Source organism: Idiotropiscis lumnitzeri, chromosome 6 (genome assembly GCF_059441095.1).
Source record: "Idiotropiscis lumnitzeri isolate Australia: NSW breed Sydney's pygmy pipehorse chromosome 6, RoL_Ilum_1.0, whole genome shotgun sequence".
Classification (NCBI taxonomy): domain Eukaryota; kingdom Metazoa; phylum Chordata; class Actinopteri; order Syngnathiformes; family Syngnathidae; genus Idiotropiscis; species Idiotropiscis lumnitzeri.
Genome location: NC_142396.1, coordinates 13,504,949 through 13,745,898, shown reverse-complemented (window position 1 = coordinate 13,745,898; position 240,950 = coordinate 13,504,949). Strand labels below are relative to the sequence as shown.

The window sequence follows — 240,950 nt, the reverse complement described above, 5'->3', positions numbered from 1 at the left end:
TCTTGTGTCAGAGGTCCAAAGATGCAAAATAACATTGCAATATTTTTTTACCAGCACCAGGAAAGAAATGCCATGACTTGGCTTCGACTAGGATGACATTTGAACATTGTTCTCCTTGCAAAAATATACAGCAGAACTGTGAGTTGCTTGGGATACGTGTAACATTGCACACACTACGTCTGATGACATTCTTGAATACTAAAATATAAGAAAATGTCAGAACTCTTGACCCAGGTAAAACATCTTCATCAAATATATCGCCAACCTTCCCGGTAGCGTTAAGTGTTACATGGACGGGACATTGTGTAATTCCACCGAGAAATGCAAATGTTGGGAAAGTGAAATACATGTGTGGGGAAAAAAATCTAATACGCTGCGTGAAAACTGCTCTTAATTAAATTTAGTATGGATTATAATTGCTCCAGTTGCACTTGAAATTATGCAACACATATTGAAAATGATATTTATTTGGAAAAATGACAGTGAACTAACTTACAAAACAAACTACACTTTTTAATAGCTTAACACAACTAATATAAAAAGCGGTATATTGCTGTTTTGAAAAGGGGCCGTCTATTGAAAGTGTGTACATGTTTCAAATGAAAATTAATTTGTATAAAACCCTTTCCTAATTAGTTTCAAACGTGCGTTTCCTCTTGAGAAAATGGCCTCTCTATTTGATTAAGGACACGATACAAACGGGAGGTGTGCAAAATCATTGAACATTGCTGAGAGGATTTAAAATGTGTGGGAGGTAATGTTGCGGTGTTTTAATGCAACTTTGTAATTCAACAACGTACAAATGCAAACTACAGTGTGCCATATTGAGCTATTTAGTGTCAGTTGGATTTGTAATTAGCGAAGAAAAACTCAAAAGATGATAAACATTGGTAGCAAAATATTTTGGAAAAGGTGGGTAGGTTTAAGAACATCCGTCATAAGTAAACAAAAACAGCTGTGTTTTATTTTACTTGTCATTAAAACCAAAAAATTCGGAAAAATAAAATCGTATTCTGAATCAGGGAATCTCTAGAAAAACTCCAGATGTTGCTGTAGCTAAACTGTCCTTTTTTTTTTTTTTTAAGAGTACAAATTATGTCATCTCGAGGGAAAAAAGTGTTACAAACACCTTGTCAAGCTGTCTGGCCATGTTTGTACTCACACTGGCCTAATTTAAGTCGCATAATTATAAATGGCAGCCCTTCAAATTAGTGCCGTCGACATTTCCGCAGCAAGTTAGTTCGGTTGACTTCCACTGGCACTGCGATTGAATGGTGCGGAATGTGCTCCGCTACAGATTGCTTCATGTACTTCCCACCTGAGGCCATTTCCCTTGAAGTCACTGCACCAGACATATCGAAACAACCACGCGTATTTTTAGTGTTTAAGGAGGCAGATTGATTCTCAAGCTTCTTGGGAATATGTGATAAAGAGTCCCAAATAGATGTTTCCTTTAGGGCATGTTGCCATAGCTATCCGTCTCAGCTTTGATCGACCTACTCTCCTACCACCCTTTCCTCTGGCTGCCAGGAAGCTCAAGGGACGGGGAATGGGAGAGGTGGAAATAAACAGAGGCCCGCCGTGAGTGTGAACATCAACTGGGATGATATCTGAAAGAAGGGACTCAGCATGTGAAATATGGGAGGATAGTCCCGCTTTTGTTGGGTTTGTTTATTAAAAAACAAAAATGTTTGTGTTACTTGATGAATATATGGCAGTGGCTGCTGGTCTCAGACATTTGTGTTTAGGTTCCGATGGGGATTTTGACATTCAATCACACGGCATTATGATACTATATTCCAGCTTGTTCCTTAATTTTTTTTTTTTTTTTCAAGCAGCAGTCCGACTTTTTTTCCTTGTATATTGACTTTTTTTTTGGGGGGGGGGGGGGGGGGCATAATGCTCCTTTGTGGTGAGAAAATTTAAAGATAAAGTGGAAGAGTGTTTACTCCAAGACTCAGAGACTGATGAGGGGAGGGCAAATGTGTGACAGTGGATTATGAAAGAGAAAACCTTTTGCCGCCTCCACGAACACAATTTATGATATCAGCATGAATACTGTTTTTACCTCGAGTACCCATGATTCTATGTGTTTTTATGCCCTTCTTTTGGTAACCTTTGCAGTGTGGAACAATGTGATAAAGCAAACACATACACCACAATTTAGTTTGTACTCTCAAAGGGGAAATTTCATCGCCCAGGATCTTTTTCTTGACAGTCCTGGTGGAGCTTTAATAAACAACCATTTTACACAATTTATACTGCCTCAGTGGGAATCGTGTTGATGCCTGTGTGTGGCAGCACACGGTGGATGTTTGTTTTCACCCAGGCAGATTTGTACCAGTATCCAAAGAATAAAGCGGAATTTAGTACAAAATGATTCCTCTCCCTTTAATAACTTCCTTCAATCCCACTCACTTTACCCCAAACGCTATTCAAAGGGAAAATATATGACTCATGGATCATAATAAACACCATCCTGACATGTCTATGCTCCTCACGTCAAATGCAACACACACACTATATTGTACTTACATTCCACAGGAGCATCACACACATACAAAACATATTTGGAAAAAAATGGGTGATAAAGGATTCAAAGGTAAGCCGGTGAAGTAGAAAACTAGCATGCCATTTTAGATTTTTTTTTTCCATTTACAAAGAAAAATGGGGGAGATTTTTTTTTTTTCTTATAAGCATAAAGGAAAGACAAATACTCCACAAGAAATAGGTGGCGAGGAGTTTGATGTTCTTTTTCCCAATGTGTGGGGATTGTTAGCAAAGGTCTGAAATGTCTTAGGTCTGTGTGCGGTTCCCTCCAGCAAATTGTTATTCCAAGCAAAGAAAGAAAAATATTAAAAAAAAAAAAAAAGGGAAGGAGTGACAACCAACAAGATTCTCTTCTGTGCCAAATTACTTGTCCCTTCTCCTCTTCCAGTTGTGTTACTCTTTGGCAAAAATGAGTGGCGAAAAGAGAGAAGTACCAGAGTGGCGACACCTGGAATCTGCACACAGAGTACGGGAAGAGAGTCAAAGGATGGTTGTAGTAGTGGCAGCGGTGGTACGGGAGGAGGGGGTACATTTAATCAGAGTTCCATCCCTTCAGGAATTAACGGGCCTCTTCTCCAGAGGCTAGGCATCATATTTCTTCCCTGTTCTGTGGATATGATGGAAGAGCGTCATGGAGAATGCCATGCCCAGAAGCTGTGGAGGAAAAGAGAAGCAGGTATTATGTAAAACATGTTTATGTGTGATATATGTAAGCACATGTGGAGCGTTTCTTTTCACAAGGCCCGCATGCTTTTTGATGTACAATACATCCCGCTGTGAAGCACCAGCACATCTTCATTCACTCGCCTACAAATGGAAGTTGGAGAATCTCGGAGAGGAAATGGTGGGCAAAAGCATTACGTCAAAGAAGTAAATGGAGATGCCCTAGTAGGCAGGGTCCCGTCTCTTTGAAGTTGTCATTTCCCATCCTATTTGTACATCAAACACAGTCGCACGGCTCATTCTAATACCTTTATCTAAAGCAGGGAGCACATCATAGTACACCTCACTGTGAAGAAAAACGGAATAATATTTCAACAGCTAAGGGAAATGACACGCTGTCGATGAATAACCTCAGAACACAGAGCATGCATTTTTTATTGGTCGTCAACCCCCCGGCCCCAAGTAGATTTTGCCCCAGATGTGGATAAAGTACTCATATTTTGTACTTGAATAAAAGTACAGATACCTGTGTAAAAATACTCTAGAGTCGTACAGATTCACCTTCTTTGCTTAAATTAAAATGTACAGATTCTGAAATGCCCTTAAAAAGTACAAAAATATCCTTTTTGATAATGGGCCGGTCAAAATACATTTTTCGTCTTCTATTAACATGTATTAGATGTTGTTTTCAACATGAAAAAAATTCTCTTAAATAGAATTGTGGATGGGGAATAGCTTGCTTTTCCAAATCTGACGTGCCATCGTCATTAATAATGTTCTATATTCTTTATTGTCATTCTTGCGGTTGTCTTTTCCCCCCATTTAATCAGTCAAGATCACAAGGTTAAGCATTATTCATATAGCACATTTGAAAAACAGTAAACACTGCTCAAAGTGCTCTTTCTATTAAAAATAACACTATGAAAAAAAATACAATAGCAAGAGGAAAAAAAACATTTAAAAACAAGAGAAAAATACACATTCATAAGATCCACTGCGATTGGCTAGAAATCAGTCCAGAGTGTACCCCGCCTACTGCTCAAAGACAGCTGAGATAGGCACCCGCACGCCTGCGACCCTCGTGAGGATAAGCAGCTTGGATAACGGATGGACAAAAGATGCAAAACAAAACAATAAGATGCAAAATAAATGTGTTTTTAAAATTGCCTTAAACCATCCAATAGATGAAGCAGAGCGTGTGTTCAGAGGAAGTTCATTCCAAAGTTTAGGTCGACCCGTCCCCGCTGGTTTTCAACAGCTATTGGTCACGACTGCAGGGCTCTTACTGGTGTAGTTAAACCAAGCATTTCCAAAAAGTATATTGGAGCCGGATCATCCAAAGATTTGAACACAAACAATACAATTTTAAATGTATTCCAAAGAGGCACAGGGGGCAAATGAAGTAACTGTCAAAATGTCTTCTCCCTGTCAAGAGACGAGCATTCGCATACTGAACAAATTGTAGGCGACGAATGGATAAAACTTCCAGGCCATAAGACAATGAATTCTAATAACACAGACACGCTGTAATAAATATGTGAATTTGCTTTTCCAGATGGGCAGAAGGAAATTAAGATTTTACTTGAACTATTAGTCAGCCAATGGCACAATTTCTTCAGTTTTAGCCTCATTTAAATCTCTCACTTCTTTCAAACATTTTTGAAAAGACTGGAACGAGCCCCCTTGAGATGTGAGCGGCATATATCTGGATTTAACCGACTGGCTACATATATAAGGAAAACAAAGCCGGGCATAGTATAGAGACTTGGGGCACCCCAGACCTAAGACGTGCTTTGGCTGACAAAAAAAAAAAGAAAAAAAAAAAGCCAACTCTCACCCACCAAAAAAATGTCTGCCAGTAAGATATGACCTGAACCATTCCAGAGCAGTGTCTTCACTTCCAACATATTATTATAACTGATCTGTTAATAAAATCTCATTATCCACTGTCTCGAAAGCTGCAGTGAGGTCTAAAAGCACCAAGACAGCTGTTTGACCAGAATCCATTCTAAAAAAAAAGACCATTAAAAATGTTAATAGTGCTGTTTCTGTACAATGACACAATTTAAAACCAGACTGAAATGTTTCAGCTATTCTGTTTATTACACTGTAGTTGAGAAAGAACAGCCTTTTTTTAAGATCTTTGAAAAAAAATGCAACTTAGATATTGGTCTATAATTAGACAACACTGAAAGATCCAATCCATGCTTCATTAGGAGGCATAGAACAACAGCACACTCCAAAGTGTCATGAAGACAGCTTGAGGTCAGTGAAGTATTTATCAGCTTCCGGATGTAAGGCTCAATTGAGACAAAAGCAGATGTCAAAAGTTTTGAGGGGAGGCTGTCAAGTGGAAAATGAGATGGTCGAAGGCTTTGGACTACCAGAGTGAGTTCTGACAGAAACAGGCTCAAAGTGGCTGAGACCCGTGTGATCTTGGCAACACCCGATAATATCTGTGACAGAACCAGCAACGGCACACTGAGACCTGATATTCAAAATCTTTTAAATAAAAAAAAATAGCAAAAATTTTCACACGGTGACGTGCTTGGAGCATTACCAATTGTCACGATAGGGTGAACTAGCCCATTTAAAATGTTAAATAGTACCTGGGGCCTGTGACTTTTGTTACAAACAAGATAACACATGTATTCCGATTCCGCAGATGGTCCGCAAGGCAGACCCTTAGCATTTCCGAGAAAATTTGAAGCCTGTCTTTTTTCCACTTCCACTCAGGCTGGCGACATTTACGTCGGAGCACATGAGTAGTCTCATTAAGCCATGGTTCCCCAGTTGGCTTTGGCAGTTTCATCCTTTGAGTTATCCATATTCAGCAGTTAAGCATCCCTGGCAGTAGAAAAACAATGAAGTAACTGCAGACAAAACAGGAAAATAGATTGTCACGACTTCCATGGGGCAGATTTTCAAACATTATGACATGCATCGGGCAGGAGACTGTCTGGGTAAGACTAAAACATTCTATAACACTGCTTGACCATTTGTTTAGTGGGACAACCGACATGAATATCAAAATCACCAATAATTAAAAAGTGATCGGAAATATTAGAATCAGTGCGGCCCAAAAATGTCAGAGATGTCACGAATAAAATTCTCATGAACCTACAGAGACGGCACACAAGCGAGCACAGTTCAGCGATACGCAGCTTTAGTTCAAAGTGCTGCAGTTTGTCATATGAAGCTGTTGATTCTTGACAAAGAATTTCTGATTTAAAAACGGTTGCTAAGATCCCAACCGAGTTTGAGATGACCTCTCTTCATTTATATCTTTTTACACTGTGGTTTTAAAAAAATAACTGGCCTACTTTGACAGAGAGTAAAATTACAAGTACAGCTAACCTGCGAAATCTACTTGGAGTACAGTATTGAAGTAGTACTTCGCTACTTCGCACCACTGTTTCGATCTAATGCAATCGCATCGGAGACAGCAATGGAACCTAACCTGTATATTTAAACTATTCAATATTCAAGTATGAATAAACAAAAAAATTTTTCAAATACAACAGATGCATCCTACTTAGCACTGCAAGTGCATACAATTCAGAATTTGACGGACATTTTTGATAAAATACGCCACATAATAGTCATGCAAAATCTGAATCTTGAGCCACCAAGACAGTAAGATATGTTTAACAAAAATAATTATAAAAAAGACCAGTAATACCATTCACTCAAAGTTAAGGTTAGACAGACCTGTCACTTTCTATACAAAGATAAAGTTTTGTCTTCCCCTTCTACATTGACAGTAAGAGTTGTTTAGAAGAAGTACCATACTGCACTTTGAAGAAATTCCCTCTGTAAGTTGTAGTCTGTCAAAAGCTGTTAGTGGTAAACGCCTAGCTAATAAAAAAAAGGCGGCTTCACAGCTGACCGGTGCAGCTCTGATATGAATTAGGTTTTGGCAAATTGGGCATGACAGGTACTTATCTATCAATGAAGAACACAACTGAGTCTTGAAGGGATTACACAACCTCCAAGTCTTATTTTCCTATTAAATGTGTTTCATGAAACATTAGAGACTTGTGATGTTTTTTATGAGACTTGGTGGCAAGGGAACGACCCAGTGTGTCATAGTTTGCAGGCTGCGCTCTGTTCAAATTTATGACTTGAGATCACTAATCAGTCCAAGACCCTCACTCATATGTACTGGGTTACTTTCTGCTCAAAGTTTTGTAATTCACGAAGAGAAGCAAGATGGGATCTACTGTCGTCGTCTTCACGAGTAGGAAAGCTCCACACTAGGAGGCTCCAGCTGAATGTGTGTGCATACAAACGAGAAAACTGATGTCAGACAAGTCAATGTGCCGTTTGAGTCTTTATCACAGACTGCAAAGAGGGCCAATATCTGTCACCTTCCTGCTCGTGCTTGTTTGTGTGTTTCGAGGAGAGTTGCACAGAGAGAGATAGTGTCAAATAAAAGACGGATGTAACAGGAACTGGGGAGCTTTTCACAAATGTGGGGTAAAGCTCACACATAATGCTAAAAAGAACAGCTGGCAACCTCAGGTGCGGCATCCCGGGCTCAAAATAGCAGACTACTCACTTAAAGACAAATATAGTCACTCACCTGCTACAACATCACTGACACTAATCTGGAGAGTGGTGTGTTCAAATGAAAAAATGCTACGTAAATCCACTTGAATATTAAATATTGAAGCTATATCATTAGCTTTTGTGAGTGAACCTAATGAAGTATCGACTAAATAAAACGCGCATTCTCAAAAAACAGGATCCACTGCTAGATCCATGATCATTTGTGTAATGACATCGCTTTGTATGATTTGACGTTTTCAGCATAAAATGACGAGTGGTGAATGGGAATCCTCTGAACACATCGAGGCCTACGCATGAATCACATCTTGATTGCTTTATTACAAATCCATCACTGTCACAGTTCAGTCTTTTGTACTTTAGGAATGAGGGTTGTTTTGACAAGGTTGTTGTCTGTATGAAAACCTTTTCAAAAACTCAAAGGAAAAACGGCATTGTTTGTACTCATTGTAGTTTGGTAATTGTACCCTCAATGTAGCAGTCAAAGATTCAAGGTTGAATAGTTCATTACGACAAAGTATTTGTTCAGGCATCTTTAATGAAAGAGAGTCACAGTCGCATTGATTTTTTTAATGATTATTTTTAGGATATTTATTTGTTAGTATAGCACCTTTAACACATACATCCGAGCTTTTCATTATTTTATTTAATAAACTTTGTTTGCCTTTTAATATACCCCCACTGCCTGATTGGAGCAAAGCCACAGTCCTTTGAGTCTCTCAGACAGAATCAGTGTGGGGGAGAAATAGAGGCATCAGTGTTTTTCAAGGTGTGGGCACCCAGAACGCCCACTGAGTACAAATCTTATAACTTACCCTGCAGTACATGGCGGCGCATTGGAGTGAAGGCCGATTGATGCGGACATGTTACAACGTAGGCATACGGAGACAAATGCAGCACCACAAATGTTAGCACCACAACATCAATAGACCTCCTACCTGCACGACCAAGATGACCATGCCGATGGTTCCCAGCATGTGCTTGTTGTCGTCGAGCCATTCCTCTACTTTCTCAAAGCAGCCCTAAATGGAAGAACATCAAGAAAATCTTAACCAGTCACCTATTTTCTTGAAAGCTGTGTGAATTATACAATGGACGAAAGAGCACTGTCCTAGTATGTGAAGTGTGAATGTTATATCGAGACTTATGGGTCATCTAAACAGACGTGCGTATTAAATTTAGAACATTCCTGAGTTATAAAATGTGAGCCCTGGTTCATTCAGAGGTCATCATTCTAATAATGCGGTGGGGTCATGTCGCGTTCAGCTGCAGTAGGACATCATAGTGCTGTGTGGTCGTTTTCTTGGGGCAATATTTCAAGATTTTAGTGCGGCGCCATCCCAGTGGGCCCCTTCATTGTCTACTCATTCTCAGTTTGGCAATTATGTAATGCCCTTCTTTGAACTGGACTAACCACATACAGTAAGAGAGAAGATTAGGCTTGTAATAGGAGGAAATTGGGAAACTGCGTGTGCACAGCAGTAAACAAAGTAGCTGTTGCCACCTAATGGAAAAATCAGTAAAGCAATAAAAATAACAGTTATTAGCGGTTCTATTTGCTTTGATGAGACACAGAAGGACGTTAAAGCAACTCAGGACCAGATGGAATTCCGATTACGGTTGTATTTGCATCAGTGATAGATTGTGTAAATCAGACATGTCTAGAATCAGACCATAGGGAAGCTCAGCCGTAAATCTGAATATGATTGCAATGAGACCACATTTGCCGAACAACACTTTTTTGTGTGTTTTTGAATTGCAACATTTTTTTTTATTTTTTAGGAAAATGCAGTGAACTATATATAAGGTCAAGTTATATATAATGCTTTCTTCATGGCCATGAGAAAATGAATCAAAAGTAGTAGGAGTTCAAGGACGTGCTAAATCTAATTTAATTTATTTGCGGGTAACAATTAGAGGATGATTATAAAAACATAAAATTTGGGGCATTGGACAGGAGCCCCCAAAATATCCAATATATATATGTATATATATATATTCAAATTATGTTTAAAGTACATATTAGCCAGCGCTTACCCGATTCCAGAACATGTTGGTGGAGTTCCGCCCACAGTTCTGGTAATGCTCCTGGCAGCAGCGGTCAGGAACGACCTTCTCTTTCAGGGCCTCATGCCAGTCGGTGTAAGCTATAACGCCGCAGCATTTCCACTGTGTATCCCACACAAAACATAATGCAGTCAGTGAGCCAGATGGTCCATCAGATTCCTGAAAGTTAACTTTGAAGTGACTTCGTTCGCATTGTGTTAGATCGTAATGGAATGTACTCAGACAGACAGCCGTGAAATTCAATGTTGCATTAAAGCTAAGACAAGAGGCCAGGCAATACATTATCAGAAATGTCTCAGTAGTTGTTCTGCTAATGCATATCGCATTTGATGTAACTGTGAGGGCTGCCTACCTCTGCCTGGATGATGTTCCAGGCATTTCTCAGGCCAATGTTGTTTTCAGAGTTGTACAACGCCAGCCCATCCTTCAGATCTTGTTTCGCATTCTCACTCACCTGCAGATGGAAGAGATATCAGCCATGGTTACAATACCTCAGAATAGAAAACCTTCCCTGCGGAGTGATCACTGAACAGCAGTGAGGAAAAACGGTGAGGAATTGAAATCTGAAGAGAGCTGTCAAAAACCATTATGCGATTTGACCTCCGCTACTTCAAGCATGTTTAATGGGATATCATCCAAAATCAGAACTGTTCTTGCCGTGGAATAGAGCAGAAACTGTTGCTGGTCTTTGTCACAAATGTGACCTATGAATTGCGGTACCTCCGTCTGAATTAGTAATGACTGAAAATATCCTTTTGACAAATAACGTCAATTACATTTGTGGAGATTCGGCCCAGATGTGACAGTACTTCTAACAGCTAAAGAAGTTGATATGAAAAGATTGATTTTGACAACATGTGCGAACATCTGCAAGGGGAATTTTTGCCGGACTAGACATCACATTGATTGATAACAGGATTCATGAGTAATGAGTGGAGAGAAACTTCTTTTCTCAGGTTAGCATGCAATACTTTGTTGAGGTTGAAATAGTCACAACAGAAACAATTAGCCAAGGCACGCTTTTTACGTTGTTGAAATTTGTGCCAGTTTAAAAGAACACAACTGATATATTTGCAGGAAGCCAGGACTGATTATGTAGTCAACAGATGATTACACCGGATCACACAGGCATTGAATTATTCTGCCAGTTGCTATGCCACTGGCATAGTGTACCCTGCCTACTGCCCGAAGACAGCTGGGGTAAGCTCCGGCACGCTCGCGACCCTCGTGAGGATCGGTGGCTCGAATAACGGATGGATGGCTAATTGTACTTTTTGCACAAATTAAGTGAAATTGAATAATTTCCCATGACACTCCTGATGATTTCTCACGACACAATAGTGTGCCACAGTAGGTTAGTAATCACTGCTCCAACATTTCACTCTGTAAAAAATAAATTTGGTGCACAGATAGTGACTTAACATAACAGAACAGAACATGATCTAATCTATCTTGTTATAAAACATCTACAATCATACAGGTTGCGACTACTGGATAAATATATTCATCTTTATAGCTTTGTAATTGTCAAAATTAGGCTCTACTTTGAGCTATGACTTGAGAAGGGGAAGATCTTACGTCGCATCACCCACACGCAGCTTCAACGTACCCTCAAGCAAATGTGTGTTAATCGTTTTCCTCGTGACTGAACTCCAACAATGTGCTCAGAGTTGTGTCATGTCTGTCGCAGATTAATATCTTATTGGATGAGTTAATGAGAAACAAAAGTCAGTTGCTTAGTTCCCCTGCAGTTTGGTTTGCCCATGGGGGATTTCACTAACAGCCGCAACAGATTGAGGGCACTTCAGATATGTGGTAATTATTACAGAGAAAATAGGCACAGAGTCCCCGAACCACACACTCAGCTTCACAAACACTATTAGTCACACCACAACAAAAAGTTATTTCCAAGTTAAGGCGTAATGCCTCAGATCACCACCATCAGACCACTAATAAAGCCGCAGAGTTTTATCTTTGTCAAAACAAACAAACATTCATTCTATTCATGCGACAAATCATTTCCAGGATATAATTTGATCAATTTGTGAGTGATTTGCTCAAATCCAGTGAGGTGAGTGAGATCACAGATATTGTGGCAAGCAGATGTGCCTTATCTTTGCTTGTTTTTGTTTTTCCACATTTGAGAGGCAAGCTTTTTTCCTTATCACCGTCAAGTGCCAAAACCATGAGCAGAGACCGAAGAAGCCAATCCAATAAATAAACTTGTTAATAGCATCTGGATTCAAAATAAGGATTAATCATGTATTACAAAACTGCCCACAATTCAGAACAGTGCTGTTAGCTTTGTGTGCATGTGTTGGTATGATGCAACTACTTTCACAAATATTAGGGATGGAATATTATAAGCCTCTTATATACAGAACCAACTTATAAACTGCTTTGCTTTTGACCCATGCGGAACTCAATTTGATTATTAGATGATGTTCATGCCAGCATCTGGTGCGACATGTAAACAGCAAGATTTCTTTTAACATAACAGGCGGGAGAAAGGACTGCTGCATGTGAAACCTCTGCATTTCTGCATTTCTTTGTACACAGACTCCATCCTGTCTTGTTACAGCTTTTATACCATCTCGCGAGACATCCCATGTCAGTAGCTGCATACAAAGACCTGGAAATGGCTGAAAATATGCAGTATTAAGAGACAATTGGGAAGAAAAGGTCAATTGCAATATAGATCGTTTGCAGTTGCCACGGTAACAAGAAAGATGCCAAAAGCCAAAAGTGATTTGGTCTGAGTCCTTGATTGTTTTCTCCATCAAAATTCTTCAGTCATCATTCAAAGTACAAAATCCATTTCTATGACTTCTAAAATCTTTGGAATAAGATTAGGATCACTTCCAGTCACATTCAAACTTTGCTGACGCAGAGGAGCGTATCTGTGTACACATCCTCGGGCTGCAGGCCCCAACATCCTCTGCATCTGTCCTTGTGTGAGAAAATGAGATGAGGAGCTTTATCATCAATCTCTGCCTCTTACTTTGTTTCTGTCTTCTGCTTTCAATCTCAGCTTTATGCGATACTGCTCACTCATTACTGACTCGTTGCAGTCACTGGAGAGCAACCGCCTTCTCTTCCACACCCCAAACAAACGCACAAACACACACACACGCACACACACAAGACTATGGTAAAATCAGCTTGGTCTCCAATGACTCTTTGCGCGTCTTTCCTTTTAAGTGTGAAAGCCTTTGTTAGCGCTTGACATCAAACCTAACGATCTAGATTTAAGGCTAATGAAAGGCAGGCAAATGACTGCAGCGTGAATATGAATTTGGTCTTGCCATGACCTATTTTTCTCCTTACAACAAAACAATTGTGCTGCATTCACCTTATTTTGATTTTTTTTTCATTAAAAACGAAGCTTTAATTTTTGATGAATCTGTCGCTTGACATGTTTGTCATTGTCACAACCAAATGCCAGTATTTTGTTTTCTCGTAAGCATCTTTTAAACATAAAATGTGCACTTGGACCATAGCAGAAGGTCCTTGAATAAATATCTTCTTTTGACCTATTGAAATGGATTCAGATGCATCACCAACAATATTTGATGTGATGTAAACACATCAAGCAGTGCTATTTTCAGGAGCTGTCAGTGTCAAGTGTAAAACATAATGACTTTGACCAGACATGCTTTTTCTTTCACACTCGGGCATCAATGCAGCTCTGGTTGGTACATCTTCAGACATACTGAAAGCAGTTACTGTGAATTGCCAAATCATAAAGATGCTTGAAGCTAAACCAAGAAACTTCTCAACGTGTCCTTGTTGTGTAAACTATATATATTATACATATTGTAAATAATGGTATAAAAAAGGAAAAAAATATTGTTTGCCAATGACATCTTGCTTGCTTTTGCTCCTATCCCACTGAGGGGCGAAAATTGTACTTTTCTTCTCACAAGGGAATTTTAAACATATTCAAAATTTTGTTGCGGCAAGAAAATTCACTTAAACTGTAGGTGAACGTTTTGTGAACATTTGCGACACTGAACGAACCCTGACAGACTCTGACGTGAGCAACATTCGCTGCATTTGACAACACTCGTAATTGTTGGTCAGTGTAAACCTCCAGCTGACAATGTTTGCTGCATGAACTAAGGGAAGTCGCAGAATGTGGATTTATTTTTAATTCCATTTAGTCATTCATTATTCATAAGAAAAGACTCCCTACTGTCAGTACTCAGTATGATGGCAGGTAAACTGGCACCATCAGTGAGTTGACGCAAATCCTTTAGCATGCCAAGTGGCTAATTCAGACCAATTATAGAATATCTAAAACACAAAAATAATCACACAGTTCACAAAAGAAAGTATAATCATCATAAATTATTTATGTCTAGGCAGGTTTGGGGGTAATATGTGTTTATCTCTCTCTCTCTCTCTCTCTCTCTCTCTCTCTCTCTCTATATATATATATATATATATATATATATAGTGGCATTTAATATTTTCATCTTCCTTAGCATATTTGGGATTGGGGTACCCCAAAAGCAATTAAAAGTGGTTGTAGTGTGCAACAAATAACTAGTGACTGGTATATATTTTCAAATTAACCAGAGGATACACATAATGCCAGATGAGCTTTTGCAGCAGCCTACTCCTACTGGCCAAGCCAAATAATTTTTGGTGACACTTGATTATAAAACTGCTCAATGGCCATGACATTTGTGAAGAGGAAAACATTTTAGCAAGTTTCCCATCATAATATTCATCTGGGCCGATCATGTTGTGATTATCAGCTGACCCGATGTCGGGAAAAAAACGACTATTCTCATTCATTTTCTGAACATTTTATGGAGGCCCTAAGGTAACATGAAATTATTATTTTTTTTAATGAAAAAAGTTTGCGGGATCATATAAAGTTGTTTTTTTTTTTTCTCGCAGGGGAACTTATTCTTTTGTCTTTTTTTAAATGTTGTGCGTTTATTTACTCTTCAGTACGTTGGAGACAGCACAAATCATGGAGGAGGATTTAAAACGCTTCTTGCGGTCAAGATATGACCTCTTTTGTTTCGCACTCGCTTCAGATGTCTCTCGGTTATTTGGAAACCAAGCACAATATCAAATACTAATATGTTGTCTTTTTATTTCAAGCAATTTCAAAGAACTTAATTTCAGCCTGCGCAAGCCTATAAATAACGATGCAAATGTACTGTATTATTGTAGTTAAGCGTGATTCATTTATGTAACACTAGAGGGAGCCTGCGAACCAGTAGTGGAACACATTACACACTTTGGGAATCACTGACAAGTATGGATGTAACAAAAAATATTTGAACCAGAAAATTGCATTTGATTCAAAAGATACAAGTGCATTGAATCACACCGAATGCAATTGTTGCACTTGAAAAATTTTATATGTCTTGTTTTGGAGAGAGATATCTTTGAGGGAGTTCATTCATAATTTTTTTTTTGTAAAATGACAACAAGAAACTCATTGCGTCATACCATCTCAAACTGAGCCGTACCATATCAAATGGAATCGTAATCTCACTGAATCGAATCGTTCTACTGTAAAATCGAACCATCCTTGAATTGTATTGCACCGCATGTAATAAAGCGTCTTTTATTGGAGCGATGCTAACCCCTACTGACAAGGCATATGTTGTTTGAATCGTAAAATAGTAGCTGACTTCTGTTCCCCTGGACAGAGATATGGCAGGAATAAAATGCACTAAGGAAAGTTGGCTGATCAAATGCCATACAGAATCTGTACTATAATTAAGCCAAGTCCTGCACTTAGCAACCAGCTGACTATAGCAGATGGCCGAGCCACAAACCAGATTATTGCCATTCGTCTTTAATGCTGTGACCTCATTGTTTTCTCTGTCAACCCAACATGCCAACCCAAACAAAACGGTAAAGGTTTATTAGCTCACAACGCGGAAGCACAAGCTGGCAAAAAAACAAGGAGAGCAGCAGAGCATGTGCAGCAGGATGTAGGGCGGAAAGAAAAAAAATGAACAACATTGCAGGAGGGGGGGGGGGGGGTAGGAAGAGACAACATTTGGACTCAGGAGAGAGGGAAGTGAGATAATAAAGCCATGAATAAAAATTAGACGGGGGGTGTAAGAGAGGGACAATGTCAATAGTTTTCACAGAAAGCCTGGATGTCACTCAGTACAACGCAGATCTCAGCCGAAGATTTGTTTCACGCAGGATGACAAAACTGTACCACTTGGAAAATTGGGGATGTGCAAATCATGACAAAGGGAAAATTATAGCGTATTCGGAAAAACACATCCGCCCAATATATGAACGAGGACATGAACTTTCATTCATTGAACTCGTTGGGGTACAACACTGGGGTTGTCCCTTAGCATATTATGCCACAATGACGCAAAGTTTCATGCAAATCAGGTGTGTCCTTTTTTTTTTAAATCATCTTGCTAACCAATTAGCCAACCGGACAACAAACAGCATTGGAAATATTTTAAAATTCGATAAGCGCTATAGAGATTATGCTGAGAATATATATTCAACACATAATGCAAAAGCAAAGAATATTTGCCATCTAAAAATTTATTTTCTGCACTTGAGGCATGGCTTTTTTGGTGACTAATTAAGAGGGTGAAAAAAAATCCGGCTAAAACGGCAATTTGATATCGTGCCACTCTTGGTGACTGATTATTGCATCAAACACACTACCAACCAGCAGGCTATCAGCATATGTTCAATTTATGGCCGTGATTTATTATTTCACAGCAAACAGACAGCAGGCAGCGGTGTTTCTCTCGTACTATTGAGCAGTCTAGCCCTGGGCAATTCAGCCAAGGCTTAAAAGACATCCGAGGGAATTCAATATCCTCTTTAATGATGTGTTGTTGTGGACCTTTGGCTCCGATTCTCTTTCTCTCCAGATCATTTATTAGACTTTTGGAACAGTTATCTCAACTCTTCCAGACAGTACACAGTGAGTGGAATGAAGTGAGTGGAACCAATTTCACGTGAAATTAGTACTGTAAGTGCAACTGTGTCAAGTGTGCAGTCCATGATGAAAGACTTTAAGCGCGTGGTTGTGTTGAAATACTTGGCTCTTGTCTCAATGGTCATATGTTTACTAAACCACCCATATAGTGCACATAGAGACTTTAAGCGTGTGCTGGAGAAATTTGAAAATTGAATATTTCAACTGCCCAAAGCAATGGTTTAAAAATAACATTCTCACAAAGCACGAGTGCTCATTACACTCCCTACTGTAAATATGCAATACAGTATTTCTACTTCTTCTTCTACTAGAGCAGCTATGTGAGTCTTCAGTCATTAGCCAGTCCCACTAAGTGCTACAACTAATGAGGGAGAATAAATGCTAAGAAGACTGAGAAAGGCACTCATAGGATTACAGAGCTCCACCTAGGTGCAACTCTCGGGATTTATCCGTCCATCCATCCATTATCTGTACCGCTTCTCCTCACAAGGGTCACGGGGGTGCTGGAGCCTATCCCAGCCATCTTCGGGCAGTAGGCGGGGGACACCCTGAACTGGTTGCCAGCCAATCGCGGGGCACACATAGACGAACAACCACCCGCGCTCACGCTCATACCTAGGGGCAATTTAGAGTGTCCAATTAACCTGCCATGCATTTTTTGGAATGTGGGAGGAAACCGGAGTACCCGGAGGAAACCCATGCAGGCAAGGGGAGAACATGCAAACTCCACACAGGAAGGCCGGAGCCGGGATCGACCCACGACCTCCGTATTTTGAGGACATCGTGATAACCAGTCGACCCTTTCTTATTATTTTTTTTTTTTTAAGCACAAAATTTGATGATACATATATTGAACAACTATGTGTATTGGTCCATCTCAGAACTTGTTTTTTCACGTCACTGTTTTTGTCATGTCATGTCATGTCATTATCCACACCGGTTATCCTGTACAAGGTCGTGGGAGGGTGCTGGAGCCTATCCCAGCTGATTCCTGGCGAAAGGCACACCACACCCTAAACAGGTCGCCAGCCAGTCACAGGAGACCTGCTCGATGATCTGCTGCAGCACACCGACGACAAATTCCTTCAGCTTCAGTGGCTTGCTCCCACCGAGTGGGAACCGATCCCACGCTGCCCACACACAAATCAGGCGGATGTACCACTACACCATCAGTATGTCACTGTTTTTTTTTGTACTGAAACGCTCAGTGAGTTCTTAGCAGAAAATTAGCAAATATGGGAACTGTAACCATTACATTTATGCTAATTGAATGATAATCAAACACAATACATACTGTGCAGGACACTTGATGAAAATGCCTTTTCATGCAATTGCCTCGGGCACCAATTTGATTCAAGGGCCGATAATTTTTTTTTCACACAGAATGAGTTTGAGTTGATTTGTTCAATAGTAAACAGTACAAGAAGTCCTCAATTTACGAACGAGTTCGGTTTCTACACTGGCAATGTAACCAGAATTTTCATGTATATCGTAATTAACCCTTTAATAGTCTCTAAATCTCTAAATAACTATCCAAATTCATTTTATACTTCTTACTAATACAATTAAATGGATCAAAATATGAAAAAATAAGATACTGTACTTAACAACATTGCTGAGACCTTGCATAAGTGTTGACGGAAGTAAATGTGGTCCAGCATGTGGTGTCTGAGCATTACTAAAGAGGAGCAATTCGACAGGCGGTAGAAATACACTATTTGCTGGTAATGATGAGGCAAGGCTTTTTGATCTCATTTGATGGAGACGTCATGTCATTGCCGGGCAGAAAAAATGAGCGGCTGAATTATTACAATCAGAATTACGATCCACTTCATGCTTCATGTTTCAAGTGGGATTAAATTCAAGTAAAATATAAAGGTAATACTGATACTCAAAACAACTTTGCAGATTCCATCTCCTAGCTGCCAGCACTCACCCTCCGTACACGCGGAGCACATTTTCTGGCCTCCGGATGACGTCAATGAGGGATACATGCGATCTGGTTGTTAGGCTGCGGTCACGTTCCAAAAAACTCATATGTATCCATCGTAATTGAGCTGTTCAGACTGTCAATAAAATAAAAAAATAATAAACAAATAAAAACGATACAGGTCACATATGGGCAAAAGATTTGTTCGCATTTTCCTACAGTGTGAACCTAATATATCGGATGAGGCATAGCTGTCGTAAAGGCAAAACGTCGCAGGTCAAGTATGTCGTAACCTGAGGACTTCCTGTGCTAGAATTACATTTAACTTTTTAATTCCAAAACGTTTGGACATTCTTGAAGAATTGTTGTTGTTTTTTTGTTTGTTTTTTTAACATTTCTGTATAACTTTAATGTGCAATATAATTTCATTAAATCATTATTTAATTACTTTTTTTTCATTTGCCTATGTCTAAGAACATAGGTAAATGTAGGTAGATTTTCAAACCATGCATACTTAATAACAAATGTTTCGGAAGAACAGTTTGGCCTACTCAAATACTGTGTTTTAATGCTGGTCACGATGCTGGCCAAGTATCTTTTAAGGCGGTAATAAGTGTAAAAGTATGAGAAACTCTGCACTATGTTTTTGTTTTTTGTTTTCATTCTCTATGAACATCATGCTATCACGAAGCCCTCAAAACAAGTGGTGATGCAAACCTGGGTAATGACTATGAAAAAGAATCCAACCAATTATGATGACCTGTGGTTTTCATGATTGTTAAAATTCTCTCATTGTCGTGAGGTAATCCTTTTTGTAATTTTGTATTGTTTTGTGCAAGGGTCCTCAGCGGATCAGCAAGGTCTGCAGAAGCTAGATAACGATCTTGATCATTTGAATCAGGTGTGCAGCAGCAGGGAGAGATGGAAAACAGGCCGGACACTGGCCCTCGAGGAACAGGGTTGAAGACCTCTTTTTTAGTGCATTGCCATTGTTCGAGACACTTGAATCAGTTGACAGTACAGGCAGTGGTTTTTGCCACTTAGAAGGGTACAAGAATAACTGATTCTTTTTCACTGTACCGATCGTTATCTAGCTTCCGCAGACCTTGCTGATTATCTGATCATTTGAATTAGCTGTGTTGCAGCAGGGAGAGATGAAAAACCTGCAGGACACCGGCCCTCGATGAACAGGATTGAGGACCCCTGCTGTAGTCCATTGATTGGTTAAAAAAGGACAATGTGACTAGAAATGGCAAAATATAACATATAATACATATCTATACTGTAGGGGCGGCACGGTGCATGACTGTTTAGCAAGGTGGCCCCAGTGCAAAGGTCATGGGTTCGAGTCTGGCTCCAGCCTTCTTGTGTGGAGCTTGCATGATCTCCCCGTGCGTGGGTTTCCTCCGGGTACTCTGGTTTCCTCCCATATTCCAAAAACGTGCATGACAGGTTGATTGGACACTCTGAATTGCCCCTAGGTATGAGTGCGAGCACGGATGGTTGTTCGTCTTTGTGTGCCCTGCAATTGGCTGGCAAACAGTTCAGGGTGTACCCCGCCTATTGCCCGAAGATAGTTGGGATAGGTTCCAGCACCCGCCTCGACCCTTGTGAGGAGAAGCGGTCCAGATAATGGATGGATGGATATAATACTGTAGTACTCAGCCTAAAACAAAATACCTGCTGTTCATTCTCTGTTGTTCAACTGGGTTTAATTGTGTTGTTTTTCAACTCAGTTTATTCAGTTATTATGGTTTTATGGTGTTATTTAAAGATGAAACCGCTTCCACTATCTCACTTACACAAACAAGATTTACAGTTTGTGATTGTAAATTCTAGTCCAATGTAACTGTAGCAAAACTGTAATACTTCATTCAGACAAAAAAACTTCAAAGTTTTAATGGGAATCGAATATTTTACATAATTTTAAAGACTAAACAATCCACAATCATCTGTCAATCCAAAATTAAAAGCGACCAGCCGCGGCACATATTCCAGGCTTGTTAATACATGCCTTGTGATTAGAAGATCAAGTAGCAGAAGAAGATTAATGATTCCTCTGATCACTGCCTGAAGCAGAGGATGCCTCATACGGCATACCAGATTCCACTGGAGGGAAGAAGGCCGCTGAATGGTCACTGTCTTTGCATAAGGAGTAGTCTGACTAACGTATCATATCATCAGAGCTGCAGGACGACAGGCTAAAATAACATTTTACTTAAATGTAATGGACTTTCTTCGTTTGATGAGCAAATATATATATATATATATATATATATAATAGTGATCAGTGTTTTAGTGGTTTTAACGTATCGTTTGGTGTAGTATTCGCACCGAGTGATTTTGCCTCACGGGGAAACATAAAACACTGTTAATGTTCGCTGGAATTGATGTGAATGAGACACTTATTCCCGAGTAGAACATGGTGTTCTAATGAATCAGTATTTGAAAAATCCAAGCTCTACTTAAATTCCACTACTCAACATCACATGCAATTGGGAGCAAGGTAGTTGAAAAACTCTTTTTGAGTTCCATTGGTGGGATTAAGGTGTGGATTACGCCCAACCACCTCCCCAAAGTTCAACCAATGATATTAGTGAGATAAGGCAGCAGACATATTTGCTCCTGGTAGGTGTGCTTGGAGCCCTGATCCAAATCTAAAGATGGGGTTGCTACTAAATTAATATCTTTATCTTTTTGGATTTATGTGTGAAAGTGTGAAAAAACATCTCTCGGGAGAGAAGGAGAATTAACTAGGCCTAAATCCTGCAGGGCCAGGGCTAAATAGTCAAACAATATTTACATATGACCCCATTAAAGTCCTCTCCATTAACATATGTACTACACGATATGATAATTTGTCCCCGTTAAGATACACAATGCTTGAAAGGCTCCATTAGAATATTCGTGCAATTTTACCAAGAAAATGTCCTATATTGGTCCCCTCCATTTGACAGGAGACTGTCACTGACTGTGGCTAAAGCTTAACAGCTGCAGTCTACACTTTAAATCATGGTTGTCATGTCATGTTGTCAAGTTACTGACACAAATCATACAAACTAGACAGATGATCTGTACACTGAGAATATGTGATATTGTATTTTATATACATTATCCTTTGCTTATAATACTATCAGACCAGTGAAAAGTAAGTCACTTTCTGGCAGTGTTAAAATCAAGTTCAACACATACTGTGTATTAATAAATAAATAAATAAATAATTAAAAATCCATTCAATTTATAGAGTGCTTTTCAAAAGAACACCAAGAAACATCACAGTTTAGAATAAGGAAACAAATAAAACGTAGAGACAAACATACGTAAATCAAAAAACAAAATAGACTAAGTACAACTGAAAAGCAAAAGTCCACTTTTTGAGTCAAGGGTAATGTGGGTAGTGGAAATTTGAAGTAGTTTAGGTGGCGTTCCCTTTGTTCCCATAGATGCGATTATTGCAAATTAAAGGCACGGCGGAACAGGTGTGACTTTCATTGGGGTTTTTTTTTAAATAGAGGGGTGATGACTTTCGGGAGTAAATTCCGAAGGCTGGTGGCGGCAACAGAGAATGCTCTGTTCCCCCAGGTTCGGTGTCAGGATGTTATTATTAGAGGAACACAGGGTACGGGAATGGGTGCATTTGTGGAACAAGTATTTAGGGTTGGTGGGGGTTTAGTTAGCATGCATACTTGCATGTTTGTTAGCATGCATGTTTGCAAATGTTTTTAAAAAGGCAGCAGGAGCAAAACTGAGTTCCGATGTACTTTGTTGAAGTACGCGGACCCTGAGACTTGATGCCGGCTTTTGTGAAAAAAGCAAGCAGACACATTAACCTCACAATGTCGATGTAGGCAAGTCTCTAGTCACCACACAGAGTATGATCGGTTTTACATAAAAAACAAAACTATCACCCTACAAACAACTAAACAGCATACTATACTAATAAACAATGAAACAACCAAAACAAGGTACAAAGAAATACAATTCACACAAACAAATGTCTCGTGCCATTCATATCCCAAGTGCGGTCCACACATAAGGCAATCTGCATTAAAAGGCACCCCGTCCATTTTGGCAAAAAATTGGGACTTTTATTGTATATATTTATTTATTTATTTATGTTTCAGGTTTGTGCAAATGTAAGACCCCAAGATGAAAATTTGTGGAACAACTTGATGAAGGATGGGCTTCAGATTATACAAGGATATCAGTAATCTTTAAATATTGTCATCTGTTGCCCCCAAAACCTGAACCAAATGTGGGGTCATGAAAAATGTTTACTGAAGCACTTGTAGCAAGCCAACTTTTGGGGATTAGCCCGCATTTTTGGGTCGAACCTTTGACAGGAGACTACCTTTATTTAGAATGGGGATATGTTGAACGTATTATCATCCTTCCTTGCTTTTTCTTTGTTGAATTTAATCTGCATGTGTGTGAGATTTGTAATTTTTTGACTGACGGAACCTAACAAAGGAAAACGAGACAAACTTCATTTTTTTTTTTCAAAAAACAAATTTAACCTACCTTATCTGAGTACACAAAGAACAGGATGAGTAATATCAGCTCTGTCAGGAGAATTATCAGCAGGACAATGAAAAACTGTCAAAAAAAAGGAGAAAAGAAACTTTTTTAGAAGCCAGTAAAAAAAAAAAATGAAACCACTTTAGCTGACGTACAAAAGTCCTGTTCAAAGTATGTGCAATGTGTGGAAAAACATCATTTGAATTTAGTGGTTCAAAATGTCACATGGAGATCTCACTTAGTAATACTGACAATATAGGAAAGCAACACGTATTGTCAATTCATGACATTTCAGCATCCAGGAAACACAGTTGCATACTTTTTAAAAAACCTTTAAGCAGAAAAGACTTAAAATGAGGGATGAAAGAGGAGGTGGGAAGAAAGCGCAAGTGGGGGGAAAAAAAGAAGAATCAAAGTGCCAGGGGGCTCATGAGTGAAGGCAGAATGGTTATAATACATCCCAAGATTAATTTCCAACACAGCCTAGGAGCTCATGTACTCTTCTTTTCTCCTTACTTGGCTTTCCCTGAGCTATATATTTACCAAGCATTTTGTAAGTAAGAGTACATGCAAACCAAAATTTCAGATCAATGCAATACAACAATCTCTTTTGGGGATTATCATTTGTGTTGAGGTTCAAATGGAAAAGGTTATTTGGAGACAATGGAGCAACAGGTGGAGTGGTATAGTAAAGTTCTTGCCTTGGACGGTAAAGATATAGAAGCCTGCTACACTTTGCCTCAAAAAGACAAACGCTTAGAACCAACTGTGATACTGAAATTCATGAAGAGAAAGCAAAAAACTCCACAACTCAAGTCAGTGGGTGCATATAGAGGTTAAAGGGTGGTCTCCCGGCTGGAGCGATTTACTCTAGCGGTGGGTGGGCGTCAAAAAACACTTGATCACATTGACAGACATTCCTTTTGGTGACTTAGGTGACATCTGGCAATGAGGAGGTGAGAGTTATTAAGAATTAAAAATAGTTTCATTTGAGCTTCATAAAACAGGGAATATGTTAAATGATATTGATCCTGATATAGGTTTCAAAAATAATATATTGAATAATTGGAAGGCGGCGCGGTGGCCCGACTGTTAAGCACGATGGCCTCACAGTGAGAGACAGCATCTGTCGTGGGTTCAATCCCGGCTCCGGCCATCCTGTGTGGAGTTTGCATGTTCTCCCCGTGCCTGCGTGGGTTTCCTCCGGGTACTCCGGTTTCCTCCCACATTCCAAAAACATGCATGGCAGGTTAATTGGACACTCTAAATTGCCCCTAGGTATTAGTGTGAGCACGGATGGTTGTTCGTCTCTGTGTGCCCTGCAATTGGCTGGCAACCAGTTCAGGGTGTCCCCCGCCTACTTCCCGAAGATAGCTGGGATAGGCTCTGGCACCCCCCGCGACCCTAGTGAGGAGAAGCGGTATAGATAATGGATGGATGGAATAATTGGAAATACAACCATGCCGAACAAATTGGAACAACAAGCCTGTCCATAATTCACTTAAATTGCTGTAGCTCATGGCAATTTTGAAATTGGGGTGATGGCTTATTGAAGAAAAACTATACATATAAGATAAATATTTTTAACAATTACTATAATGATAAACAATATCAATTATGAATAATAAACAGATAAAGAATATCCTGCAGAAACATACCGTTTCACAGCTGTATTGTTTGGACGGAGCTTATTATTTCTACTGCGTATGATATTTTTGTTTTTCCTGTTAATATGCGGGTCTTTGATTTACTGCATTATGTGTGGTGGGGGAGGCATCGAAAAGCTTCTGCTTTTGGGGTCTTATTACTATACACTGAATATTGTATGCAAACGCTATGTCTGGAATACACTATGTCCAACTAAACTAAAATAAACGAAAATGAAATAAAATAAATATCTATGCGGATTGGACAATACAGAAATAACGGGTTACCAGCTTGAGTGATGCAGATTGCTGCGAGTCTTAAAGTTCATACCAGCAGGACCACAGGCCAGGCAGCGAGGAACGAGTGCAGCCACACTAAGCGAAGCTCCATCTTCATTGCTAAAATGTTATGACTAATAACGCACAGGCAACTGTCACGTAACAAAAACTTTATCCAGGACGCAACATGCACTAATCAAATTGCTTTATGCCACTGTATGGAAACACATTTCGAATATGGCATATAGCAGTACTATGCAACACGTGTATGGAAATATTTGAACAGAAATGAGACCTTAAATATGCAAGCCCATCCTCAGGATGGCCGAGTGGTCTAAGGCGCCGCGTTCAGGACCCAGTCTCCCTAGGAGGCCTGGGTTCGAATCTCGAATTTTTGGCTGCCAGGATGGCCGAGTGGTCTAAGGCGCAGCGTTCAGGACCCAGTCTCCCCAGGAGGCCTGGGTTTGAATCTCGAATTTCCCCATTGTGGGACTAATAAAGGGAATATTAAATACAATAAACGCTCACGTGAAATAGAAATGGTGAAACAGAGAAATGCTTTTTTTGAGCCAGTCTGACATCTCCCATCATGCAACAGGCTAAGCTATCGAAGCGAAGATGTTTAAGTTTGAACACAGAATAATACTTGGATAGATATCAAGAATAGTACATTGCGCAACAAGTTTCCCGGTGTGTTGCATTTACATTAAACCAACCGTCATGGCGACACCAGGAGATGTCTGATTGAGTGGCGACTATGTAGAAATCACACTGACTCAGACACAGTGGCGTGAATTTGAAGAAAGAAGAAAAAGTCCCACTGTTAAGCTTTCTTTGTGAGCCCGTGGAGTGGTCTACAATGGTGACGTGTCTTCTTTGTTGTCTAGCCGCTGCTAAAAGAAATAAAATTAATCATCTGAAGTCTTGTTGCTTTGTCACAAATGTGTCTTTGGAATAAGCTGTGGCATGTGAGGATGTCTTCGGAAGGTATGTTTTTTTTTGTGAATAAACAAAAATGCAACTCTGGGTACATCATGTGCAGTCGTGCGTAAATGGCAAGTGGCTCTTTGAGATGGATTTTAGTATTCTCGCCAGAAACTGTCAAAGAATCTATGGCGCTTTATTTATATTGACTAGCTGCTTTGCAATTTACGGCACCGTTCAATTTTGTTTTCAATGGACATTAAAGAGGCCCAACACCATCAATAATGTGGCTGATTGCCCCTCTGTTTTAATTAACTAAATGCTGGCAACCTTTGGTAATGAATAAAATGTTCCTGATAATGTTTTACGCTGATGATTGGAAATAATGGTCTTATTTTGCTGGAGTGATTCTTACTGCTATGAACGGCTAAATTAATTTTCTATTAAACTGTTTATTATGCCCAACACCGTACAGTATATGTAAATAATGGAGTCCATGATAACATCCAGCACTTAAATGTTGTGTGTTACTTTTAAAGCATGTCTTCTGAACGTGTATGGCAATTATTTATTCGTATACACTCAATGCACAAGAAGACTGTAGTCTCTCTCTCGCTCTCTCTCTCTCATTGTATTTAGTATTTGTGATTGTACTATTGTTCAAAGTTAGCTGTGACAGGCTTCATTGGTGCCTCAAAACATGTGTTCAATATTTACTAAGAGTTGGTGTTTTATGTACTCAAAACGAAGAAAATGTTACTTAACGTATTACATTTCATTTTGTCAAGTGGTAGCACAAGATCATCTGGATCCAGATATATTTTAGGTACACTATGAGTCAACTTAAAAAATTTATTTGGATCCAGATGTTTTAATTTCGTGCAATCACTTGATGAAATAATATATAGTAAATTCAGTACACAGTTTTTTTTCATTGTGGAACATTTTTAAAAGTTTTTAATATGTGACGATACACTGCGGTGTAATTGCACTGGTCCGTGTCAAATGATAATAAGTAAAATGTGCTGTCAAATGTGAGAGGCAAAAAGTCAGCACTGTAGGTACGTTATTAAAACATCATTTCCCTGAAGCCTAGAGTGCTGCAGTGGCTGGTTGGTTATCAGCATGGACTTTTAATTTGGTTTGGTTCTTTTGGTTTTCGTGATGATTTCTGAACATTTTTGCTTCAGTAATTATGTCAACCTTAGGTGTGAATATTTTTATATTTTTAAAAGTTTACACACTCGATTAAGCTAAGGTATAATATCGTTACTTTATTTGATCTGTGTGAATAGGTATGAGTTAGGTAAGAGGTAAAATCATTACAGTGAGGATTTAAGTCATCTTTATTTCCATGCCATTAAGATAAATTATACATTACTTATCTTGGGATGACACTTTAATTTATTTTCAGGTTCTTTATTTTACTTTTACTTTATATTGTATTACAACCCATCCATCTCATGTTTTACGGTTATCTAGGGTCGAGTCCTGAGTGCAACAGCTTTACCAGGCAAGCCCAGACTTCGCTCTCCCCAGGCACTTCATTTGCTCCTCCAGGGGAATCCTATGGCAAACCAAGGCCAGCCAAGAGAAAGTCTCTCCAGTGTGTCCTGCCCATGGGACCTCTTCCTGCCAGTCATGTGTCCGGAACACTTCCACAGAGAGGCAACCAGGAAGAATCCGGACCAGACGCCTGAGCCTCCTCATTTGGCTCCTCTGATGCAGTGACCGCTGATGCATAGCGCAGCCGAGTCCCTAACTGTTTGACTGCCAAGTCGACGTACACGAAGGAGAACAAGAGGAACTCTAACCCCCAACCAACAAAGTACGTGCATGCATGTGTGTGCATGTGGCGTACCCACACCAAATGAATCTGTGGGCTAGCTTTCTTCAAATAAATGATCAGTTGTCTTAGTGCACTTCTTGTTGAAGTCAGGACTCCCCTGATTTTGATACCACCGCCCAGCACACACTGCAGCAAGACCCCTTTGGCCCCTCCCACAGGTGATCCCATGGGAAGTAGGACCCACATTGCCTCTTCGGGCTGAGCCCTGACCACCAGGCGCTCCCCATTTCCAGAGGGTGGCCCAAGCCTGCGTGGGTGAAATCGAGGTCCAATGTTTGCATTCCGAATAAGGGGTCTTTGAGCCGTGTTTTGTCTCCTTCCTCAAGTGAGACCTGATTTCCATTCCATTGGTGAACCTGCTAGGTGCATAAAGCCCTAAACAATTTAGCTCACACAAACGCCCCCAACACAATAATATGACGGGTGAAGGAGGGCTTGTATTATAAAACATAATGGATTTGGTATACAGTAAACTTTCACTATTTGTAATCTTAGTTTGAAAAAAAAGCCAAATAAGAAATTATCAGTATAAGTAGTTCTAAAAGTGTTAAAAGTATAAGTAATTTATCTTATCCAAAAGGTGTGGCATCTCCTTTTCACATATAACAGACTCAGATTTCACTTTGAGTAAATTGGGAATAAATTCAGACAAAATCATCATTATTTCAGTACTTAGCAGTACCTTTTGTGCCATTTTTGTTTGGTGGTGTTCTGTCAAGATTTTTCTAATGTGAAACATGCTCCCTGTCTCAATTAATGTTAGGAAACACTGGTCTCATCCTTAAATGTGTTAACGAAGAACAAAGGTATTGTAAAAGTGCCAATTAAAAAAAACTCACACTCAGAAGCAGGCACTTGTTCTCTTTGATGGCACCCAGGCAACCAAGAAAGCCTGTTACCATGACAATGGCGCCGATGGCGATAACCATGTTGGCAGCTGACAGTGAGGGGAACGAGGGTGAGAAGGTGGCGAAGCTGCCCTGAGACACGGAGAGCCAGATGCCCACGCCGAGCAGCCCACAGCCACACAACTGTAAGACAAAAGTAGACAAGGTGAGCAAACAAACATCATATTAAGGTTCTATTCCAGCCCTTCCATGACTTGTTCTTCTCAAGCAGTGACAGTGCATTTATCTGCGGAGAATGGTCAGCTGTGAAGACAAATCCAAGCGCAAACAACTCAATTTATCTGTCACTTTCAGTCATCCATCATTGAACACTATTTAAAATTCAGAGGAGCTTAGCATAATTACAAGCATGCCAAACCAATAAAAACTGCAAGAGATTAGAGCTAAGCATTGGACGTAAGCTATGCCAATATTACATGTTTGAACTGATCCCATAAAACCAAGAGCAAACAGACACGTAATTACCGTACCAACACCCTGCGTAAACAAGCAGTCTTAAAACATCCCCACATCACATGTAGTTGATGTGAAGTCCACTTAGGGGGAGCCCTTCCCTAATCGCACTGTGTTAATATGCCAGGGCCCGCACTGTTTGTCAAGTCAGCTGTCGAAAAGATTTAAGAGAGTGCTTTTGATTGACGGAGAGGAGCGTCCCGCCCACCACCCACTCATGTAGTGGCCTCATCTATCACAGAAAAGTAGGCACAAACGTACCCACCGCACTGTGAAATATAGTGCGGGAGTAAAGTGGCATATTTCTGTCTGCACCAAATGGAATGAAATACCTAGGGCCATCTCAAAATGAATAAAACAAAAATCTCAAATGAGGTAAAATATGGGAAGGTGCCACGGTAAATCATCACGCCACTACCTTTCCGTGATCTCCTTTCATGCCCCCCATTCCCCGGTCCATTTTCATCTTTGCAACACAGCTCCAGCACACTTTAATGTCTGTCAGCAAAATAAAATGAATGAAACAGTGTGGAGACACTCACAGGACTTTTTTTCAGTACATTTTCTAAATACATACGTTTCAGATCCAACCACAATAGGGCTAAATCTGAGAAAGGGACCATATAAATAATTGTTTGGTTGCTTAACTCCTCCCACGCACACTCAAACACGTGTGTCATCTTCAACACCGCTTATCCAAGTTGGCTTGTGAAATAAAAGTAAAAATACTGCATTTATTGATAAATTCAAAAGTGACCCAACTAAAGTTTTTTTTTCTTTTTCATCAATATATACAAAAATTGAAAGTTAAGTTAGTTGCAATTCTCTTTAGTACGTGGAGAAAGAGGTTCAAGGTGATTTAACAAAAATATGGAAATAATAAACTAGCGCATCAGACTGACATTTGGTGGCGTGTATTGTAGTCTGATTAGAGGTGGTGTAGCGTGACGTCATTGTCCATCGCTTATCTTCGGCTTTAAGGCAGACGATTTGTATTTTGATTGTGAACAGACAATCAGAGTGACCAGTGTTTTAAATTCTGCAATTGATTGTACAAAATTAATTCACATCACATAAAAAAGCATCATGACTCAATATTTCGCTTTTACTTTGGTTTATTCCTGCTTGTATTTTGAGTATAGATTTTGCAATTTATTTTATGAAACGATGACTGTGATTGGTGTTGCAAACAATTACTTTTGAGCCATTAAGTAAGCTGATTATTGTGTAAATAGAAACAACATTTTTCAAAGAGAGTTCAAACGAGCAATCCGCTTATTCTGGATGCTGTAAGTACGCTGGGAGTCAAAGAACGGCGATTGCGAGGGTTGCTTCTTCTCACAGCTGACCCAGTAAGTGTGGAGTGTGTCTTTATACTAATACTGTAATAACAGTCCCCAAAAATTGAGAGTAACTTGTTATATTACCTGGTTACTGCCAACATGTAAATAAAAAAATACTATATATATATATATATATATATATATATATATAATTACTTACTTTTATATATTGAACTTGGCTTGCTCTGACTTTGAGCAAGCCTTGAACTAGTTTGCTGAGTCAGAGAATGCTGACATTTTTGTGTTTGTCTGAAGTGAATTTGAAATTTGATTGGCTAAAAAAACATAGTATTACTGTCACACTAACTTAGTTAAAGTTTCATTTGACAGCGCTACTAATTGTGAAGGCCCTGGGCAGATTAGAATGACTTGGCATATTGAGGCTGATTGGTCAAAAAAACATATTCATAAACACATTGAAAGCAGAGCAGCCAGGATAATACTTTTGGGAATAAATTAATACAATTTCAAGGAAAAAATGTAATTTAGGCTGTGAATGTAGGTCAGTGCTTCTGATAAGGTTTAGGGCAGCAGAGATAGCCTTGCTGGGCCTGATGGCCCATCACTGTTAGATAATGTAGAACCCTTGACTGAGTTGTGTGTCAAGTGCGACGGCGGCTAATTGTTATGCTCTGAGGCAGCAATTTTGCTGAAGGCTAAAGTCAAGTAAAAGCCAAAGGAAACCCTCCCTACTTATGCTTCTAGTTTCAATTAGAAATCTTGCCTAGGCTATAGCCCAGTGCATATGGCGTTTTTTTGTAATTGGAGCTGATGTTCAGACAAAGTGCGCAGCACTACTTTCAAGGATTATGGTAAACCTGTGAATGGACTGCGAGCAGACTCTGCGAGAATGACACTTGGATAAAATGATAATGAATAGCACTGGGTTTCTCACCGTGAATAAAAGCCCACTCGATCGTAATAAAGGAAACCCCTTTTGGCTCATGTGAATACCTCTTTAAAAATGTGTTAAAATTCCAGGGAAATGACAAATCCCAAACTGCACCACTAATAAACCAATTACATCTGAAAGTCCTCAGAAAGCCAGATTATATAGATGATGAGAGTTTGAGGACGCAAGGGATAAATAGTTTGTTAAAGAGGCCAGCGAGATGGAGTGGATTTACGGCCTACCGATGAGAGCACAAGGAGCTTTAAGAGTCCAGGTGGGCAGGGATGTGGTGCCATCACTTAATTGTGTTTAATACCCAGCGAGGGGAGCTTGTCCGTGTGTGTCGCCCTATTAAGTGACTGCAAAACCTGCCTGCCCCCACTCCATCTGTCTAATCTTTGCTCCTTTTACTCCTCCTACTCCAACACCAACTATTACTACTACAACTACTCACCACAGCACAATGTCGACAGACCACTGTGCCATTGCCAAAAGGGATCTTTTCAGCTCTGATCTCGTAGGTTATCTGACCTTGGCGTGTTGGTTGGAGATTCTCCTTGAGCCATTCTACTGAGCTCTTTATCTTCTTTCAGTTGTTCAACACTCTTGTTTTGATATCCAATTTGCAAAGAAGGATTGATGACTCCTCTATATAGTGGATGACTCCTCTATATAGTGTATAGTGCAGTAAACATGAATCCGCTGCGCATTTACTCATCCCGTGGCTGCTTCATCAATCAGATCTTTTGGGTTGTGACTGAAAAGCGGGTTGATAGGGAAAAATTGGCCGGTTAACGTGGTTACGTGGCACCAGACAATGCATGAATGCCGCCCTTTTCAATGTCGAGGTGGTTGTGTGCATGCAGCCATACAAAGTACGGGCACACTACACCAAGTTTGTGCATGGTATTAACTCTTTAAACGTAGCGTGTATTCCTGCTTGACTTTGTTGGAATGCACTTCAAAAATGACTTGTGTTTGATGTGCTGAAGTTCCAGAGAGGCAACGAGTTTTGTTTAACGGTATTTTACGGGCACCACCAACGACCTACCAACCCACTACCACCAACAGGCAATTGGTGAAACAACAGGTGGCCAACATTTGGACTGTAACAGTTTGATCTACGACACAGAGGAGGCAGTGCAGGAGTTTATTTTTAAAGAAGTATATTTGACGTTGAAAAGAATAACCTATCCACGGTGTAGTCTGGCTTTTGCACCCATGATTCTGAACAAGATAGGCCTGTGTATTATTTGATTTTAGTTTTCATGTTCTATATTTATGCATAGCACTTGTTCACAGTTGATTTTTTTTTTAGTTCTCTGGAAATAAAGTTGAGTTTAGCTGAGATTTTATCATCAGACAGTTTTGCAACACTTTCTTTTCTAAAGCTCTGCAATATCTTTGAATGATTTGATATTTTTTCTCATAGAAGAAAACGACTTCAAGTAGAGTGAGTTGTGTGACCTTTCTGCAAGTGTTTGCCAATATTTTGAATGCTTGAATGGAGCCCGATGTCTAAATGCCATTTGCGGTAGAAGGAGCCAGGCAGAGGGTGGATAATATACAGTTAATGGTGGAAACAAGGGGCATGAGCTGTGACTCTTTCCAGTGAGATGAATGGGGTCCTGCTGTTTAGGGTTCTTGTAACAAGCTTGAGGTGACTGCAATAAACTGTGTGTGGCAACTGTGAAGTATATGCCCAATGGAGGGAAGGATGAGGTCAAGAGGGTCAACATTTAGGTGGTCAAAGGAGGATTGGAAAGGATGGGCTGTAAGGACAAGTGAGATGTGCAGAAGTGGAAGACAGATTGGGCTAAGAGGGAAGAGGAAAATTGCGTCTGACTGCGGGAATAATCAGGCCCTGTGGTAAGTGGCTCAGTGTCGCAAGCCCTCCCAACATAAGACCACACTTTTATCTACCCCTTCCGGGGGCGATGTCTTCTGGACATGTGGGTCTATGCGCCACTTGGAGACCGTTGACCTTTTCCCATCCTGAATGGTCACTCAGGGAGTATGAAGTGTCGAAAGGACTGACAGCTTTTGTCAAATTACAGTTGTGGTCTCAGGCTGCTGCCACAAGATGCGAACACTGCTGGGAATGAGTTTTGTAAGTCCTGGGTGAGGGTGACTAAAGTCTCTGGTCTGATATCAATAAACACAGCCGAGCTATCACCAAGGCTGTAAAATGACAATGCCATTTTTCCTTCGAAATAAGAAGCACTTGTATCGGTCATTCGAAAGCGTTTCAACTACATGAACAGTGTAAAAAATTTAAACAGTGGAAAAAGCTGAAGCACTACAGAAGGGAGGTACCACTTTATCACTTGTACTTTTTCTGCAATTACCTTACCATTGCAGATTGTTTTCATGTTTCACAAAAGCTTTAAACTGTCTAGCCAGCATTGATTTTGCACTGAAATGAAGACAGCATATACAGTATTCACCTCTTCTTGCTAGTCATTTGATGCATCGAAAGGGGTGCACTTAAAGATGAAAGGTAAAAGACATTCTGCATGTCTACCCTACTAGAGCAGAATATATTGAGTAATTTTGTGAACGAAAATGGGTCGTTTTGAGAGTACACTCTCGACAGGAGGTACTCAGGTGTGCACATGCTTACAGAGGCTCATGAAAGACGTGTTCTTAATCAACAAGAAGGTTTTTTTTGGTTGAAATTTAATTTGTATCATTGAGGGGCAGCTTCACCATCACAGACAACACATTTCCCTTCATCTACCATCCATCTTCCATACATTTTATTTTGTTCAGGGTCATGGTGACCTGGAGTCTCACTCATCTGACTTATGTCGTAAGGTGGACTTCTTCCTCAACTGGTCACAAGAACACAGGTAGAGACAGACAATTCACACCGTTATGAACCTTTCCGAAGGTTCATTGACAAAGAGCATCCCAGACACACATTCAACCATCTTTTACATGCAGTAGAATATAATTTACTCCCAAACAAGGCACCAAAATATCAGAAATCTAATATTGATTTGCCCCGAGGAGGAAATAAATGCAGTTTTGGATTAAAATAACATTTCTCCACAACAGTCTCCCCTGGCTTCCGAGTAGCATCTTAGTCATTCCACTGTGAATAATGTAAAGCCAATGTAAATTGTATAACAAGTAAATTATTCACAGGGTCTGCACCAGTGGCTTAGGGAAACAGTGCTTTCAGGCTTGGAATAAACACTGCATGAATTCAAAGAGACAGAGGCAGGGTGTAAGATTAAAAAGCTATATCAGTCTGGTTAAAGTTTCATTTACCCACCGGAGTCCTGACAGAGTCACAAAACATCCTGCTTTCTATGAAGATGAAGATGGACAATTAAATGTTTATGGGGTCAAGTGAATCTATCTATCTATACGTCTATACTCATCTTATCACCCATAAACACATTATGACACAGACAAGGATTCTGGACAAGGACTGTGCCGATGGTTTCACAGAAAAAGAGTTACCAGCATCTCACACGTGCTTAACCAAGCCTCCTCAATGATGCCATCCTTCCGGTTATTGTTGATTTCCTTAACTGGGCAGACACTACATGACTCTCTTTAAAGGGTATTTGCTGATGCAGCTACCCATTTTGGAGGGCCTGCCCGCCTGCCTTTGTCCTTCTCTTTGAAAGAGTTGAAGTTAGTGTCCACTTCTGTGTGACCAGAAATCTATCAAAGCAGGATGGATTAAAGACGGCCAAGCCATTCTCTGCCTGTCCTGAGTTATCTCTGATTTCTGGCCTGACACATGCTCACTCTTTAACACTTGAAAGCAGCTTGCAACCTAAGAGACACAAAAAGAAACCATGGCAATGGCAGAATAAGCAATATTTGTGACCAATTCTACTGTTAGATCTTAGCCATCCCAACAAGACTCTTAAATAAGGCTAAGAACCCAGAGGCACTTCAATTATGCATTGGGAACAAGACGGAGAGCACTCGTCACTCTATGATAGGAGCCAGAAAGTGAGGCAGCGGTGCTTTGCCACAGCCAGTCAGTCAGTGAAAGCATGGATGGAAAGTCACAGAGGCACAAGAAAATGGGCTGGTGAGTCTCAACTAAAGCATGGTGCCAGAGACCTGTGTTCCACTTGCAAACACTTCTACGAGAAAGCAACGATTCATGGACAGCAGCTGGCACTCCATTCAGCGAACAAATATTGCTTGGACATAAGCCTGTAGCATGATACAAAATCCAACAGAGGCCAAAACCTGCCTAATTATGGATATGTAGAGAGGTCTTCAAGTCTGCAAAGTTGTTTTCAGTAACACTATTGACTTTATATTTGAATTTACTTCCACTTAAAATATAAAGCATGATGTGGACATGTATGGTGATGGTAATAATTCATCCACGTAGATCGGTATATATATAATTAATTTTTCCAGACTCCAACTATACCAACTTACCAATCAATTAATTGATTATTATTATTTTTAAGCATGTCAATTGGATATGGGAATGTCTCTTACTGTTATGAACTCCTGTTTCAATACTCTTGTCATACTGAGCAGAATGATACTGTTTGGATGAGTTTTGCCACGGCGGATGTCTGAAAAGATGTGCAGTCACTCACAGGGTAAGGTCATGCTGTTGTTCTTTGGACTGCAAACCACCTTTTTCAAGATGCAGTTCACCAAGAATCACTTCTACATGATTGACTGAATTCCAAAACAATTACAATGTCAAGATATAATCAAAACCACTGATATATATATATATGTTGTAGCAAATTTTTAAATTTGGCTCCCTGTGTTTGTGTTATCATTTGTGCTTATGCCTTCCCTTGTGCATGTGCATGAACCCGGATGCGTGGTTACGAATAAATGCTGATTCGTTCAAGACATATCCCTAACACAATGTTAAATGTGAATATTATTGCCACTTGCAATTGGTATTGCAAAATGGCTAATGTTAAGATGGCTCACAAGGCACACACTAAAGTGTCCACGTGTTCCAAAAATAACCAACAATTAATATGTAGGCAGTGCCTTTTTATGACCTTTTTCTCCACATAAACTCCCTCGTCTATGGAGGCATACAGACATTTGGCTGGAATAAATATCTCACCCTGTCTGCTGGTGCAGCCAAGCTGAAAATCCTCAGAGGCGGGCAGACGCTTGGACAGTCTCCCATTGAGGTTGACGAGTCAAAGGCTTTAATGAGCATGCTGGCTCAGCAGAGGTGGAGTGAGGCCAGAAACTCAAGTATTGGACAGGTTAGACACTCAACCTGTTCCCTGCATTGTACTAGGACCTGAGGTGCAAAAGGCTCAGGAAAATGGAAAACCCTGATGGACTTCATGGCAGCTATTGTGAGCTGTGAGTAAAAGAGAACGCTGAAGTCTCAGCACCTTTCTCAGCTTCCTTTTCAGTCCTGTGCATATCAAAATAGATCAGAGATTTAAAATAGTGGAGGGCAGCAGCTAAATGGGCTCGTAATCTTCTCGCACCCCAGTCAGTGTGATTTATATGGCTACATTTCCCAGAAAACCCACCAAGAAGTAAAATGGTAACTTCAACTAGAAACATCTTCAATTCTTTTATAATTTACGATTCCTAACATGCGCGAGGACTTGGTGGAATGAACTGAGGTGACATTGGCTGGCAGTTTGTGAGAAAAGTAAATGACACATTGTTACAAATGTATTTCAAGCGTTCCGAGCGAGAAAGGGACGGAAAGCTGCCTTGGGATCTCCCTCAAGAGGTTAGCAAGGCATTTGAGCAAAAGTAGAGCCGCTATGTTTTTATTCACAGTGACAGCCTTTGTGACCTTGTACAAACAGTCATGCTGGAGTAGTTGGTTTGAGCTATGAGCGAGACAAAGGTAATAAATACACCGTATCTCTGTGCATACACTTGCGTGTGCTATACTTGATTATATCCTCTCACTTGGATAAAGCTGTGTCTGGCCTGGAGCATGGCCTTACTGCAGGGATGCGCAGTGAACTGCACAGCTTGCCAAGACCTAACCCCCACCCACTGCTGAGACATCCATCAGCATGATGAACAGGAATATTCCTATTTGCTATTACATGTACTTGAATATGCCCCAAAATAATATTGCGGGAGGGGTGGCGGAGCAAAGCAGGCCAAGTCTGTTTCATATTTGTACTTTTATATGGTTTGCAAAGAGGTGGAACTAATTTCTACCAAATGCATAACAGAAGAATTGTGAACATCTAAGCATATGTTTATTCCTGGAGCAATGACTGTGTGAATGAAAACAGTGCTGTTATGCAACGTGCTACATTATGCATCCCTGGAAGGACTGAGGGAGAATAAGACGCAAAATATGCACATCCGCTTACGTGAAAACCAGAGCATGAGGCGGATACCTCGCAAAGAGGATATTCAGATTGAAAGATGTATAATCAATAGTCAAACTGCATGGCATGCTAACGGGAGAACGAGTATTTCCCTTCACTTAAAGGCCTTTGAAATACTCATTTCTCTTCATGTGATAAATTATTCACCACACTTTTAAAGACAGCGATCAAAAGAAGATACCATTGAGAGAGGTAGGTTTGCTAATGGTATTGCACATTATTTGGAAGTGCTAAAGGACCTTGATGGTGTACAGATGACTCTTATCATTTTTGGGTCTATTTGCTGGGCATTTCCCACCTTTCCCATCTTTCTTGCCATAGCCATCGTTGACGTTTGCCATTCATCCTGCAATTCATTCCACAATTCATAATGCATCACAACTCCTTGAGACTAATGGGATACTGAAGAAAACAACCTTTAGCCTTTATTCACATTGTTTAATTTCACTGTCACAGATACAGAAAAACTGACCTCATTTGGGACTTTGTGGCACAACTGACTGGAGATAATGAACTTAGAGTGGGTGAGAGCGAGGGGGGAAAATAATACATAATATGAGCCAACAGAGAGAGGTAGAGATATCAGTATTCATGGAGGTGCAGCGCGTCTGTGCCGTGTGAATGTTGATGACACTATGTCTGCGACTACTCCCCATCCAAAGGGGAAGCTGGGGGAAGAGATTCTATTTCACCTTTGTCATGACAGCTTCAGCACTTAAAGCCAAAAAGCCTACTCATCCATCAATATGAAAACCTCCTCATGTATACGAGACTGACAGGTAAAAAAGGGAATTGATGCAATTTAGACTTGACACATCGAGAGAAAAAAAATAACACCGTTATATTTCAGCTTCAATCTTAAAGATTTCTGATTTTTTTTTGGTCAAAAGTGTCATCTCTCATATGCATGATATTTCGGGTGGTTTTCACTACATAGATGATGTTAGACATAACTTGTGAGCCTGCATACTGTACACATAGCAAATTTGGGTCAAATACAATATTCGACAATTCTACAATTCTTTTGTCATAAAAGTATTGAGGAAAAATGGACAGTGACACCGCTGAATCAATTAAAACAAGTTTGACTTCTTAAAAAAACAAAAAAAAAAAAACAGGATAAAGCCAGCTCTGAGAAATTAACCTATATCCACACAGACCTCTCTTATGTCAGCTTCTCCAAGCAGCAATTCTTGTCAATACAACGATAGCATGAAAACAGGAGTTCAAATCATCCGTAGTTCTGAATTTTAGGCGTAAAGTCTTCATTTTTAAGTCTCTGGATGTGTCCCCAGCGGGTGGTCACCTGAGGGTTGTTGTTGCCAGTTGTGGCTGACGAACACTCATTTTGCATACTACAGATGAGGTTGTTCACCTGTCTGGTGGCATAACGACTCGCCGGTGGCTGCCTTTCCCATGAAATGTACACGCTTGGAAGAGATGTCACAACATTGTTGTAAACACACGATAAGTGATGGTGTAAACTTTCTAATCTGGCCTCTCGTGTTTCAGATGGCTTCTTTCACACCTCCTAAATTCGATGTCCAGAATGTGGACATCGTTGGCCCTTAAATGAACAGTTGACTCTAAACGTGAAGAGGATTTCTTCATCTCTTCAATGTATCTCCGATGTCACGGCACTCCTCGTTATAATGTACTACATAAACATCATTGCTGATTTTGCTTCTTGATTTTTGTACTTGGGATGAACCTCCTTTTGTCTGAGAGTGTTGTTCTGAGGATGTTCTGAGTGAGTCATTGGCAGAGATCTTCTTTGCTCTGTCATTTAGTGTTTTGATGTGCTCCACGGATGGGAGAGATGATGGAAGTCAGAAAGCAGGTATGGGTGTGTGTACGTAGGTTTTCGAGAGACATCAATATTGAGGCATTTGTCTTTCCTTGCCCACACTTTGCAGACCACGAAAGGCAATTTATATAACGAGTACTTGTTTATTGAGCAAATGTTCCGATAATTGATCAAGGAAAATTTGTCTTTAATAGGGATGCTTTCCAATTATATTTAAAAAAAAATTGGGAGGGCATTTTGAAATTTTGTATAATAGTACCAAAAAGTGGATTCTTAGAAAAGAATACCTGCCCAACATAAAGACGGTGGTTAGAATATAAAAAGGTTGCATGCAACAATTAATTCTTCCGTCATGAGGTCAAACGTTCACTAGTCGTTACTGACCTTTCTCCTCATAGTCTCATGGAGTTGATTTAAAAAATAAAAAGCTGTCAAGAATAATCACATATATATAGCATTTGATACAATTGTTTGCCCCCAAAAGACAACTGAAAACTCTTTCTCAACCCATGCGTTAAATGCCAACCTAATGTAGGACACCATCAAGCCAAGCACATTAGTTCTAATAGTATATGCGACAATCAGGTTTTAGTGTCATTTTGATAAAAGGCTTCCATGGCCCTTCCCATAAATGGCTCATTGGCTGCGCCTTTACAGTTGACATGCTAATCAGCACAGGAAGAAATGGACTGAATAACTGCTCTCATTTTGGTCAGCCAACCTTTAAGTCCCCTTATCTCCTTATCGTATTGCACTGGACCGCACAGAGAGACAAATCACTAAATAATAGTAGGACATCAATCCCCATATTAATGTTTCAATATAATCCTGCCCATGTTATTCAGAGGGAACACCTCAGGGCATAGGAGATGGGGAGGTAGAGAAAAAGAAAAGGGGCAGTGAACGAGGCTCCATTCAGGCCGAGGTGATGCATTGAGGATGCTTCAATAAAGCATCCGTAAGTGAGCTGTGTTGGACACTCCACTCACATCAATGACACTACAGGCAAAGTGTGCAGTTTACAAAGGAATGACTAAAAAGCTAAAGATGAATAAATGTTCACAGTAAACTATAAAACCTCATAGCATTTATTCAACATGGTATATATTTTGAACATTTAGTGTCATAAACTTAAATTAGCTTAGCTTGTCATATGCTTATGTGGCACAGCACTCTTTGTGCATGACATCGGACGACGTGACGCTTGTTTACATGAAGCATCCCGTAGTTATCATCCAGTGGGAAGTAGCAGGTTTGGCTGGGTCCTCTGACTGCTTGAAGCTCAATAAGTGTCTAACTGCTTTTCACAAAATGCGACCAACTTTATTACTGTGTCGGTACTGCTACGCCTCCGAGCTTTTGAGATTGCACATTGCCTCACATTTGAAGCGACAGATCGAAAAGTAGTTAAACATGTGACTGTATCTTGTTGCTGACCTTTTTTTTTTTTTTTAATGTCATCGACTCCGCGACAGTAGGAGGAAGTGGGATCGATGTTTTCTCTTATAAACTGCAACAACTGGCGTTCCCACATTGTTAAAGTCTGTAACTGTCATGGAAAGTGGACTTGCACAAACAGTTTCCATGTCAACAAAACGTCGGTTTCGCTATACCGGAAGCCGTGCGCCTAAGCCTTATTAGGAGGAGAAAGGTGAATAAATAAAGTTTGATTAAATGATTGAAGTGAGGCTATGCTAAAATCTTGCTCAAAGCTTCAAGACTACGGACTAACTTTTAAGGCACACACGCACACGATAGAACACAATAGTACAGTAAACGAACCAGTTCATTTATTTCCTTTCCCTTTTGTTATTCTATTGTTGAATTATGTTCTTATACAAAACAGTCTTATGCATTGTTTTTTATTCAAAAGGTGCAACAAAAATAAATGGTGGTGTTTTAGGCAGCTAGAATGAAGGAAAGTATTCAGGCAGGGAGGCTGCTTCAATAAAGCTCTATCAGTGAGCTCTGCTTGACACTCCACTCACATAATCTCCACTAGAGGCAAAGAGTGCTTGCTTGGTAATAACATTGGTTTATTTAACGTAAGGCCTCAGAGGCATCTATAGAAAACAACACAGTCTAGCTGTATAGAATAAACCGGCGTCTCCCAACTTTTTATTGAGCGAAGACAACCGTTTTACATAAAAAAAAAAAAAAACCTCATGGGACACCACCGAACAAATAATAGGAATATAGAAAATCCACCTTCATTGTTACGTTCCACAATAACACCGTAATAAGTGAGATCCGCATTATAGAAATAGACCTTAGGCAAATTATTATAACATTGATGATCCTTAAAATGGGAAAGTACTGTATTATGACATCATCGTTGTTAGTCGTCGTGAGTACATGTTGTGCATTGTTTGTACAATAATTTCCTGTTATTCATTGATCTAGCTCTCTCTTATTTCAGTATACACGTTTTACTCTGTTTGTGGCATTTTGAAAATGTGTTTAAATACCTTAAAAAATTAATATTAATACCAAAATAAATCTGTCTTGTTTGGAAAAAAATAAACTTTTCATGTATTGAAATTGCATTAATTTGGTCTGAGCCCTTCTACATCTGTGACTTATTGTTTTTCTTGTTACGAGCATGGTTATGAGCAGTTGCTGGCTGGTTGTCTTTCTTCTTTCGCATACCTGGGTGGCTCCGTCAATGCTGTTTCAGAACTGCAGTGCGGAGCCATGACAGGACGCCACTCCGCTTACATTCCATTCCATACAGAAAAGGAAAATGCGGACGTGAACTGCAAGGCAAGCAGTGCGTTGTGTCTCTACTGAGAGAACACAACCGGCAATCCGACAAAATGATAGTGACACTCTGATTGACAGAATAAGTACATATGGGGATTTTTTTCATGATGCGCGGCATTTAAACTCAGAACAACATTACAAAAAAACGGTGAAAATACAATATTAAGAACACTTAGAAAAGTATGTGCGAAATACCGGAACCAAGAACCTGTAACCTGCGATGGAGGGTACTGAAATGATGACGATATCGTCCCAATTTACTCAAAATATACTTATTATATATATATACTCGCAGGAAGTCATGACTTATTCTGTTGTATGGATGGCAAATGGTAGATAAAAAGATTTATTGTACAGTGGAGCCGGGCATTATCATGATTCGGCACCCGTGGTTTTGCATATTCGCTGATTTATTTATTTTTTTAATTATTTTTCAATATTTTAACATTTATCCACCCCAATCCCCCATTTTCTTACCGACCTTTGTGGAAAATGAATGTAAAGTGTTTATCAGCATTTTTTTTATGGAGTTGTAAAATAACTATTTACATTTTTTTTCAAATGCAATGAGTGTCAATTACTGTACGTGAAGATTTTCACTATTTATGGGCCAGCCAGGTCCAAATTCCCTGACTGTTATTCTGAATATACATCGCTGGAATAGCCCAATGGAAAAACTATAGAATTACTATTAGCAAATAATTTGGGGACAAATTAGGTGAAATAAAATAACTTCCTGCAGCACTCTTCATAATCTCTCACAAGACATTAATGTGCCATGGCATTCTGCTTTGGAATAAACTATAGCATGAACTCAGGAAAAGAATGCAAGCCTAAGTAGAAAGCTCCATGAAAATAAGTCCACCCTCCCAATAGTTCTTGTATTAAAATGTGAAGAATGAATTACAGTACCTTACTCACTCATTTCTTGTCATACTAACCGTGTTCAGCGATGTGATGAGGCTCCAGCTTTATCTTAAAGTAATGTGAGTACACTGGACAACTGGCGCAGGCGAGGGCTTATTTCAGCTGATGCTTTAAATCACACTCCCACTCAGGATGAGGACATGCAGCCATACATTTTCACACTTTACAGCCCGTCAAACATGCTCTGCATGAAAGAATTTACGTATGACAACAGCTAATGAGTTTATTTATCAACAAAATAAAGTATATAATTTCAACAGAGCCTATCACGCTGATATATATTTCTGAAATGGCTGGCAATTTCGATGTCACAACAACCGCAAAAATGTATTAAATTAGATCATGCAATTGCAGCAAGTCACGCAAAAAACATGCACATTCTATGCAGAACATATGCAAAACATTCCATGTACTCTTAAAAGCTCCGTTGCAATGTGCACCAGGATCAAATCGTGTTAGTCAAGGCATTCCAGAAAAGTACATAGTTTAAAACCATGTGTGTGTGCGTGTGTGCGTGTGTGTTGATATCACATGCATACAGTATTAGAACATATTCGACTATTTGAATCTCAAGTTGCTATTCGCGATCTCCAGTTATCATTTGATGAACGTGACACTGCAATGTCGGTTTGTTATCAGATACCCATTCAAAGACAACGGGATTAGATTACCGTTACCATTTGCTGTACTGTAATTTCTGTACACAGTCACACTTGACAGCTAGTTTGGCTGAAAGAACATGGATGAGTCACTCACGCACACACACAAGTGAGTATCACGTGAAGCGCCAAGCGTCCTCAAATAGGAATTATGTTAATCCTGCAAGACTTTCACCTTTCCCTTTTTTCAGAGAGTAGATATGTGTACAAACAGTGTCGCCTTGCTCCAAAATAATTTGCATGATCATTGATTCACTTTAAAGTGCAACTATTTAAAATGGAGCCAGTCGAAGTGCTCTAAACCGAGACCGTTGCAAGTGTAGGGAAGTCGCAACATCAAAGTAGTCAAATGTGTAGCAAACTTCAATAGAATCCAAGACCCGGGATCCGAATTTTGTCAACCAATGGCAGGAGAATTTACTTTCATTTATTAATAAACACCTGCTTAGTCAATCAAGTGACCTTTTCTCCACACATTCCAAGATTTGATAAGGGAAAAAAAAAACGTTTGTTTACTCAGGCCTGAAAAATTGTAACGATCGGCTGGTTATGATGCAGTCGAACACAGCAAGAGCAAAAATCATTACAGATGCTCCCAAGCTCAGCATCTTTATCAAACACATTTACCAATGGTATCCCTATTATCAGTGAGGCTGACGTTATAACAGGATTTTCCACGGGAATATTAATGTTGCCAAAGCTGAATTTTTCTATTCCCCACACAAACATTTGGAGACAAATAACTCAACTTTCTCAACTTCTGACCCTCTCTTTGGTTCGCTTACACAAAATGTAGATTCTGCAAAATATCCACAACTCTAACACAAGTCCAACAACGGCAGTATATTACCACAACGCCAGAGATGGACGACTCAAGTCATATGACTTGAGTCAAGTCAGACTGGAGTTGCTATTTTTAGGACTTGTGACTTGCCGGTCAAAAAACGTGAATTGCTTGACTTGACGTGGGACTTGGTATCTCAGTGACTCAACTTGACATTTACTTGTACGACATGACAAGTCACCTTGTTTATGGTTTTAAATCTGCATTTTAACACTGTTGGCCTTTTTAGGAAAGAAAGAAAGAACGAAAGAAAGAAAGAATGAGAAAGTTAAAAGAAAAATCAAGAAGTAGAGGGGTTTTGTAGATTTACATCAACCTGGCAATCCAGTCAGCGTTGCTTGTTAAGGCCTGAACACACCAATCCGACGTCGGCCGTATAGACTGAGTTGTTGTTGGGGTGTCTGGGGTGGCGTGTTTGCCCGATTCAATGGGCTGTCGGGATAAATGAACACTGTGATTGGCTGTTAGCCGATCTATCTAGGCCGACACGACAATTGGAGACGACGGGCGATGTCGGATTGGTGTGTAGATGCCTTTAGTATGAAGTGGCGACGTAAACACCAACAGCGTCGGAGCAACTCCAAGGATCATTAATTTGAAGTAACGGATTATTTTGTCCATGATGTTGACAAAAATAGCATGGAAAAATGTGTGTTTTGCACCTCACGGAATGAAGGCGACGTCTAACATCATTCGTCATTACAAATCACATTACATGATTTGGGACTTGTATGAGACTTGAAGGTTACGACTCGTGACTTACGCTCACCTCTGCACAACTTCATGCGCTTTTACACACCATCGCACAATCCGACAATTGCATGTGCAACGCTGTCAGCACCACCTACTGGATCGACACAGCATAGCAAAACAGATGGAGTGAGCAAGAAGTGTCAAACTTCACACCACCACCCTGTGTTTTCTGGCATTCTCGTTAACACAGACACCATCCCCACTCCCAACGTGGAATGTATGAGGGACAACTTTATGTCAGTGCTGAAGTGCAACCTGGAAAAAAATATAAATGGAAGGCGTAAAAGGGGCTTAAGTAAGAAGGCCTGGTATGCAACGTGCAAGGTGGAATGTTGGTTAAAGGCAACACTATAGGATATGTCACATTGTAACCTGACCCCATGTATAGTAGCAGTCCAGATCACCATCAGGTTCATTTAGTGTTTATTATTGACCCCTGTATGTGTGCTCTGCATGTAAAACTCTCACTTAGCCCTTCCTGCTTCCTAGAATAGTGCGATATTTTTGGCTATGAGTCATGCCTTTGCGGTTGCTTTTGTCAACAGTGTCCTCGTGGGAATATTCTGGCTTCTGGCTGATACAAGACCCGCTAAGCATGCCTGTGGTCCAGGTCAGAGTCAGGGGGCTAACTAAGGTCAGTTCCCCAGAAGCAGACACACACACACAAAAAAATTACATGAGTAATCCGAAACCTTCCATGTAACTTTCTGTCACAGTGAACTCCTCTTCTCAGGCAGGCATTGGATGAAGCTGCAGGTTGTACATGATAGCTGACGGATGATGACTGCATAATTTCTTTAAAAACCCCTCAGAGAAATCCTTATGACTACTGGGAGTTCTGTTTCTATGCTGGCGACGCAACCCAGATATATGAGTAAGTCTGTGCTGTACTAATTTTCACTAACGTGGTCATAAAGATGACTGATTCCAGACAATATTTGTGTGAAAAATAAGTATAAGGAATAACTTAAAACAGTCAAATGAAAATTTGTAAATTAAGTGGTTCGTAACCTCGAGATCATGTGTGTCGGGCTACATTTTTTACTACAAATTTTAAAAAAAAGTTACAATCCCTACAAATTTTTCATAAAAATCCACTTATATACCGTCAATATATAATTTTCCCCCAAAAAATGTCAAAAATAGGGAATAATAATCGCAAATAGAAAAAAAAATATTAGGGAATAAAATGGAAAAAATGCAAAAAACGTGACTCAACGAGTTGTTGAACTGCAACTATGCAAGGCTTGACTCTAGTTGTAAATTATATTAAGTTTATACAAAGTTGGATAGCAAACATTTTCAATGATAGCCTGTTGTATTGAAATTCAGAAAATAAAAACTACAAAATATAAATAAAAAAAAATGTAGAGGGTAGCGGTCCCTGCAGAATTCCCCAGAATTGAGAATATATTACAACTCTTTTTCTATGATATGAAATATCAATAACATTTGTTGAAAATGTGTTTTTATAAATCGGCCATTTCTATCTTCGTATTGTTGTGAAGAAAGGAAAGAGAGCGAACACAACATTGATTCTCCGGTCTCAGTGCACCAATTGGAATGGTGCACGCATCTGTTGATTGGTCGAATCGGTTCAACTCAAAAACCTTTTATTTATATATATTTTTTTTAATAATGTATCTAAACTATGTCGTACCCCCCAAACGTTTTGTGTCTGATTTTATATTGTGAGGAAACAAATTTTTACTGCCTATAATAATACTATCAATTAAATAATATAATGCAATTAATTATGCACTGACAATTATAACAAAATAAAATATCACATCAGCAGACACTGCACACCTATGTAAATTCTGACCGCAAGTTTCAAGGAAATCACTGGGGATGAAAAGGCAATGGTCACAATTTAATACTGACCGAACGCCACTGCCACTAACACCATTAAAAAAATAAATATGAAGTTTTTTTTCTCCAGCCATGTTCGGATTGGGAATGTGTTAGCAACAAAGACACATCTGTCATTAACAGAAAATAGAAGCATGCAATTTTATACACACAGAACAGACATATTTGTGCAATAATTTAAACAGGCTGTTCATCGACTACTTGCAGTCATAGTCAAGTGGTCAAGGCTGCACGTTTAAGAAATCTATGTGAATACTTCAGCTGTGTGGAGCAGCATCTATGGCAGAAAAAGCCATCAAATCAGTTGCTTTATTTTCACAGTGTACTGCATACTTAAACTGCACTTGAGAATCACTAAACATAATTATGACCATGTAAGCTGACATTCAAAAAAATATATAATAAAAAATAGAATCCTCCTAATTTTCCTGCAATGACGTGTAGATCCTGTGGGTTCACCTACACATGCTGCAATAGAAACACAAGCCAGATGGATTAATTTTTTTTTTTTTTTGCACCGTGGCAAACATTACTGAACAGTACTGCTTGGGGTAAACATTGCTTTGAGTTGTCCTGCTCCTTAAAGGACAAGAAAGAAACAGAACATCGCAGAGTGAATGCAACTGACAAATGGTGTCAGTCAGACCCCGAATCCCTCTCGCTCCAAAAAATGCAGTAAGGTCAGCTGAAGTCCAACCAGCCTGTGTGCTGATAGAGGTAGTTATATATAGAAGGTACTGGCAAGTCAACGAGTCCAGGGGACCCGGTTGGGGCTCAGTCACAAGGGCAGGGTTGATCTCGTGCAAGATCTTTCATCTAAAATCAGCCAGTGGAGGAATGGAACATTTTCCATGACACAAACCATAACAATATTTCCCTTGTGGCTTCTGAAGATGAAGTGAATGAATCCAACATAAATGGAAGATGATGAGACAGTAATTGGACGCGCACTTGGAGTGTTTCAAAAGCAGGGCAGCAAGGGACGTGGTCAAAGGGGTTAAGCCATTTACCTCTTGCGCCGCGCATGCCTGTGGGATTCAGGGGAACATGGCTGGAATACTGCAGTATTTTGGAAGATGTTTATGTTAGTGAGTCTATGCAGTGCATGTGAGCACGGTGTTTTGGGGGCAGAACTGCAGCGCGGCTATCGTTTCAATGTCACAGGCAAATGTGACTCTAAGACAAATTTGATCCACGCACGCACGCACGCAGGCACATGCAAGCACACGCGCATACACACTGCACATGACACGCTCATTTGCCCTTAACGGTGGTTACGTTTCAAATCTACACACAGCTAAATCATCACAATCACAGAAATATCAAAACAAAAAAAATGTAAATGGCTCAAAATAAATAACTGACTTGTTCTACAATAAGGACACATTATTTGCATACATATTAAGTGCATATTAAATTACAATTCAAATATTTGTGTTGTTTTGGATGGATGGAAAAAATCATTTTGTGCAAGAGTGAACAAAAATTTGGATGAACAGTGGCATGCAAGTTTTCAAGAGGGTAATCTCGTAGACATCTTTCTTTAAATTATATTTTAAATCTTTGGCATTCTTATAGCATATTACAAGTGGTTAAAGCCATTTACTCCATATAACATATCACACTTTTCAACAAGGTAACTGAATTATTTCTTAAATCATTATAATAATATTACTTCATATTGTTGTCAGTTTAGCCCGCAAGTAATTTCCCACCATAGTTGCACGTGTAAAATGCAATGAAAATTACTAAATGCTACAATTAAAAAAAAAAACTGCATTCAATGAACTTGATCCGGAGACTTTGGTCACACATTCATCATAAAGATCTCCTGAAGGATGGCATTAAATGAAAATGAAAGCAAAGATGGAAGAATATTAAGACGTACTGTTATTACTATCAAAGTCTGAAGGCCAATGAGCTGATGATGAAAAGTCAATTACACGCCAGATGCCACGTATTACGTGAATTGCGCCCGAGGATGCCCACGTGTACTATCATTTGTAAGTGTCGGAACAAAACAGTATTTAATCAATCAAGTGTGTGTCTTTTTTTTTTTTTTCCTATTGTGGACCTGAAAGCAGCAGAGGAGGTGAAGCGAAAGTGTACTTGTCTACTTGTCAGCCGCAATTCATTAATTTAAAACAAATCTGCCATCCATTCTGTGCATGGTCAACTCTGACTTGTAGTGCTAATCCATGTTAGCTGAGGACAAATAGGAAAACTAAAGAAATAAAGACCTTCTCGGCAACAAGCCATATGATTAAAGCTGACTTGGCTGAAGAGATTGAAAGGCCTTCTTACCCTTTAATGACACTTACTAAGCTTAACAAATTAAGATAATCTTGTTATGGGATCATAGTAAATGTAGCGCAAGTCATTTTGTTGATTTTGACTCTCATCTGGATTTCGTGCCACTGCGCTGTATGTATTCTCATTGAGACACTTGGAAATAAAAAAATAATACTGTATTATTGCTGGCTGAAGACAAATGAGTGTCATATTATCTTTTTTTTAGCAATAAAAAAATGTTTTATAAAATAGTATTTGTCAGAAACATTAACAGTGACAATTATTGGACAGTTATATCACCAGACATGTAAATTTATCATTTTACAGTTCTCACTCAATGTTATACATGTATTTAATCAACGTCCCTGCCCTACAATCCGGCGATATTGATCACCGCTAGACTAGCTTACATCGATTCTAGCCATACAGAACAGACCAAAAAGGTGTTTGTGGCCTTATCACCTGCAAATATGTAGAGCCGCAAATCTGCGGCCACCAAACCAGTTTCGTCCTTGCATGTGAACAACTGAGCCATTTAGCGATGCTCCTTTTACGCGGTTATGACATCCACCTGTTTCCAGTTAAGCTGTTCACCAGTGTTCCAAACATTTTTTTTTAAGCATTCTTCAGCTTGCCTCTTGATGCCCCTGTTTTGAAAGGTGTTGCAGGTATCAAATTCAAAATTTGCCACACTATCAAATCAAAGTAGCACTTCTTCGATTCAATTGTTCGCCATGATGAATGTTGGTACCTGTTAGAAATATTAATGTTTCTATTGATTATTCACACAGTTCTAATGCTATGCTGAAATTGGTCCAATGTAATTATCAGAATAATCATAAAGTGGTTTTACTGCAAGAGTTTGTCATCTGACAATATTACAAGTTCATCTGAATGCAATTTGTTTTACAAAGTTTTCTTTTCTTTTATTTGTTTTCATTGTATTCTTTTAGCATGCAATTATATCACTCCTAACATTTAAACACCCTCAATTTCTAGTAAACAAACTAATTGGCCCAATTCAAAAGAGTTTTTATTTTGACAGTGTCTGTGTTCTTTCTGACCTTTTGCTACAACATCCAAAGTTGTGACTGCAACATCAACATCCGTAGCTTTTCTTTATCATTCTTTTTTTTTTTTTGCTTTTTCCATGAAACTTTTTTTCTCTCAGTCACAGAATTATGAGTCATTGATCACCCACAAGTTATTCTCAGACTATTCAATTATATTCTCGCTGCTTTTGGCTCTAATTTTCTGTTAGACGCACTAAAATTGTACCTTGACAATTACTCCACAAGAGGCAACGGTGGCGTTGACCTTATAATTTAAATAAAGTTCAGTGCTTCCAACTCCCTTTGCCCTGCAGTCTCACCTTACCTTCTCAAACACTCCCACACCACAGAATAACACGATGCAGAGGTAATAACGGCTTCGTTTTATAGTGCTCTTCATTATTATTTCTCCTTGGAAAGTTAAGCAGTGTCCCCTGTCTCACCTCATGAGCTGCTGTTGTCAAGATGAAGCTGGACCCTGAGCCCTAAGTAAGGATTTTACCACTCAACTTCTTCATCTTAAGGTCAAAATCATCCTTAAATGGCCAAGTAAAAATGAAATGATTGTATTACTATAGTAATTGCAATGATTTTTCACTGAGATTTTATTTCAATTTTGTTTATGTTGGCAATATTCTTTCATGCAATTGGCAGGAGAAATTAAAGAAACAAAATTGAGAATAGGGCATGCCAAACTCGCTTGATGAGTAATATTGAATCGTCCAAATGTTACCATTAAATTAAATCAACTAATATGAATGAAAACAGACAGACTATTGATCAAACATTGCCTTGTGAGACGTTTGGCTGTAAGCAAATCCTTCACTGAAAAGTGTGTTTTCTGACCCACAGTATTCCATTATTGGTGAATTAGTTTCCAAACCTATTTATGTAACATGACTTCAATCACAATGAGATGGTTTAATTGATTATGGCATTATAAAATCATAACCTAAGATGTTTCAAACACTTACAAATATGTACTTCATTCACTAAATGTATTTGGTTGTACTAGATGAAAGAATGCTGTGCTGTTTGGGCGAATGTTTTTTTCCACTACCGCAGTGACACAAGTGCTCTTTATTCAATTCCATTAAAATGAAAATTTCCTGGGGCACTCAAAGTCTCTGTTCTGTGTTGGCCGGGCAAAGGTGTGTTAATCTAAAGGCTATCGGGCAAATATAGTGACGTAGAGGAAGAATCTGAAGAGCACTCCGGGGTCGTATGCATCTCTTTTGAATATCAACATTACTCGTGTCCAGATTCCCAAGGATTATCATTTTTTTTTTAGGTGGGAAGAAACAAAAGCATTACCATTACAAAGAAATCCAGGTTTGTTTTATTGCACTGAATATTTGCTTTCCTTCTCATTTTCCATGTGATGTTAATAAATGTGGCATCTTTGGAAAATAAAGAAATCCTTGTGAATGACTGCAGCATGAATACTGCATTTGTACTAAGAAGACTTCTCCACTAGCATACGAGTTAAAATAAGTGGCCTCTAATCCTCACCTCAATGCTATTTTGTAAAAGCGATAAAAGCAACGGTCTTAAACTGATGACGTTGATATTTCCTTATGGCTTGGTTGGTAGGTTGGAGCTAAGTGTTTGGAGTTTAAGCAGGAGGTGTCAGGAAAAATAGCTGCATGGATAAGTGGCTTGTGGCGGCAAAGTGTTAATAGCGACATTGCGTTGTTGCTGATTGCCTATGTCGGCTCTTAATATCAATGGGAAGCAGAACTCATCAAGCATTGGGTTGTTCACCCACTAGGGAAGGTGAGGCCGTTCTACCCTACTGATTATGTGTTGTCACAAAAGTAATTCTGCAAATGACATGACATCAGTTCCTTATCTTATTGGTTACAGAAATTTAAAGGGTAAATAGTGCTAGTAAACACAACATAGAGCAAAATTGTAATCACTGATATGAGAAATTAATATCTGGACCATCTACCAGGCAATCGTGAAAAAAATAAACAACCTGATCAACTTTTGCACAATATATGGTCCACGGATGATAAATTGCACAACATGGTAACTGCTTATATGTTAAACCAAACACACGTTCAATAAAGCAAGAATCATATTTTTGTCACAATGATTTCATTTCGGGTCAAACCTGATTGGCTCATATGCCAGCTGGATTGGACCAATGAAGGAGTTGCGATAACATCACAACTGACCTGCCTCGGTTTGTTCCGATATGACTTAAGTACCATTAAAGTGCACTCAGCAGTTTGTTGACTAGTAGATTCGCCGGATGATTATCACAGTTTCACTGACTACTCCATACAAAAATCATTCTTTCTTTTCATAAGTACTCTTGTTGTTGTGAAGCATTTAGGTTTACTTAGGTTTCTTTTTTTTTTGCTGTGAAAATAAAAATCAGCCGAGAAGCTGACCCACTAACTGATTAACATAAACGGATAAAAGGGTGGGAACGTGAAAGCATCCTAATTATGACAGCAGACTTACAGGTTAATTTTGTGGCCCTTTAACAAAAGTTTGTGACAATTTCTCTTGTGGTTCATAAATATGCACATAATGCCATTAATGAACTCTCCAGTCTTTAAAAGATGATTAGTGTGATAATATATGCACACAACCTTTTTCCTGGTCACACGGATGGAGAGTGGTAGCCATTGGTCCGGCATCGTGGAATATTTCTTTTCTTGCTTTTGCTTTTTCTGCGAACATGCAGTCAAAGGAGAGAAGATTCCACCTGATATGAGGCCAGATCTATAAGCGGAAACGAGAAGCGTCGTGATTGACGACTTGCTTCGACTCATCCATCAGGCCTGGCATACAGTGGGCTGACACCACCATATCCATCCCATGTGGCCAGGAGCACTCCAATCCTTGAGCTATATTTGCTAGCTGACATTAATGCCTTGCTCCTGCTTGACTCTCTAAGCCTCCCCCTCACTCATCTTTCATGACATTGCAAATCTATGGCCACCCTACCCAGTGATACAGCATTTCTGGCCTTTGCATAACAGCATTTGATAACGCACCTTTAAAGAATGCAAGCATATGATGAATACAATGTGGCAACGTTTCTCCTGATACAAAGTAAAAGAAATAACCTGCCACAACACAATACATACATAAATAGATAATATTTTGTGTTATGTAACACAATGGAAGCAGTACCTCTCTGTGATGCCAGGCAGTGTTGCAACCACTTGAAACTTTTTTAAGAAATCCATTATCAATTGAAAGTTTTTCTGACGGTGTCAATCAAATGGGAGCATTCTCAAATAAAGTTCTTATGTTGAATAATATTAAATTGTGCAGAAACATATGACAATATGTAAATGTGCCTAAAACGGACTTAACGTGCATTTATTAACCTAAAATATTGTTTGGTAAATGGACAGGTCAAAGCGTTTTACAAAAAAATAGAATGAAATTCAAAAATCCAAAATATCCTTCCAGAAACAAAATGAGAATAATCAAGATAAAAATGTAAATGTAGTTTTCCTTTAAAGTATGAATGTGGTCGCAGTAGAATGGTTCCTTGTGCTACAACAGTACAACACGCAAGCTTGTTACAAGTGAAAAAAGGTTCGTCAAAGAATTGCGAAAAAATCATTTCAATCAACGTCCTCCTCTCACATCTTCACAAAGCATTATTAATGAAGAACATTTTGTTCTGGATAACTGGGAGTCAATCTAGAAATGGAGAGCTTAAAATATATCCATACACTGCACTCGAAAAGCACCTGCGGTGGTCACAAAGCTCCTTTGGTCTTTCTCTTTGGGTTTTTCCAAATCCAATTTCAGAAGGAATCCTGTGCCGTAAACTGATTGTTTGGGTCAAATCTCACACGATGACTTTTACAAGCAAAATATGAGTAATTATGATTTGTCCAGAGACAGTCAAAGCATATTTTCAGCTGATGACTTCATTTACAGGCACCACATGGGATAAATGAAACCTTGTGATTAAGTCAGTTCATCTGCTTCTTTGATGGGATTCTAAGTATGATGTGTAAGTAGTTTGCACACATCAGGAATGAGTTTAATAGGTGTTAATAATGATTTTATAAACATTCCTAAATTAATTTAATGATGAGATGACAATGAATAAGTGAAGGCAATTTAAATGACACACCCTAATTTATTTTTTTAAACAATTTGCTCATTTATTTGTGGTAGACATTTCAAAGTTTGGTTGCCATAGACGTGAAGCGGCTTGCACGCAATGGCGTCTCACAAGTGGATGAGCAGCGTGAAATGAAAGTTTTTCTTGGTAGCATATTTAGATCCAGTCAAGTGGAGTTTGCATTTGTGGTGGCACACATCCACTTTGTCTGACTGACTTGTTAGCGCTGTGACATTGGGCAAATTACATTCTCAACTTTAATTTAAAATGACTGCTTTCCTTCCCATAACAGTTTCTATTGATTCTGCCAGATTGATTTATTGTTTTGTAAGGCTACATACAAAAACATGAAATATGGCCTTATTTAAAATGAGGGCAAGAGCTACAGTATCGCTGTCGGTGTAAACAATGGTTCTCTAATCAAAAGTTGCATTGCTTTCCTTACATTTGTTCAGCTAAGTATTGGTTTAAATCCGCTCTGACCAAAAAAACGGAAACAGCATAAGGAGATAAACTGCGCAAACTAGCGCCTTGTGTCATGAAATTTAGAAGAAAAAAAAAAGCAATGGAACGTGATCTAACTCTCTGTGACAAGAATATTGAAACAAATTGCCACCATCACACTGCCCATTAGCCTAAATGTTTTTCTTTCAACTCAACTGATAATTATTGTCCTTTTATGTGAATGTGAGTGTAAATGGTCTTTTCTAAGATGTGTCCTGCGATTTTACCACTGCTCTTGCCCAAAGTCACTGCAATTTGGTCCAGCACATCCGCAACCCTAGTGAGGATAAAGAGAAGATGAATGGATGGATGGATAAAACCCTCCATCGGGCATTGTCATGAACTCTTAATTGTCCTGCTGATTGGACGTGCCTATTAGTGCTTTCCAACCTCAGAAAGAGACAGCAGGCACAAGGAATAGCTGAAGAAAACGCACAAACAATAGGGTTGCGTGCTCCAGCCAGCCAAGCCTCAGGGGCTGACTTCAGCTAGCAAGTTAATTAATAGAATGTTGAAAATGGTTGTGACTTGTATATTTGGAATCTCAGCAGAAAAGAAACATTGTGCTTATGAATTAAAGATGCAGTGCAGTGTTCCCCCTCGTGACTGGATGAGGGCTGACAATATGAGAGACACAAGTAAAATTATACTGTACACGGCTACTTTTGTTGCTTTTCTTCTGTAAACGTCGGCCCATTAGGATTTTCCAGGTCCGGATTTAGAAAGTATCTCTGTGCTGCTAAACAGCAAGGAGGCAATGTGGTCTGATGAAGAGTCACCTTCTGTAACCTCCCAGCATTCCCAATCCATGCTCCTCCACGTGAATAATGGAGCACTGGAGGCAAGACTCTCTTCCTGCTATTACTCCTCTTTGTGCTGTTAGACAGGCTGGATGTGGAAGCCAACATAAAATCCCACCCAAAACTACATCTTTGAGTGCTTATTTTCTTCACAGATACAATATTATCTCTTCATTTTGGGATGTCGGATCCAAAAGAGTAATTGTGAGAAAACAGACTGGAGTGGATCTGTAAAACAGATGCAGGCTGCAGTACCGCAGAGACAGATCAGATCTTTCCAGAATAATTATTACAATAGAACCCCCAAGGTTGAACACAATCAATCATGGGATGTTGGTCAATCTTCATTTTTAATTTTTAAACAATTGTTTCTTTTACAAATATAATTAATATCAGGCAGCAAAGTGTATCGTGAGGCGATATGCCCCATAGTTAAACATTTGGCCTTTCTGTGTTATTTGTTTTCCCTCTACATTCCAAAAACATCTATGATATATATTGCAGGTGTGGGCAAACTACAGCCCGGGGGCCACATGTGGCCCGTTAAAACGTTTTAATCGGGCCCGCCGGACTTGAAAAAAATGCAATGAATAAACCTTGTTAATGTTTTATTTCCTAAATACTGTGATTTTTTAAATACATATGAATTGTTGTAATGCTTTTGTTCACTTTCATTTAAAATTAAATTTATTTTTTTATTCTCCGATTAGGTGAGGGTACCAAAACACTCCACCCATCTGTCAAATTTTAACAAACTGTCAAGCATTGTGGCCCGCCAATCAAAAAGTTTGCCCATCCCTGGTTTATTGGAATCAATTTTTCCCATAGGTGGGAATGTTAATTTGAATGGTTGTCTCTTGATATGTGACCTGCGATTGACTGGAAGCCAGTCCAAGGTGTACCCGAGCTCTCAACCAAAGTCAGCTGGGACAGGCACATGTGACCTGTGACCCTAAGCAGGGATGCTCATGGATGCCGAGTCAAGAGCAAACTCACCATCATAATACCTTAAATCACTGCAAGGACAACATTTAAAGTAACATTCATAACAGCCAAACAACTGTAAAAAGAAGTCAATGTTGATGATGAGTATCAAGGCCGAATAGATTTGTAGAGGAAATGCTGTAGGCGCTCACTAAAAAGTGTCATGAAATATGCTGAAATGTTGTGTGATTATACGCAAGCCTCGTGTGGTTCTACTCTTGTATAATGTGCCATTTCAGAAATGTATTTTTCAGCTTGGTATAATAGAGGTTCCAATGACGATTGATACAGATTAGCGGGTTGTTGGTCTAAGCCAAGTGGAAGGCTGCTTTTTATTGAAATGGGATTCTTTGTAATTAGAAGCAAATCAACTCTACTGGGACACAACAATGAGAATTAAATGGTTTAACTAATCACAGTGGGCGAAAATGGAAACAAGAGCGGACAAACCGCAGGTGGCCAGCTTTCAGAAAGCCCGTTTACAATTAAAACACGCACGCATCCTCAGCTCAAGTGATACTAGGGTATAATCAGAAATAGGAATGCTGCTGATCCCTTTTCTCTTGTTGTGAGCAACTACACAAACTCCAGAAAATAGTGAAGTGCACATGAACGAATGTGCCGGCAATGTGTGTTTGCAAGTCAAGTCTGATTTTCCCTTCACAGCAGCACACTATTGTTATTTGGCCTCTAATTAAATGAGAACAATCCATAGGAGGGCATGAATTGCTTGGAGATACTAGAAATGGAGCGAAGGCCTTCCACTGAAACATTTCTGTAAGGCTGCAAAGTCTTTCCAGACACAGCAAAAACATACACAGATGCGCATCTTTCTACACGCAAATAATTTTGTCAGTGGACTGTTTGAAGAGCTCGGTATGACACATGACTGCATTTCGTTTTCAGACGCTGGCCTAAGGGGGTGGTCCTTAGCCGAACGGCTAACTTCAAATGTGAAGGCTAAAAGACATTGCATGTTGCATGTGGACAGAAAAGGGAATTTAAAGGAAGTACATAATTTATGTTTGCTTCTTTTCTATCTTTATGGACAATGACCCTCATATTTACTATATTGAAAAACAATACAAGATATTTTCCCTTCTTGTCCTGCATTGTCCAACGTTTTTTTTCCGTGCAATTACGAGTAATGAGAAAAGAAAGTTACACTGTGAAGCCCTGTGAATAGTTAACCCAAGTCTAAAAAGTAACGCTGTGAGGCTGGATTGGATGAATGACAAAAGGCTCGTGAAAAGGCAATGTCATAAATCGGTAGAGCCAAGCCACACATTTACTTTTCATGCAGATGTGACCCGCACTTACCGTATCCTCATTTGATCGCTATCTTCTTGCACGACTATCAATAAATAATGACTCAGCCTCAGCCCCTGCTTAGTTATATTTCCCTGCTGGATAATGACCCAATATGAACTCCGGCCAAAAAAACTGCTTTGATAAAAAAAACTTTGTTTTTATCTTTCAAGCAATGAAACAACAGTTGGCCTAGTATCTGATCTCCTTATTATTTTTGTTTATCCACCTGAAAATGTTTCCATATCGAGTGCAATCTAGATTCCAGACAAGGATAAGTTATACAACCTGTTTGGAGCTTTTAGAAAAAGCTGACTAGAATCTACGTGTGAGAAGAACATGGGCAAACTGTGTGCACTGGAGATCCCAGACTCCACTATGAGAAGAATGATCACTATCGTCACATCTTTGCTTTTTTTTGTTCCTCTGAAGAGCAAAGATAGAAACCACTACACAGAACAGGAAAAGATAATGTGCCAACAGCAGTGCACAGCGGTGGGTGGTGAAGATGGTCAATGCAATTATTTCTCCGTCGGAGCACATTTTGTATTCCAGACGGACACCTGGCATAGTCCCATTTAAAGAGGGAATGTATTGGATCACTCAAATTTCCACTTTCCCATACTTTTTTTCTATAATGGTTATCCTTTCAAACCTGAAATCCATCTGACATAGAACAGAAAGTTGAATACAGCAGAGACTGATCTTTAGCCACATTTAGAGAGACAACCTTTAAAGCTCACACTGAGGCCAGTGGTCATTATTAACCCAGAAAACCACCAACAATTTAAAAAATTGGTTTGATCTGTTTCACTTTTCCAGCCTGTCTGTCATGGAATGACAATGAGAGCTGTGTGGTGAAATAATGACATGATGATGAAAGAGTGGTGGTAATTTTTTCATAATAAAAAAAAAAACCCAAAAAACTTATGTTTTTACACATACAAGACCAAAGCATGGAAACTCCGGATAGGTTGTTAGAGAAATACCAGTTACTTATTTTCTGTGCACTGCCTGATGAAATTGAGTCAGAAATGCAACCTCCAAACTGCGCCAGGATATATGGCTACACGACTGTCTTCCCTGATGCATGCTGACTGTTTCTGCATAAATGGGTATAATGTCTTTGAAAAAGAACACATGTAAATGAAAAAATAATAATAAAAAACAGTTTTTCAATTTTTTTTTGTCCAACAAATTGGAATTTTAGGACGTTAATTGTCTGGTGCCTTTAAAAAGTGAACACACCCCTTTTAAAATACCATCTGCCTGATGTAAATCATCTAGACCCTGGTTAATTACTGAAAAAGAAAAATCAAAAAGAGAATGCGACATAACCTGTATAATTCAATCGAAGAGGCGGTAAGTTGAAACACTTCTTGGGGTGCAAAATCCAAGGGGCGTAGCTACAAAAAGCAGCTACACTACTTTAAGCCAATTAATTGCACCAATCTGAGAGTGTAAAAACTAAATGTGAAAGGACATCCATAAAGATGATGAACAACTACTGGTGGTCTTACCTACAGAGTTCTTGAAGTCACATATCAAATGGCTTCTGGTACCACATTGAACCAGTGCTACGCACTCTGGGAATTGACGTGTATTTGTTCCCAAAGGCTCCAAATTTCACGTGAACGATGAGGCATTTTGTAATAATGCTTCTCTTGTGGCTAGATTGGCATAGAGATTTCCCATGATACACTGCATGAGGTCCTCCCTTCATCTGTATGATAATATATTCAAAATGCATTCCACCAACTTTCCTCTTCGTACTTTTCTTTTCCGCAAATATTTTTGCCACGGTGTTGCAAAGTTTCAATGTTCGACTGACATATGCCAGCCCAGTAAAGGCAGATGGCCACCCGCCTATAAGCTTGGCTTTGCCTCATTAAATTTGATGAAACGGTACAATCAATCAATGACGGAAACAGTTTGCTGCTGTCTTATGTTATGTTATACATACATTTATCATACTATTCTGGTACCTTAAAATTGTGAATATTGAATCGCAAAAGCTGCGATTTAAATATTCATATGCACAGTGGAGAGGAGCTGTGAGGAAAATGGAGTGAGAGAACGAGACGTCATCGAAGTAACTAAGGCCTGCACTGCAGATGCATGTAATTTTTGGTGAGTTTTCTGTGCCATGAGTCCTTGAGATGAGCATATAACGGATCCGATCTTTTTTCTTTTTGGCCTGGCGAAAAAAAAAAAAAGAAAAAAAATGCAATTTTTCATTTGCCTTTATCTTAATGTCCTGTCATCCATAAAACATCTGATGTCGTTTTCTTGCAGTAAATTAATTGCTTGTTTGTAAAAAAAAAAAAAATAATAATAAATCATTGAAGAGGGCCTTAAAAAAATTGAGGGAAAAAAATGCAATTTGATTTCTTTCCATAATTGTTTATCTAGGGCCACTTTATTATGAAAAAACATATTCATTACGATTATTTCAGAAATAATTGAAATCACAAATCATCATTTGGTACAAAACAAAAAATTATATAAATGGAAACAATATTCAGACTAATCAAATGTATTTTATCTTAAAATAATAATTAAAAAAAGGCATAAATGTATACATTCGAGTATAGTTTCCTTAAAAAAACAAACAAAAAAAAAATATTTTACTTGCTATATGCTTATAAATTGCCATAGATATTTTGCAACATTTAAATAAACAATTTGATTCAAACGCTCAAATTTTGAATTCAATTATAGACACGAGAGATTTAGACATTGTAAAATGTGTGCTATTATAACAATGTTATAATAACATATACTATATATAATACTCTTTTTTTTTTTTTTTACGATTATGCCAAGTTTGCGAACGTTCAGTGTAATAATAGAATTTTGATGAATTGCATAGCCCAGTATTTATTCCTATTTCCATGTGGCCCATACGTGTTTTATGAGTTATCAACCTTTGCTTGATGAAATTTCCAGGCCAAAGTACCCGAAGAAAAACAAAGCAGGCAAGTAGAGAATATGCAAACTCCAAACAGGAATGCTGTAGCTAAGATTTGAAAATCACAACCTCTGAAATGCGAGCTGACGGAATCTCTTCCACTTTACCTTTGCCTCTCTCTTTCCTCTATATACAGGAATATTCGCTCAGACCAAATAGATGTTTTACTCCACTAGCTATCGGTGTGGAAACATTTCCTCTTCCCTTGAGATTAGCCTACAAGCAGAATTCATTTGGACCGGGGGAACCATCTGGCAACATTTCTCATCCCAAAGGATGACAAAGACATTAAGATTAATAATTTGTCAAACAGAGCTTGCTGTATTCAACGAGTCTTGATTAATTGTGCAGCAAGAATGTGGAAATATGAGACTGTAGCTTGTATTGAAGCTAGAACCGCAGTTTTTCCACGCACATACTCATAAAAGACAAATTATAGCCCGAGATGACGATAATTGCGCACAAAGGAAATTCTGGAGAACACCCTGATTAGGATTCATTGTCTGATTTACATGAATATTTATACACAATCAAATAAGCAAGCCATTTTGTGATTAGACTCCCACCCTAATATTAACAATAAAATTTGGAATAAAAACAGGTTGCCTCAGAAGATTTACGGATTATAGCCAATCCTTTGTAACTAATTATATACTATGAAAATCACATCTTATTCAAATCACATGATTTTGAATTTTATTGATTGAATTTGCATCATCTCGCCAACATTAAAAAGTCAAAGAGCCATTTGGGCCATCTCATGTACAGAAAAACAAACAAACAATAACACTGGGCTTCAAAACCCCTTTGACCTTTAAAGAGAGGATAACACGCCATTTTCTCAGAAAAAAAACTACACGTTTACGTTAAAAAAAAAAAAGTCAATGTCTGCATGAGTAGTTTTTGTGAAATTAAAGCTAATTATCCCCGTACAACAAAGCACAAAAGATGACCTCTGTTTCTGTTTCCTCGTCATTTAATCAGTTAGCTGTTTCCTTGACTAAAAAAAAGATTATTACACTAAACAATCTAAAATAAATATTTGCAAAAATAGCAGTCAGTAATTTTTTTATTTTTGCTGCTGAACTGAACATCAGGGCTGTCAATCGTCAACTTCATCTTAATTCGTAATTGTCATATGTGAGACTCAGCTTGTTTTTAATATGTATTTAACATGTAGCCGTTCTGTTCACAAACGCGTGCTTTCTTTGGTTTAGCCATGGTTTTACCTACCTGCGGTCAAATAGCTCATTCAATCTTGAGTACAGGTGGACGCATATTTTGAACGACATAATTAAAAAACAAAATGTCTTTTTAACAAGATCACCATAATCTTCAGAAAAACTAAATTAAATGGAAATGGATGCGGCTCTGGTTGTCGACCACTCACTTATGTATTATTATTTACTTATATATACTTTTGGGATTTTAGTGCACATCAAGCACTGTCAAAAAATGTCGCTTGAAGAACGCAAACAAAATGTTCAGTGAAAGTGCAGTGCGATTTCTTACCCACGTAATAGTTACAATTCCACAGCAAAGAGATTAAACAACGTAGGAGTAAAATATTTAAAAAAACCCAAAGTAATTCAGTTTATGAACAAAAACATAGACTCACAGAAGAAGAATAGTGATACTAAAGCTGTGATTGGGAGACCAGTTAGCCCCAAAATATTGGATTTGGCTAAACGTGTGTATTGAAGCAGCCTTTTGTAATAGAGAAAATACGGTTCACTGCAATAGGCTACTCACCAATATGACCTCATCTTAAACCGCAGGCAGCAGTTAATTGAGAAACAAAACCTGAGGTAAACCAATCTCGCGCCTCTACACATAATGAAATTCTCCATAGAAAATTGTTTATTTACTATCGCCGTCCCGTCCTCGCTCGCTCGCTCTCTCACTCTTCATTTGGAGTGAAATAGGACAAGCTGAGGTGCAATGATTGTGCAGAGATGTGGATAATATCAAAGAATTTAGTATAGCAGCTCTGGCTTCACATTCTGATTGCTCTTGTTGCCATTCAGGCTTAGCCTCGAAGCAGCATTCCAGCAATCATTCAAGTCTGAATGATTAACAAACAGTCAATTTAAAGCCACTGCTGGTGAGAGGCTGTCAGATTCTCACTCTTCACAAACATGGTGGACAAACAGTGCAAAAACGGTCTACTTTGATAAGGAAACGTTTTATTATAGGGGGTTGTGGTCAGGTTATGGTAGGCAGACTAAAATGGGGAATTGAAGGCACGGTAAATTGCCGATAGGTAGAATTGTTCTGTTTTTTTGTCTTATTCCAGGAAGTTGTCAGCATTTTTGTCCTAGATCCGGCTGATAGGCTGACGCTTCTCTGTGACCCTGAACAAGCGGTAGGGAAATGAAGAGAAAGATATAATTTCCACATGGCCAAGTGACCACCAAAGAACTTGCAACTCACTCTTTTGTTGCTCTGTCAACATCAATCCAATGTGAAATTCAAGGTAAAAAAACAATGATAAATCTTTTGAAAGTCAATGACAAGCAAAAGTCTCAGGAGAATGGAGACGCTGAACCCAGATGCTTGCCCTCTTTAATCAAAGAACATCCTTTGTACACCAGACACTCTTTCAACAGGTGGATTGTTTCTTCCTCTTTGCTCCTCCCTCTTTGCTTCAGCATGTAAATTACCCTCCACACTGTCAGCTTGTTAACCACGGAAGGTCTCTAAATTACACACACGTATTTAAACAAGTGCATTTTGGAGACCCTCTTAAGAATGCCGGATCAGATGGAGGGGCTTTTAGAGAGTGTGCATTGCTAAAAAGCAACAGTGATTAAAAAAAATTTTGCTTACACACTATGACTCTGATGGTGATGCGGACACATTCTCGATGAAGGCAATCTTCCAGTCCGATGTGCAACTGATTGATTTGATCCTTGGCTCCCCAACTTCTTGACATGCTTCTGGCACATCCATCTCGTGAATGTGGCGTCCTTGGATCGTCCTCCATTCTTGGAGGTTAGGACGGAATCAGGATGGATAACGGTGGTGTGACAAGTAGAGTGTGTCAGGCAGGTGATGAGTCTAAAGAGTCTATCGTATTGTTAGCATATTGCTGCAGGACACCTGCCAGCAGATAGTGGCCCTATCTCGTTTAGACAGGAACAAATGAGACAGAAGATAGAGCTCATTCACGCCGTCATGACTTATCAACGTGGCCACAGGACATTACCGACTAAGCTTGGAGGTGATAATAGCAACTGCTGTCACTTGATTTTCATCGGATGACCACATTTGAAAATGCCTCCGCTTCCATTTAATATTTTACCTAAACTAGGCAAGAGTCATGAGCAACTAGCAATTCAATTTCAATATAAACTAAATTGTACACCTTCATACACACCCCTCCATATATGGTTGAATGTTGGTTTTACGAGCAGGGCTTTGTTTACCGTAGAATAAAGTTTAAAAAAAAAAAAAAAAAAAAGCAACAGAGTGTAGTACAGAATGTGTGCCTCGATTTATTGAGCTCTACCTTGGCCCGTGACACACTACTGCACAAACATTCCGGTAATTTATTAAAGTCATTCTGGGGGATCATGTCTCCATAACAAATAAACAAACGGCGATAAAACAACATCCCCCATCTCTGCCGAAAGTAATAAGACTTCAACCACAACATGCTCTTCAAATTATTCTTCTTTACATTCGTGAGTTACAACCAGAAAACATGAGGATGAGTAATAATTGGTGCAATATCTTCCACTTGAACTGATTAACATACCGCCTGCTTGCACCGTATGGCCCACGTGTGACGAAGTGTGTCTTCCATAATGAGATCTCGTGTTTACCGTATAAAAGATGCACACTCAGTAGGTATGCAAGTTATAACTGCCGTAACTTAAATCCCGATAGTAGACATTGCTGTGCCGTAAAAAAATGACACAGATACAGATATAAAGAATACCCTTGGATCAATAGGTCACAGAGTTCAATTCTGACCTTCACCGGGAAAATACGATGCTTTGCAGAGGTCGTGCTCACAAGACTTGAATGCCCAAGTTGTCATTGTTTCCCACAATCACGATCCCCCTTTTGTATTTCAATACTCTTTTCCAATGTCTGCTTTCCTTTTCTTTTCTTTGAGTTTTATTTCTCTCTTCTCTGGCATGTTTACCAGCAGAATTCCATACGGAAGTGAAATAAACAAGTAATTCTTCAAGATTTTCTTTAAGCGACAGTGCCTTCAGGACACAACTGTCACAGTATGAAGGCATAGTGTAGTACAAATTGTAAGTACAACGCAACAGTAAATCTGGATTTGTTTATGGGCTAAACAAATCTTCTTTGGCGCCCTGTACTCTTGTTGAACTGAAAGAACATGTATAATACTGTATACGTTATAAATATTACTATTATACACGATACTATACAACTATATACCGTACTATACTATAATAGACTATTCTAATCTACAAGATATCGACTATACTATATACTAGCATTACAAGATATTCATCATATTTTTTGAAACTCTGAAGATAATAAAAAATGGATAGATGAATAGACGGACGGATGGCAAGATGACGCTTAACGTTCATGTTAAAAGGAGGAACATAAAACATATAGACAAGGTAGAGCACATTCCCTTTATTACAAAAAAAATTGTCATTCTGTAATTCATCTAATTTGATGGGGAATTTCTTTTTCGTGCTTAACAAATTGCTGCATATTGTGCCACACTTGCAAAAAAATAAATAAATAAATAACAGCCAGTAAGCTTGCTGCATTAGCAGAATGGTAGTCATCTCACAGTCAGGTGGGTGGGCAGGTGTTTGACAGTGTTTGTGGCCGCAGCCAGCTATAAGCCATTAACAAGGTGCTAATTTTCATGCAGGCAACAACAAACAGCAACTGGAGCCTGAGAATGAATGCCAAAAGATTGGTATGAATATACATATGTTACATTTTTATGACCTTGGCAGATTTCTTGATGTAAATGAACTGGATGCATTAAATGAGACTGCAATTATCGAGGCCCCAGCTGGGTCGGCACTCCAGGCTCGATATGTGCACTATGCTGCGTGCGTTGCAAACCGCTGTAGACATGAAAAAAATGCTTGTAAGTGTGAGTAATACAATGAAGATCCCCGCTGCTGCAGTCCTCATCTATCTTACCAGCATGCAAGCAAAGACGTCTATGAAAGCCTATTGATACATTGTCTTTGTATCACAGCCAGCATGCAGTACATCCTCCACAAAAAAAAAAAAAACTTTGAATGGAACCATTCTTGTCTATAAAACTGACCGCCCACAATAATAAGAATATTATGAAAAACAGACCAATTTTGTAGCCACCACATGTTTCCAGGCGATATTGGATAGCAGCTCATGAAAATTAATAAAGCATTTTGTTGTAAAGCAGTGAGAATGAGAATATGACTCCAACTCTCATCTTTTTTTAACACCGGTATCAAAAAGTCCATGGAACATTGTATTCCGATTAGAATCAATCCAAATGCCCAACACGAATTAAAATGCTCCATGGACACTCAACCGGACTAAACATGGTGAATCTGAATGAAATGGCATTCTGATTCGTAGGCTTTGTAAATTCATTCTCCCAATCCGATCAGATGTCAAAATAGCCAGGCTGCGTTTTGTTCGCACATGCTTTGTCTTGACCTAAATGCGGAGTGATTTTGTTTACGCACGTTAAAATATGTGGGAGATCTTGTTTTTAACTACATGTAACTTGTGTCTATCACCTTGCTGAAATAAAAGTGTGAAAATATCGTTGCACTCTTGAGTACAATGACAATAAAGGGATTTCTAATTCTAATTCTAAATAGACATCTGACCTCCATCTTGACAAATCACATTATGTTTACATAGATCTGAGAGCTTGTTGAACAATAAAATATTGCATTCGGATAATGGATGGGTGGACACAATAGACAAAACAATAGCTCGAGCTGTGCTTGAAAAAAAAATCACATCAGCAAATATTAACACATCTCATGCAACCACACATATGCAGTGGCAGATTAAAATGAGATGTCTTTCATCTGCTTCACAATGTCCTCTTTCGCCTGCTTATACGGGACTGAAAAGGCTTTTTTGGAAAATATACATTTTTTTCAAGGTGATTTGATGGGAAAATTAAAAAAAGGTCAATATTTAAGTATTCATATATATATATATATTTGTGAAATAGTTAACTTGCATCAACAAAGGTTGTTAAGTGTTGTTTTCCAACTGATCTAATCAAAGCTTTCTTAAATATAAGAGCCTTATATGGTGCGTAAACTGTTTGTATGAACGTAGAGTGATTTCAAGGGAGCTATAATCTCTCCATCGCAAGATCACCAGAGATCTTGCATTAAAGGGATACGGTATACTGGACTTGCTGGCACTCGAAACGGGTATTTGATGCCAGTCCAAAGTCTCCTTTTAGTTTCTGGCGGCCCTAGCAAATGTTCGGAGTTGTTGTTTAATTAGAACAAGTGACGAGTTAACAATCCTTAGTTGCTGCAACAATTAACAGATAATGATTTTTAACCCAACTGTATACCTTCTTTTAATTTCCTTTAGTTCAAAACTGAGTAGCAAATATATTTGCTATTACACAGTAATGCCACAGGGAATTCCTGTTATGGTTGCTACTCTACTGTGGAGATGATTTTAAAATGCAACTGCAGAAGGTCTCATAGCATTTTCGGAACTGTGCTTTTCACTGTAATGCGTTGTTACGTCATTAACATGTGGTCTACTTACATATAGCTAAAGAAATGACAACATGAATGAAAACAAGATTGCATTTGAATTCAAACACTAATTTGGTCAAGACAACTTTAGATTACTACCTTTCATAGTACTACTTTCAGAGTGCCCAATTTTGAGCACAACCTAAATGAACAGACCCTGCTTGGATATAGCATGTAGCCTGCGAGCTCAAACGGCCAGTGTGACATTATCCTTTTTCAAAGAAAGATTTATTGCAGCGATACGTTTCAAAAACAGTGAAGGGATTTAACTGATGAAAACACTTAATAATGGAGAGCTGAAAATTGTGGGCGCACATGGAGTCAGCCATCAAAGCTGGACAGCTGCTGTGAATGTTGTTGTCTCCACATATTTTAAATCTTACAAATGCAAAGTAAAATGTAGCCGAGCTTAGCCTTATGCACGGAAAGAAAAAGAGGGACTATGAGTATGAGTCACCTCTTGGGGAGCTGTCACCAAAGATCAGTGTGCTGTTCACCTCTCTTCCTCCTTAGGATATGTCCTTCTTTCCCTCCTTCCTTTCCTCCATCTTTCCTCGCCTCCATGCTGTCATATTTCACTTCTTCCAACCCAAAAAACAGAGAGCGTTTTTGGTCCGCCAGTCTGTCTTCTCTTAAAGTCGAGGGAGAAAAATCAGTCCTTACCCACATGTCCCAATTCCCTTGTGGACTGCACTCGAGCAACACTATGGCACTGCATACATCGTGCTCTTAAAACGTCCACATTAGATGACATGAATGAAATAGATGGGGTGTTAATGGGCTGACCCGCCACATTTTGGCAGGCCTTGCATTTTTTTCCCGTACAAAACATAGTGATTAGGATTAACCTCGGCACAGTCCACTGATGAGTGCATTCACAGGCATAAAGGGCTATATTAATAATTACTGTATTACTCTCACGGGTGAGAGGATTCAACAAGAGTGATGAGCACCTCTCAGAATGACTTTTTTGTCATGCTACTACTTGTCCCAATTCAACCACTATTGAAGCGTGTGTGCCTTAATCAGAGTAATAATTACCAACATGTGACAGCCACTGCCCAAATCATATACAGTCTCTATATGGTAATAGTGGTGTGCAATTGCATCAAAAATATTTAAAGGTATCTCCACATTTTGAGCAAACCCCCCCAAGAAATGTTCAACTAATCGAGTAAATGAAAACTTGGAAATATTGTTCTTGTGGCTTTTGTATGGCAGCATAGAGAACTCAGAAGAATTTGATTGTACAAAGGAACGGAAGTGCAAATATCACTGTGCGTATTTGTAATTTAGCATGTCCCCGTGAAGCCTGATTAGATGACTGAAGGTTACACTGTCGATGAAATCTTACTGAAAGTAGTGCTCGTGAATATGAATTTTCAGATTGCAGTTTTAAGACGGGATACCCAAAACGGAAGCTGATTTAAAAACCCATTAATGTCTAGAGTCAATCAGGTTTGGGAGTGAAGTGTTGTGTTAACAAAGGGAAAGTGCATTCATCATCAATCATTCATGACTACTGGTCAATATCCATCATTACTACAATTTAATAGTGTGGCCTTCACCTTCAGGCATTGGAATGAAACTGTCCTCTTAAACATCAAAAAGTCATACTTTATACGCCTCTTCTCAAACGAACGTGCTTTGCATGCCGCATAAACTATGCAGAACCCATTTTAGAAAACATAGAAGCATCAAGTCTTGAGAAATAAAGCATATACAAGAGGGGAGGTTCCTTCACGTTTGTGAGTACTGATGGTAATTGCAAATTGGCATAAAACAAACAAGAGGAGCAATTTGCTTCAGTGGTGTGATAAGAGGCGGGCAATGTCAAGGGGACAGTTTATGTCTCTAGTGATAAGCCGGAGAATGAATCTGCATGTGGTATGGCTGCCAATAACCTGGGCTTGCTTTACAGCGTGCCAGTGAAAGTCCCTTATCTTGCGGTATAGCCAAGTGCCTTGATTAGTGCTCGCAATTGTGTCTTCAGCAGAAATATCACAGCTTCTTATTTGCATCATCTTGTGTACACCAATAAGACTCAAAGTCAAATTGGATCGGACATAACCAGAGTAATGCAACGACCCGCTATCGTGGAGACCTGGGCTTCCAAATTAGAACACAGTTGAGCTGCAGTAAACAATGTAACATCTCGCAGGACAGGCTGAATTGCACAGCTCACCGCATAATTCACAAAAATGGCCCCATTAAAAAATAACGACAAAAACATGTCTGACATTTGAATACCATCTTGTCTCGCAGTGTACTTATACAATGTAACCTTGCAAGCTACATTATGCTTTATTTTATGGCTGAGTTATAACACAGCACTAATCTGTGGCAGTTTGGATAAATAAATCAATACATGTGCTCTAATGTTTAAGGCATAAATCTGTCTCATTTGTTATGGCTAACATCACGAATGAGTGTGTGTGCCTCATTGCGCGTTGGAGCCTAGTTCGCAATGTGAGCACATTACCATTCAGGCAGTGAGCGCCTGAGTCCCTGACCCAAATTCAAGATGACACATGTAAAATAAACAGATTCAAAGTCAATCTTCAAGTCATATTTTCAACGTATTGCAGCACAGATGTCCAGTGTTTCCTGGATCTCCCCGTATTGTTTGGGAAAGAGGAAGGTGACATGAGGAAACGCCACTCATAGGTGCTGTCGTGGCTCCTTTCAGCTGAGTCTTTGAGTGTGGACTGAGGGTATGCTTACATGACATGTTTGTCTTTAGATTCTAGTTTTAACCGTCGGCGAAATTATTATTTCATTAAAACAACATGCCCTAGAAAAAGCAACAACAATGAAATCACTGCAATATGCATGCCAGGCCTGTTGTTGGCAACACAGAAAAGCTAGGCTACAGGGATGTCCATCAATTTCTCGTCCGCCAAGTCTTCTGAAACTCGGATCGTAAATGTGCATTCTGTGAGAGAAAGCGCACAAATCCAACAGCAGCACTGTGGCCATTGTTGAACGCGTTACACACATGTGATTAATACTAATTGTCAATATTATCTTAAGCCATGTTTGCATTTCACTTTTCGTCCATTTCTGTGTCTATTAGTTATTAAATCTTTTGATTTTACTGTAGTCCCAATTGAGATACATACACCGAAATAGAACTGTAACGCATATTTTCACACTGAAAGCTTCATCTCCTTTTGATTTTTACGTGTATAACACTTAAAAATAGAACAACACTGATATCATTTGGTGATATCATCTGGTGCTAATTCACAGGAAACCTTCAGATATTAAAATGCAGTCTGCGCTCCGCTTAAGAACTTGCAGCACTATACATTACATACACACTTAATTAAACATGAGTCAGGAAGAAACGTATTTGCTCTCACAAGACATGATATGATATTCTCCACCCTCCCAGCCTCTCAGCAGCCGAGGTGCCTGACCGTGAAACATTGATCTCACTGTGATTTGCCTTTGGGTGCCTCAAAAAAATGCTGAGTTGTTCAACTAGCAAGCAGGAACATTCCCATTAATTCACTGCTTAGGTGCAGATTATCATTGATTGGTCTTCCTGAGTTGAAAAGACAAGGTGATGATGTACGACCGCCACTCGTGCACATGGATACACTTGATTTGTTTGGCTGGTGGTAAACATCATGGTTGGCTGCAGTATCAAATGAAATGTTCACATGATAAACTATAACGGAACTGGTAACAGATGTAATCTACTCCACATCACAGACGGAAATCTGTAGCGCTGCGACCATTGCACAGAGTTTGGCAGGACGTTTAAACTGGGTCACTGCTACATCAAGGCCACATGACAATGTTTGAAGAGCTTATATCATTGTTCTAATTGTATTCACAGGCAGATGTCTGCAAATTAAAATCTTTATCAAACAGTGAAATTATTCCCTCGCCTTGTCTTCAGTAAAAAACATTCATGTCAACAGCCTTAGAGGAGAAATCCTTGCTTGGACCATTTTCAAGGAATGTCATAAAAAGCAGGATCAATACTTCTAGTGACGTGTGACCTTTAGGTATATTTATGGATTCTCCATTTGGCAAAATAAAAAGTAATTGTGTGCTCCATGGAGCTACAAGTGCACGGTTTGGCACCTTGTCATGGCAAACGATTAAGTGTACATATGCAGAACAAATGACAGATGCATTTCCTCAGTAGTCACACAGTCCACAGTTGACAGTTGCTTTGATCTCACACTTTCTATAAGACAAATTGGGCTTCTATGTCGCTTGTGCTTGAACAAATAAATTCATGTAGTTGGTAGCCCCCAAATAAATATTTGACTAATATTACATAATACCATACCACATTGAAGTGATAAAGTCAGTTCTGGGACAATGCGGGGGGAGAATTTGAGAAATGAATAATGGAGAGCAGATAGTAGTCCCTATGCATTCTAAATCTCACGGGAGAAGTGCTGGTGTGAGGCGCTTTCACAGAATGCAGAGTAATATCACTTGTTTCTTGTGATCATTTTATTTCTCTCCTTGCAATTTTGGAGTGTTGAACCAAGCGTTTCCTCATTCCTCACCTGTCTAGTCACCGCATTTTTGACACGCATCTGCACAATGTTATCGGGGCAGCAGCATTAAGGTAACAATGTGCTCATTTTATGTTAATGTTGTTGCTAACAGAGTCGTTTGAATGCTAATTGAGGGAACAAAGAGAGCTCTTACGGTCATACATTTGGGGATTCAATATTTTTTTGTGGGAAACAAATCAGCCGAAAACATCAGGCGTTAAGCCTGGCAGGGCATCACTAGAATAATTCTGGCCATATTTCTTTCGTTCGCCTTGTGCAAAACTTGAAAAATGGGAAGGGGTATACACTTGAAGTCGATGAAGGAACCAGGTTCATATTTGAAGCAGAGAAATTCATCCTCGCAATTTGCTATTTCAGTGAATTTAGTGTTTTGTTTTTTTTACAGTTGCAAGTGGTCAACTTCTTTTGACACTTGTTTGAAAAGAATGCTAAAAATATTGTGTGGTGCTTCTGCCGAACCAATCACCTTTACTATTTGCCTTCATTATGCTTCATTAATTTTAAGACTGAGTACTTTATTGTTTTTATGGTCAACAATTTCCGGTGGTAAACCAATTTTAACAGCCTGTTTGACAGCAAGGAAGTAAAATGCTACTACTCAATTGCTTGATTATTGTGAGTATATTACCCTGGAATTGAATATTTCTATATCCATTATTTTGAGCCGAACTGGAAGTCAAACTACCTTCCTGGAACGGACTGTGGTACATCATTCATTGTTTTAGGCAAAGAATCGCTCATTAAATCATTAAATCGCTATACCAGACATTTGCCATTAGGAAGGTTGCTACAGCACAGAAATGTTCTACTTGACCAGGAAGAGTCTGATGATCAGCGTTTGAACTCATTCTTATTATTTTTATAATCACTATCATCCCTAACAGCAATCCCCTGAAACAATTGGACCGGGAGGTATCACACATGGTCGTGGGTACAAGGTAGTCTCCAATTGCCTACATCATCCACAAGGGGAGATCTTGCAATTTACCTGAATAAACACACTTTGTGCGTGCCAATGTCAATGTCATGCACATGCCCCGGCGAGTCTATTTCTACTTTCATAATTGTCAAGCACTGCATGCACTTGCACTGCCTTGACTTTAATGGAGATGAGGGGGAGACGCTTCGAGTCGACTACGTTCCATCGTATAACGGCGCAAACGCCGACTTACGCTCCATTCTACCTGTGCAAAGTAGAGGTGCAAAAGAAAGAAAACTCCACCCATGCGCACAGTTAGGCCGCACCTTGCTCTGGACTTGTACCGGGCACAAAGATAGCGCTGCAGTTTGTCGTATGAGTTTTCAAGCATGTTTTGTGACACCAATCCGAGAACACACCTCTTATTATATTAGAGGTGAATACAATACCTGCATACTTTTCACATGCTATGTAAATGTCGGTGTTGGGACATCCTTCTTTCTCTCCAGTTCCTGCTACCGACTGCGCGTCATTAACATCAAGCAACACGAATCCTCATGTGTTACCTCTCTCCCGAAGTCGTAACACACAACGGATAAGTTAATCTGCAACGTGTGCAAATGGCCTCAGAGGCACTACACAACACATCGTAGACAAGAAATCGAAGGAGCTGTTGAGATGTGTAAATTAGAGTGAACTCCCTTGATGATGCAAAAGGACAAAGCATGCATACTGAGATATTTGGCAAGGAGGTCAGCCAATCTGAACCAAGGTATAACAATCTATAAGTGATGCTAATTAGACCATGGGAAATGCAAGTACATAACATGATGGTGTCTACATAAATGACGACAAGTGAAAACATACCGATGCCCTCAAAGCTTCTTATGTGTCTTAATTGAGAGCGGAATTTTTACAGGAAATAGGGAGAAGCAGGCCTCCTCAGGTTGCATTTGGCTATTTCAAAAATAAATTTCATCCATTTTCCTCTGCTCTAATTTTTGTTTTGACTAGCAGTGACTGATGCAGTTCAGGTGTGCCTTACATGGAAAAAAGCAGGCCTTTAAGGCATGAAAGACAACAGCAAATGTCTGGAACGGCACTACACCGGGGCTAAGGCGGGCTATGGCCTCGATGGAAATCTATATAGCCCCAGTTAAGCCCTTCCAGCATTTGATTGGATATTCCAAAATGTATTGATCCATTTTTTTTTTCTCCGCCCCACTATGTAGCCGTCAAGGCCCATTTAACCCCAGGAGAGAAAAAAAAATCCGTTCCTGGCACACGCTTATACCAAAGTGCTGATATGGAAAATGAAAACCAGACAAATTGCTTTGACACAACACATTGCGATCCCAGTGGGAAAACAACAGCTCGTGTGAAGTCGTTTGTGAAATTCAATCAAACCAGATGTGGAGGAATAATTTTTCATAGAGTAATCTGTCAATGCCTCAACAGGTGAATCCTGAAAATGTTAGAATCAGGGATTGAATCAGTATGTTTGCTGATCTTTAATTGCCTTGGACAAAGTCCTGCAGCACAAAAATCCAGCAGCAGCCTCCAGAGGAAGTAGAGGAATTTAGGAATGTTTGTCACGGTTGCTTTATCTCATCAAAGAAAGGAGCGCTTTGATACCACTACCTCGTTGAACATGTGAGGACAAGACTGCTGAGCAGACAATTTTATTTTACACATGAATATAAGATGAGGCTTTAGATTCTGATAACACACTGTAATGGCCCCACCAGGCAAAGTCTATATCACTACAACCACAATTAAGGAAAATAGTGCTTATGCACTTCAGTATGTGAGATACTAAAGTAGATAAATGGCTCGAACACAGTTAGGAGGCACTAGATACATCCAGACAAGCTAATGATGTTGAACACAGGATCTGTACTGACATTACAAATAATTTATATTTGTGATGCTTCAGAAATATTTGTTATTATAAACGCTGTCAAGAAAGTTACACTTTTATTATGATTCATTCATGCAACACTCGGTTGGATTCTGAGTTATCCCTCCACACTGGTTGATTGCCTGTCAATGTCATTTTATAGAATTGGTCTTTTTTTTTTTTGCCAGACAATCTGCTGTGTACAATAGTGTGGGATAGGCTTCGGTTGTTTCCGTGCATGTATCAATGATAGTTAGGGATATCCCCCTGATCCAAACTTTTAGGAATGGTTTAAGTTAATAAAAATAGGCTTTATCAAAGGTTGAGTTGCTGAGTGGCGCAAAGGGCAGCAGTTAGTTACTTGGTCAAGGACAAGAATGTGGGTGGCTGCTCATTTATTACACATACCCGTTAACAATGCCAGTAGAGGCATTTCAAACCCGGGGACGTTCTATAACATGCAACTTGAGTAACAACTCAGCAGTTAGCTGTTATTCTGCATGCAAATGGCATAAGCAGATAACAGAAGTGAAGTCAGCCCCAAGTGTAAATACTTTTAAATCCAGGTTAAAAACTAGGCTTTACCCGCCCCCTCCATACCTAAGATTAAAGGGATCATCCAGCCAGGATGGTCCACTTTTCACTAATAAGCTCATTTTACGTTTTTTTTTTTTTTTTTTAATGAGGAAAGCTTGCATTTTGATTTTTTTTTCAAATTTGTTTTGGATAAATCAGTTAATAACTAACTGTTAGAAACGGCCATTGGAAATGAGCAATATGACCACGACCCACCTCCCCCTCCCTCCGCTTCTTGGTGGGAGTCTCCGTAGGGACCGAAGACTATTCGTCCATTCAAAACCATTGTAAACACACAAAATAACAGAAATCAATCGCCCGCAAAACATATGTGGAAAGCTCTACTTAGGCACATGTCAACCTCTGAAAACATCGCAAAACGGTTTGCCTTTCCATGTCTGACTTCAGAACAAGAAATGAGCATCTTATGTGTAAGTCCTGTCACATCCATCTTTTTTCTTTGAACGAGATACACAAATACAAGGCGATTCGAGAAGCTTTTTCTCAGATGACTTGTTTATCGGTCATTTTATATTAAATTTAAGTATGTAAGCATTAGCTTGAATTACTTTATTCCCCTCAAGTCTACCTCCTTGGGATACGCCCTCCACCGCCTATCCAAAAATGAGGTGCTCAAAATGGCCACACTCGACTGAAGGGTCGGCCTCAATGCTGGAAGTGCTCTGAATTCTTCATCGTCCATCCATCCTTGCAGCCATCAATCAATCCATTCATTCACTGCACTGCATATCCTCACTAGGGTTGAGCGTGGGTGTCCAACTTTGAAATTTCACCAAGACAACCTCTGGGGATTGATGTGTATCTCGCTATCACACATTGACCTAAGCTGAACCTATGGCTGGACAGAATTAGAGCGTTCCACCCGCTATGACCTGGCCTCCTCATAGCCTGTGACATGGAGGTCTAGGTGCTGTTGTGTGCTCTGAGCTGTCGCAGCACGGAGATACTCAACTGCATAAGCGTTGGCAGGTGGCCGAAAGAGTAGCCCCATGTCTGGATGGTAAAAAGGCAATTTTGTTCCGCAAAGCTTGTCTGTTCCACAAAGACGCAATAAAACATGCAATATGCGATATGAGTGTATGAGAATATTATTGGGATATTTAACATATACCTAAAGAAATTCCATTTTTATTATTTAGTGAAAGAAATACATTTTTCCATGAGGAAAATATGAATATTTTCTTATCTAATTAAGTTTTTTAGTGTTTGTAAAGCCCCTAGATACTGTTTTCCTATTGGATGGCGATGTGTAGTTCAGGTTGCACCTGATTGGGCGAAGTTAGAATAAAGCATACAATTGTATATGAATTCTTTGCACGTTTTGCATTCTGCATTGCATATGCCATTATCACAATAATGAGATTTGTCAAAAAAAAAAAATGATATAACCCTAAATTAAATTTAATGACGATGTTCTGAATAATACCTCTCCTGCAGAAAATCCAGCTTCAACAAAATATTTCTTACTATTGTTCCAGTGTAATAATGAAGATAATAACAAACGTAGTCTCACAGGGATAGTAATTTAACAAAGACACAAAAATGTCACTTGATTCTTTTGTTTTCTTTCTCACAATTGTTTTCGTACCCATTCTGTGTTTCCGGGTCTAACGATGAAGGAACTCAGTCAACGTTGCAGATACACTCATCATACAGTTTTGTTTTTCTGTTAATAAGAGTTTTGAGATCGCCGACCGGCAGCTTCACAAGAAATACATCCGTGCGAGCTTAGCACACAGTTACCTTTTATGTGTGTCCTCACTGGCCTCTGCTCCGAACCACAATTGTTACGCAACTGTCGATCAAGTGACTTCATCCACAGGGGTGAAACATCAACGAATGAAAGGGATGTCATATTGCTTGCTTTTTCAACTGGGGAACAGCAAACACTTTTCTATGGCACTCACACTTGTAGCTGAGTGCACCTGCTCCACACATGACGCTACTCGACTTGAATTTGTTCTGTATGGAATTTCAAGCATTGTTTAGGCATATCCAAGGCAAGGGCAGATGCTCAATTTCACCGCAAATGTCACTTGCAAAAGATAACACATGAAAGTGAACGACAAATGGAGGAGATCATGAAAACAGTCATGGACCATGCTGCAGGTGACAAGGTCAAAAAAATCTCACTCCAGCATGAATGACATCAGTGACATGTTCTTCCTATCCTGCCATTCAAATAGCAATTGATGATCCTCTTTCTCCCACTACATCGCACACTGTCATGGTATGAAGGCAATTTGCTTTGAAGGTTGCTGGCTTCAAGCATGGAGCGCCGCGTAGGAGCCCTGATCTCAGTCCTAACAATAATGCTCTAATCTGCCCGAAACTACCCCTACAGCTCAGACTCTCCTAATCCCTTATAAGAAAGAGGAGCCAGATGGTCATGAACAACTGCTAGGGGGTTCTGAGGATGATCACATGGATGGGGATGCCTGGAGTGCCTGCCGCTGTTTACCTTGTGCTTCAAGTTACCACTGTAAGCCTGCTAAAGTGGACTGCATGCGGATGAGTGTACTTTCCAAGTGAGTTTGCATGTGCGTGGGTGCTGCGCGTCCAACGAGATGCATTATGTTATAGAAAGAAGAAACCTTAATGTATGGTCAGTGATGTGCAATATTCCCTTTTCAGAGCCGAGATGAGAATTCAGATCTGCAGAGGCCAACTTGTTGACCAGCTGCAACGTCCTTATGACTATCAGAGTGTCAAAGGTAAAGCACATTCTCAGGAGTGTCACCATAGCGCTCACCCTCCCTCCTGACATCACTGAATGTTTAAGAATCCCGAATGACCCTTAGGTGGCTGGCAGCAATCCACAGGCTCACTAACCTTCGTCTGAGCACGGTCCTACACCGCAATTCCAAAATAACAGTCTTCTTGTCGCCAACAAAGGAGACTTAACAACCGCAAGCTGCAGTCCGACCCAACATCACCTAATTACTTTTCCCTCAGGACACTGATTAAACTGCTGTTAAAATGGACCCAGAGTGGAACGGACGCATTAATATCAATCCATGAAGAAGTAAGTAAAAACTGTATGAGTAGTGGATGCTCATTAAGTGAAAATTACTGTGGTATAAATTCAGTTATTGCACCACGGGGCTTGTGTGGGGCAGTGGACACTTAATGGTGTGCTGAAGCTAAAACACATGAGAATTGTTGCTTTTAAAGGCATAAAATTAGTTTGACCAAAAAAAAAAGAAGAAGAAAAAACAAAAATTCAAAGATTATTTTCAAACTATTGTGGTAAAAGGAGTGCAGCGGTGCTGAGATATTGCCACAGAGAGGAGGTTAAGCTCAAATTGAGCTTTCAAGAGACGGGGAAGTAAATGCCATCAAGCAAATCCCCTGAGACTGCCCCTGGAGAAAGCTGCTAAAGGTTGACTTATAGTCGTACACCGTGACTGCTTCTGATCTGTTAAATGTGCACAATGGACCAGAACTGACACACACAGGAAACTGAATTGTGTTATTCTAATGCAGAGTCGGACTAAATGTAAGGTCTCCGCTCACAGCTTTGATCGCATGCACTTTTAAATCCGCTGATAGATTCTTCAGCATAATCAATCGAGAATACAGTTTGACATCACAGGAGAAAGTCGGGACGAGTGGACTAATTTCAAGTCGCTTTTAATTGATATCAAGAAGAGACGTAAAGATTCACTCAGCTTGAGTGAGTCAAGCCCCGATTTGATTTTTTTTTTTTTAAATCAGTGGTTAACGTAAAATAGATTTGGTGAAATGCACTTTCACACTCTCTTGCTAATGCTAACACGCAAATCAATTATTTTATTTTTTGCATTGATGCATATTTTGAAGCAATTTAAATTGATATTAAATTGATTTCCAATCAATCCTCACATCCCTAATACCAGGTCCATTTGATGTCATTCTTACCAGCGTCTGTTATGAAGTCAATAGTTTAGTTTGTGGGAGTCTTGAGTTCTGCTTTCCAAGGAACTTGTCCCAGAACAGAAAAGAGACATTGTTTAACTCTGCTCTAAGCTCAGCGGAGACCTAATTGCATATTTGGAGCTGAGAAAATACTACAAGAGGAGGCTTGCTGGCTGCTTATAGCCGTCTTTTTTTTTTTTTTTACTTTTTATCGCTTAATGCAGTTTTACACCAAACTGTCACTCAGGGCAGAATGTAATTTTACAATATTATTTATGCAGAAATGCAATTTACCATCTTGCCATCTCTTTCAAATCATCATTACACACTTCACACATTTCATGACACACATTTCACATTGGTCTGTCAAATGAATTAGCTGCACATGTTAGACATTCACTGCAATCTCTGAGAAAGCAGATGTATGTTTTTATTGTAGTCGACGGACCAGTGAGGTGAATGCTATTGATTACATGAATGATGTGCTGGAGTCCGCCCAAACCCAGAGACTCGGTTGCAATGGATTGTCATCCTCAGTGTGGCTTCTGTGGTCTGCGTTACTGTCAGTCATTATAACTACAATTTAAAAACATGGCTTGGTCCATTTTTTGGATCGTAAGGTTAGTGCTCTTGAACAGAGACAATTCTTAAACTGGTGTTATGTAATGTATATCCAGATGAACAGTCCACATTGAAAAACCAGACAAACTACAGAATGATGTTCCCACTATCAACTAAGGGAGCAAAAAGCACTCAATTTTGTCTCTAAAAATGTTTGATGTTTTGATAAGGAGAATATGTCACTGGTGTTTCATTTTATCTATACATGTATTTTTTTAAAGGTGACGGACGTCATGTGGCTATTCTTCAGATCACAAATTAGTCAAGGCCACCTCTGTTGGTTTTAGGCAAATAATGAAGTAAATTTTGCCGATACACGGTAATGAATTGCACACATTCAGCCAACTTAATTTCAGGCAGTGTATTGATTCTTTTGGCCAACCTTATTTAAATATAATTCCCTTCTGAGTCCGATTCCTCTTACGCTCATTTGATAGTGCACAATGACGATGTTAAATTCCCTCACTGTAACTCTAGACGAGTCAAAGCCTGAGAACTTGTCGTACTTGTAGTACACAAATACAGAGTTCACATGAAATGCTGTATCAAGGTAAATCAATGTCAGATTGAAAGAATCCCCCATCAGCTAAGCCTCTCCGAACCTTCTCATTCTCCGGCACTACCATTTACATCAAGGCTGTGTGCAGTGAGGAGCCCCCCAAGGCATTTTACTCGTCTCTGCCAATTACTCGGTTCTTCTCTCTGTGAAATGAGTAATGATACGAGGATGATATAGATACTGCAACTTGCCCTGAAGCAGCACACACCACTGCTCTTTGCAGCCCCGAGTCTATCAATGTGCAGCTCTGTCCTTTTTGTGTATACGGAGCAGGCAAAGAGATAGTTGTTGGTTTGTGTGATGAATGTCGACGTGTGTGATTTTCCAATGCTGACCTGTTCACAGCTGGGCTCTGGCTAATGATCTTGATAGCCCCCTATGTGTCCCAGTTAGAACCGGCTCATAAGCCAGTGGCATGGTGGGCTGCAGTTGATAGAGATATGGGATGTTTTTATGCTTCAAGCTTGGCTGCATTCACACAAAAGGCTGGCCCAATAACCCAGAAGCCTTATAATCCACTCAGTAAACATTCAAGGGATTCCCACTTTGACAAAAGATGCCCATGCTTGCCCACCCAGTGCAGCCCGCCACACACTTATTTGTTTTTGTTTTTTTGAAGTCAATCACTCAGCACATTTGGCTATGAGCGCGCTATTAGATCATGAATTTTTCTTTAATAGCAAACACATTTAATAATGGAGTAATGACAAGTTGCACAAATCATACAAAATAAAATAATGATTTCAAAGTGTTGGGTTCAACCTCAAAATACAAAAACATCCTGAAAGTGACTCCACTGAACTCTCATACTTGATGGCACCATAATCTACCCCACTCCCTTCCCCTCTCCTCCTCTGGCTACATACAAAAGAAGAGCTGGTGCAATGCCACAGCCTGTGTCATGACATCCAAGAATAGCATCCTGCACTCAAAAGAACAGGCACAGACCCTCTGATGTAATAATTAGAAACGCATGATTTCACTGATGACACTGCCTTGATGCTTTAAGATTTTCACTCTAAAAGCATAACGTATACAAATAACTTTAGAAATAATACAGATTGTGCAATACTCTGTCAACTTTTGATCACATTTTCATCAAATACATTGACTTGACTGAGCGATGAGATGATTTAACCAGGCACTTACCCAGAAGATGAGATTGAAGATGAACATCAAATACTTCAAGCAACAGAGGCAGCCTCTTGCCATGTTAAACTTCTTGAATTCTAAAAGGAACACAAAGGATAGATCCAGGTAAAAGACCACGTATTTGCTCCCTTTGGGTGAGCTGTATTTGTTGTTGCTCTTGTCTCCTGCGCTGGCCTCAGCTGCTGCTGTTGCAGCCTGACCCTGCTGTGTGTTTTTACGTGGCCCCGCGGAGCCGTAGAAAGCACCGGCAGTGAAGCCGCGGCCACCAAATGGGCGGCCAGACGTGGAGGCTTGGGGGAAATCAGAGTCACAGCTTTCTACTGAAGGGCTACGATGAATGGCTGACTCCTCACTGCTGGACTTCTCCATGCTCTAGAGCTTCTGCTGCTGATAATGAAAATCCTCCTGACGCACAGTCTAACATAGTCTCAGAGGTGACAGGACAGAACAACGTGCCCTACGAGTCTCCACTGCTTCCCAACCAGAAAAAAAGAGGAAAAATGCACAGATAAAACTCAAATTACATCCAGCCCAAATCACACAGCTGAGCAGAGTAATTTGAGTGTAAAAGAGTCCAGAAAAGAAGTGAGTGGAGCTGCACTGCTTAGGATTGCTGCTGATGTCTCGCTCTCAGTGTCCTCTAGAAGCTGTAGATGATGCTCCTTTTCATTTCTTGAGACCAAGTAACTTTTCCCTGTATCGTTGCTTGATACGTTCCCAGTTGTAGGACGGAACCCGGCCGATCTCAGCTGCTCCACTTCCACGCTTCCACTCCTACTGACCCGGTAACTTCTCACCCTCACACCCTCTTCAGCTTCTCGTCTGTCAAGTGAGCAGTTTCTTCTCCCACTCGTGCTTTCCTAAGCACGCTTGTCTACTCTAGCGTAGCGTGCTGTGATCAGTAGCTGTGTCCCCCGCACTGCCGGTGCTCGGCTCTCCGGGTAGCTGCAGCCCAACCGATGTGCCGCGCAGTAGAGACGCAACTAACGGGCATTGCCTGCTTCTCAGTAAGAGCGCTGCACTCCCTACCCTTCTGCTACTCTCTCCCTCTCTCTTCCTCTTGCAACCCCTCCCCACTGCTGAGCAGACAACCAATGCAGAGGCTGAAGGAAGATTCAAGCTCCACCTCTCCACTCCCAGTGTCTTTAATAAGCTCATCGCTGTGTTTGCTTTGACTATACATGTTCAGCAATTTATACCGTCAGGGGACATGAGAAGTCAGAGATGAATTCAACAGTGATTAAAAACTAAAAGAGGACATGACGTGCCTCACAGTTATCTGGCTGGTCTCTGGTGCTTTAGCGTTGTGGGCAGAAGAGAGAGTGTGACATTTTGCAAGTGCACACATCCAAGAAGAATTCCTCATGATTTGTATGCAAAGTCTAAATATTTTTCAACTGCTGTTGTTATAAATTTAACACAATTCATTTGGCAGATGGTAATTTATTTGACATTTTGCAAAATAGGGGGAAATTTTAGGCAGCTCTCTGATGTGGGTTGGGATTGAAGAACTGCAGCTGCACTTTGCAGTGGGTCTGTGTTCTTCATTATAGGACTGCCCACTTCCATGTAAGGGGATGCAATTTACTGGCAATGAGCTGGCTTCGGAATTGTCACAAGCGAATCAAAAGGAAGTAGAGACTTTAAGATGCTGAGCACTCTCCAAGGCATAGTCAGGGTCAAAAACTAAATAGTGCCGCAGAGTCACACACTAAACTGACAAGATAATACAGGGTTTAGAATTAAAATCGACCTCACCCTTTAATCTAAGGTGCATCCACAAATCTTTGCAACAAGAAGTGGAGAATAGGAAAACGAAAGCTAAAAGGAGTGGAATGATCAAGGTGATATATATATATATATATATATATATATATATATATATATATATATATATTACCAATGTTTGATTGGCAGGGTGTACCCCCTACTGAAGGAAGCCAGCTGGGATGGGCTCCAGCACCCCCCGCGACCTATGTGAGGAGAAGCGGTACAAGATAATGGATGGATGGATAAAGTTGAGTCTAGTGGGAGATCATACATCATGGCTCTATGGTGAAGATAAATTAGCATTGGCTATCATGGTGCACGTCACAAGAAACAAACCCAAAAGTATTAATTTTAATGACACAAAGTTTAGTCCAAGATGAGGCATGTTGAGAAGAAGTATAAAACATAGAATATGAAAAATGTCAGATGAGGTTAAGAATTGAAAATGCTGTCACATTTCAAAACAATATCAAGGCGCATGGAGGGACACATTTGTTATTTTTCTCCAAGGTTTTCAGCGGCTGGTGAAATACTTGTGTCAGATTGTTTCAATAGCTTTTTATTGAAACATTATGGCTTTAGCCCTTTGACGTAAGTACTTTATTGACAAAAGCTAACCAATCAGGGGTTGGGGAGTGACTTTAATTCTCATGAAATCAGAATGTTTTTCTTCATTTCACCTTGGCATTTTGAGTATATTATTTTTCATTTTTATAACACAACTTCAGTGGCCCCTGCAAAAACTGGGACAACATATGATTAGAGTGAAATATAACCACTTGTGCGTTATATAAAAACATTTCCCTGTTTAGTGTGAATCTACAGGCAGTATTTATTTATTTATTTATTTTTTTTTACTGGAGTGCTTCCAGGGCCATTAAGTATGTAGTGAATGGAGTATCCATGTGTTTTAGTTTCTTGTCTCACTCATCTATCAGAGCTCAGTGGGGCTCTAAGTATGCATGTTGCAAACTCCACAAGCAGCCTGAAGGATACTTCAGGAGTAATTTCCCTCCTGAACCTTGTGCAGAAACACGAACCGACTCCAATCAATAATATGTTCAGGACTGCTGCTTCAGGTACAGCATAGAGAGATGAGAGAACAGCACATTGAGACTCAGGAGTAACAGTTGTCTGCAGGATGACACTGAGCAATTGAGGCCACACGAGGATGGAAAAAATGATCAACAGAGAAGTGAAGAGTGGAGTGGACACAACATCGTATAGCTGGAGTCAAAGACAATAAAAATAAGCTCAATGTCGGGGTGATGAGTTTCTCAAAATATCATACATGGAATTTATGGTTGCACGGTTCAGTTTCAGCTTTTCATTATGGCTAAATATAATTTGACCTTATTAAGGTGGCAAGAGCTGCATTCTAAAATTCATGAGCACTTAATGAAAAATGTAATTTTACACATGACTAACTCGCAGCTTTAATTGTCATGCCTCTACATTTGCGGTTGCATTATCCAGCAGGGAAGGAGTACAAAAAAACTCAACTTGATAAATAAAACCTGCTGGGTCAGTTTGTATTATGAAGAGAAGCACCGCAGTGGAAGAAAACACTTCCAAAATATCCTGCAACATGGGGACTATTTACCGAGTTGACACGAGAGCAGAGAGAAACAATGAGCGCTATCACTGTAGCAGGAACTGAGTAATTTAGTTTTGAACACAAGCCACTGATGGTCTTGTAACACACTTCCCTGATTTCAGTGCAGTTAGCCGGGATTTAGTTCCCACTCAGTGACTGAGTCGATGTGCATGTGAATGGTTGTCTCACTTTCTCTTTGACTTCATTTACATACAATGGTTTAGTTAAGGAAAAAAAAAAAAATTTCAAAATTCCAGCTTCTAAAACACTATGGATAACCCATTTATGTGCGTGAGTTATTGCCATATACATGGTAATTGTGATTAACTGGAAAATCGCAATCTAAACAAAAAACAAAATAGTCTTTTCTGCTTCTGACTTTATACTGTCAATACAAGGCTCGGAGAGCTATTTTGCTCATCAAAGATTTAATTTTGAGGAGCAAATTAGTAATTTTAAAGAGCCTTTTATTGTCCGTTAATCCCAGGGACATGGGGCAAAGTTGTCATGAAACAATAAAAATAAGACAATATAACAAGGTGGTTGAATGTAGGGCCGCAGTTTTTGATCATTAGGATTTCAATATTCAAGTGTCCTACTAAAAATTCTATATCTTGATTGTTTCTGAAGGTAAATTATATTTTGTCTTCACACATCTCACTTCATAATGATGATAAGAAACAGAATAAATATAAGGACAATATTGTGCCAGTGTCGGAGAAGGTACATGTTGCCAGTGTAGCCTCCCAGTTTGTTCAATATGTAGTGCTGTGCTACTTTAGTCATTCTTTTCTCTACAGTGAAGTCTTCCTGAGATTTCTCACGGTCTTTCCTGTTACCCGTGATGAGTCGTGGAAGTCAGCTGTGTACCAGTAGCTCCAAGCGTGCTATGGTCCAACCTGTGGTCTACCCCAAAAATACTCCTTTCCCTCCCGGCCTATCACGTTGTGATCGGGTCCATCATACTTCTCATGCTATGACTAAGGTCTGACATATATTTTTTATTTTCTGTCAATGTGTATGTTCTGTCAATCTATAGAGGACAACCCAAAATTTGAAATGCGTGAAATGCTCAGGAAAATAAATGTTTCTCGTCCCACTACGTATTACTTCCAAATTTGTTACATCCTATTAGAAAAGTCGTGTTTGGTTGCATGCACCCCAATTTACTATGGCCGGTGGTTTCTCATCTGTACTGACTCAAGGCAAATGTTTGACAGTTTAAAAACATGTGCCGGTATCCAACATCCACATTTCCCATCTCATCCTGCATGTGTTGTTTCAGTCGGTCAGTGTTTTGTATTCTGTTTGGTATTCTGATTACTTTTATTGGATTTACACATCCGCTACACAAGGCAATTGCATATATAAAGTGTGCTATATTTTTAAATGGATTTCAATGCCATTTAGAAGTATTAGGAAAACTCCACGTCCCATGATTTACCGCCAGCCTCAGAGTTAGACGAGTCACACCTCTTTGTGGTTCCGCACAAATTCCCAGGTCATGCACGATTGTTTCAAAAGTGTTGACGAGGGAATTTGCATAGATGGAAAGTGCACAAACCAGGCGCATAAGAAATATAGAGCGAGCAAAGAATATTGGCCATAAACAGCAGATATAGTAGATGAGTGAACAGTGGGATCCCATTCCCCATTTTTTCATTTTCACCTCTCGCCTGTTCTTTTGACCATGACATTGCTCAGTGACCTCAGTCTTATCTTAACGCTTGTCTCCTTGCATGTAGCCTAAACTGTTGACGTGTTAGTTAACTCTTTTGAGGCTCCGTGATGTACGAAACACGCATGACAAACTCCTGTCCAACTGATGCAAACCTCAAAGTATATTACCAGAGGGAAAAAAAGCACAATTCAAAAGGACAATTTAACATACTGCCCGCGAGTTTGACCTTCAATGATGCATGTGCAACGTTTCTAATTAAGTTTGTCATTTAATGCTAATCTGGCAACACATGTAACATGTTTTTGTTGTTTATCATCACACATATTTGACTCAGAAAAGCCCATCTCTTATTTTGTGAATTACTGTAATTGCCACATCCTGCTGTAGGAACTGCAGGAAAAATAGAATAGGGGAATTTATAATTGTCAGAATTATATTTAAATAATAATGAAAACAATTTCCATAAATATAATTGGGGGTTGGCGTAAGGGTAAATGTGCATGCTACACTTTGTTGAGCATATTTATGAAATAGTGCAGATGCAATACATTAATTTATTTTCTCTATTCACATTATTTTGGGATCAAAAGAGTTTCTGAGCAGATCGGAGACTTGTTTATCACATCATGTTCTGGGGATTGGCATATGTCAGCCACTTTTCAATGCTGCTCTAATTTAGTGCCACCTACAACAACAGATTAACTATTAAAACCAGAATGGGATGTCATATGCACATAATGCGATGACTTCCCATCAACGACTCAAGGGACTGTTTTGTATAGTGCTAAACAATATGTTACTTGACAAGAGAAGGGAAGCAAGGAACACTTTTGAATACACATACATAAACAAAAGAAGAGAGTGGTGACTCGCTGAGTCAAAAAATATATATATAATTTGACATATTTGTCACTTTTAATATTAAAAGAAGCAAATGGCTGATTAATTATACAGAAAAAAATATTTTGCGCAATCTGTCAGTGCAACTCATGCGGTCTTTGTAATCCTTTGACTCAGCCCGTATTAAAGATTTAATTAACTGTGTGTGTATTTGGACTATTCCTGGGACAACATTAGCAAAACAAGAATAATTTAGCAAGAAAAGAAGAAAAATATTCTCCAGAAATGTCCATTAAGTAACTGGACGCACATGCTAAGAAAAGACTCTGGCAGCGGCCAAGTACTTTTGTCCAGTTGTGTTTCAATGTCATGCAAATTGAAGATTGTTGCCAATAACCACATGGATCTTATTAGTTATATGATGTGATGTTTATCAATATTTCGGGTTTTATTATGCTAGGTTTGTTGACCTGTTGGGCTCCAGTTCCCAGCAACATTTATGAAGAAATGACTATACATTTGAGTCATCTGTTTGTGATGTTTGACAAGAATCCGCGCTGACAATATAGACAGATTTATTAGCTTCTGATGCTAGCTGCCGTGTTTGTTAGCATTGTGTGTTGTTTTAAGTCAGTAGGGATAGGCTCCAGCATGCCCACCACCCTCGTGTGAAAAAAAAAACAGTTCCAATAATGGCTGGATGGATAAATAAATAAAAATACACAAACACTATTACTTTGTGATTGGCTGGTCGAGGTAGCTCTCAAGTCTTTCCACTCACAAGACCCGTGACAAGGCTAAAAATAAATTTGCTTTCAGGCTCACATATAAAAAAAAAAATGGCAGCACAAAAAGATTACTGACTGAACTAGGTTGTGTTAGTTGTAAGGTCTTATTTTGGGGATCCAATCAATAACGTCATTGATAAATCACACCAATTATTATTTCAGTTGATCACCAATTTTGCATAAAATCTCAATTGATTTTAATCAACTCATATTGATGTAAAGTCATATCTCTCACAATCTATAAGTACGATTTATAAGTAAGTACACATTCAATTGGCCATATAAATTAAGAAAAGAAGATTTTCTTTAGTTGAATTAATTACCTGAAATAGGTCTTCCAGTTGAGGCATGTCACTGTACTTTTGATGCCTTTTATAGCCTGACAATAAATGGCTGAGATTTACGGAGGGGAACTGAACAGCGACAATCACTGCCCCAGTGACAAGGTCAGCGACTCAGTCAACAATGTGTAGTTTAATGCGAGAGAATTGAAATCAAGTTCACCTAAGCATCACACGAAGCGCCTCCCAAAAATGAAATGCCATTAATATGTCACAAGATGATACGTCAATAAAAACAAGTGATGTCTTTTTAGTATCAGTATCAGTTTAGGCGTCACAGTGTGAGGGAATGTTACTGATGTCCTCTGCAGTGATAATTAGCAGTTCCTTGTATGGTCATGGCTCAGATTACAAAAGGAATTACTGCTGTATCGCTTTTCAGAGTCATTGTGAAACCAAGTCAGAGTTGCAGACATAAATATGACATTTAACAGCAAGTGATCCTGAGATGGATGTATGATCAAGGCCGATGTAAGGAGGGGATTACAACTACAAAGGGTTTCCACACTCGCAGCATCCTACTGCTAGGGGCCTTTGGATCCTAGACTGTTTGGCAAGTGTGTTGATGTGAGTGGAAATAGACCTGACTGACATTTGTTCAGTATAGAAAGAAATAAGAGTACACAACAAGACTAAAACACACATGACGTTATTCATTCGATCAAATTATTATGCCAGAAAATGATCATACTTTAGTTTTATATTTATGTCTCTATCTTGGCCTTTTAAACTACACAAACAATTACCCAATGAGATGATGTTGATCTGGGATGACAGTCATTTTTCAAATCATTGTGAGGTCATTTATGACAAAAACATCAAGAATATTGGATGGTAAGGGTGCAAATTAAGAATTTATGACTTCACGACTTTCTTAGCCAACCATGAAGGCATAAAAGGGCCCGTCTGTGAATTTGTTCCCTGCAGGAAAGCGAGCGCAAGGGGGTGATGTCACGATGACAGCAGCGTGTGAAGATGTCTGCAGCTCGGAGGATCACAAATGCTCCAAAGATCAGGTGGGATCGTAGGCAAATATTGGGTGTTAAGTCATCTTTAGAGGGAACTAAAACAAAATGGTTAGTGCTTAAGAATGTGATGTTTTACACATGGGGCCCTAACATTCGTAAAACAGTACTCATTCCCATTGTAAAAACTACACGACTGATTGCATGAATGAAATAACACTCCAGACAGAATACATTTTGGGATACTACTATTAATACGTTTATTAATCATTCACGAGACCGCTTATTTTTCCCTTCATGTTAATTCCCCATTTCAGCAATGCCCTGTTGGACAACTGTAAGCTTTAAACTATCAGAACTATCGGGGAAAAGCTCTTCTGTTTGATCATGCTGGTACCCCGATGCACTAAACCAAGACCATACAGGCATGCTTGGAAGCGTTTGATGTGGAAGATATTGAGCTTGAACGTTGGACAGTTCAGGCTAAGAAAAATGAATCCCCTCAGACTAAAATCTTGGAGAAAATCTTCCCAGATGAGTGGAGGCTACTATAGCTACAAAAGGGCGCCCTATTCCACATTTTTCCGATTTGCACAGAAAAATTCTATAACACATATGCTAGGTACTGAAACTGGTACATTCAGTAAAAAATTCAAAAGGACCTTTTCATGAAGCATTTAGGAAATGCTTGTTGATGGGTCACAATGACCCGCTGAACTCACGAGTGGTTCTTCTGGGCCGCTATTAACAGAATTTAAATTAAACATGATAACCTTGCAAGACCACATCCAAACCATTAAGTGTATGCAAGGGTCAGTGGTGGGTCCCAAATTAATTATCATGTAGCATCAATGAAACAATCACTAAAATTCGTATTATTTGCAGACGACATAACGTATTCAGTGAAGGTAAAAACTTACAGCAACAGTTTGACTTCAGAATTTATTATCTGGAACACACTAATCTGCTGCTTTGTAAAGTTTAAAAATTAACAATGAATGGTAGACTTTTAAGCAGCGCGTCAGGAACAACTTGTTACCAAAAAATTTACAGGGAATGTTTCGGGAAAGCAAAGGGTCGTATAAATTATGAGAAATGGCAAATTTTAGAATCTCAAAATGAAGAACCACAAGAACGGAAAATGTGCATAACAAATGATGGTGTGAGAACAGTCTGAATGTGGAGTTCAAACAATATACCGTTTGCATCAGGTTAGCTGGTCCTACGACTTGTACTGTGGAGCGACATATACATGGAAAAAAAAATGTTATTTCACTGACAGTCACGGAAGGGCTCTCTAGACTTATGCACTGATATATCCTACTCCTTCCAAAGACAACTGCGTATGACTGAACACAAATGCCCCTCAAGAGAATCATATTCTGCAGACTACAAAGCGGCAAGTAGTGACATTTGCAGCTGAAAACCGTAATCGAGCACCAAAGAGAAAGTTTGGAGGGAATGAATTATTAGAGACTGGCAAAAAGTGGAGGCAACTTTTACTGCGAAGAACAAAAAAAAAAAAAAAAGCTAGCTAGCCACAGCTCGAAGGAACGAGTTATCCAGTGGCTGCTTGAACAACGTGCTGCGGGGGTCACCAGTGACCTTACGATACGTCTCGACACTCAGCTCGTTGCCAAGGCGATGTATATGAAGGACTTTGCGGGAGGACCTTCTTGGAGCTTCAGCTTCATGCAACATAACCCACCTCTTTATCAGTGCATGGAAAGTGGTGTCCCAAAAACATCAACATTAACACTGGACATCTTTTCTGTTCATTTTTCATATAGCTAAAGAAAACTTCATTGTGTTAGCATATCTTGCATCTATTCAGACCGTTCTTTGTTCTTTTATTAATATTATAACTTGAAATGTGTTTTTTTTTTAACTAGTATTTTCAAAAATAAATTACCTGTAAAAAATGCGACTTATACTCCAGTGCCACTTATACATGTTTTTTTTTACCTGATTATCCATTTTAGGGCTGATTTGACTTATAGTCCGGAGCGACTTGTACTGCAGAAAATATGGTACATACTGTAGAGAATCACGTTTAAAAACAAATGCAAACATGATCTTTTCTAAATATGAAATAAAAGTAATTCCAATATATTATTTTAGGGGACTAAAAAAAATCAAACACATATCAGGGCTGTCAAAATCAAAGCGTTAACTCAGGTGATTAATCCCAAATTTTTTTAACTCAGTTAAATATTATATCCAATTTTGTTAAAAAAAAATTACTTTAATGTTAGTTTAATTTTTTTGTCTGCATAGCTGGGTTTTTTTTTCCCGCGTGCCATTTTCACACATGTTCAAAATAGATGAATAATTAATTCTTTCATTCATTCATGTGAGACAAAGTCGGACACACAAGTGATTGTACAAGCAAAGTATACTTACTTCGACATCATTATACTGCATTAGCATTTGGAGCAGAATAGTCAGTTGCCATCGTAATGCAGCACATTATCAGTAATGTCTGGGTCAAGACAGGCTGTCGCAAAGAGGTCAAATGGCGGTGACGTGTCGAACTGAACCCTTCATGAATTCCAGAATAGGCTCAAGAATAAATCAACAGTGACACAGGACCCCTGATGCTGATCAAAGGAGTAGAGAGTAAAGCTCAGTGCAACAACTATGTAAAAAATGGAGCAGCAGTGATATGAATATCATCCAGTTCATTGGGAAATGCAAGGGTGAGCCTCTGAATTCAAGCTTTGACTATTAATTTTCTGGCCTAGTGCCTATGAAAGCTGACATAAGCGCCCTTGAAAAGTATGCCGACTTCCTCTTTCACTGCCACATTATAGATTCCCTTGATACACCATGTTTTCCATATATTATGATGCGTATGTTGTTCAAAAGATATATGAGCTTCAGAACATTTCTAATGATTGCATGTTGAGTGTAAAGAAAATGTGGCCAATGACTTTTCATTAAAATGATTAAAGGGACGGTCCATTTTTCAAAAACAAGTTCAATTCATGATTTTGTATTTATTTTTTTAATGAGGAAAAATGATATTAGCTTGCATTTTCAATTTTAGCAATTTGTTTTGGAGAAATCAACTGAAACTACCACTTCAACCTCTGAAAACAACCCAAAACGATTAGTTTTTCCATGGAAATGGGCAGCCTATGCGCAGCTTCGGTGCGGTTTCTGTTGCGTCTGATGTTTCTTTCATATGTCAGCAAGATATACTAACACATTGCATTCTGAGAGGTTTTTCATGAGGTGAATTGCTCAAAGGTCGTTATAGATTACATTTAAATCTGTAAGTGTTGTATGGACCAACTTTGTCCACCACTGCCTGCCACTGCCTATCTGAAAATTAGGTGCCATTGAAAGCTAATTCTGCCCCGACAAGCCACAGGATCTAGCGGGAGCTAACTGCCATGGCTGCCTGCCTGTCTGCCGATGAAGATACAGTATAACAAAACTTTAGCATCGTTAAATATCCAAAGACTATGACCAATGGGCACCAGGATTTCTAAGTACTTTCCTACTTGTGTAAACTCTGTGTTAAAAAAAAATAAAAAATAAAAAAAAAACAATCAGCACAATATTTTTGATTTTGTGGTGGTGATAGTGACGATGTCAATAGACTCCCCACTATGACTTAGACAGCTTGAGATGGGGAAAAAAAATCCAAACTACAGCCCCACCCACGTGCAAATCTGTGGCTTTATTCATCACAATAAAATAAATATATTTAAAAAAAAGCCCTTGAATCACGATATATTCTTTTATGGGCATGAGTTTTAGAAGTGACATCATTTTTACACACAGACCTGCCAATGTTTTGCCCAATCAAGAGTCCATTTAAGGCTTCACAAAATATGATACAAAAGAGAAGAGCTTTGGGTTTTTATTGTAGTGCAGTTAAAGTAATCAAAGCATCACATGGGCATCATTCTATTAAATCAATTATTTTTAATTGAAGTATTGCATTCATTGTACAAGTTTACATTTTGATCGTGTAAACTGTGCTTATGATTATCTAAGTCTTCTCTTTTTAAATATTGGACTTCTTACTAAATTAATTTCTGTTATCTGTTCAACAAACAAACAAACAAACCAAAACTTGACAGTTGCTGGCCGCACTATCACATTGTATTTACAAAACCAATCATTGGAATTATTTAATGCAAATGGTTTAATGTTAGACCTTGTCTCATTTAACACTCATTTTACACTGGCAGTCACAATGAACAAAATGAAAAAGAAGCAGAAGTCAACATTATGCTTTAGGCCGACACTCACGCTGACGTCACCCTTTACAAGCCTGCAAAAGCATGGAAGTGTCTGATCTGCAGACATTCTGTGTGGTGTGTAGAAACTAGAAAGCAGGCAGTAAATTCAATTTCCCAATAAGGGATTCTAATCCATGTTGTAAAAAATAATTTGGTTCGAAAAAGGGTCACATGCTGAGATAACATCCAATCACTGTCTCAAACATATGTTTTGGAGTAGTATTTGGTGTGAAAATGTTCTATGTGGATGTGCTACAAGCGGACATGCTATATAATTGATACCTTTGCACACATTCGAACACAGGTGTCAAACTTTTCCTGTATGTTTTCCATCTCTCCCAGCAGCAACACACCTGATTCAAATGAGCAGGATACTCATCGGGCTTGCTAATGAGCTGATCATTTGAATCTGGTGTGTTGCAGCCAGGAGAAATTGAAAGCTTGCAGGAAAGCGGCCTTCCAGGACTGGAGATGGACACTTTTATATTAGACTTTGAAACTGAACAGACCCTTGCATTGGTGTAACCTTTCTAACTTAAATCTTTTTAATTTAAGATAACTTCCTTCCGCTAAAAGATTTCAGTTAGTGACTCAAAGATGGTCAAGGGAAATGAGTCATGACTTTTTATACCCACTAGGAAGTGAAAGATTACTTTAAGCCCATGTCATATGGATAGAATGGCAACCACAACGGAAGCGGTGCCGCTCGGAGCTCAAATTTCCAGAACCTGCCACTGATGCGGGTGTAACATTAAAACTATTTACAGCAGCGGAGGTACGATATTATATACGGTGGGTGGATTTTGATTTGCTCTAGATCCTCACAGCCCAGAGGGTGAGATGCGTCTATGTGGCGCCACATAAGCAATGCGACACATGCTTAAATGTCCTCCTGTGCAGCAGGGAAATGGGTTATAGGGCACACAGGAGCGCTCACGGATACAAATGTCCTCTCAGTACAGCAGCAGTTGGAAAGGATGAGGGAGGACTTAAGGATCATTTGAGGCAACCAGTGAGATGGACCAAAGGGTCAGTCTACAAAGCAAGCAAGGTCAACGTTTCCTTTCAAAGCAAAACCTAAAAACACCCATCAAAGGTCCATATGTTGTTAAGTGAAAGGAAGAGCAGCATTAATGCGGTTGGTGTATATTAAAGCTACATTCACAGCGATAGGAAGCTAGACTGAGTTTATCAGTTTGGCTGCTCCCATAATGTAAAAAAAAAAAAAGTGGACGGTTGCTGTTTGTGATTAAGATATTTTGGCGCTTGAACAAAACACAGTGCAAGACTAAGGAATTATATAGTGGTAAGCATTAGGTGCAGGTACTGCTGAAACAAATGTACTGACAGTACAAAAAAGAACTTTCAAGAAGCTCTGTCACAACCTTATCTCAGAAGAAATACAAATGTACAGCACTAGCTGGGCCTCACATTCCCACAATCTCGTATCCCCTGCACAGCCAGCATTAGGGAGTGCATGTCTGGATGTTAGTACTGGGGCGCAATGGTCTTGACTATTGGCACAGACACTGTCAACATGGTTATGGTAATTCATGAGAAGGCCCTTTGTCACTCCCATCCTGCAAGGGCGACAAATAGAGCAGAGACAAGTCTTGTGAAAAACTGTGGCAAAATGCCGTGAATTGTGTCACCTTCTCAGGAACTGCCCTGCTGTGGATTATTGGCCTCCTCCAATGAGGCAGCTGCCATGCCTTTGTGTTTGGGGGCAAATATCCACAATCCATAACTGCTTATGAACGGATAGAAACAGAATTCTGCCGCCACATGAAACTGCCGTTGTGCAGCATATGAGCCTTTTATTTTTATCAAAGCAAAATTCCGGTTACATTGTAAGAGACTAAGCGGTACTGTAATAGCTCCCTTCACAATACACTGCAAAAGGATACCACAAGAGGTTGAGAACAAGGGATGTTGAATATTTTTGTGAAAACAACAGTTTTAAAAGCAAATATATGCCCACAGGGCTGTGCATTTGCAGTGGAAACAGAGAAGCTTATGGTACTTGGTTCAATTTGATCAAGAGTAATTCACTTTCAGATGCATCAAATTTACCATAACATATTTTCATAGTAGCAAATGATTTTGCGACATTTTGCCAAAGCGAGTCACCAGTATGATTTGTTGAGCAGTTTTTAGGCGGGTAGCCCTTACTGATGCAATCCACCCATATTTTGCTTGGGTCTGGCAGTAGTTGGGTTTTGGGCCAATGACAAGGGCAATCATATGCAATATAGGCAGCAGCATGTACCACAAAAAAAAAAAAAGGTTGAAGTCTCGAGCGGGGGGGCATAAGCACATCAGTGGACGGGGACAGCCCCTGTGGCGACATGTGTGTCATTTATCGAACAAGCACAGTAGCTTAAGTTATGAGGCTGCTATTCCTTGCACACTCCAATAAGAACAATCAATACCAATTTGCTAATTCCCTGCAGTCACTGTTGTGACTATACCACCTTCTATATTTTGAAAGAGCGACTTGTCGATTTTAGATCAAAATCAATTATAACTCTGATTGTTAAATTCAGAGTTTCAAGCAACATCCCATGCGCTGTCGTGACGAGTTCCAGTGCAATATTACAAACAGCCGTTTATCTCCTTTTGCTTTCTTTCGATCTAAATCGATCCCAAATTTGAAAAATTAGCCCAACACGATCCGCCTTGAACCAGAATGGCTCTTTCGAGCAACAACTCATGAGGCTAGTCGCAGGGAGGACAATACAGGTCTGATGAATTGTTAGAACATGAACTTGGAAAGTGTCTGACAAAAAAATAAAATAAAAGAAGAACAAATACCATCAAAATTTTCTTTGGCCCGAATCTCAGATAAAGCTTCGTATCGTCTGGCCGAATGATTTCTTTTTTCAAAAACAGAATCAGTCTTTGTGGCATACTGCAGATTTAATTTTTGATTACCTGTCGTATCAGTGCACTGTCATATATTGATAAATGATGCGGACGTTGATTAGTGGATAGGCTAATTTGATATCAGGTCAGGGCTAAGATGATCACCTACCCAATGTCAAACAAACCTTGATGCCTGGCTCACAAGTCGGCTGAGCTGGCTTTTCACAAGTTAGCTGTGAGACCGTTGACCACCATTGCTTAAACTCATTTAATGAAATTATTTAGCGGCACTCTTCATAAAGACTTGTACCACTCCAAAATAAGTACAACTTTTTGCATTGTATAGAGAGCTTTTCAAACAGCAATAGGTTTGCACCAAGTTACTTTATTAATACAATTCTGTATTATTGATTACCAACCAACCAATCAAAAAGTTTAACCAAATGAAGCTTGGGAAAAGACCAATTTTAGACTACTTAATGTGTTGGTAGACATTCTTTATTCAAATGTGAGACTTGTTTTGTACAATATTAAATTTGCAAAATACTGGTCACACCCACCCACGTATTTTGTGCCACTGGAGTCCAGTTTAATGCAACCCGTTGTTGAATCAATGATAAATTAATTCATGGTCTTTTTTCCGCTTATGTCATGGTTTTGGCAGCACCATCTTGCAGAAGAATTACCTGAGGATGATTTAAGTTCTTGTTTATATTTATTAATGTTAATTGATTTATGTACCACATTTGTTAGTGTTACATTATTGAGGCTGCTTAGCCACAGTTGGAAATGCGCACCATAAATGAACATATTTTCTACGAGGAAATATGCTGGAGTTGATGATGTTGATGAAAACTAACAAGTGTAGCTTGGAGATTCCTCCAAACGTAAGAGGCAAAAGGGCCATCGGGAAAAGAAATTCAGCCTCTACCACTCAGCCATCAATTTTACATCACTCGCAAGTGCACGAGATCTCCTCAAGAATGATTCACAACCAGAAAATAACTTTCCTTTGTCCCTATCACATACATTACAAAATTAAATTCACCAATAATTACTGTCACACATCAAGTAATAATGTTAGTTTGTGTGATTTTGATTTTGGATGGAAAATTGCTCTCTGAGGATGAATTTTGCAGCAATTGTCACATCCTGCATTCAACAAACTGCACTCGTTTTGTTGCTTTAAATACCTTTTTAATATGCATCTAATGGTTTCCTTCAATTTTTTTTCTTACCACAGCATACTGTATTTTTAGGTAATATTTGTAGTGCGAGTGAATGTCATACTTTCTGACTACCAATGTTTTTCAGTTTTTGCATGTGTCCCCATTATATTATTATAAAACTAAATTATACCCATACAATATAAACACATTATAACTTGCTGAAACAAAAGATCTCGCTATTGATGAACTAAGACTAATGGCTCTATTTTCTACTTTCTACTTCTGTGGTCCTATCAGTTGTGTGCTTGGAGCCAAAATTTGTCACAAATCATCGTCAACCTATAAAGGTTTCTCTTAATACATCCCTACTGTATCTGACAGTACTGAAGTATTGTATAAAACATCTCATTATTCATGCGGCTTTGCTAATGATGATTGCATACTGACCATAAGCATATTGTAATATGTCATTTTTACAGCATATACCTGCATAATTTTGTATACGTATATATTAAATATGAGATCCATACATTTACAACATTAATAATGCTCAGTTTTGCATGATCCTGTCAGAGTGTTACTTTACTTAAAACAGTGTATTTAGTAATCTAGGATTAATAGAATGTAAAGGTAAAAGAACAAACATAATAGCGAACAAATGATTTGACAAGGTCATTATATAGTGGGCATTACAATCTTTGCAGAGGCAGGATTTTGAACAGCTCTTGCATTGGCCATTTTTATTTGAAGTTTGTACTGATTGATGAGTGTTCATGACTGTAAACACAGCATTGTACGAAAAGGCATTCATGGGTTTGGGGTGTCATTAAAAAACATCATAAAAGGAAGCGGGTGAGCACACGGAACAAAGGGAATAATATACAGTATTTGCAAAACAAAAAATAGGTTTTGCTGCCTTTTGAACGAAACACACACGCACTTTTGTAACCAAGATTAAAGCCAAACCATCCTGATATAGTCATCTCTGTGAGACACCTTCCATTGTTGCTTCTTAAGGAAAACTTCAAAATGCTCCCATTTGAGACGGCAAGGTAGAAAAACCAATATTCTTTGCTGTGAAAGAAGGATGAGAGCCCACCTTCTGGAAACAACCCATTACAGTACTCCGAAAAGCATATTGTGTTGAAAGAACAGAGATCTGTCATTACTTGTCCCACCATGAAGCCAAACGTGTGGAGAAAGTGGCAGACTACCTGCACATGGCTAGTATAATCCATGAAGGCACTATCGCTTCCCTGATCTCCTCAACTGTATATTTTACTCTACGCACCTACTCTATTGTAACCTTTGGTCACATACACACTCATAATCTCTCCTAAGACATTCCTTTGACACACAATAACCTTCAACTAAGCACAACATTCCCTAAATTTGTTACTCACAAGTAATGTAGATGCTAAATGACCCTTCAGTCATAATTTCAAGTGAATAATGCAGGCACAACAAATGTACCGTGACTCCAATTCTTTATAGCAGTGGTTCCCAACCTGTTTTATCTTTTGTGGATTAAATTATTTTATTATTTAGTGTTTGGTGGAGTAGAAGTAAAGTACTTCCAATATATTGTATATCAAACCACACTTATTTGGATCTTGCTTTGTAAACCGGAGCACAGACAGCAAATAATGTAACGACAACTGTCCCCAAAGATTTGGCAGCCGTATCTTATATTGGTAGTAATTTCTTATGACTGTAGATGTTAATGACTAGAAGAAAAAGTAAAGAGGAAAAACTATAACCCTTCAAGATATACTCCAAACTCAAAAGAGAGAGATTCAGACTTTGCCACTTAACAGAGTGACAGCTGTCAGACAAGTAAGTCAAATGTTGCCTGTCCCTTAAAACAAACACACACTGGCACACGACCAGGCTCAGTTTTGATCGACGGTAGAGTCATCTGTCTAAATGTGCCAATGTGGAATTTGGATGGGTCTGCCACTCGTAATTAAGTGAAACAGGTTCGAATTACAGTGTGCTTTCATAGTGTGCTCGGCTCCAGGTTGTCTCTGTTGTGGTATTCTTGATCACAGGTGGGAAGAAAAGTGGGGGCAAGCATACCCTACTGAGAATGTTAAAGACGAGAAAAGCGTTTGAGGAAGTCCAGTACACTTCTTCACTAGCACCTTTTTAAAAACCAAAGTCTGCATAAACAATATCTTTTTTAATCTAATAAATGAATACAGAAGAGCGTTTTAGAGTTGAATCTTTTATTTTATTGTGCTCATTATCATTCCTCAAGAAGAAATGCATATACTTGTACATTTTGTGTATATTTTTGTTGTGCAATCACAGAAAAGCAGATCATGCACATGCATACCCTAAGATGAGTTTCAAGGCTTGCTCAAAGGTCCCCCAACTGTCATTAAGATGCAGACTAGCATCTCTCCCATGGCCTTACTCGTAACTTTCCACAATTTCTGGTGAACTTTCGCAGATCTGATGGGATTTGACCTTTTACAACATTAACAGTGAATGAAGACTTTCAAACTGGAAATAGGAGCACGTGATGTGGAAAGAAGTTTGCACGTCTCCAACACAACTTTTACTTTGGAAATGCATTTGATTAATCACCTATCAAATCTCTTTATAAAGCTATTGCACTGTTGAGACTTGATGGATGAATGTCACACCACTTCGTGCATGTTTTTATAAAGCTGAGTATCCAGTAGTGCCAGCAACTTTGTTTTCCGAAACAGGGCACCATTTATCCCTCCATATTCAAGTTTTCTCATGGTTTATCACCGTAACCATGTGGGAAAGATGCTGCTGTGTCCCAAAGGCTCAAATTCTCACGCGGTCTACCACAGATGCCTCTACAGTACGTTCTCTCGCAACCCGTCACTTTCTGATGGGTTGCCTCGCATTTGTCATGTTCTGTCAAGGCATTGTACGAACAAAACGTGGACTTCCTGCTGGGCCTGGCTTTACTCCCAATCCCAAACCAGGCACGGCGTCAGAACTTAGTCGAACGCTAAATGCCTACATGCAAAGTGATTGAACAAAACGAAATGGCTGCCATACATCCTAGCTTGCTGTGAGAAAATGGGGACAAAATGGGCTCCAATTGGAGCAGAATGTGACTTGACTTCAAAGGGTCATGAGGCACACGGGAAAAATAGAAATACTTCTCGTCGCACTACAACCACCTCCAAGTTTTGTTATGCCCTCACAAACGTACTTTCAGGTTTTGTTGTGTTTACACAGAGGTGAGGTTTCCCATCCACACGGTGACTGCTGTGGCAAATTTTTGGGCAGATCAGGCCAAGAATCCACAGAAATAACTCACTGTCGTGTTTGCCAACCCTGTTCACATGCATTACGGCTACCTCAATGTGATTGGAGAAGCTGCCAAGAAATTGGTTAAATGTAGCATCAGTCTATAGGAAGTCAAAATGTCTTGCTTCACACAGAGAAGCAAAGCGACTACTCAAATGGTCTATTCTAGCCATCCTTTTTGCTCAAAACATACATTTGGTGTTTAAAATGGATAGATGAGCCAAATCATTTGGAGATGAAGTAAACAAAGAAAAAAAGTTGTGGATGCAAACGTATTTTAGTTCCATCAAAGAATATTTCATTCATTGATTTATTATATTATTTAAACTTCATTTAATAACCTCACCAATTGTTCAATAAAATGGATGTAAAATGGTTAAATGTACACCAGTATTTAAAATTTCTTAATAATAATAATTCATCAGATTTGCAGAATTTTTTGCAACTACATATGTATCCACTGCTGGCCTGGGGCAGGCTGACGGAAGCGTAGTTGACAGTGTGCGCCTCCGGCCCCTCCAGCCACCACCAAACATTCACACCCAGACATACACTAGTGCGAGTGGCACTGAAGGCAAGATAGGTGAAGTGTGTTGCCCAAGGACACAATGACAAGTGACTCAGACAGAGCGGGATTTGAACAGCCGACTGAACGACCCACTCCACCTTCGGAGCCACTTTCCACCCCGAAATATTATTTCATTACGTACGTGATATCAACTAGAAGCTTATTTAATCAATATTACATTAATCAATAATGTAAATTCTTAGAGGGTGAGATTAAAGAACAACATAGAGAGCTGTATGTGTTTGGCCCCCTGATCGAGGATTGTCGACACGCATAAAGTAACATTTCTCACATGAAGACTCATGACACTTTAAAAATAAGCGGATAAGAGCTGCGTTTAAAGGCCTTTATCTTAGAAACATAATTTATTTCATTTATGGTGTTTCCCCATTAATATGCATATCAGCTACAATTTCATATGGCACCGTCGCGATACTACATATTTTGTAAGTCAAGGTGACGGGCAAGGACATATTCAAGCATATATTGTAGTAAAAATGAACATGTTACATTCCATTCTAATAATAGAAGGCTAAGTAAAATGTATGTGCTGTAATGACTCATTCTTGGAAACAAAATGCTTTGGGCCAAATGTTGCAAATCTCTTAGCATGAGAGCTAGCCGACGGAAATGCGTAGAATGGTACCACAAGTGCATTATTCTGACACAGGTCTAGATGTGTTTGCCTCATTAGCGAGTCTATTAATATATGCTATTTTTGCTTTCAGATGTAAAACATTATCAAAATAGTTATTAATTCCAAGAAATCAAAAGTGAACCTTTGGCAGATTTGATCCTGTCTGTTGCTTTGCTGACACATTTCTAAGGGTGTGAGTGATACAGGATAAATTGTATTAAACAAGCCTCGAGGCATATACCGTATGATTATCTGGCAGGCGCAGGAACTGATCTCGGATCACTATTTGGGTCAGATGAACACATTAGGTTAGATGCAAGATCCATAATACGGCAATCAAATGTGAGAAATGTTTCTTTATGTTGGTTGTAAGCTCAAGGCGAGGCAGAGTGACATTGGGGGTTCGAACGTCAGCAATACAGTGACAAGCTGAATCCGCAGGGTGTCAACATCTGTGACAGCCTGGAAATCGGTGTTAGGAGTCTGATCCACAACTGCCTGCAGCTTTACACACTGCCCCTCCCCCCCCCCTTTTTCTACCCCAACACCCCCGACTCTAGAATATCACCACCATATTTCTTGCTTGGTTGTGCAACTTCTTACAAATTACAGTAGTGGCTGCATCAGCGTCTAACTGTTTTGACGGGGAGTCAGTTCGCCGCGCCTTTTATCCATATAAGCCTTGACAAATCGTGCAACATAAATTAAATAACGGTAAAGCAGAAAGAAGAACCACAGAAAACGCAGCCTAATAACTGCTGACAGAAATCTGCAACGGACTGACAAATGTGTCGACAATGATGAAACTGTGCTACGTCATCTCTTTAAATGTTACTACCACAATAAATGCATTACGCAACCTGGTGAATGAGAAAGTATTCTTCGCACATATTGTTTCTTTAGACTCTTCACTTTGCCCCACGAGTTTCATTTTAACTCTGCAACCTGAAGGGCAAACCTATTACCTGGGATTTGTTATTTTGCTGAGTAAAACAAATGTAGATGATAGGGAAGGCGGCATGACTTTGATGCACCTCACACCGTGAAGTGATTACTGCACCCCTGTAAGAAATGAATATTTAATTTGTGATGCACTCAAGGGGAAAAGTATAATTACCTGAGCCAAGAACGTATTTTTCATTCCCTGGGGTTTGTTTGTTGGTCTGTGGACACCGTTTTACATTAACATGATTATTTTTTAACCCTCATATTTTATCTTTGCCCACCCATCAAGTATGAAATTCCACAAGTAAACGCGTCATATTTTAGCTGCCTCTTTCCATGAATGGGCCTGTAAGCAACCGGCTCAGAATTTTGCCAGATTGTGATGTAACAGTGTGGCCAATTTAAATAACACCGCCAGCAATGAGTTTCTCCGCCAAAGACTTGGCAGCTAGGCGAGACAAAGATCGGCCATTTTTGGCCGATGGCTGGAGTCCCAACTCTCCTCGTTTGCTCCGTGTCGTCATGGTAGCTCAAGTCATACTCGCCATTGTACAGTCGGGACGGGGAGCGGTGACTCATTTTCTGTCTGCCTTAAACTCATTTGTTCTACTGGACTGCAAAAGATAAAAATCAAATGGATGCATACAATTAATTTCAGATGCTCAGATGCATGGTTGTATCCGTTATCTGAACCGCTTCTCCTCACGAGAGTTGCTGGAGCCTATTGAAGCTCGGGCAGGGTCCGGGGCACACCCCTGTATTGGCACTCACACTCATACCTGGGGGAAATCTAGAGTGCAATATCAAGCTGCCATGCATGTTTTTTGGAAAGTATGAGGAAACTGGAGTACCCTGAGAAAACCCACATAGGCACGGGGAGAACGTGCAAACTCCACACAGGAAGGCCGGAGCCAGAATTGAACCCACGACCTCAGCACTGTGAGGCCATCGTGCTAATCAGACGACCACCGTGCCGTGACAACCACAATATTTCTTACCATGGATCTAGCACTAGTATATGATGCATACTGTGAAATATTTGGTTTTCACAACAGTTTCCAGTAATAAGATTGGCTAGAAAATAACATGTTCACTTTTTTTAAACAACAACTGACCTCTTAAACATCGAATCTTTTTTCCTTTAACAGACTGATCTCTGTTGCAGGTACTATTTAAAATGCATTCGGATAAAATAAACACAAAACATATTTTGTGGAAAAAAAAATCTCTGAGATGAATGAAGATCAGGTAAGATCAGAACATAACAGCATCCTCCAAGCAAACCAGGAGAAGCTCATCTGACTGGACTCCTTCAAAACAGCTGCAGCTCATTCAGACTGCTGCAGCTTGCATTCTGACCAGACCAACAAGATCAGAACATATGACTCCAGTCCTAAACGATTTACACGGGCTGCCAGTCAGCTATTGAATTGTTTTTAAAATTCTGCTACTAGTCAATAAATCGCTGAATGGTTTAGGTACTGATGACATTAGAGAAATGCTTGAGTAATAAACCCTCCAAGTTACTGAGGTCTTCAGTCACAGGTCAATTAATGGAGCCCAGAGTTTAAATCAAATTTATTGTCGCAGAATTTAGCTGTTATGCTGCTCGCAAATGGAAAGCAGAAGTGAAGTGAGCTCTAAGTGTATATATGCCTTTAAATTGTTAAAAACTACGCTCGCTCCATACCTATGATGAAGGTCTTTTAAAGCATTTTTAAAATTAAGTCTTGTTCTTGCACTGTACATTCTTTTAGTAACAGCCTCGTTTTATTTCCTTACTTAGTTTTCAAATGTCTTTAACACCTTTGTTTGCATGGCTTTTGACCACTGTATGTTTAATTAGGTGAAGCACAATGCACTACAATAATAAGAATTATTATTATTATTATTATGACAGAATAATAAAGTTACAATGGCTTGCTTTGCCTGGATAAAAGATATAGCGACATGACCGCGGCATCACAGCGTGCAGGTTTCTCACTGGAGATTGATCCTTGGTGCACCTGTGAGGATTAATGGATGGGATTGAGCAGCCGAGCCCCTGTACTATATGCCTTGCCTGATAAGAGAAATCCCAGCTCAGCACATTGCACATTCAGAGCCAGGCAGAGCTGTGATTACAGTGTGGATGGAGGCTTTGTGCCAGGACCTCCATTAGCCGGAACTCCCAATCCATGCGTCTACATTTTATGCATCCGTGAGAGCAGTCTCTAGTGCAGACCTCAGGGATACTCATTACAAGGCTGGCCCACAGGTTGCAGGAATTAAGAACTTCAGAGTACAATAATACACCAGCATCCCATCACCAGCCCCTTGTGTGCCATGAAACCAGAGAGCAGTTTTCAATATACTTTCTTGCACTTACCCACAAATATTCCAGAAAATAATAATGAAGGACAGATTCAGATGTGTGAAGACATCAAGTGGTAAAACCAGACAGTATATTATTCCACTGAGTCAAGGGTGTTAACTGCTATATTCTTTTATACAATGGGCCTCTTGGGTTCTGGATTTAGCCGCTTTGAAGTCTATCTCACTGACAAGAGAATTTTATTTTACCATGGGTGAAGACTCCTTGTCAGGTGGTCACAAGGTGGATGATTGTGATAATCCCAAAGGTTTCATTTTCGGCCCAACAATTTTTAGCTTTTTCATACTGACTCTTGGAAGGATCATCAGGAATATGGAGTATGATTTAACAATTATTGTGATTTATGTTTTATGTTGGATCTTATACAGCTGAGTTGAGTTGAGTTGAGTTATCCTGATGATAGATACTCAGTTTTATATTTTCGTTCATCTTCGGGACCTTATTTTAAATGTTTTATTTTTTTTTGTTTTGTTTTATTTATTTATTTTTTTAATAAATTACGCACTGGGTGGCAGAGCATTTCCTCCAGGTACACCAGAACATTTTTTTTTAATGGTCCAGGAATTCAGACTGAGAAATACACATCAAAATTTCCCAAACCTTCTTTTAATCTATCAGGCAACGTTAAAAACTTATCTTTGACACTGTACTTAACTGCATCCAACACATTAACATTGTATACTGTATTTTACCAGCCCAGCAGTGAAGATGTTCACAAGCAGTTTTTCTGGTTGCAAATACATTTTTAACAGAGCCCCTGCCACCACCAAATTGAAGTCTTTGACCATTAATCCTGCGACAGAGGTTTGCCACATTATTAACACATGGCAGACAAACAATAAAAAGACCATCCTGATTATCCGTACAATACAGAACCTTACCCCAACCACAAACTAACATGTCCAGAAAAGATGCTAGGTATCTAGTTCTGACAAAATTGCAAAAGAGCAAACAACATTTTTATTTATAATTATTCTCACTTTGACTGAAAAAAAACCATGATATTTTCAGGTTTCTTGCAGCATTTCAATCTGTTGGCAAATATTTGTCTGAGACACAACACACGTTACGTTAAGTCATTTTAAGTTTAAGTTGAGTTATTTCGGAATAATATTGTATCCTGTCTGTTTCACGTTCATGTTTAAAAACAATTAATTTTAGTCTCTCCAATTTTTTTTTGTGTTCCGTCCACATCCCATCGTGTGCCTTGAGTTTTGACTGCCTGTGTGATTGAGTTTGACACCCCTGCGTTGGGAGACAGTTGGCGAAGGGAGCCGTTATCAGCTCTGGCTGCGGAAGGTGCCGCTGTGGTCTCGAAGTTCCTCGCATCAGTCTTTTTCCTGGTGGTACTGACTCCTCTTTCCACCGAGGGTAGGAAAGTCCCTTTACGGCTGTGCCTTTGCAGTTATGCACTACTCACAGCACCTGGTGCAGACAGGCTATGTGATTCCTTTTTTTTTTTTTACTTCTATGATATTAGGTATCATTCTATCATACAAAAACTGGACAGGGACAGAAGTAAGATTATCTTGCTGTCACAGCCAACAAATCAGTTGGGTTGACAGAATTCCTTGTATTAAAGAACTAAATACCCACTTCCTGTGGATATTAAGGGGCATGCAGCAGCTGTTGGGTCATTCCAAGGAAGATGACTTGCCGACCTTCCATGGAGGGAGTGGGGTGGCTCTGTGTTCATGGATTATTTCATGGCTCAAATCAGCTCTCTCGGATGGCACCCTCTTGCTTGAATCTCATTTTCCCTTGAAAACTTGCATATTGCTTGCAACTCACCACTTGAGCTGTTGCAACTTGTTGCATGTCTACTGGTCGATTTGGGCTACTGTGTGTTAGAGCGTTACAATAGTATTTACTTAGCTTTAGTCAGCATAGATTTAATGGCATTCTAGCTCTGTAACAAACCTGAAATTTGGTTTCAGCAATATACCAGTTTTTTTGTTTTGACTTTTTTGGTGTTGTTTGAATGCAACAACAACAAACGCAAATCCACTGTGTATTTTTATGTAACGTAATATGGTTACTATGGTAACGCAACAGACACCACAGAACAACTATAACCCGCATGGACGAGGAATACAAAAACTGGGGTATTTTGTAGATATTACACGAAATGTGAAGCCACATTTTTCTAGCTTGCATGTTTCATTTGAGCGTAATGCGACCAAGACAATTAGCATCTTGACGTGCGTCAACTTTCAAAGTCATTTTTTTTCAGCCTAGAATAATACATAAAGCGTAAGTAATGCAAGGTTTTGTTTTGAGCTTTTCATTCAACTGTGCAGCCCGGTCCAAAGTGGCCCAGTGGTTGGGGACCACTGTTCTGGTACATTACGTATGCCAACTGCGATTCACTGACAACCTGTCTAAGTTGAACCCCACCACTTGCCTAAAGTCAGCTGGGATTGAACAGGAACATGGATGGATGTGTGGAATACGTAATGATTTTTTTTCCCCAAATGTGGAATTTCTCTATGTATCTAATGGACCTGTGTAATAGTATGTTAAGTGCAGAACCTTCTGTAGCACCCAAGGATGATGACTTCGGTGACAGTGAAGACGACCGGGGTGAAGATGCTTTGCTCTTTTTCAATTTCAGCAGTGAGCTTTTGCGAAAGCTACTCTAATAGCCTCATAAAGTATTCATTGTAATGTAGCAGCTCTCAAGGCTTGCTCCAAGCAAGAAGCTCAGTAGAGAGCCAGGCAGTGTGTAAATGGCTGCGGTGGTGTCCAAAACACCACCATATTTTTGTCAGTCTATCACTAATTAACTGGAGATCTGATTGATCTGAAATGTCGCCGCACATACTGCAAGTTGATGCTGCGGGCTTGACCCGATGTTAATGTAGAGTGAATATTGCTATACAGTGATGTAATTACGGCATGAAGAGATTATTGCAACAACCATGCATTTGGATTGCATGCTCAAGATTGTACCCATTCTTGAAAAGTTGAAGTTAACACATGCCGAGCTGTGCCAGTTTTAGTGGGAGCCTTTTAGCTCTCTTATCCACATCTTGCTCCTTGCCTGTGTCACTTAACAAATCCATCTTTGTCCTCCCCCAAATATGCTCACATGCCCTCCTAGTGAAGTACCACACTGTCAGAGAAACTTGACAACACGACTCCAGTATGAATGTGAGATGGTTGATGAGATAGACTGGTATTTTGATGACTCGTGTTGGCTTTCTCAGTTGCCAAAGTGTTAGTGGCTTTAGCGCCGTGCAGTGCAGCTGGAAGTTCATTTAAGGTACCCTAAGTTATATGAACTTCAAAAATGTCTGATGGCTTGGATGAGATACAGAGGAAGAGGAAATAGAATTTTCAGTGGAACAATTTTCACAGGACTTCTCTGCTGATCGAATCTAAGGCCCAAAAGAAGCTCTGTTGTCAGTCTATTTGTGCAACATAAGTGGTGAAACTACTTTTGTTAGTTCCGTCAAGGACATCTTGCTTTTAATACCATATACGTGTCTGTCTGTTTGTGAATGTGTATGTGTGTAAAGTATGCAAAAAAACTGCTTGATAAAAATCCATGCAACTTTGAAGAGGGTTGAAGTATGGGTCATGGAAGACCTATTAAATGTTGCCACTGATGCACGTATATTTTATTAGTCATTGTTCATGCTATGATTCTGTGTGATAAGCTGGAGTTGTCTTTTTCGCCATCATTTTCACTACCTTTTTTTAATGTGCTTTACTGCCATCTACACAATTTGAAAGTTGTAAGAAAGTAAGTGTTCTCATATAACATTTGTCGACAGCATAAGAAATTTACAATGAAGTCATCTTGCTAATGTACATCCTATTATATAATGTTACATTAAGGGTCTATTTATATTTGCATTGTTTGGTCCACTTTGACCAGACCAGTCTTCGGTTCCCTTGTTGGTCCGGAGCTTTTAGGAAGAAGCTGAGTGTAAACAAATGGACTGAAACCCACAATTTGAGGTGGTGCGTTTCCAAACAGACTTGGTGCGGTTTGCTTCAGGTCTGAATAAAAACCACTGCCGAATCACACCAACAACAGGATACGTGCACCTTTTTGGCCTTAATAAGTCACCACAACCTGGCATCGTAGGAAATATTCGCCCGTAGTGAATGTTGATCAAACATGATTCTTGAGCAGTTGCTAAGCCACGCTGCTGCCAGCATGCTGGGAGTCAGGGCACGGTGAGCACATAGTCTCCTGTGGGTTGCTCAGGACTCTGACCGACTCTGCTCCGAAATGTTTTAAACATAGTGACGCAAACCCGCGTTGAATGAGCTGCTCTCGACACTCTATACTGTAGTTCCAACAACAGAACAAAAAGGCATTGCAGCACGTAGACTAGACTATAAAACACATCTGATTAAAAGCCGCAATAGCTACATTTAGCCATAAAACAGATCTGTACATACACTACTTGCTTTAAATGAATAGCCACAGGCACTTTATTGCTTTCCTTAATACAAAAGCAAGTTACTTATTTTGGCTCTCAATTGCTTCTTCTCACTGCTGCGCATATTTTCATGGTTTAAAAAACTTTTTTTTTCTTTTTCCTCTGATATAGCCTTGGCTGCTCCAAGGCTAAAAGTAAAAAAAAATGTAAATCAAAATGTAAGCGTGCGATATGTTTACTGTATGAAGCGATATGATTCAGGATAGCGATAGGATAAAAACAACTGCAACGTAATCAAAATCCAAGTTAGCAATATGATATTTCAGCCATGCAGAGATGAAATGATTTTCAAAAAATGTTGACTTGATCTCAGTAAATCTGTGACCTGTTTCATTCCTAACCTAACATTTTTTACATTTTAAACGGATGAATACGTTTGGAGAGCAACTAATCAAGGTCAATGATTTCATGGCAAGCTAATGCAGCTGGATTTGAATTGGATAAGACAGGCAACCCGGCTGATGAGTGACTGATTATAAATATTAGAACTATGCGACAATGAGCTTATGCGTTGACACTGGTCAGTGAGTTAAGTGGATGCTTCTCCAACTTGCTCCCGGCCCAGGCATAAGCAGCAGCCTCCATCACTTGCATCAAGTTGGCAGGCTGAACACGTCCTAATTCTCTCAATCTCTTTTAACTTCAGTGTCAAAGCTGGGTCCCAGTCTCCTAATTCCTTTCCCCCAATTTGTCTTCCCTTTAACACAGACAAAGAAAAATATAAAATCCAGCTTGTTTTTCATCTGCTTTGAATGCCTTCACCTGTCCGCTCACGTTGGCGCTAAACGATGCTGTTCCTGCTGCCTCTTGGCTTAAAAGAGACTGCAGAAGTTTAAAAGCACATCCATGAAAAGAACGTGTAATTCAATTTGACAATTACAGACTCAGTCAGCCGTCTTTCAATACCTTTCACTTTAATTGCCCTATTGTGAGTTGCTTGCTAAATAAAAATCCCCCCATTCATATGAGTAAAAGAAGAAAAATTATGTGTCTCCTTATAAATCATTGTGAGCTACACATTGTACGGTTTTATGGGGCTATATGTACATCATTGAGATTTTCCTTTTCCGCATAATGGATGGATGGATGTCTGTGTGCCTGGAGGGTCTCACATTGTCACATTTTGAAGCCTGAGTTGCTGTGTACTGTCCTGTGCCTCCTGCGTACGGTCCAAACACAAACTCTTAACATGAATCATAAAGCAAGTCGCACACACCTTTCAGGCTATCCCCGCAGAAACAGAATAACACTCAAAATAAATTTGCAAGGGCGGAAATGTTTTTGCATCAATTTGTGAAACTTTGTGCAATGCTTTGAGAGCAGCAGATTCCCTGAGAGGTTTGAGAATGACTGCAAGCTCTTTGCCCCCCACAGTGATTGGTAGCTATTAGATTTGAGTGATAATGGCCCCACATGCTCTACTTTAAAGTCAAATGTTAGTTTTGCGTTATGGCAAAATTGACTCACTAGTCACACCTGTATAATTTTATTGGGTGCAAGTCAAGAGCTGTATGAAAAATAGTTTGCTTTCGCTGAGTAGCTATTTTGCAGTTTTGATTGAGACATAATATTGGTTGGAAGCTGCATATAAACATGCCCGCATGTGTATTTCGATTTCAAGTCGTGACCACGCAAAAGCAAAACACCTGACAGCTCCTTTTTATGTTGTCTTTTGTGTGATTGGATGGGAATTTTGGCAGGTCTACTCATACAAGTGCTACTCAAAGCATGTGCTTGTTTTTTTGAGTTGGGGTGCTTATATGCGTTAAGATTGTCTACTCTACGGTGAATTGAAACCCAAATCCTGATTGGCCACATTGAGGTTAAACATGCCCATGTTAACAATGCTGTGTGTGTTTTCGTATGTAATGATAATCAAACTTGTGAAAAACCAATAATACTAGTGGACAGGAAATCCCAAACACATTCTCAAACATTATGTAGACAGCCACAGCCTTCCAGTAGTATTATTGGCTGTCTTGATATGTGCGCCCATATTGTGGATGTTTGATGCAGGATTTGAGAGAATTTGTTTTTCTTTCTGACTACAGTGAGATGGCAGCATGCACACTGAAATTGTCTTCCATGAAAATGTAATTCAGCAGTTTATTGAAGTGAAGAAATTATCAGTCAAGGCAGACTGAAACATTTTTATGCTTCATGTACTTGGCATCATTCGCCCAAAAACATGTTTCTCCCACAACCGGCACCAAACATGCTGGGAGGAAAGTTTTATAGTACGATGGCACACATTAAAAAGTTGCAGAAATTGTATTTGGCAAAGAGAAACACAAGAGATGAATGCAGAGAAAAGATACACAATGAAATGTGCCTGCTGCACGATGATGAAAATTAAACCATGCCTCAATCATCAGTTAATACTTAAAACATCCGTTCCTTGTCTGGGATGTATGCTCATTCGGATGAAAAAGAATGACTATTAATTCTGAAAAGAAGGAGTGCAGAGTTCATTTCAGAAGGGTGTCTGTCACTCAACTTTTATATCCAAATGTTACATTCAGGTAAATGGACTCATAAATTGAAGGGTGTTTAAGATACTGGTGGCTAGATAGGGTCACTACAAAATAGAGTATTTAAAGTCAAATGGAAAGCTAATAAAGGCTTTCTAAGCGAATGAAGAGCGACAGTGGTCTTTAGTGCTGGTGTGACCCTAATGGAGAGTTAGTGACGAGGTGTGTGGCTACGAAGGCTTATCAGCTGGAAAGCTTATCTCCGCCTATATTCACACATACATCTATGCTCCAACACACATTTAAATATGCATGCGGGTGCAGGAACGTCGACAGTTACTGGTGGCAAAGTGGTTTTATGTAACAAAAAGCCTGGGATTTTGAGACATAAGTGGCTGTGTAATTATGACATTTTGTATCTGAAGTGCCATTGTGGTCATCTTAGAGACCACACGCTCACAAAAGCAAAGATACAATGGAGCTTTTAAGAAAAAGCAATGCACTTCTGCCTCGACAAAACCACTGCACCACTTGGCCTCTGCAGTTCTTCATGCTCCAAAGGACATGGATTCACTGCCTTTCTGTCAAACTGCCAAGTCTCATTTACAGGTCCGTTACCCTTAATTATGTGAGCTGCAATGTAAAAGAAGTCCTTTACAAGAATACACCATGTGGATAAAAGGTATTGGGGCACGTGTGGCCTTTACAACAAGGGGGAAAAAAGAAAATATTAAAGGTCTCATGCACACCCCCCCCCTTTTTTTTATTTATTTATTTATTTTTTTTTTTAATATTTGATGTCCAATGATTGTGTTTGACAATTAGGGTTGGAAATGAGCACTGATGAATAATGCCATTTTCAAGCTCTTTTCACTGGTCAGAAATGCCTGTAATTTATGATTGTGATTAATATTGAAATACACTGAATGTAATTTAATGCAAATAAACTTTGCTTTGATATAAAACAGCTTTCCTCTGATTGACCTACTGTATACTTCTCGATCAAAACCCTCAAGGCAAATAAGGCATCTGTGGTACGCTCCTCGGCAGGTTAACAAATACTCACTGCTGTCCTAAGTCTTGCCTCCACTAGTCTTTTCCATATCTTCTGTGTGGCGTATCACATTTATTCCTCAATTGTTTCCATGTCTCTGCACAGTCAACAGATTTTCATTTTTCCTTATACAACCCAAGCTGCTGCACTTTCTTTTTGTCTCCATCTCACTGTGTGACCAAACTCTATAGATCTCTGTCTCCTTCTTTACTATCCAACCTGACATACATCATATGGCTCTTTTTTTGGCCTTTGCCACTCCTACCTGTCCCCTTATGTTGCATCTCTGTGTATTCTTGTCTCCTTTTCCCAGTCTTCTGTGTCCCACTTGTTCTTCGCTAAACTCTTTCTTTGGACCCCTCTCTACACTTTCTGGTTCCTCCACCAAGTTTCCTTTTCCCCTTTCTTGATAGAAGACACTCCTAATACGCCACTCCCTGTCTCTCTGATCACTTTAGCTGTAGATCCTCTTGCCCACAGAGACTCTGTCTCACCTCTTCTTGCAAAGCCACATGACTCACTTCCTCTGTTTCTCTGTTCTACATTTGTTATACAACATTGGAAAATGTATATAAAAAGTGTATATGAGGAATCTTGTGATATGAGGAGGGAGAAACAGACTCCGATATTATAAGTTTGACTATGAGTCGGAGGGTAAGAAACGGTGATTGAAAGGTGACGTTTGGTCTACATTGTGCAGATGTTACAGGCCTGATTGTTTTGTGACTAAAACCATTTTCTTCCATATTCACGTCTTGTGTGGCGCAACGATCACAGATGCAGTTTTCGGAACAGAACCTCTGTTTGAACTTAAAACAATCTAATCAAAAGCAATTATTTGAAGTTCTCAGTCAAAAGTTCAGACTCAGCAAAGCACATAACTAAGAATCAAAGGGAGTCAAGAAATGTCATGATTCTATAGTTTGCTTTGTTTACATGCTCTCAATCTATAATTTCCATCAAGTGAGTCAACCACGTGATAATTCATGCATCACTTCAAGCAAATCATTTCAAATGACACTTGGACAGATATCAAACACTGCACGGTGACTACGAGAAAAAAAAAAAAAAAGAACAGCAATGTTTGAACAAGCACATGAAGTTGTAACCCCAACCTAATACGATAGACATTATGCTGTATTGATCATAAACGTGCTTGTGCAGATTGCAGATATCCACATCAAACACACAATCAACAAGGACATGCTTACAAGACTAATTGTAGGAAGACTGCCAAAGGGGCAATTTGAAAAGCAAACAATCAAACATTCCAAAAATAGGAGTATATTGGCTCGTTTTAAACAAAGCAAAAAATAAAAAACAGGTGACAGGAACTTGATCAATTACTTCACCTTTTCGGCATAATGATGTTCGTTCATGCACTGAAATTGAGACATGGTTAGAATTCATTCATGTGAACCTGTCTGCCTCTGCTTGGAAAAAAAAAACAGCCAAACTATATTCTTGAAATGACAGCAAACTATTCAGAAGATACTAATCTCCCAAGAAGTTGTTTCCTTAATTGGGCTGTTTGTTTGAAAATATTATTGTGTCTATATACTTGTGCAAACAAAACTAAACAAGGTAGTATATAGATTTATAAACAGCGGTTGCCGTTAAGTTTAACTGACTGAAGAACGGCAAATTCAAATACAATCTGACGCAACCTCAGGTAAAAGTGTGGAGTTTTGCTGTCACTGAATGGAGACAACAGCATTGCAAATTACGTTTGCCCTGCTTTTCGGGAAAATAATTAAGTTTTAAAAATTCAAAATACATACTAAACTAAATATCTGAAAGGTGTAAATAGTTGCACATTGAAAAGGTCGAACTCTGGCTGCACCACTGGGTAGCATGTCGGCTCAAGTCAGAGCTTCGACGCTTTTCTCGGCTTAGACCTTTTCATTGTGCACGGCTGAACGTCCCTGCGTGTATTTTTGACAGGTGCTTCCTCTCACATTCCAAAACCGCACATGTTGCCCATTCACGTGCGTGTGACTGGTTGCCTGTTTGTGCCCTGTGATTGACTGGGGATCAGCGCAAGAATGCCTCTCACCCACAATCAGTTGCAATAGGCAGCAGCTCACCAGTGATCATCGACAAGATAAGCGAATGGAAAATGAGGGAACAAATGTCGCCGTTTTCGTCCCTCAAATCCATAAACAACATGCTCATTCTGCTGTTTGACAAATTCTAGCGTTATTTATATTTGTCAAAGTTTTGGCCTCATTGCTGTTTCTCCGAATGGAATGGTTTTACATCAGTGAATGCATTCTGCTTGCTGCCTGTCACCTGACACCCAATGGAGGATAATGTCTCTTGAAGGAACTATTCCATCACAGGAAAGACAAACCTTCCAATATTAGCGTTGCTGTGGATTATTTCTTCTGCCTCAAGAACCTTTATAATATCGTGAACTGTGATTTTTTTTTTCCTGTGGAACATCTGTCAAGCCTGTCAAGAGTGTTGTAAGGTTATGTGAATTTTAAATCTGTGATTTTTGAGTACTCTGCGGTGGGTCCTGTGTACTTAATAGGCACCATATGACCTGGCGCTATTTTTGTGCATATCTTCGGGGTTGTAACAGATAACATCTATTAAATACCATCTGGGTTTGTAACACATAAAGAATATTATGTATAGCATATTGTAATTTACATTGCTATATTTTACAGCATAAGCAGCAATGTGCATACTGATATGGTGCATGTAGGAAGGATATTAAAATGGCATTATAATTCTTCATTGTATTAACTCTGCTTCAGTGCATTTGATTTGTTATGGAGCACTAGCTAGCAATCAGAATATGGAACAATCAGGGTAGAGTGCTGACTCCCAGTTCAAAGATGGATTGTGCTAAAACCCGCATCAACACTAATGCAATTGCAGCCCTTTGGATAATAGGCATTGGGAATATGGTGCACAAATTACGCTGTGTTTTTGAGAGAGCTAATAGGCCTCTTTTGTTTGCCCCCCCCCCCCCCCCCCCCCAAAAAAAAATATAACAGCCAAACTCAGCAGCAGATGTAACGACAAAACAAAAACAACAAAACTGGTAGAACCTGCGTGCCTTTGTTGGCAGTTAAAGGCATTAAGTTTTGTACTTTACTGTAATTCCATAAAATATTAATGAAAGTACAAATCTTTGTGAAACCCAAAAGCAAACATTGAGACCATTAGACTCTGATGGGCAAAACTTGTCTCACATTTGGAGGAGACTGTCTTAAAGATAAGGACCTTAGCAACCTGCAACATCTTGAGGCAAATGCCAGAATTGTTTGATTCCGAAATGTTTGACAAAAAGTCAATCTGGTAGAGCACCTTAATATGTACCATTATCTGCCTGAGTCATTTTCTATCTTTCATCTGTCCATCAATGTATTGAAGGACACACTGAAAGTATATACTGCATATTCTACAGAACTGTTTTTCTACTCTTTGATTCAACACTTTTATTCGTCAATCAACTACATATAAAGATGGGCGTAAAAAGTCAATATACAGGGGAGTCCCAAGAAATGTGACGTAATTTTCAAATTAATTATGTTGAAAACTATTAAGGCCAGTTCAATGAATTTGAACAGTTTAGGTGTTGAACAACAGCATTTTATTGTTGGACATATTTCATAAATGTTCAATATGTGCACTAACTGTGACACATGTCACATGTCAAGTTGGTAGTTAAACTCTTGTAAGCGGTTGTAACATTATACAGTGAGGAAGTAATTATCTGCTTGAGTTCATCAATATGAGCAGGAAGATGGGACATAGGCCAGTTCAAATAAAACATTACAAATAACATCTTGACATGTTTCGAATATATTCCGTAAAGAATGATGTTATTTCAACAAGATTTGCCGAAATTATTGGCCTGCAAAATGTCAAAATTTTGGGGGGCACCCTCCATAAAATATTTTGAAGTTTCAGTGCATGTCAAGGTAACGTCTGCGACTTTCAGACAGATTTGGTGATGAACAACAGGCACCAGTCGTTTGGTTACATTTAATTGAGAAGTTTCTGAGCCTTCTCTCTAGGGTCTAACAACTTTAACACCTGGACCGAGGAAATGTAACTGACTTGGCCAGTCTAGAACAGCTCCCTGTTTGGCCATAAAAGTTCTCCTTAGCCGCGTGACCCACATTGTTGGTATTGTAATAAGGTAGGGGGATTAGGAGTAAAAACATGACAGAAACTTAAACAATGACAAAGCAGCATTTCAATGAAATAGTCATGGTTCGAGGCAATGGAAAGTTCTGAGTGTTATAGAACATGACCATTTCCCCGATGAGTCAAACAAACAATCAGCAGGATTCCTCCTAGCGATGCACATGTACGAGAAGCTACATTCAATCCCAGGACCGCAATTTGGGAAATGCCAATAGCTCCCCAACCAGCAGAGAAAGCCAGCTGAGCATATTACTTATTTATCACGCGCTCCTTTTGCAAATGCAGTCATGTGAGAGCAAGAATTCAATTAATATGCAAATAGAATACAGTGTTTCCTTCCTTTTTTTATGTCGTGGACTTGGTTGTTAATGTTGCTGTACCATAAAAATGCTTAAACACAAAATTACATTCTCTCGTGTGTACTAACTACTTGGGATGATAATCAACAAGGCGATATGTTTGTCATTTGGGACGGCAAAGAGTACAAGAGATAATTAAACGTATTTGTCACAGCAATACTAAACACCTATTATGAATCTCGTGACATAAGAGAAAAGTTATATTGCATTTAAAATACGTACAAACTACATATTCCACCAGTAAAAGATACATTTCCGAAAACTATTGTGGGGGAGAAAAAGCCAGTCTCATTTTGAAAGTATCTATCAGGTCATCTCATCTATTTGACTCAAGCTCATGTCCTGCGAGGATAAGACTGGACGAGACGTGTGCAGATCGAGGGAAGGAAGGTCAGAAGTTAAAGAATACCTGAGGGCTCGATAACAGAAAACTAATGCCCTGACCCAAGTGAGCTTTTGACAATATTGCAGCCTTTTTTGGGGGGATGGGGCCACAATACTCCAGTGAGAGGTGGACAAATGCATTCTATGAATCTGTCTTTTAAATATTAAATTCAAATGCTTTATATAACTGTATACTGTATATATGTGTTAGCCGTGAACTGTTTTTTGTCTCCTGTGAGAAATACTGTGAGTAAACTGTGGATTCATCCCCTGACGTGGCTGCAGCAGTGGGATCAATGAAAAAACTGAGTCCTGGGAAGACGCTTAGACGATGTAGTGTGTGGAATGCAAAGTGACCTAAGATGTGGGCAAATCTATTTTAGGGGAAAAAAAGGAGAAAGGGCATGACTGAAGGAAAAAAACAATGACAATTGAAGCTTGAGAGCGTGAGAGGTTGAAAATTCCCATGGGTTAATAATTTAGGTGAACAGGAGAGCGCCACCGATGAGAACCACTGGTGATGATGGCCACTAAATCTGATTTGGCTGATCAGATTAGAGAAGAAAAGCTATATTTAGTTAAAGCATTAAACTAATGAATCAACCCGTGCTCTGAATACCGGATATCTGCTTCTGAAGCAAAACAATTGCGAACGGGTCAGCCAAAATGGTACTGTGAGCCCGGCTGTCTGCTTCAGACTTAGCCAATGAGGAGAGTGCTCTCTGATGTCAACTACTAAGCAGTGACTGATTGGCTGGCCGCTGACCAGACGGGCAGTGGGCCTGCTGAGAGCACTCAATAGCGCAGATGTGTGCGCCGCATGTAAGAGTAGGTGGTCTGGTTGAAGAAAACGATGTGTCACATCGTGACAGCCACCCACTCAATTCAAAAGTTTTAATTTTGCTGTCATATTCCTACTTTTTTCTACCTCCTTTTGCTCACATCTGCGTCTTAATATGTATACAATATCCATATAAATTAATCATTTCAATAGAAACTGTGTATTATAGACAATTTTTTGAAGAACCAGTAAGGTGATTTTCATAATATGTTTATAAATACATTATAAAGGTTTGAAAATAAGTGCTGCCAATGTTTAAAGACTGAGAACTATTTACTTTTGAATTGTTGAGATATAACAAGCTTTCTCTCCTTCTTCATATTTTTCAGTGTGGCCAAAACAGGGTCATGCTGTTATGATGCATTCGGGCCCCGGGCAAGAGCCAGCCCTGCCCACTATAAAAGTGCCGAGCATCATTTCAGCAGTGGCGTTGCACGGCAATTGCGAGTTTGTTAGTAATAAGAATTTAGCAAATTTGTACCACTACAGCATCCATTTTACCAGAAAGCGATGTTTAAAGGAGAACAAGATCCAAGTTGGCCCATTTTTCACTAACAAGCTCAGTTTATAAATGTTTTTGATAAGGAAACTGAAATTAGTTTTCATCATTTTCTTTCTCATCCATTCATTGCCTCCCCCCCTCCGCTCTCTCCATGTTTTGGCGAGTCATTAAAGGAACATATTTCAAAGTCTCCATTGGAAATCATTGTACTTTCATTGCTTATAACGTCCAAAAACGGTGATCAATTGGCACCAAAATTCATGTGGACATCACTAGCTATCACCACTTCAACATATCAAAAAGATTAACCTCTCCTTGTATGATTTATATGAGAATGAGGAACTGTGGAAGTGAGCAGAGGTACCTAGATTATGCTCTTAGGACGGGCCACACTGCTTCTTTGCTGGTCATGCTGAGGACGCATCAAAGCACCAGTTGCGATATTTACAGAGACTGAAGTGGGAATGAGTAGACATGCACATTTATTTGGATGAGGATTTTTTTCGACTGTAGTCGATGTAACTACATCATGACGTTTTATTCTTTGGAACGCGACAGATCTGGGCTACGCATAGACCACTCAATGGAGAGTTCCAATGAGGCCACACCTGGCTGTTGAGGCGGCCTCCTCACTGGGACTTTTTGTTTGCTGAACATTGACGCTCCCGAAACAGCCCCGCGATGCACACCGTTCACGAAGACCACCTCCAGGGTTCATCGATGAGGAGTTTATCCGAAATCAATGCTGACTTGTGCCGCGACGCTGACAGTTTCATGAATTGGCTGCAAGGGGTGGCGGATGTGAACGTGCATGAGTGGCAACAGCCAGACACCAAGTCACCGGTCAGAAGCGAATTTTGTTGGGTTAATGTACTCTGTTTCGTGATCACATGCTAATTGATGCCCTGAGCAGTGCTGTTAATTATAACACCGTTGTCCAAAATGTAACCAGTCGGGGTTCGTGTGCACATTCTTGCTCTTGTCCACTTCAACCTGTGCAAGTGGAGAATCAATTGGTACGGTATTTTGGATTTTGTGGAGGTGATCACATGAGCTCACGTTTGACGTCAATAAATTCAAACTGTTGTGCAGAAGGCCATTATACCACCACATGTTGAAGTGGACAATAGTAGTAATGTACATTTGCATTTTGATGGCAATCAGTCACCGTTTTAGGCAACAGAACGGACAAAGAAAGCAATATATATATATATATCAGTGCTTGACGCCCTGTTGTGATGGAGACACTGAAACCGCTAAAAATAACAAGCCAATTAATCATATTACCCTACACTGGATTTATTAAGGTGTTTCTTACAAACACAATTTCTCACAAACTTAAAGCTCAGGTGCTTATGCACATTGTCTGAATGCACTTAATTCCAGTAATCGGCAAATACCATATCTTCATCATCACCCGATATTATGGACATTGACTATGGAAGTTAACAACAGAGTAAAGTCTTCCAAACAAGGTTTGTCGAGGTCTTCTATTCTGGTATCATAGACAGAAAAGGCTACATAACTCCGATATTTGTTATCACCCTCAGAGACAGTTGTTTTGAAATTCCTTTTAAAATGCAGAAAACTTATTTTTGAGTGGGACACATCTTAACACATACTATTTGAGGAGACGAGAACAAAGTATAAATAGAGTTGTATTGTATTGTATAAGTGCATATGGCCAAGGTGCTAAGAAAACCGCAGCATGACGCAAGATCTGAACAGCGCCTCTGCTCACGAGCTGCTAAGCCAATATAAGAGTCAAACATGCTAACTGCTTTCTCTTAACTCTCTGAAATGTCCATAAAGTCAAGGACCTCTGCTCAGACTATTCCCCTCAGCTGCTTCCAAAATGCATTTAGCACATGTCTGCCTATTTCCTTGTTTTAAATGCACTACTGCTAAGGAGGCATGACTCTCATCAAGATGTCTGGGTGTAAAATGAGGAGACCACACCAAAACCCAGACTGTTTGTCAGGTCCAGGCTATATATCAATGTTAAGAAGGCCTTAATATACACAGGCCAGAATTCCCTTTACTGCTGGCTAAAGCTTGACATGCATGTGAACACACACGCTGGATGAAGGCAATCAGACTTCTCACAAACGACCTGCATAGGTAGGGAAATGTGATTTGAGATCCTCAACCACGATGTGTTATATACAGATTAATAGTGTAGCGTGCTGGACCTGAATGATGAATTCTGAAGATACAGGTGCTCCACCTCAAGGCAACTGAGAAGTGGCCGAAGAGGAAAATATGACAACCAGAAATAATTTGAAAAAGATGAATGGGTTTTCTTTTGTGTATGGTACATTTCAAACAAATGATAGTAGACCCATCTAAGAAGGTATTTCAAAAGGTTGAAGAACAAGAAAAAAAAACTACATAGCGAGCTGAAGCCCCTGCAGTAAATTATGTAGCGGACCATGGTAATATACAAGTATGAACACCCAAAAATGAAAACGAAAAGTCAGACAAAATTGGCATTTGTGATCCTGCCCACTTCACTTTTTATCCTGCCTTATTGCTTTGATTCCTCTTCTTTCATCTCTGCCCTTGAACTCTGATAGCTATTGTGTGTATTCTTGGAAACGCTGGAAGAATCTGGATGTGTCTTCAAGAAGAAAGTTGGAGAATGCACATCATAAATCTGACTTTAATAACTTAAAAGTCACCGAACAGGATTTCCCCCAGAAAACTAGCAAAGCCCAGTGGTAGATAATCAAAACAGAAATTTCATTTTAGTCAGTGAACTGTTCATTAATCATTAATTATAGGCCTGTCACTATAAAAAAAATAGGACAATATATTTACCCAGAAACTATTACAATAAAAGATATTAGTTCCCCCGAGGCGGGGCTACGACTGTCCTGCCGGGTGATTGCCAGTGAATGGAACCCAATCAGCGGCAGATGCACTGGTAAAATTCTTTACCCGAAGCATTAATATTTATAATAAATATGTTTTTTAGAGTCAAGGAGACTTAGTCAGGTTGTACATATACAACGTATAATGCATTTCACTTGCCGCATGGTGAAATTTGGTCGCCTGCTATGGCGGATCCTATCAGATGATTGACTGCACGTACAGTGCGGTTCAGCTAAATAATATATCAACCATTGCAGGCAATATGTTATTGCAGGGAAGTGTGAACACCGATATCTTGTGATGTATGGTCTCAGCAATGCATCACCACTTGTAGTAGTCCGCTCATGTGGAGGGATTAAATAAGGCTCATCGTCACAAGGAGACGATAACGTTCTTCCAGTGCAATGTCATAACATTAAGTAATCCTCTTAAGGCTGGGATAGTAGATGATCTCCACACAAAGGCGGTCTCACAAGGGGACGGGCAAAGTCCCCCATACCGTATCCTTGTCAGTCATCATCTTGCCTCCTGGATGGAGGGGGAGGGGCAATTCTCCTCCCAATTGAACAACAATAGTCTATGTAAACGGCGCACTTATGGATGAATATGCACAATTAATCCACAGAAAATGAGCTATCAGGCCAAATTTGCTCTAAGCCTGTGCACAATCGACATTTGGTCGATAGATTGTTGAAATCTCTTTTGTAATAGTCTTGGCTATGAGGACTTGACAGACATCGATAGGGCCGGAGCAGTTTGGGAGTATGAATGACATCTGGTGCCTCAGCAAGATGGAACTTCTGGTGTGAGTTTCCATGCAAGCCTCTCAAATCTCAATGATGATGTACAAGTTATGAAATTTTCTAACAGAAGATGGTTAGATCATCCCAAAAATTGCTAGTTTCTTTTTAATATTTTCACAGGATGGTATTCAGGCCGACACTTAAGGAGATACATTTTGGTGATAATTGGTTATGTTTTACGGCCGCAGAGTTTAGTTGTGATAGAAGTCACACTGGAGGCTTGCAGTCTGACTGCATTGTCAGCCATTATGCTGTTTCTGTCTCTTTTTTTTAATTTCTTTTTTTTACACCTTTTCTCAGAGGAAGAACATGAAACCTGTCGGTCGGAGTGGTATCTAAATTATGGGGAGAGTTGACGACCCCATATGTCATTTTCATCGCACAATAGACCGGTAAACAAGTCACATATTAACAGTCTTGTGTACAGCACGTCATTCGTCACAAGGATTATACGAAGCGGTCCAAAATGTCCAGTATGGCTGTGTACCGGGTATGCCATTATTTTGATACAAAGCGTCTTAAACCTTTTTTTTAGGAAATCAAATGTCATTGATGTTTGCACTTTTATTCCTTATACACACTGACTTATTGAATGCTGGACAAATTTGCTTACTTCATTTACTTCATCCGTTATTGATAAAGTCATTTTAAGGTTATTTGATGTTAAAGCCTGTAAAACATTGAATCATTTATTTGATGCTTATTTTCCTCATTGACTGGTTTTAGGTCTGTAAAGTACTTTTTTGCATATCTAATGACAAATTCTATCTTGATCAAATTAGATAAAGGGTTAAGTCGTTTCATGAAGGATGGTTGATTGATTGTTCTGAGCAAAATGGGGATGAAATTTTTCAGCCACGAGGTGGCATTCGAGTTTCATATGGGACGTTTCTGACGCACTTCCAGTAAATTATATTTATTAAATTAAAAGTTGAGAAATAAAACAAATGAAGCAATTTGTGGACTCCCACCCATTTTATTTATTGAAAACTAAATAATAGTTCCCAGCCATCTTAAATGTATATAATATTATAATATTTCTTATTGCAACATTGTGTGGCTGAGTGTAGACGCCTTTTTTTTTTTTTTACGACCAGAAATGATGCTTCAGAGCGCGAAAAATAATATGTTTCATGAGCAATATCCTGGAATTACTGAAAAAAAAAATGAGCATCACAGCCAAAGAAGAAAAAGCATGTTCACCCCAAGACACAAGGTAGACATACCCAACCTGACTCTCTTCGACCCACTAGATCGATACTGACTGCTAACCACCAGTGCAGGATTCTTACCTCACGCGCCTCATCATATCGGAGCAGGAAGAGTTGGCAGCCAGTGCAAGATTTACAGTCCAAATGACTTCTCCAAGCTGCTCACGCCTCTTTAGAGAAGTTGTGCAAATTGGCTGCAGTGCAGTGCAGTTTTCGATGATAAGTCATACGTGGATGTGTTGGCTCACGTTGCTGCATTGTGACCGAAAATAAACCCAAAGAAAGGGCGTGTATTATTCGTTTACATAAATCGTTGCGTTGAAAGGGCATTTAAGTTAACCCGCCCCTGCCTGCAATATGATAAAGATAAAGATTCATGCCCGCCCACTGCCAGCCGGCGTCTGCCTCCTGAGAGTTGACAAGACTTTAGCGTAGCTTAATGTTCGAAATATAACAGTCGGGGTTCGTGTGCGCATTCTTCCTCCTATCCGTTTCAGCTCGTGTTAGTGGAGAATTGATCGACACCGTATTTTTGATTTTGTGGCGGTGATTACATGAGCTCACGCTTGATGTCAACAAATCCAAACTATTGTGCATTTTAGTACTGATGTCATTTTTACGTGCAAACCCATTATATAAGTGTCAATGTTAACATCAATCAAGTGTTCCTTTAAGATGATGGGAGGACCTGAGTAGCCACAAGTTTTTTTCTGACTTACGGTAAGTACACGTTAGAATATGCTCCTTGGTGTTTGTCATCAGCTGTGGTTAACTTACTGTATTTTTAAACAATTAAAAATAATATTAATAAAAAATAGATGCTTGAGGCACATCTGCAACAATACATACAACTTTGCATTGTCATTATTAAAATTACACCGCTAATTGTGTTTTAATTTTTTCTTATTTAAAGCGTTTTCCTCATTCTTAAACCTGTACTGGTGGTGTACTGGTACAGACTGCCTTTCATGCAGCGAGTGCAGATTACAATCTTAGCCAGTGCACTAACACCCCAGGCATTGGAGTTACCCATCAGTGTTGGAGGATTACATGATTACATGAAGGCGGAAAATTACACCTCACACTAAGTGCACAGGTCAAGCAATGATCTGTGCACCATCAGTGTAAAACGCAACCAGGTCATGATACTTTGTCAGACCTCTGAGGCGAAAGGCTGGCACTGATCTCATATGATCCGTCGCATTAACATCCATTTTCAGTACTCCCAACAAAAAACCCATCTGTCTGTCTACATGTGCTGGCCCTGTAAAATAATTTGTAGGACTTGGATCACTTCATCTCCACTAGCCCCCGCTTCTTTTTCCAGAACAAAAACATCTACCCCTGGGAAAGATTAAAGCAGCCCCAGACCTATTTCACCACATAATCCTTTGTTTAGACAAATTTCAGCATCTTAAATTGCAACTCTGTCAACATCCTCTTCACAATGGAGTTTTCATGAAAAGAATCAAAGAGATTATATCGCTTCAACAAAGAATATTACATTTAGATAAGCAATATTGATGCAGAGAAATGTGCGCCAGGAATAACTCAGCAAAACAATGTGGTCTCTTTTAGCATTATAGTATTACGCTGGAGGTGAGGGTTTACAAATAGAGACAAAGGAGAACATGGGGTGAACCATACAGAAATAAACAGAAAATACAAAAAAACGAGCCATAATTTACTGATTCATATCAGATCATATACAACACTAAAATAGGACCCCTTTATTGAGTCACATAGACACAAGACGGGACACAATTTAACTGTCACATTTTTCACTCTAGTAGCAGGGAGGTGCGCACGGGGGCACACATACACAAGTGCTATTAAAAAACACCCAGGATCACTGAGGTTTGAAATCTCCCATTAATCCCGGCTCACAGTTCCAGCACTGTACATTAAACACCACTCTGTTCTAGACACACAGCGACTCCATGGCGACTGCCCTATTACCTCACTGTGGTGGCACACAAATCTGTGTGGACGCCATGCAAAATCCCATACCGCGTTTCCAACACACACGCACGTACACACACACGTACATACACACAATATTTTGAAACACCATTCAATTGTGAATATATATTTACAATACATAATTATATAAATATATATATATATATATATATATATATATATATATATATATATATATATATATATATATATATATATATACACATACATAAATACATATATACATACATATATTTGTTTTGGTTTGATAACTCATGACTCCATTTTGCCATTATTCAAACACTTATTTAATTGTTTTTAATTAATTAATTAAACAGCACGCAGGGATGTGCATATGGTTATACACACAGTGTGATATTGGACATCACACGAGGGAGAGCAATTAATGAGAGAATTGATTGTGTAACTGTACGATCACATCCATCATGGAGAACACACTGGATAAATCACTTAGGTGAAAAATGGAACCTTGTGACTCAGCAATTTTGGCCAACACTGAAGCAAAAATCCTATTTAATATTCCCATAGATTATCATTGTACACCATGGCAGTTTTAGTACCAAGGTAATAAAATAATTAGTAATGAGATGATGAATGAATAAAAAAAAAATCTTAATAACAATGTAGTACTAAATGACTTACACGGGATATATGCTTTGCAAGAAATTAAATAGAATCTGACGTACTGCTGGCAATGTGGACCAAATTCTGACATTGGTTATACAGAGACCGATAGTCAAGGGACTTGATACCATATACACCCAAAGCACCCCAAGCAGAACTCCTGAGGAACACTGTCAAATACTTTCTCCAAGTCCACAAATCACATGTTGAGTGGGTGGGCAAACTCCCATGTACCCTCAAGAAGGTGGGTTCGATCCCGGCTCCGGCCATCCTGTTTGGAGTTTGCATGTTCTCCCCGTGCTTGCGTGGGTTTCCTCCGGGTACTCCGGTTTCCTCCCACATTCCAAAAACATACATGGCAGGCCGATTGAACACTCTAAATTGCCCCGAGGTATGAGTGTGAGTGCGGATGGTTGTTCGTCTCTGTGTGCCCTGCGATTGGCTGGCAACCAATTCAGGGTGTCCCCCGCCTACTGCCCGAAGATAGCTGGGATAGGCTCCAGCACCCCCCGCGACCCTAGTGAGGAGAAGCGGGACAGAAGATGGATGGATGGATGGATGGATAGTACTTAGAACAAGGAGACCCACCTCATGGTCTGCCAATCCAGAGGTACTATCCCCGATGTCCACACAATGTTGTAGAGTCGGGTCTACGAGGACAGCCCCACAACATCCAGAGCCTTTAAGGAACTCTGGGCAAATATAATCCCCTGGGGCCTGCCACAGAGGAGCTTTTCTCAGTGACTCCAACCCCAGAGATGGGAGGGCCCACCTCAGAGTCCCGAGGCTTTGGTGTCTCAAAGTTAGGAGTGTCAGTGGAATTGAAGAGGTCTTCAAAGTATTCTCACAACATCTCGCGTTGAGATAAGCAACGTACCATCTCCACTATACACTGTATTGATTATGAACTTTCCCTCGCCTGTGCCTGCAGATAGTGGACCACAATTTCCTCAAAGAAGTCCAGAAGTCATTTTGAAAGTGCGCAAGAAAGCCGCATAAGGAACTGACTCAAGCACGAACAAACGAATAAGCCCCTAAGTGTACAGTGACAGTAAACGACAACTTCTCACGTACAATAAATTTCTTTGCACTTAATGTATCTGTCCTGGATCATTTTAAAACTCTGCAGACTATGAAAACTATTGCAGGACGTATTTCCATCAACGCGTCACATATGACACATCCTCTTGCACCCGGTAAATGGTTTAACACTCCAAACAATTTAGCATGCCACTCAAAGAATAAAGCTTGGCAAATACAAATAAACAAGATTGTTACTGGAGCTCTACTAAAAGGGCTGCCAATTCACAGGAACACACTGCCGCAACAAGTGCCCTTTCCATGAAAGAAGGTCATGGGTAAAATGCTGTAAATACTTCGAACTGCGTTAGCATGACACAAACTGAACACTAAAATCACAAAAAACGCTCGAAAAGTAAAATCTAAAATAAAAAAATAAAGTTAGCTGAGCTTTTGTAGCACGCCACCAACTCACAGACTCGTTGAAGATGCGGAAAGATTCGCATAAACTCCATTTAAATATAACTTTAAAGGCGTAGGATATTTTTGGGATTTGTCTGTTTTTGAAGAAAAAATCAATCACGGAGTTGTCTGGTTTTGTGATCTAATGACATCTAAGACCTGTTTGAAAGACTTTTCAATATAATGTCCACTTTCCCCTAATTAGCCCTTAATTGATTAATTTCTATTAACTTACAAAAATATCCCAACTCAGTGTTAACATTAACCTGATTAACTGCAATATAAAAACACTGATTTTACTCAAGACACAAAAAGATTGAGATGTCTGCTTTTACTTAGGGTCCAACACATACCAAACGATCATGTGTCAATTAAAGTTGAACTTGTGTTCGTCGGCAAGGGAACAGATTCACCGCCCGCGTTCATTAATGAAGTGCCAGCTGACATAAGTAACAAGATGAATGAAGAGGTGCATAGAACCATACAACCTGCTCACATTTACACCAAAGGACAACGCTTCACAGAACAGGTGGACAATGACCATGAGCATAAACAAGATTTTTTAAAGAAAAAAAAAAAAATACCATTCGGACTCTATTCCTCAGTGGCCAGGGCATTGGCCAACGCAACAGAGTGTGCTTTTCACATATTCAAGACAAATGTGAAGGCAGCAAGACCCACAGGCTGCCTGGTAAAGAATCCTCTAGGCAGAAACTAACATTATTGTGGATGTTGAATAAAAAAAAGTAATGGAAAATGTAGGTGCTCTGCATAAAGTGTCTATGTTTAAATTTTGCAAAACCTCTTCAATCAATGTTGAAAATCACATCTCAATTCTGACTGCAGCATTGAAAAGCCTTCTATTTTGAGACTGAGTTGTCCTGTCATGAACAACCACATACTTGAACTCAAACACATTGGCTCAACATAAGGATTTTTGTAAGGCCATGGTCAGGTCATTTTTAGAATCAGAATGTACTTTATTCTCACTGTATTTATACAATGGAACAAAATCTGAGGTTGCTCCAAAGGTGCCATTTAGATAAAAGTAATTGCTGTCAATGCAATAAAATAAAATTTGAAGAGTAAAAAAAAAAAGAAAGAGATATGAAATATAACAAGATAAAGATGCTATTTTACCTTATCTTCACTCCTAGTTAATATGTCTCAGTTTCTGTCACACTCTTAGGAAGGCATCATGACACATTCAAGCTGAAGTCACACAGTGAGTCATCAGTGTGGAAGCTGTGCCGTGGAACCTAATTTGGAACATTTAGTCTCAGGTCATGAAAGACCAGTTGAGGTGACCATGGGACTCGTCAATAAATCAAATTCATCACAAGCAAACTGCACAAAGCTTGTTGCCATTGAGACACTTGAAAACAATAAGAATTTGGTTGTTTGTTTAAGACCTGAGAGGGGAGAAAATAAAAAAGGAATATAAGTTACTGGAAACTAATTTAAGCCCAATTTTTCCTTTGAGCAGTGGGAAGATATTTTTTCTAGAATGAGCTGCAAACAAAGGTGGTGGTCATCAGAAGTGGGGCAGAGTGCCTGGGTGGTCAGGGGGTGAAAGATCAGTCGTGTTGTCTTCAACCCGAGGAAATAAATGATGTCCCACTTCAAGCAACAAACGTGCACACACAAGCATGCACGCACACAGCCAAAAAGCATACTAGCTACTTCTTGGACTCTTCCTTGCTCACTGAGTAGGATTTGTGATCTGGGATCAGTGTAGCTTGGAAATCCATTCTCTGTACGCTGACAGATAATACAGCCTGCCCTTTGGGCTCTAGTCAGAGCGGCTACGGATCCATACCACAGCCGACAGCTTGCCAGCATTCACACCAATGGCCTCTTGCTCACACTCACACACATATAGATAGAGAGCTATTCACGTGCAAGGCAAGCATCAAAGCCCATCAGAGCTGCTTGGCATTTAGAAGAACAGGACCCGGAACTTTGTAACACAGCAGGAGGGCACATTGCTGATATATTTCCAGTCCCGCAGCAGGCGTGAATGAATGATGATGTATCTGTGCGGATTTCAGCTCGCAGAGTTCAGTGGCTCCGCCGACCGGTTAAATTAAGCAGTTTGGATGGAAGAACTGACAGACAGACTGAAGCAGCAGGTTGAGGAAGCAATTGCAAGCTATCTGCATGGTATGTGTGTGTGGGGGTGTGTGGGGGTGTGTGTGTGTGTGCACAGCAGTGGCCCTTTAACTTCAAAGGTAGCAATAGTGGGTGGTCATTTATGATACCCATACTCTTGAAAATAGAGTGAACCAATTCACGGATGGGGGTAGCGAACGGCTCACAAGTAACGGAAAATCGTTGTACAATTGATGGCCGCTAAAATGCATTGGGAAAAAAAATCTTATTGTTTGAAAAAAAAAAAGATTAACTTCCAAATTGCCTTATGAAAAACAGGGGGGAATGGGGGTAAAACACACATAAAAAAATCTATAAAAACATATTGAAAGACAAAAATCTGCCAACAGGTGGATGCGCAAGTGACCAAGCACAAATGTGGTGTGATTCACTGTCAGTTTTTACTTGGCAGAGGTGAGCCTTCTGTCACTGACAGACCATTGACGAATGACGGGACCTTTAAAAATATTACTAACTGAGCGCTCACGGAGGTAGGTTTTCGTCCGTCAGCTTAATCGTCACTAACCGGGTCAAGTCCAGACGTACCTCCTTGTCCATCACTGATGGACGCCTGTTGCTGACTACTGACAGGAACACACCCCGTCTGTGTCATGTGTTTGTTTGCTGGGCTCCTTCCATTAACTATAAATGGAAATGCTTTGCACTTCCTTTACCGCAGGTGGCTGTACCCACCATGTAGCTGTAACACACCAATGAACCAAGAAGAAAAAGAAGAAAACAATGAGCTTTTACAGACGGAAGTAGGAGTGCAAGCTACTTGGATTGTATTTGACCCTTGGCCACAATGTGGAGCACACTTTTGGTTAAGGTAAACCATTTGAAATAAAAACTTTTGGGTGTTTCAGGAATTAAAACAGCTGCAGGCAGCCCCAAACGTTTACCCACTGTACTTCAATAATGCATCCGTTTTATATAGTCCTTTTCTGGACAACCAGACACTCAAAGTGCTCACAAGGGATACATTATTCATGAACTCACGTTCACACTGTGGTGGTGCTCAACTGTATTGTGTAGCCACAGCTGCCCCGGGCAGACTGACAGGTGTGTCGCTGCCAGTTTGCACCTACGGCCACCACCAAACATTCACACCCAGCATTCCACGGCAAGGCGGGTGATGCGTCTTGACCAAGGACATGACCACAAATGACTAAAACAGATCGTGAATCGAACAGAAGCCTCCGGTTACTAGACAACCCGCTCTTACCTCTGATCCATGACCGACCCTACTTACAGCCCTACTGGAGTTTAATAGTTTGGAAAATAAGTGTATGAGAAATATGTGTGAAGCTCTTTGGGCAGGCACAGTATGAAGCAGAATCACTGATGGATTGGATTTTTCATCTGTTGGATTAAGACATGTTTTTTTGGGGGGGTGAATTGACAATAGACTGAAGGGTGGACTAGTTAAATTGTGACGGAAGCGAGGTGTGTGTATCCTATTCTTACACATGGTTTAGTAGTAATTTGTACAGTTTTACAATAATTACACTTGTATAATTCTGCTTTGTACTTCTTGGTAGAGGTAATTACAGGTGAAATATTAATAAGAAACCTAAATAAATCTAATTTGTGAGTCCGGCAACGTCACATTCATACTGTAAGCAGTGCTCTTACCATCCTGGAAGGAGAACGGAAAGCTCTCTTTGCAGATTTACAGGACACATGCAGTAAATGCAGATATTATTGGAGAAAAGAAAGCTCACAGTGTTTTCCATTTGCATCCACTCAAATGTTATTCTACATTGCATTGTTGTGAGAGACAATTTATATGCAATTTTATCTTGGAAAAAAAAAATCATGTGAGTAAGACACATTCAGTATTGAATTATTTATTTGGACAGGTAAGTCGATTGAGCAGGAACCAATTCAATGACAAATGCATACAATTTCCCAGGATAAATTGAACACATCTTTGCACATTCACAATATTTGTGCAAGTAGAGCCAGTGTGCATTGACCTATTTAGTTAAACATGGCCCATCAGGGTCTGTATATCACCATCATTCCATATTGCATTGCTAACGACTCCTCGTTCAATAGGTTTCCATATATATGTAAGCACATGGTTGACTTAGCCACACACTGGGAGCCCCACACTCATTTTCTCCACCATTTGTCTCCCGCTTGCATCGCAGAGTCAATCAATAGCCAATTAAAGACACATGGTCTCTAGTGGTCAGTGGTGTTTCTCTTTAGCCAGGGAAATAAATATGTAAATAGATCATCATCATGGGATGAACAGCATCAGGTCAGATCAGCCTCCTATAAAAAATGCCCCCACACATACAATTACACAATAGCACTGGATCACAGTCAGTGTGTGCTACAAGATGACAGCGGTCCAGCGAGGCCCCACAGTGCAATTATCACATTAGGACTAAACCTTGATTGGATGTGTCCATGCTTCCGAACAAAACACAGTAATCTGCCAAATAAGACATTCTAAAGACAGACAAAAACACAGCATTTGCTCTCTGCACCACACGGCCATTGTCTTATTGTATCGCTATGTTTTACAAGTGCTAAACAACAAAGGAAGCGAGAAACCACAGCATGACCACAAAAATAATTAACTGGAATAATTCCAAGATCAGGATGAAGTGACACTCCGACATTTCCTTTTAGTAAATGTAGGAGACTAATTTACTCGTAATTAAAATGGCCTTTTGGAGCCACAACAAGAAAGCCTAATTTGTATCTTGGATGGGCTTCACTTAAAGAAAGAAAAAACATAATTAACAGGATGTTGGATTGAAAATGAATATATGTCATAAATAGTATTCATAGAAATGATAATGGAGCAAATTTGTCAATCATGTCAGTACATACAATTTATATCGACTTTCACTTCTATTTTTGCTTTTCAATGAATTGAATTAATGCTGAAGGTCAAGTCTTGTAAGCATGTATATACTGCTGTCTTTCATGCAGACGTGAGAGTTCGATTCTCAATCAATGCCGCAATAGCCAGCCTCTCTCAGTCACAAACCTGGATAGCAAATAAATAAATACATTGAAACAGATGTGTGGTGTCAGGAAGGGCATCTGGCCTAAAAACCGTGCCAAACAAATCATTCAAGTGACTTGCTGTGACGGGACAACTCGAAAGTCACACACACTTTATCGTGTTGATCACATTTTGCGTAAGTAGAAGCCTGGTTATTGGTCAACAGTGCATTGCCATTGAAGGGCTTCAGATGGAGGTGGCCCTCGAGTCTCACAGATATGGCAACAAGAGGTTGCAACAGACAGACCAGAAAATTCACCGAAAGGCACAGACACACACACACACATTAGACTATTGTGAATTTTGGGATTTACCATCTTGTTAGACAAAAGTAAGCTGTGCGAAATGTACTGAAACACTGAACAGTACTATATGTACATTCAAAAGTAGAGAAGCATAAATTCAGTTCACCTGGAAAGTTTAGAATTCATTTTAGGCTGACCCTGAAATTTCACCCAAAAGCCAATTATTTATTTTTGTGAGGAGAGTATATTTAGATAAAAAAATTACACGCCAGGCCTGGGCCATATGGCCTTGAAATAAAACGTCGGACCATTTAAAAAAATAAATAAATAAAAATAAATTTCTTTATTTTAATATAACACCTACCGCACCCTATAAAAATATAAAAAGATAAAGCTAATGGCAATGACAGTCAAAACCCGCGGAACAAAAAAGTGCAACCAAATGGGTAGGAAGATGTACAAAACAAAAGGACTAATCAAAAGCAATGTGCCGAACACAGTAATTTACAAAGTACCAAAAGAATAGAATAATGACAAAAAGAAGTCAGTAACTCCTGGATGGTTGATCCCTTTAAAACACAGTAGTTCATTTCACACCGGTGTGCATGCCGCTGCTACACTCATTCCTGCACCACCAGGAAGGTCAGCGAAGGGAAACAAACAAATAAATAAAAGCACAGCAGGGACTGGACATGACATCTGCTATGTATCCGAGATAGTATGGACGCTCAGTCGACCTATAAGTTATCAAAAGCCAAGTATAGGCTCCACAAAGGTAGGCAAGCATCCTTGGGAAATAACTAATGATCCTCCTTGCATCTACAAAGTTGGCAAGAGTAACATTGTTAATTTTATATTTGACTTCAATCAAATCCCACTTGAAGCGTAAAGTGGACATTTGTGGGGACAGTTCATTTGTGACGCTGTTCATCATCTTTAGTAGACATCACCGCCAAATGAAGATATCGAGCACAGATTGTCTCACTTTCCCAAAACAGAACTCGGAACAAAGGACAGCAGCAGCAACACAAAAAAGCTGCAAGAGAAGAGTATCTGCAAAGAGTTATTTGATTGCTAGACCCGGGAACACAAGATGGAGAAGAAAACAATTATGAGAAAGAAATCTATCGCCTGAAGTGACATTTTTCTTTGTTCAATGAATATCCTTGTGAGACTACTGTTTTATTATTTACATGATTACATTGAAAAGAAAGAAAAGAAATTCTGTATTTTGAGCTGGATTTTTTTTTTATACAAGATGTATTATTTAGAACATTGTCCTATTTAAGTAAGACTTCAAAAGAGAGTTACTATGTCATTTTGTTTATAATTTAAATTAGGGCTGCAAAATATATTGAAAAAATGTCATCATTGCGATAAAGGCACATTCAGTGCAGAAGGTTTTTCCAATATCATGCCGCCTAACATTAAATATATTAGCGTTATCACAGCATTTTTTTAATATTGTTTCAGTAGCTCCGGCCCGCTCAAGTGTTTTCTTTTTTTGGAACTCAACACATTATCACTCTACGTCACGCCCAATTACAGCTCACCTGTTTTGTAAGTTAGCTTGTAATGTTTGCAAGTTGAGCTGCATTTGGTCATTAGCTGAGCCCTGAGCACTCTGATGTCAATGTCAGTGGACAGCAAGTGGCAAAATGGCCGCCCCTAAGATTGATACGAACGGGTTGTTTTCTGGATTAATTCTTCGTCCATGAACGCAATATTATTCCGCATTTGGACTATTGGGGCCAGATAGAACATACAATGATACTGTAAAGGAATATTTTTTACTTGACTTTCTCTTTAATGTTGGCTCAGCTAACATTAATAGTTGGTATTTGGGGAGACTACTTATTTGCAAAAACAGTATAAAAATGTAGTTTTGGGGCATAAAACGAATAAGTGAATAATTTGTGTGTTGATGTGAGATTTCTTCAAATCTCCCAAATGTGCACGGCGAAGTCAAGACAAGTGATCAAAGATCCTATTAAATATAAATTATGCTGTAACGTTATTAAATTTTAGTCCTACGGCAACATTTGACATCAAGGTGTCAGACATCACACTCACATGCACGAGCGGTACTGTGGTGTCACTCACTGTGTTCCTCTCCTGTCCTACATTCCCGCTTCACAAAGCTCTAACAGAGTTCCTGCTACCACAGACGCCATTGCCAGTTCTGGCCAGTTTTAAGCTCACAAGGCACAGGTCATTTGTTGCCACGCTAATTTTACCTGACCCCTTGAGTGCTGGAATGGAGAAGTAGTGGTGTTCATCAGAGAGACCCCCAAAGTGATTCACATATTAAGCCACATTCATAAGGTTTCACTCTGAAGACCTCCCCCTTGTGGGATCAAATTATGACAAGATGTGACAGTGGTGGGCGGTCAAGGCCTTCAAGACCATCTCTGCTGGCCTAACATAATCAAGAAATGATGATCATATTCTTCACATTGATGCCATATTATATCGTAGTGTTGTATTTTTAGGTGAGAATTTTTATCCAATCAGAATTCAGCTATCTTGTGTTGCCAGGCAGATGTCATAATAGCAGTAGAACGCACTCTTCGTTCGAGGCCTTCAGATACAATCTGTTATGTGCGAGTGAGGGGATTTTACGATAGCCAATCAGATCACGGGTTGATGACCGTAAAGCCTTCTCTCTGGCCTTACGTTAAAGGTGATTACTGTGAGGGGGCAGTGCTATGAGGAATCAACACACCAGAAAATCGTAACGGGCGACCATTCGAAAAGCCTGCTTTTTTAAACCACAATGCCCGAATGAGGGAAATGTGTGGATTTAATTGCAGATACACTTCCGAGGCCATTTTCAAGATGGACCTTAGCGAAGCCTTGCGATCCACACAGTTGTAGTCTTAGTTGATCTTAAATATAAATCCAGTCACCTATGCAAGGGTGTCAACCTCATTTTTGTCACTGGCCCAAAAAATTATGTTTTTGCTTAAAGGGCTGTTATGATGTTATTAAAAGTGAAGACAATTTGCAATTTTTAGTTTTTCAGATATAAGCAACAAATATCAAGTAGACGTAAATTAGTTACCATTAGTGGGCCACATAAAATGATGTGGCAAACCAGATCTGGCCCTAGGCCTTGGGTTTGACACCACGGAAATAAGAGTTTTTGCTTTTAAACAAATGTTTTCATGGGCTTTCCTGAGTCTTACCAACAAAAACAGACAGCAATAGAACCTCAGGGACTAAAGCAGCCTGAAACATTGACGAACTCCAGTTATGATACCAACATGATGCAATGTGTCTAGGTCAATGTCAATAGCCCCGCATGCAACTGGTGAGTCTTTGTGTTCAACACACACAAACACCGACATGTAAACAAGAAATACATGTTGTAGAGTCACATTGCACCACTTAGTCATGGTAGAACATATGAAATACCAAAGCCCTCCTCTTCGCTCTAGAGCATGAGTGATGTTTCTCCAGGAACACCTTAAGATGAGGGTAGCAGGAGGTGTCTGCAGGCTGATTTAGCACCTCAATCTCAAACAAGAGGGGTCACTTTTCTTCCCACTGGATGACTTACGAGAGGGCACTCATGGCTTTCATTTCCATTTTATTGTGATGTATGGTGGCTAAAAGTTGCCTCTCTCTGTTGCAGGATCTTGATGAAGGGCAATGATCGTTACACATGGCCTAAAACAGTCTACAACACTTTGGCAATTACATGTGCCCCATGCCTATTGTAGCAATGTCACTCATTTAATGCAAGCTGCTGTGGAGTCTTTGTTTCTTCCATTAGAAAAGACTCGGGCATGACCAATATGGATTTTTTTAAGACCAATGCCGATTTTTGGCAGAAAAAAATACAAATGAATTAAAGTCTAATTAAAAAATACAACAAGCAATTTTCCCCTCAATGCATTTAATTGGTCATCAATTACATACAGATTTTCACTCTTGGCTGGGCGGCCTGGTCCATAGTCCCCTGTGAATATTGGGGGTCAACTGTAAATATCCATCCATTATCCGAACCGCTTATCCACATGAGGGTCTCGGGCATACTGGAGCCTATCCCAGCTATCTTCGGGCAGTAGGCGGGATACACCCCAAACTGATTGCCAGCCAATCGCACGACACATAAAGATATGCAACCATTCACACTCACAACCAAACCTAGGCACAATTTAGAGCTTTCGATTAACCTACCATGCATGTTTTTGGAATACGGGAGGATACCGGACTACCCGGAGAAAACTCACACAGGCACGGGGAGAACATACAAACTTCACACGGGAAGGCAATGAGCCAGAATCGAACCCTGCACCACTGAACTGTGAGGCAGGCGTGCTAAACAGCCCACCGTGCCTCCAACTGTAAATATATTGTTGGAAAAAATAACTTACCTTTTTGTTTCTTAGAATTCATTGTGTGGCATAATGGATTTAATTAATGAAGTAATAAGGACATTAATCTTTGTCACATGTGTGTTTGTGTTAAGAGTAGTTGAATCTGTCATATTTAACACATTTATGTTTGATTTATGTTGCACAATGTTTTTTGCAAAAATATAATTTATTAATTTTGTTAAATAACCTTTGATTTAAGATTGTGTGAAAAATTGTGTAATCCAAGTCAATTCCTTGCGCAACCTGCATTGCTTACCTAAGCAGTCCTTGTAAAATGTTAAGATTTGCTTTATTTTAAATGACCTTTTTGATCCTATGTTGATAATTTCATGTTAAACTGCATATTTAAGAATACAAGGCATTTATGTATAATAAATAATGAGCTCAGTGTTACTTGCGTGTAAATAGTACATTAAGATAAAAATAACAGGCAAACATCGGCCATCGATTTGTTTCAGCCCTACCTTGATCTGGATGTTGCTATGGCTTCCTTCTTCAGCCTCACTCTTTTCCAACAAACGGCAGACAAACTGTGAGCAAAACATTAAGGTTAATGAATTAACCTTTGTGTTTTTTTATTTCTAAAAAGTCCATGGTTATGATCATGAGCAAATGGCTTTCAATTATAAGGCTGCTATACACTGCTATCCCAGCTGCCCTCATTCACCGAATCACGCAGCATCAGGAGCAGCTGGGGGTTCGATACTGTGGTCAAGGACACATCATCATGGTCATAGATACTCGGGATCAAAACCTTTAACCTCCAGGTTGAGGGAAAGTCACTCTACCAGTTGAGCTGTGCCACCCCGTGAGCGAGCGCTTTCATGTGAAGTGGCATGAAGGTGCAAGAAGTGAATAAGTGCTTGGTTTACTTTGGAGGACTGATCATTAGGAGAGAGAAGGAAAACAGTTGTGCAAAAAAAAAAAATAAAGAGACAAATTGCGTAATCAATAGAAAGAATAGCAATCAGTGCACTGAATGAAAGCAGAACAAACAAAAGATTGACACGCTGCGCACACTTTGTTCAATTAGTGTACAATTAATTACGAATCAACACATTGTGCAACAAGACAAATATGATTATGCGACATAATTACTTCTCATCATTATGAGCTGCTCCTCATTCCCTGGAGGCATGCGGCCCTCCAAAATGGACAAATAACGCTATAAACAGTGGCAACGTAACAAAAACATGATGTCTGTCATCATTCCGTTAGCAGAATACTGGAACACCTCAAGTCATGCTCGGCGAATAACTGTTTGGTTTCTGGTCATCAGGCTTTGTTTAGTGCAGTGGGGATTCAGCAGTGTGTAAGTCTATCCAGTAAGCTGTTCCTACAGCTATAAACAGAAATCATTTAACTTGTATGTGATCACTCAGCCCTGTGAACTGTATTTACCATCTGTGGCCCTTTACTCATATAGCGCATGAGTGAATACGAGAATATGCTCCCAGCGCGTGCTTCCAGTACACTACCGCAGCCTCCACGATGATAGCTAATTATCTTTGTGGGACACAGATGACATTCTGTTTTACACTGTGGACATTCGCAACCCACTAATAGCATTCCGGGTGTCCACATAAGAGCATTCAAACACAATTCTATGAAGCGAGATGCTGGGCGGACGTTCAACTTCACATCCCAACATACATTGTTTTGGAGGGCCTGACAATCAACAAGCGAAAGATTTAAAGTCTCTCAGAGTGATGGCTTGCAGTAGTGGCAGAGCAAATGAGGAGTTTGAGGAACTGTGTGGTCCTCAAATGATTGGTTAGCAACTGTCGTCATGAAGTGATGGCATGTGGAAATGCGCATTGGCATGGATAAATGCAGCACAGTGTCAGTGTGAGGCAGGGAAGGGTAGCCATGTGAACGCATGATACAGCCCCATGGGAATTGTAATAAATAAATTCCTGAATGGAAATTTAAGCCTCTATCCCGCTACGCGGCGAACAATTAAGATTTCGAAAGCAGCGAATGTTGCGTTTTCGTTTGGGTTCGTTCAGTGTCACTAATGTTTGCAAAAACGTTTGCCAGATGTTGGGCAACAGTTTTTTTTGTTGTTGTTGAAAGGGAATTTTGAACCAATTCCCATGCGCGAAGAAAAGTAAATGTTTCTCAAACATTTGCCACCTTGAACGAACCCTGATGCGTCCTAACGTGAACGTGCCATTTTCTACCTTCGTAACAGTCGGAAATGTTCACCCCTCAGTGAGATAAGGGCTTTATGGAAGATACTGTATGACTACACTATATATTATAAATGATCTCATTATCTGTACCGCTTCTACTGACTCGGGTTGAGGGAGTGCTGAAGCCTATCCCAGCCATCTTCGGGCAGTAGGCGGGGGACACCCTGAACTGGTTGCCATCCAATCACGGGGCACACATGGGCAAACAACCATCCTCGCTCTCACTCACACCTAGGGACAATTTAGAGTGTCCAATCAACCTGCCATGCATGTTTTTGGAATGTGAGAGGAAACCGGAGTACCCAGAGGAAACCCACGCAGGCACGGGGAGAACATGTAAACTCCACACAGGAAAGCCAGAGCTGGAATTGAACCCGAAATATTATTTTTTTTAGCTGTCAGTAGTGTGACACTGACTTGGTTGAGCCAACATAAATTTCACAAACACAGATTAAAAAAAATGGTATTAGTCTGTAAGAGTGGCTATCGGAGTACTTAAGAAAATACATACTTGAGATAAGTGATAAAAAAATGCATATGGACAAAGGATTTTCATATTGGATCCCTGATGCAGTGCAGAAAATATATGGAAGGACATGTCAGTGTTAACTTGTTGCTCAGGGTAAATAATGACTTGTTATGACAAGAAACCAGGGGATGAGGTCCTTAACAAGCCACGGTTGAGTGTTGGTGGGTTACCATTTGTGTCATGGCGCAGCGGCAGCGCTGTATGCAGAGCTTACACAGCTGACGAGATGCCAGTGTCAGCCAGTGCGGAAACACTTGAACAGGTCAGGGACGTTTGTCTTCACAAGCTCAGTGCTCACAAAATGCAGCGCTGACATTTCTGGAGGTAGAATTTCTCATGCACAATAGCTTTGGAAAATCACATTCAGCTTGGCGAGTTCTTGTAATAACATTGCAAATGAATTTGTGCAGACACAACATGGGACAACAATGGGAAAGTGATAGAAAGGCTGCAGACTCAAATGATTGAATTCATTTCAGTCGTTTTCTGTGGGAGAGGAGATGCCAGTGGCTGTGTTGAGGCAGTCCCTTACGGTGGCCGAGAAAGGTCACAAAAATTGAAAACTCCACAAGATAACATTGAACCTCGGCTCGACTGCAAAAGTCTCAACACAAGATTTGACTACAGCACTATAGCAAAAGCCACAACGGAAGTGACTGAAACTCCAGCGAGACGGGAAAAGAAGCAATGCTGGAATAGCAAGGAAAATAAAGTTGTTGTTTTATTGTTGGAGCCTGTGTCACTGTGGCAATGTCAGAAATTATTTTTGCTGTGTTTTTCAAATTATTTATTTGTGATACATATTTTTAATATTCCGTGGATAATAATACAGTGTAGACGTAAGGTTTAAGCTTTAACATTGCTATACTATTACATTACTATTCTGGTTTTGCGTCTTTCCCCACCATGCAGGAGTTTTGGTCACTTCCATTATGGATTTTGCATTAGCGCTGCCGTTCAAAGTTGTTGTGTTGTGTCGTTTGTAATTGTTGCAACCTTTCTCGGCCACCATAGTCCCAATTTTTTTTTTTCATTTTTGTTGTTGAGCTATGAATAATATCAGGCAAAGCTTTATGATTTGATGGGGATTGTCATTAATATGCAGAGTAGTCCATACCTCCTGCACTGAAGCTGCTTTTGGTGCATAAATGCATACAGTGACACAATTCTAATCTGCGAGCCACACTATACATGCGTTTGAGGTACAGTAAAATCGTTGGAATTGTCGAATGAGAAATGAGAATCTATATGTAAAATATGTGTCCTACTTCGATGTGTTGTAGCAGTAATTGAATGCAATGTGGTGATGACAAATTTTAAGGCTCTCTATGAGCATACAAGACAGGGATCAGCTTTACAGGAAGTGTAGCATGAGACGCAGAGTATTGCTGACACTGCAGTGTGAACACACAAGTAATCAAAAAGACCATTATACAATCAAAATTATGAGGTGCACATCTGCCTCCTTCTTTTTTTGCAACTCTGTAGTAATTTAAGCACAGTGTCGACAAAAATATGGATCAATTAATAAATCTTTAATCATAATTCCTCATTTTACAAAGTCATATCCATAACTTCCAATGTTATGGAAAGAGTTTCGACAAAAAGGCCTTGAAGGTATTCTAGGTTGACTTTGGTCTGGAGAAACCTGAGAGCCCTGACCTCAATCCCATCAAGAAACACTCTTGACGGTGGACACGTTTTTGGGCACGGCAAATGGTCTTCTACCTGAAAAGAGCAAGTCCCTGAAACTCTGAAAGTCTTCCCAGACAAGCAGAAGCTGTTACAGCTTCAAACGGAGGAACCAATCCCGTATTTGATTTCATTTTCAATTCCTCTACGCGTGTGAACTGGTGTCCTAATCATTTTATTCATGAAGTGTGCTTGATTACTATCCTTTCAACACAGGATATGACAGGATTTATTGAGCCAAAAGCCTATCTCAACATGAAGTTAATTAATTAAGTCATTTTGCACTGAAGGAAAGCAAAGTTAACTTTTTGGGAGGTTCTCCAGCTGTAATCACTCTAGATCGTCGTGGTGCTTGGCTCTCCACCAGTATTGCCTCTTTGGGCCATTTCTTACAGCAGAGTGAGAAATGGGGGGCATGATAGAGCGGCCCTGGTATGCCAAAAAGGGGCCAGAAGAGATCCCCTTGCAAAGAGAGTAGAGGTTGATGCCTTAGGAAATACATGCAGCCAACATGAACACACTCACAGTTGAATTGACACTGCAGGGAGGTAGAAATATCAAGATGACACAGGTGCTACTTGTTGATCACGCCTTTCTGTGTTATGTCTTTCCAAACTCTGAATGCCGTTTTTGTCACAAGTTGTTAAGAGTAAAGATTTATTGCAGCAAATTACACTGTAATTCAAGACAGTAGTGCAGTCGTTGGCCAGGATGACTAGCGGTTGATGTCCGGGGGGGGGGGGGGGGGAGATATTGGGTCCGGCTTGGGTCCAAACAGGGTGACATTGCTAAGCTAAGAGATAAACTACAGAGAGTGACTTTGAAAAGTTACAATTCTCTGCCTGTCTTCAACCTGGCAATTACTTGGAAAATCGAGAGTGGGAAAACGGCTGCCAGTGCGGCGATACAGCACAGAGCACATCTTCATTTGGAAACACAGCAGAGAGGAAACTGAGCTTTAGGTTGTCAAGATAAGCACTGTGAACTTGCATCGGCCTAATATCTTCTAAATCCAACCAGACGATACTCATAAACAACATCTTTCTGACAATTCAGAAAGTTCAGCCCTCATGTTTTGTGATGTTGCCAGCAAGAAGCTCACCCACACACACACACACACACAGACTTTGAGCCGCCACAATAAGAAAGGTTTCAGGGGTCGGCCTGAAGTCAAGGTCCATGGTGTTCCAGGGGGCAGATTTATGACACCTCTGCACCATCTCATCAGCTACGCTGTCATGTCACATGCCATCATTAATCTGCGGCACTTCAGAGTCCCACACTCAACATCATGGGTGGGGAGTATGATGTTTTAAACTTATCTCAAGGACATGGCTGCCTTATATAGTATAAGCCGTATACATGTATATATTGTATATTAATAAAATACTGTCATAACAGTAATAAATGACACTTTACACTCAGTGACAAAATTAGTATTTTCTTCAATTTCATGTTCATTTTAATGCCTGATACCACTAAAGGTGTATTGCGTGACTAATAGAAGAGAAGACGTAATGCCTAAAAAGCACTGTTTTTGGCAGTCCAGTGCCATAGTTATGAATATAAGAACAAAAGTGATTTTGGTTATTACAGGTTGACAGAAAATGCAGCAAGGTGACATTGCAACACTTGTAAGCGCCTGATATTACTACAATGTATTTGTTTTTTTTCTTTTTCAAATTAAGCCCATGTTGTTTAGATTTTATCACATTGCCAAAACGTGCACCAAAAGTTCAACTAGCCTCCAGAGACACTCTTGGATGTGACGTGCAAAATTGTCAAATAACAGGGAAAATACAGTTATTTGTGTTCATATGATTTGAGAGAAGAAATCAAGCCTAGTCTGAGAACAGCAAATCATGAAGAAATTCACATAATTTTTTTTGACCAACGAGACATGACAATTCTTTTATCCCTATTCCCCTGGGTCAGCTTGTGCTTAATTTGAATTTTGGAAGGATACAACTTTGGGTTAAGGATCAAAATCTGCCTCAGTGATTCCTGGGTAATATCTCGCTCCTGGGTGCACCTCGGAATCGATTTCTCAAAGTCCCTGACAGCATCAACATTCCCAGCCACGGTAACACTCAAACATTGTCAATTTGAACACTTTCAATTGTAAAGCTATGTTTTTGAACGCTTCCGTTTGTTCTGAATTCACTGTACATGTACAAATCTGAGTTTTTTTTCTGGGTAACAAGATTGAACTATTTTGCCTGCATAGTTTTAAATGACCTGGGTTCAAAATGAGTGTCCACGGCACGCAAAACGTCCTCTGCTCAGTTATCCAATGATGGTCAGAAAAAGCTATGAAAGCTTTATGGAATCTAAATGTGTATATAACGTGTATTCCAACAAACTGTAGCGTAATCACAAGGAGAAAGGAGGAAAAAAAGTAACATTTGGCTTCATGATAGAAGCTCTGAGTAATTTTAAGTGAAGAGCCATTTGGGAGGTGAAAGAGCCAATTCTCTGAGCTCAGCCAAATTATCTGTTTAACTAAAACATGATTGAATGCTCATCTTCAGGAGTGCAATCTATTGTGTTTTGTCCAATAACAGCACTAATTACTAAATTAAATGCAAAAAATTATATATATATTAGAAACATTATTTCAAAGAGTGTTACTGTGTACTTCTACACGACTACAAACTATAACCAAAGTAGTGAACAAATCATTAAACTAACACTGCATCTCTCTTAAGTGAAGCATTATTTTGATCCCAGAGACACAATCAAGACTAACGAATGATTTTGGTGCACATGTTCATAAAGTTAACAGTAAAGTACAGCAATTTGAAAGTGTTCTTGATTTGTCATTTTTTAACATTTTGCTCGGAGTGGTCGGCATGCAGATTTGCAGCAGAATGAGCAACGGGTGCCCATTGAACAGATGGCTATCACGCTGGCAAACTTGCGCCGCACAACAAACAAGACAACTAGGAGATGCTGCACACATGCCCTAAGGCAGGCTTCTTGTGTTATCAATGATTAGAGCATCTCATTGGACAAAGAGGAAAACTAATTGTTTTACATTAAGTGTGGAGTGTGCACCCTGCAGCAATGCTCTGATTTGCAATTAAGAAGGCAAATAGCTGATTAAATGCTTAATGATTTCCATCTACTCTTCTCAAGACTCCTTGAAAAACAAAATATTTTGCAGTCCAGTTGGATTACCCCCTGACTACGGCGGCTTTTGTGGCTTAAAAGCCGAAACATCCTTCTTTGCCACGTAGGTGTGGTGTCACTCTAAAAGGAATTGCTAACATCATGGCTCATAAATGTGATCAGGTACGCGGCCTAATCAAGTTTGGAAGGACTTGATACTGATACACAACATACTCTGAGAGGTGAAAAATTATTATTAAGAATGTTTCAATTTCAGATGGACAACGAGTTTGATTGATTGTCCTCCAAAGTGATTTAAGCTTGAGGGATGCGTCATGTGGAGAGAGCCATCGAATTTGATGGTATGTCTTTGAGCGGAATTATATGTTTGCTTGGCAACGGAGAAAAAAAATGCCATTCTTTCTAAGGCCATGCCCATACACACTAAGGTATTTTTAAATTATATTATTGAATTTTCAAAAGAAACATCGATTCATGACCTGCATGTCAAATGCAAATGCAGATTTTGCTGTTTATTAGCGCTCATGTTTGCAATTTATCGCCTTTACCACTATATTTTGTGACTTTTCCTAACTATTATTATTTTTATTTTCTAATGACAAGCATCAGTTATAGTGATGTTATTCTAGTAAACATTTTCGACGGAATTTCTTCCTGAATATTCTGAAGCCTTTTGTCCATGCCTTCTCCAAATGTTGTTGCGCCGTAGAACGCAAGTTAACAGTTGAAATGGACTCAACAGCACCTCTGCTGGTTGCAGCAAGTAGTGCACTCCGTTTTGCCTTAACTGTTTTGCAACCTGACAACTTAATAATTAATTCCTCATGTTCAACTGAATAAATATTGTAAAATTAAGCAACAAAGTTTTGTAGGTTGCTTTGTTACCCAGACACATATCAGGATCCAGCATCTCTGATGTCGTGCCCAAGCCTGAACAGTGAAATGTTTCTCGAAGATTGTGTCAGGTAGAAAACCAATAGATGAAAATATCTTGGGACTGAAATTATGACTTGCTTTGGTGATCCCGTATGGGAGAAGCCGAAAATAAAAATAAATGTTTTTTGTAAAATTATCACATAACAATAACTCCACCTGTATGATATGAATGGCCTTGGTTACAGATTCCTTTGCAATGCAAAGAGGAGCCTCCGAATGCATTTTTATGTGAACTGAAATAATTATGTTGACCACAGAACGGGTTTAAAAAAATAAGTGTGTGGGCGTATCATCTTAATATTCCTGCACAAACTCAACTATGTAAAATTGCATTGCAGGATGTCACATGTCGCTGGAACTGGGACGGAATCTTTATCTCTCCAAAATCATTACCCCCCCCCAAACGTCACATTTGTTCAATCAATTACTGCATGAGAGAGAACACCAATTTCAACACTTTAAATTGGTCAATAGTTTGTAAAAATAACAGCCACACGTGTGGAATCACCAACAGACAGACATAGACTTGTATTTATTTTAAATATTCAATCAACTGAATTGTGACATCGGAGGTGTCGACCTGACACCGGTGATATGCCAACGATATAATAAATCTGCCTGTTTACAATAAAGCCAATATTATATATAAATAAAATACTTGGTTTTGATGCCGCCGTCGGCTCACTAACTCCCCATGGTCTCAATGCTTTGGATGAGCTTATGTGTGGGAGGAAAATAAACAGATGGACTCAGAAAAGGATGGAAGAAAGCAAACGGAATTGAAAGTAAACTACTGAAAAAAAAAAAAACTTTACAGTGAGTACAAATTAAGGTTCCTGGAAGAATAACATTTAAAACTCATCTCTTTATCTGGAGATATGTAGGAAACCGTATGCAAGATTAATATATCTGCCATATTGTTATTGCGCATGATGCATGACTCATCAATAATGCAGCATTTTGTGCAACCCAATGGTAACGTAAAAAAAAAAAAAGAATCTATACTACAGTTGATACAACTCCAGAAATGATGTATTATAATTACATTCTCCTTCATGGCCGCTGCCAGTTTGCAAACTCCTGTGCTCAAACTGTAACCATTAAACCTTGGTAGCTTGCATTAACATCTGCAGCCTTCTCAAAGCCATGACATTGACCATTTTTTTTCTTTGTGGAAATAGGAGGAGCATTAAACAGATAGGACCAGTGAGTGGATTTGTCACTTCCGAATCCAGAAATAGTGCCAGCTATCGGCTCATGTTCTTCTGTCGGAATGGCATAATCACAAATCCTACACTTGTACCTAAATGACAGCCAGGTCAAACAATACTGCATGTTATAAATGACAAACATAAAAATGAATCATTTTCCATCTGGTGTACATCTTTACCTCCTGCTGTGTACATGTACCGAAGACCGCAGATGTCGTAGTCACGAGAAAAATCTAAATGTACTTAACCTCCCCGCAAAGCCTTGTTTGCTTACTCATCTCTCAGTTTGCTACATAAAAAAAAAAAAAAACTTTACCTCACCTCGATTCACAGTAGGCCTGATTTGCCAAGACTGATACAACGCAGAGGAGAGGCTTCATAATCCCGGAAGAGTCATGAGAGCAGATTATTACCTCGGCCTGAAAATAAACTGCAGGTCATGTATGGGGTGTGTCAACGGGTGTGTGTGTGTGTGCATGCGCGTGTATCCTTTCTTGTTCATAGAGATGTTTTGCCTGTGCTGACTGTTGACACTCCAAGTTGTCATGATGGGCGCTACTAGCTGATGATCTTTTGTCTTCATCTTTGAGGACTTTTCAATCTTGATCCTGCATGTAGTCAGAAGCAGTAGTGGGGGGCCACTTGGGCTGAATTCATTCATCCCCAGTCAGGCCACAAAGCGTGACATCTGTTAATACACACAGGCCAGCAAGAGAGGAGATGTACCCAGAAATGGACACACATGTCTGACATGACAACGCACACAAGGGGTTATAACGGAACGGTCGCAGCAATGCTAGTAGACCAAGCTGTCATCACAGATGACCTCAAATCACCACCACTTGGCAAAGTTCACAGCCTTCTGCTCAACTCTGCACAGCACACAACCTCAAATGTTGACGGCTATTTCAAAAACGTCAGCCTTTTAACTGAGTATTCACCCCTTTATGGAATTCAACAAAAATAGGAAAAATTGTGTCGGAATCCAAATTTAGCTGAAGTGTTTGTATTCAACCTCTTTAACGGTTGCATTTTTGATAGATTAGACAAGTGGAGGCAACGTTGTGGCCATTTTGGTGAAAAATGCAACCAGTGTTTCCTAAAAATGGGTTATTCAATTCCATTCTATTCTATTCTTGTCTTTCATTCTTTTCTAACAGTTCTGATGAAATAAACAAGCAGTAAATTGAAACACATCCGCGTGTGTGTGTGTGTGTCTCTCTCTCGCATACTTCATTCATATTTTCTGTCTGCGTCAAGTGATGCCATATTAGATTTACACATAATAAAAATCCCATTATTTCATTTGTCACCCACAAGTTTCATTTTAAGACTATTGACTTGCTGGGAGTTGAAACAGAAAATTAATGTGTGGTTAAGGGTGTCTGAATGAAGGCAGGGACGAGCAAGTGGTATAAATATAAAACGGGAGCCGTATGGAGCAGATCAAATACAACTGCATGTGATTGGAAAACATCATTAGCAAAAATGGCTGCAATAACCTCATCTGTGCCCAAGACCATTTTCTCATCTTGATGCTTGACAAAACCTTAGAGTGGATGGCGTGCACTACAAGAGACGCGATAAAAAGACTTTGCAAACAATGCTGCAGTGTTGCAGTAGTGTTAGTTTTGGGCAAAGACAACATCCATATCCATCTGTAGTTCACACACACTGCATTATTCCTTGGAGCGCAGTTCTGTCAAAAGATGGATGAAAACCTGATGGTCACAGCGCATTCCAAAGCTTGTACAACTTCCACAACATACCAATTGACAGCAAAGAGTTGGCAGGCTCGGCAAGAAGTCGGTCAAAATCTTCCACCACGTTTGTACGCAGTCATGTGAGCACGTGCAGATGTAGAGCTACAAAGGAATTTCAATGTCTAACCACGTTATGATAGCCCCTAGCCACCCTGTTGGTGAGTGTTTGCAGGCATGTGGCCATCTTGGAAATGTTAGATCTCCACATCTTCGCTCCAGCTGAGGTGCATAAAGGCTCAGCCTCACCTCCCAATTTGCGCTCCTCTCCTCTCCAGCCTATTCAATATTGAAGAGAGAAAGAACTGCCACCTTCATGGTGTCAGGCAGCCTTGCCTACACTGTATTAACATAAGGGTGTGGAGGCAGGGTGGTGGATGTGCAGGTTATGGGGTACGTGCAGGGGTATGCATAATTATTCAACAAAATAAGGGCTAACAAAAAGAAGCTTTCATAGCTTATAACATGTATTAGTTAATTAATTATTAATAATTAATTACAATTAATTAATCCATTAAAATTTGTAAGTAATTGCGACTAATCTTTTTTTTTTACTATTATTTTTCTGTGAAGCTTATAACAGGTATTTATTTACTTGAATGATGATCTTGTAATTAATGTAAAATCACCAAAGATGAAGGGTATTTTAAATCAAAGACTGTTCTAATAGCTTTCTTTGATTCTTGAATACGATCTTAAATCGAGTCATCTTTACAGAAACAATTTTCAAAACCAGTATATTTAGTTATAAGCACCACACTCCAGCAGTGTTGGTTTGCAAGGCCCAGTGGTAATTTAAGCCGGGTGTTTTGTTCTGAGATGATGTGCTAATATGGTAGTGTTTAAATTTGGCTTTGCAAGTTATGCAAATTAATAACTAATAACTGAATCGAAATATTTGATGACATAACTTTTTTTTTTTATTTAATCCGAGTTGACGTTTTAATTTTGACAGCCCTAATGTATGTTAGATTCGAAGTTTATCCCCTAAAAATGCAAATTCAGGGTCATAATTAAAAAAAATCTAAACCTTGTTGGACTGAGACATATCTATTCATTCCTTATTTGTGTAAAGCAGTACAAAAGTCCAATTCTGGTGGATTAATGCTCTGAATAAATTGTTGTTGTGCAAAACCAAATTCAGTTGCCATAACTACTGTTGCTTTTTTTTTCTTCTTTAAAAGAAGACGGGGAAGAAGAAAAAAAGAACGATAGTCCTGGCAACTACCTGACAGTTTGCGCAGCAGCAATTTAAAACGTGCACTAATCCACCAAGATTGCAAGTTAAGGTAAGACATTTTAAGATACAATAAAAAGAAAGACTTTAACGTAGTTATTATCCGACGTTTCATTGTCCTCATCCTTGTGTGCTGTCGGTTTGCAGCGCGCACTCCAGTCACATTAATTTCTGAACGCAGCTGTTTACATTCGGTGAACTGCCTGCAGTGGGCCCTGTTTTTTGGAACACTTTGAATAATTGAACAGCAAATTAAACCAACTTTCGGAGTTTCCAAAAAGTCTGAGAGAAGCAAAGCGCTGTGTACGTAATTCCAAACGCACCTGTGATAAGGTAACGGGAATTTCGGGGGCAACAAACTAAAGCAAAAACCAACCAAAAAAAATAAAAATTAAAATAACATTGGCCACATGTGATTCTGGTTGAGGTAATCCATTTTAAAATAAAAAGAAAAACTTTTCTGTGCATTCGGAAAGCAGAGCGCACTCCCCGCCCATTAATTTCCGAACACAGTTATATAATTAACCAATCAGCAGCATGTGCCAGTACTATATTCAGCCTTACTGCCTGACGCACGGCACTCTTGCACTCCCTTTTTGGGGCATTCTGAATAACTGAACAGCACATTTGAACAACGCTCTGAGTTTCGAAACGGTTGAACTTTAGCAGTACATCCTGGGAGCATATATCCAAACACACCCACTATTAGGGAATGGGGATTTTGGGCGCGCGTCCGGCTTACTTTTATTGGTTGGCTTCTGCAAAATAAATTTCTACTCAAAGTAGAATTTATACTCTGTAGCGATTTATAGACTGACAAAAATGGTAGCCTGACAAAACAAAACAGAGTCTTTTATTCAGAGATTCGGGCGATTGAGAACGCCGCATTCGGATTATGAGTGCTGAACATTCAAGCTGGAGGGTACATTACAGTTCCACCCACTTCAGCGACTTGGGGGAAAAACACCACCTCCTAGAAAATCCCACACATTCGTTCACCACCTGTTCTCCACTCTGCTGTTCATCTTTTGACTGTCCATGAGTAACAAGTAGAAAAACTAGCAAAAAGAAAAGCAAATTCCACAGAGACTGCCTTTTTCAAATCGTCTTTCCTAACGCCCCCATTGCTGCTGCTCCAATTTATCAGTACTTTGGCAGACGTGATAAAAATGAGTTGTCTGGATGAGACTCCTCATACGGCTCAATTGGACAAGACTATCTCCTGCGGTTTTCATCATGCCCCCACGATGATTAGCGAAATATCAGCCTATTTAGGGCAGGACGATAAATCTAAATTGAATAGTCATTTCGATTTTGACTTCTTGCAATATCTACACTGTTCAAATCAAAGAAAAATGATTGATCTGCAGAACAGTGTGTGGCGTTAACAAGTTGCCGATATTGTGAGAGTAACCTGAATGCACCATGTTGCTTATGTAGCATGTGTATAGCGTACATGATTCTGCCATCCGTGAGCGTGCGTTAAGCTGTATAATGACACCCAGTTGACGTTTACTGTAAAACTAATCACGCAACAAAAATAATTACAAGCATTGTAATAAAAACAAAAGATGATGAGTTTTTAAAAGATCGCAAGCGCTTCATGCTAAAGATATAATATCCCATTGACATGACAACAGAAAATTAGCATTGACGTTATTGGGAGGGATATTCCTTCAAATAATGAATATTTACACACAAAGGCTGAGAAAACACAGAGTCCAAGTCGGAGTGTGTCACCATGGTTGATATTGTCTAGTACACCATAGGGTAGAATTTGCCGTTCATTTTCTGGCCAATTCTGGTCACTGTTATTACTTTGCCGAACAAAGCGACAGTGACAACTATTTAGAAGGCCCCTGCTAGAACAAATGGACCAAATGACGAGATGATGCACTTAATTGTATTGTCATATTGATCACGAAGGCGCTGGCGGAATCTGCGTGTGTAGGCTTCTTTACACACACTCACGCTGCCGCCAACATAACTCGCTCTGCAACAGCAATGTGCTGCGTCGTGCATTTTCTCTCCTCTGTGGTGACAAATAAATGACTCCGAAAGAAGCCGTGTGTATTGAGGAACTAACAGTAGTTGAGTTTTAGAAGTAGAAAAAATACAAAGTTTTGAAATCTATTAATAATTGTTTTTTTTTTCATCATCAACCAATCCAACTATTCATTTACAGTCAAGACAAGCATTAGGGCCAAAAAGCAGGTTAATAACTGTGGCGAAAAAAACTTTAGGCTTTTGTTCTTCTGGCAAGGCGGAGGTGGCTTGCAGCAGATGATTTTTAATGACATGCTTCATGGTTATGATTTTAATATGCCCCGCTAATTATAACACTGCTATGTTAGTATTTTCTAAGTTACCCTTTGTAATTACAGAGAATGATTCAAGTAGGCGGCGGCAGTCTTGAGGGACAGACAAGGTAGTGAGACCGCACAGTATGATACGCCGTCGAAGGGTTGTGATCAATGTTGTCTCCCTAGCATCAGGCCAATGTTTACCCACTCTGTATCTTGGTGACCACGCTCAGTGGCTTTTCAGAGATCCAACGCAATGCAATGTAACACCCGCCAAATGTGTACATCTGCATTCATTCTTAGTTGAATGTCATGAATGTAATCATAATCATCATAATGCTGTCATGTATCGTGTAAAGTCCAGCTTTAATATGGAGTCGGTGCCTCTGGAAAATATGACTGAGAAAGAAATGAAATAAATGCATGAATGACTCATGAAGGTTATGACTTGTACTTGGATGTCCTGCGTCTGGTGAGGAGAAATCCATTCGAAACACCCTGGCCGCCAATTCTATACAGAACATAAATCACAACGGAAAAAAATAATCGACAATAGTGACTCCAGATGGCAGGGGATTGTAGTGAAAGGCGTACAAAGACCACCGTGTGTGCACGGTTCAAAATCATTCTCTCAGGAGATACAACTGGTCTGCATTTGCAGCGACAAATCAAGTCCGGCCAAAACACATGTGACACAAATAAAAGGGGAAAGATGACAGAGAGTGCATGCTGAATGAACACTGAGTCATAGTGTCAGGAGCATTCCTGTCCGTTATCACTCACAGGCCTTCACAGCCTCTGCCCTTACACAAAATGCCTGGTCCTCTGCGAATGCGAAACAATGCACAACAATTGAAACTCATTATTATTATTTTTTTTTTTAATCCCGACCAAAGAGTTCCACTTAAGCCCTGTGGATGAGAGATGTCAGCAAAGTTCCGGGCCTGGTGTCACAAAAGATTTATTTGAAACTCAAAACTATGAGTTTTCCCTTCAGTTTGAAGCAGATCATCAACCAGCATGACTACAAAGACATTCTGTGGCCTTTTCTTTGTTCAGTAACAAAGAAGAGGCGAGCGGTGTGGCAGACAACTCGTGGCAGACATGTGTGGTTAGGGTAGGCAAGTGAGGCAGTGCCACCTCCTGCTGTCTCTTCCCTTGCATGTGAAAAGTAAAATAAAAAAAGTTAATGATGACATTAAATCGTACCATTTTTTTTCTCTCTTCCGTGCTTTACATAGATGTTCGTGTCTCCAGTGACCATGCACACTTTAATTACCGACTCAGATATTTTGTTTTTCTTCCAATCACATTGTTGAACAGTAATCAAAAGCTTTGAAAACATATTTTAAAATTCAATGTTGACTATATTTGAAACATGTTTAAATGAAGATCAAAAATGAAAAATTGGCAATTCTTTTGCATCCAGCAACTTTATTCATACGGCGCATTTCTCAATAGCTCTAGAGGAGGAGTCCCTCCCCAGTCATGAACCTCACCACACATCATTGAACATTGTGGTGCCGGTGCAACCTCCCTTCTCAGAAGACCAGGACCCATGTGATTTTTTTCCCCCAACGTTATCAAGATCCAATTGTAAATTATGTGTAGGTTAGCAAAGCACAGTAAATACCTGATATGGGCAGATACAGCTTTTCGACGCAAACTCTTCAAGTCAAGTCAAACAAGTATCCAACTGATCGTTGGTAATTTACGACCACTTGTAGCACTGCAATGGGACCACCCATGAACTGAGCAAGTGGTGTGCAAAAAGTCATAACAACGCAGAGAGTTAAGAGACATCAAAACAAACACACCTGTGGCGCAAGTGGCACAATGGCCCAAATTCACTCAGACAGAGACACTTAGTCTAGACGATAAATTATTCTAGGATTTAGCCACAGTCTGTTGTAGTGGGGTGTAACAGCTGGTAATAGGCGAGAAAATCAAAGCTTTGGGAGAGTGTTGCCTCCAATTAGTGAGCATATTTAAATGGAAGCTGTGTGCTGCATGTCGGACATTAAGCCACTCTTTTAATAATGCAAACAAATTACAATTCCAGTATTTCTCCTTTAGAGAGTTGTGCTACAAATTATGGAAGAATATACGGACCGTTAAGCATTGCATCCTGTCTGAAGTATCTTCCGTAATGATTTTGCCAGTAACTTGTTCATCCATTTTCTTGACCACTTATCTTCATTAGCGCCGCACTCTTGGCAGGTTGCAAGTCAATCACAGGGTACATCTAGACCAGGTGTGGGCAAACTACGGCCCGGGGGCCACATGCGGCCCGTTAAACGTTCTAATCCGGCCCGCCGAACTTGAAAAAAATTTAATGAATGAACCTTGTTAATGTTTTATTTTCTAAATACGGTGATTTTTCAAAGACCTATATTGTTGAAATGCTTTTGTTCATTTTCATTTCAAATTAAATGTATTTTTTTTTCTCCGATGAGGTGAGGTTACCAAGACACTCCATCCATCTACTCCTGGTCCGGCCCCTCTGTCAAATTTTCGAACCCACTGTGGCCCGCCAATCAAAAAGTTTGCCCACCCGCCCATAGACAAAGAATTTAAAGTCTTCAATTCATCTCTAAAGCGTATTTTTGGAATGTTGCTGGATACCGGTGCCCAAAAAGGAGATTCGAAATACACACAATCGGATCTCCGAGGATGTGCGGACCATCTTCCACCATGCTGCACCACTAACCGATGTTTCCAAGTAAAACAACACCTAAAAAAAAACTTTTATAGGATTAGCAGTTATAGAAAGCCACTAAAGGTATTCGACAGTCACCAAATTTTATACAATCGTGTGAAAGAAAGTTCAGCTAAAGTCAAGGTAAAACCAACAAAATAATTCTGCTCACACATAATAAAAATGTACGCCTTTGTCCGATGTAATTTATCTGTCCGTCTCTAACGTCACTGACAACATTTTGTAACCATGCAATGTTTTGTGTGAGACAAAAATACAAGAATAAAAATGAATGTCCTTCAGCCCGCGATGACTGAAGATGGAAAATGTTTTTCGATGCCACATTCACTTAAACACACTTTACACTGACAGGAGTCCACTACAGGGGCTGAACATCTGTAAAGCAACATTTTCAACTGATGCTGCCAAGAAGAAATATAATCCCTGGACATAGTTTGCAGCAATTTGTCATTAGAAATTTAAAATAGAATTAATCATCACATATTTGGTAAATGGAAACCCGGTGATCGAGAGGTTGGCCCTGCCTCACACTACAGAGCTCAGACTTTAAATCTCCGCTCATTCCTTCCTGTGTGGAATACGCATGGTCTTCCAGTGCTTGCGTGGGTTAACACCAAACTCATTTATTGGACATTCCTGAAACTACTGACTTGCCGTCTGGTCCAGGGTGTGGCCCCGCCTCACACCCAAAGTTAGCTGGGATAGGATGCAGCTCACCAGTGATCCAAATGAGATCACGTCCTTAAAAAAAAAAAGATTTACATACTACACGCCATAGAATGTATGTTTAATAGGTGTAAAAATAGAAGGCCAAGTTCAAACTAAATCATTAGGCATTAGAGTTAAGGCAAATCAAGTTTATTTACTCTAGCTCTTAATCACAAAATAGTGATCAAAGGGCTTTACAAGCCCACAGTTGACGATAGAAAATAGAGGCATACAGCATTGCAGTTCATAAACAGAGAATTATTTATTTATTATTATTATTTTTTTTTTTAAATAATAAAGTACTATTTTAGGGCAGAACAGGTGCCCGGTTAGCATTGTTGCAAACATTGTTTTATTGTGTTATGTCTTAAAAGAAAAATATATATTCCCCTAGCTGTCATATAATGACAATGAAAATTGGACTCACTGCCAGACTCTATTGCTTATAGCACTTAGGAAATATGAAATAATAGTTGAGACCGCAGAGATAAATAAAAGCCGTGCCAAAGAAAAATTAGAACCAAAGAGCAAGAAAATGGAGCTAATTGTCAAGTATGCAGTCACTCACGCGACTCGCACACATGTAACGTTTCAAGCACACTCTGCATTTTAGTCTGTTGCTCATTTAACACACAAATAAGTATGAGATGTTGAATTATTTATTTCCCTTTTTTTATGGCCAATGCACAATCCACTTCCAACGGCTGAATACTAAAAACTGCACAGATGGGCAATCTGTATGATGCAGATCACTCGTCCTCATTTGAAAAAAGCGACACACAACCATAAACCTGCAATTATGAACAGGGTGCCAGAGATTTTAGTGAGAAAAAGACACCATGGGGCTGATTATTCACGAGTGAAAACAACAATCTCCACTAGAGAGCTAACGCTAAGCTAATTGGCTCAAATACTTTAATAAAACTTTACCCGAGGATATTTCAGCACATGCAGTTTTGTTAGAAAGTCATTAAAGCTGATTCATCTTAAACTGGCCATATAAATTATCGCAAATAAAACAACATGGACGTATGTTGTTTTCTTTCATTATGGATGATTATCAGTTAGTTCTCTTCAGTCTTGCTTTATCCAATCCAATATCAGTTATGCTTGTTTCTTCTCAGTTCGACCAATCAACATTTGTGGTATACTTTTACAGGATAACGCATATTTTTCATTAACATGGGTTCATCATTTTCACTGACACCAAAACATTTTATGATAATTTTAATGAAGCAGCACAATGAAATAGTGATTACCAGCTCTGCCTCACAGTAGAGAGGTTCTGCATGGGTTCAAATCTCAGCTCATGTCTGCTTGCATGCGTTGTCTTTACTTACTTGGGCTTCCCCCCAAATCCTCAAAGTCTGCTTCTGAGGTAATTGAAAACTAAAAATTGTCCATATGTGTTAATATGTCTGTAAATGTTTTTTTTTTGTCTATATGTGCTCTGCAGCTGACTGGCAATTTGTCCAAAGTCAGCTGGGATTGGCTGATGATTTAAGTTACAGTTTCCATCCACTATCGGTTCCGCTTCTCCTTGTGCTGGAGCCTATTGCAGCTGTCTTCAGGCAGTAGGTGGGGAACATCTTGCACTGGTTGCAAGCCAATTGAATACCAGCCTCCCTCAAAACAAAAAAAAAAACGGGATTGTTTGCTCAGTTGCAAAGTTACACATCTTTATTGTTTATTATATATTTTCTCCTAATTGTAATAGTTATTAGTCAGCCTACAAATCGGTTAACAGAAGTTCTAAATATCTATATCAGTCTGACCTTAGCAATTACAATGAAAGCTGGGCATCACTAATTTCCTAGCAGACACAGAGTCGCTGATTTCAACATCAAACGGCTTTTAACTACTTTGGTGATCACATTTGGTGCTTGTGCTCACAGAATTTTGTCATTTTATTGCAGCTTTGCTCGCTACATTTGAGTGGTGGGTAGCTTCATTCAGTGTATTTAAGCAATATTAAATCTCGAATAGCTTGTGGCTTAGTTTATTCCATTTTCCAAGTAGATTGACCATCAGTCATTACAATAAAGTTGAATGGAATTGTATTTCTTTCACAAATTTCTTACAATTAATGTGGTGTAAGCTAATGCAATAATTTCAAAACATTACATTTCCAACACATACTAAGTTTCTGCAACCTAATTAAAGTTGTTACATTCTTTTGTTTTTTTCTTTTATTTTGAAGCAAAATGGCTAATGTGTCCCAACACTGCACTCGGTGCTTGTCGTGAGGATCAGCCTGCCTGAGGCCATGACTAAATTTATCCCATGCACAAGCATTCACATGCATCATGGTGGGATAATATTACCCTTATGCTACCCTGCGTGCAGATAGTCATGTGAAGTTTGACCACAAAGCATCTGCGGCTGTCACTGCGCTTCCTGCCTAAGCATTCCATATTCCGTCCTCCTAATGCCAAGAGTGTCCACCTACCAAGCCAGACTTGTGCTACATTTACATGCTAATTTTGATTCCAAAGTGCAGGGCTTATTAGCAGATTGGCTGACGACCGAGACTGATCATGGTCATTACAGAGCGGGTGGGTAAAGCAGAACCTTGGCCAAAGGTGGATCAATACACAGGGTTGAAGAATTGCTCCCACTGTGGGAAGAGAGGAGGAGGACAGCGTTGATGAATCGCCGCTGCTGCCACATTAGGTCACATCACATCACATGCCTGGCTGACATCATTTTCTCATTACCATGTATGAGAATTGTCATCATGTCATCACGCCTGAAATAGACTCAGAGTGTGAATGTAGTCATTTACTATTCCTTTTGAAAAGGCAGCTCGATACTGGGGCAAGCACAGATTTGGGAAGTCGGCTTATGCAAATGATAAAACAAGGTTGAAGGCATCCCATACGGAAACTCATGGCAAAGTAAAGAAAGCGACGGAGCAAAAGCACACGGATTCACACTAAGCAGTGTCCCTGCAGGGAAAACCATTCATGAAGGACATGAGGGCTTCCTTTTTGTTGTGTGTTCACGTGACATGGTCACACTGACGCCTAGTGGCAGTTGTGAGATCAAAACTATCGTCAGTCTGCCCTTCAACAAACTTTGGCACAACATTCCAAGTCTTTGGGACTGGCGTGTCACCACCTTTGTGGTGTTGATTGATGGCCGCTCTGACAACTGTTTTCAACACATGCTCACACGCACGCCCACACACAAAATGGCCTCATTCAGAACAGCCTGCTCGCCAAGGGTCTCTCTCCCTCTCAAAATACACGAACACTCCTTTATGTTTTAGTGTCTTTATACATGTTTAATTGATTATTAAATACACCAAGGAAGCCCCAAGGCGAGAAGTTGCTTTAGAGCCATTAAGAAAAAAAAACTGCATGCTATAAGAAAGAGAAAAAGAAAGACAATTTGATCTTACTAATACGTACAGCCGAGCTGAGTATGAGTTATGTCAAACATTCATGCATTCTTGTTTGACATAACTAATATTCATGATATAACCAAACCTAAAGCTATGCATTGAAAGTCTTTTTTGTTGCAATCCAGTGTCTCTCAAGTGTCACTAGGTGGCACACAAGGCAAGGTTAACGCCAGAGCTTTTGCTTCTTGAATCACCGACATTGTACTAAGACCAAACATACATAGCATAGAGCTCTGATGTCACATGATGTCAAAATAAATAATATACAGTAAATACAGTAATATCTAGAGTGATACATATTTTTTTAAACATTATAACAAATGTGAGATGGGTTTAACTCAACAATTTGACTCTTGATTAGAATGTAATATTTTAGCTGGTCTATTAGTTTGAACCCAAGTCTGGGCCCTTATTGTAAGGCCTGTGATTGTATAAATTTTAAATATGTAAGTTCCCAAAAAATTTTTGTCAAAATCAAAAATTGTATTTTTTCAATCTTTTTTTTGTGTTGATACTGTCAATGCAGGCAAAATGCACCAACAATCATAATAGCATTAAGTTAATTAAAAAGTATGCAAATTTCCAGAGGTTAACTGTCAAATAAAATGCAAAGAAAAAACTCAGAGCACATGGATCATATATATATATATATATATATATATATATATATATATATATATATATATATATACATATATATATATATAATTTTATTTTATTTTTATTTTTTTAAATATGCGTGTGTGCGTCTGTGTGTGTGTGTGAGCAAACTATGCAGTATCCTTTGCTTGATTTAAAGCCATGCTCTTCAGTGAACCCATTTGGCCCCACCAAACGAAGGATGTTGTGTTGTGGTGTGCTGACACAGCCATTAAACACTGAAGCAGGGGAGCTTTGTGGTGACGAGGAGCAATGAAGCCAAGCTTTGATGTTTTTTTACACAGAGAGCATAAATTGGGCCTGTGAAATACTGTGACTTTTCCCTCACTCCACGCAGGCCTGCAGCCTCCCGTCCTGTTGCCCTCATCTTCAGTGTACTGAATGGCCACATCTGAAAGGCTTCACACGCCTCAATTTACTCCACTCACTGTGTCATCACCACAAATATTATTTAATGTGTAACTTTGCATTCAAATGATATGACTACTTCCTTTACTGTACTGTAGATATATTTACACAGAATGTTCTCGCTTCAAGAATTTTGACCCAACTCTTAAAAAGGTTAGAAAAGCAAGTTTTCTTTTTTAAATTTTGAGCTTCAAATTCAAAAAAACAATCTTGAGATCCACTCAGAGCGGTATTAATTCAACAATTTGGTTATTATTCTGGTTGCGATACATTCATGTTTGAAAAATTCATTTCCGCGACATAAACTCAAGGAATTATGCATGATGCAGGGAGCAGACTACAACTTATGCCGCTGGACGGAAGTACAAAATGAGTTCTGACTTTAAAAGTTAAAACTTGCATGACCAGAAGCTTCTACTTTGGTTCACATTCGATTTATGGTTGCAACCTTTGCCTGTTACTTGCCTCCGGTATGGGGCCGTCCAGCCAGACCAGACTCTATGAAGGATGTCTTTATTCTTTATCACTAACAGACAATGCAGATGTACCGTCACGAAAGTGAAGCGCAACAATCTACAAGCATAGTTCTTGGATGACTTAACAAGCCTGCTGAGTGGGTGCCCCCCCCCCTCCCCGACACTGTCCAATATCATCTCCGTCTCCTGTTAGATCAAAGCAACGCTACTCACTGCTTTGACACCGAGTCATCTATCGTTAAGTACTGTGTCCAATTCATTCCAAGCAGAAATAACGTTGAAACTTTGGCAGTAATTTTGTCAGAACAACAAAACATTTTACGTCTTTTTATGGAAGGTGAGTAGGACCCCTCATGGTTCAGGATCTGAACAATTCCATGTGGAAATGACAGCATCAAGAAACCCAGAAAGAACATTGCAACGAGCGCAGACTATCACTAAAGGCCAAGGTTTGACTAAAACTAATGTCGTATTTTGGAAGATGAGTTTTGGTTTGCACCCAGAAACCTTCCATAATTTTTCTTCCCCAGGCAACTCAAACTACTAGTTGCAATTCATTATAAAAATGTTTAAAAAAATTTAAAAATATAATATAATCGCCCCATAGTCCCCAAAACGAGATGGTACTTAATCATAATAATATGAAAAACATTAATACGAATAAAATATCTGTTATTGTATTCATGTTGTTGTAATCACAATTATACTTGGCAAATCCACCACTCGACCAAACTCAGCTAGAATAGGCTCCAGCTCACCCGCAACCCAACCGAGGAGCGGCGCAACACAAAAATGGATGGATGGATTTGGATCTGAAATCATTCCATTGTGCGGTGTCCTTAGGTGCCCAAAGAGGCAATTAATTAACTCCATGAATATTTGGTTATAGTTCCACAGCTAAAAAATCACACATCTGTGTATACTGATGTTTACAAGGTTTCATGTAGAGAGGCTGGGCTGCTGTCCGAGATGTATGGTTAGCAGCGCTCTAACACATCTAAGAGGCAAAAGACATTAATCAAAAGCTGCTGAAATACTGTGTGCAACTTTTTGGGGTTTGTTTGTTTTCAGTTTGAAAGAAAAAAAAATACAGATTTATGGGAAGTCATAGGGAAACCATTCCCTCACTTTTCTGGACTCCAACGCTGAATGTTTTCATTTCATTTTTACTTACCCGTGTGTGAAGAATGCGATAGGCTTGTTAATAATGAATTAATTAAGTAATTCATAAAAATAAATACTTAGAATATTAATAATTTTACTTTTTTTACTCTATTATTGAAAAACACCTTTATAACAGTAATTCTGCAGGATTTTTATGCACGTCTGCAAGTTATCGGACAAGGAGACATTTCCAAAAAGTAAACTCTTTAAGTTTCAGGTGTATACTTTGTGGAAGGTCTGTTCAGCATGAAACACTAAAGACTATCTTGGAAATACACACAACTACAACAAAATGACATTACATATGCTTTTTTTTTATATTATATTCTGTTGGTTTCTGGACATTATTTTTTAAAGTCTATTAGACTACCTGTCATATAATAAGTCATCCATCAACATGAAGCATTAGAATATAGCCTATTTCAATTTCATTGAGCTCTCGGTTTTGTAACGTTCTGTCAAGGAATGAGGAATTTCACAAACTTGTGCTGGCGAATTTGAGCTGGCCCACTGGGCTGCTCTCTCAGAAATTAAATGAAGCATAACATTTAACCACATTTGACTTTTTTTCTATTTAGGAATGCAAGTAAATTTACAAAAAAAAAAAATAATTGAACTTTTAATCTAGAAATAATATGCTTAGATTTTTTTTGTGAGTGTGCATAAAATAGTAAATGACAACAGATCTATATCTAAAAGCCAAAATTATATTCTAACAACAATAAAAACATGAGCACTAGCATTCAAATACAGAAACATAAAAAAAAAAAAAGTGTAAATAGTGATGCTGTTATTTTAGGGCTGCTGAACCTTACATTGGGTAGTGGTTAATTAAATATATAAAGCCCTATGAGTTTCACTGTATTCAATTTTAACCTCCAAAAAGTACCTATACATCTCCTTTGAACCGATTATTTTAAACATTTGAAGGATCAAAGAAAGCACAATTAGCCATGAGTGCATCAGTGGACTGGAAAAGTACAGTGGAAGCTGGCATCATTCCTCACCTGCTTAGACGCGGTTGGAAACAAGGGAAATGGTTCCACCGGGCTCGCCTGCGACAGCCTGTCAAAGAGAGGAAGAAAAACAGATGCTAAGACCAGTTCCTCATTTTGACTCTACCGCTAACTCAAAAAAGGTTTACAGAACAATGATGTCATATGCTTTTGAGTGTAGATGGTAAGGAAATCATATGCTGCTCACGCAGGCACAAAAATAGCAAAAGGAAAACAAGTCATGCGCACAGAAATGTGCCACTGGACATACGTATATAGATTCACTTCTACTCAAAATATGTTTGCCTGCTGCCCACGTGTCTTACACTCAACTGTTTTGACCACAACCCAAAAAGACAAACAGTCTGTGACCCAAACTTGGTGATGTTGAGCAAAGCAGAGTACCAACATGAATTGCTTACTACAGCTACTAAAGTATTTGCAGTTACACAACACTGTAAGTACCTGACAAAATGTTCTTACTAGGATGTAAAAATTAATCGCATTTGCCACGGGCCATTAATGGCAACACCCAACAATAAAACATAACACACCGAGGTTGTTAAAATATACAAATTTACAGTGATAAAAAATATTGAGGAAAAAAATGGGTTACGCGTGTTGATTTGGTAACAATTGTGTTTTGCTGCGTAACGTTATTTACGGGTTTTATGATATCCATCACGCTCGAGATTTCTCTCTCGCTCTCATTTTTTAGGCGCATACCGCATTTTGAATGTGCCGATGATATCAAGCATACTAGAGAGGAAAAACAAAACGTTTTGTATTCAGGTTCAATAAAAACAAAATTAAAAATCAATTCAAGTGATGATTTTAGTTTAATTTAGCACAGTTTAATTCCTCAATTTTATTCATATGATTTCAGTCACTTCTACGTTAAACAAATGGATTGGTGCTCAAGAAAAGTGTAAGATGTTTACAAGTATTTCTTTTAGTATTTATAGGTAGTTTCATAATAATAGTGCAACTCATCAAAGCGTATCATTTTTGGTTCCATTCAAAATGCACTAAACATTTACGCGCTTGCACCAAACATCAATACGTATTTCGTTTGCGGATCGCTGCATCATCACACGAGCCCACAGAGACAAGCGTGGCAGCAATTAAAAAAATACTAATAATAAAATATTGAATCAAATCGAAATCGCAAACTGAAAATCGAAAACCACAGAGTGAATCGTTACATCCTTAGTTCCTACCAATAAAGACTCATTAGAGTGTGGTTTTGTTTCCTTCCCATTGCTGCGTTGTGTTTAAAACACGTTAGTGTGTATGGCTCTGTGCAAATATTTGAAAGTAGATTCCAAACGCTGAAGAAAGGACTGCATTTAAATTCATTCAATGCTCTTATTTTTCTAATGAAATATGCAGTATCATAAGAAATATTGTGCCAAAATTACAACTGCAATTAAAAACCGGATTGAGTTCCTGGACCCTTATCTGGGTAAGCACATAGTACAATGAACTTATCATTATCATCACTGCATTTTAAAATAGCATCTACTGTATGCGTAGTACAAGGCTTCTAATTTTAGTATTATTAGAAAAACTGTAAATTTCACCCAAGGAATAAAATACAAGTAAATACATAAAACCAAAAACAACAACAACAACAATAATAATAATAATAATAAAACAATAATAATAATAATAATAGTAATAATAATAATAACTATAATTATAGTTATTATTATTATTATATTACATTTATTATTATCATTAGCATTATTATACATTTATCTTTACTAGTTCAACAAGTACCCACAATAGGGATAAATTGAAGCAAGTTGAGAGTCTTACGGAGAGCAAAACCATGGCCTGTGAGCTCATATTTAACAACACACATATGGGCCACCAGGCAACCTTGCAGTCTGACTTTAGTGCGCATAAAATATATCCAAAACCAGAGACACTGGCCTAACTGTCCAGCTAAAAGAGTTTTCCACTTTGGCTTGAATATGTGGTCAGTGTGACGTGCAACCACAAAGACAAAGCAGGTGCATGATGAAACGTTTTATTCAAGATTTCCAGTTAGAAACAGATGACTGGAAAGAGTTACAAAAGACGAAAAATAAATGAAGACGAATCGAAACATGACAAAAGCAGTTGGAAATGAAGGGAAAAGTGAGCAAATGTCATCTTAAGTTGTGGCATTTATTCATGAATTTCTTACCATTTAATTTAAAATTCAAAACCAGGAAGATATTGCATGCGTTATTCAATTGTGAATAAGTTTTTACCCATTATTTTCACTCATTTATTTAGACAATGTTTTTGGACAACATTTAACAGGCTTTTGTTAAAATGAGATAACTTATTGTAACTTATTTATCATTTAAAAAGAGCCCCAAATAAAAATGGAAAAGATTAAACTTGTAAATGCAAGTTGAAATAGATTATTTAAAAAAGTAATTACTGTTGCTACGTGTTTTACATCAAAATTTACTCCCTGACTGATTTCCAAGTTACGTTTCAGTGGCATGATGTTGATTCATATGCAGAAACTTGATGCACATTCACGCTAAAATGTGTGACTTGTCAAACATGCCCCTGGATAAGCAAACAGTGAGCACAGCTTCACTCTGGGTCAAAAGTCAAAGTTAGTTATACTTAGACCACTGCATATCTTCTTGATGTTGATGCTTAACCTACACAGTTGCTCCTTCGGGGGACATACTGGGCCCCAAATTTAAACCAGGACTTTGAGATGAATATTTTTTCCCCCCTTCCTCTGGGCGGCAAAGCCTTAAGTACTAATCAATGACACAGTGGCAGTGATTTTAAAGCTGATCATTTTTGTGGCATAAACTAAAGAGAGTCGAATGATGTTGTTGACCATCATGTTGACACCTGCCTTGGTAAACTTGTTAAACATCGAAAATCGAAAGAAGACTAGCCTAGCGTAAACACATGCTACAACCTTTGACTCTTGTAGTATAAAATTAATACTATAGAGATGACATTGCATTGGAAATTACATTGCAAGGAACTTCAATTACAAATTGGAGGGGTTATCAGGGAAAAGGTCCAAACCTCAAACTGTTTTGCATTGCATAGCCGACGAATAAAACTAAATAAAACTGTCACATATATTGGTAGTTTTGCAAACACAACGTTTTGTCTTCCATGAAAAAAATATGTCTGTGAAACTCTTTTGATCCTACTAAAGGAGCACATTGGTAAATTTCACTTGAAGAGCACTATTCTACTTTTTAAGGCACTCAAAGGACTTTGCACTGACATCGCATTCGCCTACTGGGACTGGGGAACGAATCCCAAACCACTTGCTTGGCGGACAATCACTCTATCGCTGAGCCATGCCACATCAATGGAAGAACTTAAATAATGAATTCCATAAAACGTAAATATAAAGTGACATTTAAAACCTAAACCCTTCCCTTCACGGTTCACATTTAAATAGAAAGAATACCAATAACTTCAATCTCCACTAAACTGGCAGGCACAAATGTCAGGCCTGCATTTCAGTACAAATTGTCCTGGTTACATTTCAAGTAAAATGTCCAGACAAATTAAGCCTAACTTCCAAGTTTTACTTGAAAGTTAGGCTTCATTAGCTTTGACCAGATAAATGCACATTTCAACGCAAAAGATTTTGTTTACCCTTGAGAAACGTCTCGGCAGAAACATTGACACATTCCTTTAAGATTGCACCAATATCCCAACTAACCGGGAGAGCATTTTTTCTTCCCTCAGTCGTCTAGCTCTTCTGTTCTCGGAGAAGTGGGAGTGAATGAAATAATATAATCACAGTCTGGTTTCTTACGAGACACAACAGTTTTAGGCTGGCTTAGGATGGTGTGCCCGCATAATTTCTAAAATCTCTCTTTTCTGAGTCAATTTAACAAACTTTAGAACAGCTATGTTGTTTTGTGTTTTTAATACCATAAATATTCTACGATAAGCAAACAATGTGAATGTCTCATTATGGGGATGTGATCACAACAAGTATTGCCGTAATACTGAATACACATATTCGGCGACAGCGATGTGTGTAAGAAAATATGACTACCTGCATTTGCATTTGAAGAAAAATAGGACATATTTATTTGTGGGGCGGGGGGGACACTTGACCAGATTGGTCTGAAATTGGCCATTTGGGAGTTGTCCTGAATTCCTCAATTACCACCACTTTGGTGCATTAGCTTTGGATTCTCCAAATCAAAACGCTTCTTTACATAGATGTATACAAACATATCCTAGCTTCTTTTTTCAATGGATTCAAGAATCACGTTGAGAAAGTGCAGGAACAAACTTATGAAGAACATTATTTAGCACAACAATCTTTTTATTTTCCCCCGTCAACCATCTGTGAATGATGACAAAATCACATTGGAATAACTATTCTTATGAGCCAAGATTCCGTTCCCATTTGCTTAAACTTTTAAAAATGTTTGTGATGTGTTCTATATTGCATGACGTTAATTTCTTCCCCTTCATTTCCTATTATAGTTTTCGGCCTTGTATTGTTTTTGGCAATACATAAAATGGAAAGTATTAAATGGAACATTAAATTTGATAGAAGAAGATGGCGGCTTATTGCAAAAAAAGTTGAACAATTGCAAACTATTTTTGCTGATCCTCACCGCACCAACTTTCACATGTGGTGAAAATGTCAAACTGTGTGTGTGCACTGTGTTCACATCCTTCTAACTAGTTCAGTCGGATTTTCCATCCATTTACTAATCATCAGTACCGACCAAAAGGCCCTTTTGGAAAAATTTTCATTTTAAACACACCATAAACAAGGAGATTGTTGTTGGACTTGAACGCAACGTTTCATCTTTCTCTTCAGGCTTGGCGAAGGTAATATATCTTCACCGATGCTCATGACCCACACGAGCCTCAAAGCTGGTCATAGTTGACTTGTTCTCCAATACTGTGTATTAGTCACAATCATCAATCAATGTTTCAGGATAAGATTGAGGATGAAGATGAAGTTGAGGTTTCCTTTAGGAGTGACCAGGTTGGTAAGAATCAGAAAGTAGCTCATCAGAGGTACAGCCAATGTTAGACGTTTTGGAGACAAACTTTGAGGGAGCAGACTTACAAGTAGATGGTTTAGACACATCATGGGGGAGAGACAAGTAAATTGTAATGTTTAGGTCAGGAGGATGGAGCTGCCAGACAAGATGGCTAGACTGGAAGAAAAACCTATGAAAAGATTGTTGAATGGAAGTGACTGTCGTGTCGTGAAATGAGCTCATGGCAATTGGAGTCCAAGAGGAAGATGGCTTGATTGGTACAATAGAATGCATGAGCGGAGTGAGAATAAATAACAGAATAAATTAAAAAAATAAGATAAAATGGATTAAGAGAGACAATTTTTTCGTTTAATTCTCAGACGTATCAATGTAGCGGTTTTCAGATGGTTTGGGCTGTATATAGCCATAGAATTTAGAACCTCCAGGATTTTCTGAAAGCCCTTGGCTGCTTGCTTTGAAATTAACAACGTAATCCCTGACAATAGCGTCGCTGCGGAGTTCACTCGCCAGATTTGTGTGTGGGCGGCGTGGGATTGGTTCCCACTCAGTGACGGCGTCTGTCTGCGCCCTGTGACTGGCTGGTGACCAGTTCAGTGTAGTCCGTTGGGATAGCCTCTAGCACCCTCCCCGGCATGATCCCTGACAATTAGCTGCCTTTCATTTGCAAATGTAGCCATTATCTCTTCTTATTGGATTGAGATTTTGTTGCCTCATTGGAATGCAATCGACATTTATGAATATTTTTGTAGAACATCTAAACCAGCGTGAAGCTTTTTGTCTGACTTAAGATAGACACTATCTTAACTCAAATACAGGGTTAGGATTATTCTAACATGACACACCAGTTATCTTATTTTGATAACCATTTGGATAACTATATTTAGATTTTGGTTGGGAAAAGGTGTTGGAACATATATTCTCTGACAAATCCATTAAAGTCCACTTAAATCAATGAGCAGGCAGGTACTACTGCCAAAAAGCTATCAAACTTGTGAACTCTCCAAACTACTTGAGAGAAACAATAACATTCCAACAAGAAAAGCCTTCAGTTTTGTTCTTATCTCTTACAAAATGTGTTTTTTGTCAGGTAGCATTCAAGTTTCTTTTCTGTGCATGCGAGCATGGTGACCGATTCGCGCCCTCTCTGAGGCTCAAAATAAAACAGAACACTTGATTTTTTTTTTTTCTCCCAAGCTAAAACCTGACTCATACAGAAAGGATATCATACACCATACAGAAGCGGAACCAAGTCAAGACAAAGTCAGGCAGACACATGAAGGCAAAAGTTCAAGTAAGAGTCATCAGATCCATACATAAAACAATTGTGACGGCAAACACTTATCCAGCACAAATTCTTATCCAAAGCAGTAGTGATGATTGTGTTGCAGTGGTTGCAGATGTACCCAACTATGATCATGCATACAACCAGAAATTGGGCATTTTATCCCTGAGTTGGAACGGTCCATCCATCCGGGACCATTTTTGGGGCTGAAGACGGAGAACGAGAATTTTTTTTTAAAAAGGACAGATTAAGCGAGGCCAGAAGTGGGTTTTCATTCGTCCCATTAAGTACACGTGCATAGAATTAAAATATTTGCACTCGGAGCAAAGTGTGTAATGTTTTCTCTCTCTCTCTCGCTCTCTCTCTCTCGCTCTCTCTCTCTCTCTGTCTCTTTCGCCTGTGAGCTAGCGAGCAGATGAGAGGCTATGTAAGAAACAATTGAGAGCTAAAATAAGCATTTTAAGTAACGTTTCATTAACAATGGCATACATTTCATTAAATACAGCCATCTCTAAAGGGCGACCCCAGTCTGAGCTCATCTGTGAATTTGCCTCGTGTAACAGCAAGAGTCTGATGGTTCCTGTACAATGCGCTCCAAGCATGCTTTGTAGCATTATATATATTATATTTTTTAAATCTTTATTTCATTGTTTCATTATTCGTGAGGATGCTATTCAGTTTGCTGTTGTGTATTAATTTTCATTTTAATGTGAAACCGTCATCCACAAAGACGGGTTAAATTTGCTTTAAAAGGACGAAGACGGACGGCAACGGAGAGCGATTATTTTCATGAATAAGGACAAAAGTGTAAGGACGGAAGGGTGCTTAGGTCGCAGAGGGAGGATATGGGACGGACCGGCAAAATAGGGTAAAGTGCCCTTCCACTACCTCGTTGCAGTGCAGCAAAAAGCTGAGACTATCCTTATTCCCACGTGAGCCAAGGGCCCTGGATGCAGAAATGAAAGATTATCGCAACCCAAGCGGCGAAAACCCGCCAAGACACACAAGCGCTGTATGAATAGGCCCCAAGGCATCGACAGAGACAGCCGGCGCGCACCGCACCAGGCACCCATAGCAGCCGACCCAACAGCAAATGCAGTTCTGATAAAAACAGCTACTCAGCCATGACAACAACATAAAACCATTAATTAAACTATTGAATTTTAATTAAAACACTTTCAGTCTCTCTGGAGAACTTAAACAAGGCCATTGGTTTGTTGTTGCAGTATATAACCAAAAATCCATACAGACCCATAAAAAGAGACAATTTGTCTGGCTCTTTCCTGCACCAGGTCAGCATTGACAAAATTTGGACAGACAAGTTCGCAATTAGTAGTGCAGTGACTCACAAAGCTGAACCACAGCACAATACTACAAAGGTTGCTCGACAAGTGTATCTACAGTGTCTCTTCAGTCAGACTTTTCCCGCATCATACTGAAAGTCAACAATTTGTAGTGTTGTGGTGTGGGATCAATTCCCGCAAAGTCCCATTCACAATTGTGCCATGATTGACTGGAGTCCATTCAACAATGGAGTCTGCCTCGCGCCATACATCAGCTGGGAGCGACGCCAGCTTCCCCGCTGTGACCTTAAATGTGATAAGTGGGATAGAAACCAGATGGTTGTGCGGACGACTCAGGTACAGCACAATCACAGGCGGTTTGGGTCTCCCGCTGACAAATCCTGAGTGACATCTCAAAGTAAACTCATTACCACATCCTTTCATCAGAAAGACATGAGTGGAGTTGCAGACTGCAGAAATATTCTACCACACACTAAATCATAAGAGGACTATTGATTGATCACATCATTGTCCTTATTGGGACACCAGCTGGAATTGTTTCAGTTTTTACTGTTGGAACACTAATAATTCACAACCATTGTGAATGCATTTAATGGATTACTTCATGAGAGTGGATGTGGGCTAAATACCATGGAAGCCCTTCACAGCAATATTGGCTATCAAGTGCCTTTGATATACAATTGGACAGGGTTGATGGCTTCAGAGCCAATTTTATGCAAGACGGCAGTCAGTCTTGAGCGTGATTAAAAGCCTGAAGCCGCAGACAGTACGTGCAGCAGCTCGTTTCCGTAATCATGAAAATACAAGAGGAAAACTTCTATTCCACATGCCTTAAACGGAGAAGAGCAAAAGTATAACACAGCGCCGAAAAAGTTGCATGCTCGCCATGTTATCTTCTACCGTAAACAAAAAAATAAGTCTGGACCCTAAAGCACTGAGTCGAGAGAGCACGTACCATTCACTGGTTTCATTTCATTTGCACGCTAAAGAGGATCTCCTAGAGAATGAGAATGCACGAGTCAAACAAAAAGAGGTGTGCAAAGAGTCCACAGTTAACACCACTCGGTGTTGTTTTGTGCCACGGCAAAGAATGCAACAGAGACAAGGGGCATGCATGAATCATTTGAACTAAAGGCAAACAGTGGGCTGGAATTTCCTTCCTTCCTATTTCCTTAAACTTTTCAATGGTATGCATGATAAGGTTTTTGTTTTTTTTTCACAGTTCAGAAACAAAAGCGATACTACATTTTTGCAGGTATAGTTTCCAAAGGAAAATTGTAAATATTAAGGACCAATTTTGCAAACTTGATGGCACAATCAATCTATACACAATCGTGTGATATATATATCGGTACCAATTGTAGGACAATTGTGTCCTATGAAGATATACTGACAATGTCCTCTTTTGACACGGCATTGCCGACAACTTGTGTGCCGTGAAATTTGTTGTTGAAGCCGAGGTGTCCTTGCTTGGCTGAAGAATCTCATTTTGTGACAACAAGGAAAGACGGTGCCTGTTGTCGGTGACAATAATCTGGGTCATTGCCCTCGAATGAAAGAAAGTACCACATTCTACGATAACAATGCATCTTCAGACATAAAATACACATCTCCTTTTACAAGGTGGACCTTTGGAAATAAACAATTCTGTCAAAAAGTACACATAATTCTTGAATAGTTAGGCAGGTACATAAAGGGTTAATGAAATATTTTTTTTCCTTTATATCATTATAATATACAAGAAATTAATTAACAATACGATTGTGTTATGATTTTCAATGATGTCAACATGAAGTGTCAGCTCTCAGTCCATTATAGTGAGAGTTGTTCCAAATATTTTAGTTCTAATTGTTTTTTTAGCCGCTTATTACCTTGCTTGGAGTCTGAGGTGTCAACGGTTTAAATCCTGCTATGGATCAAATATGTTGAAATGAGGACTGGCTGTTCTTGAGCGCTCTTAATGGTCCCCCTGAGTGAAGCACCTGAGACAGCCACGTGACTATTATAAATAAAGAGACGGGACTGATGTCTGGCATTAACAATTCATTCTCTAACGGCACTCAATGCCAAAACATGCTAAATTAATGACAGGCTGAAAACACCACGCCTATCAAACATTCACATAAAATTCAGAGTTTAGACATTAAAAAAGGTTAGATGAATCGTCAGGGGAAATAAACGTCAGCATCCAGAGGCATTCTGGCAACCTTGTGAAGGTAAGTAAACACGTCAGTCATCACACTGTTTCTCAAACTGGTGAAGCCCTGATCTTTTAATCTAAATGAAAAACATATGCATACAAAAAGGGGGGGGGCAGAACGAAAAGCATGTTTTCCATGAGAAGAGGCGCCTCTGTGAAAATAAAGTGTTGTGCAGAACTTTTATATGCAAACACGCACACATGCACGCACACACACGCTTTTACACACGCGCACATTTTGTAATGAAGGGACATTCTATGACATTTTAAAAAGTGCGGTCTACAACCACAAATCGGAACAAAACGGTGCTCATTTGAAATTCCGTACAGCATATATGAACTGAGACATTTTCCGCTGCCTAGCTGATTAGGGCCCATATTTTTACTTTCGATAGCAAATGCCAGATTACCTGCAACATTAAATGCTGTGTGGCTTCAATGTGCCGATTAATAATGACAACCAAAGGAAAGTATACCAGGTTATTAAATGCATTGGCGGGAAAATCTGCAATCAGCACATTGGAAAAATTAATTGTATTCATCCGTTTATTATTTCAAAACATATTCCCACATAATATTACGCTTGATCATTCATACACCCGCGATGTCGCGCTCCTTTAAGGGATCGTTTTAACGTGGTTTTACAATACTTAACATGATCAGGATTTTTGGGTCCGATCACTGGCTGCTGACCAGAAAGTTAAAAAAAAAGAAAAAAGAAAGAAAGAAAAAAGAGGTAACCGATCTGATCACAAGATGGAGCAATCACTTTATATTATTTATTCATCTATTTATTTTAGTTCAAAGGGGCGAGTGTATAGTAAAGACCAATTAAATCTTTCAGCCCTTGGCAGGTCAGAACATTTTCACTACACTTTTGTAATGTTTTCTATGCATCAGTAGTAGAATTCTTAAGCATTTTCGCCGATGTTGAACAATCTTTGTAATCCCCAAAGTGGTCAAAGTAGAGGGAGAAACAAGAAGTGTGATTTGAATATAAAACATGTATTCATAAACATGCAGAACATGATTTTTAGTGAGAGTGAACTGTAGCTGCCTTGAAAACATAAAGTCGACAACAAATACAGAGCTAAAAAGTTTAGTTGGAACCTTTTCAAAAATATTTTACAGAATAACTTCATTTGTGGATTTATGAGCGGTAACTCCTGCATCGCAGGACGAAGTTAAATGGGACAATGAAATTGTACAAGTCTTATTCCGTATTGATGGACATGGGACTTTTTGGCAAAATGTAGACATTTTGAAGTCAGTGAGTGCGTTATGAAGCGAGGTTGATACATTAAGTTTCACAAAGATAATTCAAGCAAGTATATATGCGGACAATAGGGAATGTGTATTGTGTCGTTTTCATTGGCATATGTGACATTGCGGTGGCACCTCAAGTATTTGAGGAGCTTGTTCCTAAATAGCAACCAAATGCTGCTTGCCTTTATTCTGATTTACTTCTAAGCACTTTAGCTATTTTTTTAAATACCGTGAGCGTGCTTACACCCAGACACACCCTTGCAAATTTGACTTCAATCACACACCGCTCGCCATGCCCCGCCTTGTAAAGGCAAATGCATGCACAGAAAGTCAACAATCCGTAATTTTCTAATAATCACCGCGATTAGTTTTTATTTTGTGATTAGAAAGATTTGTTCATAATGAGTTCATAAATTCATTGGGAAGTCTTTTGACATCTTCCCTGACTTAAACAAGCAGTGAAGACAGAATCATCCGTGTTAAAATAACACATGTAAGCAGTTAAGAAAGGTAAAGAGTACTAAAGTAAAGCAGGAAGGATCATGTTCCAAAAGTTCATTTGAGGGCGCAGGCCAAGAAGCACCAGGCTCAACTCACAGAGGTGCTTTTGACGAGCGTGTTGTGCTGGCATGGTGCGAGGAGAGAGCAAGCTGTGCCTGCCCGATGAGGCTGCATTCTGTCCAGTTAGCAGCAAATTTCTGGAGCAATATGTTGTCAAGATGATCTGTAAGAATAAAAAATGTGCCATTTTCTTCTTCCTTTTTTTTTTTTTAAATTAACAGACACGGCCACTTGATGATCTGTAAGAATAAAAAATGTGCCATTTTCTTCTTCCTTTTTTTTTTTTTTTAAATTAACAGACACGGTCACTTACAGTATGTAGGGGAAACTGCAGTAGTCCCTCTTACTGTCTGTTGTTTTTTTTTTGTTTTGTTTTTTTTTAAACTAGAAATTTCCCTTCAATTGACAAGGTTGTAAATTGCACAGACAATCAAACTGATCTATGATTGAGGACAACAACAGCTATTCATACCAGTGAACCACATTTTAGTGATCCAACAGATGAAGAATTGCTTCGCTTTCGCTGTAAGAGTGAACGGGTAACAGTAGGAATGGGATGGCACTACAACGTGGCAAGGGGGTGCTCAATTACCGTCAAAAATCTGTGTAACCACAGATAAGACCCTTGAGCATTTTATTTGATATTCTAAAATATACTGTCATCATGCTTAAAATTATACGAAACCCGCACGCTCTTGTTCACAGTTCAATGACTCATTTTAGCTCTTGGAATTTTTGTGGCTTCTTTACGACATTTTTTTGTTCAAAAGGAGATACCTCAGAAATAAATCTATTGAACAAAACACAGACTGGGGGATATTTCACTCCACTGTGAAATTGGCAGTTTCAGAGGTTTACTAATTATAGAAAAGAAAAAAATAAGTAAAATGGTGATTTTATTATACATAACAATATTAATCCCTCCAATGATGGATTCATGAAATGTATGCACTCTGGGTGCAAACGGTGGACATCAGTGTGCGCATTCTCCCGAAGACATAATTTTTGGCATCAGAACTCCGTAGGCTGTACTAAGGATTAGCAACCCTCAAATTAAAAACAATCGTGACCACTGACAGCGATTTATGACTGCCGTAGTCGTAGTAGTAATAGTAGATGAGCCACGCAAGTCACTGACAATAATTTAATTTCACAAAATGTGACGTTTTCTTTCAACATGGGTCACTATGTCATTGTAACTCCATGATTCGTAAATTATGGCCACCGTCAGTCATTGAATCACGCCACATATCTCCAGGTTACGCTAGACGGGAGTATTACTGCGTCCTGAAAGTGCGCAAGAAACGCGCATACTGAATTGACTGCCTGATTCCAGTCGTGCTGAAGCACCCGCAGAATATCACAGAGAATCCACCACCACAGTAGGTACAAGACACTGCGGCTTGTGGGATGGAATGGAATTTATAAGAGTGGGATGGAATGCCTGATTTGAGGAAAATTTGGAGTGGTCTGTTAATGTTTTCCAGAGCTGTAGGCAAAGGTTTTTGGAATAGTATGGGACATTTTAAGTAAGGCATCAAAAGTATTAATTCTCTTTCGTAAAGCTTGCATCTGTCAAGCGTCCCATAAGCCAAATCTGCGAATATCTTTTTTTGCATCCCCGTAATTAATGGTAATAGACGATGGATTGTGTAAAGCATGACCATTAATGCTCCACTTTTTCCTTTGGGAGGTGTAAACATCTAGTCTCGCTGCCACAGCACACTTAATGAAATATTACAGACGCTAAATGTCCAAAATACAACCAGTCCGGGGTTGTGTGCATATTCTTGCTCTTGTTCGCTTCAGCATGCGTAAGGAGAGAATCGATCGGCACGGTATTTTGGATTTTGTGGAGGTGATCACGAGTTCACGTTTGATGTCGATAAATCCTAAAACTATTTTGCAGAACGCTTTTATACGTTCACAGGGTGAAGTGGACAAGTGTAGAAACATGCATTTGCATTTTGGTGGCGACTGGTCGCCGCTTTAGACAACAGAACTGTTATTTGAGCAATATTCCCTCGCTGGGCTCCCTGCTGTGACAGATGCTGAAAATAAGACGAGCTCCAAAAACACCTTAAATCACTACAGAGTCTTCTAGGGGGGGAACATTTTAGAACTGATGTCATTTTTACATGCAAATCTGTTATATAAGTGCCAATGTTAACGTCATCGAAGTGTCCCTTTAAACTCAATAGTCATCTGCAAGAAACATGTTGAAACACATGAACACAATTTCTTAATATTACTTTTGTCCAAGGGATTATATGGGCAGGAAACTGTCTGAAGTCTTCATTGTATACTAATGAATAATATCTGTATTTTATTTATCTTTTTTACATTGTTTGTAAGTTCCTCATGAAATGTAAACTTTCAAAAGCATTCTAATAGTATGAATGTTTTTTGCAGCATATTACTAATATCACAGCAGGTGGTTTCGAGGGCTATCATTTATTTCGAATGAATACTGACAACTTTGCATGCTTGTGATTCAGAACATGCTTGTTTGTGGTAGTGTAGCAAACTCTTCTGTTCTGTTGGTTATTTGCAGTGCTGAGAATCATTTGTTGACAACTACCTCTAATTCATATTTACGTTTTTAATAAAAAATATTATTTGTATGTAATAAAATCTATAATCCGTGAAAATAATTGATCATTATAAAAAATGTAGAAGTAGTATTGAGGAAAAAGTGTCTCCGATAATGGATGGAAGGATAAAACAGCAGAGTATGCAGAAATCTCAGGAAGATTTGCCGAGTATGTATAGTAGTAGTAGTAAATTGTGCTGGGTTTATAGATGTAAAATTTAACACCTGCCAGAAATGAAATATGACAACTTAAAAAAAACACGGAGACCCACTGCTGCTTCCAAAGGTCCCTAAATTGTCATCTGATTCATGGATTGCCCTCTTTGTAGCCATCTGGTCTGCAGTGATATGCATGAAGGAAATGTTTGAGAGGCAAGAAAGGTCAAGCCACCTCGACAAAGATTTGATGTTGGCCAATAACTGTGTAACAAATGGGTGTCATTTCAGTTCAGTTCGGAACCTAAAATCATATATATATATATATATATATATATATATATATATATATATATATATATATATATATATATATATATGAAAATCGATTCACGCCATATTGGTTGTGATTGTGAGAGTGTTTGTTTGTCTCTGTGTTCCCTGCGATTGGATGGCAACTGCCCTGAGACAGCTGGGATAGGCTCTAGCACCAGACAATAGCTGAACATCATCAAGGGCAGGGGTGTCAAACTCATATTTGTGGACGGGCCACATCGTAGTTGTGGTTTCCCTCAGAGGGCCGGTATGACTGTGAACCCATATAAATTGTAAGTAATTGTTCAACAATCTTTCAATTTATTTTAAAAGGGGAGGATTGGTAACAAATAAATGGCAATATCTCATATCTCAGTGTTGTTAAAAGTGAAGAAAATATGCTAGAAACAGGAAGTTGATGCAGATGATTTGCCCTTTGCGGGCCACATAAAATGAGGTTGCGGGCCAGATCTGGCCCCCGGGCCTTGAGTTTGATACTTGTGATCTAGTGTAATTACAGCGAATTACTTTACTTCTAATACAATTACTGACTTTTTTCTTGTTGTTGTTGTTATTCTCCGAAATAAGGGACAAGCCTAACCTCCTGTGGACAAAAAATGCAGTCAATCAAGGCACTTGCAAATACAGCTCATTTTCTATTCCTAAAAAAGTAAATGTTTTAGTTTCTTTGACACAAGATTCAAAGACAATGAGTCTTGAGCCGTACAGTCTCATAAAGCCTCATAACACCACACATAACACCACAATATACACGGACAGCCTCTTCCTGCTATCGATTGGCCCACAAGTACATGAATAAACCTTCAGGGTGGTGGGGGGGGGTAAATGTTGACCCAGGAGCACAGCTCATCTATTGTGAGGCCCTGCAGAGTGAGCAGTGCGGATGTTGGTGCGCCCCGGTCCGAGAGAATAGGAACTTTCAGGAAGGGCCAGAACACGGAGCCGAACTCTCCAGTGTGTCACAGCGTGTGACAGCAACACACTGCTGCTTTTGTTTACCGCCACGGAGAATCAGCCAGTGCTTCCCACAGGAAAAACACTCCACGAACAAAACGTACAATTGTTATGGAATCATAGTAGTCCAGTACACCAAATTAGTTATGGACGGCCATGTTTGATATCCATGACCCTTTTCCTGCTTTATTTTTAGAAACTGAAGACTGCTCTAAGGAAACCAAAGGCAGGCATCTCAAGGCTTTATTGCTGCAGATCAAGCACAAGGAAAATACATTTTCAAATACAAAGTTAAAAAACGTTGTCTGTCGACAGAGAGCCTTGGTGGGGTTTTACTCTGTGTTGCCGTATTGTTGAAATGCATATTGCTTCATAGTTGCATTTTGTTTATTCTCAGTACTGACAAGGTCAGCATAAAACAAATCCTCCAGTCAAAATGTGGCCATATAGCGTGTCTTTCTCCCTCGCAGATCAACAGCTGCACGCCTAATTTAGCACCAAACTACATGCAGAAGGGAGTCACATACGTGCTAAAATAAATGTTCCGCATTTTGACATTACAACAGAAGAACACATCAGGTATTATTTAAACGTTCTTATTATGTGTAATAATAACACTAACAATAAAACTGTCAACAAAAGCTTAAACAATTGTCACAAGTTAAATTTATAGTACCATTCATAAGGTACTGAAAGTTGGTAATATCTAAAAGGTTTCAGCAAATTCATTGGCGAGATTTCTTGATCAATGATCACAAAAAAAAATGGTTACATTTTCGAAAGAATCTCTAGCCGTCATAAAACTATAATGCAGATCTCACAAAAAATGTAGACGCAAAGTTGAATGCAAGCAAATAATTCCACAAAGTACAACAGATTTTGAGCCAAGTTCTCTTTCAGGTCTAATATCAACCAAGAATGAAAGCTGGGGTGAAATGTGGGGTGAATGAGTGTGAGACCTGGATCCGAGTTGCATGAGCAATGAGCTGCTGTTTAGAAATGTACAAAGATGGAGCATAAACTAAATTGGCTTCAATGTATTGTTGCAATTGCGGTAGTGCATTGTCACTGAAAGAACCCAGAAAATCGGTAATTTATGTAAGTTTTCTGTGCATGAGGAATTGCTTGAACTATAAACACTCAAAATGAACTAATTAAAAATAAAATATTAAAATAAACAAATTGAGAGAGAGAACATACTGTAAACAAATGAAAAAAATTCAAAACTTTGAGTGCAATTCAATTAAAGTACGTTCCCAAAAGGCATGATGATTTAATTGAAAAATTATTTAATTTTATAAACTCTTGCTGCATCAGCATCACTGTTTTGTTTTGTTTTTTTGCATAAAAAAAAAGTGAATTGGACACACACGTTCTCTGGGATAGAGGAAATTAATTTGATGCTATCAACAAGTTCTGTGAATTCAACCACCAGTTCAGAGCTCATTCACATTTTAACTTGATGTCACCATAGAGAGTCAGTCCAATGTGTTCTGGAGTGGTGTAGAAATTCTCTGCATCCTACTTGGACAGCTCTCAGCCGCGGTGCAAAGTGCAATCACAATACTTAGCATGACTATTATGACCCTCTTATGAAAGCTCCGAGGAATGTGATCTTCATCCTGCCCAAATTACATTCAGTGGTACGTAAAGTTTTAGGTGATGCTAAATGTGCATGACGTTCACGTCCGTGTATCGAAATCAGAAACAAAACGCTGACAAAAACAGACAAAAATGTGGGTGACAGTAAACGACTTAGTTTCAAAGCTGTGCGTGAGTCTAAACTGTAGCAGTCGCTTACCTTGCACCAAGTTTGTAGTCACAGCAACCTGTCAGACGACACAACCTCGCAGCTCCAACGCAAACTTTCCAAACGATGCTTTTGTCTCTTAATCCGATTGCTGGCCTCCAGGCGGTTCCCAGTCACAGCCGCTGGGATGACAAACGCTCCTTTTTATGGCTGGTGGTTTGGGGTGTCTTCTTTACTTTCGGGGTGTACTCTGTGCGTCTCTGATGGTGATGATGAAAGTGGCTCGACGTTGAGAGTTTGGACGAGCAGGAAATGAAGTGGGGGAACATTAATCTCTTACTGACTCCTACAGGCGCGGCGCGGCGCTGAGGGGGTTTTTATTGCCGGAGGGGAAAACCGACGGAATTGGAATTGACAGTGAACCATACAACTTTAGGTCAAAACTAAACGAGACTTTCAAAATGTAGGGGGAGGAAATGCACTCTATTATAATACAATACCGTATACTTCCATTTAAATGGGCAAAATTGTGATGACTTTGGCAACAATATAAAAGAATGCTGGAAAACAGTTAGAAAAAAGAAATTATATGTATATACACACACATACACACATATATATATATATATATATATATATATATATATATATATATATATATATATATATATATATATATATATATATATATATATATATATATATAATTTTTTTAACTGTTTTTTTAATGTTAATATGGTTCTTAATATTTGACAAAGTATGTATGATTTAAAAAAAGAAGTGAAAAGTGTATGTGGCCGTGGATACGGTTGGTTTATATAATCACATGCAAATTTTTAAACGTGTTTTGATTTCGGACAGCATGGTTATCACAATGGCCTCACAATACAGAGGTGCAGGTTACAATTCCGGCTCAGGCCTTCCTGTGTTGAGTTTTGCATGTTCTCCCCGTGCCTGCGTGGGTTTTCTCAGAGTAATCCAGTTTCCTCCCACATTCCAAAAACATGCATGGTAGATTGTTTGAACACTGCAAATCGTCCTTATAGGTGTGAGTGTGAGCTCGGATGGTTGTTCGTCGATGTGTGCCCTGCGACTGGCTGGCAATTAGTTCAGGTTGTTCTCTGCCTACTGCCCAAAGAGAGCTGGGATAGGCTCCAGCACACCAACGACCCTCGTGAGGATAAGTGGCTTCGATAATGGATGTTTTAATTTAGTATCACATCAATAAATTATGTTTGGACTGAAGTTGTATTCAACTTTACTCTGAATACAGTATTCAATTTGGTAAATTGAGCAGTGTGATGGACGAGTGTGCTTTATTTGTTGTCCTCCCATATTACAAAAACATCCTCTGCAATTGTATTGTCCATTACTGTGATTGAGTGTGAATGGTTGTCTCATTGATTGGCGAGCAGTTCAGGGTGTGCCCCGCCTCTTGCCCAAAGTCAAGTGGGACAAGCTCCAGCTAATGTGTGACTCTGCAATGAACACGTACTATAAAAAATAGATGGATGACTTCTAACATTTTTTATTTTGGGAAAAAAAAAAAAACACTTAACAGGCAGTATCATTTGTAATGGCCGTCACGTCCAAATTATAGATGCCAATCATTTTGTAAGAATACTAATTTAGAAAATATATTTTTGTTCATCATGCAATGGTTTACTGGGTTAAACATCTAAATGAATAAAATATTGGTTCTGGTAAATTCCAAGTCAAGTCAAGTCAATTTTATTTGTATAGCCCTTAATCACAGACAGTCTCAAAGGGCTTTACATAACCACAATCGACATCCCCGATCTTAACCCCCAGGAGGGCAAGGAAAAACTCAAAAAACCTCATTAGGGGAAAAGTGAGAATCCTTGAGAAGGGACCACAGATGGGGGAATCCCCCTTCCAGGATGACCAGGCTGCAATGGATGCCCACAGCACAGTGGCTTGCACATCTGCTTCACAAGTTTGGAGGTTCACGACTTTGTGTGGGTCCCCGATGTAAAGTTTACATGTTCTCTCTAGGTAGCCCCACATTCCAAAAACATGGATGCTATTGCTATGCTATTGTACTTATGCATCAATGTGAGTATAAATGGTTGTTTGTCAAAATGTGCCCTGCAATTGGCTATTGCGACCCATCCAGGGTTCACCCATCCTCTGGCTCAAAGCCAGTTGTGATACGCTCCAGTTGCACCCGTGACCCGAACGAGAATAAATGCAATAACAAGTGGATGGCTGGATTTGCTCTAAATGTGTCAATATACTTGGTCTTATTTCTCCATTATTATTGTCATTATTCATGACATGCAGTCACATTTATAGGCAGTATTAATGTTAGTGTGTTATTGTTTTGTAATTAACTAAACATGCATGCCGACTGAAACTAAATAATGATGTTGGTGGTAAACTGTATTTAATTCAAAGGATGTGGGAGTTGCTTTATGATTGCTGTAAAAAGTAATTCAGAGTCTATATAGTGCAATTCACATTAATAAAAAACATTGAGTGGCAGTGTCAGCTCGATCATGTAACAGCCATTGTAATAAACTAAATATGTTTTTAGTGAAATCCTCAATGTAGTTAGTTTTATATGCTCTTGCGATTTTGTAAGTATTACTTCCAAAACTTTTCTTTGTAAAACTGTCATCACATGGACCAGAAACAGAGATTAAACAAATGTAACACATTCTAACATTATTGTTCATGTAATATTATATCCATGTAATTTAATTGTGGAAACAACTGAATCTATTGTTTTTACACTCATGCAAATGTAATCAATTTCAGAGCGCTCCCTCTACCATATGATTTTATATTGTGAATTTAGCATCAACCAATAACATTCCCAACCAGTGGTAGGCCCGGCAGCTTTTTGCCTCGGGAGTGACAATTCTCTGAGCTATGCATCATGCACTCTCATAGACTTGAGAATAGTGAAAAGGCATGCATCCAGGTGTCACCTCTAACTTTCTGACAGCAGGGGCTATAATCTGATTGTGATTTGGCCATTACTCTCTGCAGGAGTGTTTCGCACATGATGAGAGAGTCGCCATGGAGGAGCATAAGGGGCTAATGACTTAATAGCTCGTGTGGGATGAACCTGGACGGCTGCCAAATAGACCTGCGCTAATTACAGCGCATGGCTTGAAAAAAATAATAAAATGGCACCATTACTGTCGTCATATGCTCCACTGGTCTAAACCACCTAGCCCAGGCAAAAGTGCAGTCAACTTTCAAGACGACGGCTGCAGGTTCAATTCCGAGCTTTGCATCACTGATCATCCTTAGTTTGCTCAAGGATGGTCATGGGCGTAATAATTGACCTGTCATTGGTTGGTTGGTTGAATTGATGTTTGATTGACTGCATAGGAAAGAGAATAATTGAATAATCATGTGGCCTACTCAAGCCAATGAGAGTTTTCATTGCAGCTCAGCGAGGACAACATGGCAACAACTTCCTCCGGTGAACATTATTCTGCTCAATACAAAACGGGCATTATGATAGGTGTTTAGGTTCCAACCTTATTAAAAGTACGAACTACATCTTGGGTACTGATTCATGCAAAATGCTATCAGTGAATCACTTTAAAGAATAGCACATTTGCTCAAATTACCCTAAATTATATTATTAAGTGACAGATGGTGTAATGGTACATCCGCCTAACTTTGGTGCCGGTAGTGTGGGTTCGTTTCCCACTCAGCGACACTGTGAATGTGAATGATTGTCTATCTCTTCGGTATACTGTATTTGATTTGAGAGTGATTGGTGTTCAGGCTAGGGTGTAGTTTGTGTTTGATCCAAAGACATAGGATAGGTTTGAGAATCCTGTGACCCTGAATTGGATATGTGGGATAGAAACTCGATGGATGTTGAAATTCATCTGAAGACTGATCCTGTTAATGAGTTCTCGTGATGTGTCACTATCCAACATTTATTTATTTATTTTCAATAAATTCATGCAAGTGTTTACATTTTTTAAATGATCACATCTACAACATTCCTAAGAAATCACAATGTCTCACCACTGGTCAACTAGTTTTAGAACATCCCTGGTTTAAAACTGTCCTTGAAATCCACCCATCCAATTATAAATCAAATTCAAAACATAAGAATCAACTTACTTATTGAATGGATATTCCACAGTTGAGCGCATTTTGTCTAATGTTCATTTCTGACTGATAGTGTGCCATGAGTGGATGAATATGCTTTTGTGACGGAGAACTATGGCTTCCGAAATTGGAGGCGGTTCATCTCATCCAAGCATCATCACATCAACCGGCTTTTGCAACACCACATTAACCACAAAGAAGAGAAATGAAATTCTTCTATACCACAAATTTGGACACCAACTATGAATTGACTGCATCTTGAAATTATGTCCATAAGGATAATAAAAATCAAATGTTCTGCCTTGACTAATGTAATAATGCTCAATTGTAGTTCAAGTGGTTGGGTTTATATGCAGACTAATGTATTGGGTATATATTTTTCACTACATAGAATTGGTGCAGTTGTTTTATTGATATGTGACATGCACAGATCCACATAAGCATCACATGATTTATCAAGATTGATATCAGTCGTCTATTCAGCACAGTTGTGAGTGTTTTACTTAAGAAATAGGGTCATAAAAAAACATAAGAAGTGGTTAAAATAAAGCTAGTTGTAAGCCTGCACATATAACACCAAAAAAGAGGTTGGGCTTAATATTTTGCCGAATTGCTTGCGGTGGTCTTGGCATTTGATTATCAGTTTTGCTTTTTGATGTGTTACAATGAGGGGAAAAATGCATATTCTCACACGCATATGTGTATGCGATGCAAAACTCCTAATTTCAAGTTTTAGGTTATGATGCAGAAATATTATTTATTGGATAAGGAGATGTAGTAGATAAGACTGTCTGGAAAGAAAGGCTCCTCTTTGGAGTGAGTCGGAGGAATGCGGGTGCAGGGTCCAGGCAGGCAGGAGTGCAAGGGATAACCTGAAAGCGACATAGGAGGCAGGCTGGCAACAAAATGAAGAGCATCGCAGAGGTAAAAAATGCTTGATGCAATAAACTCAACAAAAAAATGTTTTGAGGATTTTGCAGAATAGTCTAGCCCAAGAGTGTCTTAAAAACAGTCAGCAGCCAATTTGTTGGATAAAATGCAGCTGCTGGCAAGTTCCAACAGGGCGATATCTAAACCTTGCACAGACTCACGCACGCACGCACACACGCGTACGTTCTCAAGCCCGTGCACGCACACTAACACGCACACGCACACGCGTACATTGGGGAGGAGGGCGGAGCTTACACTGCAGCAACAGCATTACCTGACAACACGCAATTTATGCTTTATATGTTGTGCATTACTGTGCATTGTATATTAATTTTATAATCCATTAAATATGTTTTCCAAGTATCTCTTATGTGGTTGAACAACAAACCCAATATAGAGGATTTACATTCTTGAACCAAGATTAGCCCAAGGGTGTCTCGAGTGATGTCTTTCAAATAACACATCGGAGCTGTGAAGCAAGAAAAGAGTCGACATTGGTCACATCAGGGTGGCGTGCAAATGTCTGTCGTCAATCAGCTCTTTCCCCCGCAGTGACCACTGAGAGACTGACACAGGATTGTAGCGGGCCTGAGACACGGGCTTCCAAATTGTATGGAAACAACTATCCTAGCTGGGTTTTTGTTAACTAGCTAACTAAACGGCAATGCAAATTGTCATCATTTATATAATTACTTCCTTTGAGACGTATTTCAAAAATGTTTCCCTGTGTGGAGCTGCAAAGGGCCTGCAGGGCTTTTCCTCATCCATCCAAATGTCACATAGCTGTTGATTAAAGGGTAGAAAAGCTCTTTAGTTTTGGATAATAAAATCTCAAAAGGCACCTCACCAGTGGTCTAATGTTGGTCTTTTGAGGATGACATGAAGAGCAATTATTTGTAAAACAATTGCTTAAAACAGTAGTTCTTAGAGTTTGAGATGGTGCACGCTCCCTATCATGCCATATGACTATGAAAAACATAAAAATATATGCTTATCAATATGCTATATTTTATATTTATGATTAAATATAAATGAACTCATCGCCTTACCATATTACTTCATATTCATATTGACACCATGAGTCCCTAGAAGGCTGGAACATAAGTCCATCCTTCCGCGGATCATCAAGGCTGACCCAGGTCCTCCAGGCTGAACGTACCTGGAATATTTCACTTGAATGTATCTACTGCAGTTGAGTCCTTGTGTATCAACTGTAGCATTTAAGATGGTCTGAGGCTGTCCTTTTCGTCAATAGTGGGTAGGAATGTACATTAGAGGGACCCATTACTCGACCAAAAGGTGAAGGTATCACAATAGAGTAACTTCATTACTGCCGATTCTGCACCTATCCATATGGCATGATCCACCCAGTCACTCGTCCAATTGAGGCAGGCATCTGGAGGGTTCAGTCCACCCTGTCAGACTGAAAACCATGGCCTCCAAAATCCGTCTCGGTGAATCTCATCCCGGCAGCTTAAACGCAACATAAATCACAAATGACAGAGTTGAGCTCCTCGGCCACCTTCTACACCTTGTCTGCATCTCGAAATTCTGTCCATGAATTTCAACTTGTGGCATTGCGAACAATGCTCCACTCCAATTGTGCAGTGGCACAAATATGCCATACACTTTGAACACCCCCTCAATGATCACCAAGGGAGTTGTAGTTAAATACCGTATACCCGTTAACATGTGGAATGGTTAGGCCCATTTACCCTGCAGTGGGAATTAAAACCTTTGAGCAAAAAGGAAAAAAAACAAAACATAAACAATAACAAACTTCAGCGATTTCTTTTTTTTTTTTCTGGAGTGTATTGACCTTTGCAGTAGCAACACAAAAAACCCACAACTGTTTGTTTTCCTGTCATTTGAAGTGATCACACAGCAGTGTCAGTTTCAGGGGTTATTTGTGATGCATTGACAAACAGTAGGGTGAGATAAAACAGCGGGAAGTGCAACATAATTCTACACATCCATTCATCAACAAAAGCCCACTGAGTACAAAATAAGCCTGTGGTGCAGTCAAAGCCATTCTGCTAAAAATTGGACCGCTCTCTGACAAATGGAAAAAAAACTTGGTGAAAGCCTAACAACTTAAACATTGTAGGGCAATTTTAATGGTGGAATAGGCCACAATTTTTAGCAAATGCTACTCGGAGGCCACATAGGACAGCCCACTTACTAACCAGATGTATGACAAAAAAAATGCCATTTTAATAAGTGCAAATAAAATACGTGCAAATGTTTGAATTTTTTACCAATGCAAAAAAGAGCATCCTAATATAGCTGGATTTAATGCACAAGTGTATTTAAAAGATCCACTCCTGAGCAACAAAGGTTTTGAAGCAAACAAACGTTCACTCACATGAACACATTCGGTTAATCCTAAAATTTTGGTGACCACTTTGCTATCATACGCTTTCCTGACTTTGGACTGTCACAGGAAGTATTCAAGACAACTTTTTGGACCCCATACGAATTGAATTCTAGATTGATTTCGGATCATGGACTTAACGCTAACCGCACAATTCGCTAACTTGCTTGCCAGTGGCTAGCAGCTGGCTCGGTAAACAGTTAGCAGACTATCAATGGGGCTCCACTCACCAGCAGTCTAGACCTGTCTTTTGGTAGTCAAGCAAACAAAAGATGGGTGAGGATCGCACTGCAGAGATGGCTGTATTTGAGGCACTTGTTCCCAATGCTCATTGAACTCAATTTTTCCTCTGTATTCGCTCGACTAATATTTAATCTGAAGGCGGACTCGGACAGTTTAATTGGTCCACTACGGCGTGTTCGGTAATTTCATTGGTCAAATGTGATGAGACACTGAGTGAATCCGCTGACAACTTGAAGCTTCATAAATAAACCATGTCACATTAAAAGCCACACAGTTCAATGTGTGGGGAAAAAAGTAGGGACTCCGTAAAACACACAACTAAAACGCATCAGTTTGAACATAAAATGTCTTTTCTTTGTAATACCATTTACATTTTACCATGTTGATTGAAATAATGTTTGTGTTACACTGAAATGTTTGGAATTATAATATATATACTTACTTTAAGTTGCTGCCATAAAAGAAACAAACATTGTTGCCTGAGGGGCACTTTTGGAAAATAAAATGAAAATCTGGTATGTGGGACCTCTTATGGCACAAATTGCAGTTTATGTTTTCAATGGGAAATGGGACACTGGTTATTATGTTAAAAGTTCTTATTTGATGGGAATGAAAATGAGGCCGAGCAGCAGAATAGAGAATAATGTGAACATAAAAGTGATAAAATGCCAAGCAACATGTGCTCTCGTGTCATGTTCCGCAGCTATGTGAGGTCAACTCCTTTCCCATAATGAGGTTAAAGAGGAATCATGACATATTGGTTTATGAGCTGCTGTTCATCGACTGACTTGTGGACTAATGTGTGTGAATTTTAAAAGCAAGTTTGGTGAGTGGTTCTGAGATTATATTCTTCAAAAAACACAGGAGGACTGCATATGATTTTAGGTTATGATGAAGTTAATATATATATATATATATATATATATTTTTTTTTTTATGTGAATGGGTATAATGAGAAAGAGACATCCCATTAATGTGAAAATTAAAAATAAATACAAAATTGTGTGTATTTTACAGAACAGCTGTGGTATTGGATATTAGTATTGAAATAAAGAACAATATAATATCTTGAATAAATACATACATAAATACATAATTAACAATCAGCATCCTTGTTTTTAGATATTGCAGCGAGTTTGATCCATTCAAGCAGTTACTTCCAACGTGAGACGGTAGCGGTATGTGAGGTCAAAGATAATTACACTGTTTGAGTGCTTGTGTTCCGCTAATCAGTGTCCACCTCAAAATCACTTACTGTCCAAAATTACTCTCAGGCTGCACCGCACATTGAGTCATCAAGCGGGTACTATAATGCGTGTCCATACGGGCTCTGATGGCCGTCGTCAAGGCAATTCTGTGTTCTGGCCCCTAAGAAAAGAGCGTTAGTGATGAGGAGCATCTGCAGAGTCAGTCATGTGAAACACACGGTTTGGCAGCTATAGGCTATATACAAATCACCGTCTGTAAACATACAGTAGTGTGTGTACCGTATATGGAACACATTATAAGACTCACTCCAGCCTGAGGATGGCAGTCTACATTATCCCTGTCTGTGATACAGATGGCAAAGCTTGATAATAGCTCTCAGAGGCAGCCTGGGGGGTCTTGGTTGTTTAAATTTAAGGTCTTTCCTAGCCGCACACTTTGAGGGAATGCACTTGAGCCTCATCAGCAAAAACACGAAAAATAAACAAGAAGAAGCAAAGAGGAGTGCTGTCTTTAGCGTTTAAGAGAATTTACCAGTTAGCACATTATACATATGTCAGGATCTTTTTCTTTCTGGTTTGTCTTTCTAATTGTTGCACTTTGTTGTTTCCGAGAATGTGCAGACTACTAATGGAATTCTAATACTAGAGATGCATTATATGGTCTGCTCTCTTACAAAGCATACATATTGATTTGGGACAATGCGTTATTATTGCGGGCTATATAAATGGCAACAAAATTTAATGACGTGAGATGAACCATAGTAGAATAAACTTCAAGCTTTCGAACTCTAGTTTTCACGGGACAGTCCCAACTCCTGAGTCACCGTGGCACTTTGCAATTTTGTCCTTTTTCCTTTGGCAAAAGCCGGTAGCAGCAATACTGTATTTCTAGTATGGGACCATCTTGGATTAAAAGGAAATGAAGAAAAAAAAACCTTCCTTACCTCTGGGCACTGCCATATTGTACTGCACTTTGCTGCATCGATCCACATTGTCAGTGCCTTTGCCATCACCTCTCAAGTATAACTTCCATCTTTTCTGTGGCCTTCTCCATGATATAGTAGTCTGTTTCAACGGTTGCCTTCCTTATTGCTTGGTTTAAGCGGTTTCCTACTATTTGGAAATGGACAAGCGACTGTCCGGGAGCCAGCCCACATTGCGGAAAAGCAACAATATATATTTGCATAACAACATATGTAAATGAATAGCATACACAATGAGAAGATAAAACACAAAGTTCTGTTACGTACCATCATTCAACATTTGTTTTTATTTACCACAATAAATTTAATTCAAAACATATTGGGCTCTTGGCTGGACAAAGACCAAAGTAGTCCAAGTATCTCAGTGGATGTGAGGAAATCCTCATTTAAATTTCATATTGCTTTGACAACCAAATCTACAACAGTACAGGTTTGATGTCACCATTTTTTAATTAAGAGCAGTACAGTCCTGGCAAGAACTCTCCACAGCTTCCATTTTATCACTCTGCCCCTTGTAAAGATTTATCCGCTGAAATGGTTTGTAAACCATGAAACAAATTACTACTGCAGGGTAATTATGTTTACATTGCAGGAAACCATCTAATTACCTCGAGAAAATGGTGTCAGGATTTTTAGCATCTGTCACATCACTCAGTATCAACCAAGAGCAGTTCATTGCAGACAAAGCTAACCCGTTTGAGCCCAAAATAGCTTTGGCTGACAGAAAATGTTTTCAACTGGCAAATCTAAAAAATTTTTATTAGCAATTAATTCATTTATTCTGTAATTCACTCCTGCAGTATTAAACAAAGGTATCATCGTTTATCAAGTGAACGCTTCAGGCAGGATTTGGTTTAGAGTGGAGAAAAACGTGGTATCTGCTTTTCCAAATAATATGTTCTGACTTAGACAGCTCATCTGTCACGGTTTCATCAAATTCTCAACACTGAGTCAATATTTTCATCGATTTGAGAAGTGGCTATGCACTATGACCATATTTCATCTCTCAAAACTTATAACAAGTCACAGACACAAATGAGGATGAATAGTATTCAGTCCAGATAAACACAACAGTGTCCAAGCGTAGAGGAAAAAATGTCGCGTTGCCAGAAAAACTGATTTGCATCTGCTTCTTCCAAATGTTCAAAGCTAAGCGTATTACTCTACCACTTGGTTTTCATCTGTCAAGCATTCATTATGCTCACGTTAGTCTTTCCTCTCTGTTAATTAGTGCAGAAAAGGTTGATAACATATGCAAGATGATGTCATTAATTAACCATTTTCACCTTCAGTCATTGCAGATGTCAGCTGGAGTGAATTCCACACCCTCCCGTGAACAGTCATATTATTCTGAATGGACTCTATGCTGACTGCATTGAACAGATGAAAAACAAATCAAGTCTTTTATTTGATTCTCAGATAATTCATTTGCAAGTGTGTCTTCCAAACAAGTTGTCAACATTAAAAACTAAATGTAAAGAGCAACTTTAGATGTGAACATTCTCAGCGTTCAACAATTATACAGCACACAAAGGTAGTCAAACAGAATTAGATGTCACTGCCCTGTTTTCGTAGACGGGCGCAGCTTCATTTCCTTATCGGGGCAGGTCTAGTCTTCAATTTTTGGGATTGCATTGTGTTTTTAGCTGCGTTTTGGGTCATTATCCTGCTGCAAGATCCATGATCTGTGACCCAGACCGAGCTTTATGACTGCGGGCAGCAGATTTCGCACTAGAATTCTCTCATAATCACGAGATTTCAAAACATATCAGGGCCTTCTCTCTTTCACAGTCGGGACAGTGTTCCTTTCCTTGGTGTGCTCCATTTGTGCATCTGGGAACTTAGAGCGGATGAGAATTGACTAAAATGTTCCTGTGCTGTCTCATCTGTCAATAGTCCATTCTCCCTGAAGCGTTGTGGCTTTTAAACATGCAATTTGGCAATTTAAAAAAAAAAAAGATCTATTTTCAACAATGTCCTTCTTGAGTGTCTCTAAATTACCGCCACTCCTCTACATCAAAGGCGAGTGTGTGGAGAGGGTCCACACATTCAAGTTCCTGGGACTATAGATCTCCGACTACCTCTCCTGGACACACAACACCACGGCAGTAATAAAGAAGGTCCATCAGCGTCTGCACCTCCTGTGGGTCCTCAAGAAATTCAACCTGGACAGCAACCTGCTGCTGGCCTTCCACCACTCATCCATCGAGAGCCTGTTGACTTACTGTGTCTCCACCTGGTACGGCAGCTGCACTGAGGCAGACAGAGTGAGGCTCCAGAGGAGAGTCAGAACAGCGCAGAGGATGTCGGACATCTACGCCACCCGGTGCTTCAGCAGAGCTCACAAGATCATCAAGGACAATACTCAGCCGCGCTCACACCTCTTCGATCTGTTACAGGTGCATCAAGACTGAAGAACAGTCTCTTCCCGAAAGCCATCTCCATACTAAACTCGTACACAACTACCCTTACCTTGAAGAACTGCAACATAATCTGTTTTATTTATTTCATTTGATTTATTGAACTATTTAATCTTCAATAAATTTAATTGAAATATTTAATTAAATTATTTGTTATATTGCACTGCACTCCAATCTTGTTGTACACTTGAGTACAATGACACTTAAGGGCATTCTGATTCTGATTCTAATAAAGTCCCTTTGGATCAAAAAACAATGACTGTGCGATCTGTCACGGATGTACTTTGACCTCGAAGTTCACCGTTAATTTCTTTGAACGTTACACCAAGGAAAAAAAAACTCGACGCGTTCCTAGGTGGTGGGAAGAGGGCAGTATGGAGTATGTATTCTTCAAAAAGAACTTAAGGTAACAAATTTGTTTAATGACACCATGCTTGCTAATCAGCTATTGGCTTTAGAGTTAGCAAACGTTGCATGAGTTGAAATGTATATGTAGATATATAAATGTACATACATACACGTTCAAATATTACCTTTCTACTCTCCATTCGTTTCTTTTTGCGGGGGGGGGCATCTTGATTGTTTGTTTTGTATGCTGATTCTAAAGACATGTGAAACATTTCTATGTCGTCCTTCAATTGGTTCTTTGGCATTGACCAATAGGAAGACAGCGTCCTCCTACCTACGAGAGACTGGATGTTGCACACATATGCAAACAATTTGCGGCTCTACAAACAAAAGTGTGGCACCAACAGTGATTAACAATCTACCTCACACTCGAGACATTCAAGGAATATCGGCTCAGCCCTTCCTCCATGTTTTCTTGCCTCTTTGCTTGCATAGCTTTCCTCCTGGTTCTCCAGCTTCCTTCCACATTACAAAAATTGGAATCTTAGTTGATATAAACTGCTTTTGTCTTTGTTACCTGCTCTGCACCCAAAGTGTTTTTTAAGCGTTGAAATAGACTTCTGCAGCAAGATTCTGTTGAAATCATGCTTGTCCCACAGGTGCCATGAATTTGATAATGTTTTGGTATTTTAAGGTTGTCGACAGTATTTATTTTGTGATTTTCCGGTTTTGGACTTAAGCGTGAAAGCTTACAAAAGAGCTGGAGCCTAGTTTGAATGCCCATTCATGTATTCTTTCATAAGGAGAATACGCTTGTTTTTGTGTTTCCAAGAGCTGATTCCAATTACTTGTAAAGTTCTGACTTTTTAGCAGCTATAAAGTATGACACAGCAACAACAACACTCTCACGCTCCGGTGGTAAATGTGGAAGTGATCAACAAGCTCCATTCCAGCAGGATGAGATTAGTACAAAGCGATGCTTCAGCTCGCCTGCTTCAGCCAACAAAACGTTGTTTATGAAGGTCCTTCATTTCCAATTAAGGTGTGTGATTATCTGCTCCACCCTCGGGAGGATTAATGAAGCTGCTCAACTGCCATCTGCTGGTGACTATAATGCTTTTTTTTTTTGCATGCACTCGCGAAGCTTGTATACTTCCAGTACCCAAAACTAACTAGCCACGACATCGCTTTCGACAACAAACATTTCTTTCACATTGAAGCCGTAAACAAAACCGCACAGACTTCAGTCTCTTAAATCTCTGTCGCATTAATTTAAACACTAAAAAAAGATGAAAAACCCTTAAAACGCAACAATAAATTTCATAGATATGATCTAAATCTTGATGGAAGTTAAATTATATCCACAGACAGGGATGTATTGGGTGGAAACGGAACAAGATCCAACGTAAACATAAACATAATCTAATCTGATGAAAATACAGATGTGTATCACAATATTAAACAAGAAAAGACAAAAACTGGGGTGTTTTCATGTTGTGAATCCTAATATGATTACGTCCCGCAAAAGCATTACAAATTTGGACAAATCTGAGTATCTTGGCCAGTGTTTGAATTTCTGAGTCCTCATACCATATCCAATCCCTAAAAGCAGTATCATACTTTGTACACTATACTGTGTGTACTGTAATCATAATTGTACATTTTACATTGGTTGCTGCTAAATGTACTAATTTGCTTCTTGCTTTGTTCACACCTTAAATTTGGATTTAAGTATTCCTTTTTTCTTTACGCCAAAATTGCCCTAAAAACAAACTAAAAAAGTTATTATAGACTGTTTAGACTGTTGTTTGTTGCATTCCTTTTTACTTTCCTCTCCATTACTTTCTTTCTTTCTATGAAGAGATTTTGAACAGAGAACTGCGACGTTACCTACAAAGTATATTCTTTCAATCATTGGTTCCTTTCAAATGTCCTTTTTTCCCATTAGGTGACACGTTATTGTGCTTTCTTTGCTCCTCATTTCTTTTTTTCTTTTTTTTTTTGTGTCCATGCTCCTTTATCTTTTGGCTTTCATTCAGTGTCCTTCCAAAATACAAAAGTGGTCTATTCTCACAACTATAAAGGACCACCAAAAAACACGTGAACCCTCTTAAAAGAGAGACATTCATCAAATAAGCGTCATTTATTTGAAGTAAAAATATTTGTTAAAGGGAAAAAAAAACACTTTTGATTCAGTTTGAGGGAAGTGGAGTTTGCTTCAGTCAATACTAACAGAATTCACAGTTTTCTATTAAACTAAAATGAGTGACATTGACACATTTTTTTTCTCAGTATCAAACTAATCAACTAAAATGTTTAAATAATAGTGCTAATGACAACCAATTTAAAAGATGACTAAAACAGAAATTATTACATGTCTGATTGAAATAAAAATGATTTGCTGTGTCACTTTGAGCGTTGAAGTTTTAAAGGAAAGAAATGCAGAGAGAACATATTTTACAAACTTGATATGAGAAGTGGACAAAAAAAAACACTTACGTGAATGTGTGTTTTTGCCCAAAAAAAGTTTCATGCCCAAAATATTACTTGAGTTTTTTTTCCCAGATAAAAGATACACAATCACCACCTTTCTTTGTATTTTACCTTCCATGAGCATTTAAGAGAATTACATTATTTCCAATCTTGTTTTCAAGCAGTATTGTCAGTATATGCTCCCATACTTGTGAGTTTTATATGCATGACACATGAAATGATTTAAAGCTGAAATGGAACAGTGGTGACGCATGCCAAGCCAAGCCGTTGTGAGCGTGTTTCTGTTTGCTGCTGAAGGGCAAGCCCTATTTCATTAAGTGACATTTGCTCCACTTCAAATAGCGCATAAAGGCATACGGGGTATCAGAGTAGCATTTAAATGAACCCACATTATCCGAAAAGTTGGCAAATTACAGGCAAGGCAGCAAAATCACATTATCTACATCATCCGACTAATCTGTATGGATCGAGCCGTATGGGAGTGTTTCCCGTCAAGGAAAAGCCCTTCACTCTTTGCACACATTAGCCAAAGGACAATGATGTACTTGATGGCAGGTGGGGGACTCATCCCTGCTGCTGAAAATGTATTTGACCACGTTTCCACTTTTTTTTTTTAAAGCTGTATTCTGTTCTGGGTTGTTCTTTTGGAATACTTTAAATATCATAAACAAAAACAGCCACAAAAAGGGAACAACAAACAAAAGACCAAATTGCGGTTTGCCTAACATGCACCCCATATCGTTTAGATAACAAATATTGTGATATGAAATGTATCTAAATTGGCTCAAAATGTTTTAGTTAGTGATATCCATCTTGTTGTATCCAGGAGATGTCATTTCAGTATAAGAAGGCAGTGCACAGTTTAGAGCCGAAGACCATATGGTTGAAGGTGTTGTGAAGTTTTAATGCTATACGAGCAAAACATGTCAAGGCAAATTTATTATTCTTTCCCAGAAATCATTAGTAAAACAAACGTCAATGCAATAAAATAAATATGACCTAATCATTGGGTTATTTTGTATTTCATCATTACTACGGTCTTGTAAATAAATAATGAGATCTGGACACGTCATAAAACTTGCCAGTGTCCCCCATCTCGCAAGTTAACAAAATAGGAACATCTGTATAGTGTCACTGATGCCGCGTCAGAGCAAGCATCTGATTTGCTTAAAAATGATAAGCAGCTGGCATATAAATATTTTTCAAGAATTCATTGGATAAAGATGATTTAATTTTAATACCCAAATTCCAGCTGAACAAACCATCATGAGATTCAATCGTTCGTCATCACGTTACCAGAACAAAGTAGATTTTGGAAGACTGGAAAAACACAATTTGCATTTTTGGGGGGTTAAAACAAAAAATTATTTGGAACAATGTTAAAGTATAAATAACTGACATTTATGGCAACAATGTTAATGCAAAAAAAGCAAGCAAGGTGTTTGCTTAAAAAAAAAATTGTTGAGTTGTTTTGACTTACAGTATTTATTTAAATTGGGGGACGGGAAAATGCAAGCGACAATTCAGAATTTTTTTCTTCTCAAAGTGTTGGTGCAATAATGATCTTAACATTTTCATCCAATTACTTGCTCTTACATTTAACATAATTTATACTCAATCCAGTCAAACATAAATAAAATTTAGTTTACATTGGTGAAAAATCTTGGTCAAAACAAAATTCATCATTGGTGTAGGAGCTGTTCTCGTCTGTTGTTCTTACGTCGGTCTTGTTGCATTACGTAACTAAAATCAATCCAGTTGTTTTAACTTGTGACGTGTTTGTCGCTGGTCACAGCACGCAATGAGAAAATTAGGAAAACACTAAACATTGATCAGTGTTTATAAGTGCACTTTCATTCAACATTTTACATAAGTGAATTCTAGTAAACATGAATAAAACAAAAGTTCACTCATTTACCACCATCCACCAGTTTTTCAGAATGCTAAAATTCGGAAGTACCGTATTGTCCGGACTAGAAGACACTTCTTTTTTTTCGAAGATTTTGAACCATGCGGCTAATGCAACGGTGCGGCTTTTCTGTGGGTTTTTCATTCACCGGTAGAGGTTCTGTATAGTTTAGAAAATACGCTAAATAAATCTTGATTATTTTTTTTCTCTTGGGTCTGTTCTGTTTTAATGAGCAAAGTTGTTGAAGTGTTAAAAGGCACTGTTTTAAAAATCTGTTTATGTACCTTCATGTGCATTCACTTTAGAAAATCGTCGCATACATGCAGTAAACAAATCTTTTTTTTTTTTTACATAGCCTGGTCTGACTTGTAAATCGTTTTTTTTTTTTTTTCAAAAGATAGTTGCTGCGGCTTATATACATGTGCACCTTCTCGTCCGTAAAATATGGTATAGCAATTTGAAAAGGAAATCATAAAATGTATATATAAAATCCACCACAACATACGTTAACCATTTTAATTCTTTGCACGTAGACTAACCTTGTGCATTACAAAGAAAAAAAATTGATTGTTGCAATGTTTATAAAATGTTCCAAATAAATCACTGACATATAAAAATAAAATAAAATAAAACAAGGCAATGATAGGATGGTGATGCTACAGAAATGTATCTTCCATTGTATGCCCCGTCGACACCCGACTGCAGATGAGACGTTGCAACCCCTGACACAATTCTAATGGCATTCCATTGAATAAACAAATAGTTTATGTGAACATATTTACGACTTCTAATGTTTACATCTTCAAGTAGTCAAAGAAACGAAAAACAAATGCATTAAATACAGATGCTGTTTGGACAAATACCAGACTTCTTAGTCCTTCTCCAAGCCTATTAGGCCCAATCGTTTAATTTGTTTTATCTTTGGAGGTTTTGCGTGTTTATTAACTTTTTTATTACTGTAATGTTTTTCGGACATCTCCCAAGTAATATCTGAGCCCAGTTGCCAAATAACTGAAAAGTTTCACACCTTCACGAAGGAGAAGCAATGTCTTCGGGTCTCCTTTTGTTTGACAAACTCTCACCACAAGTTGGTTCAAGGAACAATTGGCCTCATGGTTTGTGTTCCGTAGGATAAAATTATGACCAATTGAATTTATGGTCTACGCAAAGTGTCGCAAGAAACTGAAAGGAAGACAATGCTAAACATCCACAAACAAACGTGGAAATCATCAACCACATGGACATTTTGCAAATAAACGTATAATTAGATATTTGAATGTTGAAAAACAAAACAGATTTTCCTTCAATTAAAAAAAACATTTTTCACAGACTGAGTTTTTTGGGGGACAGCTTTATTGTAATCTGCATATTATGGAATTCAAAATACGGCATGATTAAACTTTGTGTTTTTTTTTTTTAAAGATTTATTTTCTAATGCGTGATGCGGTTGTTGCACAGAAGGCTCCCGTGCTTGTCGTTTCACTGTGCGTACAGACTCTAAGTGAATTCACTCACGATATCTGTTAATTGATTGTGACTGGTTATTTCCTGGAGCAATTTTAAAAACTGGAATGGAGTGAAATCACTTCCTTTGGCATTCAGATAAAAAAATATTGACTGCGCTCAATTCTAAAATTTAACTTGGAGCATTGTTTTCTTTTATAAATTTGGAATGAGTTCCACAATTTCCAAAGGCTGCAGAAGTAGTGTTGGGCAAATTTTTTACAAATATATATATATATATATATATATATATTAATAGTTACTTTAATTTGAACGTAATATATTTCTTTACAATATTACAATATGCATACAATAATATTAAGTATTATTTTTAAGTTACTTTTTTTAATCAGCGATTAATTGATTTATTAATGTTTTTGAAATTTTAAAAGCAAGTGCGTCATTTGCAACCATAGCTGTTTTAGTAAACTTGTGATGAGGATATTTAATTATATGGGTGTGGTGCATTAGGTTAAATGTTCCGACTCTTTGGTTGGAGATCATTGTATTTAGGTAATATTTTATCAATCATAAGACTTATTTTTGATGACATAAACTGAAATTTGATTCAATAAAACGAGCAGTGCTCACTAAATAAAATGGCATCAACATACTCAAATTAATTTACACTAAGGGGGGGAAATAAGTCAATAAGCCAGTGCTTTCCTATGATCAATAAGATTATTAAGTTTTTTGCTTTGTTTTATATATTTAAGTATAATTGAAAATTTGTGGAAGAAATAATATAAATAATAGTGATAGATCGAAGAAGTGTAATATATTATAGATAGAAAGTAACAAAGTCTGCACGTGGCCATTGGTTCAGTTAACAATCTACTTTGTAAATAGTTTAATGGTCTCCTTTCTCTTCATGTTCGTAATATAAATTTTTTGCATCAATTGTTTTATTGTGTTCCAATATTGTAATAGATTACTGGACTCAGTACAGAACTGTAATAATATTACAAATCTATAATAACTCATTACCACCTAACTGCAATGCATTACTTACAAAACACAGGCCAATTTAGTCAATTCTTCAAAAATATCATTAACATGGACATATTAGCTTTTGAAAAAAATTCAGTTTTCTACCTGGTGCACAAGCTGAACTTAAAAATGGGCTTCCTTTAGTAACTCATCTGGCTGAGTCGTTTCATTTTGGCTTATTTTGAAAAAAAAAAAAAAGTATCGTTCTGTTACCCGTTTGGCCTTTGCCTTTGTTTTATTTTCAGTGCGCTGTGTGGTCAGGTGTGCTGAGCTCCTCACGCAGCTGTCTGCCATTATTCTTCACCCCCTGCATTTATGCGCTGGCCTGATTGAATTTCATTCCAGAACGTCTTGTTACATTCTGGGGGCTGGAATTATTTTCCTCTTCCTTCCCAGTGGTTTCCTCATTGCTCGCTGTGAGTTTTATCATCTCCTTCAGCTACACTTTAATCTTGCTCCTAGTTTGCACTAATCATTTTCTCTTCATTACTTTGCTTTGTTTTGAGAGGTTATTTTTTTGGGCATCTCCCAGCACTTTTTGTTTGGATTGATTTCCTGCTTGCTCTTCTTTTTCACATTCAACATGTTGCTGCGACGTCATCTTTATTCATTACTTTTATGTGTAGCGATGGCTAAATGAGGCCTCGTCTTGCATTGCGGCACGTTGGGCAGACTGTCTAGAGATGCTGAGTTGGCACTCTGCCACTCTGTTGATAAAGGCGGACACCTGCTGCTTACTCATTGCATTGAAGGCAACTTATATAAAATATTATTTAGCTAATTTAAAATATCTTTTAAATGTATACATTTAAATGTGTCTCGCTGTGAAAATAAGAGCAAAAGTACAAATGAATACACTTTTCATCAGCTGATAACTCAATTGTTTGTTTTGTCTCTGCATGTTGGACCCACAGAACAATGGCAGCCAGACTAAACTTTGAAGAAAGGAAATTTATTTAAAAATGTTACTGAAAGTATGAAATCGCTGTTGAAGTGCAAAGATAATTTAGGAGGTTGAAAAATACCAACTCGAGTTACCATATCACTCAAATTACAGATAAGTTTTAAGCTTGCCAGATCTCTTCTTTTCATGAGGATACCTAAAAGAATAATTCTTTGCAATGAGACCTGATCCCTTCGATTCTTTTGGCAACCTGGCGACCTTATAAAGTTTGGCACCTCAGCGACAGCTAGTGATGAGGATAGAGTGACTGAATCTGTCACGTGACTATTTCTTGAAGTGATACATGCACCAACATGAGGCTTCACTCGTAAGCTCAACACCTGCACTGACATGTTGCCAGACCCATCACTAGCCGTCCGCTATTGGACCAAACGCCTTCTCCCATGCTGTAATTGTATCAATATTAATGCTATTTTAAATGTAATATATTTTCAGTATTTTCTGACACTGACTCAATGTCAACGACATCCTGTGCTAGATTTAGCACCACCGCAGTCCCATTATCAGAAAAGCCTTATCTTTAGATTCATGAATGTTATTACACTGGCTTTGAGTTTTTTTTTTTTTTTTATATGGATGAGGTTTTCGATTTTTGTTGCTATAAAATGTGTTGTAAAATGTTCATTCTGAAATGACAGCTATAAACGTCAGTTAATCGTCACTTTCATTTTACCATATCTGCCAACCTGATATGTAGCTATGTTGAGAATGAGTCACATTCAAACTTGTGATGAATATATTCCAAACAGGCAAATAGACTTTCCATTCTACTTGTAGTTTTTTGCCCCAAATTTCTTTTTATGTGATTTTAAGATTAGATACTTTCACTCAGTATAAGGCTTGGCTGTGCAGATGTGTTTAAGTAAACCAAGCAGTGTTGCGAGCTCATGGATTTGATTGACTCTACTAACGGGTCTCAATGGGTGTCTGGGAACAAAGATTTGTGGACACAGAGCTGTTTCTTGTTGATGTAGTTGTTATTATAGCTCTGTGTTATCTTTCCAAAATAATATTTCAGAGCCCTGGTAATCAGATCCTTACTTACCCCAGCGCCTCCCCGCCATCTTTGTGAAACACTAAAAGATAACTAACCGTAAAGTGAAATGTGCTGTCTCTCTGTCATAATGGTGAGTAGTTCTCTCCAGAGTTCCTGACATGAATGCTAATGACTTCAGTGAGAAAGCCCCTCATCAGACAGTGGCAGGAAAACAACCTTGAGACAGGGCATGCAATGTGACATCACAACACCTTTTCTCAAAATTTGACTTGGCCTGTCAAGGGAAAAGATGTGGGAAACATAGAGATAAGGTTAATGTTATGTTTTAACTATATTTCTTTCTATGTTGCATGGGTGTTTTTTTTTTGTATTTGTTTTGATACAGACAAAAGACATTTCTGAAATCTTGTAATTAATCATTCATCTGGTAAGGTTCAATTTTTAGCACCGTGCATTTGATGTATTTCACATATTCAGTAGCGCAAATTCAGATTCAGCCAAAAGAATAATCTCATCTGCATGAAATAATATGTACACATTAATACAAACAGACATACTGTACGGCTATAATGGCTTCCTTTACTGCTAAAGCTAATTCATTCATTCATTCCAAAAAAATAAAAAAAAATAAACAGGTTTGGGAAAGTACATCACCTTGATTAACCCCAAAATCTGAATAAAAAGTATCAGTAAACAAATCATTAATTTCACTGCATACCAATTGATTATTATACAAAGTCTGAATTGCTTCATAAAATTTTCCATCTCGTCACACTTCAGCAAATCTGTTTACCCAATCAAATGCTTTTTGAAAATCAACAAAACATGCAAATGAGGATTTACCTTCAGCTTGCCTAGTTTTTACAATAGAGTGCATATACAATCAAGCTTGGCCCTTTCGGAATCCTCCATACAAGATGGAAAAGAACATCCGGACATATGGGTGACTTAAGGGCCTAAATTGGAACACCTTCAATCCTATATGCTTCCTATATATCCTCTTTTACATCTTCCATAGATTTGTCACAGTTCCAAAAGACATTTGAGTACTGATTAATTCATGTTCATCTCTTGCTTATATTTTATCAGAGAGATGCTATTTATGAATACTTCACCAGAAGAAAGAGGGAAGTGATTATTTGAAAATGAATGTGCAAATAATTACAAATTTCAGCAGTAATAGTGAATAATATGGTAGACTATATCCTTCATCAACAACATCAAAATAGGCAAAATTATTATTAAAAGCTAATCATATAATAAACCACTTTTCCTTTTGATAATATAAATGCGAAGTAATCATTTCCAAGCGTTATTCTGCCATTTGACACGTATATTTGAGAATGATGCTGTAACATAACAAAATGTGGAAAGTGTGAGTGTTGTGAATGCCTTCCAGATGTACTTGATGTGCTGTACTATGGGGTGACGACACAAAACTCCTTGATTTTAATCAGATAAGATGTCATTTATTGTCACATTCTTTCACAGTATGAGCCACAGATGCACAATATCATTTCGTCTCATGTGTTAGAGGAGAACTTTCCAGATACTCAATGCGTACCCTTCTGATTACTCTGCAAACTTTGACGCTTTAGTTGGAAAAAATGTCACAAGCAGTTCGGCCCATTGGGGGGGGGGGCATTACAGGCCACTTGCACAACACCTGATCGTCTTATCCAGTATAGGCCATCAATATGTTTGGCAGGTGCACATTGAAAAATGTGAGAGCAGAAGCAAGTACACCATTCTACAAAAAAAAAAGTATTCACCGCCAGCAACAGCAGCAACCCGTGAAAAACACCAATTGCACCAATTGGAACAGTTTTCCCTCAAAGAAGACAAGGCCAGAAAGTGAAATAAATGGCACGGAGGTCGACTGCTTAGAACGACCGCCTCACCTTGCAAAGGTCGTGGATTTGAATTTATGGAACGCTCTAAAGTTGTCCCATGGTGTGATTGTAAGCGTGAATCGTTGTTTGTTTATGTGTGAACTGCGATTGGCTAGGCAGCCAATTCTGGCTAAACCCCGCCTACTGCCCGAAGGCAGCTGGGATAGGCTCCACCACGCCTGTGACCCTCATGAGGACAGATTGGATAATGGATAAAATATTGTTGGGGATCCTATGAACTCCATCTTTATAAATCCAAGAAGACAGATTTTGAATTGCTTTGGATACGCTCTAGCTTCATGCTTGGCCTTTTTGATTGGCTTTTTTCCCCATATCAAAAAAATCTGTTTTTCCAATATTTCTTCTGATTGAAACTGATCCAATAAATAAATAAATCTGAGATAGCCAAACATCATGAAAGCAGTGAGTGTTTTTGTGGACGCCCTGTATGCATACCAACATAAAAACTTTTTTTTGGACATCTCGCATCACATCTTAAAATTAATGGCATGCTTTTCGAACAACCATGTGTTCTGTCCTTTTAGTGTCACCACCCATTCCCGATTCAGCTGCGACACGTTTTTGGTTGCATTGTGCCTCACTTTGTATTTGTAAACACGCGCATAATATAAACAGCACCCTGAGACGGAAGGTTACGCCACTGGTGCGAGATGAACTACTCCACACCATTCCTGCAGGTGGAGTAAATTCCCAATGCATCTCCAATACAATACAGACAACCAAAACCGATCAAAAGTTGTGTTTGAACAGGGGTGGGCCACAATGGGTTCTAAATTTTGACAGAAGGGCAGGACCAGGAGCAGATGGATGGAGTGTTTTGGTGACCTCACCTCATCGGAGAAAATAAATCCATTTAATTTTAAATGAAAGTGAACAAAAGCATTACAACAATATATTTGTCTTTTGAAAAACCACAATATATAGAATATAAAACTAACATGGTTTATTCATTTAATTTTTTTCAAGTTCGGCGGGCCGGATTAAAACGTTTGACGGGCCGCATGTGACCCCCGGGCCGTAGTTTGCCCACACCTGTGTTAGAAGAATCCCGAAGAAAAAACATTTTTTTTTTTAAATGCATTTTAACTGTATTTTCTAAAGTAGTTGCTTTCCATCAGTATAATGCAAGCGAGCATGTTCCTGTGGGGGGAGGTTTATGAAATAAAGCAAATGCACAATGATTAAAGATCATGTCAGTGACAATAGCCTGATAAAACACTCAGAAGGTCCTTCAATATGGCATTAAATGAAATTCAGTAATGACAGAGCACCACATTAGATTACAAAAATATATCATTACAAATCAACAATAAGAAATAAAGCAAGCGACTGTAATCAAGTATTCGAGGTCATGTTCACCCATATGCACTGCTGCAGTTTTAATGTGTGCGTTATATTTTGTTACAAAATGAAATCTTTTTGCCACACTTGCGACACAAATGGTTGGGAAAATATACTACTAAATGCAGCATTTTTTTAGCAAAAATCCTTGAAATTCTTGGTGGAAAACGAGGGACTGGTGCTTTTGTGTGATTTTTTTTTTTTTTTTTTTGCTGACTGCTGTAGTCGCTTTGAATGCATGCTCACTCTAGTTTATGGTCCATGCGTTTCTGTCGGACCAATGAATAAGTCTAGAGCCGAACTTGGCAACAAAAGATTTCTTAAAACTGTCATAAATATATTTTTAAGATGACAGTCTTGGCTTCCATTGTGGGCCATAAAATCCGGAATACTTTAAATACTTTGTCGAGGATTTATGACTTAACCCGTGGTTTCCAGACGGCCTCAACAAACTGTATACATTTGGCTTTGAGTGACTTCACAGTTCAAACATATGATGCACACATGCTAACGGCATCCACCCGCCTCAACGGTGAATATGCATTCGGAAACATAAAAGTAAAAACATATGTCAATTCGTGAGACCTCTTGACTGAAGAACTCCTAAAAGGTGGATTGTAAATTACAGTGATATTTAATTTAATTCACTCCATTTCGCAGTCGCGGGTAGTGTAGTGGTACACTTGCCTTGTGTGCGGGCAGCGCGGGATCGATTCCTGCAAAATGACTGTGTGTATAATTGTTCGTCTCGGTGTGTGCCCTGTGAATGGCTGGCGACCAGTTCAGGGTGTAGTCCGCCTTGAGTCCAAAGTCAACTGGGGTAGGCTCCGGCATCCCTCCTGGAGAGGATAAGCATAGTCGAAAATGACATGACTGACTCAGTTTCACTCTTGTTTTCAAAAAGCGGTAGGCTGAATTTCAGTAGCAATGTTTTATGGTTATTTGTGTTCAACATTATTAGATTCATATTTGTTCTTTGGCTCCTGTGCAGTGGGATTTCCTATACACATGTTAAATTGTGTGGTGTAATTCCAACAACACTTTCTGTACGTCCATTATTAATATTATTTATTAACACTTTTCAAGCTATGAACAAATTGGAACTGACAGGCTTGAACATAACACGTCACTTTAATGTGCAGTGTGTGTGGTCTTGAAATGTGGAAAAGCATTTCGCTTGAACAAATTATCTTTAAGATGACATTTAAATGCCGCTGAAGTCTACAGTATATTGTCAGCTCTTAAAATTATTTACAACCTCTGCCAAGGAAGTTGTTTTCATCTGTGCGGGTTTGTTCGTGGGTCTGCGTACAACCTCTACAGTTTTATTTCCCAACGATCTTACCATTTACAATGTGTGTGTGTGTGTGTTTTAATGAAGGCAATACACTTTTGAACAGTATCATAAAATCAATATCGTACAACCCCATTCATTTGAGAGATTAACATTTTTAATATCATTATTTTCTTCAATCAATGTAAAAACAATCAAAACGTCATTTGATCCAGGACTAAAATAAACATGATTATGAAAAAGGTCATCTGTTTGTATTTTAGATTTATCATTCAACAATTGGAGATTAGATCGTTTAGCACCTTCGGATCCAACCAATCTTAAATTGTAGCCATTAACGCTAACTTTACTTAACGGGCGCCAAATGTTAAAGCCTATTTGGAGGTCTGCTCTTGTTTCATGACTACAGTGGATAGCTTCGCCTCTGAGATTATTGCTGAAATTGTCTGAAATATTTTTTTGTATCTGTATGAAGAGATGATTTTTGTTGTAATCAGTGTCACTGGAATCCAGCGACACAAAAGCACTAGAAGGCCTAAATGGTATTTTTTTCAATGTGCTGGTTCCATTTTATTTCATTCAAAGTCATCAAAATTTAGACAAGCAGGTCAAAAGCAAGTCAAGCAGCCAAACGCTGTTGAGTGGAAACACCGGTGGGAAATGTCAGTCTGTAAATGTTCTTACAATAAAAGTCATAACGTGCTGACATTTACAATACTTGACTATGCTCGATATTTCCTCTCCCTTTATCGGATATTTAACAACTGCTAATGAGAAGCACGTTCGAAAAATCGGTGCAACTCAGAGATGTGCACACACATTTTTGGGGGCTCATCCCAAACAAGAGCACTCATAAACGTCAAGCATTCATAAAATGAAGGAAAAAAGCATATATAGGATATATTTGAATAATTTAAGATATTTGTAATTGTACGATATGTACTGTAACACTCTACTCATTTCAGTTTCTCATTCACATTGTGACGTTGACCAGTCACTGATACTTCGCACAGTGAGAAATACTTTGACTCCTTCATTGCCTTCAGAAATAAAAAGAAAATCAAAGGATATATTAATGTCATGTTTTCAGCAGACCTTTAATATTGTTTCATGTATATTACAGGTTTGGACCCTTTTTAATAAAAATTTTCCATGATTTTTTTTTTTCCAAAACCATTCATTGATGAAGACCAAAAAATGAACTCATTTCAGTCCACACTTATTGAGACGTAAAAAAATAAATAAATAAAAAGAAAGGTCACCATCTGAAACATTGTAGTCAGCGCCTCTGAATGAAACAACAGACACAATATACAATTTGAGTCGCCACTGTGGAAACAGTGACATCAGTAACATTAACAGATGAACCACCTTTCTCCATCAAAGCAAGCAAGAGAAATGGAGAGCAAAAATGTTGTTCAGCGCTGTGAAACGGTCTTTGGATTTCCGAATTCAAAGTATTCATGTTGTATCAACATAATAATAAATGAAAATATATAATACATTTTTACCCACCACAAGCAAGTCTGCTGGCAATCTGTCTGTCGGCAAACATTATCTGGAAAAGACGAGCTACGTTTTTGGACGACTCATAGCAGGCATGGGTCCCTAAGACTTAGTGCATCAAAAGAGATGTCCACCAAATTCCATGTCAATCAGTGAGGAGTTGATTTTTTTTTTCAATTGTCGCTCATGCAGCTGTAATAAAACCTTTCAGGGGCTCAAGTCCCGGAGAGGCTTACCTATTTCTTTGACTTCTGTTTTTTGAGATTTTGTGTCTTCTCAGTGTTTCGTGTGAATGCAGTTTGAACAGTGTGGGATATGGGTTTTGTTGTACGTGTATGCATAGGAGTTACATTTTATGTGAAATGTGCTATACAAATAAAGTTGTATTGTATCTTATTATGGTGACATCCATCCATCCATCCATTTTCTGGACTGCTTTTCCTCATGGGGGTCAATGTAATCGGGCACTGCTGGCATCCTCTCTGTTTACAGCCAATGTATACGGCACATCGAAAAAAGTTCAAACATGAGCTGTGGGCATTTTGCATTTTCATCTTCGCCTTAACACTAGAACAACCTAAAGACCGTCATTTGACACCCACTGATGTTGATGTTATGACCTTTGACACCACATCCTTTAACTAATATTCTACATCAAGGTCTGAAAATGTGATTTTGTTGCTACTCCCAGTGTTGAGAAATTGAAAAGTGGTGAGAAAAATGTGTCAAAAAAGGACCTTGCTCGAAGACTCACATGGTTAATTCTACCTAGTCTCTTGTCCCAAACGTGGCCTCTTTACAGTGATACCAAACCAATGCTTCATTATTTTTTACGCATAGTCATATGTTTCAGGAATGGCTCCAGATCTGAACAAAGTGCTGATGATTGCCATCTTCTCCCTTGTTGAAAAATGTCAAACCCCACCGACGAACGGGTGAGAAAGTCGTAAATTACGCTTGTTCTCAGATACGTAACCTATTCCACATGGGGACGAGGCATATGATATCGGAGCGGAACATACCACCCACATTCTGCTTGAGTGACAATAGTCACTCAAACACCATCACTCAAGCAGACACCATCAAGAAACAGAAAGTAGCTGAGAGACATAAAGGGCCAGCTGCAGATGTTGTCCATGTACTGATGGTTGCTGCAAGTAATTATCTCAAAGGTCCCATGTCATCAAAATACAGTTGTTCTTTTGTTGCACTGTTTTATGCGTGACATTGGTCAAAATGATTCTGTGACCTTCTTTACGTTAGAGATCTCCAGTGTGTGATTTAAAACGCTGCAAAACGAGCCAAACAGATTTCAACGACTCATTATTCAAGTACCTGCCCTCTTCATTGTTACAGCACACCAACTCAGGAAAATGGTCAAAGTCATGCAGCTGGGTTAGCATACCCAGCTTGGATAATGAATGGATGGATAATAATCTTGGCACACACTACAAAGGATGCAAGAGGCGCTCTGTCATATGACCTCGCTTACCTTTGCATAAGGATTGTAACACTTAGAAACTCAATCCTCCTTCAAGTTTCACTGAGTGCCTTTGTGATCCACGGGGAGAATGTGGGATGAGTCTTGAAAGAGTGCAAGAGTGTTGCTTCTTCAACTACAACAAGACTTGTACAGTGTTCGACAGCCTTTGTCACACTCGCCCAACTCGTGCCTGACATGAAGATAGCAGAAAGGGCTTCGGAAAAAGTGTCTAGGGCTCAGGTATTCTGTTGAACGGTCAAAAATAAATAAATAAATAAAATAATTGCATTGTAGCCTGTGAATCTGAACCAGTCATAAGAAAATGAAAATTCATATGCATATGGAAAGGAGAGGGCTCCTAAAACCCGCCATTGTTTTGATTTCTTCTGCTAAAGGGGTGGGTCAGATAGTCATTTCCAGCAGGAATTAAAAACCCAGAACAATTTTCTTAAAAGTGAATAAGTGCCCCCTGAAAAACCAAACCGCCATCAGGAAACCTCCATGGGGCATTGTAACAGAATCGTCTGATCCTCCAGAAAAAAGTGTGATTCACTGCAATAAGAAGACAACGTGACCAGAGTGTGCTGTTGAAACTCGCTTTTTTTGTCTCTGTACAAATGGATGGTATTCATGTTCAAGCTTTACTCAACAACAAATCCCAAGTTGTATTGCTCCTTTTGTGGGAAGTATTTAAGGCACCTTCTATTTACTCCCATTGTATGCCTGAAAATAAGAAGAAAATAATTGAAGTTGGAGTAGGTGAGACCATTGAAATACTTGTGCGTGTGTGTCCTGATCCAGCTTCGAAGCATAAAGCTTCAATTTTGGTAAAGATAGTAAAGAAATGATTCCATTATGACATAACACACCGCTTCCAAAACACTCTCACAGTGTACACGGCCATAAGAGATTCCCATATAATCTCCGATAACAATGCTGAGACAAAGTGGGGAACAGTCTGGTTTGCATGAAACCAAACTTCAATTTGCACTCATGTCCTCCTTCAATACATTTGCCAACCTCTCTAATGTCATCATCGACATGGCTGTTAAGATTTCTAATCCAATTCAACCTGGTCACTCCGAAAAAGGACCTCAACATCTTCATCTCCACTACGTCCAGCTCTGTCTTGTGTCTCTAATTCGAACATCATGGCTATCTTTTGAACATTTATTTTCTTTCTGTTTAAACGTGACACTAGTAGATGAGTGAAATTATCTCACACGGCTTGTACTGACTGGTTCCCTTGGGCTTCAGTAGCTTTGCTGAACCTGTTGTGCAATATTCACCTACAACTCTAAGAGACAGCTGATAAGTGGTCCACTGACAAAACTGCCACTAGACACGGGAGTCTGAGTGCTCTCCAAATGTGCCCCTTGGAAACACACCAACAATACAACAAGATGAAGCACACTTATAATTCAGAGCGCGCAAAAAGTTAAGTGTGGACAAGTTGACACAAAATAAAACAATATTGTAGAAGAAGTGTTACGTATATGTCATTAACCATGTTGCAAGAAGTTAGTCCCGTGCTGCCAATGATAATTCTGGAATTGACTAAGAAGGGAAATGAGGCTAAAACAGAAGAATGCATTTGCTGGGCGACGCTAAATGTGACGCCCACCTCAGTTCTGCTGTGTGTGCGTGTGTGTGTGTGGTGGCGTGAAGAGCGGTCTGTCTTGCAGATCATCTCGGAATACCACTGCAGTTACTTTTTTTATTTTTCCCAGTTGAGACCTCAGACCTCATATTTCAGCTACTTCCGCAGATGTTCAATGCGATTTAGATCAGAGCTTGTAAAATGCCACTTCAGAATATGTCCTATGCTTTGTTCTCAGTCCTTCTTGGGTATTTGTAACGATGGAAATTGGAACTCGAAGCTTTGACAAGAGGCAGTTTTGAAGTCAAATCAGTTTTAACAACTGTGGCTTTTCTTTCTTTAAACGGCAGGGTGCACAACAATGTTTCTTATGTATGTGTGCTACAAAAACGCTTTATTTATAACAGACTTTTTTATAAACAAAAACAGACATTTGCACCAGCTAATTGCTACGATGATGATTTTGAACCCGGAGAACCCTATGGATTGAGTTGCCAAACCAATTTATATTTTAATTTCATCACCTGTGCCTCCCAGCTGGGAGCATTTCCCAGTATAACCAGCAATACCGATATTATCTCATTATTTGAGGTGTCCATGCCCTGGAAAATGGAAGGGCAGCGAGACCTTTTGTAACAAGAAAAAATTAGATAACTAAAAAAACGTCATACATCGTGTCTTAAAGACGCTACAATACTTTGAAAAGCACGATGTAAATAAATGACAGTTTTACTTCAGCGTGTTTTTCCAACAAAAAACACAATTTAGCACCACCTTGAGTTAATATAAGGCTTAATATTAACTCTACTCTTCACAAGGGTCGGGGGGGGGTTGCTGGAGCCCATCCTTGCTAACTTCGGGCAGTCGGCGGGGTACACCCTGAACTGGTTGCCAGTCATTCACGGCGCACACATAGATGAACAACCACCCGCGCACACTCATACCTAAGGTATGCTCAAAATGGAAAATTACACATATGATGTGTGCAGTATGTTTTTCAAGGCATAAGGTACCTATATACATGAACAAAAACAAATGGGAGCTAAAATTCAAACGGATTAGAGTCATATCCTGTGCGGCAGAAAAATGGGGGGCGCAACGGCAGAAAACTCTTGTAAAGGAGGGATAAGAAGGAAAAGGATCGGAAATTGCAGTGGAAATACAAGGATGAAGGACAAGATTTAATCACGTTTTTCCATTTGGCTCCCAGATGGTGCAAAAGAGAATGGAGACGTGTCGGTGACGGGCCTCAAGGTGATTGGGAGGTACAGAGTTAAGTGTTTCTTGTGTTGCATTGGAGTTTGCCATTGAATGAAATATAATTTTTAAAAGAAAACAATAATTGCGTTTGTCTATGGCATTTTCCGGACCATAGGGCGCACTTTGCCTTGTAAAGCGACACGCCCATTATATGGACTGAGCATCAATCTCAACCCTCAAGCCTCAACTCTTTTACTCATTGGGCTGTTTGGAGTGCGTATTAGCACACCCTACTGGTTAAAGTCTGAATTGACTGTGACTCATACATTATGTGACTATGGTGTTTGGGTGATGGTGTAGGAGAAAGCTGGACAAAAGGGCAGCTGTCCACAATGTTGTAGTCTGTCTTATCATTTATGTTATTGCAAGCAAGAAACGTCCCAGGTTTAGACAACAGACTGCAAAAAAGCCCAAAGCACAACATGCACATCTCTCTAAACAGCCATGCACATCTCTCTAAACAGCCATGTGATTGGCTGAGTCTTGAGTGGCTCCCAAGAAGCCATTGCTGTAATTGGCTAATGCTGAGTGGCTCCCAAGAAGCCATTGCTGTAATTGGCTAAGGCTGAGTGGCTCCCAAGAAGCCATTGCTATTATCTTTTTGTGTTATTTTTATTTCTTTTGGGTATATAGATGGCATGAGAGATACCTGTTTTGTGTTCATCTTATTTCTTTGTTTCATTGTTTGCTTGTATGCTGAGTTATTTTGGTTTTGATTTGAAACTCTAAGGAGTGTGGTGACCAGTGAAGTCCCTCCCCTGACGTTGCCAAGCAGACGTGTTGTCATGGCACCACTTATTGATTAGAGCCTGTGTTATTGGCAGTGATTCCTTATAGTTTCAGGACATCTGTCGTTGACTTGGGGTGATACCTCTGGCAGCAATCCCTTAAGGTATTGAGTACTGGTGAGCTGGCTACAGCTAGCGCGAGCTGAGCTAGCGCGAGAGCTCACGGAGAGCTCACGCCTTTTATTGCGGCGCGCCTTAGTATATGCATTAAATACGGAAATAGCACCCGCAAGCCCTTCGATGCAGCGCAAATACTGTAAGTCAATTAACGAAACAGCAGATGATTTCAAAAAGTTTGGTATATCTTATTTGTTACTTTCCTCTTTTTACTAAGAGTAGATGGAAAAGTTGTTGTTTAAAATATTCAGTCAGTGGCATTAATAGCGATAAACTACATCCTATTATTCTTGGAATGGTTGGCTTACGGCTGAGTGAGGGACCACAAATTAGACAAAAAATATTGGAACAATAACGCAAATTAAAGGTCAGGACAATAAAAAAAAATGTTGAAAGATCATTGAAAGCTTGAGTATAACTACTCAGACGAAAAACGGAAACTGAAAACCATGGGAGTACGTAAACCAAAAACACATTTTAAATACTTATGGAATTGACCAAGAAGGGAAATCATGAATAACGGAGAAAAATTAGGTTCGGTCAATTAGAATAATTGCAACAAGCAAAATTCTAAGCAAAGCAAACTCAGTCATTTTCTTTCCACTGGAGCTAATTCTAAGTTTAGCCTTGTTTTTTTGTCGCAACCTGTCCTGTTGCTTCTCTACTCTGCTTCAGTTTTCAAGTCGTATGATCATTTCAAGGCAAATGAGGAAAGTGCCTTTCCTTTTATTTTCTGGAGGGGAGGTTCATTTTAGGTGAGACTGTGGGGAGTGCCCACATGTGTGTGCACAAGAAATGAATGTCAACTTATCAGACATTCCTGCTGTTTCTGATTGGAATGCTGAGATGATGCTGTGCAGCCTACCAGGAACTCATGAAAGATATTTTTGAGTTTAGACAACAGGTAGATCTCAAATTGACAAGATTTATCTTTCATTTTTGGAAAATAAAGCTGTGCATTTGCTCATTTTAATAACGATGAGAAAATATGAGCGTCCATCGATGGGGAAACTGCGCGCAGGCAATATTATTTAAATTGTGAGTCCGCAAATCGACAGAAATCCGAATGGTATGCTGACAGTCAATCGGGAATAGGCACCTCCCAAATCTTTACTTGGTTGTGCAATTCTACTCGTAATGGTTACTTAATAGAGAAAAATATTTCCATCCAAGCTATTAAAAGAAAGTTTTCCACCTTGAAGTTATCACTGTATAAGCTTGTTGTGCAGGTGCAGGTTTTTGCTGATACAGAATCTTTGCACTACATGCACTCTAAATCAACTTAATGGAGAGAAATGTGAAAAGGCCGGCGAGTGTAAATGGATGTTTTCACTGAGGCATGATGGAGGAGATGATCCTCTCCAAACTCAGTTTTTTTTTACAATTGCTTTGACAAATCAACAAACAGACCACCAGACAAGATTCTTCTCAATAAACAGTTTGCTCTTGTTTTTGTTATTTTGTGGCTTCTTCAAAGTTATACTATTATTTCTTTATCTTGATATTTTATGATATTTTATTACTAAGCACATGCAAGCCACAATGTTTGGACCAAATTGCAAGATGGCTTGTGTCGTAGGAACAAAGTACAGAAGGAAGGCGATAAGAGTGTTTGTCAACAGATCCTCCCACCATTTATTGGAAAGCAGCTTTTGTTTGAGTTGTGTTTAAAAGCCAATCTCTGAAACCAGAATAAATTCCGCTGAAGTAGTGGCCTTTTTATTTGACACCCCAAGAGTTGTTGAATGCTTTCCAAGTTTCGATCAATCACTTATCTTGCTCAGGGTAGCAGCACAGCTAGAACCTTTCCGAGCAGACTAAACACCATCTAAAAATTGATCTACGCTTTGGATGGGTCGCCTGTTAATCACAAACCACACTGCCTGCACAAAATGAAAATTTTTATGAAGAAGGCCAGATGTTTGAGGCCAGAACGGTACAGAGATCGCGGCCAGAGGGCGAGGGACTGACTGGCAAAAAAGGGTCAAGTGCCCTGCTCTGAAATTATCCGTCCAATTCTCTGAACTGCTTATTCTCACTAGGGTGGCGGATTTGCTGGAGCCTAACCCAGCTGCCATGCAAATCTTTTAGAGGGCGCACAATTTTCTTACGACGGAACGCATTTTTTTTTTTTTTTTTTTAACTTCCATGTCACCGTAGGGGCTCCGTATGGGAAAGACATTAAATGACCAGACACATAGAGTTATTAAAACTCCAGGCACTGGAAGCATTTATTCCAAAAGAAGACTTTTTTTCCCTCAACAACGTCCAGTCTACTCTTCGCTGATTGATTTATTTCGTGTCTGTTTGCTCAAGTTTTCCACGCCTCAGAAATGGGTTTGAGGCGACTACCCACCAGACTCAATCGCTGCTACAGTGATGAGTCTTGATTTTCAGGTCCACATATCACACAGAAGAAGCAAATTAATAAGTAAATTGAGACATCATTATTATTTCAAATTCAATTTATATACTTTTGATGACATTTTTGTTTGATGGTGCACCATGACGTTTTTCTTATGTAAAATATGTGTCTTGGCTCAATCAAGGTCAGGCAACACTGCTTTAGCTCTCACTCACTTCACCCTTAACCAACCCCGTAACCCTGCCAAGATAGCAGAGGATATTACAGGCTTACTAAAAATAGCCCTGTCGCATAGTCATTTGCTCATTTTCTTTCTCTCTGTCTCCCTTTCTAATGTGTTCGTTCATTTTTCCCTTTTGCCTCCCTCTGGAGGGAAAGTGTAGTGGAGAGAGAAGGCTTGTCAGCTCATTTATCAGCTGGTAGCCCATGTGCAGCTTTCTATGCAATCAGGGATATGCGGCTGAGGATGTTGAACCTACAATCAGGTCTCAGATCTTCTTTTAAGCCGTTCTTACTCTTTTAGAACGCGGTTCCTTTTAGTAACGGTAATACAACTATAGGAGGACATAACCATCTCAGCGAGCAGGAATCCTTCATGTTAGAAAATTAAATATGCAGGCAGCATTGTGATGTATAAATATTTTAAAGTCCAACTTAATAAAAGTCCTTGATGATGTAAATTGAGTTACCTCTGAAAGATGGTATGGTATAAATAAAATTAATTTGTCCACTCTGGATTTTCTAACCTTGTTAGTGTGAGAGCACAAACAGAGGTCCTACTAAATGTGAGAACTCATTGAGTCATCGAAAGTTCAACTTTTTATGATGAAACTTTTTTATATTCCTCATTCTTCCTGAAAAAGAAGTTTGAGTCTTTGTAAAAGCAGATTAGAGCAACAAAGATATACACTGTTAATACTAATTGTACCTGTGTGTACGGTACACAGATTTTTCAATTGAACTGCGTCTTTTGGCCGTAAAAATATGGTATTCCTTTCAGTTACAGAAAAAAATTGGGATTATTTTGAAGGATTGCATTTTCCACGTGGACAGGTTTACCACATGTTTATTTGAGCCCTCAGCACAACACGTAGATAAACTGCCACAATTGTCGTGTAGCTCAATGGGCCAACATGACTCCAGTCACTGGGCCATCCATGTTTAGTCGGTGAGGCGGGGTGAACTGGCCATGTCGTGTCCACATTCGAAACAAAGGAATAAGTCGTGATCAGTATTCACTATTTGAAACATAGTCACAAAAAAAAAAAGCAATTTTTCTTTAATCAAGACACACATTTTAAGTTTAAAAAATGAAAAAACATGCATTATTTGTTGTAAATATATATATTTTGGGCCAATAAAGAAAAATTTGATGATTTCCCACTTCACTTGTGCCAGTTTTTACACAAAGTGCATGTGCGCTGTCGACAAAAATAGAGCCCAAAGTTAAAATACTGTATGTCTATTTGCATAGATAAGCAATAATTCATTCAGTTCATTCACAAGTAAACATAATGGAACGTCATTCTCAGAGTGAGGAAAAATAAACAGCCAAGACTCTTTCAAATGCAAAAGAACAAACATATGGCTGAAAGAAAGCAGAAGCCTGAAGAGGTTAATGATGTTAATCACCAAGTGATGTCTCACTCATTATAGGTACCATGAGAGAGGCCATCAGAGAGGCTCTAATTATGAACAATAAACAGTGTTAAATTAATCAAAGGACCTGCACACACTCCATCCATCACACAAGAATATCCATGTGTACCACTGTAGACACGCACTAAAGTCACTAATTTGTCTCATACTTTGGAACTCAAGAAAATTTTGTTTTTAGTGGATGACTACTTCTATTGCACTACTGTATACTGCACGTTTTCTCCTAGGCAGCAGGATTCGACAAGGGAAGTAGTGTGATCCTGGAACTAGCGGCATGCAGTGTCTTCGTATCATACTGATACAGAACTATAAAGAACACATCGTAGTGGAAAACCTGAAAATGCAAGCACGGTGGGGGAATTGAGTGGTGAGGAGGGGAGTTGGGGGTGCATTCAAGTCCAGTAAAGCAAAGAGTTACATGCTAGATAATAAAACAAATTGAAGCCTCAAGTCAAGGTACCACTTTACTGTACTTATTGGTTTTATTCATCTTTCATCCGTGAAGGTTTTTGTGTGTGCCTCAATAAATTGGCAATACAATACTGCATTACCTCATCCTGCAATGATTGCATCCATTTCCACTGAATGATGGATGTGCTCAACTCTGTGTATAAAACAGCAGCAATGGACATGATGGGAAGTCTGCGCTTGCATGTGTGTTTATGAAGTAGTCGCCTCCATTAAAGATCGTGAGAACGCATTTGCAGTGCTCCGTTTCTCCCAGCGGGCCGAATCCTATTAAATGGTACATCAACATGGAGATGACACAACAAGCACCGGCGCTTTGAGCCACCTTCCTCCTTCACTTCCTCCCAAGCAGCCGACGGACAGGACATATCAGCGAGAGCACACGTCAAATATTTGTGTGCAAAGGGCTTGCAGCAGCATTTAAAATGGAATAGATAGGTATGCTGTATTATCCTGAGAGGTTTTCACCACTATGGTATCTGTATGTGCCATAAGCATTAGCCTGCAGGCACTTGCCAAAGTCAGTACATATATGCTGTCTTATTTCATATATTTATATACCAGGAGGAAGTCAAAAAGTAAAACATTGCTGGTGTGGTACTCACCTTACAGCTATCCTAGCTTCCACTCTTCTGGGAAGACTTTCTCTGAGGTTTGGAGTGAGTCTGTGGGTATAATTGTTATTTATTTTATCTACATGAACATTTGTGAGGATTGAATTGACAGGAGAAATCAAATTATTCTATGGCAAACTGATCCAACCATACTGCTTTTTCCAGTCGGGGATACTGCAACAGAAAAGATCTTTTTCCCAAATTGTTTCCAAAAAATTGGAAGTAAAAAAATTGCCCAAAATGCAAAAATGTTAGGTAAGTTAGGATCAATTCTGCATTTCTTCTAACCATGAGCTCAAGTCAGAAACAGCTTTGAAGCGTGTTCCTGACCTGTAATCCTATTAGCGGCAAAATACATTATCCTGAGCAGGTAGCATTGAGAGTGGAAGCACTGAGTCTGAGGGAAATCACAAGCTCACTAAATTGATGTTAAACCTGATTAGTAATGATCGCGTCTGATGGGAAAATAGCCCGTATACATTGTGGCTGGGCTCTTGTCAATACTATTTTCTCATTAACTTGTGTGAGTGCGGTAGACACTTCGTGGCTGTTATAAGTGAAATCAGTCAGCCTAGAGTAGAAAGTGGCACGGGAGAGGATTTTGACTTCCGTCCCATCTTTTGTTTTTTTTTTTTATGTTTGTTTCTACCGATACACAGTATATATATATATGTATATACTCAAATCTCCATGTATATACACACACTTACACAAATATATATATCAAAACATTTATAGTTTATCCAAACAATGTAATTGTTTGAGAGGTCCTTTATTCACCTAAATTACAATTGAATGCCAGAGAGAAGTGCTTGACAAAACGCAACTGAATACTGAACCAAAACCAGTAATTAAGGTACGTGTACGCGATGAACACCGGGTCAACAACAGCCAGAGATATGTATAGACTGCAAGCCTACAGCGACGCTAAACGAATGGCCAACAATTCCTAATTTCCATTGACTATGAAGGGAATGCCACCCCTGTGAGAACAGCGGGCCAACCCGGAAATATGTCAGTCTCTTTCTGTTGATTGTGCCACAGTGCCAGCTTACAGCAGCCAAATCGAAAACTAATAGAATTTGACAATGACTGTACGAATCGCGTTGTGAGTGGACTGGATACTACTTTCTCTTAAATCCGAAATGAGTTCATTCCAGGTCTCTGTGAAGTTGAGGTTCCTCTGTAAGTGGATTCTAACCATAAAATAATTCGTCACTGCATCCCCTGTAATAATACATTCAATTTGCAAGCGCCTTTTGTTGGGTCTGCTTTTCCGGCAGGAGTGGACTCTAAAAACGCAGGCTCAGAGAAGAGAGATTCGTGATCAAGGAATTTATTACTCCAGTATCAAAATCTATATACAAAAACAGATCTATACAAACAATCACACGGTACCGAAAGTGTAACATAAATCGCTGGTGGAAAAATCACACCAGGAAAACAACGCGGAAAACAGAAAACGCTTGCAAAAGGCAAGGAACAAAAACCGAACGAAAATCGCTTACCACCAAAGGGTAAGATGAGCCAATTGGCGTGCAAACACGGCCGAGAAGGACAAAGGCTGGGTGCATAGTCAATGGGCGGAAACGAGGTCGAGAAACACGTAAAGCAGTTAACAAGAATGGCGAGAGTAAGCACTTGGAACATGGACATGAGCACAAGGGAATAATCCGACGCTGAGACGTCAGTGCGGCGCGTTTAAATAGCAAGGTAATCATGGTATCAATGGGCCACAGGTGCGTGGCAGGTGGGCGCGTCTCTCCAGCCGTGACGACAAGACAGGAAACAGGTGCTGGAGTGAACGCCCCCACGTCAGCTGAGCAGACAACAACAAAAACATGAGGCATGACGGGAACGGATCATGACACCTTTCAAGACCCTCAAGCACACTGTACATCAATAAAAGCAGTTAAGACCAAACTGCTCAAAGTAAGAAGTTTTAAAAAATAAAATAATAATAAAAGATTAATAAATAAGTAAATAAATAAAATAGAATAGAGAAGAGGAATTAAAATGACGTGGTGCTGTCAGAGAGAGTAGCTGATCTTAAAGAGGTGAGTCTTGAGTTTTGATTTGAAGATGGTGAACGACGGTGTGTTGCGGAGGTCAGGTGGCAGAGAGTTCCAAAGTTGGGGAGCAGAGCGACTGATGGCTCTTCTCCCCATAGTGCTGAGACGGACAGGTGGGAGAGTCAGGTGAATGGAGGAGGATGATCGGTGGGCGCGGACTGGAGTGATGATGTTCAGTAGGTTGGACAGGTAGGGACGGGCAAGGTTATGGATTGCGTTGAAAGTATAAAGGAGCAGTTTATATTGGATCCGGAATCTGACGGGAAGCCAGTGAAGTTGCTGGAGAATGGGGGTGATGTGATGAGACGAGCAGCTGAGTTTTGTACCAGTTGGAGTTTATGGTGGGACTTATGGGGGAGGCCGAAGAGGAGAGTTGCAGTAATCAAGACGGGAGGTGACAAGGCTATGGACCAGGATTGAAGCGGATGAGGGAGAAAGGGAGGGGCGGAGTCATAGGCTGACCGGGTTAAGTTATTGATGTACTTATGGAAAGATAGAGTGCTGTCGAGAATGACACCCAGACTCTTGACCTGAAGGGAGGGGAAAATAATGGAGTGGCCAACGGGAATGGGAAAACTGACAATTTTGGATTGTATTGTTTTTGTACCGAAAAGAAGAACTTCTGTTTTGTCGCTGTTAAGCTTCATGAAATTATTCGTGAACCAGTTATTGATTTCAGATAGACAGGAGGAGACGGCGGAGGGAGGGAGTGATATCCTGTGTTTGCAGGAGAAATAGAGCTGGGTGACATCCGTGAAGCAATGAAAATTGATTTGGTATTTTTGGAAGATGGTGCCAAGGGGAAGGAGGTAGATAATAAATAATAGGGGGCCCAGGACTGAGCCGTGGGACACACCTGAGGTGACTGGGAGGGACTTGGATGAGAAGGATTTTGTACGTTGTGGCAGTGTGGCAAGTTTAAAAAAGGATGTTTGCACTGTTGAAGGCATGAACACAGAAGACGTGATTTGCTCCTTAAGAGAGGCAGCTCCTTCCATTTTGCTCATTTGCTTATATTCTGCAGCAGGTCAAGGCGCACAAAGTATTTTTATATGGAACTGCCAGTAGTTGTTTACAGTCAGATGATTTAAAGTTGGCTATAGAGATCAATAATCTGTGAGATTTAATTTGTTACCATGTGTGGCAACCCCCCATCCCACCATACACTGCCAGTTTCATTTTGAAAATACATGGGCTAATAAAGTGAATCATATTTATGAAGGAAATATGACAATATTCACCAAAAATTGGCCTTGGAGCTTGAATCTTTTTGCCTGCTGTGCCCTGATCAAATTCACCAAAATGGCGTTAAATTATCTGTGCTAAAATGTAGACGTGGTTCCAGCAGGCATGAAGTTTAAACCACGGGTTGGCAACACGCAGCTCTGGAGGCATTTGAGGCTCTTTGATCCTTCTACTGTGGCTCTCTGTGACTTTGGTAAATAAGTAATGAATATTTAATTTGTAGTGATGAGTCAGTGACCCCACGAAACGGCTCTTAGTGTCGGCTCTTTGAAGTGTACGACAAGTTTGCTTCATTAATTTCAAGGAGTCCACTTGTGTCAAACTGCATGGAGGCGAGGGAGCTCTGGTGGAAATTACTGTGGGGGAGTTGGTGGTGCGGGCAAGATGGCAAGCAAACAGAGCAAGGGGCCGTAATAGAAAGAAAACATGAACAAACCAGTGAGGAATAGATAGGAAAATAAAGTCTGGATACATTTAGACTTTATTGAACCAACAAAAGCAGATTGTACAGTAGTCTGCAAAGCGAAACGGTGATACTGAAGATGCTGGTGTCTAAAATGCAACACTCCCTGCTGATGCGAGCAATGTCTCCAAAGCAGGGCAGATCATTTCCTGCAGAAAGATGAAGCACTTGTCCTGACTTTATTGAATCCTCCAGAAAGGTAACTTTTTTATAACCTTTGGCTATTTTGGGACGTGTAAGATGACAATTGCCCTGTGATTGGCTGGCAGACAGTCAAGGGGTTACTCTATGACTCTGAAAGTCTGCTGTGAAAGGCTCCTATTGTCCATGTCCATAATGGATGACAGCTATATTTCTATATATGTATAGAAAATGTATGGATGGATCAGATGATTATTACAGAACCGAGACGGCAATGATCTGCGTCATTTTTTAAAATTACTAGACGCGTTAAAACTGTACATTTTTGTATTCTATTCTGATTGTAATAGGCAGTATGTGAATGTAAATTTCGTAGACTATATAACCTCTTATAATAATACTGGTCTCAAATTTTATGCAAAGACAATATAAAAGGTGTTCGGGTTGCCCTATCAACATTCTAGACTAATAAAAATGAACTGGGGCTGCAACTGTGATGATTTTATCTATTACAAGAGGTAAAAGTTGAACTCGCGTCACAACTAAAATAAATATTTATAGTTAAGCCAACTGCTTTAGATATTCTATTTTATTTGGTTCACGAAAAAAAAAAAATCTTATCAGAGTTGAATAGGATCTATTACCAAATTTTGTCCTTTCAAGGAAACTACTGAATTTATTGCAAATGTAAACGTCAGAAAAGGGACAACTGATTCCTAACATTAACTTGTCTAAAACTGTGAATGACAACAAGCTGTCCTGATCGGATTTACTTTGCAATACTTACAATGTTCTTATCGGCCAATCATATCAGACGAAGAAGCTCTTAAAAATGTCACAAGGGGAGGAAGTATCAACATGTCTAGAGCTGCTTGAGGTCATATGTCCTTGGAGCTCCAGCCATTGATTCACTAGATGTACTCCTCTTTTATGAGCTCTGTTATCTGGGGGCCCTTTTCATTGAGGCTCACAATGCTAAGATCAGATTCAAGAGGCATGGAGTAGAATTTTAATGGGAGTGATCACATTTCCTGGACAACCTTTATTTGTCTGAGAGCCAAGAGATAGCCCTCAAACAAAAACAAAAAAAGGAACAAGCCGTTAAAAAAATCTATGGTCAATGACTAAAATTGAGTCTCCCTTGTATCGCTGATACATAAGGAGAATTGAAAAGCAAAGCCACACTCCAGTCAGTAGTTGGTTTTCATCAGCATCTTGGGAGGCCCCTTTGATCCTTCTTATCTGTCAGATCCATCATGATTTCTATTCTCTATTCATCTTTTACGGTCATCTGGTAGTCATCATGGCTGGGGAAACAGCCGCCAGGTATCTCTCATCTTGCTAATTCTCAGTTAAAACGAGACCGAGGCTAATGAGCGTGTTATCTGCAGCTGTAATGATTTAATATACGACACAAAGCATGAGGTGTTTTATTTTCCGTGAAGGTTTGGGTTGCAAGTTTATGTGTGCCCACCAATTGTCTAGTCTGCTTTTTCACCCAAAGTCGGCTGAAACAGGTTCCAGCCCACTCATGTTTTTGAGTGGTAGAAAATAGACGGATTGATCTATAGATTGATGATGAAAGATATTTTGTAGGACGTACAATAAGAAACAATCCAATGTGATAGATTGTCCGTGTATCTTCTTTCTACACTGATTTATCTGCTAGCCTCGACCATCTGATACTCCGTGGATTGACTTTCCTTGTTTGTATTAAAGTCTATCTTGACAGGTATTTTCCTCCCCTATGTCATAATGCATAAATGCAGTCTGCCAGCAAGTTAACATCGGGTACTAGCGTTTTCAGGCTCACAAGTCAACAGATCAAATGTTTTTATTGTTTTGACTTTCGGCATAGTCCCATTTAGGCAGGGGTAACCACAGCGGGTTAATCACGTGGTATGTATGGCAGAGTTTTTACGCCGGATGCCCTTCCTGATGCAACTCAACCAAGACAAAAGATGAAATAACATTAATAAAGAGCGCAAAGATGATGGGTTTTTAATAAAACTAGTGATGGGTCCAACGACACCGAGGCGTCGATGCGCGCGCCGAGCTTCCAGGGCAAACCCCGTGTCGGTGCGCGTACTGCTTTGAGAAAGTCACGTGACCACTACCAGAATCGTGTCGACACAGCGGTCGCGCGCCAAACTGTGTTCATAAGGAAGCGCATCTGTCAACAGGATGGACGCTCAAAACAAGCATCGAGTTATTGGCGCGTTACTTTGCGTTAAAGATCCGCAAGATGGAAGACGTCACTGTTGATGCGCACTCAGAGGTGCAGCGCTATATGTCAGCAGGACACGTTGCACGTACGGAAGACCCGCTCTTATACTGGAAGTCCATGGAGGCAACGTTCCCTCACCGATTTATATTAGCCACACAGGCGTTGTGCACACCGGCCTCTTCAGTGCCTTGTGAGAGGATCTTCTCAAAGGCGGGGGAAATTGCCTCAAAAAAAGAAATAGACTGAATAACAAAACGCTGGAGAAACTAATTTTTTGGAATAAAAATCTTTAATTACAATGAGTCCATTGTCATTCACAACACTTTTACTTAGGCATTCAGACAGATGTTCTCTTAATTTATCAACTGCGTCTCGAATATCAAAGATTTTTTTTTATGAAATTGCGTGTATGTAAAAATAATGTGAAAGCAAATGCCTAATCAGAATCAGAAATCCCTTTGTCATTGTACTCAAGTGTGCAACGAGATTAGAGAGCTCCCCTCTCCAGTGCAATACAACAATAATTCAGTTAAATATATAAATTAGATAAGAGAATAATTAGTGCGATGGAAAGTAATACAAAATAGGATATATAAAAACACATCACGTCGCTAATCAATGGAATTGAATAAAATTAGTTTGACAGATCAGTGTCAGATGACCCTGTCAAATGTTTCCTGCAAGTCCACCAGGTGTCAGTATTCAGCAACAGTGTCAACACAGTGTCAATACATTGTGTCACTGTGTCAAAACGATACAGGATGCCTCATCTACCCATCACTAAATAAAACGATATGGAACAGCAGTCTGTTAAAAGTGGACAGCACAATGATCAACTGGTTAGCGTGCACTTACATTGCAGAGGTCGTGGGTTCGAGTCCAGCCTGGCGTTCCTTTGTGGACTTTGCATGTTCTCCCGTGCCTGCTTGGATTTTCTCTGGTTACTCCGGTTTCCTCCCACATTCCAAAGACATGTATGGTTGATTGAACGCTAGAAATCACAGGTGTCAAACTCCAGTCCGCGAGGGCCGCTTTCCTGCATGTTTTCCATCTTTCCTGGCTGCAACACACCTGTTTCAAATGAGCAGGATAATGAGGGTTCTTCAGCGCTTGCTGATGAGCTGATCATTTGAATCAGGTGTGTTACAGCCGGGAGAGCTTGAAAGCATGCAGGAAAGCAGCTCTCCAGGACTGGATCTTGACACTCCTGCTCTAAATTGTCTCTTGATGTGATTGTCAGCGCAGATGGTTGTTTGTCTTTGTGTGCCCTGTGATTGGCTTGCAACCAGGTCAGGATGTACCCCACCTCCTGCCAGCAGACAGCTGGGAAAGGCTCCACCATGCCCAGGAAACTCGTGGGGATTGATGGATGAGTTGGAAGTAGTAAGGGTCATAAATTCAAAGCGTAGGCCACCTCCACTTTCCCTTCCCTTATGACGCTTTCATGCCAACACTATAAAGCAGGGGTCTTTAATCCTGTTCCTCAAAGTCTCCTGTCCTGCCTGTTTTCCATCTCTCCCTGCTACAACACACCTGATTCAAATGATCATGATCGTTATCCAGTTCAGTCGACCATGCTGATTATCTGATCATTTGAATCAGATGAGTTGCAGAAGAAAGAGAGAACAGTCAGGACAGCGGACCCTTGCTACACAGTGTGGGGAAAAATAGCTGTGTCTCTCTAACCTAAATAAAACAGATTACAAGATTTAAATTCAAAACATTTGTTTTTATTCAATCATTTCACATAGTTCATACAAAACAGCAGCAGGGTACAATGTATGTTCTTTCATCATTTTCATGTGAAAACGGACCATCATCACCTATAATAAAATCAGGCCAGACTCACCGATAACAGTGAAGAAATCCTCCACAATTCTAAATGCCATTCAGGTAATCATCATCAAAACCCATAGTAATAACCTCTGTGGTCAAAAGAAATGCCTTATCATCATTAAAAATGTTCCTGAAAGTAGGGAATTCATTTTCAGTACCCACACAGGCAAACATTGCATTTATCGTTCCATAGTTTTTCACCCAGTCAGTCATGGCAACACTGAACATAACATTAGACAGGACCCTAACATCTCTCTGTAGGTGAGCGTTTCCTTCTTTTTGACACTCCAAAAGTTTCATCATGGCCATTCAGTGGTCTTGCAAGAGTCTTTGGGCCACGTTAAAAAATCACAAGGCAGCACAATAGACAGAACAATGTCATGTCATGTCATTATCCACACCGCTTATCCTGTACAGCAGGCATCACCAAATGGCGGACCGCGGGATGGTTCGGACCGGACCCATGGCCAATCTATGATGAATTTTTTCTCAGGGCGCATTCGCAAACGTTGGCGCTGCAATTCAAGTAAATACGGAAAAGGCGTCACTGATTTGAGCCAATCAAATCTTTTGTTTACGATCCACTGCCAATTGCGCAGCAGACCGGAAGAGAGTGCTGCTGACAGTATGCCTTGCTAAAAAGTTAGCGAGGTCGATGCGTCTTGTTTTAAATGAATGGACGGAGAAATTTAGTTTTGTTCTGGCTGCAGCCGATTCTAAGCCAGTGTGCATCATATGCTCCGAAACCGTCGCAACATTGCGAAGCGCCACAACGAAACAAAGCACCGCCCTTTTGTGCACAGTTATCCGCTGACGTTTGAGGTGAGCGCAGGCAAAAACATCGAACTTCGAGTGCAGTGCAACAGATTTTTACATTTTCGTTTACATCCCAGCGGCATGCAAACGAATATTCAGTAAAAGTATCATGGATTTTGGGGAAACATAAAAAACGTTCAAGTGATGGGGAAGTTGTGAAGGAGTGCTTAAATGCTGTTGCACAAACATTATTTAAAGGAAAACACAAAGCCCAGCTGTGTGAAATAATCTACCAAATTCCAATGGCCCTGACTTCGTTCCAACCCAGATTTAAGTCACTGGCAGGGCAGTCACAAACTCATTTTTCTCATAAAGAGAAGTTAATAAAATATTCAAAAGAAAAGGTGGTGTCAAAGCTCATTTTGAATTATTTTTTCATGAGGACAGCCATTTTTATTGATTGTGTACTGAACATGTTGGCCTGTTTTACTTGGATAATTAGGCTTTCCGTTTTTTTTAGGCTGATAACTCTTTGATTTAAAAAAAAGGTAAAAGATGTTAACTCAATGCTAAGCACTTGATATAGTTCTGCAGGAGATATTTTACAGTTTTTTCTGGAAGTGCTACCCTTAAATTCCTGGATTTTCTTGAATGTGAAATAAACACCTTTGTTTGAGTGGCAAAGGTGTTTAATGGGAACATTCCTAAATATTTAGTATATAAGTGCGCTCTGTTGAAAATGACTTAAATATTGAAACTATGTAAAAATGTGAACATAGGCTAGACAGTTCGGGAAGTTGGACTTTGGTTCGGACCTTTTAATTGGAAGAAATTTTCGCCGTGGACCTCTGTGAGTTTTAATTGACTACCTCTGCTGTACATGGTCGGGGGAAGGTGCTGGAGCCTATCCCAGCTGATTACGGGCGAAAGGCGCGCTACGGCCTGAACTGGTCGCCAGCCAGTCACAGGGAAGACATAGACACCGTCACTGTGTGGGAACTGAACCCACGCTGCCCGCACACAACTCAGGGGAGTGGACAACTACACCATCAGTGACCCTAGAAAAAACAATATCGACCCAAAATAATAAACATGACATACACAAGTCCATTTCCGACATGGCCAAATAAGGAAAGCCAAGAGGTTTGTGCAACTCAATTCTCACATAATTACTGTCGTTGGTGAGATTGGGGGATAGTGACAATTCCACAGGCATAGATAATGACAACATTACCTGGCGAGATTATTCATTGCATGTCATGCCTTTGGTCAAATTAAATGCAATTTAAGATGCTTATTTTGACTCTCAATTGCTTCCTCACACAGCCGCACCGATAGATTCTGTGTTTTTGCTCTCTTCTCGATTCTTCCTCTGTCTCTCTTAGTCACTCACTTGCTCAGTTGACTCTCAGGTAAAGGGCAAGTACATGCTACAACGTTCATTTCATTCTGCACCGAGTGCAAATATTTTAATTCTTTGCCCATGGTAAAACACAGACAAGACAAGAACCATGACAACAACCAAACTAAGGTAAAATAATTTGTTGACATATAGATTCCTTTGTTCTTGAGTTGTAATTGTATTTCTTTGAATTATGCTCATTTTGTTTGTGGGTGTGTGTGTGTGTGTATATTTATTTATTTATTTATATATATATATATATATATATGTTTTGTATTTGCCCCTGATGCTTTTCATTGGATTATCAATGCTAACATATTTAACCACCCAAACTGCTTTTTCTCAGTTTCCCTCTTCCCCATAGGCATGACTAAACTTTGAAGGACCAGAAAGAGTACACAAAGCTTTCGAGAACCACAGACTAATTATACAACGAGAGACAGCTGGCCAAGACAAGGGTAGGATCTGATTGTCTTACAGAAAGCATATGAGATTAATAAAACATTTATTGCTGGGAGGTTCAATCTATGTGCTTGAACATCGTTGTTACATATAACCATAAACATAATAACAGTAAGGTTGAATCTAATAAAGAAGAATCTCCCTGAGAGCCATAATGCATTCTTTAAGATTTTCTGCGCTTATTATTTTGTTTTGTTAGTTATTTTGCAGTTGATTGTTTTAAAATGGAAAAACATCTCCTGCCTGGATTAGACTACCAGATATTAGCCCTATTATTGGCCTGCATATTTTGTCGGAAATGACAAAACTCCTATTAATGATCTGGTGGCGGACAAACTGCATTTTTTTTTTAGATATCTTCCTTGTCCTGTGACATATCGATGACATTTCTGCGGCATTGGACCTTGACATTGACCAATAGAGTGTCATTTAGCAACAGCCCCATGCCTCCCTCACTCTTCGTTGTTGCTGCTCTCTATATCAATTGTTTTTATCTGTTCTTGTGCAGGTGGACCTGCTCAATAGCATAGTTATCATGTGGATTGAAGAATTGATTAATTGATTTGGGTACCAAATTAAGCTTTTTACTCTATGGAATACGTCAAAGAAACAGACATTTTGGGAAAGAGGCAACAAACTGTAATAGGCATATTTATCACACATGCCAATTTAAAGATCAAATGGAAAAAGCTGATATAATGTGAAAAACAAAGAAGACTTTTCAAAGAGAATTTACAAAGCGGATAATATCTAAGGCCTGCAAACATTAAAATGAATTAAAACGATAATGGAATTTCAATGCCAGAGCATGGTAAAGGAATATCAGTTAAATCCCAGAATAAAGAATTATGAAAACGTGAGAAATAACAGCAAAATGAAATGCCACAGAATAGTAAATGATCCAAAGAGCTCTGGGAAATAAATGATAGTGTTACTGGAATGTGACTTAAATGCAGGCCTTGTTCAAATCAAGCTGAACATTTTTGTGTCAATTATATCAGATTTTTGGAAGTTGTACAAAGAGCTACAAAATTTCACGACTGACAATGATATCCTGGAACATCAAAAGAGCTTGAACCCTTGACAGAGAGGGATAAATAACTTCTACTGGAAATGTAGAAATTGGTCAAACGATATGACACCACAACTTATGAATTCAGGCACATCACCTCATGATGTTATGACAAAAGACAATTTACAGAACAGTCTAGAATCTGAACAAAAGAATTGGATCAGTATACTGGAACGCGACACAATGCTTACAGACTTCAAGGCCTTCAAGCTCTCCACCCACAACAATAGAGTGGAAAGCAGAAATAGAGCAAACATTGTTAAATGCAAAAGCTGCCGTCTTCAGGGAAAAGTTAATAATAGAAAAGGCGAAAGCTGATCTTAAAGCCAGGAAGTACACGCTTGCACATGAGACTGCTAAAATGGAAAATCGTGCAAAGCTGAAGGAGATACATAAATGTATAAAAGGACATACTTAGATGAAGGAGAAGAACTTATTTTTTTTTAAACATGATTACTAGAATTATTCAACGAACCCTGAAGTCAGGGAGCATTCACTTCAACCATAGTCAGAAGAAGCCGTGTAGATGATGGATGAAAAAAAAACCAACATTTTTCACACAAATGAAGTGCCATCCATCCATTATCTGTTCCGTTTCTCCTCACAAGGGTCGCAGGGGGTGCTGGAGCCTATCCCAGCTGTCTTCCGGCTGTAGGCGGGGTACACACTGCCAGCCAATCGCAGGGCACACAAAGACAACGAAACACTCACACCATAGGTAAATTTAGATTAGATTTAGTTCAATCAACCTGTTGTGTTTGTGCCACATGTGCATTGGTAAATCACAATGGCTAATACATCAGTATTTACAAACTACTACTAAAATCGATTTAATATTATTGGTGAATAGGAAAAACATGATTGTTTTTTCCCATGTCTGAAGACCAGTTTGTCGGGGAGAATGCTACAATAATAGAGTAATTTATATTTGAATTGGGGGAAGCAGTGAACATGGACGTGAGACTTCCATGCAAATAACGGCTAAAAGACAAGGCGGTAAAGTGAACCTGGAAGAGCAAGCACTCATGCAGTGTGTACACAGCACTGAAGACCTGCCAGTAGGACCGTCATTTGGGGAGCGATAAGAGGCAAGAAGAGGCCCCTGTAGCGTCAGTGAGGGGGTGAAGAATGTTTCATCCCTCTGTATAGTTAAGTACCGCTCTTGTTTTTCTCATCACCAGTGTATTGTGAACTGTGTAATTCAAATTATTCCAACCATTGTGCCGCAGCGTATTAGTGAGCCGTGAGAGATTAACAGGTCTGTAACCAGAAACTGGTCAGAAGTTAGAGGCACTGCCTCATCCTCACCTGTCACCCGTAAGGACATCGGGTCCCGTTTTTAGCTTCTTTTCATACATTGAAATACAAAGCCAGCGTGATGATTTGACAAAACACTGCCTTGTAGAACAGCTTTTAATTTGCATCTTCGGGTTTAACCCGATCACATAAGATGTAACTGGATAATCGCTACATTTTGCAGCTACAGTGTTCACTCGCTACTTCGTGGTTTGGTTATTGTGGCTTCACTCGATTGCAGGGTTTTCATTTGTGACTTAATCTGTTGCAGCTGTCCCTCACTATTGTGTGGTTTTTCCTGCAATTTGACTTGCTCCTAAAACGCACCAGTCAAAAAAAAAATACTTTTTTTTCTCTCAAAGAAATTTGTATTACAAAAACAGAGTCCATGAATCGTGGGTGTGTTTAGCGACCGGATTAAAACGTTTAACGGGCCGCATGTGGCCCCTGGGCCGTAGTTTGCCCACGCCTGTTGAAACACCTGCTTAATAGCAACTTTAACGTTTTTCCTTTTAGTTTAAAGTGGCTTACTTTAACCAGTAGAATCACATTGCATGGAAAGGTATGTACAATCTTGGTGAGTTAAAGGGTACCTGTGATGGTCAGAAGGAAAAATATACATGGTTTATTAAGTAAAATTGCCTCCAAATGCATTTTGGTAACGCAGGTTGTATTGGACTTGTGGTTGAGTGAATGTTCTCTGTTCACCGGTAACTTACGGTTAAGTGTTTTCATGGCTTTTTAGCCCAAATCACTTTAGACTTAATCATGGCCAAGTGGACTCTGCGACCCATCTCACCCTGCACCACCCAGCGCTAGGCTACTAGTTGGATACTCACACCACTCCACCGATTCACCTGCCAACTACCAAAAGTGAAGTAACAATTCTTTAGAGTGTCACTGAAGGGATTGTGGTACATTTACAGGCAGCTTACGCTCGCGCCCCACTCAGCGACCGTGTGAATGTGAGAGTTGCTCAAAGTTAGCTGGGGTTTCCGCTGCTTTGATCAGGATAAGTGGTATAGAAAAAGGATGGATTCTTAAGAACGTCACATCAGTCAGTTATTGAACCACTAAGCGGCAGGTTCATAGAGTCAAATATCAGTGGTGAAGTCCATTAGGCAGAGACACACACTTCTATTGTTTCTAGCTTGGCATGTTTTATCAACAATGACTCTCTTAAGACCCGCATTCTCATATTAGACCATTGTAAACTCACTTGTCATCCTCTCCACAAGTATTATTTTGTTGCCGTGTCAAAAGGCTGCAATCGGAATGAATTAAGTCACAAAGACATTCAGTTGTTTTTGGCACAAAGTTGGCTCACCAGCTTTGGGTCTTCATTTTCAGTTTACATCAAGCTGTCCTGTTCCAGTGACTTGCCAGGGTAATGAATATGAATTGATGCTCCAGAATGAATAAGCGATCAGCAGCCTTTATGTTGGCTGAGTGCCTCGAGGGGGATGTCACCTGCAGTGAGCCTTTTTATTGCCCTCCTCGCGCCTGCATACCAAACAAGGCCAAATGGCTCTTGGTACCCGAAGGATGTCTATTTACAGGTTGGAGGTTTTACATCATGGCAGCCGGGTGATTATTGTGGTTCAAAAGGGTTCATTTAGCAATTCTACAGTCACTACAGACTGACAGTTTTGAAGTATAGCTAGTGTTTTGTCGTTGGCTTGCGAACAATTCTTTCAAAGGAACAAATTGAATGTGTATTGAACGTGAATGTACGGATCTTCTCCTAATATTTCTTCCTCAGTTCAGTGGAGCTCAGCCGTGAATCCACTGGCCAGGAGTGGAGTTGGCGCATTCTGTCACTTAAGAGCTTTTCTCACCACCGTAGACGCCATCTGAGTCACTGATCAGTTGTGGAGACTCAGGCGACTGAACTATTGCTCGCAGAGACCAATTCGTCCTGAAGTCACCGTGACATAGACGCAATGTCTTCACTATGATTATTATACCAGCCTCCTGCAGGGGGGGGAAACTCCAGTCCTCGAGGGCTGGTATCCTGGATTTTTTCATATGTCTCCCTGCTCCAACACACCTGATTCAAAGGATCAGCTCATCAGCAAGCTTTGCAGAAGCTGGATATAAACATCCAGGAAATCGTCCCTCAAGGAGTTGCCCAACTCTGGCCTGGTGGCCTAGTTGTTCGTGATCTCCAGCAGACCTTGGCGATGTCACAGTGACCTCACAAAGACGACTCCTCAGTCGCGGACGGAATCATTCTCTGTGACATCTCCGAGACGTCTCAGAATTTACTGGAGACTTGAAAAGGTCCGTAAAAGAAACAAATGCCACCCGGCCAGTCTCCAGGCGATGTTGCTGAGACAGCTCCGTGACTAGCGGAGACTGAAGTCCCCATTGGGTCAGTTACACATCTCAAGGAAGCTGCACCCATACCCAGAACGTAACACGCCACCAATGCAAAGGCTAAAACTAAAAGCAAACCAAATAAAAGATTGATGCCAATGCAATATTATCATAGGCTTTCATTTTGGAGTTGGCCCGCAAGGTGGCATTTTGACATTTCATCTTGCCTCATCACAGTTTTTATTGCAATTACATAGTTGCCACCAACATCAACACGACATCCCAAAATCATATTAAATCGATAATTGAGGATGCTAGGAAACTGCAAGTTGATTACAGCGTCATATGCCACAAGTCCCCACAGTTATGTACTATCCGTTTTCTCATGTGAATTTGCCTGTTTATTAATTAACTTAATGAGGTCTTGCCAACAGTCAAACAATGGGAGTACTGGTACTTGTTCTTTTCCATTTAAGGCACCAATAATAGTTCCAAAAATTGCAAAAGTGTCCAGAGCGCTTCACAGAGACAATAATGCTGACAGAGGCGTCTGATTGCCAAGCCGAAGAGCTGCACAGATGTTCATAGAAACACACAAATGAAGCCATAAAGGAGGCAATTCATGAGGCGGTGCGCAACCATGACAGAAGAATGAACCGATTCTCCTGATTCAGTACACTCAACAAACTGCCTTTTCCATCACGCCAGTGACATGTTGAAAAAAAAAACATTTTTGTTTTAATACTGGAATACTGTAAATGTTCAATTTGTTGCATTTCACATGCTAAGGTGCTGTTTTAATGTAGTCATTCACTCATTAATACTGCAGAAGGGTGCACTCATAGAGAGCAGACTGAGTGCAAGTAGGGGCCCAAGTCCTGTTCAGTAGTCTACTTTAGAAATGACACAGGGTGAGTGCAGCCTAAGCCTGAGAGGAGGTCTGCATACGATGTACTTTTGCTCAATTTCGTAGTACAGAGTATAATGACAATAAAGGGCATTCGGATTCTGATTCGGATAAGAGTATCATAGGGCTGAGAGACAATCTGAAATGGTGTTTTAATGAAGTGAGCTTGGACATATTAACAACTTTAAGATGTTTAAAAAGGCCCTTTGCCAAGTACCATTTTGATTATTTATACTCTGCCAGTGTGATCTACACCAGCACTCTATTGTTTTATAAGATGAAATTTAAAAGGCTTGTTGTACATCAATCTGCATTTTGTGCTTCACTTTCTCTTTAATGAGATGGAGCTCAGCAATGTTATAAAGGCAAAACACACACAGGTAAATTGCCACGTTATGCAAGGAGGTTGAGGTGGAGGAGGATGAATTCAGGGAAGCGAGGCAGGAGGGGTATTTAATGTGATGACAAAAAAGTCAAACAAGGTGCTCAGATAAATAAAAATCATCAAAGTGTAAAAGAAGGATCAAAGTAACAAACAAACATGGACAAATAGCACGAGAGAATCAACAGGACACGGACAATGAACCGACAAGAAGTGACAGCGAACTGGAAACTAAATACAAACAAATTAACGAGACAACAAGGAGCACCCTGGACAAGACACAAAGGGTGGCTTGGGTAAACAAACACAGGTGGACACAATTAGCATGACGAGACAGAAGACATAGCAACACAAGACAAAACATGAAACTAAAGTAAAAAAACGAAATCAACAAAACATCATGAGAAGGATGCGCACACACACACAAACACCCCCTTTTGTAAACACAAACGCTTCATAGAAAACATATTCAAATGCTGTCACTCATTAAAATAATACTGAAAAGGTTTAGTTTTACGTGAAGTAGTTAGAATTGTGCCACCATATTTTGCACTGAAATGTCTAATTTTGTCCTTTCATCAATCTAAAGTAACCTTAATCATGGGAACGGCTCTCAATGCAGTGCAGTGCAAGACGACTATTAATGGCAACCACAATAATAAACGCATTGTTAAATCAATGTCTCCTTGTCCTTGTCAATCAAAACTTATTTTTGTGAAGGCAGAACATAGTTTTTGATGCAACTCTAAATTTTGATCTCATTAGGGTGGTATGTGAAATTCATTTCAATTCAATTTTGGAATTTGCCCAAAGAAAGAAAGGTTGCTCTTTAGTTACAATATTTTGGTATTGAATGAAATAATATGTATGATATTTTTAGATCCTGTGCTTCATAATCAATGTCAAGAGCTTACTTAGCTGCAGTATTTAGGAGGAATTTAAAATGCTGGTGCTGTATTTGGTATCTGATCTAGCACAAAGGAGGCAGCTGGGCAAAACTTGAACCGTGGACGAAATAATATATACCCCAAGAGATCCAGTGTGTCAGGCCAAATCAGGTCACACATTTTGAAAAATGCCAGACCACGTTGTTAAGGATTTTTAAAAGTTGAGTCAACATAAAAAACAGTTGCCAGTCGTTATCTAAATGAATGACTTCTCCCTTTTCCTCCCTTAAATGCTTTTGTGGTGGTACTATGAGCAGACGATCCCATCCGCTTTCTGGATTCTACAATGGCCCACTTCCAAGCAGGCGGGTCATTAAATATGGATCCTCTCCCCTGAGTGCGTCGCTGCGGCAGCAACGTGTGGGAGAGACGAGAACAGTAGAAAAGAAGACGAGAGCAACGAGTGAGTGGGTTAAATCTCTCTTTGTTTGCAACTTTTGGTTACTGATAAACTACTGTTGTATTTCCTTGAAATTATCATATATTGTTAATTGCGTGGTAAGAGCTGCAGTATTTGTTTATACGCATGAGAAGTAGCCTCATAGTCATTGTAGTCATTGAATTGAGTTAAATGAGCACTCATAACAATAGAATAAAATACAATAGAAACAAACCCTTTAGCGTGCAAGAATGTCATGTGCTCCTCGTGCAAATAAAACACGTGTAAAATCTAGTTGGTTATATTTGGAGAGTTATATAATAATTATTTTATGGTATTCTAGGCATTGCATTGATTTTCAATTCCCAAGGTCATATATTCAAAATCATCCTGTGTTGCAGCCTCAAGAGTGACAAGGACGCAAATGGAGGTGTATAGTTGTTATGCCAACACACATTTCATGAGCGTAAGGGGACATTGTAGTATGCGACTTCTGACACAAAGCGTTCAAAGACATACGCTTTCAAAAACATGTCACATGAAGCCTTGACAAAGCATACATAGACAACATGAGTGTGAGTGGGTGCGACTCCTACTTGAGTCTATAAATTGTTGCCTTAGACTAAGAGCTGTGTCTCGGTGAGAAGCTTCTGTATGACAACCCTTTATAAGTGTGTTTGTTTTCTTTTTGGTTTGCTCCTACAATAAAGACAACAAAACACCGGCTATTTTCTCACAAAATGAGTTCTCCATTTCAGAAATTCCACTACAACAATAATACTGCACACATCTGAATGTTTTCCCCTTGAAATTGTCGGAAAGACAACGAAGGATCATGGCCTCTTCTTTTTAGAACAGTGCAGATGTGCATATTACTTGGAGGACTGTTATAGGGATAACAAATATAAACGGCAGGCACGACGCACAGCAACAAAATCGATAGGAATGAAATCAGCATACTTGAAGGGAAACAAATGGGGGAGGAGTCGAAACGGTGACACTATTGGTAAATAGATACTGATTATTGTTGAACGATTGCCTTGAATAGTGATCACTGGTTGTTCATCTACGTGTGCTCTGTGATTGGCTGACAACCAGTTCAGGGTGTTCCCCGCCTACTGCCCGAAGACAGCTGGTATAAGCTTCAGCACGCAACCTTTGTGAGGAGATGCGCTTCAGATAATGGATAGATGGGTTTTGCTATCCAACAAAAAAGTCGCATTGTAATATTATCAAAAATGAGACAGATGTTTTATTCCTAAATATACGTCATATAATTGTAATCCACTGTAACTTTATGTGCAATTTGAACACCAACATTGCACTTAAATATGGAGAAAAATACACTTAACTCATTCAATCCATAAGTCATACATTTACGTTTTCAAAAACGTAGTCCCCGCCTCCCGTAGACGTATTTATACGTCTTGGCGTTTTTATCTTTTTTTTTTTTTCCGCGTCATAGCTCCGTGCTTTTATATTTGAACACAATATTCTGTTGGCCTCGCAAACTCAGTCAAAATCCCCCCAAAAAAACACTGCAATTGAGGGGTTTCCTCTCGTGAAAATTTCTGGGATTAAATGAGTTAAATAATGGTTCATGTCAGCCATGCTGCACATAAAAGTGACAGAAAAATTGGAACTAAATATGGGTTTTATATCATACAGCTCTTAAGATTAAATTGGAATGTATTGCACTAAAAAGTTAAGAACTGTACTTGGTTTGTTAGTTTTTTACCAACTCAAGAAGGAGCGCACATATACACCCAATTTTGAGACTCACTGATCTAAAGAATGAACATCACACGTGTGTTGCTTTTTCTTTGTATGTCGTAGGAAAGTAGTACGCACATTTCTGTCCCCGGCGATAATAGAAGCAGTATGCAACACATTTCGTGATAAGCCGTTGCTGTTAGATGGATGGAGTGATTGTGTAGCTTTGGCCTACTGTGACCAAATAACCCTTCAGCCACTTCTCCTGTACACTGTGTACTGACAGAATGAACAAAATGCTAGGCCAGTCTCCAACAAGAGTAAAAGATGTTCTCCTGAAAAGGAATGTGTCCAGTATGCGTTAAATGAGATTTCCTGCGAATAGAAGTAGCAAATACCAAAAAGGTAACCTTTACTTTGCTATGGTGCTGACACAATACACAGCACAATCCAGTTAATGAACTGCAACACATTCTCTCTCTGTAGCACCTTATCTGTACAAATGTTTGTAGGTTCAACTCAAAGCATTTGTGTTCAAATGAAATGGGAGGTGTAGGCCCAATTAAGCTTTGCAGAGCTGCAGTATTCTCCCAATGATAATGAATCCCTGCCATGCTCTCGCGCTCATGCACTTTAAACACATCCCTCCTCTAGGCGTGAATCTGACAGAAGCAATACATGGTTAGAATTCATAGCTTATCAGAAACAAGGCGTTTTGCAGTGTAACAATTAAAAAAAAAATGCAAACATGAAATAGCTGAGGGAGGTAAAGGGAAGTAACAGAAGAGATCCCAGTGCATCTTTTACTCTCCTGAGACTCTGTGACATCGTGAGAAAGACAAGTCCTTTGCTGTCATTAGAAATTCTACAGCTCATTAGTCGACTAATTAGACTAAGGTGAAGGAGCTTAAAAATGTCGGTCATGA

The 240,950-nt window shown here is 39.3% G+C and overlaps 1 protein-coding gene across 4 annotated transcripts; it reads right to left on the bottom strand.

The window, feature by feature from the left end:
- Window positions 1-1,882: 1,882 nt before the first annotated feature.
- On the bottom strand, window positions 1,883-182,855 carry tspan9a (tetraspanin 9a). 4 transcript variants are annotated; one of them, XM_088298743.1, is made up of 10 exons: window positions 182,583-182,855; window positions 165,118-165,175; window positions 140,039-140,104; window positions 82,458-82,537; window positions 28,787-28,978; window positions 23,253-23,327; window positions 10,202-10,303; window positions 9,820-9,951; window positions 8,721-8,804; window positions 1,883-3,204 (listed from the first exon to the last, which is right to left on the bottom strand). In XM_088298743.1, the coding sequence occupies exons 4-10, from the start codon at window positions 82,518-82,520 to the stop codon at window positions 3,133-3,135; spliced, it is 720 nt and encodes a 239-aa protein (XP_088154869.1). In that variant the 5' UTR covers window positions 82,521-82,537; window positions 140,039-140,104; window positions 165,118-165,175; window positions 182,583-182,855; the 3' UTR covers window positions 1,883-3,132. The 4 variants fall into 4 exon arrangements, 3 of the variants coding, with proteins under 3 accessions (XP_088154869.1, XP_088154870.1, XP_088154867.1); XM_088298744.1 differs by lacking the exon at window positions 140,039-140,104; XR_015844086.1 differs by lacking the exons at window positions 140,039-140,104; window positions 165,118-165,175; window positions 182,583-182,855 and having other exon boundaries at window positions 1,883-3,005; window positions 3,081-3,204; window positions 82,458-83,486.
- Between the last annotated feature and the right edge of the window lie 58,095 nt (window positions 182,856-240,950).

What these genes read in the sequence shown, in the direction of transcription:
- tspan9a (XM_088298741.1), bottom strand. Translation starts at nt 82,829, where the DNA reads ATGGAGAAGTCCAGCAGTGAGGAGTCAGCCATTCATCGTAGCCCTTCA. An exon ending in TCTTCAATCTCATCTTCTGG is followed by an intron (nt 28,979 to 82,457) that starts GTAAGTGCCTGG and finishes TTTGTCTTACAG; the next exon opens with TTGTGTGGCTGTGGGCTGCT. An exon ending in TGGTCATCTTGGTCGTGCAG is followed by an intron (nt 3,205 to 8,720) that starts GTAGGAGGTCTA and finishes TTTCCTCCACAG; the next exon opens with CTTCTGGGCATGGCATTCTC.